The sequence below is a fragment of the Lathamus discolor genome, chromosome 15 (assembly GCF_037157495.1).
Source record: "Lathamus discolor isolate bLatDis1 chromosome 15, bLatDis1.hap1, whole genome shotgun sequence".
NCBI classification, from domain to species: Eukaryota; Metazoa; Chordata; class Aves; order Psittaciformes; family Psittacidae; genus Lathamus; species Lathamus discolor.
The window spans coordinates 10565356-10848471 of NC_088898.1; the positions used below are offsets into that span (position 1 = coordinate 10565356).

General features: G+C 49.5%; 5 protein-coding genes across 16 annotated transcripts; 2 read left to right on the forward strand and 3 right to left on the reverse strand.

Moving 5' to 3' along the window:
• Positions 1 to 44130: 44130 nt before the first annotated feature.
• Positions 44131 to 198995, forward strand: ZNF618 (zinc finger protein 618). Of its 8 annotated transcripts, XM_065696041.1 has the most exons (17): positions 44131 to 44282; positions 112017 to 112060; positions 130185 to 130441; positions 134623 to 134718; positions 137907 to 137984; positions 144881 to 144919; positions 158036 to 158119; positions 163144 to 163233; positions 164594 to 164629; positions 165365 to 165442; positions 166053 to 166142; positions 173972 to 174160; positions 177055 to 177138; positions 178253 to 178309; positions 190962 to 191039; positions 196114 to 196215; positions 197326 to 198995. In XM_065696041.1, exons 1-17 carry the CDS (start codon positions 44226 to 44228, stop codon positions 198837 to 198839), a joined length of 2973 nt encoding a protein of 990 aa, XP_065552113.1. In that variant the 5' UTR covers positions 44131 to 44225; the 3' UTR covers positions 198840 to 198995. The 8 variants fall into 8 exon arrangements, with proteins under 8 accessions (XP_065552113.1, XP_065552114.1, XP_065552115.1 ...); XM_065696042.1 differs by lacking the exon at positions 190962 to 191039; XM_065696043.1 differs by lacking the exon at positions 158036 to 158119.
• An 11220-nt stretch (positions 198996 to 210215) lies between these two features.
• On the reverse strand, positions 210216 to 224169 carry LOC136022546 (cholesterol 7-desaturase nvd-like). The gene is made up of 7 exons (XM_065696008.1): positions 223869 to 224169; positions 219328 to 219516; positions 215027 to 215205; positions 213326 to 213451; positions 212948 to 213067; positions 211475 to 211651; positions 210216 to 210374 (listed from the first exon to the last, which is right to left on the reverse strand). Exons 1-7 carry the CDS (start codon positions 224167 to 224169, stop codon positions 210216 to 210218), a joined length of 1251 nt encoding a protein of 416 aa, XP_065552080.1.
• A 9964-nt stretch (positions 224170 to 234133) lies between these two features.
• GRIN1 (glutamate ionotropic receptor NMDA type subunit 1) lies at positions 234134 to 271579 on the forward strand. 5 transcript variants are annotated; one of them, XM_065695415.1, is made up of 21 exons: positions 234134 to 234391; positions 237159 to 237293; positions 244734 to 244910; positions 249161 to 249223; positions 250016 to 250116; positions 250677 to 250798; positions 251289 to 251463; positions 252994 to 253138; positions 253237 to 253320; positions 254844 to 254979; positions 255875 to 256002; positions 256178 to 256342; positions 256632 to 256750; positions 257359 to 257471; positions 257919 to 258067; positions 258878 to 259035; positions 259513 to 259674; positions 261392 to 261501; positions 262648 to 262793; positions 265436 to 265546; positions 271511 to 271579. In XM_065695415.1, exons 1-21 carry the CDS (start codon positions 234134 to 234136, stop codon positions 271577 to 271579), a joined length of 2826 nt encoding a protein of 941 aa, XP_065551487.1. The 5 variants fall into 5 exon arrangements, with proteins under 5 accessions (XP_065551487.1, XP_065551489.1, XP_065551488.1 ...); XM_065695417.1 differs by lacking the exon at positions 265436 to 265546; XM_065695416.1 differs by lacking the exon at positions 249161 to 249223.
• Positions 271580 to 275123: 3544 nt separating this feature from the next.
• LRRC26 (leucine rich repeat containing 26) lies at positions 275124 to 276796 on the reverse strand. The gene is made up of 2 exons (XM_065696009.1): positions 276253 to 276796; positions 275124 to 275371 (listed from the first exon to the last, which is right to left on the reverse strand). The coding sequence occupies exons 1-2, from the start codon at positions 276794 to 276796 to the stop codon at positions 275124 to 275126; spliced, it is 792 nt and encodes a 263-aa protein (XP_065552081.1).
• Positions 276797 to 281182: 4386 nt separating this feature from the next.
• On the reverse strand, positions 281183 to 281689 carry RNF224 (ring finger protein 224). The gene has a single exon (XM_065696004.1). It carries the CDS (start codon positions 281687 to 281689, stop codon positions 281183 to 281185), a length of 507 nt encoding a protein of 168 aa, XP_065552076.1.
• Between the last annotated feature and the right edge of the window lie 1427 nt (positions 281690 to 283116).

Genomic DNA, 283116 nt, shown 5'->3' on the forward strand with positions numbered 1-283116 from the left:
CTTGTCTCACAAGTACCTTTTCATACTGGTTCTGGTTGTCCCTTACTGTAGTTTAGATATTCTTTTCCTATATGATACAGAATCAGTGTGAGTGGTTAGAGGTACTATATTTCTTTATCAAGAAACCCACTTTTCCTTTCCAAGTTATCAGGTTAGTCTTGCACCATCTACCTCAATAAACCCATGTTGAGCTCTAACCGCTCTTCATTTATCCCACATCTTTAATTCTTCATTGTCCAAATTGGCTCTAACAGCTCAGATACTGCAGGGATCAAACCAGAGGGCTTGTAAGTGCCAGTTTGCTTTTTTGCCTTAGGAACCCAAAGAAGGCTTTCCCCTGCCAGCTGCTGAGAGCACCTCTTCACCAGGCAGGTTACATATTCCTCCCAGTGGCTCATGCCTTTTAGAGGCTGGTCATTGACCAGTGATTTCCTGTTCTGAGGCAAGGAATAATTAGACATATGTAGCCCAGAAGCACTTATTTTTTGACAGAGGGTGGTGAAAAGTTCACATCACACCCATAGGGATGTTGAAAGCCAGATCCATAAAGCAGTCCAGCCTGGACTTTGGGCATCATGTCCTTGGAAGCAGCAGCACCTCCCCGCTCAGCTCCCTGTACAGGGAGTACTGCTCATCTCAGACAACCTCTCCCATTCTTCTTCACCCCAGCTCATTGGGCTGTTGCCTCTCCAGTCTGCTGGCTCAGGCCTGGTCATAACTGAGCTTAGATCTCCACAAACCCCATAGATATTCAGTGGAAGGAAAGTGAATTGTGAGATAGTCTTGTCACAGGTAGAGGTGGTGAAGGGCTCTGCACTTGCGGTGTCACCTATACAACTAATGAGCTTCATCCATCTAAATCTAATAGACTCCTGGGAATCTCAGTGACAAGTCACTGGGTGAGATTTAAATGCCTCGAAGAGCCACAGATGACTAAGTTGCCAGGCAAGAATCCAACCCTTTATTTGTTATTCCAGGTGGGTTTGAAGTTGGTGGGGTTCTGGTGTCCTAACACATCAGACTTGATCAATTCATTGTGACAAACTCTTAACATAAAAGATAGAGTATGGCTATACAAGAGACACTGTGATCCTGACCAGGCCTGACTATGTGCTCACCAGGATCAAACAGCCTGGTAGAAGGAGCTTCCAACGCAACAGCATGAGGAACGACGGGGAAAGCCAAGCGACTGTGCAGACACAGTCAAGGGTTGGTCCTGTCCTCAAAGCATGTGTCAAAGATGCATGTTCAGTGTTTCATGATAAGCTCATTAGAACATGGAGCTACTCTAGACCAAGAAATAGGTTCGTGTCATTGTTGAATCAGATGTGACACCAGCATACATTTTAAAAAGTATTTTTTAATTCTAAAACATTGTTGACAAATACGTGTCCCATTTTTTTAAAGGACTGATCCTATTTTTAGTTCTCTAAACAGAATAAAATTAGCCTTTTCCTTTGTTGTCAGAAATTCTCATTCACTGCTGTCCACTACTGTAATCAGTGCTCCTGTCAAAACACCCAACTGAGAATCCTCACACTAGAAGTCACCAAACTCACGTCAGGATGTAATAGAGATGGAAGAAGGGACATCCTGGGTAATATCCATCCTCTGCCTGTCCCTGCCAATGCTCCCTACAAGATGCTCAGAAGGAACAGGGCAAGCATGGAGTGGCGTTTCCCTGGTGAGCCTCCTGCTTCCAGCACTGTGTGGCTCAAGAACTTTTGGTTGAACATTGTTCTGCATCACCATGTTTCGAACAAATTCCTTCTCATCCATTAATCAGTTTCCCTTCTTTCTGAACCTATTTGTACTTTTGGACTCCATGACATGCTCAGACACCGTGTTATGAAGTGTAATTACACATTCATTCTCAGGGGATCTTCCCCTTCCTGGTTTTCAACTTCTTGCTTGATAATTTGAGGTGTTGATTGCAGCAATTTGTGTTTGGGAAAATAGTGAACTGTTTTCTATGCACTGCTTGTGTGTCTCTCGTGATTTTGTAAGTCTTTGTCCACCAGTCTCTTTCTTCTCTGTGCAACCATCCAAACTCAGGTGCGGTAGCCTTCTAAAAATCTCCTGTCATGGAAGTTATTCTAAATCTCTGCTTATTCCTCTTTCCCATTAATAAAGCTCTTTCAAGTGCCAAAAGATTTCCAGGAGTTTCATTAAGAATATGCATCGTATTCAAAATGTGGACATTCCATGGATTTATACATGCAGTAAGTGGTTTTCTGCTTGCTCCTGGTGGTTTTTCTTTTTGTTTCCTAATATTTTCTTTATAAGTGCTACCAAGGTTTGCACTGATGTTCTCAAGAACTCTCTATAAAGACTAAATCTTTATACACCTTCATATTATATTCTATGCATCTTTAGATCACAGTTGGCATAGCATGGCATGTCACATGTCCATACCTTGTATTAATACTTCCCCACCCTCCAGAAAAGGCTGGTCAGACCCACACTGTCCATTGGAGACTGCCCTGGGCTGCACCAGGGGCCTGTGAATTGTCCCATACCATGTGAGTTGGCTGGGAAAAAACAAACCAGGCTAAAGCCTACGGTATAATGTTGTAATGAGTAGAACTCCATTGACCAGCAAGAATCCCCGCGCTGTTTAATTCACTGTTGTAGGCAGATTCCCCTGACTCCTGCATGACTCTGAGCACACAAAAGTTTTTACTGCTGCATTTTTTCATGTCATTTACATGGCCATTACACCATATAAGGACCTTTCTTTTTATCCCATGACTGGGGAAACTTTACTGAAAGCTTTTTGCAAATCCGAGTACTCAAGGCTACTGTGTTCTCACCTGCAGGATCTAGAAGTTCTCTGTTGGTCAGTTTTGGATGAGATAACATTTTGTTCTGCCTTATGTGCCTGCTTATTTTGCTCTTTATTGTAGTGTCTTCCAGCTTTCCTTATAAAAATCAAGCTTCCTCATTTCATAGCTTTCCATATTTCCCCTTCTACTCTTTTTAATAAAGGGCAAGAAATTCTAGTTTCTGGGGCCTAGGTAGATTGAAGTGACAGATTTCCCAGCACAGCTAATAGACTGGAATTCAATTTTTTCATTCCTTCACAGCTCTTTGGAAAATACCATCTGGTCTTGATGAATTTTTATTATTCAATTTTTAATTTCAAGCCTAAAATATAAACCAGTTCTTTATACTCATCCCTTGTAATGAAAATTTCCCATGTGGGAACGTTACTAAATTCCTCTGTTTATTTAACTTTCCTGCTGTGCCCTTTCTTTCACAGTTCTCCCACTGAATTCTGATCTTCCATGAGCTGTACTAGTCCTATGGCGTATACTTACTTTTTAATGCTTGAAAAATAGTGTTATCATCAGCTTTTATCTCTTTAGCAAGTTCTTCCTCAAACACATTTTGAACTATGTTAATTTGGTTTCTCATTTACTTGCCAGAGTTTATTTTCCTCATTTGAAATACATCCTTTTAGTTGCTTCTTTTATGCTACTGTATAACCATGGCCAGAATTATTTTTGTCCATTTCAAGTTTTCTAATAATGTCCTAGAGCTTCTAATACAATGTCTGTCAAAAGTATCCCCACCAGTTTCAATCATTTTGCCCTTCTGGCCATTCTCTTTAAATTCCTTTTTAACTAGTCTCCTCATTTATTTGGGTAGTTTCTCTTTAAACTGTATAAGAGCAATTTCTACTTCCCCCCAGTCTCCTACAGAGTATAGAACTTCAGTCTATTATGGTCACTCTTATGGAGCTGCTTTTTGATGGTTAGACCTTGAACCAGGTCTCCTGGACTGCTCCATACTAAATCAAAGGTTGCTTCTCCTCTTCCCTATTCTCCAAAGAAACAGTCGCTTAGGCTGCCTGAAAATCTACTCTCAGCACCTCACGCCTTTGTAACAGTCACTAATCACCATGGGGGGAATTTAAAACTACTTTTATTTTTGTGTTTCCTGCCCTGAGAGACCAACCAACATTACTCAGTGCTTGACGACCCCGCGCACCATCATTATGCCTACCCACAGAGTACAGAGTACAGACACCGTGCTATTTCTTTCCACACAGGCATGAAATTTCAGTCCAGCAGAATTGTGTGCTACTACTGATACAGTGAACTTCTTTCCCTTAATGATCTTTCAGATCCCCCCCAGTGTCTCTTCTCCACTGATGCTGGTTACTTTGGTGTTACTCTGAGTTACACCTTAGTATGAATGTCCTGCTGATAACTATCCTTCTGCCAGGTACCTAGGCAGCCTGTTAAATCAATACCTTCCTTTAGAGTCGAGTCTCCAGTTTACCTATTTTAATTTTTACAATTCTAGCACTCAAACAGAAACACCCAAATGTTTGGTATTGGTTCAGCTGTTGGGTTTTTAACACCAAATCATAGAACCAGCCAGGTTGGAAAAGCCCTTTAAACTCATCCAGTCCAACTGTTCCCAGCACTGCCAAGGCCACCACTGACCCATGGCACTGAGGCCTCGTCTCCACGGTGTGTGAACACTTGCAGGGCCGGTGCCTGCAGCCCTGCCCTGGGCAGCCTGTTCCAATGCCTGAGCACCCTCTGGGGCAGGAATTGTTCCTCAGCTCCATCTAAACCTGCCCTGGTGCAGCTTGAGGCTGTTTCTTCTTGTCCCATCCCTTGTTCCTTGGGAGCAGAGCCCAGCCACCTCCTCTGAACAGCTGGAGATAGTGTTTTAAGAGTATGCTCTTAATACACCATCTCGATCCAAGGTCTGTTTTGGCCGTGCAGGAACCTGCCTCTCATGGGCACATTCCACCAACCGAACATTTATTTGATTTCTAGCAGGTGCAGATCCTGATCCCATACACATTTTTCCTCATATATGCCTTGAGACTTCTATTTCCTCTGCTGTGTACTTGGTTCTGAGAGTATTTAGGAATTACACTGTTGGCTACTTGCTACACATCCTCCTCATTAGCAAATTCTAAAACTCCTCTCCCATTTGTCCTTGGGCCAGTGGTGCTCACACAGACTCCTACTACTGACTTTACGTGGCACCAGGAGCCTAGCTTTCTGAGGTCTCACCTTTGCATCTCAGCCCAGAGCAGCTATCCAAACATACAACAATAGGATCCTCCCCACTGCATCCTCCATCTGGCACATCACATCCTGCAGTGACATTTTGTGGTGTCCATTGGGCAGGTGTCTCTCACCTCTTGGATTTCCACATAAGTCTCCCAGGTAGTAAGGATTTAACAGTAATCCAAATCTTACTGGAAAAATCAAAATTATGCATATTCTGCTTGGGTTGAATTTATTAGAAGTTATTAGGAATGAGTCTTACAAATCAGAGTTAATCCCCCAAAGTGACTAGCTGCAGCTTCCTCAAAAGCACTTGATAAGATTGCTGGAGATGTCCTGCCAACACTTTTTTCCAGCAAAAGATACTTAGAAATTGAGCCAAACCGCTACAGAAAACTGCTATTTGTAGCAGTTTTGTGAAGATCAAAACCTTAACTAGCTTCACCGGGGAAAAAAAGACTCCTTTATTTCTATTCTGATATCTTTAATATTAGGAAATTGTCATGGTTTAAACCCAACCACACAGCTCGTTCACTCACTCCTCCCCCTTTCTTGCCCTCCCCCTGCTCCTGGAGGGATGGGAAGGAGAATTGAAAGAATGCAACTCCCACGGGTTGAGATAAGAACAGTTCAGTAACTAAGGTATAACACAAATCACTGCTGCTACCACCAATGATAATAATGATAAAGGAAATAACAAGGGGAGAGAACACAACACCTCAGCACCAGCTGACCGATAACTCATCCAACCCCACCCGACCGAGCACCGACCGATACCTCGTCCAACCCTGCAGTCCCCCAGCCCTTCTGGGGTAACTCTCCATTACCTCCTGGCCATGCCGTGCTGTGGTATGGATGCCTCTTTGGCTAGCTTGGGTCAGGTGTCCTGTCTCTGCTTCCTCCCGGCCTCCCCTCCTCCCTGGCAGAGCAGGAGGCTCACAAAGTCCTTGGCCAGACGAAACATTTGAGCAGCAACTGAAAACATCGGTGCTATCAGCGCTGTTCCCAGGCCAAAAGTCAAAACACAGCGCTGCACCAGCTACTAAGAAGGAGAAAAATTACTGCTACTGCTGAACCCAGGACAGAAATGCACAATTGGCTTCCCTGTACCAAATCACCAAGGAGCAGAAGAAATAAAGTCTGGAAACAAAGTACCAGAAGCTCATCTATATAGAGGTCCTACTGCTGATAGTAGGACCACAGGAGAGTCAGAAGCTATGGAGGTGGTGGAGGAATTAGGGAGAGGTAGAGAAGTAGGAAATTATAGATTTAAATTGAAACGTTTTACAAGAGAAGATACGTACACACAAAATGCAGGTCTGAGCACACTATGAGGAAACAGTAATGGCCAAAGAACTGGGCGGGTGGGAGATTTCCAAAGACTGTGAGGGTTAAAACAATCTCTTAAAATAGGTCTGATACCTCGACCTTTCCACTGCCATCACCAGCCCCCTGTGATAGCTCAGTCTAGTGGTTAAACACTTTGATGCATTACTGGCTTTCTGTGGAAATGGGCAAGGCTTGTGGTGGTTCCCTAAAGCAGCTGGAGTGACACACAATGAACCACTTATTCTACTGATGCCGGAGTTCTTTTTCTCCCAGAAATTACCTCTAAATGGTTTGTTTTGCAGAAATGTGCTCTGTTATTACAAATGTACTTATCATGGGAACATTTCTATCCACTGATGGCTTTTGAACTCTTCAGAGAGGTATTTTCCTTCCACTACTCATTGTTTATGGTGAATAAGCCATCACATAAGTCACCTGGCATTGCTTTGGCTCCATGACTGGGTAACTGACATGTTTATGGATAGGTAGAGGGACAGCAGAGCATGTGCAAGCTGGCCAAGCAACCACGTGCAGAATAAACGCATTTTGCTGCTTGTTGCTAAAGAAATTGGAAATACACCAAAGGCCTCACAGCACATCAGCAAACAGAACATCCTGCAAGCAACTTGGCCACTAAAAGCTTCCAACAGCAGACAATTTTAACATTAGCCATAGTGGAATTAAAAGTGGTCACCAAAGGAAAACATGAACAGGGTTGAAGCTGGATCCCCAGTTTGTGTGAATGAGCATGGTCCAGAACACAGATGTATCGCTAGACTAAGGCTGGTTTATGCGTCTGGGACTTGGCCTTTGGAGGGGATATGTTCATCTTCCTGCACATTTCTGAGAGAGATTCAGCTTTCAGAGGACCACCAACTGCTTCTGTGTGGAATAGGATGAACCTCTCTGTAAGCAACATGTGTCAGTGCAGAGGGAAGGTCTGAGATGGAGGAGGAATGGAAAATGAGGTACCAACAGCATGGGAGAGGATTCGTGCTGAACAAGTGGTGTCAGTGCTGAACTGCATCACTCCAACTGACACCCTGGGCTGGCAGCTCTTCAGCCACCTCCATAAGCCCTGTGGACCTGAATGTGATATTAAAATATCTCTAATTAGAATTGGTCCCTTTACCCTTGGCATATCCAGGTGGGAAAGCAATTTTCCACTGCAATTTTCAGCCAGGAGGTAACATTGGCTTGTTGAGACCCATCCCTCACTATAAGAATGTGCTTTAGCCCTGCAAAAAGGCAAATCCTTGATGTATGGGTAAAGCAAACGTTGCCATAAAGAACAGGACTAAACAGACAGTATTTGGTGACAGAGGACACTCACCTTCCCTCAGGACTTTCTGCCAGTGTTTAATCACCTCCACTGCTAAAACCTTGTGCCCTAGTCCGAATTTCTCCAGCTTAAGCTCCCAGCCATTAGTTCTTATTATGTCTTTCTACATTAAATTAAGGAACCTTTTAGTACATGGTGTTTTCTCCCCACGAAGGTACTTACACATTACCCAAGTCACCTCTCACTCTTCTTCCCTACAATCTAAACAGATTCTGCTTTTAAAAATGGATCACTATAGGGCATTTTGTCCCACCCTCAAATTGGTTTTGTGGCTCTCTTCTGAACCTTCTCCAGTTCCTTTACCTATTTACAAGAGCAATCTTCAGACTGACATCTCATAATCCAGGTGAGCACTTGCATGTGGAGGGAAGAAATCTATCCTTACTCCTCTTTGTGTTAACATACACCAGACTACATTAACTCTTCATGCACTAGCAGCTTACATTTGCTCACTTACCCACAGCAACCTTCAATCCATTTTTGGAGCTGCAGTTTTCCAGAAGGTCATTTTTGCCTTTCAATGGATGCTTGCACTTGGCTTCACATTAATACCTGTGAATGGGCCCATGTGATCCCAATCACTCAATTAGCTGCCTTGTCAGGTGCACTGCAAACATCTGCTGCATCCAGGCTGTGTGCTTTTAAACCAGCTTCCAGTTTAGCAAACCCAGGAAATCTGATTTGTTTGGTAGGATCTGATTGCGATAAAACCACGTGGAGCAACTTATGTTGATTTTCTAGGTGTTCAACCTGTGATGGTACCATTATTTTGCCTAGGGCCTGTGCCAGCTAATCTGTTCAGAAATAACTCATGTGAGCCTGCTACATGAGCTTGAATATCAGGACATCAATATTGCAACATGTATTAAAATCAGCATCAGAGTATAAGAAATCTACTCAATTTTAGGATGCTGAAGTATAAAGGGAGACATATGCTGATGTTAAAATGTTTGGACCTAATAGGTGTTGCTTAATACTACCCTGACATATTGAGGGACAGAAGAAATACTCCTCATATGTTGACATACATTTGCACTGTGGTATTCACCGTCCACTCATGTCATCTATGTGCGATTTGTCACTCAAATGCGCATTTAGTTTGGGTGTCCAGAAAGGAAAACAGCCAACTGGAGTCTTCCTGTATGTCAGTTATTAATTCTGCATTTATAAACCAAGGCTAACATGACCGAGTGCATGACAGAGTGGATGTCAGACAGGCTTACTTGAAGGTGGTGGGGCTGAAACTACAACTTGCTGGTTCTCAGCTGAGCAGCTCCTGAGGAACAGGGTTTTCACGCAGTGCTACAGCTCAGAGTCTCTTCAAAACAAGAAAGTGTGTGTATGAAAAGCATTTGTAATTATCATACAGTGCAGCACATTAGCACAGCTATAGCTACAGTGCTGTCACTTTGTAGTGATAATAGAATATTGTTGGTGTTGTGTTTCTCCCACAGTGACAGCACTAAAGGAACACGGATGCCTGGCAGCCCAGATGCAAAGATACAGAATTATTTTACTACAAATATGGGCATAAATACAACAGATTTATGGCATGTACAATGTATTCCGTTGGATTAGAGCACAACACAGTCCTTCCTCCTTATGCTGTAAGGGTGTGGGGAGAAATGGTGGGTGTTCCATGTATCATAGATCCCAATTATTCAGAGTAACACAGCAAAGCAAGGTCTGTATTGACCATGCATTCATATTACAAATAAATGTGTCTTAAGCAGCAAGGCCGACACCAAAGACCCACAGAGGTGGCTGAGCAGGAGAGAGGTCTGTCACTATGGAGGAGAGGAGGAGGATAAACCCAGACTGATAAAATCTCAGCCCCAGGTGCCAGCCCCGAGCTCCTCTTGCATCAGGAGGGTGTGGAGACATCCCTTTTTCCCCTTAACGTTTCCTCTGCCCTTTGCTGCACCCTCTTCTCCACCTCTTCTCCATCTTTGACTCCATCTGCAGTTGCTGTTGTTGGGTCAGAAGGTGGAGAGGATCCCCCTGCTAATCTGGGCACTTCCCTCGGGCCTGGCTCAGGAAGGAATCTTCAGGGATGTTCCACTGCAGGCAGCAGTGCAGAGTTCCCACCCCAGGGCCAGAAATCTTACTTTTAACTGGGCTGTGAGATCTTTATAGGATGGTGACAGCACCATCTGTGCAAAGAGTCTCCCGTAACTCCTGCTTTTACTGAAACAGTCTGTACGGAAGGAAAAGCAACTCCACATGAACACCATGGATAAAACTGCAGTAATAAAACTCTAACTAGTTACCCACTGTGCCCAGATAGTGATTTACCCTGCAACCAGTTTACCAGCTTAGCACAGGCATCCTCAGGACTGCCAACCATTACAGTCTGAAGGAGAAAATGAAGATTGACCCTTTGAAAAGTGGGAACGTGGCTGCTGGCAAACGAGAGCTGCTGGAAGGAGCAAGCCCCAGTGTGGCTCAGCATTGTCCATGGGTCCCCATTCACAGGCTGAGCAAGTGCCCGCAAGAGGATTTCTAACAAGTGACCCCCTGGGCAGCTCAGGAGGCAGAAACCCAACGTGAAGAACCTACAAGGGAACCTTAGTTTCTATTCGTCCAAACTTTCCTCACTTTCCTTTACCTTCCAGGGTAAAATCTTGTCAGTCCTGAGGGAAATCCTCATGCCTGCCTCCATCCAGACAACAGCAAGGCTGTGGCTGCCGTACCCCATTTTGGTAGAACCAAATAACTGAGAAACATCAACTACATGTTTTCACAACAGTCTGTAGAGACTCACTGTATCTGACGCAAAACTTTCTATGGCATACAGATCCTGGATCTCCAGCCCAGCATTCAACTTTCTTCCTCCTTCAGCCTATTTCTCCATTTGCAGCTTCAGGCAAAGTCATCAGGACTTGTCTAATGGACAAGGAATCACTATTTTCTCCTCACACTTGGTGCCAGCTGTATTACTTTTATAATACTCTCAGAGGAAACTCACCTGGGAGCAGAGACAGAGCCCAGAAAATATCAATGCAAAAGGTACTCAGCTATGTCCAGCTAGAAGGCTTGGAAACAGGAGGTTGTAAAGGTAAGGAGCCTGATTGAGCTCACAGATGGTCCTACTTTCTCTGAACAATGACTGTAACACCAATGTTTTGCTGATGCAGGGTAACACAAAGGCCACAATATGTCTAAAAAGAGCAGAAAGAAATGAAGCTTCAGGACAGCTCTGTTGTATTCAGGTTTTGATGCCTCTAAGAAACCCCTCACATAAGCATCACTAATGGCTTTTGGGTCTTCACTCTGTTGACTGTACATTTCCCTTCAGCCTTGCCTGGTACACTCCAGCTGCCTGACAACTCCATGGGTCATTGGCTATGGCAAACGAAATGAGCATCAGACACATCAAAATCATTTGGCTCTTTGATGTTAGGTGAGTTCTGCCTCCTCGTACCCTTTAAGCCAGGGTCATCTCTCTGCAAGGTACAGCATATGCTCCTCTGAATTGCTTCTTCATAGGAGTTTTCCTTCCTTGAGGAACATGTGAGGATGTTTCCTCAAGATAACAGGCAGGTAAAACAAGGTGTCTTGGCATCCTTATCACCCCTTTGTAAAGGTTGCATTTTTTAACAGCAAATTAAAAAGATTGATCAAATTATTCTGGCATTTTCCAGCTGCTCTGTCACACAGGGTCACTTCTTTGTCACCCTCCTGCTGAGCCTTCCTAAGACACCGCTGCCAGGAGGTTCATAACTTAGCAAGGGAGTTTCAAAGCAAGGTCCGGGGTTCCCTGTGCCATGGCCTCTGACAGGTTTTCCAGCCAGCGGGTGACATTTTCCTCCTGCAGCTCAGGAGATCTGCAGAGGGAAGTACCAGGCAGCTTTCCTGGTGTGGGCTGTCTGAACTGCCATGGCCTGCTCCGGGTTTCCAGGTTCAGGGAGGACTGAAGACATGGAGGTGCTCCACACTGGCCTTACAAACATCCATTCTTCACACGGACACAGGTGGGCACCGCAGTTCCTTTGCTAATTCTCTCAGCTGGAGCTTGGTGACCTCCACATACACTGAGGCAAAGGCAGCTCAAACGCACCTACTCAGTGGTGTAGAGCTGCTTGACTCTGCTCTAGATACCAGGGCAGGAGGAGGGAACAGGACACAACAAACAGTAGCATCACAGTTCTAGGAGGCCAAGGAGATCCCATCTCAAATTTACATCTGGATCAAAGTGGCAGCTGTTTGATGTTTCCCTGTAACTTTTCCCCCCAGAAAGATGAGGCAGTGGCAGTTGAGCTGTTCCAAGCAGTTCTCCTAAGCCATGGACCACTGATCTGGATGTAATTGGCCCATATTACGTCTAACTGCTTGGCGTCTTTGTGGAGGGAGCAGCCAGTAGAGGTGCAGTGTCTTTTGAGGCCAGGCCCTTACCCCCAAGTCTCCCCTGTGGAATTTTGGGAGCCAGAACACTTACATCTGGGGAGTGCATTTCCTCCAACCACAGACCTGGGCTTCAGCACAGAAGATGCTCTTGGCTGTTCTAATATCCTTTCCATGGGACATCAAGTGAATTCCCACTTTGTGCTCGGACTTACGACCATTTAGCATTGGGTGTTATGTCAACAATACTCAGTTCAATCTGGGCAAAGGTGCATCATGCACTCTCTTTTCCATATCAGCCAGGCCTCTTTCAGCTTGCCTAAGGTAATGAAGAAGAAGCTCATTTGAAATAGGTCACTGCAACCACACTAAAAATACCTTTGCATTGGTTGAATTGATTTAACTGGACCAGTTTAACCCTGTGTGGTAGCAGCAACCTAAATCCTCCTAAATGAGAATTTTTGTTTTTCTAAATGTTCCAGAACAGAGAAAAATAAGGAAAGCAACACATCTCAGTGTCCTTCAGGCCTGTATATCCTGTAAGTAGTCTGTAATCTAGAAGAGACTATACTGAGCCAGAGAATTCTGGTGTCACATTTTGTGCTCTTATAATTAAAGTGGTTCCATTGTAAACTCAATTTTTAGGGGCTTATAACTTTTCTTAAGAGAGTGAACAGCAATGACCTGTTTCTGCATTCTAAGCAGGTTTTAAGGTCATTATGTGAGTGTTAACTTTCCGTCACAGTACATTGTAATGAAATGGGTCTTTCAGAGTAAAACCATTTTACAGTATTGGTAAAAATGAGCATATTCATCTTAATTTTCGCATCTACTTAATTTCAGGAGCTTTTATAATTAAATGTTTGGTTGCACTGGCAAATAGAGGGAGCAAATCCTTGTCATCATGAAAACAATCCTATTCCATCTGTGTGCTCTGCTGGGGAGGAATGAAAATAGGTTTACATGGAATTTCTCCATAGAAAGCCAAATGATGACTTTTCCATACTGGAGCAGCAGATGGGTGTTATTTTCTCAATGAATTCAGCCTCTGGATCCTGCTCCCCAGCTGGTACCCAGCCACCACCTGCCTGAGAACGTGCACTTTCCAAGGTAACTCTGCTGGATGGAGTTCTACTGCAGCACCAAGAGTGGTCAAACACTCCCAAGGAACTGCCAAAGTTAAAACAGAGCTGTGGAGACGGTGAGTGAGAAGCAGAGTGATGGTCATGGGGCTTAAGCAATGCCCTGCTCTTTACAGCTGCACAGGGGGGACCAGGACGCAGAGTCTTTTGCTTCCCATGGGTGAAGGGTGTGAGGCACCACACACACCACCCTTCGTACGGGCAGGTACCTGCCTTCTCTGGGCAGCAGAGCTCTCCAGGTGACCACAAAATACATTGAGAAGGGTCTGATTCACTACCTTTTTCCTAGGAGACCATCATATTTTGTAGGATTCCCTTTGGGATATTGCTCAGGGGCACGACTGGAGATCAGTTCAGGACAGTTGTCCTGGGTTCAGTTGTAGAAGTCATTTTTCTCCTTCTTAGTAGCTGGTGCAGCGTTGTTCTCAGGCTAAAGTTTCTCAGTGCTTAAGAAGTTTAGCTTCTCTCATGATTCTACTTTCAGTCATAGTCAGAATTTCTTTATCTTTACAAAGCCACCACTCTAGAGTGAGACAAGTAAAGTGTTCCAGAGATAGGGATCTTGCAACACAGTCACCCACCTACGATGGGTGAGCCCACAACTGGAAATCATATCCATCTGGGGAGTTCCTCTTTCATAGAGCTGTTGTCACATTGGACAGATGGAAGAGAATGAGAATGATTCACAGGCTGGAAAATAGCATTATAATTAAGAATAAACACAACCTGTTTTATCAGTCCAAAGATGTAGCTCATTGATTTCAAGTTCTTCCATGGGGAGATGATTCTTGGACAGTGGACGATTCTTGGACAGTGTAGGGAAGGACAGACTGACAGCTAACAGTTAGAAACTGAAGGTAAACATGAGCAGGACTGTCATGAATGCGGCACAGCCCTTGCACTGAGGGCTTAAGATCATTCTAATGCATATGTTCTCCATTCCTAAATTTCCCAATCCCTATCAACAGAGATAAATCTCCCATGAAGCAAAGGATTTCCTACTTTAACACAGTGCAATACCAGAACAGGTCCATCAGCAAAAGGGAATCAAAAGAGACACAACTCTGACTTCAAAGCCCCAGGGAGTCAGAGCTGGGGAAAGAAAAAAGAAGAAACTTGTCCTGGGCCAGATATTTCAACATTTCTGCCAAGAAAACCCAACTAACGTGCACCATCAGAGTCAGGACAAGGAGGTACCTGCTGCTTGCAGGGCTGCCATCAGCCACCCTTCCGGATGGTCACCCTGCAGCAGTACTCCCCTTGCTCCCTGAACTGGGGACCTGGTGCTGATGCTACTGCATTGTTTAATGCCACCATCCCAGGTCTCTATTTCCCATGCACACCTGTACAGGTACATGAGAAACATTGTAAAGGGAAGTATGACAGGATATGCATTCCAACATCTTTAGCGTGGCCAGGTTTACCGGTTTTACCAAGAATAAGCAAGCTTAGAGTATTTTTATGTATCTTCAGGATAGAGCATTTCCTGAAAAAGGAAGCAGTTTATTGACAGATCAGCTGGAAGCAGGCAGAGAAATGCTGGTTTTCCAGTGAGTGAGGAAAAAAACGTGTTAGGCTGGGATGAAATTGCTGAACAATCTTTTCATCTCCAATTCCACAGCCCCTGTGCTTGTGTGCACAGTGCCACCAAGGTCATAGAAAGGATTTGCGGGACAAGGGTTAGCAAGTGGCTTATGAGAATTAGGATTTTATTCCAAAGAAAGTGAGAGGAAAGCTGTTTCTGAGCCCTCCAATTCACTGCTTCCCACAGCCCCACACTTAATCCTCGAGCATCTTTGCTGTCAGGGTATAGTCCTGCCTGTGTTTGTAGGAGTGCATACCAATGCCCTGGGCTTGGACAGGGAGCAGGGCAGAGCACAGGCTCTTTTCAGACATTGATCAGAGTTCACATGGTTAACTGAAACATTTCTGCTCCTGCAGCTTTAATTCATTCAGTGTAGTTCAGAAGCTCCTGATAATAAGACCTAATTTATAATTAGGCTTTATCAGTAATCAGTTAATTTATAGAACCCTAATTCTCATGAAGGTATTTAACAGGCTTTGCTTATTACATCGTGGAGCTAATGCCCACAGACAACCAAATCACAATGATAGGATGGAAACAAATTTCAGGGTAATCCTGCTCCATAACAACTTTAGTTATTTACTTCAAATTTCATGCAGTGGGTGTAGTACTGTGTATCATTTATGCAAGCACCAGGGACAAGGATGCTTCATCCAGACATGTCAGGAATAGTCTACCAACACCAGGTAACTTCCCCTGTGCATTTAGGCAGCTTTACCTCCTGGGGATTTCCAGAGGTCTGGTATATGCTGAGAAGTGAGTCCCACACAAGGGAAGGGAAGATGCTGGTGTGTAGTGATGCAGCCAGGGCTGGATGGTGAGGGGCATCACCTCCAAGTGATCCAATCACCAGTCAGCAGCTCATGGGGAACCACAGAAAGCTCCTCGTAGGTTTCAGGTCTGATGGATCCAATGCTGCCAGTCGGGATCAACAGAAGTTCCCAAAATTCTCAACTGGTGGGCTATTTCTGGTGGAGCTGATTCCCTAGATGGTGCTCACCGCTCTCTTCTGACTCTTTGGGATGCATTCCCAAATTGTTTCCACCTTCCCTGCAACCGTATCACCCTGCAAACACATCTTCACCTTCCCATCAGCTCTCTCTGTGCTTTCAGACCTTTACACAACTCCCACTCCTGGCTTCTCACCCAGGTGTCACTTTGCTCTCATATTGTTCCCTCCAAAGCACTGAAAACAAAACAAACCCTCTCTCCCTCTCTAAGGCTTTTCAAATCACATCTCCGTCTATTCATGCTTGTTTCTCTGCCAAATGAAGTGCAGTCCCCAAATACAGTTGCTGTGCTTGCCTTCAGAGTATTGATAACTGTTTTAAGACCAAGCCCAGGTCAGACTGTTGCCTTGCAGTGCAACGCTCTCCTTGGTTCACTGTCATTTCTCCAGCCCTTAAGCCCTCTGAGAGCTCCCAGCCAACCGGTTTCAATTAAATTTCAATTACCGTATCTGAGCAAAGTGTTACATGCTCTGAAGTCACCAGGAGGGCTGGATTAAAGCACCAACATGAGCAGCTCACCCCTGAGGCACCCGCTTCTGGGACTGCGTGGCCATGTGAAAGCCTCACTTTGCTCTAAGGAACGTGGCTCTTCGCAGTGGTGGCAGGGTTGTGAGGACAGAACTGCTCGAACTGAAAGGAGTCACGCTCCCAGCAGCGACCTCCTGGCCTGCTGAGCTCCTGGGCCAGCTCATCGGGTGATGCTGCCCACATGGCACAGTACGGCTGCTGGCCCAGGAGGATGTAGAGCACCGTGCAGGTAGTGAGCCTTGGTCCATGATTTCTGATACATGCTTTTAGCTCCTGAATTCCCTTTGGGTTTGTCTTGTGAACACCTTGCTCATCATTTGTATTTGTATCAGAGAAGATTCAGGTTAGATCTAAGGCAGAAGCTCTTCCCTGTGAGGGTGCTGAGGCGCTGGCACAGGGTGCCCAGAGAAGCTGTGGCTGCCCCATCCCTGGCAGTGTTCAAGGCCAGGTTAGACAAAGTGGTTTGGAGCAAGCTGCTCCAGTGGAAGGGGTCCATGCCCATGGCAGGATAAGCTTTAAAGGTTCCTTCCAACCTAAAGCAGTCTGTGGTTCTATGATTTGTTTTACTGAAGTTCCCTTTGTGAATAGGGATTTTATTGCATCACTCAGGCTCTCTCAGCTCCAGCAGCTGTGTGTCACCATCCATTTCATATTCCATGGTCACTGCTTTCCCCAATGTTCTTGTCCCACTCCATCAGTCCATGGGGTGTTTCTATTCTCCACATATGCAATGGCAGCACAGCTCATGCTGTTGCTTTCCAGTCTCTACCTTCTTCCTTTGAGCTCCACCATTCCTTGACCAGATCCCTCTCACTCCCCAGTCCACTTCTAGCACAGGTTTTCTTTTATCCTCAAATCTATGAGCTGCCTTTTCCTTATGCCACATCAGCCAATTCTCCTTCCTTGTAATTGCAGAGGAGCTGCAGTCTGTTGTGCTTTAATTAAAGTGTATTAGTAGTGGCATGTTATTGATTTACTATACATTTGCATTAGCTGAGTACTTTACACTCTTATCTGATGGGCAAAGGATTGATACAGTGCACGGAGTCTCCCTTGATGAAATACAAACAGGAGATGCAGAAGGCCCACCTGGGTAGATCTGTGGAGCACTGGCTGGCTGGCAGTACCTTCTGTTACTGCCAGCCACAAATGCAGATGATAAGGCATGAAGCTTGAAAAACAGTTTTATTTGGACTGCCAGAACTTTCTAATCAAATCTTTCACCTTTCATGCTTCTGTCTTTATTTCCCTGCTTATAGCACAGAAAAATGTTTTAGCTTGTGCCCCTTCACGCAGGGTGCACACTGCCCAGAACACTACAAAGCGCACAAGACTGCAGCAGCTTCGTCCCTACAGAGCCCGCTTGTGGTGTGTGGAAGCTGCATTATCAAGGTTCGTGCTTTATGGTTTTGTGGTTGTGAGAATACCCTCTAGGTCTGTGGGGAAGCCTGGTTTTGCTCACACCAAGATCAAAAGGCAGTTCTGTGCCCCAGTGTTTCACTTTGGCCCAGCTGAGCCAGAGCCATACTGGTACCATGCCATGAAATGGAGCTTACGTCTTCCTCTTTCCACCCCAGAGCTCTTGCAGAGGTGGGGACATTTCAGGCAGTATTGCTTCTCACATGGTGAGTGTCTCCTTTCTTCCCCATCACAGGCCATGCTCAGCAGCAAAGAGAGGAAGGGGACACGGCACATCTCAATGAGCTCAGTGAACTGTACTCCACACTGAGACAAGTTGGGCAAGTTGAAGTGTAGAAACTGGTCATTCTGCTGTGATTTCACTTCACACATGGGTTAGAGCATGCTGAGCTGTGGATGGGGATCAAGGCACCAGAAGGGCTCTGTAAAGGATCCCAGCTGGTCCGATCTGTGTACCTGGAGGTGGGCAAGCTGCACTTCACAACCTTTGCTTGGTGTCCTGGTCATGTGGCATGGGGTTGGAACCGGATGAGCTTTAAGGTATCTTCCAACCCAGTCCAGTCTGATTCTATGACCCACTTTGGAAAGGCACTTCTGCCTCATGGCAGCATCCCCTTGACATCACAGTCTCTGCACAGGTCAGTTCCTGTGTGTCAGGCTCTCTGACTGGCAGTTGTGCATCACCTGCTTAAGGTGGAACCTTTCCCTGCAGTCTCCTCTGACGGCATCTCAGTGACAGCTCTCACATGAATCAAGTAGGGATCTGAGCCAAACAGCAGCAGCTGGTCGTGGTCAGCATGGTGGTCTTGCAGCAGAGCAGCTTTTCTGGTCTCTTTGACTGCTTTGCCATAGGGATTGCGTATTTCCAATAGCATCTCCAGTCCCAAGAGGTGTGCTGGCTTCTCTGCTGACAAACCAGATCATAGAGGGCTCGAGTGTCTTCAAGAAGAATGTTCCTCCCCTCCTGGCTCTTCTGAGCATCTGAGTAGCACTTTGCAAGTACCAACAGCCAAACCACATCCCTGCATGTGCAGAGCCTGGAATTCCCCATGCTCAGGCTGGCAAAGGCACCTCCCTGAAAAGTACCTGTACCCAGATGTTAGAACTGAGTGAAATTTGTGTCCTAAAGAGCACATTTATCAAAATCCACAAGTGCCACAGAGCTGTATAATTCTCAGTAGATATTTGGGGTTTAATGTCTTGAAATACCTGAAGAAAATCATAACTAATTTTTCTGTATAAATTTACTACCAAGAGTTACCACGCAACATTTTCCATTCACTGGCAAGTTCTTTTTTCTTTTCTTTTTAGAATGACTACTCTTCTACAGGTTTATTTTATACAAGTTGCAATGTATTCCTTCGTAAAATTTATGTTATGACATAGAGCATAGGCTACATAACAACAGTACTCAAAAATGTGCTATATTTCTTTTTGCCAGATATTTTTGCACTTTGTAAGTATTGGAATGCACATTGCAGGTTTACCTTCCTGTCCTGTTCTAGCTGCTGCGCTCCCCTGTCCACTGAAGCACATTTCACCTTGGATTGTCCACTTCCATTTTTAACAAATCATATTTGTTAATTCTCCAGCAAAAGGGAGGAAACTCCAGGATTTGTTGCTCAGAGCCCCCACACGGTGCCTGGGAGCCAGAGCTCAATGTCCCTCCCAGGACCACCATGAGCCATCTGGTGGAGATGCAGAGCAGCCTGCATCAGCTCTGGCAAACACTGGGTTGATGTGGGACCATGGGACCACATTTCTGCTCTAAGTGTCAAAATCTCAGTATCACTTCCTGCAGCAACAAGAAGAGGCTCTTGCTGCTCCGGCATGACTGGCATTGCCAGGAGCTTCAGTCTTGGAGCTCTCCATCAAATCCCATTCACCCCCTGGTTTGGGGCACCTTGAGGAGCAGTGTGACACCCTCAGATGGTCCTGGGGAGTTAGACCAGTTATGGGGGTTGTGTGCCCCATCACCCCAGCCCTGTGCCAGCCTACCACCCAATATTTCAATGCCATTTCACTATTGCAGAGCTGAAGAGAATCAGAGCTGGTGATACTGGTTTACGAAGGGTTTTTTCATTGCTCATTAGGTGGTCAGTGAGACCATTAGCACAAAATGCAAACAGAAATAGCAAACAGGACATAGAACCATAAAATCACAGAATCATAGAATGGTTTGGGTTGGAAAGAACCTTAAGATCTTCCAGTTCCAACCACTGCCACAGACACGGACCCCTTCCACTAGAGCAGCTTGCTCCAAGCCCCTGTGTCCAACCTGGCCTTGAGCACTGCCAGGGATGGGGCAGCCACAGCTTCTCTGGGCACCCTGTGCCAGCGCCTCACCACTCTCACAGTAAAAAATTTCTTCGTTATATTCATATTAAGTCTCCTCTGTTTCAGTTTGAACCCATCACCCCCTGTCCTATTGCTACAGTCCCTGATGAATTCCTCTCCAGCATCCTTGTAGGCCCCTTCAGATACTAAAAGGCTGCTATGAGGTCTCCCCAAAGCTTGCCTGCTCCAGGCTGAATCCTCACCTCCCCAGCCCACCTCTCCAGCAAGGCCAAATAAGACTTTTTAAGACTTTTTGTCTTGCGGGAGGGTTTGCACCTCCCAGCCCAGTGCAAAGTGCAGACTCCCAGGGAAGGGCCATGCTCAAGGGCTACGCCTCTGGAGGTTAGCCTTGAGAAGGAGCCAAACACTCAGCCCACGTTTACATGAACCTAGCCCAAGACCAGGGCTAAACCCCATGTCAGCTAAATGTTGTCTTGGGCTCTGGTCCCAGCTGACCTTGCAAGCATGAGGAGAACGACCCTCCATTAAACTCTTTCCCAATGGACAGCATGGCCATGATCAACATGCCCCTCAGCACAGGAAAACTGACCTCAGACTCAAGGAGGGCTCCCAAATACAGTGTAGGAACAACCTCAGCTTGTCTACATTAAAGGCAGAGAGGGTATGTGGCTGCTCTGGAGGCAGGCACCAGCTCTCCGGGTAGCACTCGGAGCACTGGTACAGCACTCCTGCTTTGGCCAGGTTGCTCTGAGCATGTCATTCCCTCCAAAAGAGCAGCTGAACATTCGATGGCTTTAAAACGGCAGGGTTTCACATGCACCTTCTGCCTTGGAGGAACAATTTCACTACACAAGCCAACTCCACCCCACTGGAAAATCCCAACACACATTGGGAAGCCCCATGTAAGAGGTTATCTGCAAAAACCCCTGTGGACCTGCCTGTGCAAAGGCAGCGTGGAGAGTTCACTCTGTTCCCTCACCCGGGGCAGGGGCCCTTCCCACCCCAGGGCAGCCTCTGCCCACACACATCCATGGCATTTCCACACTCACTGCCAGTCCCCATCAGAGCAGGCAGGAAGGCCTCAAGCAGTGCCCCAAGCTGCTGCCTGCTGTCAGGGTTCTGTTGGAGAAAACTCAGGCGCTGGACCCTGTTTCAGTTCATGATCCCAAAGGTGAAATTAAGACACAAACAAGGTCAAGTATCGTAATCGATCTGTTGGTTTATTACAAAAAGACAATTATTATAGAAAAGGAAAATTATTGTAATAAAAGGGATACCGATAGGATAGATTGGAAAAAAGGTAGAAAATGGAGCAAGAATTCAGGGTGCGGAGAGAGATAGAGAGTCACCACCGTGGATCTAGTGGTGTCCTGGGAATCCATTGTCAGAGGTGGTGGGAGTCCTTCAGGGTTCATAGTCAGTATCAGAGCAGAGTGTCCCCCAAGAGCCCACAGCAGTCATTAGAGGTGGGTGTCCTCATGGAGGTGTCCTCCTGGAGTCATCCTCATGGCAGTGGCTCCTCTTCCCCATCTTATAATGAGTTGGGGAGAGTACCTCTGTTCTTCATGTCGTGTATTACACGTTCCTGGTAGATCAGTTTCCTTGCTTTTGCAGCCAGCTCTTCAACTGCACGTGTCTGCACACACACGTGTCTGCAGCAATTCTTGGGATATTGGGCAGCAATTCCTCACACCAGCCCTCGAGGTAGTGGAGGGAAGAGTCTTATTTCAGTTCTTTCCCAGTCATCCCTCAGACAATAGATGGTGGACTCGCAGTTTAGCTCCTCACAGCCTTCTCCCAGGCAATGGATTTTGGAGTCTTATTTCAACTCCTCCCACCCATCTCTGAGACAATGGATTGGTGGAAATCCATCTCAGCTTCTCATACCAATCTTTGAGGCAAGGGACAGTGGAGTCTGATTTCAGATCAGTCTCTCACACCTGCACCTCGTAACATGACTGAAGTCCTGTTTTCTTATAGATGGGAGACAGTGCCTAGCCAATACCAATGACTGATCATTGACTCCATGATCAGTCCCACAGCCTCTCCTTCCATGTGAACTCTGGGGTCAAATCAGGCACTTTTCAGCCACCCCTTAAGATGTAGTAGAAGATGTTCCTGGTCATTGCAGGGGGTTGGACTAGATGAGCTTTGAATGTCCCTTCCAACCCAAACTTTTCTATGATTCTATGTTCTGCTGCACTTAGGCAGACCTTTGGGAACTGTAGTATTGGCTGCTCGCCCACATAGGGCTTCCACACAGCTTGGGCATCTCTTCCCCGTGGTCCCTCTTGGTGTCCCAGCCAACTGCATTTCTCCCTCCTGTCAACGCGGAGTCCAACTCCATTTAGTTAGCAGTGGTATCAGTTCAGTGACTATACTCAAATGCTTAGACAGCTGTAAATAAACAAATCTTCAGAGTAATTCAAAAGAAAAGTGAAATGAGAGTTGGCCTATATTGATCTCAACTAGTTCTCAGCAAAAATGCATGCAAAAAGCACATTTCCATATGGAGGCTGTTTCATTAGTCTACAAAGCTGAGCTAAATAACTCAGTCGCTGTTCTTTGCTATGGATGTGGCAGCTATTTTAAGTATTTGGGAGTTCTGAGTTATCTGCTCCTGCATCTTTGTTTCAATCGATTTGCAATAGTGCTTCATTGGCCTTGCTGCATAAGCAGCCCAGAGAAAATAAGTGTTAAACCCTTATTAAAGGGTCCAGAACAAGCATCAGCTGAACTGTGGGCATTATCCACCTACTACCTGGAGAAACTTCAGTCTGTGTTTGCCCCTAACTTAAACTCTCATTTCACCTGTGCTCCTTATTGCAGTCCTAATAGGTGAGTACAGGGACATCCCATACCACTCCTCCCAGTGGAGCCCAGGCTGGGCAGTGTCATCCACAGCAAATGCACCAATGGCACTTGCAATGGTCACAAAAACAGGCTTGGAAAAGCCCCAGCTAGAAACACTGCTGGGAGACTCACTTGCTCACTTCAGCCCACAATCGTCTTTCTGCTTGTCACTGGCTGCCGAGATTTCACCTTCTGCTGCATTAGAACATGTTGGTCTGCCCAGTAAATCCTTTAACTTGATTACCACCCTCTTTATTCTGTGATCCCACCCAGAGATATTCCCTGCCCTAATTTTAATCCCTGCTTTTCACAGGCCATGTGCCACAAATGTTCTAGCTAAAGGAACTATTTCAGCCTCCATGAGAACACTCTGTTTTCACAAACTTGTACCTTTTCCCAAAATTCTCCTCTTGGAATGAATCTGGTTTATGGAAAGTTGGAGAGAAATCAATTTGGCCACATTTGCATTAGGACAGAAGGGGAAAAGCATGATATTTTCCTACCTTGGAAAAAAAGAAATTAAAACTACATTTTTCACACAATGCAAAGAGCTCTAAAATCCTGAAAGTCTGAATTCTGCCACCACAGCGGAGGGTGCCAACAGGAACAGGACAGAAAGAGGAGAGATGAGGAGGAGGAAGAAGAGTCATAGGACTGAGCATCCTGCATTGGTTTTTGGCCACCAATGTGATACATCAGGAGAAGAAAAGAAGAAACTGTTGAAGAGAGAAAGAAAACTTTACAGGCCCAATGGAGCACTTTCCTTCCAGTTCCATAGTTTCTACAGTTAATTTCATCAGTAGTCATGCTTACTTATCTTTGTATATTCCATATGTTTTAAAGGATTGTTGTTCTACTTGGATGCAAATAAGCCTTCTGCCAGCAAACCAGATAAAACTACAATAATGTCAATCCCTTTCCAAATGGCAGAGGGATGAAAGCAGGGAGAGATTCAGAGAAGCCTCCAATGGTGCACAATCATTTGAAGGCATGCCAGTGAAGCTCTTATACATCATCTGGCTTGACCTCCAGACCAGGACATGGAGGAGCTGGGAGGTCTTCCTCACTTCATTGCTCTTTGTATGTTTTCCCCATGTGTTCTTGCTGCAACAGCAATCTCATATTCCACAAGCCCCAGGTCTTCTTGTGGCTTATTGCGGTAGAGACTGTCAATGTTACACTTTCTTCAAGAGTTTGCTTCTCTGAAGAGAAGTTTTGTTCCACATTAATAATCTCCATCACAGTCACAGAGCACAACATTTTTTCTTGGTGGTTTAAAATAAAGATTCTATCCCTCCATGTTTTCCGTTCTGGTCTTCAGTGGTTATCAAATAGTGGTTCTCCTCTCACTGCCTCCAGAACGCTGTTGGCGCTTTGCTGACACAGTCACATCGGAGTGGGAAATGAAGGAAGACTTCAAACGTTTTCCCACTCTAATGAGACCAATCAAATCTGAAGTTCTGCAACCCGCTGCCTCTCTTATGCCCAATAAAAACTTCATTGAAAGCAAGCAGAACAACTGCAACCTGCTGAGGGATGCAAAGAGGCACAATTGTGTCTCTGGTCACAACGTTTGTCTGATAGCCCGAACTACAAGCTGGACTCCCACCACACTGTTATGCCCTAGCTCATAGTAGCAATGGAAGCGCCCTCGCAGATGGATCCATCTGACTGATGATCCTTTGGCCTGTATGAGATCTTCCTCTGGGAAAGAAGACTGTGCTCAGGACTGGAATCAAAAGCAGAAAGGAGTTTCATCCCACAAATCCCAGTATCGTCCAATTTCTATTGGGCTGGGCCCAGAAATGATCCCCACTATAACACACTCAGTGTGGATGCTGACTGTTGGGTGCCAGCTGTTTCACCTTACACAGCTCTTACTGAGCTGCACAACTTGTTGGTGTAACAGCTCACCGCTCTCCAGAGAGAAAACAGCTCGTGTTTGGGCAGGGCTTCTTACAGAACTAAGGTTGGCAAACATGCAGTGTGCCACAGGGAGAGAGGAGATAGAAAGCCTCTAGAGACAATGCTCTGGCTAGTGGGCAAACGGCTGAACACAGCAGTGTCATCAAGTGGCTTTTTAAAGGTTTACCTTCTGGAGTGAGTGAAGGTCCTGGCTGTGTGGCCATGATAAGATTGTAAGACTCTTGGAAAGACAGTCCTCCTCTCGTCTCTTCCCTTTCAAATGGTTTGTTTCTATGGACATCACCCTTTTCATCGGGGGTTTACTGGCAAACCCCATCAATGGCCACAGAGAAGCTGTTACAGAAAGAGCTGTACAGAAGATACTGTCCTGGTCTACATGTGAGCAATGATGGGGTTTCCTGGCAAGCAAGTGGAGGCATATGGTGATGGAAAGGCTGCTGGGAGCTGTGGTATGTGGAGGTGAAGCGGGATGCAGAGAAACCACCAAGGGGACAAAGCTTCAGCTGACCCCAGTCACAACGTGACTAACATTGGGGTACCTACAGGGTGGTGTCCATCTAGGTTGTCTTTCTGTCTGTCACAAAAAAGTATGCTCTGGTGCCATATTTAATGGAAAGATCTATAGGCAGACTTTCACCATTGAAGATGTCATTTTTAAGCCACACAGTGGTCTATCAGCTTGACACAGTTCAAAATCTTTTGTTAAGTGCTCAGTCTGGAAAAAAATTGTTCACAGAATGTGATGCTCCAGCTGAGGTATAATTAAACACAGACCTGTCAAATTATTGCAGCTTTAAGAGCTAGCACTCATCAGCTGAGCTACTGGAACTGGCCTTCTGTGCATCCTCACTGAAGTTCAATGTGCTCACATAAGCCACCCTAAGAGCCTTAGGTAGGGATCCTTGTTTGGGCAAAGCTTCACAAGGGCTGGTACTGGGACTGTCAAGAATTATGTGGTTGCTTTGCTCATATTTTCCTCCTGTCCTTGCTTCCAGTTGAGTTCCTACTTCATAGAATAGCTCTAAACAACATCCCTGAGCTTTTATCTGCAGGTGACAACCAGAGGCATACAAACTGGATTGGCAGGAACACAAAGAAGGCTTTCATCTCATCACTGCACGAGGCACTTACAGTAACTTCTCAAGGAAAAAAGAGATTATGCATCAACATTGTGAGCATAAAGACAATTTAAAAGGGATGTTAAGAAACTTCATGTCAGGAAAATATAGAACATCTGCAAACAGACGAGTATTCAGCAATAAGCTACGTCAACAATCTTGGAGGAAAGAGACTATTTTCTTGCAGTGACAAGCCCATAGAACATCCCGAAGGGGATTTTAACAGGCTGAAGAGCTCTTTGCGGTCAGAAAAATTAGCTGGCTGCGTGCCACAGTTGGGGCTGTTGGCTGAGTTTGTTTCACCTGCTTGAAGCTCGTTGCTGGCTCTCTCTGCCACACCTCACAGCCAGGTTCACTGTTGGTGAAAGGTGGTGTGAAGGTCTGCCCCAAGACCTTGACCGAGAACTGCCCTAGCTGTCTGGATTTGACATATACCCCTTGGTTTCCTGGCAGTTTACAGCATTTTGCCACCCTTCTTCAGGACTGGGGTTTCAGTGCAGGGTGAAGGAAGTGGCAGGGTAGCTGCAGGCTGTACTGTGCTCCCTTCTGGACAACAATGTGACTGGTGGTGCTATGCAGGAGCATGCATAGGAACTGTTAGTACTAATCCAGGATGACAGAGAAGACTCAACCACTAAATAACAAGCTGGCTTAACTGGTTATTAGCATAGTGATTAGTGGATAACTAATGGTAGTACATGTTTATTCCCAGTTGTCAGTAAACACTACTTAACTACTACTTACACACGCAGCTGATGGCTCAGAGGTGCTTACATCCACCAGGAAAGCACTGAGCTGAATTTGTGCGCTGGCACAAACACTGCCAGGGTGAGTGATGCCTGGGTTTCCTTGACTGTCTTCACCTCTTCAGGGCTCTGTGCTTTTGCCCCTGCAAATTGCATACAGCCCATGTGCCAGCTGGTGGGATTTCCAACTTCTCTGAGATCTGCCTTCTTGTCGCTTGCTGCCTTCTGCTATGTTAACAGTCAATGGAGAGCTGGCTTGAAGGTTTCTTGTGGTCCAGAGTGTCATCACCTGAGACATCCTGAGGTGCATAAGGCATTTTGCTGACATCTGCACTAATGACCACATGCAAGTCAAAAGGGGCCTCTTTGGGTGCAGTTAGACAAATGGCTGTTGCTTCTGCAATACTATCTCTGATTCACTTTTTCAACTCCCTCCCTACTACTGCCCTGTGCCAGGATGCCTGTGGGACCAGGATGCCTGTCCTGCACCTTTTCCAACTGCTCCTTTAACTTGAGGCAGCATAAATGTCCTGACAAATGAGAACCTGGGCAAACACGACCTCTTGAACACCACGTTCCCTGTTTCTGTACAAGAAACTGAGTGAAGGTCCTGTCACCTCCAGCCACTTGTTACTCCCTGTTTGTCCTTTCCAGTGCTACTCTGATGGCAGAAGGAAATGGGTTGACTCACTTTGCCCACAGTGGATTTGGGAGTGCTCCCCCTGTCCCTGCACTGAGCAGGGCTGGTCAATGGGCAGGAGAAAGTAGCTGGGGAGAGGTCACATTTTTCCCCACTTCAGCTCAGAGCTTGTGAGGAGGGCAGGGGAAGCTGGAGGAGCAGGAGGGGACACAGCTATAAAACCATCTGAGCACAAGCTGCTTCCTGCATGAATTGGCTCAGCAAAAAGCAATATTTCGACTGAAGTGTTTTAAGCTGCAGTGGGCATGAAGGGTGTGAATTATCTGACTCACAGCAGATGCCTGGTGCTGTTTAAAGCACCTAGGTGTTTGGCAGTGATTCCTCTCGACTACCCCAAACACCAGCTTCTGTGAGTGACTGCATTTAGCGCACTCTATGCACAAAGATGTCTGTGCCGTCTGCCACGGGCTGGCTCACTGTGCACAGCCCAGGGTGAGACTTGCTGAGATTCACCTCCTCAGGATGATTTCCAGCTACTCCTGGTTTTCCAGCTGCCTCCTGCTATTTGTCAAAATAGCCCTCTCTCCACAGATCTGATTTTTAACTTAAGGGGTGTCTTTCTATGAGCTTAGGCTGCAGAATTGGTGATCTCCTCCCTGAACCATGCAGGCTTGTGCTTTCCCAAGGACACGTATCTCATCAAGAAGGCAGGAGCTGGGCTGCAGGAGGGAAGGATGCTGAGCATACTGCAGTGGCAAAGCTGCACCTCTGCTTTTGAAACCGTCTGATCCTGAGGCCTCCCTCTGGCCATGGTACATGGTGCTGATGACCTCTGGGACTTCTCACAGGTGTGAGCCCTGGGAGACTCACACAGGTCTTCTGGTAGAAGAAGACCTCAAAGGTCTTCTGGTAGAAGGTGACTTATGGCAGGCGTGACGGAGGAGGACTGTGTGCAAAAGAGAGTATGCAGGAGACTGCATGTGCTTGTGCCTAGGAAGGGGTTTTCTCACTTTGACCACCTTGTGAGCATCTTTTAGATTCAAATGGCTGCTGATGTCCCCACAAAGCAGTCTATTTGGTTTGCAAGGGAACCTAGTCAGCTGAAAAGCCTTTTGTGGACCAGCTGGTGGATATATCTTGACCACAAACAGGCATCTAGTTTGGAAAAGTCACCTCTCTTTACTCGGAGATATTCCACCCCAGATAGTTACACTGACACTGAAACATGGATGTATAAACCTCTTCTCCTATGTTAATTGTTTGGATTCTACCTTTCTAGACTGAAATGACACGGATGAATCATAGAATTGTTTAGGTTAGAAAAGACCTTTGAGATCATAGAGTCCAGCTCTTCCCCAGCACTGCCAAGCCCACCACTAAACCATGTCACTAAGGGCCTCATCTACATGTCTTTTAAATACCTCCAGGGATGGTCACTCAACCACTGCCCTGGACAGCCTGTTCCAATGCTTGACAACCCTTTCAGTGAAAATATTTCTCCTAACCTCCAGTCTAAACCTACCCTGGTGCAGCTTGAGGCCATTTCCTCTTGTCCTCTTGTTCTTTGGGATATCAGCCACCTCCTCGCTCCATCCTCCTATCAGGTAGTTTTAGAGAGTGACAAGGTCCCCCCTGAGCCTCCTTTTCTCCAGGCTGCACAACCCCATCTCCCTCAGCTGTTCCTCATAAGACTTAAGTACATGGTGCTTCCTGCCATCAACTGCTTTTCCCAAGTTTTGACTGAATTTCTACTTAATGAATCCAGCTTTGCCATTTAGGGGATGTTCCGGCAATAAGATATGACAAGGTGTGAATTATAATACAATAATTCATGCCTGGAGCACTGTCAGGCACAAGGCTGAAAGCCGAGTGCCGTCCATGCAACTCAGCGTGAATTATTGCACCATAATTCAAGCCCTGAGGAAACAATAAGGAACTAGCCAGAGACTATCAGTATGAAAGAAAAAATGGTTAAATCTATTAATTTTATTTAACTTGCTGTATTAAAAGGGAAAATTATGCTCTTTGCAACATCTCTTTCTGTCCATCCCCATGTTTTCTTTGCAGAGAAGTCAAATTTTAAACAAAAATGCAGTCCAGATTAATGTGAAATGGGAGAGGATGGTCCAGGCTTCTCAAGGTGAGAGCAATAAGCTGCAGGCAGAGCAGCTGGCAGTTACCTTCTCATTTTTCCCCTTTCCCTGCTTTAAATATTCAATACCTGTCACTGGATACTAAAGCCCTTTACAAACTCAAAGTAGGAACACGGAGCGCTTCGCCTGCCAGGGCAACAAGGCAGAACTTGAAGGAGGGTTCAGAAGGTGCAGATGGAAGCATGTCCTACGAGGTAGAACCTGAAGCAGCAGGTTGGTGACACATGAGGTAGATGTGTTGTGAGTTGTGTCTGCTGCTGAACATGAAGTTCACCTTCCCCTTCACCCAGGCAGAAAAAACCTGAGTGACTGGAAAGTGAGTGAAGAACTTGTAGCAGCAAAAAGGATGTCACAACACAGCCTCTGCCTTAGGTCAGCTGTTGGGATTCTTCCCTTTTTTTACCCCTTTTGACAGCCAGTGGAGGATGGAGCAGAGGACCTAGAAAAGGTGAACACTTTAAAAGCTTCCTCAGTTTTATTCAGGCCTTCCTAGAAACATGCTACAGTTCAAAAATAAACCAGCCAGTTTTCTGGGGCTCTGTGAGAAGTGATCTGCCTCCAGGCACTCCTAAATACAACTCTTATTGTTCAGTAGACTTGATCCATTCTGCCCTGGTTTGGGGTCACAAATCCAAATGCTCTGAAATTTCCTTCCAGAATTATTTCTGTTGAACAAGGAGGCAAGTCTTCACCCTGCAAGATGTGCTTCTCTCCATATGTCTCTTGATTTCTTCATAGGGATGTCTCCAATCTGTCCTCCACAATGACAGAGCTGGGACAGCCCTGAACAAAAGGAAGCCCTCTTCTTCCCAGAGCTGGAACCAGGGCAGTTGGTGGTTCAGGGTTGGCTGCTGGTTGCAGTGGGCATAAGGTGAAAGACAATTACGGTTCTCCAGGGCAAATTGTCAGTCATTATTTGGACGTCAGTTGCCCGTCAGTATAGATCTTACTCTGAAATGTCTCCAGGTTGATTGATTGCTGTTTCAGACAGATATTGATTTGCAAATAATTATTCTAATTCTTTTTCATCTCCCTATCTTCCTGTCCCTCTGCTCAGGCAGCCTGACGCAGTCTTGAGAATATTTCCTTGCAGAGTCCCATATAAGAGGCTGCTTTTTATTATTTCCATTTGACAGTGGGACACTGAGACACAGCGAGGATTAAGGAGCTCCAAAACCCAAGGATGGCCTTTTTCCAGTCTAAAACCAAACAACAGAAAATAATAATGGACAAAAATACAATGCCAATGTTGATGTAAAAGTCAGTTGTATCCAGTGAGCTTGACTGTGCTCATTGCACTTCTCAGAATCTTGAATTACCCTAATCGATCAAAACACCTTTACAACGTAACACATCACAGGTGGCCTGAACGGGTTTCCCTCCATTAATCTGGCTGGGACACAATTTTGAAGCTCTTCTATTCATGCCCACAGACAGATTCATAGAATCCTAGAATGGCTTGGGTTGGAAGGAACCTTAAACCTCATCCAGCTCCAACTCCCTGCCATGAGCAGAGGCACCTTCCACTAGGCCAGGATGCTCATGTGTGCTTGCCTGGCATTGCACAATGAGGGGGATGGAGAAGTCAAAGGGTCTTATGAAGAGTTGGAGGATCTTCTTCATAAGAAATTCAGGAGGTTGTGAGCATATCGAAACAAGATAGGAAGGAATCAAAAGAGAAAAAATAGTTGTTGTATCTGGCCACAAATGAGAAGAAATGGCAATTCTTGCTAATTTGATAAGCAGTGACACGTGCACGGTGCAGTGTGTTAACTAATATGGTGAGAAAGGGTTGGCTGGGGGATGGTACGTGCCATCATGCCCAATGCTGGGTGCACCCATCTGGAGGGTATCAAAAGGAAACCTGCCCTTTTCCATAGGACTTCGCTGTGGGAGGTGAATGCTGGAGACCTCCTGCAGGCAGTAATAAAACATCAGTGGCATGTCTGAAAATTATATATGATAATTTTCTAACACAAAAGGGATGGCACCTAACGTGAGGTAATTCTATTTTAGATCTTATTATGATGGATAAAGATGAATTGATCACTGAACTAGAAATCGGTGGTTGCCTAGAGACCGGTGATCATGACCTGATTACATTAATTATGGGATAATAAAAGACAGTACCAACCAGTAATATCTACCTGGTGCTTCTCCCTGGATCTGTGAAGCTGAATAAAGAGATGAGTGAAACTCGCTGGGAACAAAAACAAACATGCAAATAAATGAGTGAAAATTGAGAAGTTCCCACTAAGAGTTCACCACCCGGCTAAAAGTTACATTTCCACTATAATTTTAAAAGAATGTTGTTTGATTTTGAGGTCTTTTTAGGTGAGAATGAAAGCAGCAATTAGAAAAAGAAACATCATATAAAGAATGGGGAAAAGGGGAAAACTAATAATCAAGGTAATTTAACATTTCTGAGTGGCAGGAAATTGATAAGGGAAGCCAAATACATTAAAGAATGCTGATGAGTTATAGATACAAGGAGCTGTTATCAACAACAACAACAACAAAAGCCCTAATTGTGGTATAGATCAACTACTTGAAAAAGATGATAGAAATGATAAAATTAGATCATAACATTAATAACAGCGACACAGAGAAGATCCAAACATGTCAGAGTACCATTATCTTGGTCAAGCAGCTCATAAGCTCCTCGTGGTACCAGGGGAAGCTTAAATTTAGAGAGTCAACAAAAGACTTCTTCTTTGAGGGCTGTAGGGCAGTGTTGCAAATGGTACAGTGTGTATTGCCTGGACTCTGAGATATGGCGCTTCTCACCCTTTGCTCATGGTTGTGAACTGTGTCACAGATTTCCATTTCTCCTGAGCCTGTCCTCTGTCATTGTTCTTACAGTATTCAAAAAGCATGTCTTTAAAATCATGGCAAATTGCCCTTTCTTTCTCTGTATAGATTTCATCCAGGGACAGCAGCTGGCTTATGGCCTGCTGCTGCAGAACATTTTGTAAAAAGCAGACAAAATCACGATCATTTTTAATCTAAAACCAAGGTTATTTGCATAACCACCATTATTAAAACAGCTGAAGCCTCTGATGTATTTATCCTTGCAAGAAACAATGAAGTAGAGAGCAGGGCTAGTGTAGATCTCCACTGCAGCTCATGGAGGGAGCTCTGCAAGGAGGATGGGCCCCACTCCCAGCAAAGCCACAGCCATGTCACCACCAGCATGTGCCCATGCCCAGGGGTCTGCCTGAGCTTGTGAGCAGGTTTTCCACCACGTACTGTCCCCTGTGCTACTACAGCCATGGATCGGCCTCATCCCGAGCTACACCCGCTCCAGCACCTCAACTATGGGTAGAGGGTGGGATGGTGACGGGGTACAGGGCCCTTACAGGTGTTTGTAACAGTATTCCTGCACAGACCCAGCATGAGACAACAGTCCTCAGGCACACAAGGAGCTTGCAAAATGGTTGGAACTGTATTTAGTTTCAGTGCCATCCTACACAGTAACTGCACTATTGCCCTGCCGCAAAACAAATGCAGTGAAGGAGCCCGCATCCACAGCCAGCCACAAAACCCCTTTTGAGTTAAAATTTTACTACTGCCTTATTGTTTGCATGTCTACAGTATCCCTGTCCCCCAGCTTCCTTGCCAGCCTTTGCACAAACATCAAGAAGATTGCTCCCTGTACCAGAGAGCCTCCAGCCCCTCCAGCAAGGGGAAAAGGAGGAAAGACACCGCTTCGGAAATCAGTTGTAGTCAGTAAAATGTGAAGTTGCTGACTTCTGCCAAGCTGTTCAGCTCTCTGGATAATCCAAATGAATCCAAAGCATTTCAGAGCAGCTTGAGTTCCTCTGGCCAGGGGTGCAGCTGGTTGCAATGCTGCACACCTCAGAGCCGTGGGGAAGGTCTCCAGTGCCTGATGGACCTCCCTGGTTGGAGCAGGGTTTTCAACCCAGCAGCTTTGGGACCCTTGAGCTTTTGGTGCTCCCAAAGACATCAGTTATGGTGCTGATTTTTAGCAAATACCAAGACACGCTGGTCCCCACCTGAGCAAACTGATCTGAAGTTTGTGTTCTGGAGATGCGCCTTTTTCCTAGAACCGTTTGGGTTAGAAATGATCTCTAAGATCATCGAGTCCAGCTGTAAGCCAAACACCGCCAAGTTCACCCTTAAGCCATGTCCCTACGTGCCACACCTACATGCCTTTTGAACACCCCAGGGATGGTCACTCAGCCACTGGGCAGCCTGTTCCTGTTCCCCCCTGGCAGGAGCACCCAGGGCAAAGATGAGGGCAGAGGTGCTGAGTCTGAACCTTTCTGGCCACAGGACAGTGTGATCCCTGCAAACACTTTGTGTCCCACATCATCCTTGCAGGCTAAGCCAGGCATGGAGGTTTATAAATCCTCATTCTGATGTCTGAACTAATGGAATCACAGAACCAACCAGCTTGGAAAAGCCCTTCAAGATGATCCAATCTGGCCACTCCCCGGCACTGCCAAGGCCACCCCTAACCCACGGCACTGAGGCCTCGTCTCCACAGTGTGTGAGCACTTGCAGGGCCGGTGCCTGCAGCCCTGCCCTGGGCAGCCTGTTCCAATGCCTGAGCACCCTCTGGGGCAGGAATTGTTCCTCAGCTCCATCTAAACCTGCCCTGGTGCAGCTTGAGGCCGGTTCCTCTTGTCCCATCCCTTGTTCCTTGGGAGCAGAGCCCAGCCCCTCCTGGCTCCATCCTCCTGTCAGGCACTTGTAGGGAGCCATCAGGTCCCCCCTGAGCATTCTCTTCTCCAGACTGCACTCCCCAGGTCCCTCAGCCGTTCCCCATCACCGCTGTGCTCCAGGCCCTGCACCAGCTCCATTCCCTTCTCTGGCCCTGCTCCAGCCCCTCAATGTCTCTCTTGCAGTGAGGGCCTCAGAAATGAACACAGGATTCCAGGTGCGGCCTCACCAGTGCCCAGTGCAGGGGCACAACCACTGCCCTGGCCCTGCTGCCCTTCTGCTGCTGGTACAGGCCAGGATGCTGGTGGCTTCCTGGCTGCCTGGGCACAAGCTGCTCATGTTCAGCTCCATCAATCAGCACCCCCAGCTCCTTTCCCATGAGCAGTTTCCAGCCGCTTTTCCCCAAGCCTGGAGTATTGCAGGGAGTTGTTGTGGCCCAAATGCAGGACCCAGCACTTTGCCTTCTTGAACCTCATCCCACTGGCCACAGCCCACGGATCCAGCCTATCCAGATCCCCCGGTGGAGCCTTCCTACCCTCCAGCAGATCAACGCTCCCACCAGACTTGGTGTCATTTGCAGATTTACACATCCCAGTATGGGGCAGTATGGACCAATTTGCACCAGTGCAGATCAATATAGGCCACTATGGCCCCAGATACTGCTGGGGTTTCAGTATCCCAGTGCTCCCAGTCCCTGCTGCAGGTGCTCCTGCTCATCCCCCACCAGACCTCCTTGCTGGTGGTCTTTTGGGGGGAACACCCCAAATTGAGCATCCCCACACTCTGGGGCTGCCCCCCAGCTCCCTGATACCAGGTACGGAGTTGGGGGCAACAAGAAGCAATTTGGGGGTGGTGGCTTTCGTGCATCTTTTGGTGCACTGCTTTTGGGTGCAGCTTTTTTGGGGCATCCCCAGTTGGGGCAGGGCTGTTTGGTGGGGCCCCTGCAGGATTTTTGGTCCCCTGGGTTCATTTGGGGTTGGGAGCCCTGGGGTGATGGTGGGGTTCACTATTTGGCTGCCCCAGATCCCCCACTTGGGGGTCCTGCCTGCTTTTGTGGTGCTTCAGGGAGATTTGGGGTTACCCCAGGAGTTTTGGGGGACACCACAATTGCTTTGGGTGCCTTCAGGGCCGTTTGAGGGGGCAGCATGGTTTTGGGATGCACCTTTATTGGGGTGCCACTTTTGGGGGATCTATCATTGACATTGCTGCAGAGGCAGGATAGCACACGTCCCCTGGGTGAGACAGAATCCCAGACTGGTTTGTGGCAGAAGGGACCTTAAGCTCATCTAGCTCCAACCCCTCCCATGGGCAGGGACCCCTTCCACTGGAGCAGCTTGCTCCAAGCCCCTGTGTCCCAGACCCGGAGCCCAGAGGTGCAAATCTCAGCATCCGAAGGCAAAGGACCAGCTTTGGATCAGAGGCTGCAGCTGAATTTCAGCGCTCAGCTGGTACCACAGCCCCCAGGAGGGCCAAGGAGCTGCTCTGTGCTGTGGCGGGTGAAGCCCTGCCTGGCCAGGCTTGGGCTCCTGCCCTGGCGGGGAGCAGAGCAGAGTGGGAGGCTTGGTCCTGGCTTGGGGTCGTGTTTCCCTTGCTCTGGGATGTAAAATACATCTTTCCAGAATGCCTAAAAGGTAATTTAAACGTTAAAACATTTGTGATTGCATAAATTGCATGTATTATTCCAATTGAATTGTAGTGGGATTAATCTGACCTTAATAGAATACTACTAATAATTTATATTATTATCTTTAATAATATTAATTCTACTTAATTTTTTTCCATTTACTTTGTTCATTTAAGGGCAGCTCCATTGAGCTCTGGAGCATTTAGCGCTTGGTGTGCGGCATTCACTTATCATTTGCACAAGTAGGGATTCCACTAGGCAATTTTCAGAGAAATAAAGATCATCTCTCAGTGAAAGGAACTTAAAAAAAAAAATTATAGTATTAAATGAGTAGATATTAATGTGTCATATTTAGAATATAAAACAACCCATAATCTGTTCTGAAGTCTCTTCCACCTAAACATATACTTTTTTCCTTCAAGAGGGATCTTTTATTCTGCTGTTTAACTTATTAGGCAGCACCATTCTAACTGTTAAAATAAAATTGTTAAGATCATAATGTCAGGGAAATAAAACCCTTGGCAGTGTGATGGTGCCTTCTGAGCAGAGCATTGCTCTGTGTTGGTGATGAATTGGAATTGCGCATTTCATTAGAATTTATCTCACAAGCCAAGGGATGAAGCATTATTTCATTAAGTATCTGGAAATTTCACCAACCTAATGAAGCTGTCAAAATTCTATTAATAAAGCACTGGGAATATTTATTTGTTTGTTTGTTAGTACACATTTGCCATTATTTAATGTTGTATTTGCAATTTGTTAATTTACGAGCACGGGCTCAGCAGCGCAGCAGGAGGATGAGCGCTGAGGGCCTCCTGGCTCAGCAGAGGAACTGGGGCTCCTGTGGGGCCAAGGAGCTGCCTTGTCCTGTGGTGGGACAGGGCGGCCAGCCCTGCTTCAGGAGAGGGGTGAGAACCCCTAATTGCTATGTACAGCTAGAGAAGGTGCTTGGCAAAGGAACGGGACTGTCTTCATGGAATCCCAGCCTGGTTTAGGTTGGCAGGAACCTTAAAGCTCCTCCAGCTCCAACCCCTGCCCCGGGCAGGGACCCCTTCCACTGGAGCAGCTTGCTCCAAGCCCCTGTGTCCAACCTGGTTTGAGCACTGCCAGGGATGGGGCAGCCACAGCTTCTCTGGGCACCCTGTGTCAGCGCCTCAGCACCCTCACAGGGAAGAGCTTCTGCCTAAGAGCTCATCTCAGTCTCCCTCTGGCAGGTTCAAGCCATTCCCCTTGGCCTGTCCCTACAGGCCCTTGTCCCAAGCCCCTCTCCAGGTTTCCTGCAGCCCCTTTAGGCACTGGAGCTGCTCTCAGGTCTCCCCTTCAGGAGCCTTCTCTTCTCCAGGCTGCCCCAGCCCAGCTCTCTCAGCCTGGCTCCAGAGCAGAGCTGCTCCAGCCCTCGCAGCATCTTCATGCCCTCCTCTGGACTCACTCCAACAGCTCCATGTCCCTCTGGTATCTGAGGTCCCAGAGATGGATGCAGGATTGCAGGGGGGCTCTCCTGAGAGCAAAGCCGGTGTTCTTGGGAAACCCAGCACAGTTTGGTCCAGGAGAGCTTTGCTTTTAAAATGCATTTTTAAACTGTGCCATTTTTTCATTTACCCCATTTAACCATTTTTTCTTCCCAGTTCATCTTTGAGGGGTAATAAACTCCAGTGAGAGCTGAGTAATGCCAGGGATTGCTACCATGAGTATGGTAGCATATGGTAGCAATCCCAAGTTTTACTGAATGCCATTTGGTGAGGATCTGTGATTTTCTGCTAGTTGCACAACAGGACTGGGCACAGCCCAGGCTTACACAAGGTGGGTCAGCAGCTCTGGCAGGATTATAAATGACAGTATGTTAGGTTTTGGTCAGGCTCTTTGTCTTGAATAAGCCCAAGGAAGTTTATGGGCTGTTTTCAGAGGTGATGCTCTCTGTGGTGGTGTGGCTCTAAGGGTTTTAACTGGCGTGCATCTGGGATGGACACATTACTCAGGTGCGGTGAAGCTATGAGTGGGCAGTCTGGAGCATCCCAGATGAGTGCTAATAAAGTTAATTATACCACTTCAGTCCTGTATTTAGTATATTTTATTCATGAAGGTAAAACCAGTCGGGAAATCTTTCACTTCTTCAACCTCCCACCCTGTGGCCCACATGCAAAGTGCTAAAAGAGTTACAATGACTTTAAAAGACAGCTTATGTTCATTATTCAAACTAACACTTGTCCTGACTCTCCACCATCTCTGGCTGCTCGAGGGCACACACCAATCTCCAGAGCCTGCTGCTATGTGAAGCTTCATCTGGCTTCACTGCATGAGCACCCCAATGAACACGGGATGGGCTTGGGCTTGTGACCCTGCTATGTGGGACCACAGGAGCTGGAAGGGAGGCAAATCCTGATGGGAAACTGAAAGAAAACCTTGCCTCAGTTGATAAACCTTCACTTATCAAGTACAGTCTCATACAAGACCATTCACTGTAGAATAAATTCTACAAGTGAAATTTATATATAAGGTTTCAGTGAGTATTAATTAGGCAGGGAGGTTGCAGGGTCTGCATTATTCTGTTAATAGGATCTTCAGGAAAAAAGAAGACAGGTCTGACACAATGCATTAGATTTGTTAAAGGACCGATTTTTAATTAGTTTTAACTGATAAGTTAATTAATGAATTTGCAAAAACATACCCAGGACATGTATTCAATACTCACAAAGTGGAAGCTGGGATTTTGCAGGGAATACTCCTTAACAAAGTGATTGTGTGCCTGCCTGAAGTGCAAAATTCAACACAGCCTTAACTACAGATCCCTAAACAGTGATTTCCATAATTACACAATTAAAGCAGAAAGACTCAATTTAAGGCATGCAAATATTCTTAATTCTGCTCTGCCATGACACTGTAAAGAAGAGACAGATGAATCTGATTATGGGCCCAGAAAGCTACAATTCCTCTCTAATACTCAGATGATGGTTGCGTGTTACAGCAGAGCAGAGTTAGGATTTCCTCAGTGAACTGCATGCACTTCTTTTAAGTACAAATTTAACTTTCAATTTCTTTCATTTATACTACTTAGCATGGGGATAACTGCAAATCACTAATCTAATTTACCCCCAAATAGTGATGATACATCTCTCAGTATAAACTCCTTAACATAACATCTCTATAGGAATATCAATAGGATATTCCTGCATAGGATTTTTCAATTAAAGGAGAAACTCAACCTTTTCTGTTTTACGAATATTTTGTTATCTCTTTCTAAGCTTACAGCACCTGATGTGTGGATAAAAAACCCCATTTTCTGGGGATTTTCAGCTAAATCTATTATTTAAATCCGATTTATCAAGGTTCTTTGATTCAGTGTCTGAATTTTCTTGGACAACTTTTTTCCTGCCAAATACAATCCTCGGCAGAATGTGCAACCTGAGCTGTACCCAAAGTGCATCTCCTGGGTTACCACCAGGCTGGCAGCACCCAGGGGCTCAGACCTGCAATGCTCCCCTTCTTGCAGCCTTTATTTCAAGCGTCTTCCTCCCATAAAGACCAGTGGCAAAGCATTTTCAGCTGCCACACTGACCCATGAGCAGGGATCTGCTGCCTTGCACCTTTAGGTAAAGGCAGAGGTGATTCCCATGCTGGGAGGTGGCCGTTGCATTATTTATTGGAGGCAGAAGGAAGCTATTTGTTGTACCAATAAACCTCTCACCGTCAGCAGAAATGTGTTGTGTGGTCATTAAAGAGTGGGCAAGAGGTGCCCCATGGCTTGGGATTTTATTGCTTTGCAGTTTGCTCAGGAGCCTGCTGTGTTCATACATCTTAATGCTTTTAAAAGCCAAGGTTTATTTTTGTATATAGGTAAAATACTCACCCACATGCTTATAAATGCTCCCACACCCACAAATTTGCTCCCGAAATTCATTCATGTCCTGAGATGTGCACAGCTCTGGCCTCTTCACAAAACCACCCAAAACAGGAAGCAAAGCACTGTGTGCATCCAAAATCATAATGTTGGTTCCAAGGTCAGGGGCTATGGCTTCCACCAGAATTTCCCCAGGACAGGGGTTTATCCTCATCACCCAAAGCTGATCCTAACGACTCAGCCACTGTGATTTCTGAAGTTGCTCTGATGCAAATGCAAAGCTTGTCAATCATCCTGCAGGGAAAAGGACCTAAAACTGCATTTTTGGGGGCTCCTGTTCAACACAGCTGGTTATTAAATGCATTATTGGCATCAAACCCCTGCAGAGAGCACCGGTCTGTGTTGGGGGTGAGATCACTGTGGATGCCTCAGAGGGACTTGCAGGCACTGACAACAAGTGCTTGAAGCACACATGGTCCCAGCAAACGAGGGGATGAAAGGGATACCTACAAGGATGCCGAAGAGGGATGTACATCAGCGACTGCAACAACAGGACAAGGGGTGATGGGTTTAAACTTAGAGAGGGAAAGTTCAGGTTAGATATAAAGAAGAAATTAACCCCTGTAAGGGTGCTGAGGCGCTGGCACAGGGTGCCCAGAGAAGCTGTGGCTGCCCCATCCCTGGCAGTGTTCAAGGCCAGGAGGGCTGGAGCAAACTCGTTTAATGGAAGGTGTCCCTGCCTGTGGCAGGGGGCTGGAACTTGATGAGCTTTAAGGTCCCTTCCAATCCAAACCATTCTGTGATTCTATGATCCCAGCTAGAAGGGAAAGGACCCTTTCAGTGCTGACAATGACAAATACAATCCAACACTTCCTTTTATATAAGCATTGGCAAACATTTCTGATTAGCTTTAATGCCGCAGAGTAAAGCACTGCGGTCAAGAAGACTGAAGGGGGGAGTTTTTATTTTATTTTTTTACTGGTCTCACAAGTACCTTTGCAGATAGCGGTGATTATAAATAGTCCTTTTGCCGTTTCCTGACTGTGGTTTGGTGACTCTGCCTTATTTATGGCAGCACATAGGAGGTGTTCAGCATTTTACTTTGTCACCAGGCTCGACCTCAGCTGTCAGGCACAGAGTTCAAACTCTCACAGAAAGAGAGGATCCCTCGAGTCCTGCTGGGAGAACCTTTGGTGCAGAGGAGCAAGCACAGTGACAGGATTAAGATGATCATGAGCTCTAGGTCTACTTGAGCACAGTGCTATCAATAGCTTCCTCCTCCAGAGTATTGTGCACATAGCCAGCGAAGAGGTTCCTTACTGGAAACAGCACAAGTGCCTCATGCAGAGTCCTCATCACCCTGATGGGCTTCACCTCCAGCGCGTCCTAACTTCACCCTCAGCTGCACTTCTGTGAAGCAGAGTTCAATGTAACACTCTTCCCAGGGGCTAAGGTGGCATCTCCCCTGACTCGGTCACCCAACAGCCTGCTCCCAGCATCCTTCCCACAGTAGCTCAAGCAGAAGTCTACACGTAGACACTTCATGATAGATGCTGTGTTGGCTGTGACATTTGTACTGAATAGAAACTGCATGTGCTGCTGCCTTTAAAACACACTGGGGTCACTCACACACATCAAGATTATCAAGCTCATAGAACCAGCCCTCGTACGTATGTGTGTCATGACAATTATCACATCAGTTTACTGCAGCTGGGACCATACCTCCTCCAGCATATGGGAGGTGGGCTCCTGCCTGAAACCTACTCCTAGCTAATACCAGGATGGCATTCCCAGTCTGCAGTGACTACAGAGCTTCCCTGGGCATGGGGAAACATTGCTGCTGCCTTGTTTTACAGGGAGGAAAGCAAAGAGAAGTCACCGAGTTATCTGTGGCAAGTCTGGTGCTGCACAGATCTTGAGGTCTCAGGAGGAATTTGAGGCTTCCAGGCTGGGAATCCTGTGGGGGTGTGAGCACTGCTGTGCAGACACCAGGAATAAAAGAGATTGATCTTTATTGGAAAGTCAGTTTTGAGGCATGGTGGGGAGAGCTCCCCACTGGATCTGGCCTGTCAGTTGTTGTCACCCAATGAAGGATGTGGGTTATCAGGCTCTGGTCAATCATCATGGGGAAGTTTGGAGAGACAAAGCAAGAACTTGGTACCAGTCAGGATAGAAGAGACCACGAAATACCACCAGGGTCACAGGCTGGCCAAAACATCAGTTCCTCACACACAGGAGAAAAGGTCCGCTGATCAGTGTGAGTGACACGACGCCTATCTCATCCTGCCAGGATTGAACATCCTTGGAATTCCTTAGACCTAAGCAATAGAAATTTCCTAACTCAGAATGTCTCAACTTGCAGAAATTCTGTATCAGATCTCACCCCAACAGGGGAGAACAGAGGCTCTTCAGTCAGAAGGGATCACCGCCGTTTCACAAAGCCAAATCCCTCAGGAGAAAGACTTCAGATTCTGGGATCTGATGAAGAATTGGCAACTCTCTTCCATGGGGCCCCAACCCCACCACCCAGTTCAACGGCTGCACCAGCTGGACAGCCAAAGCAGACTGCAAAGACATCTTAAAAATACACGTGGAAAAGAAGAGCTGGTTGCTGTTTCTGGCAGCTTCCTGGCTGCTGCTTGATTCCTGCATCTGTTCCATGCCCACAGTCACAAGAAATGGGAGAAGGTTTGAGCTGAGGAAGCTTGAGGAGCTCAAATATCAGCCTTGTAGAGAGAAGAAAGACCCCAAAAGATGGCAAAGGGATGATTTACCCACGTGGGTCATGGACAGGGGGTGGCAGGAGGCTCTTCCACATTACAAACATACCGAACAGGACCAAAACGGGGCTAGACTAGAAATCAGCCATGGTTTTGTCTTTCAGCAGTGGAGGTGGCCAAGTCACCATGAAATGCGGTGGATTCTCCATAACTGAAGATGCTAAAAGCACACAGTGGCTGCTCGAAACGGGCCCTTGGATATCACAGTGCACAGAGCAGTGGAGATCTTTTCTCTCCAAGCTTTGATTTCAGGAAGGCTTCCCAAAGGCTGTTGAGGACATACATCTACATGTACCATCTCATTCTACAAATTCCATGTCAAAACGGCATTTTTTCCCCCCAAACAGTACTCTATATTATTTGTTAAACACCCTATTTCGCTTTCATCGGATCCACAGGAAATTCCTTCCAGCTCCGCTTCACACTGGAGGTGAAAGAGCCTTATGAGTGGTTTTTGCGTCTTGACTTCCCACATCCCTTCTAAGCTTACAGGGAAAACATCCTTCCGTGCCCAATATCTTCACTAGTCCCCCTGCCCCTTTGTTTTTATTTAGCTCTGTAATTACATTATCCCACTGTACAGCGATTGGGAACAAAATCTGCATGAAAGATATTAAGAAAAATAATTTTTTTTTTGTGTTGCAATATGTTTGAAGCTCTCCTTAGGCAAGCGCTTCACAAGGGAGAGTAACACCATGCATTAGGTGGGATTATGTTTGTAGTTACTGCTGTGTGTTTTCCAGGGGAGGAAAAGCACTGCCTTTTTGATGCTTTTGGGAGGAAAAGTTTGCTAGGCAGTGCCGAGCGTCGTGAGCACATGCTCAGGAAAAGCTCTTTGCGGTGGGAGACTGTGTTGGGATGAGTTTTATGTGAGGGTGGGAGAAGGCTTTACTCATGGTGAAGCAGCTCTCAGACATGGGGGACAACATCTGGTCGCTCTGGGGCTACAGAGGCAGACAGGACGGGTGTGCTGCACGGGGCACGCAGGCTGGGGCAATGCTCCCCAGGCCCTTCTCTGGTCCCCTCGGTCCCGCTTTGCCCCAGGGCCTTTTGCCCTCAGACACGCCGAGGTGCAGCCCGTAGCCCCGCGGTTGCGGCTCTGGCGTGCGGTGCGCACCCCGGCTCACCCCCATTGCCCTGACCGGACCCCCCCCGTCGTTGCCCTCGGGGCCAGACCGGGGCCGCACAGGCGAGGCCGGGGCCCGGTGCCGCGCCAGGGCTCTGGGGGGCAGGCTGCGGGCCGGGGTCCGCGCTCCCCTCCCCTCTGTACCGCCACCCCACGGGGGGCGCCGCGGCGGCGGCCCCACAGCGGGAAGCGGTTCCGCGCCCGCCGGGCGGCGGCAAGCGGCGGCCGAGCTGTGCGGCCGCGGCGGTGGCCGGCGCGGGGCCGGGCCGGGCCGGGCCGGGCCGCGCAGGGGCGGAGGGCAGCGCGGGGCCGGCCGGCGGCGCGGCTCCCGCGCTGGGCCAGACTCAGCCCCTTTCTGCCGCCGCCGCTGGCTGCGAGCGCGCTGCGGCTGGAGCTGCCCCCAGAGCGGCTCGTGATGGCGGCGGCGCGGGCTCGGCAGCGGGAGGCGCCCGCCCAGCCCTGCGCGCCGCGCCGCTAGCGGCAGCGCCCGTGCCCGCGGCGGCCGCCCCGGCCCATGCCCCCGGGGGGAAGGGGGGCTGCAGCAGCCCGGCGAGCCGCCCACCCGCGCAGCGGGGGCATCGCCCCCACTCGCCGCTCCTGGGAGGGCGGAAAGGAGGCAGCGGCGGCGGCGGCGGCGCCGGCATTGTGCGCGGCGGATCGCAGGCCCCGGCGGCGCGGGGCTCGCCTGCCTCCAGCCCCAGCCTCATGAACCAGCCGGACGGCTCCGCTCCGGCGGCGGCGGCGGCGGCGGCGGGAGCGCAGGTAACGCGGCGGCCGGGCGGCGTGTCCCCGGGGGGGAGGCGGAGGGAGGAAGGGAGAGGGAGGGCGGCAGCCGCAGCCGCCCCGTCGCGGAGCCCCGCCGGCGGCGCTTTGGTGCAGTGCGCGGGGGGCGCAGCCGGGGCAGCGGCTCCCCGGCCCGCACCGGCCCCGCCGCACGCCTCGGACAGAGGCGGAAAACAAAGCGGCGCCAGCAGCCATGTCGGCGGGGACGAGCCGCCGGCCGCGGCCCGGCCCGGAGCCCGCACCCCGGCCCTGCGCTGGGCGCCCCGCGCTCCGTCCCGCCGGGCGCCGCCGCTGCCCCGCTCCCTTTCCCGGGGCTTTTTCTTCTTCTTCCCCTTTTTTCCCCCTTCTCCAATTTTCCTCCGAACGGTGGGTGGATTTTTTTTTCTTTTTTTTTTTTTTTTTTTCCATTAAAACGACGCCCCCTGGAGGAGACTATTCCGTAAATAAAAAAAAAAAAAAAAAGAAATTAAAATTGGGAAAAAAAAAAAGAGGAAATATTTTGCTATTTCTTATTTTGCACAAAGTTGGGGCGGGGGGTTCGGGGCCCATCCCCGCAGCCTCGGGGCGCCCCCCGCTGCTCCCCATCGCCTCAAATCCCGATTTTGTCCCTTCGGGTTCGCAGCCCAGCTCTTACGGAAATGAAAATTAAGCTGGAATTTGAATGAATTCAGGTTTCTGTGTGTCCCCCAGCACCCCGGGTCTTTGGGGAGGAGAAGGCAGCAGGGTGCTTGGGAGGGAAGTGGATCAAGTTGGAGATGGACACCGGGGGCTGGGAGCTGCAGTCGGGGATTAGTTTGGGAAAGTGGGAGAATTGCTGTTCCGGAGCAATTAGGAATTGTACTTCATTGTAATTTTGAACTTGTGCAGCACGAAACTGATTTTCTTCAATTTTTGGTGCTTTTTTTTCGTTCTTTGCTGCAGTGCTGAAAGTTATTTGTGTCAAATGAGGAGTTTTTCAGGAAAATCAGAGCCCAGAAAATTTGCTGTGGACACACCCAAATTTTCCTTTTTTTTTTTTTTTTTTTTTCAATTTTTTTTTCTTTGGGGGGTGATTTTGGATTTCATGCAAAACTGCTCAGAAACAATGAGCTTCTTAAACAGAGGCCAGGAAAACACGAGGACAAGCAAAATGAAGAGTCGGATGTCAGTTTTATGTTTGAATTTCTTGGCTTTTCGGCTGGTTTCTCCTGGCATAATTGAACCAGACTTTCCAGCATTTCATTTCCTACTTCTTTTGTAGAGAAAAAAATTTCCATAGGAGGGATTTAAGTTGGGGTTTTTTTATTTCCTTCTTTTATAAAACACACTGTACCAAGTGCAGATCCTGTGGATCACACGAATCTAGTGTTTACCCAGGTTTATGATAAGGTCCGCCATGATTTTATGAATATGCATAATTAACAATATTGTGAAAAAGAGAATTGCAGATTTAGTGATTTTGATTTTTTTTTTTCCCTTTAAACCCTGCAAAACTAAAGTGCTTTTCTAAAGGGCTCAGCCGTGATATTTCTTTCACAATTTCTAAATCCTTTTTTCTCCTTGGCTTTTCTTGTAAACCCCCTTCCTGGAGTTTGAATTGAAAATCTTTTATTTTTCCATAATTTTTTTTTTGTTTTAAATTTTTTTTTCTTTTTCTTTTTTTTTTTTTTTTTCTCTTGAGGCTGTTCCATTCCTATTATTTTGCTGTTACGGGGGGCCTGCGAGTTCTGGACTGAGCACACACTGGTTTATTATTGTAGGGTTGCCCTTGAATACTGGGGTCTTGGTATTGATCTTTTTAAAAATAAATAACAAAAGAGCACTGAAACACGCATTGTTTCAAGAAAAAAGCAATATAGGAGAGAGACGTGGCCTTTCCCCCCCAAAGTGGGGGAGGGAGAGGAAGGGAAAGATTAGGTCAACATTGAGTTTTACCAACCTTGACACAGTCTCCTCTCTAAAATGGGGACAAAATAGCAAGATGGCTGGCTCACAGCTGCAGCAGTTTGGGGTTTTTTTGGTGGGGTTTTTTTTTTTAATTTTTTATTTATTCTTTTTTTTTCCAAAAAGGCATTTGTAAATTTTGAACTCAGAAGTGAGTTCCTGGAGCTGCCGGGCAGCAGATGCTGAAATCCGGGCGCTTAAAAAGGAAAGATTAAATTTCAATCCAGAATTTATTTTTAAATCTGGATCTCAAAGCCCTGAAGTGTTTTTTTTTTTTTTTAATTTTTTTTTTTTCAGTTTTTATTTTTTATTTCACTGTAATTTGATAATTGCTGGAAACGACGCAGGAGTGCCTGGTGAATTCAGGGGTTCGGGGGGCTGTTTTCTTGCCTCCCCTTTATCATTTCACACTTGGGGTTGTTCAAAGTGGGGGGGGGTGATGGAAAAAAATTGTCAAAGCAGGAGAACTGGTGGGTGGAGGAGAGAATGCTCTGAAATGTCAACTTCATGGGTTTATTTTTGCATTAATTCCCCCCCCCCCCAGCCTCCCTGAAAAGGACCCACCCTCTTCCTGGATCTCTCTTTGAAGCGAGTACCTCGGTGGCAGAGAAGCGCTGGGGCAGTTAAGAGTGGGGTGCACGCATGGGTAAAAATGACACACAATGCTCCAAACTGGATTTAGGAATCCCAGAGAATATTTTATTCATGGTTTTATCCAGGAAGCGTTAATGTGGTGGCTTTTCCATCTTCTTGTACTTCCAAGAATTCCCTTCCTTGAGCTGCATCCCATAACTTTCACGTACTCTGTGGTTATACCCAAAGAAACCGTTTAGCTGTAATAGATTTTTTTTTAATTTTAAGGTTTAATACGTTTTTTTTCTCCAAAGTGAGATTTTCTGATGCTGCTTTTTCTCTGCTCGGCCCCACACCGTCACCCCAAGATCTGGGAGGTGACGCCATGGTTGTACTTTGGGATTGAGGGACACACACTGATGGGTGCTGCATATTAATTACAGATTATGACATACATTCCAATTTGGGTCTCAGTGACAAGATTGAACAGTTCCATCTTTTAAAGTTTCTCATGCTACCCCGAAATAGAGGATTCGAAGCTTGGAGGGGCATGTTTTATGTCTGTTTTAACCTGGTTTCAGCGATCGTGGGAATTCAGTGAATTTTGGAGTGGGTTTGAGTGTTCCTCTCCTCTGCAGAGAGGAAAATGCGATGCCATAGCACTGGGCTGCAACTTGTGGGGATGCTGTCGTCCCATAGGTGTGCACACCACAACCTTTCCAATCTTTAACTCTGTGTAGATCAGTTTCTTTTAAACAACAGCTTCCATTATATGTTCCATCAGCGATGAAAAGCTGTTCTTGAGGTTATAATGGGTTTCCGAATCTCACCTTTCTGTGTGCTGGTGTCCTTCCAGCAGAAACCTCCTCCTGCTGGAAAAGAGATTTCATAATTCGTCATTGCAGTCTTGCTTTCAGGGGGATTTTTTATTTCTTATTCTGGAAAGTTGATCAATATTTATCATTTTAGAAATTGCTCTTTGCCAGCCTGGAAGGGGGAGGGCGAGGGGGAGGAAGGCAGAGCCACACCAATAGATTTCTTGTGACATCAGTGAAATGCATCTTGCAAGAAAAAGAAAAATTTCAAGTACCTCATCCTCGTTGAGGACAAAAATAGGCATATTTGCATCCCTGGATGAAAACAGACATAATGTTATTAAAGTAGTAGATAATATTTACACAAGCACCATATAAAACCTTATGAGGCTCTTTGCATAACTCCAGACTAATTTAAATCTATATCACTGCCATAATGCAACGCTGTCAACGCAGCTCGCGGTGCAGTCACGTGGCCCTGGTGGTGCACAGTCAAGTTTGCAGTTCTGCAAGTGCTGGAGTGAAATCAATGTTCTAAAAATCAGATTCAGTTAATTTGCTGGGGGCCGCTGAGACCTGATGCAAGGCTCATGCTGATGCACGTTCATGGTTTGTGCCTGCTTCTTTGGATGCTGTGTCTGCGGAAGGATTTAGACCTTCTTGCTGTGGCGTGGTGGCTCTTGGTCCCTGGTGGTAGGTGTCTCTGTGTCACAGCTCTGGGTGAGTGAGTGGTGTTGGGAACTGCACTTCCAGGGTCCTGGCGAGTGGAGCCTCAGCCTGAGCATCTTGGTTATCGCTTGGATTTTGAAGTTGTGGCCGCCCCATCCCTGGCAGTGTTCAAGACCAGGTTGGATGGGGCTTGGAACAACCTGCTCTAGTGGGAGGTGTCCTTGGCCATGGCAGGGGTTGGAACTGGAAGAGCTTTAAGGTCCCTTCCAACCCAAACCGCTCTGTGATTCCATGGTTTTGGAAACAGCATGGTGCAGGTGTTATCCACGTGGAGGAGCGTGTGGCTGCCCAGCCCAGGTAGCTTCCGTGGGATTGCGTGCAGGCCTGAAGCATGTCGCATATGCAGAAGGGTTTGCTGGATCCCCCTGTTCCTCCCAGCGTTCTGTGGTGCGCTGTGAGTTGCTCCAGTTCATGCTTGGATCCGCATCAGCAATAATGTGTGTGCTCATTGTGCTGGGGGCTGTAATTGGCCGGTGCCAGGCCCGCAGTCATGGGAAGCTGCCCATGAACGTGGATTCTGTCAGAGGGGCCGTTTGCAGCATTGGACCCTGTTTGTGCATGGATGTGCCGAGTGGGACTGAGATGGGAGGGCGATGGGAAGAGGTGCCTGGGAAGGGGCTGTGAGCGTGGCTGGAGGCTGTGGTTGCCTTTTGGTGAGGGACATGAGAAAATGGCACCAGGAAATACGTGTTTCTTGTAATTTCTGAATTTCTGAGCATCTAGCATTACGTATATTTAGAATTTCCCATTTACAGATTCAGTTTGGCCATACTGTGTTTTCTGGGGAAGAAGTTTCTCATTTTTAAAGGTCTTTTATGGATTAATTGCTAGTCATCTGCCTCCTTGTTGCTTTTGTTTGGTTCCTTGAATGTCTCTTGATTATTTTGTGCTATGTGATGCCAATTTAGTGGTTAACTAGTATGCAAACTACATCTGGACGTGTTGACTTTGCATTAACAATCATTGATTTGTCTGGAGCAAGGGAATAGAAATGAATGATGCTGTTTACCGCAGATAGTATATGAAAAATAACCATTTGTGATGTGTCTCTCATCAGTGGCACGTGGCTCTGGTGTAACTTGTCCCAGCCTTGTAAGCAGTCAGAGCTAAGCCATGGCACCAGGAGTGGGAAGAGGCGCTCGGGAAGGCAGTGACACATGGTATACAGTGAAGGGGTTGGGTACGTGTTGGTATATAATACCTATGTAATATATAACTTAGGGGCATAATGGAGAGGATGCAAACTTTAATAATCATGAATAATAAGCAGCAGATGGGGTTAATAGGTGGCTTTTGCGACAGTTGATTCTCTGCAAAGCCCATGACTGCAGCGATGTGATTGGCTCTGGATGGAGCAGTTTGGTGCCTCCTGAACCCTCCCTGGTCTTGGGAAGCTGAGATGCACCCGCAGCTGCTGCACACTCAGGTGAGTCATGGGATGTAGGTGGCATTGCTACACGCGTGTGTCTTCTTTGGAAGAAGAGAAAGGCTGGAGGAGTTGCCCGTTTTGTGGAGCGGGTACCTTCCCAAGACATGTGTCCTGGAGGTGTCAGAGCTACCAGTGCCCCACTCCTTGGACAGTGTGTTTGTAAAGGCAGGGTTGCTTTCCCTTGGTTGATGTAGGATAGTTAAACCTTGAATCTGACCTCCCGTAGTCCTGGGGCTTATTTGCTGTCTCGCTGCCATTAGTGGGACTGTGGTGGTGGGTAAAATTTAGTGGTCTTCCTTTTAGGCTGGTGTCAGCAGCCTGGGCTCTTCCCACACAGAATGTGCTTTGCTGACCTCTGAAACATGCGTGTGCTGGTCAGATACCAAAATGATTGATGTAGGTGATCTGCAACGCATATTTTGTGCATCAGTGCTATTCAGTGTGTAAATGCATGTGGGGTGCCAGGCAAGCTACATGATGGCTTTTCTGAGTTACTTGGATTTTACTTGTTTTACTTGTTGTGGCTGCCCCATCCTTGGCAGTGCTCAAGGCCAGGTTGGACACAGGGGCTTGGAGCAAGCTGCTCCAGTGAAAGGGGTCCCTGCCCGTGGCAGGGGTTGGAGCTGGAGGAGCTTTAAGGTCCCTTCCAACACAAACCAGGCTGGGATTCTGTACTTATTTGAATCTCTGTTGCTCTCAAAGTGAGCAGTGTAAGATGTGGCAGACAGAAGAGGTTAAGTAGAGAAAATCCTCCTCCGTACTCTTTGAAAGTGCAGCTGCAAAGTTTCTTACTAGAGAGGTGTATCTGGGGAAGGATGCGGCATTGGGAGAGGGTATGAATTGTGTAGAAGTGATATTAGCAGGTATCTGTCGCTGTCCGCATGTGAAGGGCCTGGGGTGGCCATACATGATGGTCTTTGGTGGTGGGACCAGTCTATTGTACCAATTCCTCTGCTAGGGTTGTTCTTCTTGGGAGTCTTTCTCCTCTGTTTCTCTCACCTGTATTACCAAGCTGCTCTGGTGTGCCGTACCTGCAAAGATTTACGTAGACAAGGCTTTCCTTGCATGCCTCGTGGAGTACTTCTGTATGTTTGGCATCTGTATCAAAATAAGGCTGAAAGTGGAAAAGCAGCAACTGGAGATTTTTGTCTGTGCTCATAAGAGGCTGACACAGGGAAACGTGAATGTCAGTGCGTGGAGCAGAGGCTGGGAGCTGCCTACGCCACTGAGGAGTCACTGAGTATGTGTACATGTACGTGTTTATGCATGGGGACGTGTCTGAGAGCCTCATCAATGGGGAGTGCAGATCTCTGGTGAGCCTGGGTGCTGCATTGGTCTGGTGGGTTCATATCAGCAAGGGGCTCAGCAGCTCTTGGCCAGATAACACAGGAGCTCAGGGAGCCGTTGGTATCCTCTGTAGTGTGTGAGAAATTAGGGATGTTATCACACAATGTCCAATATCTCAGCAATGGGTAGAAATGAGAGCAACTGCTTTGGTCAGATGTGTCCGTCAGCAGAGGTGAGCAGAGCTCTTGCTGCAGTGGGTCAGACATGATCATGCCTGTGCCCTGATTACAGCACCGTGTCTCCAGAGCCTTCAGGTTTTAGTACTTGTTGTGATTTCATTTTACTAGATACACTCAGGCTGCAAGTAATTTTTTGGAAGTTAATTTTTTACTCTTGTGTGGGTGTAGGTATCCTTTCCTGCCCCAAAATAGCAGCAGAAGTGAGTTTTCAGAAGCAGTTGGGTGTGCTTGTGTTGAAGGCCTGTCATTTAGGTCCTGCTTCCAGTATGGTGAGAACAGTTTTAGTACCAGTATTTAATTGCTTTAGAACTATTTTTAGAAGTATTAAACCTCAGTTTTCAAAACTCTGCAACCAAAGCCAGAAGCTCCTACGGTGTAGGAGAGCTGAGGGAGGAACCTGAAGGAAAACCCATGTGGGTTGGACTCCACTGGGAGCGAAGTGTGGTTGTGGTCCTTGAGGGCTTGGGGTCCTGTGGAGCTTTTGGGGTGCATGCTTGGAATGGAGTTGTGCTTATTTTGGTGAAGGTTTTTTAATTGCTATTCTAATTACTTGGCTGCATGAGGGGAGGATGAATGAAGCCCTATTTCAGCAAATCTGTACTGTTTCTTCTAGTAAGTGTGCAGACTATTGGGTGTAGTTTGGAAACTGAGCTGAGAGCATCCCGGTGAACAGCGAGCAAGCGGCCCCGGTAGGGCCTTAGCTTGAAAGCCAAGAACAGCTACTGCTTCCTAAGTGTAAATCTGTCACTGAGGTCCAATGAGCTTTAGTCTCTGGGCTGCAAATCCTGAGCTGTGACCGGCATTTGTGACATTTGTAATTTTGAGGGTGGGAAGGGAGCTTTGTAAGGGCAGAGGATAGTTATTTGCTGGAAACAAAATACCTTTTTGAATTTCTGTTGCACTTTTGAAACCTGTGTAGGGAGGCACAGCTGGATTTGGATCAGGTAAAGGAAGGGATCTGAAAATCCCCTTGGGAATCAGCGGGATTTCTCTTTGCCATCAGGTGATACTGTCAACAGGAGCCCACCTCGGGCTCTTTGGAAGCTCAATTGCATCCTTAGAGAGATGGTGGCAGTGGCACCAGAAGATGGGTCAGGACCTGGTATTGTGGCCCTGGGGTTGCCTTGTGGGTGCTTGGTGGTGAGCATGAGCTGGTGGGACCACCGCAGGCTGTCAGGGCTGGAGATGAACTTCGTCAGTGAAGGAATTAATAGTAGAACACCAGGAAGACTGTTCCTGGATGTGTTTTGACTCTTGTCATGTTTAGACTGCTTCGGGGCATGTGGCTTCAGCTATCTGCTTATGGTTAGTGCCGCTGAGGCATACTACATATTAACTCTGAGGGAGGGATATTTTTACCTTCTTATCTGTCTTTATTTTAGAGGCCTATAAATTCGGCTCCTTGGTGATAACAGCAGTTAGAATTAGTGTTTCTCCTCAATTGGATTTGTTAGGACACTGCCAGAGAGACAGCCTTGGGGGGGGACCCGCTCTGCTGTGCGCCGAGAGGATGCTGGGCGAGGAATAAAACATGCAAATGGATCCAAATAAATGGCATTAGATGGAGGCAAAATAAATCCAAAGCAAGTTTGCAAGGCCCAGGCTATATCCCACATGCTCTGAGAACACTGATACAATTTGCACTTCTGGAAGTGGATGGCAGATGTTGGAGGGATGTAGGTGTGAGTCCACTGGAGCATCCTTGGTGGAAATAGTGGTGCCATTCATAAATGAGAAAAAATACCCCAAAATTGAGAAAAGCAAGAGGCCCTTGTTCTGAAAGCTTGCCTATGTATTTAATCCTTTATGCCATAGTCATAATTGGTTTAGTTGCTAAAAAGTAGATTTCACTGAAAATGCTCCTTTTGCTTTTGGTTTCTGATAACGTGGAGGAGACGTGGTCATGCGGTGGGGATGGTCGGTTGCGTTACTGGTAAATGTGCTTTCCTGGGTTTATGGACAGCTCTTGGGCCTTCCTACCTCAGCATAAACAGTGCTTGTGATTGTACTTCATTATGTGATATTGAAAACCTATGAAATGAGACGTTCCTGTCTACTTTAAGCAGACATATGTCTACGTTTTACAAATTAACCTAATTAAATATATATGGAGAAATTTATGATATTCAGCTCCTAGCATAAGGTATGCAATTAGCATCCACGCAGCCAGGAAGGAATTTTCCATTTGTATCTTGACTTTTCCTCATAGGATGTGTGGTTTGCCTTTTTTCATTTTTCTTTTTACATCTTCAGTGCTTTAATTTTTGTTCTGCTGAGGAATTCTCTCAGGGACCAGCCCTGCGGGGATTTAGGCTTGTGGTTAAATTTCCCCACAAGTAGCTTTGTCTGAAGTTGGTAAAATGGTACCTAATTCCCGTGCTTCAGCCTATCCCTTTGACTCTGCAGGACAGAAGGATTTCATTTTGTTAAGAGAATATCATCAGGAGCAAAATAGCATTCGGGAGGAAAAATGGCATTTGAATATTTACATTTTTGAAACCTCTTCCTTCCTCCCACCCAAAAATAGCAAAAAAAAGAATTATCTGTCTCCTCTGGATTTATGTAATTTTCAAGTGTTTGGCCAGTGTTGTTTCCAAAACACACCGTCCCTCCACCTTAACTCCCGATGGCAAGAGAGCCCTTACACAATAAGTACAAGGAATATATTCCATTAATACACGCTTTCATTTGGAAGTATTCTGGCACCAGAAAGAATACATTTTAGTTTCTTTTCTGCCAAAGTGTTGGGGTTTCTTCTTAATATTTCAAGTTTGATCACGTTATAATAGTGTGTTATATAAATAATCATTTGGTCTATTTTGCATCTCAATAGTTGAATCCATTTTACTCACAAAAAGCCTTTTTTCCCCCATAAACATCCCCACTGTTCCATCCCAGAAGGTACTCTTTATTAGCAAAACCAACCAAGTAAATGACGTTCCCAGCTCAGCTATTTTAATGATCCCACAAACCCAAAAAAGCAGTAGGAAATTTTTCAAAAGCGAACGGCAGAATGAGTTTTTTTTTGGGACATCATAACTTTTAAACTTTTTGTCCAATTATTTTTGTCAGGTTTTTCCAAGTAGTCATTGCAGCGAGCTGTAAACTCGAAGAATTTGGGACTGTTCTTTCCCCATGGATTTAAAGGTGACCCAAACCTGACTCAGTGAGCCAGGAGCCAGCAAACACACTGTCTCTGTTACTAATTTCTGTGCAAGAACTATTAATAATTCCGCGTGGGGAAGGTGAGGTGTTGGATTGTAACCATTTTCTCCCTCTTGGACACCTCTACAAATCCATCCTCCACTGTTTTCCTTTGACTTTTTTGCATGGCTGTATTTCCCTGTATCTGCACTTCAAGGCAGAAGAGATAATTGCTCTAAGCCCAGTCTCCAAGTCTGACCTTTTGTATGAGCTCTCTGCTGTCTCAGGTTGAGGTCATTGGTTTCTCCCACCTTCCCTAGATGTTTTTCTGTTCTTTCCCTTATGGGGAATGCCTTTTTATATAGAGTCATAGGATGGTTTGGGTTGGAAGGGACCTTAAAGCTCATGCAGTTCAAAACACCTTCTCCTAGACTAGAACAGGTTGCTCCAAGCCCCTGTGTCCAACCTGGCCTTGAACACCGCCAGGGGTGGGGCAGCCACAGCTTCTCTGGGCACCCTGTGCCAGCGCCTCAGCACCCTCGCAGGGAAGATGAGGTGCTCAAGCCATCAGCACTTTTGATTCCCAGTTCTCCATCACCAGGTGTTGGCTGGTGAACAACTACATGCATTAGAAGAAGAAAACCTTTGGTGTTGAAAAAAAAGGTGTTGAAACCCCTTTTTTTCTGGACTTCCTTGAGAGCCTGAAGCCTTACCAGCAGGCTCTGCAGGGCAGGAACTGTCTTGCACCCATGTTCTGTGTAACTCCAGGTATGGGGCAGATAATTTACTACCAATGGCTTTGTTTCCCACTCTGGCAGGTATAGTGTCCAGCTGTTTGTCACCTCTGCTCCTCATTGTTGTGCCCGCCCTTTGGAGGCTCCTGATATCTTGTCCGCAGGAGCTGCTGCATCCCCTTGTTGTGTGGATTCTCAGCAGCCTGACGGCAGAGGCAGTGTTTTGGATAATTGCAGCATCTGCAGTTTATTTAGGCAAATAGGAGCATGAAAGATATTTGCTTTCCCTTGCTTGTGGGGTTTAGCTTTGTGAAGCAGTTATTTTTGGGAAGCTATGACCAGCCATCCTCTGTGCCCCTTCTCCCCGCCCATCCTCGGGGTACTGCTCCTCGGGGCTGTTCATGGACACCCTGTATCATCACCCATGTCCTCCTTTTCTCCCTTTCTTCCCTTATTCCTTCTGCCAAGGCTTTCGGGGTGGGCTCACAAGAGCTGTGCACAGTGCTATGGATTCAGGTTTGGGCGTTGGCACATTTTGTATTTCTTTACAAATAATCAGTTGTTGCTTTGCTGGCTGCCATCGATCATGCACCTGTACTGCTGGAGAAGTGCCCTCAGTGTCTCCTCCATGCTTTTGTGAATGCTGATGTCTCATTTAGGTGCCTTGATTTCATGTGTCACATCGTTTTTCCTCCGGTGTGTTATTTTCTCCAAGACCTGGTGCATGGAGCAGATGTCTGCGGGACCCCACTGTGATAACAAACTATTTCTGCCCCTTATTTTCCGTCTTTTAATCAGCTGTTAATCAATGAGATGACTTCTTACTTCACCCTGTGCATATGAAAGTATTGTGAGTGTGCTCCATAAAGGCCTTCATAGAGGAAGCTTGTGAAAGGCTTTGTGGAAATGCAGGGGTGCTACACCCTCACTCACCCATTTCTACCCACACATTGACTCGTAAAGTAGTGAGTTACAACATCATAGAATCACAGAATGGTTTGGATTGAAAGGGACCTTACAGATCATCTAGTTCCAACTAGATCCAGCTAGAACTATGACCACCTACAGAAGCTGTATTGATTCCTGGTGCTTCTTCTTTATCTGTGTGAACACTGAGTTTTCGTTTTATTGTGTAATTACTATTTATCCTAATTTTTCTACTATGAAAGTGAAGTTCTGCAGTAGTAGTTCCATGGATCTCTTCTGTAGCTCTTTTAGAACGGTGGGATCACATTCATTACCTTCTGGTTCCTGGGTGCTGAGTTTGACACCACTGTTTTTGTGGTAGCCAGGTAATTTTAATAGCTTAATGCCTTTCACATTTTTGGATGCTTGCTCTCTTGAGTTTTTTGGGGTTCTCTTTGCTATTAACTTTGGTAGGCAGGTCTGCATCTTTTCCTGGTGACCCTGCAGCTTGAGGCTGATACTCAACTCATTCCTGTTGAAGGGAGAGTCCAGGAGGGGAATTGCTGAGTCCTGTCACAAATGAGCACTGATGCAAAGAAGCTGAACTTTTATCCTGTGGATTTATCTTTCTTCCCTGCTTGTTCTCTATCAGTATCTGGCAGACTTCTGGTGCTTGGGTGTTTGATTTTTATTTTTTATTATTTATTTTTTTTAATTAGGTTTTATTCCTTCAAAATCTTCCTGGACTGTTTTTTTATGGCTTTAAGTATAGCTTTTGAACGTTTACCTTGTGGTAATTTTGATTTTGTTCTGAGGGTGTCTTTATGTTTCTAATGGTCTTTTCACTCTGCTGTTAAACTATACTTATTTGTTTAACAAGCCCCCTTTGGCAGGTGATAACTGCCTTCTTCAGGTTCTCCACCTCACCTGCAAGCCCTTTTAGCTGCTCCATTAACACTCCCCTAGCACTTTTTCCCATTGAAGTACCCTCTATTTAAGTGTTAGCGTAATAGATTTTCTTTTGTGTGGCTTTTGTCTTCTGAAGGCACTTTTGGCTGCATCCTGTGTGCACTCTACAGCAAGGATGGGGTTTGGTGGTGCTCTCTTGTGTCAACTTGTGCCACCAGCCCAAAGGTGCAGTAGGAGCAGGAGTGTTGAAGGTGCAGGATGACTGTAGGTACAGGGGGAGGAGGGCTTTAGGTACAGGAAGAGGAGGGCAGTAGGTACAGGAGCAGAAGGGCTGTAGATATAGAGGAAAACTGTAGGTCCAGGAAGAGAAGGGTTGGGGGTACAGGATGAGGAGGGCAATAGGTACAGGGGGAGAAGGGTTGTACTTACAGGGGAGGAGGGCTGTAGGCACAGGAGGAGGAGGGTTGTAGGTACAGGAGGAAGAGGGCTGTAGGTACAATAACAGGAGGGCTGTAGGTACAGGATCACTGAATTATCCTGGTACTGGAATTGTATTTCCTGCCTTGGCAGAGACCTGCAGCCTCTCTGGTATTCTGTGACATTCTGAGCATCCTTCTGTGCTTGCTGATGCTGTAGCTGTACTCTGCCTTCTTTGGGTGGGTTTCCACTCCATAAAGGTTCTGGGGAGACCTTGTAGCAGCTTGGGAGCCTAAAAGGGCTACAAAAAGCCTGGAGAGGGAATTTGGAGAAGGGCCTGTAGGGACAGGCCAAGGGGAATGGCTTTAACCTGCCAGAGGGGAGACTGAGATGAGCTCTTAGGCAGAAGCTCTTCCCTGTGAGGGTGCTGAGGCGCTGGCACAGGGTGCCCAGAGAAGCTGTGGCTGCCCCATCCCTGGCAGTGCTCAAGGCCAGGTTGGACACAGGGGCTTGGAGCAAGCTGCTTCAGTGGAAGGGGTCCCTGCCTGTGGCAGGGGTTGGAGCTGGAGGAACTTTAAGGTCCCTTCCAACCCAAACCAGGCTGGGATTCTGTGAATTTATTGGGTTGCACATTGGTTCTCTGTCAACACAACTTCATCATTCCAGTGGACTTCGGATTCCTACCTGAATTTGAAGTTTTTCAGGGATACAGCATATTTATGACCTCATCAGTAGAAAATGCTTCACTTTAACTGGATGTTCTCCTACTCTTGTTTGATTTTCTCAGGCTTTATTTTAAATAGACCTTTTATATGCGGACATCTGGTTTCATTTTGCTTTTGATGGCGTCTGGCTTTCTTTTAGGGGCTCCATCCCCTTTGGTGGAAGCCATCCTTCATAGCCCACTTCACAGCCCTCCTGACCTGCCTGGCCATGCAAGTGCATCCTTGTGGGATTTCAGAGGATTTCTACCGTTCGCAGGTGCTTTTTAGCAAAGGATGGTCTCTGCTGTGAGATAAGGAGCAGTTTGGGTTTAAAATTGGTCTAAAACTCGGATGCAGTTTGTGTTGTGTAGGACCCTGAGCTGCACTCTCCTGCCTTGTATCCTGCTGGCCACCCTCCCACACGAAGAGGCTGAGCGAGGAAGTGCTGTGCTGGGGAGGATTAAAGGAGGAAAATAGGGGGGAATAAATGGGTGAATAATAAAAGGAAGAGATGACAGTTATCCTTGAGTTAGGAGTTATTATCAAGTGCAGAGAATTGATAGAGGAAGTTAAAAACACATGGGAAAAAAAAATCTGTGACTGTCAGCACGAGGAACAGTAAGAAAGTGTTTGTATTATGAACAAAAGAAATTCTAATAATGGTTTGTATAGACTTCTCCTGACTGAGGAGAGGTAAAATGCATAATAAAGCAGAAAAACTAGACATGTTTAATAAATATTGCTGTTCCCTATTTGTAAGGAAGAGGTATGATACGCTGGCAGCCCATGTGCTGAGGAGCTTCCAGGTCCAGCGTTAACCAGGGCTGGTGGGCAGAGGCTGATGGTCACCAGGGGCTCTTGTGGGGTCTGGTCATTGGGTTTCTGTCTGTTTTTAATCCTGTAGGGTATGAATATAGGGAGAATATTCCAGAAAAATTTTCTGATGCTGCTGTTGTGCTGTGTAAGTCAATGTGGGGATGAGGACTCGCAAGGCAAAGGAGTGCATGAAACGTAGGGAAGGAGGTGATGGGAGCGTGAAATTGAATTTACTTCTTGGCAGAAGCGGTGGAGGAGGTGTCGTTACCCTCTGGTAGCATCAAGCTGGTGTGAAACAGGTTGTGAACAGGGTCTTGGATGGCCACGTGCATTGCCAGTGGCCCCATGGAATCCAGCTCCACAGCCCCGGGGGCTAATGCATGCATATAGATAGCCGGAGGGTTGGTGGAAATGAGGTTACAAGGGAGTGTAGCTGCTTAAAGGGATTTAGATCATTGGATAGTCTCCATTGGGTGAACTTGGATATGGTGGATCACAGGATTTGTGCATCTTGAGGTGGGAGCTGGAGGAAGCGCTTTGGGATAGGGAGGCCATAGAAGGAGCAGAGTTGCCAAACCAGGCTGTGGTGTGGGAAAGGGACAACTGCTGCAGCATAATCAATGACACTGAGTCTGTGGAAATAGGCTAATGCAAACTGTGGGTGTGCGCAACAGGGGAACCCAGTCAGAACAGCTCTGCTGTCTTCTCCTGTTGCTTCTCCTTTAATACAATATCTCAATTTCCAGTTCTCTCAATTTTTTTTAAGAGATGTTGAGAAGTTGAAGAACAGACAGACCGTGTGAGCGGAGTGAAAGGAAATACTCGTTGGTATTTCTTCCTAAACATTTGGGGATGATCAGGGGACTGGAGCACCTCCTGTATGAAGACAGGCTGAGAAAGTTCGTGCTGTTCAGCCTGGAGAAGAGAAGGCTGTGTGGAGACGTCATAGCAGCCTTCCAGTATCTGAAGGGGGGCTATAGGGATGCTGTGGAGGGACTCTTCATTAGGGACTGTAGTGACAGGACAAGGGGTAACGGGTTAAAACTTAAACAGGGGAAGTTTAGATTGGATATAAGGAAGAAGTTCTTTCATGTGAGGTTGGTAAGGCACTGGAATGGGTTGCCCAGGGAGGTTGTGAATGCTCCATCCCTGGCAGTGTTCAAGGCCAGGTTGGATGAAGCCTTGTGTGGGATGGTTTAGTGTGAGGTGTCCCTGCCCATGGCAGGGGGGCTGGAACTAGGTGATCTTAAGGTCCTTTCCAGCCCTAACTATTCTGTGATTGTATGTGCATCACGTTTTGGGAAACCCTCCCTGACAATAAGTGTCTTAAAGCAAAAACCAAATCTCATTTGACGGTTTTTATCTTCATGGAGCCAGTTCTCCATGGGTTTTTTTTTAAAAAAGCAAAATAAGCAGGTAGCAGAACGCTTTGTTTTAGGAAACTGGAGCAAGAAACAGTACCTGGAAGCTGGATCCAAACAGTCAGATGACAAAATGAAGATGCAAAATATTTGGAAGAGTAGGAGTTGGAAATGTTGAGCAGCAGGGGAGATCGGCTGCTAGAGCAGGCTACCAAGGGAAACTGTGGACGCTGCATATCTCCATGCTGTTGCTTATTCTCTGCATCTATGGAATATGTGTTTCAGAGTTTTCTGGCAGAGCGTACCAGTTAGACAGGGGAGAATTGCTGTTGTGTTGTAAAGAATGGCTATTCTATGGTTGAAACAAAAGATCTCCCTTTCTGTCCCTCTCTTTAGTATCCTGTTTCCCAGTGTCCAGTAGCAGATGGTTGAGGAAGGATTGTAAGGAACAGAGAAAATATTGAGTGAGCCTCATTTAATGTACTCCCTTGCTCCTGCCGAATGGACCCCGCATTACTCTCACTTCCAAACCCTCAGGGATGCTCCCAGCCCTCCTCTGCCAACATCGGGCTGTTGCACGTGCGCACGCACACCCCGACATAAGCCCTTGATGAAAACAATGTACTTGCTTTTTCCCCCCTAGTAGAGATATAACTAATGAAATTCATAGGTAATCTGCTGTAACATTGAGCACAAAAGGCTATTTGTTTACTTTTCCAGGCAGGAAATGATAATGAATAAGGTAGTTAGGGAACACATGGGACACAGTCATTAAATAATCTGCTTAATATTCTTAATGCAAAAGCGATAGACAAAGCAGTGGAGAGAAGTGTGCTTAAAGCAATATAGGAGAATATGGCTTTTTCTCCGAGTGCCTCATGGTCTAGAGGAGGCTTCAGTCCTCCCAGGTACAAGGGGAATGTATTATAGAAAAAACAGGAGGTATTTGCAAACTGCTGTAGAGATCAGAGAGGAAATTTCCCCTGGTTAACTCCGAAATCAGGCAAAAAGCAGCAACTGAGCTGAGGTGGCTACAGGAAGATGTAAACAGTATTAGAAGCAGTAAGCAGTAGGCTTTTAAAAAGTATAAACAGTCTGGTAAGGAGGAGGATAGGAAGATCTATTAAAATAAGCAGAAGGCAGTTAAAAGGATAATTAGGAAGGCAAAAAGAAATAGAGAAGATCTAATTGCTAAGAATATTTTGACTTCAAAGGGTTCTTTAGATATATTCAGAGCAGACAGAAGCTAGCAGTGGAAACTTGTCCTCTGAAGACGGTGATAGCAATTGAAGGCAGGAGATATGGGAATAGCATATTTGTAAATGAGCTGTTTAATGCCCCTGGTAGGAGTTGTGTGTCCCTGGTGGGTGCATACACAGGCATACCTGTGCCCAGGACCCTGTTGGTGTCATGTGCTGGGAGCTCCATGGTCAGCCAAGGGAGTTGCAAAACTCTTGGGCACGTTCATTTTGTGTTTAGATTTTAAACTAAGAGGTATGTGCAGCTTGCCAAGGAGCTTGAAGTCTTCTTGTTGCACAACAAAAATGCCTTGTTGCTGCACTCACCTGCTAAGTGTGGAGGTGACCTCATGCAACAGACAGTCCTGAAGGATTAGCTTTCCTTATGACCTTCATGACTGTCAAGTACACATACTGAGGTACACACACGTGTGTCTCTGTGTGTGTATATATATATGCATATATTTGTATATATATTGTGAGTGTGTGTATAGAAATATTTTGCACAGAAGTACAAAGCATGTGTCATTGAGAGGTGGATGCAGCCTTCCAGTATCTGAAGGGGACCTACAAGGGTGCCGAAGAGGGCCTGTAGGGACAGGCCAAGGGGAATGGCTTGAACCTGCCCGAGGGGAGCCTGAGCTGAGCTCTTAGGCAGAAGCTCTTCCCTGTGAGGGTGCTGAGGCGCTGGCACAGGGTGCCCAGAGAAGCTGTGGCTGCCCCATCCCTGGCAGTGCTCAAGGCCAGGTTGGACACAGGGGCTTGGAGCAAGCTGCTCCAGTGGAAGGGGTCCCTGCCCGTGGCAGGGGGTTGAAACTAGTTTATCTTAAGTTCCTTTCCAACCCAGACCAGTCTGTGACTATGATTCTATGAAATATGATGATTTTTGTGTGTTTGTTGTATGCATCACCTCCAGAATCCTCCCTCTCTAAGTTCAGCAGGCATGTAAATCAGAGCAAAGGGTAATGCCACAAATGAAATGCGTTCTGGCTAGAAGTTCCTGAGTTTTGCCTGGGGACGATTTATGCAGTTACTCAGTAAGCTCACTAGATTTAGATTTTCTAGCTTTGATCAGAGTTGCTTTTCTCAGCAAGCTGCCCTTGCAGTAGAGCTGGAGTGTTCCGAACTCCTTTGTATATGTAATTAAAAGCCGTCTTCTATCTTGATATCATGCTGTGGTTAATGTTTCATTTAGAGAAATGGGTTGACTTTAACAAGCTGGGAAGGTCGGTGACTCTCCTGGAGGCTGGTGCAGGGGTGGATGGGTTTGTGGGCTCCTTTGCCTGCTCTACCCTGACCTGGAGAGCGGGATTAGCAATGCCAGGTCTTGTTTTGTTCTGTTTTTTGTGCTTGTGAGGATTGATTCCATGTGTTACTACGCTAGATGAGTGGTCACAGCATGCGGCAGGGTGGTGGACACCTCCTCGTGGGTCCACCAGCATGCCTCATCACTGGCCGGTCTAAGGCGTTTCTGGATTCCAGGGTTTGAGTTCCTGCTTTTCACGCGGCCAGCGCCATCATCTGAATTTCAACAAATTTGGGAGAAAATTAGCAGTGTTTGAAGCGGCTGCAGCGCACAGCTCCTCAGTTGTGTTCCTGGGGTGCTGTGGTTGCATGGGCAGTGCCTCGCCAATAGACGGAGTTTCCATGTCAGCAAGCGCCGGATGCCTGGTGTCACATCTTGACTGGAGGGTGGAATTCGCCTTGTCAGGAATGTGACCAGATCTATTGTTTGTAGATTATGGCTTGTGCCTTGAAACATGACAACATTTATGCAGAGCGTTTCAGAGGCGCAGCATTGCCTGCGTGTGTTTGGTTTGGGGCTGCCAGCTCCATCTGCTTGAATGAGGTGTCCAGCTGTGCATGGCGTTGATGCTGTTCTGCACAGCCTGTGCTCCATGTCCTTGTCCCAGAGAAGCCCTTAGGCCTTCTGGTTGCTGCTCCCTTGCACAACCCTTCCTTTCTTTGCATTGAAACAGCAAGATCCTTCTTCAACGTAAATTAGTGGGGTGGAAGAGGGGCAGCAGCACCCTGAATTCACACCTTGGGGCTCAGGTGTAGCCAGCTGATAAGTACTTAGCCCATTTGGTGATGGCAGCAGGATGGTATTCTTTAAGCTGTTACATTTCTAATGGAGTGGAGAAATATCCTAAATATTAAATACTTACGTTTTCAAATGGGATTTGAGAGGTTTCACATTGAACATTATTAGCCCAAATAAGGAGTTACAGTCTCTGGAGTGAAAGTGTTCCTGGTATAGAGAAAAAGCTCGGCGCTGGAAATGGGCAAGTTCCAACAGGTCCGGAGCGGATGTTCCATGTGCCCACGTGTTTTAATATTAAACCCCTTTATTTTCACCTGCATTAAATGCTAATGAGAACAGGGTGTCTTTGGGGCTTGAATGAGAAATAAAGGAAGAGAGGAGCACACTGCATCTGTCATTGTGCTCTGCTTTCCTCTTTTCCTCAAATCTGATAGCCTTCAACTTTATATTTCATTGTACCAAGTTCTGATCAGAGGAAAATGGTAATTTGATTCAAGGGGAGAAAAATGAAAGAAAAAACCCCAATATGGGGGAGATATTTGTGCAAAGGTAATGTAGATCTTGAGAAAAAGCTTTTGTACATCAGCAGATGTAATCGGTGGCAAAGGAAGTTGTGTATTGTACTGAAAAAGGAAAGGAGAGGGCTGTGGAGTCCTGGAGCCATCAACTGAGACAAAGAGATGAAAGCAACAGCTCCTGATGGAGGGGATGGTTGCTAATGAGTTGTGGTTACTGCACCAGGCCTTGCTTGTGCTGGAGCTGGCACCACTGCTGTTTTCAAATCACAGCCTGCTTTAGAGAGGAAAGTGAATATATTGCTGTGAGCCTGCCTGCAGCAGCAGACCTGCTTTCCCTCCAGCTTCTCTGTGCCTGTATGGTGCATCCATCCAGTAACGTGCTTGGATGGAGGAAGAGAAGACCTTGCACTTAGTATTTAGATGCGGGAGGATATGGAAGTACCTAGCCTCAAGTACTGCTGTCTGTTGGAGCTTGGCAGGCTTAGGCTGCACTGTAGGAAAGTCAGAAATGTGTGTTGTGAGTAGTGAAAACTTGAAATTTTTCATGTTCAGGTCTTGGTTTGGAACTGCTTGTTTGCGCTGCAGTGATCCCAGGGTTAGGTAGCCAGCTTGTTGCCTGACCAGGAGGTGGTGGTTTTCACCTGAGCAAGGGGCTTAGGTTGGAGCAAGAGCAAACCAGAGGAGGTGACTTGGTTATAGAGTGCGGAAGTTAAGCTGCGGTAAAGAAGTGGCAGGGCTTGTTGTGTAGCTTGGCTTGGATGTGCAGCAGTGCTGGACTCTTTCATATCAGCCTTTCTGGTTCATTACATGGAACAGGAGAAATGTGAACAAACCATAGAGAAAGTTTCAGATGTTGTGACCTGCCTTTCTCCTCTTCCTGGAAGAGAGTTGAGAAAGCTTCAAAATGAGAGTAAGTCTGATGTCTAAACTGTGAGAGAGCTTCTTTCCCTGTTTCTGTAGCCTCTTGGGAAGTGCATTATTTACTCTGGTATTATGAAGCCAGAAATGTTCTGGGAAGGGACGTGTTCTGTCTGCAATCAGCTGGATGTGGAAGGATCTCATCCACTATACCAAGGTGATTTTCTGGTATAGGACCAGCAGAGAACTTTGGGGCTGTTTTTACCATTGCGCACCAAGGCTGGGAAGTTTATTCCTGCTCATAGATGGAATGTAAGTAGTTTCCAAGGAAATCTGCATGGTTCAGTGAGCGGTGAAGAGCCTGTGTCTCAGAGTAGCCTAGACCTGGCCATGTATACTGTGGCCGTGTGCTGTGTCAGCTGGGCTGCTGGCCTGAGGTTCAGGATGGGCAGGGCATGTTTGCAGGGTCAGAGGAGTGCCGGTATCTGTTTCCATAAGCATCTTTCTCAAACCATGCAAAGACTCAGCTCTGGGGTCATTTCATTAAGGCCCAGGTCACCCCTAAAACTACAGCTCCTTACTCTTTGAGTTAGATCCCACCAGCATGTGGATGGGAGCTCACTGATTTGCTTGTTGTTCAAAAAGGATATAAAATGAAATCTGTGCTGTGCTGATACCTCTGTTCTCTTCCCACACACTGCAGCTGGGTACCAACTCCCATCAGACCAAATGGAAATGAAGGGAAGGAAGGGGATGGCTGAAAGGAGGCTCTTGATTTGCCTTTGGGATCATGGCACACGTATGAGTGGCTGCAGCAACATCACCTTGGGATGCGGGACATTGTGCTGGGACTCATTGCTTTCAGGAGACTTTGCACTGGGAAGGCACATCCCTGGAGCTCAGGTCCTGGCAGAGAAGTGGTAGTTGCACAGACCTTCTGCCTGTAGGAGTAGTTGTGGTGGATGGGACCAAGATGCTGCCTAAGGTGCCCTCTAAAATTGTTCTGCCTCTTCTCCTTCATTGGTGGGAGATTTTCCAAGAGTCCTGTCCTTCAGAGACATTTAGTTTGAGGTTTTTGTGGTTTTGATCTGTCCCAGTTACTGGATTTGCAGTGAAAAGTCATTCCTAAAAATTAGAAACTCTGTTCTTTCCATTTCTAGAGATTAAACCTTTTTCTTCGCCATTTCTTCCAAGAAAGGATTGTTGGGAGCCTTTACGAGCTGGGTAATGTAATTTCCAGTGAAATTCTCACTCCAGTGAGCTTTCAGTAACTGACCTGTTCGCATCAACTCTTACAAAGGAAGCAGAAGAATGACTACCCCCAGACCTGTGCATTGCTCGGTGTGACGTGCGCTGCATTCTAACAGCCGCCAGCACTGCTCTGTGTTGCATTAGTGATTTCTGACCTCCAGCAAACGGCTGATGTGTCCTCTGGAGATCCTCCTGCCATGCTCCTGGCTGCACGCTTGTGTCTTTTGGCATCCACCGGCAGGACCGTGGCTTTGGCCGGCACTTCAGCCTCATTCCCTGCTTGGCTGCTGCTGCTGGAGCGGTGTAATGACATGGTGTCAGACGCCCAGAGCCAACCCATTGACTTGTTGGCTTGACGTACCTTTGTGGCTGCTGCTGCATTCAAGACCAGAAGCTTCCAGGATTTCCTTTTAAAATAGCTGTGTACTTTTTACGAGGAGTGTTTTCCAAGTGCAGGCTGAAGGCAGAGCGGCACGTTGGAGTCTCCTTCAGCTTGCCAGCAGTGTTGCTGAATAACTGGAGGTGTGAACTCCCCAAGCCCTTGTTTCTGGATGCTAATGGCACTGCTAGTCATTCCTGGAAGGGAGAAGTGGGTGTCAAGCAGAGCCTGCAAGATGGGGAAGGAAGCCTGGCCAAGAGCATTGCTGTTGCCAAAAGATGGAGGTGCTTGTCCTCTGCCTTCTGCCCATGCTCTTCTGCTGCCTGTCTGATGGGCTAGTGTTTGTTGGAGCCTTCTATGAGTTAATTTATTTCCTTAAGCCAGGAACAGCACATTAGAAAAAACAAGTTGTGGAGGTGGGGGAAGAAAAGCAGGGCTTTGAGCCAGGCTGGTGGGTAAGGTGGCTTACGGAGCAGAGCAGTGAGTGGGACACAAGCTGAGGGAGAGGAGGATGGGGGTGAGGAGGAAGGCACCAGGCTCTACCATTAGGCCATGGCAGCCACTCAAGGGCTCACCTGTGGTGTGGTGTAAGACGCTGGTGATTGTGGCATTAAAAGGAAAGAGGGGATGCAAGTTTGGCAATGGTGTGGATATGAAGGGAGATGTTTCCTTCAGCAGGTTTCTCTAAAGGATGGTCAGCAGCTCACGTGGACATTCCCACCACTTGCTTTAAGGCATGGCGTGGTTCAGGCTTGGCACTGAATCTGGAGTTGTCATCCCTCTGTGATCACAACATTGGGGTCCAACACCATTTTCTAGCACCACTCAGTAGCGGTGGCACTTTGGTTTGTGTTCATCAGCTTCTCATCATTGCTGGCTGAGGTCAGGTCTCATGGAGAAGAGCAGTGTAGTCACACGGTCTGTAGTCTGGTTACAGATGGTTGAAGAATAAACTGGTTCCAGCTTTACCAGAGTCACGGACAGGAGCTGGACCAGGGTTTCTGAGCCCTGGAGCAGTGCCATGTCCCCCGGGTCATGGTGCCACTCTGTTCTACGCCACCTTCACCAGGCTTAGACTGGACCTAGTGCGAGTTCCTGTCACACCACAGAGTCCTGGGACAAAAACATCTTCAAGCAACACAGTCATACATCATTTGCAGCCTGAGGGCAGTCTTACGAGCCTCCAAGAATCACAGAATCCCTGCCTGGTTTTTGTTGGAAGGGACCTTAAAGCTCTTCCAGCTCCAACCCCTGCCACAGGCAGGGACACCTTCCACTGGAGCAGCTTGCTCCCAGCCCCTGTGTCCAGCCTGGCCTTGAGCACTGCCAGGGATGGGGAATGAGACAGGAATGCACATGCAAACCCTCAGCCTTGCTCCTGTTGCCCTTTCAAGCCCTCTGCCCTCTCCAGAAGTCTTGCAGCCCTGCTGCGCCCTTTGGACACTGGCTCAGAGCAATTGCACTCGCTGACAGATGTGGTTCTTGAGCAAGTTCCATGAGATGCAGCAGCCAGTTTGGGTCCTGCAGAGCAGAGCTGTTGGGTGCAGGGGCAGGAGCCCAGCATCCCTGTCCTTCAGCAGTGAGTGCTTCTCCTGCAGCGTGAGCGCTCCTGGGCTGTGTCACTCTAATTCAGAACCTGTGGATGAGGGGAGCCTTCATGTCCTGTGGCATGATGTGTCCTCTTCCATGGGTCTGGGGAACGAGGTGTGCTCTGGGCAGCACCAGCTCCGATGCTTTTATTTCTTCTGAAGGTTGCAAAGATTTCCCAAGCTGTAGCTTGCCAGGGGGTATAAAAGGTTGGTAACAGAAGTGAGATGAAAGCAACCTTCTTTTCCTGACTCTGGAGGAGGCTGGAGCACTGCAGCATACTTTTGGCCAGCACCATCCCTCAGGAAACAGGGTAAAATCCCAGAACTGGGACAATCCATCAGCTTTCCTGAGATGCTGCTTTTCATGCAAAACTTCTTTATCAGGAGAGTGTCAATGGAAGGCAGCACCTAATTTCACCAGGGACCACACTCATTTCTGAGCAAACTCTGCTGTTTGCTGGTGATGCTGCAGGGATGGACGTGAATGAACCAGCTGGGTTCTTCTGCCATGGTGAGAACATCAATGTCATCTCCACTCTTTGTGATTCAGGCTGTGCCATGAGGATGGGCACTGCTGGTCCCCGTGTGCTGGAGATGGAGGTAAAGGGGCTTTTGCCTCCTGAATTTCAAAATTAGGCACACTCCACTTTTATATTTTAGGGGGTTTTCCCCATAAAATGCTGATGGCCAGAGCTACATGTGGCTGCCCTCAGAGTAAGTACCTTCAGTGTTGTCTCTGATGGTTTATCAAGACACATTGCAGTGCTTAACTGTACGTCAAGATTTCACCTTGTTACTGGGATTCTTTTGACCTCAACTGAAAAACGTGAAAATAGTTATTATTGGTTCAAAGTAAAAAGTTGTCTTTCCTAAAAGCTAAATAACCTGCTTGTGTATTTAAGAACACACATTTTGTACTTCTGTACCCGAAATGCCATCACCGTGTTCTCCCTGCCTCTGCACAGGTCCTGGCAGGAATCTTGGCACCGCAGCCGGCAGCACCAAAATGATGAAGTAGTGAAACTCAATGGGTTTCCGTTCCCTAGGTCAAACAACTCATAATTCATCCCTGCTTCCTTTCCCTCTAACTTGAAGGACGTTCCCCAGTGAGCTGTAATGGGACCAGGCAGCACTAAATACTGCACCTCTCTCCAAGTGAAGCAGCTGTGCTTTAGGTTCTGCATTGGCACCACAGTGCTGCTGCTTCCATGGGCTCTGCTCTTCCCCACCTTGGGAGGATGCTGCTGTGGGCATTGCTGTGCATACCAAGTCCAAGCTTTGCCATCCTGCTGGTGTCCAGGTAGGAGCATGAGAGCAGTAAAAACTGCTCCCGTGCCATCCCATGCTCACGTCTGCAGCACTGGAGGATGCATTTAAACATCTTTTACCCATTTGAGGGGTCCCATCTCCTTTCCCCAGCACTGGAGGATGTATTTAAACATCTTTCATCCTTTTGAGGGGTCCTGACTCCTTTTCCCCATTGCTTCTTCTTAGCCAAACGGTTTTTGTTCATTTTAGCTCTGCCTGATGGTGTTCCTCTCTGCTTTCCCCAGAGGTCCTCTTGGGACTTGATGGCCAAACCTGCAGGCTGTGCTCAAAATGCAGGTGTGGGAGGGACGTGTATATGGCACAACTGGGTTTTCTGTTTATTTTGTCTTTTTTTGACAATTCCGTATCTTCTCCTTTCCTCTTTGACTGCTACCGAGCACTGTTCTGATGTTTTCCCTGCGCATCTCTTAAGACAGAAAGGCCAAATGAGATCAGGTTCAACCCTTTCCTACCATAAAGCATGGATCTGTTGCCTTTCTTTTCTTTCATAATTTTACTCTGATTTGAGTGGTTTCTGCCCATTCTCCCAGTGGTGGTCTTCAGTCGCCCATGTCACCTACAGAGCTGTGAAACATCCTGTGGGGTGTGCATCTCCTGTCCCTTTCAGACCATGGTCAGCACAGGGGATGCTTCAGCTGTTGTGTCTTTGCTTTCCCTGTGAGGGTGCTGAGGCGCTGGCACAGGGTGCCCAGAGAAGCTGTGGCTGCCCCATCCCTGGCAGTGCTCAAGGCCAGGTTGGACACAGGGGCTTGGAGCAAGCTGCTCCAGTGGAAGGGGTCCCTGCCCGTGGCAGGGGTTGGAGCTGGAGGAGCTTTAAGGTCCCTTCCAATCCAAACTATTCCATGATTCCGTGATTCTGTGATGGTCCCATGGTGTCCAGGGGACGGGCAGCAGTCCAGAGGTGCTCACAGACACGGTGTTACATGAAACTACCTTCCCATTAAGCATTAACTGAAAGGCAGCCTTGCCCCCACTGCATGGGTGAGGCAGCACCAGCCTATTCCTGTTTTCTTGGGAGAGCGGATGCTTGTGCCCACTCCCTGCGCTGCCTATGGTCGTGTGACTGGTTGTGGTCTCACTTTTGTCAGGGTGGGATACAGCTTGTGCTGGTTGTAGTTAATCCAACTCTGGTTGCCCTCTCCCGTAGTGGAGAAAGAGGCTTCTCCGATCTTAAACATCCCCAGGAAAGGAGAGCAATGTTGTGTCCAGTTGACCAAGACTGGACACCTTGCTCCAGCTGTGCCAGCACAAGCTTATTGTGTGGGACCACACGCAGCCCTTGTTGGAGGCACTCAGCTCTGGTCCTGGTGGTGCTGGTGCATGTGAGGCTGCGGCTGCAGGGCTTGTGGCACCTTTCCTGATGGGAATCAGACCCCATCCTCAGTTTGTGTGTGCACTTTGCTATGCACCCTTTAGCTGTGAGCTCACGAAGGGGTATTTCTTACCTCCTCCTTGCATAGAGGGGTGATTCATTAGAAATGTGGAGGGCTGTCCATAGAAACCAGCTGGGATGGCAGCTAAACAGCAGTGAGTGGGGTAAGGGATGTGGGCTGGGGAGATGTAGGCAGGGGATGCAGGCAGGAGTGGCAGGCAGGGGTTGCAGGCAGTGAGAGGAGGCATTTGGCTCCAAGCGGCTGCTGTTTATTTAGGAAGGGAAATGCTCCAGCTCAGGTCATGCCCTTTGGGAGCATATCTTTGTATGGGTGAAGGAAGCTGGTTGAAAGGTTGGATTTTTCTGGACTGCTCTGTAAGTGGTTTGAAACTGTTCTTGAAGTTTTATTTGACTGGAAAGCATTTAGGAAGTGATTTTGAATCCATTTGGTTGATTCGCTGCTATTCCTGCAGTAGGATGCAGAGCAGTGATTCTGTAATTAATTTAATTACATGCTTATTCAATCTTGCCTAAACTAGTAAAATTTCAGAATGCTTCTGGATTCAGTGCAATGTGATTTTCAGGGACAGGGGGAAGGGAAGGCAGGGAATACTCCAGTTATTTTTCCCCTTGGTTGGGGAGCCAGCACTCCCTCCCCACAGACCTGCAGTACCCATTGAGGTCACCTCTGCCCTCATGGCCATGGGCACTCCCAGCCATGTTTTGGTTGTTCACCAGTTTCCTGCCTCTGCTCAACACTTCCCTGCTGAAGGGAAACCTTCTAATGAAGGTTCATGGATAAAATAATAATAAGCTTTTTCTTTTTTAGCTTGCCCCCACCTCTTCCGTCTTTGCTGTTACCCAATGTCTGTTTCTTGTATTGCTTTTATTCCCTTCAAATTTGGCCAAAACTTTGTAGCAGCCTTCCAGTGCCTAAAGGGGATGACAAGAAAGATGTAGAGGGAATTTTTGCGAGGACATGTAGTGATAGAATAAGGGGAATGGCTTGAACCTGCCCGAGGGGAGACTGAGATGAGCTCTTAGGCAGAAGCTCTTCCCTGTGAGGGTGCTGAGGCGCTGGCACAGGGTGCCCAGAGAAGCTGTGGCAGCCCCATCCCTGGCAGTGCTCAAGGCCAGGTTGGACACAGGGGCTTGGAGCAAGCTGCTCCAGTGGAAGGGGTCCCTGCCCATGGCAGGGGTTGGAGCTGGATAGGCTTAAGGTCCCTTCTGCCACAAACCAGTCTGGGATCCTATGATTCTATGGTTATGTAGCTGGTCTAATGAGTTCCAGCCCACTCTCCATCTCCCCATCACAGCACAGCAAGTGGCTAATCTCTTCCCAGTTTATCTTCTTCCCCTTTTTGGTTGTTAATTTGAATTTACCATTTCTAAATCTGCTGCTTCTCCTCACTATGTCTCTGTTTTATTTTTGAACTCTGCAGAAGGCCTTGAATGAGTAACCAAATATCTCCTGGGCTCTGGAGTTTAACATCTTTGCCCTTTGTTCGGCTGGGTCAATGCATGAATTCACAAGTTACTAAATGAAAAAGAAGAGAAAAAAGGCAAATGTCTGATTGGGGATTGGATTTGTAGGGTTTTTTCCTCCAAAGACAGGAAATGCAAAGAGGAACTGGTGTTTCCGAATAGTTTTAAAAGTAGCAGTTTGTTTTAAAATCTAGTTGTATCAAGGCAAATTTTGAAGACGGAACTAAACGTTGAATTGTTTTGCTGAAGGGAATAGTTGTAAAATCCGGCTTTCAATATTTAAGAACTTAGCAAATGTGAATCTACTTGCAGCGTAAACAGGGTAAACTGGACAAAGGTTTGATGGGCAGAGTTATAGCTGGAGCATAAATTACCATGAAGTCAAGATGATTTCCTTGATTATTCCTGCATGCAGAAGGCAGTGCTGCCAGGTGTGCTGCGTAGCAAGTCCCTGAGAGGCAGCAGAGCATCAAGTGTGCACAGGTCCTGTTTGCAAGGACAGACTGCAACAGCCTTGTGAGCCTGAGCAGCCCCTCCACTGAATGTGTTAGGAGTGTCTCCTTATAAAACATGAAAAAAATAGTGATTTTTCATTAAAAATAGAATTGAGAGCAGCAGTCCTTGGTGGTGGGAATGGGTCTGGTTTAGACCAGCTGGAGGTTCAACCTTGGCTGTAGCTTTATTCCTAAGTTGGGAGCCATTCCCTGGCAAAGAAATGCTCTGGGCTAGTGACCATGGCTGGAAGATGGGTGTTGGGACTGCTCCGTCTTTGTTGCTGCTCTTTACAAACATGAGGATGCTTTTCCATACCTGCTAAGCAGAGCTTCCTTGGCAGGGACTGGAGGAGCTTCAAGCTTTTTGTAGAGATCCTACAGTTGCATGAGGTGGACTTTATAGTGCTCTAAATCTCTATCAGTGACTGACTTACAGATAACAGGACTCTGAATCTCAGCAAGCTGGTCACTGGGCTTGGTATTTTGGGGAGGGATGGTTTGAGCTGTGTTTGTCTTCTTGCTCCCACGTGGCAGCGCGTGGGGGCTGAATTCCGTGTTTGGGCCATCACAATGGCTCCTTAAGCCCCAGCAGTGCCTTTGGGGGCCACTTCGTGCTTTGCAGCTTCACGTATTTTCCATGTTTGTGGGAAATGCTTCCCACCCACCTCCTGGCGGACTTTGAGTCAGTTCTGAAACACGCCTTCCTCTGCTCCAGCTGCTCAAGATGACTTCCATGCTGCCTCCTCCTCCTCCTCTTCCTTCCTCATCATCACCTTTCTGTTTTTAGGCTCTAAATGGAGCATTTCCAGGAGTTGAGCTGGCTGGTGGCAAGCAGAGCTGGTGGTGTTAGTGTCCGGTGCTGGTGTGAGCCCAGTCAGGTGGCAGGATGACTTGAGGACTGTTGGGTCTGCCGTGGGAGATGCTTCAGCCCTAGATTTTGCTGTATCCATGTTTCATGAAGCGATGGCAGTTGATATCTGGCAGCGTGCGACAAGAAGAGACTTGGAGCGTGGGTTCTCTTTTACAGAAATGCATTTTTGTGTATTAAATTGGAAGCCCCAGTTTAGGTGACTTTGGCTCTTGGCTCCCTCAGCGTTGCCTTTGCCTTTGAGAATGTTTTGCATTCAAAATGATAAATGCTCCTAGAGACCTTAAGTGACCTTAATTTCTCCAAATTGGACGCCTCATGCCCAATGTGACAGCCTCAGAGTTAAAATTCATATAAATTTTGTAAATCAGTAGCCTGACCTTTTGGTGAACTGGAAAGAAATGTCAGATTCCTGTTCCCCTCCCCCAGCCCTGTAATCAGGAGTCTCTCATCAATGAATTATTCCTAATTTCAAGATTGTAGCTCAAAAGGGCACTCCGGTGGCTGAAATCCCATCAGAAAGGCTGACCTTTTGATTGTCTCTGATGAAAATTCAAGATTTTCCCTGAACTTGGCAGACTGTCGTGGACTGCACGAGATGCTACTGTAGCTTCCCATTTCTTTACTCAATATATTTATAGTAACTCTGTATGATCCTCCATAATGCCTTCACAGTCTTACAGGAGCATTCAAGGTGTAGTTAAAGATTTGGTGCCAAGACTTTGTTTAGGTACAACGCAACTGTGAAATGAATGAGTCCCCTCCTACTCCATGGAAAATTGGTTGTTCATCATCCCCTGCATTGGACACGATGGTTGAATTTTGCTGTCCTGAGTCACTACTGCAGGTTTTGGTGATGCTCGGTAGGTGAAGGAGGGTCCTTCAGCTCTGTATTGCTTGAGGTACAGGACTTGTTCAACCTGGAGAAGAGAAGGCTCTGGGGAGGCCTTAGAGCAGCTCCAGTGCCTAAAGGGGCTGCAGGAAACCTGGAGAGGGGCTTGGGACAAGGGCCTGTAGGGACAGGCCAAGGGGAATGGCTTGAACCTGCCCGAGGGGAGACTGAGATGAGCTCTTAGGCAGAAGCTCTTCCCTGTGAGGGTGCTGTTTCCATAAGCATCTTTCTCAAACCATGCAAAGACTCAGCTCTGAGGTCATTTCATTAAGGGCCCAGGTCACCCCTAAAACTACAGCTCCTTACTCTTTGAGTTAGATCCCACCAGCATGTTCATATGGAGGATGGATATCTGTGAACTTGTAGGACCTTTGCTGTTGAAAAGTCTGTAGTTGCTGGGTGAGAGGGGAGATTTAGATTAGACATTAGGGAGAAGCTCTTCCCTGTGAGGGTGCTGAGGCGCTGGCACAGGGTGCCCAGAGAAGCTGTGGCTGCCCCATCCCTGGCAGTGCTCAAGGCCAGGTTGGACACAGGGGCTTGGAGGAAGCTGCTGCAGTGGAAGGGGTCCCTGCCTGTGGCAGGGGTTGGAGCTGGAGGAGCTTTAAGGTCCCATCCAACACAAACCAGGCTATGATTCATAGCTTTTTCCACTATCTGTGTAGCAGGGGCTTCCCTTTAGGTACAGAAACACGTTTTGTAATAGAAAACAACTGAGTTTGATTTATGGAAAGAAAAAGTTTCATACAATTCACCCTTGTTGGGAAATGCTGAAGCTCATGGGGCTGGAGGAACCGACCGCTTTTGCTGGTGTTGTGCCTGTGGCAGCCATCCTGCTGCTGCATTTCAACACCCTTCAGCTATGAAACCCACCCAAACCTCTCCAAAACCCAACCGAAACCCCACTGAAACTCTGCTGGGGCCAGGTCCTCCCCACAGAGCACCTGGACAGTGCATTGGTGTCTCTGGCTCCCAAAGGTGTTTGGAGCATCTCTTTTGGGCTGCAGACAGGGCTGTTGTGGTTGGGCATCACTGAACCTTTAACAAATGGGATTCAAATTTATTGGGGAAAAAGCACTAAAGAGGACTGGATAATTCCTTCCATAAGTTGCTGGCAGAGACATAAGTTCCTAAAACCAAATGAAGCAACATGTCCATCCTGTAAAACGCTCACTTGCATCTACTTAAGGGAGGAAATCAGCCTGAGATCACTTTTTGTTTCTCATTTTCTGATTCTCCTACACAACTACAGCACAGTAAAATTATGGAGGCAGTGGTGTGAAACCAGTATTTAAACTTGTGCCCAGTTTTCATTTTAATTGTAATAAATCTGAAACAATTTCTAGTAGAAAGAGATTTTGAAATAGATTTTGCAAATTGTACCACCAGCAGCTTTAGAATAATAAATGTCAAGTGTTAAATTGTTTGGCACTGTTTCTGAAATGTCCAAATCATAGAACCACAGACTGGTTTGAGTTGGAAGGAAACTTAAAGCTCATCCACTTCCAACCCCCTGACATGGACAGGGACCCCTTCCACTGGAGCAGCTTGCTCCAAGCCCCTGTGTCCAGCCTGGCCTTGAGCACTGCCAGGGATGGGGCAGCCACAGCTTCTCTGGGCACCCTGTGCCAGCGCCTCAACACCCTCCCAGGGAAGAGCTTCTGCCTAAGAGCTCATCTCAGTCTCCCCTCGGGCAGGTTCAAGCCATTCCCCTTGGCCTGTCCCTACAGGCCCTTGTCCCAAGCCCCTCTCCAGGTTTCCTGCAGCCCCTTTAGGCACTGGAGCTGCTCTCAGGTCTCCCCTTCAGGAGCCTTCTCTTGTCCAGGCTGCCCCAGCCCAGCTCTCCCAGCCTGGCTCCAGAGCAGAGCTGCTCCAGCCCTCGCAGCATCCCCATGGCTTCCTCTGGCCTCGCTCCAACAGCTCCACATCCCTCTTGTGCTGCTGCCCCAGAGCTGGATCAGGGCTGCGGGGGGGTCTCCCCAGAGCGCAGCAGAGGGGCAGGATCCCCTCCCTGAGCTGCTGCTCACACTCTGGGGGTGCAGCCCAGCACATGGGTGGCTAATTACAGTCTGAAGGTGAAGGGCTCGTATGTTGAGTGGGATCTGTCAAGTCATGCACTGAGAAGTGGGTTTTGATGGCTCTGCTCTCTCCAAGTGGCCTTTCAGTAACTCCATCTCCATTTCTTTTATGTGTGTGATGTGTTGACACTTCAATGAAAAAGGCGTTTTAAATGGTTTTTACGGGAATGCTTCAAGCTCCTTCTGTCCTGCCTGGTTTTGAGAGTCTGGTATTTTATATTTATAAAATAATAAAAAAGCAGCAACTGGATAAATTCATGAAAGAAATTTCTGCCAACAGCAACCAAGCATAAAGGCAACACCTCTTGCTCTTCAAGCTCCCGAGGTGCAGCACTCTAGAGGATGGGTGATTATTCTGGCATATCCTATGTAGAATTTTCTTGATTTTAAAAATTTTCTTAACACAGCTCTTGCTGGGGACAGAACAGTGTCCTACATGGACGCTGATAAGGCTTATATGGTCTGCGCCTGCTCAGTCTTCCTCACATTGACACCCTTACACAAGAGTGGTCCAGCTGCTTTTCAGATGTATTTTCAAGTGCTTCATCAAAGCCAAGTGAGAAAGAGGATACAGGAGCCAGAGCAAGTTTTGCACTCAGTGTATGCAGACTGGCAGGTCTGGGTCTGGAGCAGGGCCAGGACTGCTGGCATCTTGCAAGGTCACATCCTGAACAAGGGTGTCCACCTGTGCTGTGTAACTGTGATTATGATGCATTAATGTCTGAAAAGGGCTCTTTCCTTCTAAGAAATGCTGGAACAGCCAGAGAAGCATTTTTCATTCAAGTGTGCTTTCACTTGCTCTGCTCAGAGCACTTGAAGAGTGTTGCTGGAATGAGGTGGAGAGCCTGAGCCTTCATCTGTATCCAGGAGAGCATAACGATGTGGCTGACGATGTTCCACAACCTCAGCTGGGCCCAGCAGCTTTCATACTGGTACAGGATGTCTCCATTCATCGTGGTCATGAGAGAGTAAGGTTGGTTATGGATTCAGTCATATGGATTCAGTCATATGGATTCATTGCAGAACTCTTTGGTGTTGGCTAGCTGGAAGATTGTTATCTTCTTGGAAGTGTAGATGTGGTACAGGGGGTGAGATGTGCTTGGAACGCTGCGGAAGGGGTGCTGTGCAAGTGGTTGGAGCTCTGAGCAGAGGTGGTGGCCTCCTTGCTCATTCGGGATGCAGTGCAACACCCCTCCTCTTCCCTTCCTGGAGATCCTGCTTGCTACTGAAGTAGGAGTTTTTGGAGTGGTCTGTAGTTGCCTTTATCTTTTGGTTCAGGATTGGACGTCACATTTATTCATAGATTCAGAATTTGTGTTTCCTTTTTCCTGTGCCTTGCCGGGCACTGGGAAGCACGTGTCAGGAAGCTGTTGTTACTGGCAGCCTGCAGAGCAAGAGCATAACTGCAAAGGAAAAGTACTCTGTAACCACCCCTGTTCCTCAAACCCTGGGCATGGGCTTGCATGGAAATGTAACTCCAAGCCATGACCTGTTCTGTGATGTTGTTCTTGGGTTTCACCAGGCACTGAAAACTTCTGAGCCCATGGCAGTGAGCGTGTAAATGCAGGATGAACTCAGAGCTCTGGTTCCCGTCCTCCCAGGCTGAATTAAGGGCAAAAAGTCCTAACAGTGTTATTTGTCTTAATGGGTAACTGGTCTGTGTGAGCCAGCAGTGGTATGGATGGACCTTTGGCTGTTTCTCAGTTTGAAGCCCAGCGGCCTGGATCATCCCTGCTATAACCAGTGATGGTTGTGCTCTGAGTCCACCAGTGTCTGATGGAGAGGGGATGTGGCTGCAGCACGGGTTGTCACTGGGGTGGGTGAAGGTGCCCTGCGGGCTGTACATGGCTGGAAAATCAAACCTGTGGGAGTATGTACACCTCTGAAACATTTGAGAAGATCCAAAACCCCCAAAGATTAAAACCTGGTCACCCAGAGCAAAGCTTTGTGCTCTGAGCAGAGCAGCCCATGGAGGAGCTCTTTGGGAAGGAGCACTTTTGATTTAGCGAGTCCTCCCCTGCCTGCCCAGCAGCTTTCTGTCCCTTTTGGCACTTCAGTTGGTGTAGCTCTTTCCTGTGCGTCAGAAGCTTTCAGTTGGTTTCTGGTGGGAGTCCATGTGAACCCCTTTGTTATGTTACAGTCTCTCTATCTGCAGAATTTGAGATGCTAAAAGCTCCCATCCCGCCTTTCTGTTACCTCCCCTCTGCCTCATCTCTAGTGTAAGAGGCAACTGAAATAACGTGTGAGTACCTTGAACTTCTTGGGGGTGGCTAAGAGTGATAAGGGGCAGCCTCCAGGGGTACCCAGAGACCTGGCACTGAACCTCTCACCATGGCATCACTTGGTGCAGCACTGAGATTTGCTCTGAGGCTTTCTTTCTGTGTAAATGAAAGAGCGTGTTCTGGAAAGTGCGTGTCCATGTGGACACAGGCTTTTCCTCCAAGGACTGCGAAAGGTGAAGGTGCTCCCTCATCACACTTACATGGTCTGTTCCATAAATGAAAGAAAAAAATGATAAAATTTCATTATTTGATGCTTCCAAATGTATCTCCTCATATGATAAAAAGCTTTTGCTCTCCAGTTCTTGTGCGTAACTGCTCTAACATAGTTAACCTCCAGTTTTCAAGAAGGGAAAGAACTTTGGTTCTGTCCATTGGCTTTGCAGCTCATCTGTCTGCCCTTGCAAGGGATGTCTGAGCAGTATCAGGCAGGAGAGCAAGGACCACCATTGTCCAATAGTGCAGATTCGTGATGATGCTGCAGGGTCATAGGTTTGAATGTCAGAGAACCAATATAAAGGAAAAAAACCTTTGAACCAAAGGGTGTAATTCTGAAAATACCTTTTGGTTACAGAGTCTAGATTGGTTTTTATAGGCAGCTTCATTGTAGAGTACCCAGCAGTCTTCGTCTGCCTGTCTTAAAGCTGCTAGGATGGGTAGTTTCTCAGCTATGCGGCTAATGTGCCGTTTGAAGTAGGATTTTCTCGTCTGGTATTCAGAAGCTTTAAAGATAGGAGCTGTGTAGTGCAGAAAGTTAAATACATAAAAATAAATCATGGAGTAAGTATTTGGCTCTGAAAATAAGATGGTTAAAAGTTCAGGTCTGTGTGGCATGTGGAGCTGCCCTTTCCATCAGCTTATTTTGGTTGATATGGTGTACGGTTCATTAAAAATGAGTCTGTGCTCATTCAGACTAACATTAACTAGTCACAATACCAGGGTCGTAGGCCCTCAGAGTTGTGGGTAGTCACAGATAGTGGGAAATGTTGATGGTCTTCAGCAGAGTTTGAGAGTTAACTCAAAGCGGTGGAAGATGGTCAGAGGAAAGTTAAACTTGTATCCCCCAAACGCAAGTGGGTTGAGGTCTACGCTTTGCGCTCAGATTTTATGTTTTCCTACCCATGGCTGGAGGAAGACATTGGTTGCATTGGCTTTGCAAGGACGTAGATCAGAGCTTTAAGACCAGAAGCCAACTGCCAGTTCATCGGGCAGTTTGTATGCCAAGCCATGTGTGTTGGCCAACACTATTTGATGCATGGCTGGTGCTTGAATGCCCAGCCACCTCTGCAAGTGCCTGCTGTTCCTGTACTGTCACTGCTGGCTGTAAAAGCTCTGTGATTGCATTGTATGCTAGATGGAAACTGAGGATACCTCCAGTTACCTGAAGACCAAAACCACTTGACTGATGACCAGAATGGGGTGGGAAGTGTCACTTGTGTCCCAAGAAGTTACTGTGTCAGAGGTGGCTTGAAGTCTGGGCTCTGGCTATGTGAAGATTGAACCTAGGCGGAGAGCCAGAGAGTGCTCAGTGGATGGGTTGGGGAGATACAGTTACATCTAGACTGTTGTTTGATGGTTAACAAGGAGAGGCCAGAAGGTGCTTTGAGATCTCAGATGTTCATGTATTTTTGCCAAGTCCAAATATTACATTTGGTAGAAGCAGGAACCTGTGGCAACTTCTTGTTCCTGCTTGTTGAGTTCCTGCTCAGCAGCCGATCGCAGTGTCTGATTTTGTTCTCTGCCGCATGGGAATACTTAAGGAAACCCTTTTTTTTGTCTGAGAGGAAGCTATCCGCAGACCCCAAAGAGCAGTACCTGTTCTATATCATAGCTGCTTATGTGTCAGTCTGTATAAACGCTCTTTTGATGTTGTTCTCCATCCCAGAGTTCACCACCTGGATCCTTCCATACAGGAACACCCATCTTTGCTTTGGAAAGCAATCAAATGACCCCATTTTCATTAAATAATAATTGTAGCAGCAATAAGCGGTTTGGAGCCCTCACTCTTAATATTTTTCCTTTTAACGGCCAGGTTGTGTCTCTTGGCTTTTGGATGTTTTGGCTACCCAGGAGAGGCTGGGGATAACCCTGGGCACTAGGATAACTTCTCCAAAAGGAAGGAATGATTTTGAGAATAAAATGCAAGGCTGAAATTCAGGAGATGCGTGTCTGTTTTTCACAGAACCTTTTCCTGTGGCTCTGGGCAAGTTGTATAATATGTTTTAGATTTCCCAGCACAGGAACTGAAGAGAAATTACTTCATCAGCTCACATCAAAATTATTAATATTAACTGGCGTTTGGGAGACATGAAGATGATTTTGACATTTTGGTTGGCGTTTCTCATAGCTTTGAATGGTTAGAGTGATTCAGTGAGGTTTACTTGAGCCTCTGGAGCTCTTTTTCCATAGAAGCTATCTTCATTTGCCTTGTTCTTGTCCTCTTTAGGGGTAGAAAGAATTGCCATCTTATAGCTTCAAGGTCCTTTTGTCCTGGTAGACCTGACCAAGTTGCCTGTGGGCTGTAGACAAGCAACCAGATGAGCATCACCCAGTAGGCCCAGCAGAAGTGCTGGGGGCTTTTGTATACAAAGAGATAACTGCCATGTCATTATAAACGTGGTTATTTCCAGGCCAGAATTGAGGTACGCTGCCAATAAACTCTCAACACCTTGAGTTGCGATGTGACTGTGCTCAGTCTGTGGATAAACTCCTCCTTTACAGCCGCCAGGCTGCCATCCTTCACTGGCGTTGAATTTTCTAACAAAGTAGCAATAAATAATAACAATAATAAAATAAAGTTGCTTCTATTTTGGTTCTTTTGAGCGCTGACAATAGCCTTTGGAAAAGTCTGGGTTTCCTTTCCGAGGAGGTCGCCATGGCTACTCCCTGTGTGCGTTCAACAGCCGTGCTGGCTAATGCAGCAGAAACAGATTTGGCTTTGCCTTTTGGATGTAATGAATAGCAAACTGCTGCGTATTCATTAAGAGGAGCAACTTGCAGAGGTTAAGTGTTTAATTTCTGGAGCTGCTGTCTAGGGCAGTAATAAACAATAAATTGGGCAGCCAAGGAGGAAAAGGGGTTTATAAGACATAAAGTGGGAAGAAAATAACTACCGCATCATTCCTTGTTTCTTTCCTTGGGTTCTGCAGCTGTAAGCAAGGATCTGAGTCTAGATTTTTGTTAGATGTGATCAAATTAACTTTGTTTATGACAGGAACCCATCTGACTAATTCAGCACAAATAAACAGGCTCTTGGACTGCAGTCATCCGGTCCAGGGAGGATTGAGGGAATGGGGCTGGCTTTAGTGTCTGAACAGTACTACTGTGAGTCCAGACGATGCTCTATCCATCTCTTATGGACTTGCAGCTTTCAAGGCTGGAAGAGGTCATGGTCATCCAGCCACAACCCAGGGCAGCAGCTTCAGAGTTAAACCATAGTTTTTGTTTGGCCTTAAGTATATCTTTAAAGGAGGATGGAGCCAGGAGGGGGCTGGTTTCTTCTCCCAAGGAACAAGGGGTGGGACAAGAGGAAATGGCCTCAAGCTGCACCAGGGGAGGTTTAGATGGAGATGAGGAGCAATTCCTGCCCCAGAGGGTGCTCAGGCATTGGAACAGGCTGCCCAGGGCAGGGCTGCAGGCACCGTTCCTGCAAGTGTTCACACACTGCATAGTTGAGGACCTCAGTGTCATGGGTTAGTGGTGGCCTTTGGCAGTGCTGGCAACAGTTGAATTTGATGATCTTAAAGGTCTTTTTCCAACCTCATTGTTTCCATGATTCTATGATTCTATGATTCTATTATTCTGTGATTTAGAAAAAAGGTCTGTAACCCTGATTTCAACACTCTGGAAATGGTATTAATCTGTCTTAGTTTTAGATGTCCATGTCCGTAGTCAACAAGGAGAGATGGCCATGTTTCAGATACCTGCTGTAGGATATGAGAAGCTGGGAGCGGGGTGTGCCTTTTTGCCATCTTATTTGTGATTGTTGCAGGAGAGATGGAAACAGCACAAAATAATGTCATCACTGGTGGCCTTTGTACATTGCACAGCCTCATCATCCTCTTCTGAATACCCCTGACCTCCTTCTCCATGGCCTTACATGGGTAGCAGAACTCCCTTTGGTCTCCATCAAGACAGTGACGTGGTTTCCTGCTGTTCTTCCAGGACAATTTCCATCTGCTGCATGTTTGCATGTTGGTTTGTGGGTAGTTTTTAGTTCCTAGTTGTACAGTCTTGTGTTTGGCTGCTTAAAAATGCATCTTGTTTAAGCAAGTGCAGCACAGCCATCGATCCAGCTGGCATTGTATTAGTGACCTGTCCTCTTTAATTACGGCCAACTAATTTTTAATTTTATGCTCTCTGCAAACAGGAATGAGAATGATTTTCAAGCTGCTTGTAAATCATTGATATTGAATCCTTTCATGGGTTGCTTTCTCTTGGAAGAAATGAGGATTCCCTCATTAGAGTTAGTTTTCAGAATTTATCAAATAGCTGGTTTTTAATCCACTTAGTACGTGTTCACATTGATTTCTGTCCTAGGGCTGATTTTTTGTCTTTTAATCAACATCTTGTGCAATAGTAAGCCCAGCAAAAACCTATGTCTCTTATACTAAAATAGGTATCTTTCTCAACCAAAGCCATAAATCTTACTGGGAAGCAATGCCAAGGCTGTGTGACAAGGCTGGTTTTCTTTCTTCTTTCCCGTATGAAGACATAGAGGCTGAAGGTCTTTTCAGCCAGGTTGGCACAGGCTGTTCACACCTGCAGGAAAACTCTTTTGAATCCTTTCCCCATGTTTTCTGTCTGAGGTGTGTTCGTTGTACCTGCCGTGGGTATGGGAGTCTCCTTGCTCTGGCAGCATCACACAGTAACCACCACTTCTCCATAACTGTAGTTTTTCCACCTTTTTTAATGCTTCCCTGTGGGGGTGCTGAGGCGCTGGCACAGGGTGCCCAGAGAAGCTGTGGCTGCCCCATCCCTGGCAGTGCTCAAGGCCAGGTTGGACACAGGGGCTTGGAGCAAGCTGCTCCAGTGGAAGGGGTCCCTGCCCGTGGCAGGGGTTGGAGCTGGAGGAGCTTTAGCGTCCTTTCCAACTCAGACCATTCTAGGATTCTATGATTTTTTGTTAGGGATAACAATATTATGTGATGCTTACAGAAACAATCTGAAGTGTCAGTTGTTCAGAAGGTCCATCTGTGTTAAAAGTCTGTGTTATCATTTCCTTGTGATGTGACCTGTTGACATTTGGTGTGGTAGGACATGGTAGGGATGTCCATCAAAACCTGAGTCCTTGTTGAGGAGTCTCAAAGGAGGCTGAGAAGCATGAGGACCTGGACCTAAGAGTAGTCCAAGGGGCGTGAAGGGATGGGTGTCCCTCCACCAAGGTCATGGCTCTTTTCACAGGTATATCAGCCCTGGCTGTTTGATGTCCATGATGTGCCTGGGCATGAGGGTAGCACGGCTTTCCCCAGGGATCATGGTGGCAGGGACCATCAGAGCAGTCACCTGCAGCTCCTAATGTGGATTGGGTTGAAAATGGTGTGGCAAGTTTTAGGTGTCTTCATAGCTCTTGCATAGAGCCATGTTTTGAAGAGCTCTGTTTATGACTCACCTGGACCACTGCTGCCGGAGTTGAGGAGGGGATTGTGTGTGTGGGGTCAGCTCTGTCCTCCCTGGGTGCCGCCAGGGTGTTTGGGGACGAGGTTTTGGTGACAGAGAGTAAGTTTCCGACCTCCAGCCATGCTGGCAGCACCGGCTGGTTGCTCGCAACATCTCTGTGGCCTCCTCTGGACTCAAGCAGGTCCAAATCCTTCTTGTATTGAGGTCGCCCTGAGCTCTGGAGGAGGAGGTTGTGAAAACAAAGGAGGAAAGTGTGGGCAGTGGGGATCCCTTGGATGAGGTTGGGAGCAAGATGAGAAGCTGGAGACTGGAGGAACCATATCTATCCTATTTGCCTCTTCTGGCATCGGGCTCCTTATTTATCCTGTTTCCAGTGTTTCTTCAATGGTGTTTTGGGCAGGCCCTCTCTGTGTGACTGCTCTTGGCAAATACACAGCCATAGGAGGGATGGGGAGCTTGGCTCTGTTGGGTGTTGGCAAAGGGACATGTGAGAGAGTTCATGTGCTGGAACGGGGGTCCAGGTCCCACAGTGTATGTATGTGTCCGTGCAGGTCCATGGTGAGCAGATGACCCTAAGCCATGCTGCAAACACACGATACAGTGCCAGGAATCAGCCCTGGGGTCTGGTTTTTGGATTTAAGCAGGACCCTAAGGCAACAACGAGCTTGGCAGCAGGGTGCCAAGCCTTAGCACCAGTCAGTTTGTGTGGAGGTCTGTGGATAAGCATTTGTTTTTCATGCATTGGACTGGAAAGCTTTGTTGCCTTTATGTGCATAATGAGGCTGGTGGTGAATCAGTCCTTTTAAACTGACACATAGCACTGTAGATATGGAGCCTGCTGCTAGAAATCAGTGATGGGAAGAGCATCAGAATTTTGAAACATCTTTATTTGGATGCTGAAAGCCTCTGTTATTAATACAGCTTGGGAATAAAGGGTTTTATTGGAGAGAGAAACCCCTGTAGTTGAGGGTAAAAGCCAGCCAGCAGCTGATCAAGTGAAGCTGAAGCATCCTCATGCACGGGATGCTCTGTAATTGCTCACTTCAGAATTTCTTTGCCTCTTTCTGCCTTTCAGCTGACGATAGTTCTGCCTCAGCCGGGGCATCGCTTCTGCTGCTGCCATTCATCCCCACGCTGGTTTGTGCTCAGGGGACAAAGTCTCAGGAGGTGAATTCTGGTGATGCTTTAAAGGAGAAGATAATTGACTCGTGGGCTGAAGAGACATAACAAAAGGGGAGTTTGGGTGTGTGGAGGGAAAAGCAGTGCTTGGTTTAAGAAGAGGTTCTGAGTGAGCTAACACAGAATCCTAATTGGGCAAAACCTCTGTGGGATTCTCAAGAAGGATCAACAGATCAGAGAGCGGATCCATGTAGAGCAGTGCTGTCTGTGTCAGAGTTATTGTTTCACTCCTTGGGACACTGCGAGAGAGATGGGGTAGATGATGAGAAGCTGGGAGGAAGGCAGGAGAAGGCTTTAAAAGCAGCCTTTGAGTGGTTTTTCGATGAATCAGAGGGAGAAATGCAAAAGAATTCAGGAAAAGGCGAATTGCAAAATGAGCATGGCGTGGTGTGACGCAGGAGAGGGACAGTGGCCTCTCGTGGGAGGTGATGAAGAAGATGCTGATGCTCAGTGATTTCCAGACTCGCAGCTGATATCAGATGACAGAGCCTGGGACTCATCTGAACTTGCCCATCTCCTCCCTGGTCGTGACTGGGATGTGTGCAGATCCAGTAGTGGTGCTGTTATCCAAGTCGTGAGCAATACTTCGCCCTACTCAATTTTTACTTTACTAAAATGAATATCATGGACTTCTTAATAGTCATAGGAGCATAAAACCCCTCAGTGTATCACAATTCATCATCCTTTAAAAATTGAATTTCTGTTGAATTATGCCTTGCCTGCTGTAATGCTGTGGAAAAGCTCTTATTATTCATAACTATAAATACAGCGCTGTCGAGGTTTAACTGGTGCCTGAAGGCTTTATGCTCTTCTTTCGTATTGACAAAGCAAACAATCTTATGGATCGGTTTAAGTTTATGGGACCGGAGGTGGTTGAGCCCTTCCCCACCACTGGAAGCATCAGTCCTCCTCTCCGGTCCTGAGCCGTCTCAGTAGGCAGGAGGGGTTTGGGTCATTTTGACCCTTCAGGACTGAGATAAATGGCCACCAAAAGAAAAAAACAAAGACATAGAATAAAAAAAGAAATCCCTCTTGGGTGGGTGGTTTTCCTTTTGGGTACCAGCTTGGTCTGGCTGCTCGGAGGGAGTGCTTGGGTTTGTGATAGCAGAAAGCAGGTTCCATGTGCTCCATGTGTTCCATGAAGGACAAGGGGGAGAAGCTCCTCCTTGAGGATGAGATGGATCCCTCGGAAGCCACCAGCATCACCTGGGTCTTCATCTTCAGTGCACAGGAGTGATTGGACCTTAACTAAAGAGACCTTTGTGTAGGAAGGTTCTCACATGCTTTCCTTGGTGGGCACCAAAACTACTTTATGTTCCTCCTCATCCCAACTCAATGCTTAAACCAACATTGGCCCAGTCATGTAATGCTGGTGAGGACAGACCTGGCTGGGTACCTGTTTGCTGGGGCTTACACTTTGCTTTACAAGCACATATTTGGGGCCTGGAATGTGGAAATGTGGGACCTGGAATTTGGTGCTCAGCTGAGGCTGGATTGAAGGCCTTCTCATGGATTTTAACACAAAGGAGACGCGAGTTAATCTTTTACAGGAAATAATTAACATATGGAAATAATTGTTTAAACTGTGATTGGGTAAATTTGGTCTCTGGGGAGAAGGTGGGAAAGATTTTCATTGGATTTGCAGGGAATTTTTTTTCAGTGTGGTTATAATTAGAAATTTGCACATAGCAAAAGCAGCATTGCTGTTGGATGGCGGTGATCGTGGCCCGTAGGTTGTTTGGATTTGTGTTTGTTTTACGGTCTCTTTTCTTAATATAGCAGTTGGGCCTTGCAGAGCTTTGGCAGTGGAATGTTTCACTTTTGACTTAGTTTGGACATTCAATATTTTTGTTACAAAATAACTCAGCTGCATTTTCTTTTTTGAAACAAAAATTACTAATCTCTTGGGAACTGAAATTCTGTATTTGAGAAATTGCAAAGCCTCCATTTTGGGCTTTCTTCCACTGCAAGCAAGGCAACAAAATCAGTGATTTCATGGCAGTTGTATTCTCTAACGCATTTCAAAACCAGTTTCTATGTAGGCACACAGAGCGGTACAGAAAAATGCTAAAAATCAGATCATAGAATCCCGGAATCCCAGCCTGGTTTGGGTTGGAAGGGATCTTAAAGCTCCTCCAGCTCCAACCCCTGCCACGGGCAGGGACCCCTTCCACTGGAGCAGCTTGCTCCAAGCCCCTGTGTCCAACCTGGCCTTGAGCACTGCCAGGGATGGGGCAGCCACAGCTTCTCTGGGCACCCTGTGCCAGCGCCTCAGCACCCTCACAGGGAAGAGCTTCTGCCTAAGAGCTCAGCTCAGTCTCCCCTCGGGCAGGTTCAAGCCATTCCCCTTGGCCTGTCCCTACAGGCCCTTGTCCCAAGCCCCTCTCCATGATGCCTCCATGTTTTGCCCTATAGCTGGTCAGTACAATAGGCTGGTCCGTAAGTGGTGGTTGACATGTTGAGCCCCTACAAGTGAAGGGACACAGGGCTCGTTTCTCCTTGGGTATGACGTGGCACAGGTTGCCCAGAACAGCACCAACCCCTTGCCCAGGGGTAGGCTGCAGGCCCCACTCTGGGGCACCATGGGCATGGGGGTACCATGGGGACACAAATACTGAATTACCTGGGGGGACAGGACACTGGGGCTCCTGGAAGCTGCCCGTGTTGGTGCAGGAGCTGAGGGGTGGCAGGGTCACGTACCAGTGGTCTCTTTGGTGTGCTGGGTGCATGGAGAGGAGAGGGAAGTGCTGGCGCAGGCATTGAAATCTGGCAGCCAATGTTCCCAAAGGGGGATTCCTGCAGCATTTCGCAGTGTGAAGGCCCAGGAGATGCTCCACCACACTGCGCCATAGCTTTTGCAATCCCCTGGTGCTGCTGTCTCTTGGAGGTGACCATTAATTTGAAGGAAAACAGGAAAAACTGGTTCATTGCTCTTTGGAAACTTGTAATGAATGGATGAGTGTACCTGTGCCTCTAGAAATGGATGGGGCAGGGGGGTTCCCACGCTGCCTGGGGGGGGCTGGACCTTTCCCACTGCTCCTGTGTTCACACCAGTGTAATTTGGGCAGTATTTACTGCTGTGCTGTAAATCAGCCCAATGGGTAAATTCTGCTGCAAGAGGGATTTCGGCTGCTCCCAAAACCTAACTTGGACTTTCTTAAAGATCTGTTGTTTCTGTTTCAGTAGAAGACGTGGGGTTTCTGACTTGCCAGCCCTGGGGACCTCAGAGCCTCGGGCTGCAAATATGCTGGCTCCAGGGGAGACCTGAGAGCAGCTCCAGTGCCTGAAGGGGCTGCAGGAAACCTGGAGGGGGGCTTGGGACAAGGGCCTGTAGGGACAGACCAAGGGGAATGGCTTGAACCTGCCCGAGGGGAGACTGAGATGAGCTCTCAGGCAGAAGCTCTTCCCTGTGAGGGTGCTGAGGCGCTGGCACAGGGTGCCCAGAGAAGCTGTGGCTGCCCCATCCCTGGCAGTGCTCAAGGCCAGGTTGGACACAGGGGCTTGGAGCAAGCTGCTCCAGTGGAAGGGGTCCCTGCCCGTGGCAGGGTTGGAGCTGGAGGAGCTTTAAGGTCCCTTCCAGCACAAACCAGGCTGGGATTCCATGGCTCTCTGAAGTACCAGTGCAGCGGAACATGTGATGATTAAGTGAATCCCTAAGAAAAGGGGAGTTATGGCTTGGTGCCCTGGTACAGGGGAAACTGTGGAGGGGGAATGCTTTGGTTCCCACAGGGACAGCTGCTGAGGCAGGAACACCTCGGTTATGACAGAGCTCACTTCTTGCTTCCAGCGTGTCTGTAAAGTCAGTAGAAGGCTGGGGGTTTGAGTTTTGTGTGCTGTCATTAGGGTTCTTCCATGAGAATGGGCCCTTTTATCACTACATCAGAACATACCTGGGATGGTGAATGGTGCTGGCTCCTGAAGGGTGTTACTACACGACTTCTCCCTGCCATGCAGGTGCATGGACTCAGTGCCCGCTGGCCTCCCTGGTTAATGATTGCCCCGTGACTGCTCATAACTTGAGTCGGTAAATGCCTGAAGCGAGTATGGAGACAAACCTGAGCAAGGGGACCATGTCCTGGCACGCATCCTGCATCCCGGCACAGTGAGCAGTGCTTGGGGAGGACCAGCATGTTTGGGCTTTATCCAGCTTCCTTCCAAAACTGGAATAGTTGGGCCTCAGTGCTCAGATTCAGAGAGCCTGGATGTGAAAGGAAGTGAAGAAACATCACCCGCTTTCCAGAGCTGAGCCTTGGGTGGTGGCACCCCTGATGCCACCCTGGACCCTGGGGATGAGGAAGAATGCATTAATGCCTTTACTTGCAGTTTTGATTCCAGAGACAGACGTTTCTCAGTGCAGGTCTGCTTCTTGCAAGGGAGAGAAATTCCAGCTTGGAGAGCTAGGCCTCCAAACGGATTTATTAATTCATTAAATAAATAGTTATTGCTAAAGAGACACTTCTAATTGTGTCTTTCTTACCATAGAGTCCCAGCCTGGTTTGGTTTGGAAGGGACCTTAAAGCTCCTCCAGCCCCAACCCCTGCCACGGGCAGGGACCCCTTCCACTGGAGCAGCTTGCTCCAAGCCCCTGTGTCCAACCTGGCCTTGAGCACTGCCAGGGATGGGGCAGCCACAGCTTCTCTGGGCACCCTGTGCCAGCGCCTCAGCACCCTCACAGGGAAGAGTTTCTGCCTAAGAGCTCAGCTCAGTCTCCCCTCGGGCAGGTTCAAGCCATTCCCCTTGGCCTGTCCCCATAGGCCCATGCCCTGGAAGGTCTCAAGGGTGCAGAGCTGTCCTCCCGTGCAGCGACCCAGCACATTGCAGGGCTGAATCCGAACCTGCTGAGCCCCCAGTGCTCCCTTCAAATTACATTCCCCAAAGGTGATTTTATTTTTATGGATTTACCAACAAACCAGTTATTTCAGAAATGAGTGGCTGCTGCTGTTGGTCATTTCTGGATGACCGGTTGGCTCCGTGTCACATGGTTTAATGATTGCATACTTTGTGCTGGTTAAATAGTGCTCAACAAGGAAACAGGAGAAAAACCACAGTGGGATAATCTAAGAAAAACAAGGATTATAAAAATGGCTCCGAGGCGCTGAGTGCTGGAAGCAAAACCTATTTTGTGGGTTTGGTGCTGCACCTCTGCTTGAAAAAAAGAATTGGAGCAGTTGTTGCACTGGTTTTCTCAGCAGATGGGCTACTCCATTGCCGGCACGTTCACCCGTCTGGAAAGTAATTCTGTCGCTTGGCCCGGTCTGGATTTGCCCTTCTGTTAGTGTGTGTTTAACTGTTGCTGCCTTAGGAAGAAGACTTGAGAGGTCAGTTCCCCTTTAAAGCCCAGAAAACAAAACCCAAAACTGAGGCCATGATGCACCACAGGAACATTTCTTAAAATGAAAAAAAGCTATTTTGATTTAGAATGTTTCAAAAACTCTTGTAAAATGTCCTTGAAATTCAAGGGTTTGGTGTCAGTTAAGAGGAAATTCGAAATGATGTTACTGATTACTGTGTGCTGTCTCCACTGCCTTTACTTCACATCATTGGCTGTGGGAAGCTCTCCTTGTGTAGGTCAGGAAATTCACTGATCGTGTTTTGTGTTTAATTTCCCTCTTGTTTTAAGGAAGGACACAATTCCTCATACTGGCATTCCCGTACTCTTGCACAAAGCTCCTCCCTCAGTGTGTGCGGGGGTCTCCAAACTGGCCTGGAGCAGGACAGGGACCTCTTGCTCCCTCCCACTCAGGCAGAGTCTCCTTGTGTCCCCCAACCAGCCTTGCACATTCATCTCTGGTGTCAGCCCATAAACCAGAATCGGGGTGGCTCAGCCGATGGGTGCACCACGGGGTGAAGCACCGGTGCCTTATCTCAGCCCGTTTGCTAAAGTTTCAATAGGAACTGCAGAATAAAAAGCAAAGCCCATCGAAAGCCCTGAGTGGGTTTGAAATGTTTTGGTGCAAGCCTCGATGAGCATAAGGTGTTCCCGGCTTCCCCCGTATTCAAATGTGCTGGTGTGTGGGATGCGATTAGCAAAGCACCTGCGTGGTGGCTGCCTGGGGGGAGCCAGTGCCCCGGGCACGGTGGGCCGGCGCCTGCCGGAGCGTGGGTTTGCACCAGGGCTCTTTGTTTAAACTCTTCCCTATTTCCTTATTGCCAAGACGCCTTTTCTTCTTGTTCTGCTGAAGAGGGATGTGGGGTAGTGATGCTTTTAGATTTAGTTCTTAGTTCTGTTTGAAAAATAAATGAGCAGGAGTTGCTGGTGACTCTGCAAGGTCATGATTCATGGTTCATTAATGGGATTTCTTCTTCACTATCATAAAAAGGCAAAAAAATGGCACAGCCCTGAAAAGAACTAGTTGGACTTGGTTCATGTGATCCATGCTGTTGTGTGCCGCCAGCACCGGCTGCTTCATCCTTGCATCCTCGTGTCACCCTCCCTACTAATAGTCTTACTGCTACAAAGAGTTGAAGCAGTTTGAATTAACCGCTCAGGTGTGCAGCCCCTTTGTGGCTTTAGGTTTATTTCCTGGCTGAAGTTGAGCCAGGGCAGGGGCGAGGGCTGGGCTGGGCTTGGCTTGCTCCTGGCGCTGGGTCCCTGCCTGTGGCTGGTGCTGGTGCTGCGAGGACCCGTCTGTTTCTGTGTGCAATAGAAATACCACTTTGTTCATCACGCGGGGAGTGTCAGCCACGACTGACAGGCATTTTGCTCATCACTAATAGCGCTACTTAATCTCAAAACAAGACTTTTCCTGTGATGTATCTGTAAAACAAAGCAAAACAAAACGAGCTTTCTTCCTTCACACGCCACCCCTCTCCCAAACAAACAAACAAAATCCCGATTCCTCCTTTCCTCTGACGAACAATGACTCATTCAGCTGGTTTGGGGGTTTTAAACTGGTTTTATTCTTTCATCTTTCATTTTGGCCTCTGATTCCTCTGGCTGCCGTGTTGCAGGTGGAGCTGCAGCGGTGCCGCCGGTGGAGATTGCCCAACTCCAACCAGCGCCTGTGCTCGATGCTTTATGACTCTGCCAAAGCTTTTTGAGTGTTTGGGCTGAAATTTTCCAAGCCAGGTGTCTGCCCCAGGGGGAAATGTGTTTGGAGAAGCTGCAGCAGAAACTGCCACTGCCCTGGCTGATGGATGTTGAGAGGATGGTTTGCACATGGTGAGCCCAGAGAATTGCTGTGGGTGTAGAGAAAATGCGATGTGCCGAGCCCTGGCTTCCTGCATCCTTGTCTCGGGGGTTCTTTCGTCTTTTGCTGATCTTTAGGAATTTCTGTGGGTTTTGAGGCCTTCCCTCCTAAAGGTGGTTAAATGGCCCAACTGGCTCAGGCGGATGGTTCGGAGCTGGTGCATTCAGCAAGTACTTTGCCCTGGTCCTGAACATGGGCTGGGGCAGTCCCAAGCACAAGCACAGGCTGGGGGAGACAGGATGGAGGAGCCCTGAGGAGAAGGATTTTGGGGGGTGTTGGGTGAGGAGAGCCTCCCATGACCCGGCTTCAGTGTGTGCTTGAGCCCAGAACCGCCCTGTGCTGGGCTGCACCCCCAGAGCGTGAGCAGCAGCTCAGGGAGGGGATCCTGCCCCTCTGCTGTGCTCTGGGGAGACCCCCCCTGCAGCCCTGATCCAGCTCTGGGGCAGCAGCACAAGAGGGACGTGGAGCTGCTGGAGCGAGGGCAGAGGAGGCCATGGGGATGCTGCGAGGGCTGGAGCAGCTCTGCTCTGGAGCCAGGCTGAGAGAGCTGGGCTGGGTCAGCCTGGAGAAGAGAAGGCTCCTGGAGGGGATACCATATAACAGTCTTCTAATACCTAAAGGGTGCTTACAAGAAAGCTTGAGAGGGGCTTTGGACAAGGGGGGAATGGCTTTAACCTGCCAGAGGGGAGATGGAGATGAGATCTGTGATTCTGTGATTCTGTTCGTGTTGCCAGTACTCAGCTGAGCCTCAAGAGGAAGGGGCAGTTGGGGTGTCATACAGTCAGGCTGACGGGTGAGCAGAGCATCCCTTCTGCATCCTTGATGTCCCCACATTACCCAAAGCCAGGTATGAAGGAAAGCACAAATGTGGGAGGGAAAAACAATTAAAAAAAAATCTGTTTCTAGAAAATATTCTATTCGTTTGTATTATTAAAAAAAATAAATTAATTATGATGCAGAAATGCGGCAGAATCAATGACCTGATCACCAGCAGCAGACCAGGTCAATCTGTTTTTCTTCTTTACTTTTATCTTAGTAAATTCCACTGTGGGCTGAGGAGTTGAGGGTCCCATGGAAGAGCTGGTTTGTGTTCCAGCATCTCAGGGCTATGTCAGAGCATGGGGCAGGCAGGCGACACGTCCCAGCGGGTGGATTCCACCCAAATTCTGTCATTTTCCGAGTTTTGATTTTGCAGCAGTGTTATTTTTCAGTGTGGTTTTCATGTAAACCGTGCCTGGGGTTAGGTTCCCACTATGGGCTTTAAACCTGGATGGTTTTGATGGTGCCATTTGTTGCTGCTTGGTGACCATGGTTGGACTCGCCATCGGGCTCCTCAGGATTTATGAGCCTGTGAGTTGGTGCATCCCCTTGTTTACTTTATTTGCTAATTTCCAAATTCTTTCCCATTTTTCCTTTCAGCCTCATGTCCTAATTTTGATGCTTTATTAATCTCTTTAATTACGTTGAGTTCAAGTTGTTTGAAACCCACTTATGTTGGTATAGGAAGTACTTACTGTACTAATCAAATGATCCAAGGTGGCTTCTTCTCTCAAGTCCTTAATTTGTGCTATACATATTCCTCCTCATATACTGCACTTTGTAACAATGCATTTTTCCTCTATGCTCCTAAAGAAACGCTGAAACACATTAATTCTCTCTTTTTTGTTTATACACCTATAATTCATCCTGCACTGTGGTGTTCTCTTGCATGGCTACATGGAACTCCATCCATCTCCAAAATCGCGGCAATGGTCTCTCTGTGGGGTCTGCAAGAGGCTGTAGGGAAGCAGTTGCTTAGAACACAAAATAGATTTCTTAAAGATTTCAAACATAGGAATATTTGAGATAACGTATTGAATATTTGAATAATACAATTAAAAACATAACAAAGCTTCCTTAAAGATTTCAGTATTTTACGTACATGAGCTTAAAAGCTGATTTAAAGTTTCCTAAGGGAAAGACAGCCAAGGTGTGGGAGTAGACCCTGGAAAGGCTCTTGGTTTGGGTGGAAAGCATCTCTTTTGACATTAACATTTTGTTTCTTTCTGGGAAAACAAGAACATGGTGGTGCTGGATCTTGCTATGTGTGTATTTCTGAGCTAACACTGAGGGTGAAGGTTTGCTCCATCTCTGCAGGATCAGAACGGTGTTTCATAGGATCATAGAATCAGAGAGTGATTTGTGTCGGAAGGGACCATAAATTCCAGCCCCTGCCACGGGCAGGGACCCCTTCCGCTGGAGCAGCTTGCTCAAAGCCCCTGTGTCCAACCTGGCCTTGAGCACTGCCAGGGATGGGGCAGCCACAGCTTCTCTGGGCACCCTGTGCCAGTGCCTCAGCACCCTCACAGGGAAGAGCTGCTGCCTTGTATTCAACCTAAATCTCCCCTGTTTAAGTTTAAACCCATTCCCCCTTGTCACTTCCTGCCCTTATAAAAAGTCCTTCTCCATATTTCTTGTTTCCAGTGTGTATTTATTGGATTTTCATTAGCATTTCCTTTGCTGAGTCATACGGGCAGCAAAAACTCATTAGGTGGTGGTGGGGTTTTCCCTCAGGTTGCGTGTCCCCTACGTGCCCCAGGTCCATGGTGAGCACTGGGCAGGAGGAAGATCAAAAACCTGCAGGAACTGAGTTTCTGAGCCAAACTGGAGGTTCAGAGTGGGGGATTTGGCTCTGGTTAGAGCTGTACTTTAAGTAATGCAGTTGATCTGATGAAAGGAAGGTGGCACAGGGAAGTGCTGAGCTTAATTTTAGGTCGGACAAACCCTGGTGGTGGAGAAGCAGGATCTGTACGGTTTAGTTAGAGGAGCCCAAAAGTGCTCAAGAAGCAGCATCTCAGTGCTGAGACGGGGGAACAGTACCAGTCACTGTGACCCTCTATGGGAAGAGAAATGTAGACATTAGAGGCATTTAGGACCACTAATGAAAAGAACCCAACAGTTTTTGCTGATGCCTTTGAAGTCTCTTCGCATCCAGAGCCACGCGATGCCGTTAGTGACCCCAGGGAAGTGGTGGGACCATTGGCTCTCCAGCCTCTGAAAGCGCCCTGCTTTTTCAGAGGGGAGGGCTTAGCTTGTAGGGATGATGAGCATCCTTCTGCTTTTGCATATTGACACTAGTGACTTTATTTAGACAACAACTATCAGAATAAAGGCCAGGTACCAATTTTTGTTCTCCCCTTGTCCTGTTTATGCTCCTCCATCTGTGGAAAATGGTGGTTTGTCCGTTGGATGATTTGGGAGCAAGAGTTTTCCCAGCTAGACTGGTCCTTGCAGCATCGGGCATGCACGAGATAACAGCCCATATCCTGAGCTTAAGTGTGTCACGCCAATAATAGCATTAAGGTTTCAAACAGAACGAGGGATCCTTTTTTTTTGTGTGTGTGTGGTGGTTAATGATTAATTAGGTCAAATTCTCCAAAATTAGACTGCTGGAGAAGGAATGGGCCAACAATTCACATTTTGACAAAACCATGGGACAGAAACCGATGGGGCTGGTTCCACCTCGTCCCCCCACACGCTCTATCCCGTGCCCCAAACTCAGACTCACTTTTCCCCAGAAGAGGTTCACTTTTAAAATTGTATCCATTAATATCCCAATTTCCTTCCCCCCCTTTCAAATCTTGCATTAAACCCCTGTAGATTCTGCTTTAAGTAGGCAATTAAGCTAACAACATAATTATATCCCTTAATGCTCATTTTAACCGGTTTAGAGAAGAAACAAAAGGGGAAAGCAGCTTCAAATAGATGGGAATAAAAGCCCCGTTGTAAAGATATTTTTGATGCTCGCGATAATTTGTGTGAAGTACAGAGTTTGGCCATTAGTGGCTGCAGGGGAGCCAGGAGGTCACGGTTAAGACCCTTACAGGCACCGTGGGGTTTTGCCTCCTGAATGTCCTTTATCTGAACCCTCTGCCGGCTGCAAATGTTGGGAAATCCTTGGAGACTGGAGAGAATGTCCACTTCATACTGCAGTGGAGTGGCTGCATAGCCGTGGCATGGTAGGTTTGGGCTTTTTTATTACCTAGGCAATTATTCACCAGAGAGCAATACACTGAGCCTGCGAGCTGCTGCCTTGCCATATGCATGAGCAGAAAATAGAGCACTGCAAAGCACCAGTGGTGGGGAATTACTGCAGTAAATCTGTGCTGATGTGGTGAAGCTCCGTTGCTGCCATGTGGAGGCAGAGCCAAAGGGGAGCTGTGCCCTCGTGGTAGGGAGCAGAATAACTGCTGTGGTTTCCTGCAGAGCACGCAGCGTCCACAAAAATCTGTTTGCGAGGCACAAAGTTTTGTGAAGCCCCTGCAAGCTCTGTGCCACGGAGCTGCTCTGGCATCTTGCTGGGGAACCCACGGGCTTGGCTGGAGCCTGACTTGCTGAGGTTTGCTGGTGACTCTGGAAGACCGATGTTGCAGTACAGGCGCAAGTCACTGCAGATGCGGGTCTCCTTTGCAGAAGTGTGTGTTCATCTTCCCTTTCCTTTGCCCATTCCCAGTGGAGGTGTCATTCAAGCAGTTAGAGCCATGTTTGTGGATTCTGGGACACATCTTGGACCTGTGAGCTTCCTCTCTCAGTGTGATCATTTAGATTTAGTGAGGAGCTCCAGCTTGATCGTCTTTTCTGGATCATTCAGGTGGACATAAGACTATATTTGTCTTTCTTAAGAAAAAGAGCTGGGGATAACCTGAGCTAAAGCAGTTGGGATCCTTCAGCAGCAGCATGTGCTAGCTTGGAACTGGATGAGCTTTAAGGTTCCTTCCAACCCAAACCATTCTATGATTCAGGAACGTCCTGTGTCCTCCTTTGTACTTAGGACAATGTGGAGGCAAAGTGCAGCTAAGTAGAGGTCCCTCACCCTGGATGGATTTTGGAGATTCAAGGACTGTCCCCAGCATTCACTGAGCTTTTCACAGGTGCCCTGAATTGTCACAGCTTCCCACATTTCTAACCCCACACTTGGAGTGTTTTGTGCAGAAAACAATTCTTGGGCTGAGGAAATTTTCCACATGATTAGTAGGATAATTTATTGGAGTTGAAGTGCTTCAAACCAGTCCCAAAGTTTGTGGTATACCATGTTCCTTGGGTGCAAACCAGTTCGTATAGAAAATACCCGTGGCTGCTGCTGCAGTTACGTGTGATCTGAGTGGAAAACAATGCACTCAGGGTGAACAACTGTCTGTGGCGCTGCCGCAGCATGAAGGGTACGTCAGCATCAGTTTCTTTCATGGAAGAGCTTGTGGAACCTGGCGCTCAGGACCTATTCCCAGCCCAGCATTTTCTGCAGCTGGTACTCGAGGGGCACTGGAGCAGGCTGGTGGCTGGAGGGTTTCTGGTGACCCATCTGGAGGAGGAAACAGCCCTGGGCCTCACGTTTTTTGTCATGCGGATCCATTTCAGTGGGTTCATTGCTCAGAGGCAGACCCAGCACTGTCTGGCTGTGCCAGCGGCAGCCCATATTGCAGGTAAATCCAAACTTCACTTGGGAATTAGGCTTTAACCCTTGGGCTCGAGGATTTCTCTCTAGTTCCTAAACATGACCCAGGGCTATGTCTGAGTTTTGGAGGTGATCACACGTGAGGGCTTCACTTGCACAAGACTTTGGAGCAGCTGCTGGTAAAGGACTAATGATGCCACCTGCAAAATTCAGCCCCAGAATGGATCATATAAGAACACTTGGACATTTTCCCCATCCCGGTGGAGGTTCTCCTGCGCTGCTCCAACCGCTGTGTCTGGTGGCAGAGCTGAACAAATAAGAGATTTCTTTCTTAAAGCTCATGACAGATTGAAAAATTCTTTTTTGTGTTGAGCCAAAAGCAAACTATATTGATCTTAATTTTCCTTGTTGGCCAGAAAATCGTTTTGGGTTGTGTAGTTCTGAGTTGAGCAGAATCTGGGGCTTCCAAGAGCTTCATGTAGATTTTGAGCACATTTTGCAGTTCTTGCTTTAAAAAAATAAATAGGATCTATTTTGCCTGTATGAATAAGAAAATTTTGAATGTCAGACTGTGTCACTTCCACTTTTTGAATATGAGTGTCTTTTCTATTGTGCAGACATGAATTGTGCAGTGGTTGGTCTCGCTATAGCTATGCTTTTGGCTGAAAATCGTTTCCCTGCAGCTCCATGCCCTCATTTGCTTCCGTTCCATGAACCGCAGAGTCGAAGGTCACACAGGTTGGGTCTTGGTGGTGTTTGTCCCATGCAAACTGCTTGAAAAACAGTTTCTTCCCAGCTGATTGTTTGGAGATGTTGATTGGAGAGTGACAACAATGAAGGTTGATGACCTGGCTGCATGCACTTGCAGCCTAGAAACCAGCCATGTGCTGGGCTGTCAGAAGGAGTGTGACCAGCAGGTCGAAGGAGGTGATCCTGCCCCTCTGCTCTCGGGAGACCCTACTTGGAGCATTGTGTGCAGTTCTGGTGTCCTCAACATAAAAAGGACATGGAGCTGTTGGTGCAAGTCCAGAGGAGGCCACGAGGATGATCAGGGACTGAAGCACCTCCCGTATGAAGACAGGCTGAGAAAGTTGGGGCTGTTCAGCCTGGAGAAGAGAAGCTGCCTGGAGACCTCACAGCAGCCTTCCAGTATTTGAAGGCTACAAGGATTCTGGAGAGGGACTCTTCATCAGGGACTGTAGTGACAGGACAAGGGGTGATGGGTTCAGACTGAAAAAGGGGAGATAAATGAAACATAAGGAAGAAGTTCTTTATTTTGAGAGTGGTGAGGCGCTGGCACAGGGTGCCCAGAGAAGCTGTGGCTGCCCCATCCCTGGCAGTGCTCAAGGCCAGGTTGGACACAGGGGCTTGGAGCAAGCTGCTCCAGTGGAAGGGGTCCCTGCCCGTGGCAGGGGTTGGAGCTGGGTGAGCTTTAGCGTCCCTTCCAACCCACACCACTCTGGGATTCTATGGTACCTGGTGATCTCCTGCTCTTCCCAAGGCTGAGCCCAGTTTGAGGACTTCTGGTGGAGGGCTGTGGGATCCCCTTTGCCTTGGGCAGTATTTGGGCAGTATGATCTCAAGGAGGGAGGTGGTGTTTCAGCAGGACCAGGGGCACTGCAGCAGCCTGAACAGGTTGAAATGTACCCAGGAAAAGTTGTTCTCTCCCTTTATTTCCCAGGCAGCCATTGGGAAGGCGGCAAAGCCACCCACCCTGGCTGGGAGCAGCCAGGCCTTTGGGGTTCCTTTGGTCTGTAATTTGGTCTTTATTTGGGTTTCTTTTTTCTTCTCCTTTTTTCTCTGTTTTTATTTATTTTAATCGGGAGGTTGGTTGTTTGTGTATTGATTTCTCTCTGCCCGGGGAGTGGATCTGGGGCTATTTATAGGATTCGCGGTTGGCTGATGGGAGTTATTTTGCAAGGAGAACTTCCAAGATTTCTACTTTAAGCCTGTTTTTTCTCCAACTTCCTTCATTTCCCCCCTTCCTTATTTCGTTTTTTCTCTTTTTACTATTTTTTCTTCCTTTTTCCTTTTTTTTTTCCATTTTTGAGGCAGACTGAGCCATTTCTGAATTTTCTCCCTGTAATTACTGCTCTTTTTTTAAGTTTGCAAAAAATCACTCGCCTTTGGGAGCTTCCCCCATCCTTCCTTTTAGATCAGTGTGGTTTGACTTATAAATTTTTTCCCTTTCCTAAGTAAAATTGCCACCATTTCGTGCTAGTAAAAAAAGCCAAAGTGGGAGAGAAGGAAGGTGACATCCTGGAGTTAGCATCCCAGTGGTAAATGGTTTCATTTCAACCTCATTTTAAATGCCTCAAGGGATTTTGTTAATAAGGATAAAATTTATAGTTTGCAAATGGTCAGCGTTCCCCTCTGGTGTCAGCCTTGAGGGGACTCTTGGCCAGTGCTGGACCTTCTTACAGTCCCGTTCCCAACACCACCTCACTGCAGTATTTATCAAATTGGGTGTTTCTTATTTCTAGATACTAATTTTTGGCTTTGGATTGTCTTGTTTTTGACGAGGATGCTGCGAGGGCTGGAGCAGCTCCACTCTGGAGCCAGGCTGAGAGAGCTGGGCCGGGGCAGCCTGGAGAAGAGAAGGCTCCTGAAGGGGAGACCTGAGAGCAGCTCCAGTGCCTGAAGGGGCTGCAGGAAACCTGGAGAGGGGCTTGGGACAAGGACCTGCAGGGACAGGCCAAGGGGAATGGCTTGAACCTGCCCGAGGGGAGACTGAGCTGAGCTCTTAGGCAGAAGCTCTTCCCTGTGAGGGTGCTGAGGCGCTGGCACAGGGTGCCCAGAGAAGCTGTGGCTGCCCCATCCCTGGCAGTGCTCAAGGCCAGGTTGGACACAGGGGCTTGGAGCAAGCTGCTCCAGTGGAAGGGGTCCCTGCCCCTGGCAGGGGTTGGAACTGGATGAGCTTTAAGGTCCCTTCCAACACAAATCAGCCTGTGATTCCATGATTCTGTTCTGAGCACTTCTCACCACCACCTCCGCACTGGGACTGCACATCTCCTACCACTGCGAACCACTGCTCTCACTGTCATTGCATGGAGACTTATTTTGAGATATATTAAATGTTCCCATTGAACTTCTGCTGAGTTCTTCCATGTGGGATGGAGATAACATGGGGAGAGCCCATCCTCTGTTGTTCATCTTCAGCTCCACTTTCTGATCTTTCCCTCTGTGCCGTATCAGGCTCCAGCAGGGACGGGCCGCATCCCTGCAGGTGGATGTTCCTGGTGGTTCCTTACCAGGGGGTTGCCCATGGGAGGCTCTGGCAGGCCCATCAGACGTGGTGTTTCGAGGCAGAGCCCACGCGATGTGCCTGCTCCCACACTCCCAACAGAATGTGTGGAACGGCACTTCTGTAAGAAACGTGTGGGATTCCGTGCATAAATAAGTCCTATTTTCATTCTTTTTCCATGTGCACTCGTAGCTTGTTACATATGTTGTTTTATCAACTTGGAAAAGTGCCTGCAGTGGGATTTTTTGTGTTAAATTTGATTTCCGGAGAGTTTCCTGTGAAATTGGAAACCTGGGAAAACGGGTGGATTTCTGCAGCGCTCCCGCACGGCTCCTTCTCCTCCCTTTGTATCCCCCCAAGTCAAAAATAATAACCCCTCCTCCCCCCAAGGTTTCATTCCCTGTACATTTATTCTTTAAAAATATTTCCAGCTGTTTCTTTCGCTGGGAAGCTCATAACCATCTGTAAACAACCGCTTGGTGCAGAGAATGCTGTTGTTTTGCCCGGTCACTCTTATTTGCCAGCTTTTGTAATAGGAGGGTTCAGAAGGAATCAGTAATGCCTTTTCTCCTCTTCACCCTCCATTTGATTATTTTTCTCATAAAGGACAGGGTGAGGAGCGAGCTGAGCAACAGGAGATGGAAAAAACATTTTGATTGCTTTTCAGTTGCTTATAATCAAGGGGTAACTCTTTAAATCCAGGCCAATTTGCTGCATTGACTTAATTCGCAATTTTAATTTCATGATTGTTTTGGGGAGAAAAAAAAGGTTTGTGAGGTTGAGGCCTTTTAATGCTTGTTTGACCATCAGTAGTTTTAGGTTAGAATTTGTTTCATGTTCCTTTCCTTGGTGTGCTTCTGCTCTCGTGTGCTGCTTGGATTTCTCTGCGCTGCCACAAGAGGAAAATTGAAATTCAGTGCACAGATTCTGCCAGTTCTTTCAGCGAGTTCATAAAATTACTCATATGAATATTCCCTTGACTCAGAGGCTGCTGCTTGCAGCCCTTAAACACGTCTACAACTACCTGAAGTATCGGGAACAAAAGAGAATGGCTGGAGACATGAAGACCTGGAGTCCTTCAAAGGCAATTTTTTTCCCAGTCCAAAGGGAAAAGCGCTGCCGTGGCTTCGCACCCATCCAGGCTCGGGCACTCTGTGGTGGGATTGTCCCTGCCTGGCGGATTTTGGTGTTTGCACGCTCTCCTGGTGAGCAAACCCCGTGTGAGCCTTGTCCAGCAGGAGTTCGACCTTTTCAGTTTGAGAGGTTTTAGAAGAACTTGTAAGTCTGAGTTCCTGAGATGACGCAGATGCAGGAAACACCCCCATGTTATTAATATGACAAAATGGAAAGATCATAGAATCACAGAGTTTGGGTTGGAAGGGACCTTAAAGCTCCTCCAGTTCCAACCCCTGCCAGGGGCAGGGACCCCTTCCACTGGAGCAGCTTGCTCCAAGCCCCTGTGTCCAACCTGGCCTTGAGCACTGCCAGGGATGGGGCAGCCACAGCTTCTCTGGGCACCCTGTGCCAGCGCCTCAGCACCCTCACAGGGAAGAGCTTCTGCCTAAGAGCTCATCTCAGTCTCCCCTGTTCTGTCAGGTTAAAGCCATTCCCCTTGGCCTGTCCCTGCAGACCCTTGTCAAAAGTCCTTCTCCAAGGGATAAGATAGTAAACAGTAGGCAAGAAGTAAATACAATGCATCTGATTAATTTCTGGACTTACATAATAATTTTACTATTTCTGTTATTTGCCTGCTTACCTGTGTGCTGCAGCTTTGTCTGCCCCAGATAAGAGTTTGGGGAAAGTTTGAGGAAACCCAGTCCTACCATTTCCAAAACCAAGCAACAAAAAAGAGAAGTTAAAGGAAAATAATTCCTGCCAGTGCAAAGAGAATAGAAATTGGGATGAAGAGGGGCGCTGGGTGAAGTCAGGAGTGGAACGACAAGAGCAGAGGGATCATTCCCGCCTTAGTTTTCCAGTAAAATCCGTGCTCACGCCTGACCTTTGCGGGGGGCTGATGAACCTGCAGCATGTTTCATCGTTAGTGTTTGTTCCTGATTAGTATTTGGGAAGCAGCACTGGCATTGCAGTGGCTGGGAGCCTGTGGGAAGGCGTGTGGTGAAAAATACCATCAGTTGTTAATCATCCGCCATCCCACAGGGATGGGCACTGGGAGTGGGGACACTCTGCACCTCCATGGTGGGACTGGAGGACACCCCCAGGATGGCTGGACAGGCACAAGAGCATCTCCTCTGCTGATTGAAAGCTCCTTTGTGGTGGAAGATGTCCTTGCCCCTGCCAGGGGGCTGGAACTGGAACTGGGTGAGCTTTAAGGTCCGTTCAACCAGTCTGTGATCCCAGGATTCTAGGATCCTGCAGTACCATTGCCCGTGGGGATGGTGTTCACCAGCTTAAGGTCTTCCTTGGCACACTTCCTGTTTGGGAGGTTCACAGAATCCCAAGGGTTGGAAGGGACCTCAAAAGATCATCTAGTCCAACCCCCCTGCAAGAGCAGGGTAACCTACAGTACATCACACAGGAACTTGTCCAGGCGGGCCTTGAATATCTCCAGTGTAGGAGACTCCACAACCCCCCTGGGCAACCTGTTCCAGTGCTCTGTCACTCTTACAGTAAAGAAGTTCTTCCTGATGTTAACGTGGAACTTCCTATGTTCCAGTTTACACCCATTGCCCCTTGTCCTATCACTGGATATCACTGAAAAAAGCCTAGCTCCATCATCCTGACACCTACCCTTTACATATTTGTAAACATTGATGAGGTCACCCCTCAGTCTCCTCTTTTGCAAGCTAAAGAGACCCAGCTCCCTCAGCCTCTCCTCATAAGGGAGATGTTCCACTCCCTTAATCATCTTTGTGGCTCTGCGCTGGACTCCTTCAAGCAATTCCCTGTCCTTCTTGAACAGAGGGGCCCAGAACTGGACGCAATATTCCAGATGCGGCCTCACCAAGGCTGAGTAGAGGGGGAGGAGAACCTCTCTTGACCTACTAACCACTCCCTTTCTAATGCACCCTAAGATGCCATTTGCCTTCTTGGCCACAAGAGCACATTGCTGGCTCATGGTCATCCTCCTATCCACCAGGACCCCCAGGTCCCTTTCCCCTTCGCTACTTTCCAGCAGGTCAACCCCCAACCTGTACTGGTACATGGGGTTGTTCTTCCCCAGATGCAAGACTCTACACTTGCCCTTGTTAAATTTCATCAAGTTTCTCCCCGCCCAACTCTCCAGCCTGTCCAGGTCTCGCTGAATGGCAGCACAGTCCTCTGGTGTGTCAGCCACTCCTCCCAGTTTTGTGTCATCAGCAAACTTGCTGAGGGTGTACTCAGTTCCCTCATCCAGGTCATTGATGAAAATATTAAACAGCACCGGTCCCAGCACCGACCCCTGAGGGACTCCACTAGTCACAGACCTCCAGCTAGATTCTGCGCCATTGACCACAACTCTCTGCCTTCTTCCTTTCAACCAGTTCTCGATCCACCTCACTACTTGATCGTCAAGCCCACACTTCCTCAGCTTATCTATGAGGATGCTGTGGGAGACAGTATCAAATGCCTTACTGAAATCAAGAAAAACTACATCTACCGCTCTACCATCATCCCTCCACCTAGTCACTTCCTCATAGAAGGCTATAAGGTTGGTCATACATGACTTCCCCCTCATAAAACCATGTTGGCTGTTCTTAATGACCCCCTCATCCTTGATATGCCTAGTGATGGAGTCAAGAATAAGTTGTTCCATCACCCACCAGTAAGAAGGGGATGTGGCCGGGGGCCTGGCCTATGTTGGGTGATGCTTTATTCCCGTCTTGAAAAGGCTCTGATGTCTTTTTAGGCTGAGCAGCTGTCTACAGCAGGCATTTATTTGTGTGCATAGATATGGTGGAGATGCTCACATGGGTGAGGTGCCTAGCTGTGGTCAGCTTAAACACAGGCCAGACACGGGGCTTCAGAGGAGCTGGTGGGGAACAATGAGCTCCCTGTGTCCTGAAGCATTGAGAGTTGGGATGCTCCATCTAACACAGGGATGCTGGGGACAGGTTGTGTCCCTACAGGTCACAGTCACCTCAGTACTCCTGGAACTCTCAACACTAAAACTACCAGGCTAGATGGGGCTTGGAGCAAGCTGCTCTAGTGGAAAGTGTCCCTGCCCGTGGCAGGGATTGCAGCTGGAGGAGCTTTCAGGTCCGTTTAACCCAAACCATTCTGGGATTCTATGAAAGCTTGGTTTTTTTGTAAGGTTGGTATAAGTAATGCGTATAAGCAGGAGTAAGGAGCGCCCTCCCATCACACTGAAGACTTTCCTGTAGTGTGTGAGAGCCCGAATGAGATCATTGGTCTTCACACCATAGGTCTTTCAGTTCCACCATGTCCCCGTGCTCTGGCAGTGGAGATGTTGAGCATCACCTGCGTGTATGCCTGGCAGGTCTGGTTTATTTCCATCCTCAGTGCCGCCGCCACGCTTCTCACCTGCTGCAAAGCTTGTCCCTGGCTTGGCCAGAGCCACGTGTGCCTCTGCGCCGCAATGGGAGTCGCTGCCCTTTTGTTCTGATGACCTCAAGTCAAAACCTTCCTGCTGTTCTTACCTCAGAGGGTTTAGAAAGCTCAGATGTTTGGATTTTACTGTTGGCTTCTCCCCGTGCCTCATAGCCCTGACCTCAGCCCATCCGTGTTCTGCTTCTCCCTGCAGCAGGGCTGCAGCTGAGTAAAAGGATGAACTTCCTGTGGATGCTCATGGGTAAGTTTGACACTAAAGTGTTTTCAAGCTGCTGCCAGCATCCCAGATCTGAGTCTTGGTTGTGTTGTCCCACAGTCAGCACAGGGGCAGTTTGCAGACAGTGGGCATGGGGGGATGCTGGACCCTTGCTCCTGGGGCTGGGCTCTGCTGCGGGACTGGAGGAGATGCCTTGGGGCGAGCTCACATTTCACAGGTATCTTTTTTTAATGATTAGTATAATTCTGGTTGTTTCTTGAGGGGAAGCTGCAGCTGAGGAAATAGGCAGCACGTTCCTCCGGCCCAAGGAGCTAACTTGCTCCCTGTTCAAAAATTCATCCCTTTGGAGGCTGCACTTCAGGATCTGCAAAGGATGAGGAGTCCAAGCCGTAGCAGTGTAAAGCATCATCACATTTTCCATTGTGTGGAGAATGCCCTGGCCCTGGGAAGCGCCTGGGCACAGGCCCTGCTCTGCTCACCCATCGGTTCAGCTTTGCTCTTGCTCCTGATAAACCTGGGGAGACATCACTGAGCTTGGTGGGAGATGGGTGCACCATAAGGGTGACGTGGGGCTCTACAGCGCCATGCTGCGTGCTTGGGTTTGCTTAGCATCCACTGGATTGGCAGGAGAAGACTAAAGTGTCCCCCCAAAAAAAGGGTCATGAGCATATTTATGGATCCTTTAGCGCTGCAGATGTTTCAGTGTGATGGGGTGCTTCTTTTCTTTCCTTCTGCTATTTAATGAGAATTAAATAGGAAACTGCCAATATCTTTGCTTTGTTTAGTTAAAAAATGGGGGAAAAAAGAAAACCACTTCCTGCATTTTCTGTGGCTCTGAAGTTAATCCCAACAGACAGGTCAGGTAGGCCCGCAGTTATTTTTATGGCACGTTCCCTTGGGAGACCTGTTTCCAGTTGCTTCTCCTGCTGCCAAATACTAATTATTTGGGTGAATTTTGCACGCTGGGTGCTGCTGGCTCCTTCCTGACCTGCGCCTGGGGTTTGGGCTTCGCTGACAGTTCCTCAGCTGTCTTTGGGAGGGTGTTTGGGGGAAGCAGGTTGGGAGGTTTGTTTTGGTTTTCTTCATTTCCCCTCTGGTAAAACAAGCAACTTGGCCCTTTTACAAAGCATCCACAAAGGAAAGATGTCTTTGCTGCTCTGGAGAGGAGCTGGGGCTGCTGCTCCTCCTGCAAACCCCAGGTGGAATTAGAATCATAGGATCACAGAACCAACCAGCTTGGAAAAGCCCTTTAAACTCAACCAGTCCAACCCTTACCCCAGCACTGCCAAGGCCACCACTGACCCATGGCACTGAGGCCTCGTCTCCACGGTGTGTGAGCACTTGCAGGGCCGGTGCCTGCAGCCCTGCCCTGGGCAGCCTGTTCCAATGCCTGAGCACCCTCTGGGGCAGGAATTGTTCCTCAGCTCTATCTGAACCTGCCCTGGTGCAGCTTGAGGCCGGTTCCTCTTGTCCCATCCTTGTTCCTTGGGAGCAGAGCCCAGCCCCTCCTGGCTCCATCCTCCTGTCAGGCACTTGTAGGGAGCCATCAGGTCCCCCCTGAGCCTTCTCCAGACTGAACGCCCCAGAATTAGGGTTGTTTAGAACCCAGTTTGGACATCTCCCCTTGGCAGAGCCTGGGTGAAGTTCAGACCCCAGTCACAGGGGGGTGACTCTGTACAAATAAGTAAATGCATTTAAATTTAAAGCCTTTTTGCCCCTGGGGATGGCTTTGGTGGTGGATGGGGGGTTCCTGGCACCCCTGTCCCACACTGAGCCTCATGCCCCAGGAGCAGGTCTGAGCGTGGTGTACGTAGATACAAATCCAAGCGGTTTGAACAATTGTTTTTAATCATCATTTAAGTGATCAGGCAGAAAGCCCACGCTTAAATCTTCCCGAATCTCATTTAACATTTTTATGGGTTTCAGTTATTTTCGTGTTTTGCAGTAGCTGTTGAAATGTTGGGGGTTTCTCCCAATATAGTGCAGCCCTTTCTATAAACATAGGTTTCTCGGGTCAGTTGTACATCTGCTTCCCTCCTCATTTTTGTCACTTTATCCTGTTAGGAGATGTTGACTGAGACATTCCTTATTTATCACATGATTTACTTTTCGCTTACAACTTGAGGAGCATATGGCCAGAAACCACATTCTGCTTCATGCTTTTTAAAGATATTTATTAGCGTTAGTTAAACAAAACTATCTAAAACATACCCAACCCGTACAAAAGCAGCTTTAGGGAATCATATTTTGAATTGTAAATTATTTTATGTGAGAGATTGTATGGAGGATTATGCAGCCTGTGTTGCAGAGCCCCGGCTCTGGCAGGCAGATGCAGACCCTGCCCCTCTGCTTTTAATTATAAATGAAGAAGTCACTGAATTAAATTACCTGGGTAAACCAGCGCACAGAGTTCTCTTTGCCCTTGCTAAAGAGGCTACTTCATCAAAAGCTGCTCTGACCCATCTGGGCACATTCTGGTTGCTGGTGGCTAAATGGAGATTTCCAGCAGTTCACTGCTTTGACTTGCTTACGGTATTTGTAGTCCTTAAATACCACTGCTTCGAATTTCATAGAATCATAAATCCCAGCCTGGTTTGTGTTGGAAGGGACCTTAAAGCTCATCCAGCTCCCAACCCCTGCCACGGGCAGGGACCCCTTCCACTGGAGCAGCTTGCTCCAAGCCCCTGTGTCCAACCTGGCCTTGAGCACTGCCAGGGATGGGGCAGCCACAGCTTCTCTGGGCACCCTGTGCCAGCGCCTCAGCACCCTCACAGGGAAGAGCTTCTGCCTAAGAGCTCATCTCAGTCTCCCCTGTTCTGTCAGGTTAAAGCCATTCCCCTTGGCCTGTCCCTACAGGCCCTTGTCCAAAGCCCCTCTCCAGGTTTCCTGCAGCCCCTTTAGGCACTGGAGCTGCTCTAAGGTCTCCCCTTCAGGAGCCTTCTCTTCTCCAGGCTGGACAAGCCCAGCTCTCTTAGCCTGTCACAATGCCATTATAAAAACTAAGACAGGAAGGAGAGATCAGGCTGGGCAGAGACACCCAGAATGGGGAAGGTAAGCAAAAAAAAAAGAAGTAAATAATAAATTTGCCTCTTGGCCCCATTAGGTGCTGTGCAGTTGGTCGGTGCTGGTCAGGAACCGCAGAGGCATCAGCCACCACATCATTTATTTCCAGCAATTCATTCATTCAACTCCAAATACAAATATGAAAAGGAACACAAAATGAATTACATGCATGATCCTTCACGGAGTGATTCTTGCGTTGGATTGGGCGGTAAATCACCCCAGAGGCCCCAGCTAACACGTGTGTCTAGCCAGGAGTAAAATACGGCATCAGGACATCGAGATGCTTCATATTTTGGGAATATGATTCCTGCACGACGTGTTCCCAAAATGAATTTATATGTAAGGAAATTCTTGTAGATGGAGGATGAATAACTTTGCAATCGCAGACACCTTTGCAAAGTTGAGGTTGGCTCCGTGCTTCCCAAACTGAAATATCGGGTATTTTTGGTGATAATTTAGGTTTAGGATTAATTTAGGTTTAATATTAATTTAATAGTAATTTATGTCTAATAATAAATTAGGTCTAATAATAATTTAGGTTGAATACTTAGGTGCTAATTTTTGGCAATATTTAGGTACCACTTGGTGGTGTGGCTGGAGTGGTCCTAGAGATGATGTGAAGGCAGCATCGAGGTTGTGCCTTTAGCTTTGCACGTGTATATTGTGGCTTTCAGGAGCTCTTATCCAGGGACCTGCATATTCCATGGGCGATTTTCATGTGGAATTATCATTTCAGGAGCGTGAGCACTTTTCCTGCCACTGGGGAGCAGGGTTTGCAGGGTGACCTGGGAGGTTGGGTTGTGTAGGAAGCTCTTTAAAGGGACGGGAATTGCTGCATCCCCCATCTCTAGGGGTTTGGGATAACACCTATGCCCCAGGAGGTTTCTGCCCCATCTCTATATTAAATCTCCATTTTCCTACTTTTTTTTTTTTTTTTTTTCCCTTTTTTTTGGTACACCAGATCTAATCTTCTAGAAAATGCCCCGAAGGTTTGAGCAATCTCCCAGTTGCAGGAACCCATAAAGCTCCTTTTTGAGGGTTTTTTTTTCCATTGTGTAACCATGACAAATCATTAATTTTTGATTGATTGCTTTGAATTATGGGTGCTCTGACATCCTTTCTGTAGCTGAACAGCTGTATAACAAATGAACATATCAGTGCTCACAAAAGATTGGAGATCTAACAGAAGCAATTACATTGTCAGCTCCTCCCTTCTGGCTTTTCCCAGGCAATGGAGGGAGGAAATTTTTGAGCAGAAATTCCTCAAGTGGCTAACAATAATAATAATAATCATCAAAAAATTCCTTTCTGTAATTGAATTAGATTTTTATCTCTTCATTTCCAGTGGATTTCGCCAGCCTTCAGCAGCCAGGATGAGTCTCAGCTTTGTGCAACTTGGGAGAATCCCTTTGAACAAAATTTGATGTGAGGAACTCAAAAAAGAGAAAAATGAAATTGCAATTTTTGGTTGCTATTCCTTTAAGATTCCCAAATTGCAGCAGTGCACTAACTGTGACCTCCATAACTTTTAAATTAAGAATTTATGCTGGCTTGAAATTTATGAAATATTTCAACATGAAAGAAAGCCTTTTTCCCTCAGGAAAATTGAGCAATAAATCACAGCGCTCTCGATTTACTGCCCTAGAGCCAGGCAAAGAGAGGAGGTTTTCATTCCTCCCCCCTTCATTCTGAAAAAAAAATAGGAAAAAAAAATGTAATCATCTAAGACAGCTTCGCTGCTGTCCTCCCACTCTCCAGAATTTTTAATTTCAGCTGTTTCTGCTTGGATTTATTTCCAATATTCCTGCTCGGCTTTTCAATTTCCTCAGTTATTAAATTTTAATTCAGTGCATTAGCATTTAAATTAAAAAAGGGTTTATTTTATCGAAATCGTTGGCTGGCCCCCATCCTGCTGCACATGAATTGCCTGGTTCTGCCATTTGCACAAAATGTGAAACGCAGCTCATATCTTTTAACTTGTATTTGCACAATTTCAGAAATAAAAATTCTGGGTTTTGGAATAATATTGGCTTTCCAAGGAAGCCTCCCAGTGCAGAGCCGGGGGAAGGAGGAGAGAAGGAGGAGCCCCTGGTTGCTCCCTGCTCAGCCCCCTGGAACGATTCAGAGGGGCTCAATTAGCAAATGCCTTGCTAACGAAGGGAGGTGGCCCCTCTAATCCAGCCGTGGGGCTTCGCCATCCACCTGGGATGGGATTGTCTCTTGGACATCCATCTTGGCTTGGACACAGCACTGAGCTTGGCTATTTCTGCCTCATTTCCCTCCCGCAAACTGCATGTTTTTACATAGGAGGGGTCATTAGACTTTGGTAAAGTGCCATAAAATAACTGCAGGAGAGTAATCAGGGGGAATTCACGCAGGAAGTCACCTCTGTGATGGGCTGCATCCAGAATCCTGTGCCAGGCCCCTGCACTGGGGTTAAGCTCACAATGTGTCCCACTGCACCGAGCGTGGGGCACGTGTGTAACTTGGAATGGGGAAAAAACAGGTATTTGAGTGCATTGTGCTCACAGGAAGGATTCAGAGGGTGGTGTTGCCTTTCTGAACCGAAACAGCCTCATTTTTTGATGTCTTTTGCCCCCTTAGGCCGACGAGAGCAACAGCAGCGGGCGGAGGAGCTCTTCCAGCAGGTAGGTGGATGTTTGCTCTGCTGGGGTGGGATGTGGTGGCAGATGGGGCTCTGCTCGGATGAGGGTCTCCATCCTGGGGACGGGTGGCAAAGGGTGACCACACGGGAAGGATGAGCTGGAGCTGGTAGAGCTCAGTGTCCATACACCTGGTTTTGGATTTTGCTAACAAGGCAGATGTGAGACAGATGAAAGATTGCTCTGGCCTTGGGGCTCAGGAAGGTGTGGTTTGCATGCAGGATGGAGGGGTACAGGTGAATCCCCCAGCCCCATGCCCACACTGGGTACAGACACCATCACAGGATGGGGTTCTTGGATGGAGACCTTGGGCTGTGCTGTGGTGGGTGGGTGAGGACCCCCCTGCTTCCATGCAGGAGGAGAGGGAAGAGATGTCCCACCACCCCCATCCCCTCTGATCCTCCTAAGGGATGTCTTTGCTGCATCTCACTCTGGTGGGTGCAGGACATGTCGGGTCCCACGTGGGATGTGCTGAGGTTGGGTCTTGCCCTGTGCCATAGCCTCGCCTGCTATGGCATCATCATTTCCTGCTGATGCTGTAGGACACCTTAGGTTGCTGGGGTGCACTAAAGATGGTTCTTCTTGCTCCTTCTCCATCTCTATCTGGTGGAACCAGTCCAGAGCTGTGACAGTAAGGAAGAAGGAGCAGCTTTTCCTCCTTGGCCAGGCACAAACTCATGGTAGCTGGTTTCCTCTGCAGAGCAGTGTTGTGCCGGGTGGTGTTGGGGAGGTGTTGGGAACCAAGAGCAAAGCACTGCTTCGGATATTCGGATTTGCCTGGTCCCACACGTGCTCAAAGCTGATCCCTGTTTGTCTGCCATGCAGAAGCGAAGTGGCAAATTCACCTCCTAGGTTCAGAAGGTTTTGTGGTAAACAGGTGAAGATGTAGGAGATCAGAGGTGCCAGGCTGGAAACAGCAATGCTGAAGATGTACCAGAGAGAAGAATGTGTGGCCTGGGAAGGGGAGCAGGCTGCAGCATGGAAACATCCATGTGAGTTGGAGAAGAGCATAGAAAAGTCAGGGAGGTGCCTTCATGTAATGAGACGATGGACTAATTGTTGGGAGAACCACCGAGCACCTCAGGCACATTTGTGGGTTACATCAGCATGGATGGGAGACAGTGGACAACAGAACACCAGAGCCAGTTCGGCTGCTATGGAAAAGAGCCAGCATGGTATGTGGGGCTGCACCCATCCTGGCAACACCTCCATCAGCATCACCTTCCTGTTCCTCAGCAGAGGACACAACAGCATGGGCAGCCCCTAAACGCTGCAGTGGCACAAGCAGAGAAGCTGTGATGGTGTGGCAGAAGCCACTTATCCCCACGTTGGTGTGATCGACGCAGAGCAAGACCACCACTGATGCACCCAGACAGGGTGTGCTGGTTGCTGCTGTGGGGCTGGGCACTGCTCTCCTGCTTGGGCAGGTCACCAGTGCTGCATGGAACGGACCCTGGTGAGACACGAGACTTTTCAGCTCTGGGGCCCCAAGCACAAGAGGGACGTGGAGCTGTCAAAGCGAGGCCAGAGGAGGCCATGGAGATGCTGCGAGGGCTGGAGCAGCTCTGCTCTGGAGCCAGGCTGAGAGAGCTGGGCTGGGGCAGCCTGGAGAAGAGAAGGCTCCTGAAGGGGAGACCTGAGAGCAGCTCCAGTGCCTAAAGGGGCTGCAGGGAACCTGGAGAGGGGCTTTGGACAAGGGCCTGTAGGGACAGGCCAAGGGGAATGGCTTTAACCTCCCAGAAGTGAGCACCATCACTCCCCTCTGGCTTTGCCTGCCTCCTCCACATCTGGAGCTGCATTTCACATCCTCCCTTTTGTACTGACAGTGATACCATCTCTCTGCTAACCCTTTGCCAGCACACCTTCCTGATCCGTCTGGAGACTTGGAAGTGCTACTGAAGTTGTATCCCTCAGGTCAAACACCATCCTCCCATGTTAAATGCCCACACTGTTCTTCCAATCTCTGAAATGCTGCTGTGAGTCATTCCTTCATCTCCCGCTGCTGGACGTGCACTGGGTGCTCCCCCCCATGACACCGCTGGTCCTTACCCATCATTCCGGCCCCACTGCTCAGCGTGACAGGGTGAAATACCCTCATCACGTGCAGCTTGTGGTACAGCAGCACTGCCCGATGTTGAATGGTGCCTGCTGGGTTGGGCTCAGCAGCAGGGAGCAGTGCCAGTGTCGGATGTTTTATGGAGAGGAAAACTCTTGTCCCAGTTTTGGGGTGGCTCAGCAGTTCTCACTCTTGGGATTCTGGGAATTAGCCTGAACTAAGTGCTAGGAGGATGCTTGGTCAAGGAGAAAGGAGCCAGGCATCTCATCCTGCCCCTAAATTCCTTATTCTGACTTCTAACTCAGGTCTGTAGCACTCTCCAGAGGGTTTTACAGAGAGGGTGGGTCAGTGCATTCTACATGTGGGAGCTGACCCTCCAGGGTGTCCCCTGTGGGTGTTCTCCTTTTCTGGGCTCAGCTCGGCACCCGAGCATCCTCCTGGAGTGGTGGCCTTCCCGACAGCAGGTGCCTCAATTCCACTGTGCTCCCACCAGGCCAGCAGAACTTCATCCCATGATCGCTGCTGCTTTGTACATCCATAGAGAAGTGCTGGGCTGGCTGTCACCTTTTTCTCTTAGAAAAGTAGAAACAAAATCCACTCACATCTGCCTGCCTGCACAGAAAATGCTCAAAACCAGGACAATGACCAAGGCTGTTGAGGAAAAATTAAATAGAGTAAAAATGCGGTATTTGGAGAAAGCTGTGTCAGTGGCTGGAGGCCGAAACGTGGCTTTGACAAAAGATCTTCGGTAGCTGGAGATACCAGGTAGATGTTTTTCAGAGTTGCTCTTGCTTGGAACTCTCACTAATTGCAAACTATTGAGGAAGTTTTTAAAGATTAATTTGCATCAGTATCAAAATAAAAGCAAATTAAGGTTGCCAGGACACCTTTCTGTGTAGCATACTCCAGCATTCTTGACGTGAAAGTGGTGACCATAGCATTGGGTCGATCCTGTTTTTACTTACTTATTGCATTGAATTGGTTTTATTCTATTTCAAGTAGATGTTTCAAGCTCTGAAGGTACAGGATTTTTACGATCTTCTCAACCCCACAGTTGTTTGCTGCCTTTGAAATAACACAGTTGAGCACATGCAGCTAAGAGTTAGTGGTGGCAGATTGTGCTCACCATTCTCCTGCCTTATTAATTGCTGTGTGGTTCCTGTACTGCACTAATGCTTATTAATGGGAACTGTTAAAAAGTGAAGAGAATTATTAGGAGCATAGAAAAAGCCCTTCCTTCAAGGGGGCTGGAAGAGAGATGGCTGTTTGCCTTGGAGGAGATGACAACTAAGAGACAACCTGACAAAGCTGTGCGTGTTTTTGAGCACTGCAGAAAAGGTAGATCAGAGGCTTCCTTCTTCCATTTGCAAGGAAAAAAGAGACAGTCAACAAAATTAAAAGGCAGCAAATTAGAGGCAGCAAAAAGGCAGGATTTTGCCTTGTGTGATGGGCAGTCAGTGTTGGAGCGTGTTGCCAAGAGTCGGGTGCTCGAGTGGGGCTTGAAGGTCTCAACTGGACAATGGCATCAGGAGGTGATGCGGGCTCTTGTGGATGAAGCACACTGCCTGGGGACCAGTGACCTTGCTCCTGCCTACTGGAAAGTTTCTTGAAGCTTTTTCTGAAGCCCCTTCTGCACATGGTGAACCCGGTTTGGTTTCTGTGAGTGTCTGGGACAGTCCTGGAGGGCTTGGCAGGACTGGAACATGTGTGGGAGCAGCATCAGGAGCTGCAGAGCTTGGGGTAGTCGATGGGAGTTTCTGTGACGCTGTCGTAAAACTAACTACTTACCAGTAATTAATGTCAGCATTCAGATGGTGGGCTCTGGATCTTGACAAGAAATAATTGAAAACCCAAATGTGCAATTATGTCTGACAAGCAGCGTGTGCTTTTCTTGGTCACCAGAGTCTTGTGTAGTCATGTGTTAGACACGGTTTTATATAATTATTATTGTTTATATGGTGGGTGTCAGAGGAAGGAAGAATTTGAGTTTCAAGTCCTCTGTTGGCTATTTATTTTAAAGTCATTAGATTTGTTTTCAGACTTAACTACACTTAATGTGCGAGACTCCTGCTGAATAAATCAGACCCTGATATAGGAACTGCATCTGTTTGCGGAGGGAACGGAGCCAGCTGGAAGCTCAGCCCTGTCTGCAACAGGGCTGTCACCAGCCGGGAACCCGCTCACAGCACAGATGTAGCTGTGCAGAAAAGCAGGCTCTGCTCCCAAGAGGAGCTGAAATCCCAGGCCTTCTGGGATTATGAGCTGGCTCTGAGGGCATGGATGGGTCTAAACTTCATTACAGCATTAACAGCTCTGTGGGAGAACCATAGAACCATAGATTGGTTTGTGTTGGAAGGGACCTTAAAGCTCCTCCAGCTCCAACCCCTGCCACGGGCAGGGACCCCTTCCACTGGAGCAGCTTGCTCCAAGCCCCTGTGTCCAACCTGGCCTTGAGCACTGCCAGGGATGGGGCAGCCACAGCTTCTCTGGGCACCCTGTGCCAGCGCCTCAGCACCCTCACAGGGAAGAGCTTCTGCCTAAGAGCTCAGCTCAGTCTCCCCTCGGGCAGGTTCAAGCCATTCCCCTTGGCCTGTCCCTACAGGCCCTTGTCCCAAGCCCCTCTCCAGCTTTCCTGCAGCCCCTTTAGGCACTGGAGCTGCTCTCAGGTCTCCCCTTCAGGAGCCTTCTCTTCTCCAGGCTGCCCCAGCCCAGCTCTCTCAGCCTGGCTCCAGAGCAGAGCTGCTCCAGCCCTCGCAGCATGAACATGGCCTTCTCTGGACTCAACCAATTTGCCAAATGCCAGAGCCTCGGTGGGCTTTGAATGGTGTGAGGTGGGAATCGTCCCTTTCTGGAGCCATGAAGTACTGAGAAGTCACAGCTATAATGTCTTCAGTTACCAGGAAATTGTTTTCCATGGGTCACTCTCCTGGGCACCTTGGGCTTGTTCCGAGAATGGTGCAGAGCCTTGTAGCTTGTTTATGTTAAGCCCATGTGTGTCTCCACAGCAGGACATCTGCCACCTCATTTGTATCACTCCCCAGCTGGGGAGTTTTCCCAGTCCCAGGATCCTTTCTCCTTTTCTGTCCGTCTTTTCCTATTGCTTGTTTTATCCCATTCATCTTGTGCGGTGCTGTGCCGCGCTGCTGCCGGTGGGTCACTGCCGTGGTCCAGTGCAGGCTCCTCATGGACCTGTGGCCATTTGCAGGCAGTTGTCACCCCCTCAGTCATTTCTTAGTCAAGCAAGGCAAACCTCTTCCACCGATATAAATAAACCCTTAATCTATTCTCTTTGTTTTTCCCTGAATTTCTTTGTCTCTGTTGACATTTCCACGCCGGCAGCTATTCCATTATCATCTTATATTTCGTTTTTAACCTGCATCATTCGTATGTCACATTTTTTATCTGACTGAATTCTTGTAGCTTTTGGCAAGCAGAGCGCGTTTGGTTTTTGTTGGATAAGCCAAATTTGGTTTATATTTGGTTAGACTTTCCTCTTGTCGTGGTTTGAACCCAACCACAAACCTCGTTCACTCACTCCCCCCCCCTTCTTGCCCTCCCCCTGCTCCTGGAGGGACGGAGAGGAGAATCGAAAAGAATGCAACTCCCACGGGTTGAGATAAGAACAGTTTAGTAACTAAGGTATAACACAAATCACTGCTGCTACCACCAATAATAATAATGATAAAAGAAATAACAAGAGGAAAGAATACAACACCTTGACACCAGCCGACCAATAACTCGCCCCACTCCCCCCCAGCCGAGCACCGACCGATACCTCCTCCAACCCTGCAGTCCCTCTACCCCTTCCGGGTCACTCCAAGTTACATCCTGGGCATGACGTGCTGTGGTATGGAATACCTCTTTGGCTAGTTTGGGTCAGGTGTCCTGTCTCTGCTTCCTCCCGGCCTCCCCTCCTCCCTGGCAGAGCATGAGGCTCACAAAGTCCTTGGCCAGACCAAACATTCGAGCAGCAACTGAAAACATCGGCATTATCAGCGCTGTTCCAAGGCCAAAAGATCAAAACACAGCACTGTACTAGCTCCTAAGAAGGAGAAAAATGACTGCTGCTGCTCAACCCAGGACATTATCCACCCCTTATTCCATACCATTCACGTCATGCTCAGATCCCACATCTTCAATATGCCATCACTCTTACATATATATATACATCTACATATACACAGAGAAAAAGATCATTTCTTAGTGCATGGACCTATAAAGCTGCTGAGTCCATCTGGTCCATGATGTCAGGCTCCATCTCTTGTTACAGTCTCTCAGAGCAGGAGAGGCTGTGTGCAGTGTTCACATTTGTGAATAACCTGGGCAATAGTGTCCATTGCCAAGTCCACCCCTTGATCATGAGTCCATCTCTATGTCGCATATCTGCCCTGATGGCCTGAAGTGCCATGGGCCCACCAGGCTCAAAATAATTCACTGTCCCCTTCAGCAGTTTCTGCAGCTTGTTGCTGGGGACTCCATAGAGCTGCCTTCCATCTCCGACGCTTCCAAAGCACTGGAGGGGCCCAGTGGACCAGATACTCGCTCATACTGTCCCACACACCCTGCCACTCATGGCTGTCCAGCCTTGGGGAAGATCTCCTGGTCCTCCCATATTGTGGTCTAACCCCAGACAAGAAGCAAACCTGACTCTGCTTAACTTCTGAGATCAGACAAAATGGCCGTGGGTAGAACACACTCTGTGTGTGTGCCAACATGCTGATCCCCATCACAACCAGCAGGCAGGTCCCAAGGGTACCCAAAGGCCATTCGAACCCTTCAGACCTCTCCAATGCTGCTGCTGTACTTGTCCCTGGGGCTGGTGCAGCTGCTGTGCTTGCCGGCTCTCCCACCACCAGCTTCTCTTCTCCTGGGTGCAGCTCTTCCTCCTCTGCCGTGCTGGGAAATGCTGCCTGGGCCCCTGCATCCTCCTGGGGCTCGGCGGGCGGCTTCCGAGGGACGCTCTCGGCCGCCGCAGGGTGCGGCTCCTCCGCGGGGCTCGGCTCCTCGGCCGCCTCCTCCCGCTGCTCAGCAGCCGCCTTCCTCCCGGCCTCGGGCCCCGCTCCCGCCGCCGCCTGGTCCCCGGGGCCGCTCTCCCGGGCCGCTACGGCCGCCGCCGGCTCCCGGGGCCGCTCCCCCTCGGCTCCCCGCAGCTTCACAAAGACGGAGGCGAGGACAAGGGCCAGGGCGCTGAAAAGCAGCGGGACGGCCCGGTACAAGTCCACGGCCACATCCATCTCTCCCTGCTGCTGGAGCCCAACCGTATTACAAGCCATTGCCATAAAGTACAGTGAAACAAAAACCTTAGCCCAAGCCCCACACTTGATAAACACGAACACAGGGAATACCGGCTCTATGTAATGTACTACATTCTGAAGCGCTGAGAGCAAGAGAAACAACTTTGAGAGCCAATAAATCAGCACTGTGAAGACTATTAATCTGATCATCTCTGTCGTTATCTCAACCCTTCGTGCCCCACGTTGGGCGCCAAAAAAGGACTGTCGTGGTTTGAACCCAACCACAAACCTCGTTCACTCACTCCCCCCCCCCTTCTTGCCCTCCCCCTGCTCCTGGAGGGACGGAGAGGAGAATCGAAAAGAATGCAACTCCCACGGGTTGAGATAAGAACAGTTTAGTAACTAAGGTATAACACAAATCACTGCTGCTACCACCAATAATAATAATGATAAAAGAAATAACAAGAGGAAAGAATACAACACCTTGACACCAGCCGACCAATAACTCGCCCCACTCCCCCCCAGCCGAGCACCGACCGATACCTCCTCCAACCCTGCAGTCCCTCTACCCCTTCCGGGTCACTCCAAGTTACATCCTGGGCATGACGTGCTGTGGTATGGAATACCTCTTTGGCTAGTTTGGGTCAGGTGTCCTGTCTCTGCTTCCTCCCGGCCTCCCCTCCTCCCTGGCAGAGCATGAGGCTCACAAAGTCCTTGGCCAGACCAAACATTCGAGCAGCAACTGAAAACATCGGCATTATCAGCGCTGTTCCAAGGCCAAAAGATCAAAACACAGCACTGTACTAGCTCCTAAGAAGGAGAAAAATGACTGCTGCTGCTCAACCCAGGACACCTCTTCAAACCATCCCCAAGATATTCCTAATAAGGACTGGAGGGAATTTGTTTTGCTAATACCTTAGGAATTCTTTGTGGCTCTTGACTATTGTTCTGGTTTGTATTTTAATGTTTCAGGTCTAGAGGAGAGGCAGCCTGGGTTGGTTCACCTTTTCGGAAGGATTTGATGCTGCTGAGCCTCACCATGCAGCGAATGCACCATGCAATTCCAGTTGCTGCCAGGAAAGGTTGTTTAAGACCAAGATAGTTGGAAAAATTAACTATGCTGCTTTGTTTGATTGTTTTCCCTAGATTTTAGCACTGTCACCACCAAGTATTGCATTAGTTATTTGGGGGGTTTTGAAAGCTGTTGCCTCCATTAAGAGCTTGTGTTAAAGGCAGGTGATGATTCTACTTGAGACATCTCTTTTCTAAAAAACCCTCGGGTCCTTCTAAATTCATGAACTCCATAATAATATTGTATTTATTGAGGAGATTTCTCCCAGGAAAACCTAAATGGATGTTACTGTTACACTTCTGTCTGCAGAAGGATGTGGTCTCGTGCTCTTATTTCAGTTTATTCTGGGGTGAGAAAGAAGAACATTTCAATGTGTCCCAGATAAGGGCAGAGTCTTGGGCTGCTTCTCTTCCCTCCGAAATTTTCTTTGCATGCACAATTAGTGTGATGTCCCCCAAGTCTTGATTTGGAGCAAGAGCCTCTCAGCCTTTGAGAATTGCACAACCCTCCTGGTTAGCTTCAGCTGACTTGGTCAGTTTAAAAGTGATCAGTGTGGCCAAGAAATCTGCGGCCAAGAGGACATCCACCAGCGCTGTGAAGAAAAGCAGCCAAGGACACAGCCTGTAGGACCATGGACGAAACAAGTACAGATGCTTGAGCTAACACTTGCAACGCAGCAGTGACCTTAAAGTCCTTAAATCATGAGGTTCACAAGAGCATGTTGCAGAGGAAGATGCCCTGAAGTTCTAACCAGTTTCTTCTCTCTGTTCTTCAGCAAGTCTTCACTCCTCTACCACTGATAGAGGAAGGAGTTCCCATTCCCTAAAATAACTTCAGCGAATGAGTGAACAGGTTTTTCCTGTAACATTTGCTCTCAGAGGTTAAACCCACACTTTGAGAATACACAACCTCATCTTGGAAAGTGGGAGTTGTGAAGAGAACTGAAATCTCTTGGGGGAACAGGAGTGACCATGAGCTCCTTGTGACCAAGTGACAGTTTGGGTTTCAGACACATGCAGCAGGATCTGCTGCCACAGTGTGTTATCAGACTTCATCCTGCTCCAGTATCCGTGCTTTGAAATGCAGCCATATTCCCAAATGTCCTGGAAAGAGTCAAGAATTAAAAGACATATTTTAGGGTGTATAAAACATACATTAAGGAAGTATGTTTGGTTTGCTTCATTCAAGAGGCAACAGAAGAGGTTTTTCTATTCTATGGAGATGAGATTCCCATTAACAGGATCTTTTATCCAGCAAACCAGTGGATGGAGGCAGCAGTCCACACTGGAAGCACAGTGCCTGTTTTGGAAAACAGTTACTCAGGTGAGGGACCCACGAATGTGATGGCTACTCCAGCACTTTATGCACCAAAATCAAGACATGGCTGTAAGAAGCGCCGGCTCAAACTGCAGGTGCAGTTTTGACAGAGGAGCAGCTCTGTGGGCGGTGACACAGGAGGTTGAGTTGGATAAGTAGGTTGGTCCCTTTGGCTTTCAAGGCTGTGAGGGAATATCTGAAAGCTGAAGCAGAAGGCATGGAGACTACAATCACAGAATCATAAATCCCAGCCTGGTTTATGTTGGAAGGGACCTTAAAGCTCCTCCAGCTCCAACCCCTGCCATGGGCAGGGACCCCTTCCGCTGGAGCAGCTTGCTCCAAGCCCCTGTGTCCAACCTGGCCTTGAGCACTGCCAGGGATGGGGCAGCCACAGCTTCTCTGGGCACCCTGTGCCAGCGCCTCAGCACCCTCACAGGGAAGAGCTTCTGCCTAAGAGCTCATCTCAGTCTCCCCTGTTCTGTCAGGTTAAAGCCATTCCCCTTGGCCTGTCCCTACAGGCCCTTGTCCAAAGCCCCTCTCCAGGTTTCTTGTAGGTCCCCTTAGGTATCGGAGCCCCCTTTAGGTGTTGGAAGAGGCAAAGTGCTCAGCTGTAACACTGGAAGAAATCGGTTCCTTCTTTCTTCTAACCCTGAACTTGAAAATCGTTTTGCCTGGTAGTGTCCCTTGAGATGTCCCTAATGAAGGTCACCAGGCTGGCTCCTCTGGTTCCTGACCTGCTCCTCTTCCCTCCTCCTGGTGTATGATGCCTATGCAGCTGGGCTGCCCCATGGAGCAGATAACAGCTGTGGGGAGGTGGTTCAAGGCCACCACAACTAATTTATCAGACAAGCAGATTTTCAGTGTACATCTTCCTTGTTCTGCCCCTGCTTGTATCATCTCCATGTAAAAAAAGAATTGACGTGTATCTGTTCTGTTCTACTTCCTGTAGCTCCAGTCATGGCAGGAACCCTCTTTAAAACTGTGGCAGACATCTAGAAACTGAGCCCAGTTTCAGGCTTCCCCCTTTTTAGCTTCCCTTCCTTTCTGACAGCTGAGGCCTTTTGATTTCGCCTGGGACCAGCTAACTGCATGTTGGTTTCAAGGAGACAAGTGGTAGCATCACACTGGTGGTGCTGTCCTGGTGGGTTCCGCAAAGAATGTTCAGGTGCATGGTCCTCATTACTGTGCTCTTCTGAACGTCTTTCATCCTGCAGACCAGAAGAGTGTGCCAAGGACTGTATGAAAGTGTGTTTCAAGGTGTAGGTGGACACACATCTCTGAGCTGGGTATCACCATCCTTGATATTACCAAGGCTGTCTCTGGTTTGTCCAGCTTGAGTGGTGTCCAGGAAGACCCTGAAGATGCTCCACATTTGCTGCTGGAGTGGAAGAGCTGTGTTTGTAGGTGATGGTTCAGAGCAGGGTGTCCTCCTCCAACTTTGTTTGCTTTTTCTCTCCTTTTGAGGAGAAAACACACAGGAGCTGACATTGGAGACTGGTTCTCCACTAATCTCACTTTGCCCCTCCCCAGAAGCTCAGCAGGATGTGTGCTGTAAAAATAGCTTCATTAGAAGCCATCTGAGTCCATATGCAACCACAGATCACTCAAAAAGGAGCTTGGATCACACATGTTTCTGTTGCTGTCTTCAGAGAATTACATGACAAATTATTCCTAGCTGGAAGAAATGTCCTTTTCTAATTGGTGTTTCTTCTCATTCTTTCAGAAGGGAGGAGTGTGTGTGTTTTTTAAGTAGCTTTTAGTCACTTTCATTATTTATGAGGATGCTACTCCAGATCAGAAAAAGCAAACTGCAAATGTGACTTTCTTCTGGCTGCAGCAGCTGACGGGGCCCGTTTGCTTTCAGTTGTTGCCAGTTCCGCTTATCCCAGCCAGAACAAAGTGCTCTCCAAGGATGAAAACAACACCATATTGCAGCTCCTCAGCTTACATCCCCTTCTCCTTTCCTCCTTCCACAGGGGACTGGCTGGAAGGTGGCCACTGGCTTTATGGTAGAGCGTCAGTGTGCAGAGGGTCGTTTCCTTTCTTTCCTTCCATCTGGAAGAGCTTCCTGCATTGGTTGTTGCATTGATGCTTGTGAGGCATCATCCAGGCTACTCAGCTTTACAGCCAGAATTGCACTTCTGGCGTGCTCATTTGTTCATATTGCTGCATCAGTGCTAAAGCCTCGGCCCTTCATGGGTGTAGGACCAAGGGAAGCTGGGCCGAAATGGGTCCAGGAACTCACTTTACCCCTACTTTTCCAGTTCCCCGTGACGAGTCTTCACTGCGGCCTCCTTAAATCTCTTCTGCCTTCACATGCTTGTATTTGACATGAAAGTGGCCGTAACATCACCGAAAGATGAAAGTGTGATGATCAAAGGAGGCAACTGTGTTGAAATGAGCATTGTGAGATGGCAGAGCTGGTAATACAGTAATTGGCTACGTGGCCTACTTAGGCACAGGCGTGAGACATGCAAGTGCAATGTTTGTTTGCACCTTTAATGTTTAAAATCCACAGAGTCTGTCCTGGCAGATGAAACGGCACCTCACCTGTAGCACAGCCAGGCACACCATTGAGGGACAGTATGAGCACTGTGTGATCCCAAGGCTCCTGCCTCCTCTCCTCAGCAAGGAAGAGGCTCTTGGATTGCCAAGCTCCACATCTCAATAACGTGACATTAAAAGCAGTAGAGGTTAGTATTCCCCAGGAAAGCTCAAAGACGTGGAGGTGTTAGATGCACCCTGTGGAAGGAGATGGGGTTTAAGCAGATGTACCCATGCACATGTTTCTCTGAGGAGCTTTTGTCTTGTGCGAATAGTGCTTTGCTTGAAGAATGTCCTCTTTCCAGGAAACATCATGCCATGGATGTTAAATGCAGGTTGGACCTGTCAAGGGAACTGCAGCTGCTCACAAGAAGGCCACACTTGAACACTTAAAGTTGCATTGTTTCAATCAGGAAAGTGATGGCGTGAGGCTGGGACTTGTGTTCAGGCCACCATGAAAGGGGTGGCTGCAGATGCCCAGGGTGGAACCTGTAGGTTCTCACTTAGTTCCTGTGTGTACTGGATCTGCTGCTGCTCTATCTTCATCTCTAGTTGGCAGCTCTTTGCAGTGCTCAGAAGTGAGAGGAGGCAAAATGTAACACAACGTTGAGCAGGTGCAGTGTCGTGGGCTCGCGAGGGATACCACATCCAAAGACCAAAGGGCCGCTAAAGAAATGATGGTCACCTCTCTTGGGTCAGCGCATCTTCTGGCTTGATGCAATGCTCGATGGACACTATGGTGAATGCTGTCTTCTGTAAGCTCTTTTATAAGAGCAGGTAGTGACAGGTCAAGGGGGAATGGCTTTAAACTGGCAGAGGATTTAGAGATATTAGGAAGAAGTTCTTCCCTGTGAGAGTGATGATGAGCTTTAAGGTCCTTTCCAACCCAAAGCATTCTGTGATTCTAAGTGGAACCTGGCTCTTCTGTAGCTGTGCATGTACCCCTCTCCATCCCATCTGAACTTTTCCAGTGTCAGTAATTTCCTTTTCTTTCATGTTTTGCTCCATGGTTTTAGTATTGTTTCTCCAGCCAAACCAGGAGCTTCAAACTCCGCTGTCCCATGAGGATTGTCCCTTCAGTCCCCTGCACCCTGGGGACAATCACACCATCACCTCAGCAGCTGAACTTCAGCAACAGGGAGCCTGCACTGATGCTAGTTTTACTCTAGCCACAGGAGCACTTTGGAGGCTGTAATGATAAAGGTGAGGAAGATGTTCTTCAGGTGCAGGGAAGGTAGGAAGGGTCCATTTGCCTTCACCTGCTGAGCAGGAGCTAATGATGCACGTCTTGTGCATCATATGAAGCCATCAGAGCCTCCTGGCTCCTCTGTCCCCTGCAGAGCACATCCAGAGGAGAAGGAAGGAGGGATGGGACTGTGTTGCTATCCGATTATGTTGATTCTAAGGTATTCTGCAAAGCCATAGTGTTCCTCTGGCCATTGAGCTTCAGAGAGTCTGCAGTTGAAGTGTGGCTAAAGCTTGACATCAGCCAGTGGCTGGAAAATCTCTGCAGGATATAGAATAATGAAAATGATGTGAGAACAGCTCTTCCTTCTTCAATGAAACAGCAAGGGACATGAAAAAGGTCATGAGAACTGCTCTCAGGTGGCATGGGACTGATTCTGACCTTGTGCAGATCAATGGCAAAGCAAAGCTTGCGTTCTGGGATGACATTCCTGCATTTTGGCTGGCAGAGGATGGGTGCCAGGCCTGTGAGACGGGATGTGGCTCCTGCAATAAAACAGTGGCACCTTGGGGTGTCAGCAGAGGCTGTGCTGTGGTAGAAAGGGGCAGGAGCTGGGTTTGAGGAGGGGATGTGCTGAGACACAGTTGTCAGCCCCTGCAGATACATGTGTGTGCAGACAACCACAGCTTTATGTACAGTTGTGTTTTTATAGATCTATATAATAGAATATGTACATACATACAACCTGGACAACAAATCACATGGTGCTGGGCTGGGTGGTGGTCATTGGTGCTCAGTGGCAGTGCTGTGGGTTCACCTCACAGTGGGTACATCTGTACCCATTCTGTATCCTGGATACGTCTGCTGCCTTCATCTCTCCTAGAAGGTAGTGTAAAACTGTTGTAAAACTCCAGTGGTGCTATATTATTTTAATGGGTTTGCTTACTTTGTTTTTGAGAGGCTCAGGAAGCTCCTTTCAGGGCTTCTGTGCTATGCAATGGTGCAGAAGGTTGTGAAAGTATTTGGGACTGGTGTCCAAAATGTACAGCCAGGTACCTGCTCAGGCTTATGACACATGGGGCAATGGCAGAGGAATAGTGTTGCTTTCAGTTCGTATTTGCAGGGTTAGGTCCCACCCAGGAGCAGGCAGCTCAGCCAGGGAGGTACTTTCTTGGCAGAGATGGATCCGGAGTCAGTGTGTGTGAAGAGCAAAGTTCTTGAGGGTCCATTGGTCTAGTCTAACATTTATATACTCCTACAGCCTCAGGCCACTAAGTCTGACCAGTGCACGTCTGCACGGAGCCCAGTAACGAGGCAGATAATCTGGGTTTGACAACTTGGAGAGCTTTGTTCTCGCTGAGCACATCCTTTGGAAAATGGTCGTTCCAGTGGATCGCCGTCCGTGATAATGTTTTATACCTCACTTCAGCTGGCTCCAGCAATGAGCTCGTACTCTGTTCTTCCCTGCCAAATGAAGGAAAGATGGTATTTTCTTCCCATGAAGATGATGATATGCTGCCATCAAATAATCTCTCAGTCTTCCTTTTGGCATGAGAAACAGGTTGAAGTTGTTTGATCTCTCAGAGTCAGAAAGTATCTTTTCTCAGTCTCAAACCATTTCAGTCTCTCTTTTTTGCGCCAACTCCAGTTTCTCTAATCACCTTTTAAGAATGAACCAGTCTTGCTGGGACTGGCTTCACCATGGCTGCATATAGAGAGGAAATCACCCCCTTGTTCCATCTCAGGCACATGTATCTGAAAATTGCCTTGGTCCTGTAGGTCAGAGCGTGGCTCTTGGCTGGCTGCAGCACAACCTTCCTGCTGGCATCATGGCTGAGTACCATGGGTGCTGTTTGTGGGTGCACCCACATGCCTGGACACATTTGGCTATGCTACAACTGCTCATCTTGGGCAGAGCCAGCTTATGGAGTGATGAATCCACTGGTGCTGGTGTCCCTTCCACAGTCATTGCTCTCCACCCCTCCAGGGATCACCCATCATTTTTAGCACCAGTGATGTTAAATTTCATTCCAGAACATTAATAAACTGTCCCACATCAATCATTTATCTGAAGGGGGCCTATAAGGATGCTAGGGAGAGACACTTCATTGGGGACTGTAGTGATAGGACAAGGGTAACGGGTTAAAACTTAAACAGGGGAAGTTTAGATTGGATATAAGGAGGAAGTTCTTTACTGTAAGGGCAGTGAGGCACTGGAATGGGTTGCCCAGGGAAGTTGTGAATGCTCCATCCCTGGCAGCGTTCAAGGCCAGGTTGGACAGAGCCTTGGGTGGGATGGTTTAGTGTGAGGTGTCCCTGTCCATGGCAGGGGGGTTGGAACTTGATGATCTTAAGGTCCTTTCCAACCCTAACTATTCTATGAGTCTGTTTCAGGAGCCTTGTGGAAATGCCCCCATTCAGGAGTGATGCACCTTGAGGCCCGCACTTTGCCTTGCAGCACATGGCCTGTTGCTCACTTCATGCCACGTTCTGCTGATTTGTTTTATGTCTGGATGTGACATGATGCAAAGCTGGCTGCCCTCGGAAGATCTTTTATGTCCTTACCCCATTTATAATCTCCTCAGAAAGCTGTATCCTTAGCATCACTGCTAGTTGTAGGAGCTTATAATTCCACATCGCTTGGCTTCTGCATTGATTTTTATGTTGTTCTGTCCAGGATTGGCAAGTACAGGTTGCTGAACAATCCATTTTGCCTTCACTTGAGCTACAGAGCTGGTTCTCACCTTTCTGCCTACCAGTAGGCATTGTACTGGTTTGATTGTCCTCAGGGGAGGAAAACTGTCTCCCCACCACCACCCTATTGCTTTTACTGCCTGTATCAGTGTTTTGCATTTCACACCTTGTTGGTTCGATTGATTTGCAATTAATCCCACCCTTTTCTGATTGCTGAGTGTTTTGTACTTGAGCTCCTGGCTGTTGCCTCCCTTTGGCTTTAGAATGGGTGCTGAGCTACACTGCTGTTGGGTGAGATTGATGGACCTTTTGGATATCCAATAATATTGCTATAAAGATTGTCTGGTTTCAACCACATTTTCTCTATCTTAATTCATCTTTCTCACTTGAAAAAGCCCTGTATGATTTTGGGAGCACAGCAGGGGTTGGAGTAAGTATGAGGAGGGTGGGAAGGAGTGGGGAGGCAGGTCAAGGCTAATTCTCTCTGTTTAGGGGCTATTAATTGTACATTTCATTCCATAATGAGAATGAAGGGATGAATAATAAAATATCTGATGATGTGATGTGACTGACCCATTTTGAAATAGCAACTACATGTCTGTGTAGGAGGTTGTGCAGTAATTACTGTAGAAGATTGTTCTCTTCCTTCATCTCTCCTCTCGTCTCCATTCTCCCAGGATTACCCACTGGGCACTTCCAGCTACAGCATTTTGATTCCTCTACCAGCCCCATAGCCAGTGTCAGAAGCCATTGCAGGTGTTAGTTTTCTAACATTTTAATTCATACCGTGTTCTGACTTTCTACGCTGTTCCAAGCAGTGAGATTTCCTTCTCTTTCACTATTGCATGGTCTAATGACTCTCATCTATAAGTTCAGGCCTATTTTCCACTTTATTTTGCCTATTACTTCTGCTTAAAACATTTTCAAACACCTTCGTCTGTTCCCAGTGTTTCCATGGCTCTAAATATGTCACAGTCTTTAAAATCTCTGTTTCTGGGTAGTCTCAGCTATTATATATTTAATTCTTCAGATTTCTGCACAGACTGAACCAGCAATTATTTTAGCTTTTCACTGCATGTTGGAATTTATTAATAACCAGTATTAAGAGCAAGGGAGCCCATGATGAGTGGTGGGATGATGTGTTTGGAAAAGGAGCTACACTGAGTTATTATCTGGTCCTCATCTGTTGTGCTCAATCTCCCTCTGCCTTTTGCCACCATAGCACTTGTTCGTGTCATTCTACAGCTTTGAGGTGTCCTTCCTTTACTTAACGGGGTTTGAGTATTTATTTATTGAGATTAATTTCTCCCATGAATTTCCAGCTTTCTCTTTTCAAGATGAAAATCTTCATCTGTTTCTAAATGCACTGCCCTCCACCTTTCTGCCCTCTGCCTTCCTCCATCCATCATAATTTCTCTTGTCATCTTTGATACTTGTATCTGTCCATAACGTGATAGTCTCCCTAAATATCGTTATACTGCAGATGATCCCCTTTGGTCATCATTGTGTATGTAAAATAAGGCCATACCAATACCATGGGATGCTGGGTTACTTTGAAGGGTTAAAAGAGGAAACAGAAGTGTAGATCCACTCGTGGAGAAGTGCATGCAGGTGGAGATAGCTCCAAATTACAGATGTCAGGAGAATATGGCTTTTCTTTTGCATGTATGAACTAGTCTTGGCATAATCCTTGATGTCAGGACTAGTGGGATTGTGCTCCTGGCCTGCAAGGAACCCGATGGAATTCTGTGCTATTGGTTTGTGGTCTAGTCCATGTCCACTGCTGTTGTTTGTGAGGATTAAGGTTATTTTCATTACTAGCAAGTGGTTTTATTACTTCTGTCTGGTTAAAGTTAATGACTTCCCACATACGACAGACACACCTACCTGTACTTCTTTTAAATAAACTGCATTAAATAAAAGTGCCTTTAATTAGATCCTAGTGATGAGAAAGTGAGCACTTGACACTGAGGGTTCACGTTTTCTCCTCTTTTCTCCCCATTCAGGGAGTGTTTGAAGAGGAGCCCGCGGAGCCCGAAAGCGGAGGGCTCCGAGTCGGTGACATCTCAGTCCTCACCCAGTGAAGAGGCTGGAATGATGACTGAGGTGAAAGTGAAAACAGAGGTACCAGATGACTATATTGAAGAGGTGATCTGGCAGGATGACACCAAAGATTCCAAGAAGAACATAAAAGATGGGCCAGGAGATGTGCCTGCGGAGATCTGCGTGGTCATAGGTGGGGTCCGCAACCAGCAGACGCTCGGTAAGCAATGGGGTGGTGCACCCCATCAGTTGGTCCTCTTGAGTCCATGGTGTGGGAAGAGGAACAAGGTTCTGGAGAGCTGAAGCTCAGCTCTGTTGGGGGGACCAGAGCCAAGATGCGCATCAGTCACAGGGACCTGCCTCAGGATTATTGACCTTCTGCTCTGTGTTTGTATCTGGTCACCTCTAAAGACTCAACCAAGATCAGGGTAGCTGTAAGAAAAAGCTTAGTATCTTCTTCTGATGTGTTAAGTGACTTGCTCAGCAGTCACGTGCAAAACTGGTGGTGAACCCAGGGCTGGTGGTAGGTGTGTTGGGCAGGATGAGGTGGTAGATGAGGAGGAGCAAGAGGGAAGCCTGAGAAACAGTTGAAATGTTTGGAGGACGGTTGCTGTGTGGGTGCTTTCTGTGAATAATTAGATTTAGCTCAAACCAGGTTTTAGGGGTTGGTTGGTTTTCTGTTCACCAGTAACTTTGAGGGTGTAATTTTGACTTCTGGGTGTCTGCAGGGTGCCAGGTCCAAAACTGTAGTTCCTGTCCCCACCCCACCTCAAACTGTGATGAGAAGAAGCTCTTTGTGGGTTTTGTTGGTTTTTTTTTTTCCTGTGGACATCACTGTCCCGTCTTCCTGCTCCAGTGATCCTGGAGAGGCACCACTTGCTAAAGGGACTCCTCTGTTGGCTCTTCCATGGAGCAGGTCCCAGCAGTGACTCTGAGAGCGAAGGGCAGCTGTTGGTAAGAAGAAGAAACAGCACTTGGACTATGTTCCCTTCAAAGGACTCAGGAGAAAGCTGACTTGAGCTGCCCCGTGTTGCTGTTGGGGTTGGTTTATCTTGCAGGGGGAGGGAAAAGAGGAACTGGTGTTAGGTTTTCTCCTGGTTTCTGCTTGATCACTGCCTATGCTGTTCGAAAGAAACCCTGGAGGTATTGGTAGCTGGTCAATGTCTTGGGAGCATCGTTGTCCTTCTGTTCCCCAGCAATACAGCCACTAAGAATGGTAAGGTGGGAGGTCACTGCTGTTTATGCAGGGTGAGAACATTTGGGGAAAACCTGGGAAGTCTGAAACTGCTTCTGAATTAAAGATCATACGATTTGGAGGAATTCTGTGTGTATTCAGAGTTGCTGATCCTCCACAGCTCTTGAGAGGGTGATCACTGCATGGGCAGTGCTGAAATGCACAGGTGTCCCTGATGCCCTGGGAGGGAAGGGTGGTGATGTGACCACTGATGGGAGCTTCTCCTTCAGCCATCATCACCAGCCCTCGATGAAAGCATCGGCAGCTTGGCTGTCTGCTGTGTTGGACCTCTTCTCCCCATGGCTTGTGGCTGGGCAGAAGCAGCTGGGCTGCAGAAGATGTCCTCTGAGAATGCAGGTTTCCTATTGAGGTTGACTGTACTGTTGTGCAATGTGGGGAGTAGTTTTTGCTGTTGGCTGACTTGGACATTCACCAGCATGTACCTATGGAGAGTGTTGGGGACGGGCTGGCATGAGGGGGGACATGGTTTGATGTAAAAGCACCATGAGGAGAGGAATGGCGAGCTGTGCACTGGTTAACAAGTGGTGGTTGAAAGCTGTAGGAAGTAAACTGGAGAACTGCTATTGGGAAGGGCCTTTTCACATGAAACGTGCATCATACTTGTTATTTTAGAGACTCTCCCTGGGTTTCTTTAAAGGCAACTTGGTCCTGAGGCAGTTGGCAGTTGATGGATTCATTTGTGCAAAGAGCCCTGTAAGTGCCCTCATTCATCCACCGTTCACATAACTGTCTGTTGGGGAGGTGGCTCTGAATAACTTGTCTTTGGCCACGAAATACTGGGCTCTGTGTGGACCAACTGTGGTGCCCAGATATCTGTTCCTTGTGTTTTTTTGAGCTGGCTCCCAGTCAATTCTTCTGGTCCCCTCCGTCACCCTGCAGAAAACATGGCCAAGCACTGTTCCGTGGCTGCAGACATCTGTGCAACTCGCGTAAGAAGTGTCCCGTACCTGCAGCTCCGCTGGCGATTCCGGCTGCTGCTCTGGAAACAGCCCAAGTTGCCAGCTGAAGACACCGGTGCCTTCTGCCTCCAGAGCAAAGGCTTCGAGCTCTCTGCTGCTGCTCACTGGTACTTCCAGGAGTTTTCCTCCCTGAAGCCTTTCCCGCGATGTGTTCTGGTAGCTGTGTGTCTAAATCACTTCAGCTGTGCAGAAAGGCAGGGCTTTGCTAGGATTTTATTTGCCTTCATCAGGGAAGCTGAGATGGGAGGTGTCGAAAGCGGTTATTTCTGATAGTAATTCATGATGGAGCGTGAAGTGGTGAATCGGGAGGAAATGAATCCCTCTCCTTCCCGTGGAAGTGCTGACCCCTGGACTGTCTCCTTCCATGGTGTTCAGGGGATGGTCGGTTAAGTGGGGGATGTGTTGTCTGAGCTGGGGCCACAGTGCTGAGGCTTCGGGGCACATGTGGCTCCGAGTGAGAGCCAGCCGGCTTCCTGCGGGGCTCGGCTTCGGGAGCTGGCTGAAACGTGCTGTAGAAGATTTATGTCTCTGCTCTGAGTCACACATCTCCTGCAGGAGCGGGCTGTATTTATATTTTCAGTTGTTTCTTGGAGCAGTTTGTAACAGGGATTCCCAGCTCAGCTGCTGCTATTTGCTTGTAGTGTTTTCGTCAGATCAGGCCTTGTGTGCGCTGCCTCCTGTTCAGTTACACGTTCACGTGTCTCTCCCTGCACTTTGCACTACTCCAGACTGTTTCCAGCCATTTGGAGCAGCCCAAACTCCATGATGCCTGAAAGCGGATGGAGCGAAGCGGGATGGGTGGGGGCAGTGGCTGTCATCCCTCCCTGAAGAGCCGGTGCTGACGTTTGTGGCTTTGGACCATTTTCCTTTCAGCTACTTTTCGACAGAAGCTTTACAAGCCCCGTGGGGACCCCCTTTGGGCATGCCAAGCAAAGAAAGCCAATGGAGAGGTTGGTTTCAAGCCTGGGTCAGCCAGCAGCAGACTGGTACCACCAGTGTGGATCCATGCTGGTCCCCATCCCCCAGCTGGCACCCCTTGCAGAGCCACCAGGCCTCTGCCTCATAGGTGGTGTGTTTCTTGCCCTGCACAGCTCAGAGGTACAATGTGCCCTGTTCTTCTCTTCTTTTTCCTTGCTGAGTTCATGTGCTGGCCTTGGGCCAAGGGCATTCGAAGAGCTCCAACACATCCAGGCTCCTTCGGCCTGGAGAAGAGAAGGCTCCTTAAGGAGAGACCTTACAGCAGTCTTCTGGTAGTGGGAGAGGGGCTTTGGACAAGGGCCTGTAGAGACAGGCCAAGGGGAATGGCTTGAACCTGCCCGAGGGGAGACTGAGATGAGCTCCTAGGCAGAAGCTCTTCCCTGTGAGGGTGCTGAGGCGCTGGCACAGGGTGCCCAGAGAAGCTGTGGCTGCCCCATCCCTGGCAGTGCTCAAGGCCAGGTTGGACACAGGAGCTTGGAGCAAGCTGCTCCAGTGGAAGGGGTCCCTGCCTGTGGCAGGGGTTGGAGCTGGAGGAGCTTTAAGGTCCCTTCCAACACAAACCAGTCTGGGATTCTATGAGCAGCATTTCTCAGGGTGGGGTGTCAGGGCAGAAAGGCAGTGGGGTGCACCATGATGCTGTCTAGAAATGAGAGGAGAAGCAAATGGCACTTGCGTTATAAGTGAAGAGAAAGGAGAGAGGCTGTTTGGCTGATGTGGATCTTTTTCTGATGTTGGGAATGCCATCAGGTCAGTATGTGTTTCGAAAGACAGGCTTATCTGCGAGTTGATCAGGAGAACTTTTATACGAGACTATTTAAGCTCTCAGTCTGGTCTGCGCTTTATGAGAAACATTTTGGAGAGGAGTTTTCAAGCAATGCATTAAATCAGAAATGTTTCTGAGACAAAGTGAAGAGTGAATCCTTCTGCTTTGAGACTCTCAATCTGACATTGATTCGTGCCATGATGCTGATGTCTCGGTTGCTGTGCTGCTCAGCATAGGTAATTCAAGAGCACTTTGGAGTCTCCATAGTTACACCAAGTAAAATAGTGCTGCGGAAGCCTTAAGAACTTCTGCGTGACCTCTGACATCTTGTTAGCCAGCCACAGGGACAGATGAGTCTTGGCAATTTTTAATGGGCTTCAGGCATCATTATTTGGAAATGCATCCGCTTTAAGGGCTTTTTTCTGATTTCTTTTTGCATAATTTAGATGGAAAAGCAGTGGAACGTGGCTCTCCCGTTGGATATACACGAAATCGATATTCAGGGACCTGGATTTTTGACCATGCATTGAGATACACGTCCGGTATGTGATGGAAGGGTGTGAAAGTCTAACCAGGGAGCAAGGGAAAGCTCTGGATGCAGTGGGTGTGTTGCCCAAATTCCAGCTGTGAGGCTTGGGAAAAGCCTGGCAAAACTGAATACACCAACTAACCAAAACCCTTCCCCATCTCCCCTCCTACTATAAACAGCTTTAACCAGCATGACACATCTTGGTGTGGACAAATCCAAGATAAACCATGACCACGGTGGCACTGTCCAAGGCAACACAGGCATGTTCTTTGTAAGGCATTATCACATAGCAGTGTCTTTTCTTCTTCCCATTTCATCTTTCCTTCACTCTAATAACACATTTATTGTGACAAATTCTTATTCTTTCTTTAATAAGAGGATGTGTGCATTTGCCTCCCAAATGTGGTGGGCTGAGTACACTTGTGGCTGTTGAGTTACTTCTTGGTGCTTGTAGGACTTGAGATCTGTAATGCTCCTCCTTTGCACCCTCTACAAACTTGCTGTGCTGAGGCAGGGCTCTGCTGTCCCCACACAGGAGATGAGTAGAGGTACCCCCGTCAAAGAAGATGACTCCAGCCTTCCTAGGTTGCACTTGAGGCCTGGGTGCTTGAGGGCATCTGTGCAAAACCACTGGCTGTGGGACCGACTGGTCCCTCTCCTGCCTTTGGCTCCTGCCCTTGCTTTCCAGGCACAGCCTCTTGCACGAGGGCTGCAGCACCGGTTTGGTTTCATATTGGAGAGAAAAGGCACTGCACAGTGACTTGCACACATTGTGCTTTTCTTGAAGACCTTCTGCACAGCCAGATGCATTCATGTGCTATAGACTATCTCCAAGAAAAGGAGAAATAGAAGAAAAATAGAGGGAGAGTTCAACCTAGAGCCGCTCACTGTGTTCTGCGTCTTTTCCCAGTGCTCTGGGTGTGCGCAGCACTGTGTCAGGGTATGGATGGGTGTCAGTTGTGTTTTGCTGTTGGTACAGTTGAACCTCTGCTGTTACACAGGTTGGTAGGGCCCCAGTGATGGTCAGTGCGTCTTCTGGTCATGCTGCTTTGGGGCTCCAGCTGGAATAGTTTTCAGGAAAGAATTTTGGAGGTTGGCAATGAATATAATTGATCCTTGAGCATGGAAAATTGAGGGCTGGCAAATGCTGTTGGCTTAGAGATGTCCGGGATTTCATTTAGAAAAGCCTGTCTGGAGTGACCATGGGTGACATCTGTATATGCGTATATATACCTATATGTATATCTACATATAGATGTGCCATGCCTGGAGATACTCAGGGCCAGGCTGGATGTGGTTCTGGACAACCTGATCTAGTTGAAGATGTCCCTGCTCATTGCAGGGGGGTTAGAACTGGATGAGCTCTGAAGGTCCCTTCCAACCCAAAGCATTCTATGATTCCATGATCTCTATGTGATATACAGCTAGCTTTGATAATCAAAAGGCTGTGGAGCAGGTCAGACTTGGTCATCTGACTATCAGATCAGTATTTTAGGGTATTTTTTCAGATGTGTAGTCTTGTGTATCAGACTGTAGCAAATTGCCTTGTTTGGCATCAATGACATAGTAGCCTCCCAAGCTCAAAAGGCACTTCTAAGTGGTGCTAACAGTGATGGACAGGGAATTCATCACTGCTACACAGTGGAAGGAGAGTTGTTTTCTTCCCAAGCTGTAAGCAATAGGACATGGAAAGGGAAAAACAGAGCATGGGTACAGTGTGTTCAAAGAGCATGGTTGGTTTTGTTCCTGGAAAGAGCTCACTTTGAGTAGTGCTGGGTAAGTATTGCTGTAAGATGATGTTTGGCAATATTTATTTAGGGGTGTGTGTGAATGTTTTGTTCCTGTTTGTGGTTCATCCTGGGTTTTACATGGTCAGAAAAAGATTGTTTCAAGGTTGCATAGGGAGACATCCATGGAAATGAGAGACCACCTAAAGGGGCTACAAGAAACCTGGAGAGGGGCTTGGGACAAGGGCCAGACCAAGGGGAATGGCTTTAACCTGACAGAACAGGGGAGACTGAGATGAGCTCTTAGGCAGAAGCTCTTCCCTGTGAGGGTGCTGAGGCGCTGGCACAGGGTGCCCAGAGAAGCTGTGGCTGCCCCATCCCTGGCAGTGCTCAAGGCCAGGTTGGACACAGGGGCTTGGAGCAAGCTGCTCCAGTGGAAGGGGTCCCTGCCCGTGGCAGGGGTTGGAGCTGGATGAGCTTTAAGATCCCTTCCAACCCAAACCAGGCTGGGATTCTATGAAATGCTACGTTCACAAAAAATAAGACTCAGCCCTTCTTCCTCCCACCTCCTCTTCCCTAAGTGCTCCTCTCATCCTACTGAAGAGCACAGGTAGGATCACTGTTATTTACCTGCTGGTGAACAGCTAAGAAACGCGAACATGTTGCAAGAAAGAGCTTGAAAGGTGAATTTCTAGCCTGTTCACCACGTTGGAGTGGGGGAAGAAAAGGCTGAATCAACTTTAATAGCAAATCTAAGGAAATTTCTGCCTGTCCAATAAACAGAAGAGGGGTAAATTCATTGCATAATTTCATCATTACAAATGATTCTCCCAGCAATGTTTCTCTGGTTTCATTTGAAATGACTGTTTGCAGATGTGTGTTTTCTGGAATTAGAGGCACAAATTGAGAAGAGAGACTACTGTGGTCATGTGCTTTTCCTTGAAAAGGTCAAAAGTTCTATTTGTATCTCTTCGGTTTCCTCTGGGTGGATATTTACCAAATCTCTGTGGGTTTCTTGAGAAATTTGTACATTGTGCATTTCTTGAGGAATTTTGAAAACTCTTTGCCTCCAGATAACATATTGCCTTCTTTTTTCAGTGGAAAAGCGTTTTTTCCCATATACTAGGAACTTACTGAAAAGTAATTCAAGGTTATTTCTGTCCATAGGAAATATTAGTCATTATTATAAAATTATAAATCGGGCTATTTTGAGAGTGGCCCTTTTCATGTCAGCAAAGTTAAAAAAATAGAATGAAAATGTGAGTTCAGGGTAATATGCCAAGGAATCTTAAATAAAGCTGAAAAAAGAATTGAGTCTGGGATAGTGATTTCCTGCATTTATCTCCATGAACCTTCCAAAAATTGCTTTGCTGCAAACTGCATTCTTTTGTCCCCAGTTTATGGATAAGTATGTGGAGAGGCTGTTTTTCCTGATCTAATATGGTGATGTATACTTTTCTGTCTTGTTTTTCAGGGTCTTATGAGTGTGGAATATGTGGGAAGAAATACAAGTATTACAACTGTTTCCAGACCCATGTGCGAGCACACAGAGGTATCTCACTCCTGCTCAAATCTTTGGGAATCCTGGGGGAACATTTAGACTAGCTATCAACAAGTTCTTCCCTGTGAGGGTGCTGAGGCGCTGGCACAGGGTGCCCAGAGAAGCTGCGGCTGCCCCATCCCTGGCAGTGCTCAAGGCCAGGTTGGACACAGGGGCTTGGAGCAAGCTGCTCCAGTGGAAGGGGTCCCTGCCTGTGGCAGGGGTTGGAGCTGGATGAGCTTTAAGGTCCCTTCCAACACAAACGAGGCTGAGATTCTATGACTATTTTCAGGAAGGTCTTGAAGATTCCTCTCAGTTCATCAGTAATGCTTCTTTTGGGTGGCCCGTTCATAGGTTAAACTTCGGGGCTGTTAGCTCTGTGGCTTTCCAGCAATGTTTCTCCTGAGATCAGGGGCAGCTCTTGGGTTCAGTGCAGTATTTACTGCACAGGGCTGTCTCGGGGCATCACTCTGTGCTGGGAGAGCTGCAAATCAACAAGTTTCTCCTGGCATCCAGCACTTGCCAGCAGTGTAGCTACCACCCACCACAGGGTTGAGCATCTCCCTGATGTGCTCCACACTTTTGCCCGTCTGGGTGGTTTAGTCCCTCCCTGTTAAGTCAAGATGGGAGGTTACAAAGTCATTGCTCAACTGCTGTATTTTGGTGTTAAAATCAAAGTCGAACTCAGCCCTGTACCCCTGCTGTCAGCTGAGGTCACTTCCCACATGTAGTGTTTGTGTGAAGCATCTCCTGCTTAGTCAGAAGTGACTTTGTTTGAATTTTCTGTAAGACTGGTCAGTTCCATGTTGCTTAATTGCAGAAATGTGGAAGTTTTGCTCAGTGCTTTGTACAGTCAGTGGAGTTTGTGTAATTTGGAGGAATATGGATCTCAAAGAACACCATGGACTTGAAACTAGCTCAGGAGCCTTTCAGTGGTTTTATTTCCTTTCACCTGGACTGAGCGCTGAAGTCTGTGTGTCCAGCTTGTAGGAGCATCTGCTTTAGGTCCTCCATTGTAACTACCAGCATCAGCACATGTGGTCCTCAATAAAACAGTTGACTGAAATGTTTAAATGAGCATAAAGTCCTAGTGAAAAGTTTGAAAATGCAGGAATAGTGAAGGCTAATGGGATATTAAGTTTTGAATGTGTTAGCTCTCAGCAGTCAGGAAATGCCCAGCTGCAAGGTGAACATGCATCCTTAACTTCTTAGAGGTTGTCAGTCCTTTAATTACATGGTTGCATATTCCTTCTGTGCTGTTTAACATCACAAAGCTTCTTCTGTATCCTTAGGTACATGCAGATTTGTTTTTCAATGCTGGAATTCCTTTCAAAGTAACAAGAAAATTCCTAAAAGTCCTTTAAATGTAACTGGAAAGTAAATTCACCCTGCAGTTTAAGGAAAAGAATGCCTATAATAATGGTGAGCAGCAGTTATTTGCTGACGTGCAGAATGCTGTACTCTTGCATCACAGCATTGCAATAGTTTTGCAATAATAATTGCAGTATTTAGGTTTGAGACAAGGATTGCTTTTATTTTACTTCTCTACCACTATGGGATCCTTAATTCAGCTGGAATTTTGGGAGCTCTGTTAGTACAAGGTCACCTCCTTATGTGTGATCCAACTGATTTGTATTTCTATTTTCATCATGAAATCAAGCTATGGATTAAACAGTCTGCATGCATCAACTTACACATGTACAATTGATATCCATAGTGTTGTCATGAACTCAGTGGAGACATGACTTTACCTTTTGCTTCCAAACCCTTTTTAATGGGTAGCTATAGAAGATGGCAATCTTCAAAATTTGGAATGTGGAAACGTGTGAGTGATTTTTCACAGCAGTGGGGGAGAAGCACAGTTTCTAGGTGGGAAACATCTGTTAGTTTATGTTACAGTAAATTGATGTGTGCAGTAACATCTAAACTGCATTTGAATTGCCTTAACACAATAAAAATAAAAATGAAGTATTTTTTCATGTACACTCTACAACAAGAAATCAAATGGGAATGGGATTCTCCCAGGAACAGAACCTGAGTTGGTAGTTCAAGCGTTTGGGAACACGTACCTACCTGTCTGCAGAGAGGTAACAGGCCACTGACTGCGCAGGTGATGTATAGTGAGGAAAAAAGGAGGATTATATGGAGGAAATATCTATGTGATATTATCCAGTGGGGATTGTGCATGGAACTGTACCAGCAACAGTGCTGGAAATAGCATAAGGCTGCAGGACTGAAAGGAACTTTTGTGGAAGGTGCTTGTATAGCCACATGTATGTAAGGTTTCATATCAAAGAAGTAGCTGGTGCTTCACCATCGTAACAAACTTGGTGGCTGTATGTCCACTGAGGATGTGATCCTGCACTTTGCATGTTCTCCTTGTGTGCGTCAGTCTGTGTCTTGGATAAACCCCAAGCACTGCCAAGCCAGCTCTCCTAGGCCTGCTTCTCCATGAAGTGCTGAAAACTGAGCTCCCTCGGCCTATTACACACAATTATCAGCTGCCAGAACCTCAGATCCTGAAACTTTCAGTCATTTTTTGTTGGCTGGGCAAGGAAGGAGCTGTATTGCAGGGCAGGACCTGGCATTCCCTCTTTGCCTGATGCATTTTCTGAGCATTAGCTGTGGTTTCCCCACAAGTCTGGGCCACCCATCAATCATGTAACATCTGCCTTTCCCTGAAGGGCTGTCTGATCCTGGGTAAGCTCAGCAGCTCAGCACCAGAGTAGCTAGAGCAAGCTCAGGTCCCTTTTACTTCTCTTCAGAAGCTTTCTTCCAGGAAAGCATATGAACAACTTTTGGGCATTCGGGCAGAAGCATCTGCTTCTTGTGATTTGCTGAAGGATATCCTTCCCCTTGAATAGTGGGACAGTTCTCCAAATCAATAGCCTTCTGCTTTCCAATTCCTTGTGTGGTTCCTGTGTTACTAATGGTCCTTGGCCAAGCTGTGGATTGCTCCTGCAGATGGACAGAGCTGGTGATGCAAAAGGCTCAGCCCATGGGAGAGCAGACAGTAACTGTTGATCTGGATTGGACCTTGGGGGCAAAACAGCTCAAAACCCATCTGTCCAGCCAGCCCCACTATCACCATTCAGTGATACAATCTCTGTTTCTCAGGCTGCAAGGTTTGGAAGTTTCAAATTGTTCTTGCTTTGAACTTATTTTGCTTATTGTTTCTAAGCTGTTTTTTGTAGATCCGGTGTCCAATTGGGAGCTGCAGCAGAGGAACCTGGGCCTTGCAGCTCATGGCCAGCGAGGCAAGAAGGTGGTCACCCTCTGCTCTTGCAGCCTGTCCTCACTGCTTTGCCTTGTGCCACACTTCAGTTTCCTCTCATCCTTTGAGCTGTTCAGCTCCACATGAAGAGTCTCACACTGGCGACATCATGTTTGCTTTGTAATGATCATTTGGAGCAGAAATTTCCTAGATTTTTATTTACCAACTGCACTTTCCTCCTCGTTGGGTCTCCATGGCAGAGAAGCTGTGTTGAAGGTGACCTGTGTTCTTTAGACTGATCTTTTTTTCTTGTCTGCCTTCAGGAATGCGTAGTTTCTCATTGCAAAATGGGTCATGTTCTTAGTTTTTTGAGCCTCCCCTGTGATGCTCAGCATTGGCTGGAGAATTTCAGGGACCCACTGATCTCCTGATAGTTCACAAGTGCAAAAGGTTGAGGCAGCTCTTGTTCAAGACATGGTCTTGCAGCGGCAAGCTCCCTTGAGCTGTGCTGTGAAAGCCGAGGTGCAGACTTGGAAAACCCCATGTAAAGCATTCTGCAAAGAACCAGAAATGTAGGTGAGAAATTTCCTCACTGCGTTTTATGAAGGAAGAAGTGAAAAGGTTCGTTCCTTCCCCTCCACCTCCCCGCAATGCACCGAGAAAGTAATAAAGAAACCCAACAATAAAAAAAGTTGTGTTGTGGAGCTGAAAGGCTCCTTTGTGAGCTGCTGTGCAGCCCGGCAGGACCGCGGCTCCTTCCTCCTGCAGAGCTGCTGGAGTTCAGCGGGAGCAGAAGGGCTGTGCATTCCCAGTGCCGGTGGAAGGCTCCATCCCCACAAACATTACCGCTTCGCCTACATGCAGCCCAGGCCTGAAAAATGTTTTGCTTACAGTGCTTTCTGTTTAGCTGCGTGGGGTTTTTCAAGCCATTGAAAGGTTTGGATTGCCTTCAGGAGCCTGTCAGCTAGAAAGTTGTTTTGTATGGTTGGGTCGTATTTAAGCAATATGAGCAGCGAAACATCTGCATGTTTTGAGTCAGGAAAGTTATTTCACTTTGAGATAACTCACCAAAAAAAAAAAAGGCTGAAATTACTTCATTAGACTCGCAAACAGTAAATTTAAAAACCTCTGGGCTGAGGCCAAGCAGGGGAGATTTTTTTTTTACCAGGAGAATTCTTCAGAAAGCCAATGAAAGAAAATAGCAAGGCTCAAGTTTAACCCTCGCAGGATATATCGCCTCTGTCCTAATAATTGGTGGAAGTTCTCTGTTCCCAGATAAGCTTTTCTGGGCTGAATGATGATTTTGCTCCAGTTATTTCCCTCTGTTATTTATTTACATTGTTATTTGCTGCATTGCCTCTGAACCGATTGGCTCTGTGTTACCTTCCCTCATGGGGGTGCGAGCCGAGGGCTGATGTGCCATCATCACTCATGACAGATGCCGAGTGCACCACCGTAGGATTGTGTTCTCCAGGTGAAGTGTCTGCTTGACCCACTTGTTAAAAAATTCTCAAAGCTTTTAAAGTTTTGGAATAATATTTTCCAAGAATGAGATTCTGCCCGATTCCAACAGTATGAAAAGGAAGATGACTCGTTCAAATTGTGAATGTGGAAAAATGTGTTTTTTTCCAAAGTGGACATTTTTGGAGTCTCAGTTGGAGCAGTTCTGTGACTGAAACCATTTTGAGGTGAGAAGTTGAAAATTAACCATGAGATAACCATTCCTGAGGAGAGCTGGGGTTTCTGAGCTCAAGAAAGTTGGGTTTCATTTTTGTGCTGATGTAGAATTTGGGGGGTTCTGGGCCCTTTCTGCTGCATCCCAAGCATCTGTTTTTTCACTGTGTATATTTCCCAGCCTGCGGCAGGTTTTTATAGGAGATGCAGAAAGTGGCTTGAGCCACAGGAGTTAACTCGCCTGGTTTCCAGCTTCCCTGCCAGCCTCCCTACTCTCACTCACTTTTGCAACTTTCTCAGAAATTGGTCTTTTGTTTTAAAGCTGTAATTACTTGGTCTCAGCCCAAAGGTGATTTAGAGCGGGCTGTTAGGGGATTTTTAAGGGTTTCTTTTTTATTCATGAAGACTTTAGTCTGTCTTATGACTAAGAGAAACACCATTTCTTAACAGTTCAGGAATAGCTGCTCCTTAAGCCTTTGTGTGTTGCCTGAATCTTGTTAAGTTTGACCAAAGTACTTATTAGGCTATTTAAATGACAGAAATGGCCTGGTGCATGTATAGTACATCTCTCTTATGTCTGTGAATGCCAGGACAGCATTTTGCAGAATTCCATTGTGCCAGAGCTGGCTTTTTCCTTGAGTGATAGGTGGTAATTCAAACAAGTAGCAGCTGTGGAAAAATACAGGGCTTTGACTGTCGAGGTTTTGTATTTGATGCTGAGGGTTTCTGATATGGGCCCGCAGTTGATGAATTTGTGCCAAATTAATATTGTTGCCTGGAAGAGTGATCTAATCAGGCAGGTTAATCGAGTAGAAATGTACAAATTCACGAACCCACAATCATTTCTTTGTGTTATTTTTAAGAAATAAGGAAATTAAATGCAAACTGTTCATTACTTAAGGTTGCAGATTTCAAATTCAGAAGTGCTGTGACATTCTGCAGCTGTGGTTTCCAGAGCAATGCAAGCGTGATTCCAAGAGACAGATGGAATATTTTGAAACGTAGTTCTGTTATTAGATAATGTGACATACAGTATATGCAATTTAGGATGAAAATGAAACACTTCAAAACGGCTTGGAAATCCTAATCACTTACGATCCTTGACTTGTAACACTGGGTTTTGTTTTCCAGCTTGCAGCTTTTCCTGTTGCACTCATTTAGGGTTTGAATGTGATCTTTGCTGAGTGCTTCTTGCGGTCCCACGTGTTACAGAGGAGGGAACTTTTTCTCCCATCTTTTCCCATGTCCCTTTAGGATAGAATAGCCCAGGGGGGGGGAGGATCTTGTGGCCCCTCTCTGACAGAGACTTTGCCATCGCTGCAGTGAAGGGGAGGCACGGCAGTGGAGCAGGATGTTTGCTTTCCTGGGTTGACAGCACTTGTCCAGGCACTGAGCACATGAGCGATGTCGAGTCTTCAGCAGGAGCTGATAGAAGCCACGGTCCTGAGCTCCATCGCTGGGTGGGACTGCTGGGGTGCGTCCGGCCGGGCTGTGCTCGCCGTGGTCAGGGTCCCTCTGCTTGGACACGCACCACCAGCGGCCAGGGGCGGGAGGAGGATGGCGGCAGCGGCGGAGCTGTCGGGGACTGCAGGGAGGCTGCTGCAGTCCCTCGCACCCCGCGCCTCTCAAACGCTCTTTAGGGCATCCTGAAGCCCCTCGGAGCAGGGGTAGGGCCATCCCTTTGAGCCATCCCTTTGAGCCATCCCATGTGGAGTCCAGGCCCCTGTGACAGCGTGAGAAACGAGAACCCGGTTCTGGAGGCTCTCGGGGGCCGCGGGCAGCCGCGTTTCCACAGGCGGGACTTGAGCGGTCCGGTTCGGAGCCCACCACGGCCTTTGGCAGCCCGCGCTGTGAGCGGCGGCCGGGCCGCTGAGGGAGCCGGTGCCTCTTGGCCAAGGCGGCGGCTCCGCTCGGCCGCGCATCGCGGGCTGCGGTAGCAGAGAAGAGCCGCGGCCGGGGGCGGCGAGGCGCCGGGGCAGAGTCGTCCGTCAGATCTAAGTGCAGCTCTTTCTCTTTGCAGACACCGAAGCTGCCTCAGGGGAAGGAGCCTCCCAGGGCAGTAAGTACTCATGGCGTGCATGGCGGGCGCCGGCCCCCCGGGGGATGTGGCGGGGCGGGGGCGCTGCGGGGCTGCGGCGCGGCCGGCAGAGGGCGTCCCCTCCGCGGGGATGGCGGCGGGCGGGGAGGGGGCCGCGGCGGGGCGGCCATGGGCACAGCCGCCGCTCCCGGCCTCCTCGGCCCCACAGGGGAGGTGCTGACCGCTGCCAGCCTCCGCGGCGATGGAGTCTGGTGGGGGGTTAAACCCAGGAGCTGCGGTGTGCGGCCGGGTGTCCCTGCCCTGGTAGCCCGGAGCCGCTTCAGCGCAGCCTCTCCTCGGCAGCGGCTGTGAGGGGGTGATGGGGAACTTGGGGCCAGGCAGTTCCCAGTGGTGGGGGAGTGAGGGAACATGGGCATAAAGTGGAAAGAGAAGAGGCTGAGGGTGTGTGGAAGGAAAAGCCTTCCCCTGTGCTGCGGAGCAGGTTGGTCAGAGCGGCTGTGTCTGATGCATCCTTGGCGGTTTGCAAGACCAGCTTGGATGAAGTCCCGAGTAACCAGGTCTGGGCTCCGAGCAGACCCCGCCAGGGACCTCAGGCTGACCTGGGTTTTGCTATGATCATGTTAGGTGAGGGCCATGGTTCCCATTGGAAAGGTAAGTTACCAACCTTGGTGGTTACAGGAGGCAGCTTGGAAGCACTGAACTTACCCTGGGTGGGTATAAAAATGTTAGATCAATAGCAAATGATAATTAGAAAGTACAGCCTCATTAGAACTGCTGCTGCTTCAGGCCTGTTCTGTGACAGGGGAAGATTGGGGTCAGCAGGGGAGCGTTGGCTTCCTGTCTGCAGAAGGAAGCAGGACTGACTTCACTGCAGGTGAAGAGCCTCAGCCCTGAGCCAGAACACCTCAGCAGCACCCAGCATCACACAGTGTGCACCCTGTCCTGGTGCTCGCTGGGGGGTGATGGGCTCTGCAGTTGGGCCCTATCTGTGACATGGGGTGCTCAGCTGCATGCAGGGAATGGAAACTCCTTCCCAGGCTCCTGTCACCTCTGTTGTCTCTATTTCAGTAGGTGCTCTGCTGCCCCGTCAGTGTTTCGCTTATCCTGAACCTTTCCAGGCCCATCTCCTGGCCCCCTTGCTCTCAGTTTTGATACTGGGCCCTACTGGGTTCTGGGCTAGGCTGTGTGCATCCTGGGCTTCTTATTTAGGCATTGGGCACAGTACTGTATGTTCCAGAGGTGGGGTTTTTTTTTTCTATAAGTCAGCTTTTCGGCTTCTTATCTGTTGTGCGAATTAGTTTGGCTGAGAAAGACAGGAGAGAGGAAGGTATGAGGAGTTAGAGGGAGAAAAACCAGGAGGGTTCATGCCTGTTGTGTGGGCAGACCCCCAGGTCATTCCAGCCATAGGAGGATTTCTGTGGATGAAACTGCCTCTTCTATGGTGCTGGATCTTGGGGAGTGGAGGAGAATGGAAAGGTACAGACAGAGCAAGACTCTAGGAGGGAACAGTGGTAGGCAGCTGCTTTGCACCAGGCTTCAGACAAGCCCCCATGGTAGTGGAGATGAAGCAGGGAGCACTAAGAGAGGCAGACACTGCTTCCATCTTCATGCAGGGCTGTACCAGTCTGGCCCTTTTTCCTGTGCAGGAATTACTAAACCCCCTTTTTACCTGCCACTCTCATTGCTATCCCAAAATATTTTCATCGAGCTGGAAGAGCTGGAGGCAAGACCAAGCCACCAGAGCAAGGAAGCGGTGAGTGGTGGGGATGGGGAAGGAATATCCACTGCAGCATCCATCCTGGTGGAGGAGCAGGCTGGCCATGTCACCTGTCTCACAGAGTGAAGGTGAAACTGCTCCACCAGTGCTGCTGTTCTAAGTGCAGATGGTTGTAATTTCCTGGCCGAGTCATCTTCCTCTTCCCCTCCTTGCTGCTGCAGTGAAATAGTTCAGCTGCCTTCTTTCCTCCCTTCCCCTCTGGGGCTGGGTTGAATCCCTGGCCTACCCTGGTTGCCTCTGCACAGCTCTTCTCCTTTTCCCACTCAATGGCTCTCTTGTTCCCTTGTCAGTCTGTTTGCTCCTCTTGTATTTTAGGAATTTTGTATTTATCTTTCCTTTCCTGCTATTTTTGTTTCGCCTGCTGCTCCGCTGCTATTCCTCTGTGACCTGATTTGGCTGTTTACACCCTTTCTATTACAGATGTCTGTATTGTTCAGATCTTCCTCTGCTATTTCTATCTCATGGGGAACCTCTAGGTTCATGGTCTCTGCAGACATGGTTTGGTGCCTTCTTCCAAAATTTCTCAGTATTTAAGGGACATAGCAAGATCTTGTTTTCTCTCATGGGCTTCTCTCCAGGGCATAGACTGCATACATCCTAAACTGGTGTGGATGAGGAGCTGCCTTGACCAGCAGTGGGTCCTTGATATGCATTTAACTAACTAGACCTGCAGGGTTTTAAAAGCTCTTCAAGTTTTCTCCATGGTGACTTTTTGGAGTCAGCTTCACCATGGTCTCACGAAAAGTTGTGGGGAAGGCAACCTTGTGTGTCAAGTGAGGGCACATCTCTGCTGGTGCCTCTGCAGAGCACAGCACGGGCACCTTGGCGTGGTCATGGCAGTATCTGAGGTTTGGTGGCAGTTGCTGTGTGGTGCTCCCTGGACTTACCCGAGTCTTGTTTGCTCTTGGAAGGCAAAGTCTGCATCCTGCCCCCCTGGGTCTGTGAGTGGGGAGTGCTTGGCCTGGTGGGAGGATGAGTTACTGACATGATGGGTGAAGCTGTGTTGTGCCATGCCTATGCTCCAGGTCTGCAGGGTTTAGCTAAGAAAGGGCTGCTGTGAGAAGGGCTAGCCTGGCCTTTTTGCTTGGAAAGTAAGGAGCCATGGGGGAGGCTGGGACACAGCTGAGGCCAGTTGTTTGTTTGCTGCCTGCTTAAAGAGGAGACAGTGGTGTTTAGACTTTCCAGCTGAGAAGGCACTTTGAAGACTCCCTTGAGGAAAAACTGTTGCACTTGGTTATTTTCAGCCCTTTAGTCTATAGATCGTGTCTCTGGCCCTCACCGTTTTTATTCCTTTTTACCCATTCCTGAAGGGACACAGATCTTTGGTGTTGAGGAGGGGATGTGCTCATGGGGACACAGTTGACTGGCTTTGGGAGGTACTTTTCTAGCCTTGGCTCAGGGTCTAAGACCAGAATTCCCACATGTAGAGAGAAGAAAACAATGCAACCCACAGTGCTAATGTGCTAATAAAAAGGCTTGTCTAAGTGCTACCAACTTTGGCAGGGAGAAGGAAGGGAGGAGAGTCATTTTGAAAGAAGCTTTCTGTGTGATACTTTTCCTAGGCAGGGGTGGCCAGTTTGACATCAGGGTCACTGGCTCTTCCTGTAGAAGAGGCTGGCCGTCTTTTCTGAGATGCTCATAGAAGCATAGACTCATAGAATAGTTAGGGTTGGAAAGGACCTTAAGATCGTCAAGTTCCAACCCCCCTGCCATGGCCAGGGACACCTCACACAAAACTGTGTCACCCAGGGCTCTGTCCAACCTGGCCTTGAACACCGCCAGGGATGGAGCATTCACAGCTTCCCTGTGCAACCCTTTCCAGTGCCTCACCACCCTCACAGTAAAGAACTTCTTCCTTATATCCAGTCTGAACTTCCCCTGTTTTAACTTTTAACCTGTTACCGCTTGTCCTATCACTAGTCCCTAATGAAGTCTGGAAGTCCTCAGAAAGAAGCTGTTTGGGCTAGATCTGCACCATCATTCGCCATGAAAATTCCAGTCATGTTCAGGGGAGGTACACACTTTGCAAACGCAGCCTCCGTCCTGCTGCTCACATACCACAGGGTATTCCTGGCAATGTGACAGAGACCTACAGGAAACCCCTGCGAACGGGGTCCAGAGCAGGGACCATGGGCCAGGGACACTGCTGGGGGAGCATCACCTCTGAGGTGAGTAGGTACTTGCACAGTGCTGGGTCATGAAGCAGGTTGCCTTCAGTGAGTGGCGTTCAGTGCACGTGTCACAGTTTGGGGACAACAGTTTGCAGAGCAGGGCTGGTGCCAGTGTGTACCCATGCTCAGCACTTGTACCCATGGTAGTGCCTGTAGCTGGGAGCTGCGGTTGGGTCAGGAAGAGAACAAGGATGGTCTCCGTGCTGGTAGCTTGGCTCTGGTCTCATCCCCAGGAGGCAGAGGGGAGTAGGGGCTTCCACCAGCACAGCCGTTGTCTCCAGAGCCACGTAGCCTTCTCTGTTTCCAGATCTGTAACTCTGCAGATTATGGATTGTAATATTGAAGCTATAGGAATCTGGTGATGTTCTTGTTCTCCTGTCTAGGAAGGAGGAACTTACGTACAAGAACATCTCCCATACAGCCATGACTGGCTTGCAGAGCACAGAGTTAGACTGAATTTTGTGGTTGCCCATGAAATCTTATTTCACCTGTCAGTGCATAAGCACTTTGTCTCCATGCTCATTACTGCTTTTTGCGATAGTTTCTCTGCTTCTTTTAATCAGCCTGGGGCAGAATTACGGTTAGTCTGGCAACTTAATATGGCACTTGCCTAATTTCAGCTACCACTGGCCTTTTAGTACCTGTTTTCAAAATACCAAATAATGCTACAAGTCCATAGTACTTCTAAGCCTTTTCCTAGATGAGCCTCGGATCACTTCCAGAGCAGTTGGTATTCTGCAGGCAGGCCAGGAAGCAGCAGGATGGGAAGAAAGAGACTTGCCAGAGGCAACCAGCGGGTGAGTGGCCGAGGAAGAAAGCACAAGTGTCCAGGCTTTTGCAGCCCAGTCCCTGTCTGCTGGGTGCAGTCTTGCACTATTGGATTCATGTGTGTGCCCTGCGGAAGGAAACAGAAAACAAATGCACAGGAAAACGGATAGGGAAAAGTTGCTAAAAGCTGAAGGTTTCTAAGGTACAGCTGGTGTATTAGCTTCATGTGTGTCTGGTTTGCTATTAGAGACTTAGTAAGTGTTCCTCTTCTCAGGGAGAAGTCCTGACCCTGGTGGTGATTAGTACTGTGAGGAAGAGTCTTGCCATTCCTGGAAACTTGACATAAAATGTTGCCGAAAGTGGGAAGGCTCAGAAAGTGATGATTTCAGGAGCCTTGAATTCATCTCCAGCGTGCCAGTTGGGTTGGCTGAGTTCAGGGGAGGTTGCTGATAGTGTGGTTTGCCCTGTTCTTTTGCCCTGTTAACAATGTTGAGGACCATGATAAGCAAGTTGTAGTCTAAAAGCAGGTAGTACTCACAGACAGTACTAGCTATGAGTGTGAAGCTTGCTCTGTTAGGCTGAGCAATGCCACCAGCCAGTTACTCTGTGACGTGCAAGGCAAAAAAGCCACACTTAAAACAAGCCAGTTCCAGTGCTCTGCTTGCTTTTATTCCCAGAGGTGGTGTGGTTTGTTACTACGGCAATTCAGTGGCAGTTCCTGGAAGACCACTGATGGCTATTTCCTGGTATATCCTATTCCCTATGTCTCCATCTCCTGCTTGTGTGTACATGCAGTTCTCTTCAGGGCACAGCTGGATTTTGTGCTGTTCCTGAAAAGCAGACCTGTGTGGTGCTGCCAGCAGGTTACTGCTGCCCAGCTCTTCAGTGGACTCCCATCATCTGGGAGATCCCTGGGAGGCCAGAGTACAAATCCTGTATGCAAGCTCAGACCGGCCTTGGCCTGGCAGCTCCTGACAGCCTCCTTCACTTGTGCCTTAGATTCTAACATCAGTGGGAGCAACTTCCATAGCACATTGTCCTGGGTTCAGCACTAGCAGTCATTTTTCTCCTTCTTGGTAGCTGATGCAGTGCTATTTAAACCACAACACACATTTAAGCTCACTGTGCCCAGCTGCATGGATTGAAAACTCCTGGGCCAGATCCCATGGAATCCCCAGACTGACCCCAAGTAGCACGGCCTGTTTTTCCTTCGTCTCTATTGTCCTTTCTGTTGTGTTGGGGCCGCTTGTCCCTGTTAGCAGATGACTGAAATTGAAATGGAATTGAGAATCAATAGTACCATTTCACAGGTGATGATATGCACCAGATATTTCAGACCATCCTCTTGCGTTATCAGGTTGCAGCAGGGGCACAAAGTGGTCTTGAGGTCCTGTGTGATAATGTAATGTCACCTCCACATACCCCCATGAGCAGCTCTTCCCAGACCACTGTGGTCTGAAGTTTTTCTGGAGGGGGTGGTAAGTTCTGGCACTAAAGAGCGTCCTGGCTGAATGTCTCCTGGGAGGAGGCAGGACTTGCTCCATGTCGCCCTTTGAAGGGGACAGAGAAGTGACTGTATTCACCAGGAAAATACTGATTTACAGAGCCCTTGGTGGTCTCGTGACTGGACACTGGGAGAAGGGGCTGTGGGAAGTGGCAGAGCCATGGATGAGCACCAGTCACAGTGTCTGAGGCAAGGCTAAGGACAGCAGCAGTACAGATGGAAGAGGGGCTACATCCAAGCCATGGTCAGCAGTGCCATGCCCCACACTGGAGCCCCCATTGTGCCCTCAGGCAGGACCCACCTGTGAAGCAGGGGTGGGTGGTAGCTGGCAGAGCACAGCCATGGAGCTGAGCCCTGGGGCAGTAGCTCCCGTGCCCTGCAGCTCCCTCTGGTCTCCCACTGACAAGGCAAATTTCAGCCCTGCTTTGCTGAGGGAAAAAGGAAGGCAGGGATGCACAGTATCTGCTGCAGTGCCACAGAGTTAAAAATAACTGCTCTTAAGGATAGATCCTTATAAAAGAGGCACCAAAATGATCCTCAGAAGAGGTACTCCAGTCCCTGCTATGTATGTGATGAAGCAGGCAGGACGATCCAGTCTCTCTTGGGTTTTGACTAGCTGGGTGCTGTCACCATCCCTGGCTCAGAGCTTGAATCCGAGCTCAGGCTTTCCCGTGGCCTAGAGGGAAGCACATGGCCGTGGTGCAGCAGAGCTGGCTGCTGGGGACATTGCCAGCCCATCCAGCATTCTCATGCTGGAGCTCCCACGTTGCGGCACAGTTTTCTGGTGGGTGCCTTATGATGTCTGAGTCATTTCTCTTTGCCAGATTTTCAGTTCCTCTGATAGAGTACCTAGGTGTAGCAGATCAGCAAAGAGCTGGGCCCGCCGTACTTGGGCCACAACAACTCCAGGCTTGGGAAGAGTGGCTGGAAAGCTGCTCATGGAAAAGGACCCGGGGTTGCTGATTGATGGAGCTGAACATGAGCAGCTTGTGCCCAGGCAGCCAGGAAGCCGCCAGCATCTTGGCCTGTAGCAGCACCAGTGTGGCAGCAGGGCCAGGGCAGTGTTCACAAACCATGTACACGAGGCCCTCAGTGCCATGGGTTAGTGGTGGCCTTGGCAGTGCACATTCATCTTTTGAAAATGAAATACAACTGTGCTGTCATAGGATCTGGGAGCTTTGTTTTCTCCCTCCTCATTCATAGCAGTGTCATACTTGCTTATTGTGTGCTAGGTGGTAGCTGGGTGCTGGGCTAAGATGGGACATTCAGTGGTGGGGGGACACTTTCATGTGGGTCTGAGGAGGTTGTAGGCTGCAAGCAGAATGTTTTTCTTTCCACTTCCTCAGCCAAATGCATTCAAACCATCACCTGAATGCAGGCCAGTGACCGCAAGGAGCCTGTATGTCCGCTGGGTGACATTATTTCTTTACAAGGCGAAGAAGAAAATGGGAATATGTTTTTTTTCCAAACTGGAATACACAGTAAATATTTCACAACCCCATAAATAAGAAATGATGGGTTTGATCTTTTAAAAACATCTTTCCCTTTGGGCCCTGGTGAGCATGAGGAAGTTCAGCTGATGAGGGAATTTCTTTGCAAAAGCAGTGTAAGGTTAGGAGCTGGATGTGGGCTGGGCTATGGTGTGCCAGCATTAGCTGAGGAGGGGCAGTGATAATGCTTTGCATGTGCAAAACCAGTTTGAGGGTTGTGAATTTAAACCATGAGATTAATATATTCAGAGTTAAGGTATTCTTGCCTTTTTCTTGGACCTTCCACATACAGGATATGGTGATGTCAGGGTTAGGCTCTGACTAATGAGGGACAGGTGTGGAAGTGGTTCACTGGTGTGAATTTAAGGTTCAGGAAGAACCTTTGGCATCACTATTTCTCCATTAATTTTTAATCTTCAGATTTGCAGCTTTACTGTTTCCTCACAGTAAGTTTTTTAGCTTTTACTTTTTGGGGGGTACCAGAGCAGCAAATGGCAAGTACCACTGTTGTGCTTGATAAAACTTCCAATGCCTTACACAGTTAAAACCCAGCTGTGAATGCTGTGTGTGAGCACACCCACGTGCACACACCACAGTGAACCATTAGTCATTTACCAGTCGTGATTAGTTTTTCCAATGTTCTTGTTTAATAATTCTCGTGTTCCTTGGGGAGAGCAATAAAAATGGATTTTATTTTTCTAATGCACTTGCATTTTAAGTTGATAAAGTCTCTTTAGATTCCCATTTGCCTAACGAGTAGATGAATATGTTCATCTTCAAATTTAAATGACCAGTGGGCTGAGACCAAGAGTGATAAATTTTGGTACAGGAAGAGAACATTAAGAAAATAATAGGAATTTAGTTATGGGATTTACAGTGTGAAGAAGTTTTGACCTTAACACCCGAGATACGTTCCTTCAGTGCTGGAGTTGTTGTCTTTCACAAAAGCACATTTCTTTGCAACTCTGGGGTCATTCATTCTTCCCTGGAACAAGACCTTTTTGATAAGGTGCAGTGCTGTCCATTGCACCCTAACACACAGGTTACTCCTGGCTTGCTCCTACATTCTACTTCTCCGAGACCCTCACAAGGCTGGAATAGGTGAGAGCTTGTCTCTGGATTTTCAGGTTTCCTGTGACACAGGGGAGATCCATTCTCTTCACCTTTCTGAGCTGGGGTTTGTTAGTTCTGACCCAGCACCTTCACATCAACATCTATTCTTTTGAGGCTTGGTGAAGTAGGTAACGGTTCCTGGACCTTTGTTTTAATAGGGTCAATTTGAAGTTGCTCTTCTGACGTAGCTGTTACACTAAGGGCTTTTCCTGGATGTTCTCACTTTGGGAGTCTTGCCTCATAACCACATCAGTTGTGCTCAGAGGCGTAATGTACACGTGATCATGCTGGAGGTGTTGATGTTCATGCAGGTCCTGCAGTTCCATAGCTCTGGAGAGGACCAGTTTCTCTGTATGCAGTTTTAATCCAAGGTTTTAGAGAGGGAGACTTGCAAGTTGTCTATAAATCTGTGATTTTCACATGATCTTACACAGTAAATTGCTGATACACGCATAAAAATGAAATTTCCATCCCTTTCCCATATACTGACCAAATAAACCACGTTTACAGACATCTGGATGTTAATACTTGGCAACAGATCTCTTATGGAATTCCTAGGCAGGAAAATTGATGGAGAAATATATTTATTTAGATAAAAAAGGATATTAATTTTAGTAATCCCAGACTGGTCTGGTCATTAGTCAGTTTGTCTTGACAACGCCAAGATAGCTTTATTGAAGACAGAAATACACCATGTGTTAGGGATACTCTGTCTTCCAACATGGGCTGAAATTTAGCAACAGAAAAGGTGTTCGAAGAGCAGCACCAGGAGTATTCCTATATATACACTATTTTAATAGTATGTTCTTTCAACTGATGCTTTGTCTGTTGAGCTGCTTGTTGGCATTTCAACAGCTTTGAACCTGAATAGCACACAAACAAGAAATACTTTCAGCATTTTAAGTATTTAAGTTGTGAGGATTTTCACTTCTTAAGGATGTTCATAACCAGGAAAGTCAGAGCAGTGCAAGGTTCACCTTCTGAAGGCCACTTCTTTTCAACCTGAGCAAAAATGTTTGAGTTCTTGTTTATCTTGGGGGATTGTAGAGGTGAGTGTTCTGCATCCTTCCTACCTTACTTTAATTTGATCTTGTTCTTTACAAAAGCTGTGAGGCGCTGGCACAGGGTGCCCAGAGAAGCTGTGGCTGCCCCCTCCCTGGCAGTGTTCAAGGCCAGGTTGGACACAGGGGCTTGGAGCAAGCTGCTCCAGTGGAAGGGGTCCCTGCCCGTGCCGTGGCATGGGGGTGGAACTGGATGAGCTTTAAGGTCCCTTCAGCCCAAATCATTCCATAGTTCTATGATATGTGGAGCCAAGATCTCTTCTACAGTGCTGCTCAGTCATTTCACTGTCACTTTTCCTTTCCACTTTGGAAACTAGGCAGTGATACTCCATGTGGGTGAGAGAGACACATAAGTAGGAAAAAGTCAAGATGAGGTTTGCTTTTCCTTTATGAAACTCTCAGGGCTACATCCTTTAATCTAAAGAGTTATGAAGCAGGGAAGTAGTGTGTTCCCACCCAAACCATTTTGATTCTGAAGGAAGGTTAAAATAAAATGCCCTTTATTGTGTGTTGTGTGTAACTCTGAGTGTGGCTCAACTGAGTTCTTCACTGAAGACTGAGATTCAGCATCCTGATTGGTATAAAAGATACGTCTTCCAACATCAACAAGTTGGGTGTGTATGATATACCTCTTTGGTTAATTTTGCAAGGTTGAGGCGTTGTCGAATTGCAGTAGCAGCACCTTACCATACTCTTTAACTTACATTTAGTTACATTCTGAATAGAAAAGAATCAACCACTCCCTTGAAGTGACAGCAGAATGAAGAAGTATGAAACTAGATCTGCTGGCATTAATTGTATTGTCTGGAGTGTCTGAATTTCATCCTGGAGTCTGAATATCCTGGTTCACAATGCTGGGTTTTGGGATGATCACAAACCACCATAATATTTTTGCGTTAAAGAGCTGATGTTTGCTGTCTGTTTGGATTCAACTTTAATATATGATTAACTGGGAGAAGGAAATTCATTGATGCTGAGAACACTTAGGAAGTCTTCTTTCTATCAGCATCCAGTGAGTAGTTTCCAAAGCACCTTTTCCCCATAATTACAGTTTGTGATCATCAGATTATTATGGACAAGGGACTGTCCTTCAGAAATTAATTCAGGGTAGTCCTCTCTGTGTGTAAGTTCCTGCTAGTCTGGCATCAAGGTTCCAAACCTGGAGGGCTTGCATCCAGCCCTGGCGGGTCTGCATTTAAATCTCCACTGTGCTGTGGACCTGCCTGAGCGAGTCCAGACGAGGCCACGGAGCTGCTGCGAGGGCTGGAGCAGCTCAGCTCTGGAGCCAGGCTGAGAGAGCTGGGCTGGGTCAGCCTGGACAAGAGAAGGCTCCTGAAGGGGAGACCTGAGAGCAGCTCCAGTGCCTAAAGGGGCTGCAGGAAAGCTGGAGAGGGGCTTGGGACAAGGGCCTGTAGGGACAGGCCAAGGGGAATGGCTTGAACCTGCCCGAGGGGAGACTGAGCTGAGCTCTTAGGCAGAAGCTCTTCCCTGTGAGGGTGCTGAGGCGCTGGCACAGGGTGCCCAGAGAAGCTGTGGCTGCCTGTCCTGGGTTCAGCAGTAGCAGTTATTTTTTCTCCTTCTTAGTAGCTGGTGCACTGCTGTGGATTTGACTTTCAGCCTGGGAACAGCACTGATAACACCGATATTTTCAGTTGCTGCTCAGTAATGTTTCATCTGACCAAGGACTTTCTGAGTCCGATGCTCTGGCAGGGAGGAGGGGAAGCTGGGAGGAAGCAGATACAGGACACCTGACCCAAACTAGCCAAAGAGGTATTCCATACCACAGCACATCATGCCTACTATATAAAATGGGGACAGCTACCTGCAAGGGCTAGATCAGTGCTCGGGACAGGCTGAGTATCAGTCGGCAGGTGGTTAGCCATTGTATTCTCTTGTTATTTCCCTCATTATTATTATTATTGGTGGCAGCAGTAGTGGTTTGTGTTGTACCTAAGTTACTGGACTGTTCTTATCTCAACCCGTGGGAGTTACATTCCTTTGATTCTCCTCCCCATCCCTCTGGGAGCGGGGGGAGGAAAAGTGGGGGGAGTGAGAGAGCAGCTGCATGGTTCTGGGTTGCCAGCTGGGCTTAAACCATGACGCTGCCCCATCCCTGGCAGTGCTCAAGGCCAGGTTGGACACAGGGGCTTGGAGCAAGCTGCTCCAGTGGAAGGGGTCCCTGCCTGTGGCAGGGGTTGGAGCTGGATGAGCTTTAAGGTCCTTTCGAGCCCAAACCAGGCTGGGATTCTGTGATTCAGTCTCAATGTGGTTTGGATGATGTATCACAGAATTCATGGAGTTCACTGGCTACCTACTTGAAAGCAGCTTCAAAGTGCTGCAAGGTAAAGTCTATCCTGTAGCTACCAAATACATTTGTAACAGCTCTTCTGAGGAGCTGAGGCTCAGCTCTGAAGTGTTTCAGCAGGAAACCAAGCACGACCTGTGGCTCCCTGCCCTCTCACCTCCCATTTTCCCCTTTGCCAGCCTGCAGGTGAGCTAACATTTTGCACTATGAAAAAAATGCTAATTTCAAGGGCTTTGGCTCCTCTGTGAGGGTTTGGGATGACATTGTTCTTGGTTTGGTAGTTTGCAGCCCGAAGAACCTCCTTTGTGAAGCCTGGGAAGCACCATGCTAGGTTAAGGGTTAAGCCAGTGTGTTCCTAGATGTCTCCTGTGTTCCTGAAAAATGCCAAGTGTTTGTGGGAAGGAAGTAAATGATCATGAAATGAGTGATCGTGGAATGGTTTGCCCACAGGGGAAGTCTTTTCCTAACCCCCACTTAGGAGCTGGCTTGTGCCTTTGTGTGTGAGGGTTTCTGTCCTTTCCAGGTTTCTGGATTTTATTATTATTTGATCCTTACTAATGTAACTCAGGAGAATTTAATCCTCTTACAGGCTTGCTGCTGACTTTGGGCTCAGTCCTGCTCCCTTTTCAAGGAATTTGGCCATTAGACACCTTTAAGTTGAGCTCTGACGTCGATTGCAGCTGATTTTACTGGCAGCTCTCTCCTTGGCTGTACATGCAGTTGCAACTTCTGTGCAAGAACAGTTTGAATGAAGAGTAGATGGAGGTCTGCAGGCAGCAAGTTCTCTGTCTGCAAACTTGCATTCTGCCTCTCCCCAACTGCCAGCCTGGCATTTAAAAGGAAGCCCCTAAAGATGCCAAAAGCTTGGGTCAAGGGAATTGTCCATGAACCTGCGCGGGGAATATCCTGCTAGCTTAGGAAGCCATAAATATGTTCCTTTCCATCTAGGTGCCCCTCTGGCTGCGGAAAGGGAGAAGAAGCGTCTCTCCAGAGCTGTCTTTGTGCTGCCCTGGGTGGAATCCACAGAAACAAGTGAGGGTCCCAAATGTTCTTTTCTCCCTGCTATGTTGTAAGGAAGCAGTGGCTGCACTCTGGGTCTTTGGGGGCACTGCTCAGGTAGGCTGTGCTTGGGACACAGCTCCCAAAGGTGTTTCCCCATGGCAAGTGTGCAGCACATCTCTCAGGATGTGCCAGCCTCTCCTGTTCCTTTAGTTGTGGTGGCTTTGGCTCTTACTGAAGAGTGCTGAAGCTGCTGCTGGTTCCTTCCAGTGAGACATTGCAGGAAAGATGATGCTTTTTTCACACTCTGCTACTGACCAGCTCCAGCCCTCTGGATTTATCACCAGCAGGACTCCAGCAGATTTTCAGGAATCAGTGAAGGAATGTGAAACTGAGCATCAGAGCATCTCATGGACTGTCCTGTGACTCAGTGGTCATGGCTGGAGGGATGATGCTGATACTTCTTGGTCACATAAGCCTTACTCAGAAAGCCTGTTTGGGGGAAGAAACATCACAACCTCATCCAGAGAGATTACAGATAAATGTACTGCAGTGGGCTTAACTGTAAAACATCCCCCACCTCCCCTTTCAGAGATGCTGCTGAACTTTATGAACTGTTTGGGAAACCTTGTTTCCCAAAGTGAGCCCGGAGTGTGGAATTCCTGAAGTTTGTTACTTCCTCTGGTGTAAGGTGCCACCAGGACCATTGAGCAGGACCAGCAGCGCTGTTCAGGCTGCCCTCTCTTTTTAATTTTGCTGCTTTTTGCTTGTCTGGGACCTGGAACACTTCTGTATTTTAGGAATAATTCAGCATGTTGCAATCTGTTTGAATTCAGCAGCTTTGCCCTCCCACATCTGGAGGCTGTCCCTACCAGACAGCTATTTCTGCAGTGCTCTGTGAGAGTCAGATCACTCAGGATTCAGGAGTATCTGCAAAGTGCCTAGCTGCCATGAGAGCTCCTCTGTCAGGTAGCTTTTGTGACTTCTTCCCTTGGAAAGATCAGTATGAATTCTGGATGAGGTGAATATTGTTCTTCACCTTGGAGAATTCTGGAAGGAGCTCCCACATCCTGCTGTATGGAGACCCCATCCCACTGGACCCTGAACAGGATGTGCTGCCATCATTGCAGGGAGATCATCTGGATGATGTATGTAACTTTCCAGTATGGGTTTCTGGGATGCTGGGCAGAGCTCTTGGAGCCCAGTGGAAACTGGTTTGTACACAGGTTTTGTGGTCTCAGATTCTTGCACTTGTGAGGGTGGGTTCAGGGATCCGTATTTTTAGCTTTGATACAGAAGTCCCAACCTTTCATTAGATTTCTGATTGCTGGTGTTGCCTTCCTGGACTTCTAGAGCAAAATACACTGAGGCCCTGGGCCAGATGCCCTAAGGAAAGAAGCGTTTTCTGCCTGCCACTGTTGAGCATGTGTTCTCTGCGCTATTTCCTGCCAAACTTAAGTGCATGCAGGGTGCTTCAGCAGCTACCAGTCATTGCTGGACACAGGCAGCACCACAGAGCCCCTGGAGACAGGTAGAAGAGAGCAGCACATTCCCTGTCTTTCACTGGAGGTGCACTGCAAGCAGAGTGATCAGAAATGCATTCAAGTCCCAGGGAGGTGTTTCTTGTGGTACTTGAAAAACCTGCCTCATCTCAGCATGTCAGTCCTTTATATCTGAGGAATTGCCTTGTAACAAGGCTGCTGGCCTTTCTTCCAAGTAAGAGGTGATGCTGGTGTATATGCGTGGGTTTCACAAGTTTAAATGTGACCTGACTGCATATATAACATTACTCCTTAGACCTCTTCTGAGTCATTGTTCCTCTTGGAAGGATTCATGAGCATGAAAGAGGAATGATATTTACTGGAGGCTGGCTTCTAATTAAACATCTTTTAAGCACATCAGGAAGAATTCTGCCCTGTAAGGGTGCTGAGGCACTGGCACAGGGTGCCCAGAGAAGCTGTGGCTGCCCCATCCCTGGCAGTGCTCAAGGCCAGGTTGGACACAGGGGCTTGGAGCAAGCTGCTCCAGTGGAAGGGGTCCCTGCCTGTGGCAGGGGTTGGAGCTGGATGAGCTTTAAGGTCCCTTCCAACACAAACCAGGCTGGGATTCTGTGATTGTGAAACTCTGGGTTTGCAGCAGGATAATCTAATTGCTCAGCTTGCATCAGGAATGTGTTCTGCAGGACAACAGAATGTTCTGCAGGCAGCAGTAAACCTCTGTGCTAGTGGGCTCAGTTGTATCTTTCCCTATACTTTTCCTGAAATGCTAATAGTACCTGTTGGTATCTTCCTGGTTTAGTGGAGCTGCACTATGTTAATGTCTACCTGGTGATAGGAGAGATCTTGATTCTGAGTAGATCTGCTTAAACAGTGTTGGTTTGGCTCTGTCTGGTGCCATCTCTTTAGATGTTCAGGGGTGGGGAGTTTCCAATGGGCTTGCAGGCGCCCCTGACTGCTTGGTGTCCCTTGTAGCTCTTCCCATTGACAGCTCCGTTGTTACATACACTGGGGATGGTGTCCCAGCTAGAGTCTACCTTGGTAGCTACAACCAGAGCAGGAGAAGCAGTAGTGCACAGGCTAATGCTGCTCAGTGAGTTTCTTGCTAAGAACAGCACTGGAAGCAGTGGATGCTGTCAGCAAAGACAGCTTTATTGGGCAAGAAGTCTGGCACTAGTCTGCAGCCCTGGAAGAAGCTGGTGTTCAGAGAGGGTGAAGCTGCACAGGGGCAGTCCCCTGGGACTTTCTGAATTCCCTGTAAACCTGAGACTTGGCAGCCTTTGCTGAGGTTTATTTTATCTCCTTGAAAGAGCTGAGGAAGAGATTAGTGCCAATACCAGCTGGAACAAATTCTTACTTCTCCTAAGGACCTGTTTCACTAGAACCTCTGGAGGTCATTCTTCCTTTGGCAAAACACTTCCCTAACAAACCAAGCAAAGCCCTGTTGGGGTATGCTGTTGCACTTGTCATGTTTTCATTTCCCCACGCTGCCCAGGGATTGATGTGATCATACCTAGCATGTGGACTCTGCTCCTGACAGTGAGATTCCCACAGTCATTCCTGGATTACAGACGCTACACCCAGCCATGCCTGTCTGTGATATGCCTCTAGCGTTCAGTTTTCTTCTAACAAATCTCCTTATTTGTTGAGCACTTTTACTCCAAATTAAGGCCATAACAGTTTTCTTCCTCCAGTTCATCTACTGCATGGCTCATTACACTTCAAACAGGAGGCTGGCTTGTGTCTTGGGGATGCCCAGTGATGTGGGGCTGATTACTGATGACATGATAAGAATTTTCTCTGCTAATAAATTGGGGTTTTTTTTTTTGCAACAGGTACACAGCTCTTCACTCATGATCATTACAGACTCTTTGTTGTTAGAAAGGGTCCAGGGCAGATTGAGAACCTCAGCGCTGTTGTATGACCACAGAAGGAGACTGCATAAGATAATATGATGAAACAGTTAAATGTGACCCACCAGTGCTTTCATCACTTGAATGTTCTTACAGTCATGTTTTGCTGCTTCTCCTCTTCCTTAAGCACTGGCTGAAGCAGCAGTTCCTTTTCATCTCCATATACGTGCCGGAGCTCTGTCTTGCTTGTTCAGCCTAGGCTTTTAAAACTCCCTTAGGTTTAGCTCAGCGCTGCTGTGCTCTGATTAAGATACAAATAGTTTCTGGTAGCAGGGGTAAAGTTCCAGTGCCCAGCTATTTAATAGTTGGCATTTTTCTCTTACAGGTATCTATAGCTTCTACTTTCCTTCTGCCCAGCAAAATAAAGGGCAGTAGGTGATTCTCTGCTTTAGTGTTGAGACCCCATGTGCTGAGGGACTTCAGTGTGAGCCCAAGTGTGTACAGACTTACAAGGCATAGCAGCTTAAAAGAGTTATTTCTTTCAAAACTGAAAAGATTAAGAAGTAAAATGAAAGCTTAATGTGCATACTCTGGTGTGTTTGAACATGGTATGGAGGAGGTAGAAACAAGGCTTCAACTTCGCTAATGGCATTAAGACATGAATACAAACAGCTGAGCTACTGCAGGGAGCTCGATGGCACCCAGCTAAGCTGCTGGGTACCTCCTAGCCTGCTCCTGCGGAGAAGTAAAACACATTCATTTCCAGATCCTTTGTGGCTACACAAGCTGATGTGTTTCACTTGGATTGCAGTGGGCTGGTAACACACAACCCATCCGCTACTGCAGCTGGCTGGCAAGACAGTGCTGCAGGTTGTGGTGGGGTGACTGCTTAGGACTGTCAGGTTGTACCCCAACTTGTGTGTCAGACATCAGAAAATGGAGAAACCCCACGGCACTGACAAGTGAAACTTTCCTCTTACACTGATCCAATAGCTGAGCCAGAATTCATGAGCATCTTGAGCTTTTCTCCATCTCTTTCCCTCCCAGCTGTGGTGAAGGGGGCTGTTGTTGGTGGGCTGAAGGGAGGGGTCTAGGGCACAAACATAGATTAAACCAGTCCCTCCAGTCCTCCTGTTCACTGAGCACCTTATCTGTCTTGTGTGGTTTGGATTGCTGGTTTGTTCTCTGGGTTTAGTTTGTTATGTGTCCATACAGGATCTTGGATGCAGTTAGTAACCAGTAAGCAGCAGCAACGAGGACCAAGTGTGGAGTTGAGCATGTGGGCACATCCAGTCCATGCTGTAGTTGGCATATTAAGACTTTGACTTCTAACAGCTTATATCTTGACTCTGTCTTTTACTCTGTCAGTTTGTCCCCATCCTGACAAGCACTTGCATACTGTAGCCTTGGAACTTCCAAAGGAGGCTTCAGCAGGGCCTGCTGCTCTGTGCCTTCACTGCTGTGAGGTCTTCTGGAAGCTGCGCTAGAGAACAGAGCTGCGTCAGTAGGACATAACAAATCAGAATATGCCCTGAGCCGTAGAATGTGGGACATGCAGGGGACGTTCTGGAGCAGTGGTGGTCTCTGTGCCTTAGAGATTTGACAGAAGCATGTGGGGAAGTGCATGGTGGTGTCTGGCTGAGCTGCATTGTCTGGAGTGCTGCCTTTCACCTCAGTTTCTAAAGTCACTATTTTCTTCTTCCTACAGACAATTTTAGGTACACGTGTGACATTTGTGGGAAAAAATATAAATATTATAGCTGCTTCCAAGAGCACAGAGACCTGCACGCCGTGGATGGTGAGTACTGTTTTGACACCCAAACTAGAAGGAGAAGTCAGTGGGGAAGCAAAAGATGGTTCTGCAGGATTGTGTGACCTGTGATGTGCAGGACATTGCACTGCATGGCTCTTGCCTTGGTCAGTGGAGGCACAGTCCACAGGCACTGCAGGAGGACTTCGCTGGGCTTGATTCAGTTTGTGTGCACCAAAATAACACCCTCTGCTGGGACCTGTGGTCCTTGCAGTCTGTGTGGAGGTTCATGGTTAGGATGGCTATGCTGGGACTGAGTACCTCAAGGTAAACTGTCAGTCTGGCTACCTACTGAGCAAGAGTTGGTCGCCTTTTGCTTTCCACAGGATTGTTCCCAACATCCTCCCCTGTGAGAAACCACATTCCAGAGTTGAGAAATCTTTCGTTCCTGTTAATCACTGTGGTAGTGAGCTGATGCAGTTGGCAGTGGACCTCACAGGCCAGTTTTTCCTCCGTGGATGTAGATGTGGCCAAGGGCTGGTGACACTCAGACAGAAGCGGACACCCTCCTCCAGAAGCAGTGTTTATTTGGGGAAAATAGAAGCCACAACATACTTTGGCCTGCCCCCTGCTTCGTGAGCATCTAAAGGTCCTCAACTGAGAACCCACAGATACTCCAGGCTCTCACTGTTTATGCTGCATGCCTGTTACTTCTCCTTCTCACTTGGCTAAAGGAGGGCCCTGGCAGAGTTATAGAGAGAGGCTGCCTGGAAAGCAGTAGGTTTTGGATAGCTGGATATCTCAGAGAAGCAAGTGGCTTTGCACAGTACATGGTGTCCAGAAAAATGGCTGGGTTTAACTGGAACGTGTGGCCATCTGAACATGCTGTAAGAACAGCCAGTGTTCTCTTGCATTGCACCACTGCACTTCCCTTCCTCCCATGGGGAGCCAAAATTCAATTGCTGGCCCTGCAAGTCACTGTGAGATGTGTCTGCTTCTGTCAGAAGTGTGTCTTCGTAGCTATGTTTCAGGGAGCTCTGCTTAGGATTACAGGAGGGTTTTGAAGAGCTTCACTTGTGTCCTGCAAGGACACTTAGTCTCAGTTCCTCAAGGGGCTGTTGTAGCAAACACAAGTGGGAGGCAGCTGTGCATCTGAACTTCACATGGAGTCCTGTCAGTGTAAGAACAAAGGCCTTGCGCATCTGTGTATATTAGGGCTGGGCATGCTCAAATAGTTCCTGTGTGGATGCTGCTGGGAAGAGGAGGGACTGGGGCATAAAGCCTGGTTTATTCTGATGGGGCTGAAACATGCTGAAGTGGTGCGTGAAATGCAGGAAGAAAACAAGGCCATTTCAGAGGATTTAATTTCTGTTTTGTTTCTTCCCCTCCTTCTTCTATTCTGTGTTAGTTTTTAGTGTGGAAGGGGCCCCAGAAAACCGGGCAGGTAAGCAGAGCTCCTTCATGTGCTTTATTTCACAAACCTTTCTGAGCATTCAGTAGTTCAGGCACAGCAGGTCCATTTCTATACTTGTAAGAGTCAAGGGAGTTGTGTCACTGCTTGCAGCAGGAGAGGGAGCATCCTCTCTCCCTCCCCCAGTGTACAGCCAGTAGGTTGCTGCCCAGCCCTAGTAGATACCAGGCTTTTGTTGTATGTACAATTGATCGGGCTTCTAAAATCCAAAGAAAAAGGTGGCTTATGTCTTTGGTGATTTAGTGAATTGTTCAAGGCATAAATGAAATTATTTGATAAAATGGGATGGGTTCTGATTTGTTGTTTGCTGTGCTGTTAGATGGTAGGAAGTCATTGGCTAGTATTTGTTAGCTGACTTGCTTGCAGACTGCATTACCACTTCAGACAGTGTAACATCATTAGACAGGAGATGCACTGGAAGAAGATCAGAAAGTATGGATCAGGCTTTGTGATGTGTTTGTTGTCTTCCTCTGTATTAAGCATTATATATCTACAAGGCATATTACTGGGCTGGGAGCAGGGTAATCCTGGGGCACCTGAGGAGGGATGAGTCAGTGAGAGGGGTCATTTGGTTTATAATTTCTGTCTTGAACTCTTGTTACAGATGGAAATGTCATTACAGATGCAGGAGCATTCAGTGCCCATGTAGCTGTAGAAGGAAAACCTGAGGGTATTGTCAGCTCTCTTGCTGGTTCTGTTCTCTTGCAGACCCCTATGACCAGGCTGTCATAGCAGCAGATGAAGTGAAGGAGGAGGAGCCGGAACCATTCCAGAAGATTGGTCCAAGTATGAGTTATCCTACAGCTTCAAATGTGAAAGAGAAAGCGCAAGCGTTTCAAATTGGGCATTAGCTGGAGAGCCTCTAGGATAACCAGACAGCACTTCATTCACAGAGGTGGTGGCACCTCAGGAGTGCTGCTTTCATCAGGGGTTAGGGCTTGTATAGGGTCAAATGAATCCCAAATACCAACAGCCTTGGCGGTATGAAACACAGCTTGACAGAGCAGCTGTGGCTGCACCATCCCTGGCAGTGCTCAAGGCCAGGTTGGACACAGGGGCTTGGAGCAAGCTGCTCCAGTGGAAGGGGTCCCTGCCTGTGGCAGAGCGTTGGAACTATATGAGCTTTAAGGTCCCATCCAGTCCAAACCAGTCTGGGATTCTATGATAATCTCCTGTAGCTTGTTCAGTTGTACTGGACCTTTTATGCATGGTCCATCACTCTGGATGCTTCCTTTGCTGGGGAAAAGGATGTGTGAATTACAGGGCAGATAAGCTCCAAATGCATGAGGAATATGCTCCAGTTTTTATCACCTGGCCAGTTCCTATGTGATAACCCAGGCAGTGGTTGTGTGAGAGGCTGCTGCACTCCTTTCTGATCTTTGTTTCATCTTCACAGAAACTGGCAATTACACCTGTGAATTCTGTGGCAAGCAGTACAAATACTACACTCCCTACCAAGAACACGTGGCGCTGCACGCACCTATTAGTGAGTATCCTGCTGGAGATCTATTCATGGCAGCCTATGATTTACAGGGGTTGGTGGTGAACACCAGGATTACAGGAGAGAGTAGTGTCAGTCCTGTGGGTCCTTCCCCTGGAGCTGTGGGGCTGCAGCTGGTAGGACATAGAGCATGTGCTGACCAGGGCACTGGGAAGCCGAGCTGGAATCTCCTCAGAGGGGTGCTGTTACTCTTAGGTGTGTAACATCACTGAATTTTACCCAAGTCTGTGCAATTTTGCACATGTTCTTTAGGGGTTTGAGATTTTAGTTTGTTATTTAACTGAAGTGCTGCACAACATTTTTAGAGTCCCTTAAATAATCCCAGAACGTGCTGGGGAAGGAACATCTTTCCTATGAGCTGCTGAGAAATTATTGCAGTGATTTAAAAATTGGTTTTCAGCATCATGTAGATTGCCTTGACAGCTTGTTATCCCAGGCAATAAAATATGTATTTCAGGGAGCTGGGCAAAAGGCAGTTCTGAGCACGCTGCACAGCACTGCAACCTGCGCTCTGGAGGGACACTGCAGTCTGCACTCCCCACACACAGGGGAGCTTCTAATGAGCTAAAAAGTCCAATTCAGTGCAAAATTTTAGTAAAATAGTTGAAATTCTTGCTCCTTGCTGGGTTTGGATGTTTTGAAAGTGTGCAGAGAAGTTCTTTACTCCTGAACTTCATGCTTCTTTCACAGCACTGGCCAGTGTGGCTGTTCTTGGCAGCCCTTTGGCTGATTCTGAGAATGGATGAGCTGAGCTCATGAGCTTAATGGGTTTCTGTAGCTGCTTATCCACAGCCAGCAGAGGGAACATGTGCTCCTCCCTCACCAAATTCAGCTTTAGTTAGGTTTTTAAATTATTATAATAAAGTAGCTTTGGGTTTAGGCATACACAGAAATCAGTTTGGAACATAGTCCACCAGACTATCACTTTTAAGGTGGGTCAAGGCTTGGTGGCTCTCAACAGCTCCCATTCAGGTTCTCTGAAGCATAGAGATGGACCAAGATCAGGGTAGAAGGTGTAGGGCATAAAATACCTCTGTCACCATCACCGCAAAGTTACTATCTCCCATCTGCCTGAAGGAACTAACCCAGTGCTTAGGATAGCACACACAACAGTTATTCCTAAACATCCCTGCAACCCCAACCTCCATCTCTTAATTCCGGTGTTTTCAGGTCCTTAGAAAAGCTGTTGGTGTTTGGTGATCAGCAGTAGGTAGATCTCCTAGTCTAGATGGGCCCTCAGACACTAAGGCTAGGGTGTCTCTAGTCAACAGTACAGGTAGCTAAGGAGCTGTTCGCTGTAAGGGCTGTGCATAGAATCTCCCCTCAGCAGCAGCAGATCCTTATCTTCCCAGTGCTTCCCATTTCAAGGAGATTCATCGCTATGGATCTCTCTCCACCCTCCCAACTACCTGTAGTAAGTAGTTGCAGCTTGTGGTTCCAGTCCAAGCTCTCCACAACTGTTCTTCTCTGGGAGGTGTTTACCTGAAGTGGGCCCCGCAGGTCTGCCTGCAGATACAAATGGTCCACATAGATGCTGCCCTTCTCCCTGTGCAGAGTGCAGGGTCCTGATGTTCACTTTTTGAATCCTGGAAGCCAGTTTTGGAGGAGGAGGCACATTCTTTTGAATGCTGGGATTGAAGCCATTCTTTCACCATGGTTTCTGCACTAACGTTTCTGAAAGCAAGAGAAGCTACCCCTACTGCAGACTAGGCGAGCAATCACTGAGATATGCAGCTGGGCTTCCAGCAAATACCTTTAACTGTAAGGACACTTCAGATCAAGAGAATAATAATATTTTCATAAAGTTTAACCCCCTCCCCATAAATTTTTCTTTTTTCCTTTTGGTTTTTTTTAGCCCTTTTTTCCCCTCTCCTAGTTCCCATGACCTGTAAGATTTATGATTTACAGTGACAGGCCACTAACCCTGATGAGCATAGAGCAGAGGGCATGAGGGGCTCCAGGGCAGGCTGGCAACTCCATCCTCCCACCTTTCTACTGTTCAGACTCTGCTCTTCCTATAGACCAAGGTCCTGTGAGGCAGCTGTGAACACATGAGGTTTGAAAAGCACAGCTGGCCCTAGTAGTCAGAAGAAGTGAAGCTGAGGCTGTGTCTTTACCCTGGTCTTGTCTACTGGTTATAAGGCAAATGCTGAAAAATAAGCTGTAGTGGGAATGGGTAGGAAAACATTCCAGCATTCCCAATTCAAAGTCCTGGGTCTCTCTACTTGAGCGCAAGCTTCCCTTCCGGAGCCTGTCTTTCTGGTTTTCTGTGATAATGGATAAAAAATTCCTTGAAAATGGGCTAAACCAAGGACTCACATCCTGCAGGGTCAACAGGGCCTTGCAGGATAAGTTTCGGTCAGTGCTGCTGGATACCTGCTGTCTGGAAAAGAGCTCTGCTGTGGGGTTCCCTGGAATTGTTAATGCCAAATGTCTCTTCAGAAGTTCCCTTTTGTTAGAGAGGAGTTTTCCTTTGGTTAGAACTGGGTTATTACTCAAACAGGGCATATTCTTGTGCTGTTTCTGTCAACCTATTCAGTCTTTCTAAGAAGGGTGTCAGAGGCTGTTTCCAAAAAAAGTGAGTTGTAGGCACATTCATTGTCCCAGTTTTAGAAATGCCTCTGAATGGAGGTGCACAGGGGGAAGGGGTCAGAGATATCTCTGTCCTCCTCCAGGCTCCATCTGCTCTGTGATGGAACTGATTTAACATTTGCAGGTGGCTGGGTTATTGTGATTTCTCTTAGAGGATGTATCAACAGTGCAAAGAAAACCTGGTGTGTTTGGGATGTGGACTGGCTAGAAAAGCCACCAGCAGCAGGTTTTAGCTTGGTTCAAGTCCAGGCTCAAGAGTATGCACTCACCTCATCCTCGTGTGGTAACTGCAGATAAGGCAACAGACTCCCTGACCATCGCAGTATGTTACGAGAGCACTAAAATCTGCACAGTTATCCATGTCTGTTGCTTCCAGGATGAAAATCTAAAGGGATGGCTGGGTCCTGAGTGCATTAATAGGTCTTTATGACCCTCACCAGCTTCACACGATACAAGCTCCACACCAGCTTCTGCCCATATTCAAACCACCTGTTTCAGCTCAGCTCTGGACCATCAGTCCCTGCCTGAGCTACTCTGTAGGATGTTGGTCTTGAGCTCAGTCATAGACATGCTTATTCCTGGCCGTGGATCCCACTGGTGTGTACCCCAACAACCAGTAGACTGACTTCCCAGCTTGACGTCAACTCTGTCTCATCACTGTGGACCTCCCTGAGGGTTGCCGCTATGTCTGGATCACCAGGGCTGATCCTGCCATTGGCTGGTGGATTGACTTCCCAGCTTGACTACACACCTGTCTCATCGCCATGAACTGATCCTGATGATCTGGACTCTTGGTTAAACCTGGCTGTCATCTCTGGTCCTGCCTTGATTACCTCCCAGCGGCTATGGGATGGGCCTGGCTGTCGAAGACTCTGCCAGCCTTGAGATGGACTTGGCTCCGTAGGGGACAGATAGACCTACATCCACCCTGATACCTGAGGTACACAAGGAAGTTCATCAAGCCTCTCTGTTCTATTACTTTTCTTATGAAGGACTCTGGATACAATCTGTTGATCAAAGGTACTTAAACACAGAGTTCCCTAAAGGCAGCTGCTGTCAAGGGCTTTTCTTTTAGGGAAAGGGATCCTTTTGGGTAGCATGTCTAGTTTCCACACAGGTCCTGCCTAACCAAGAAAAAGCCAGATGCAGATTCCAGCTGGATGGTGTGTCTTCGCTTCCTCCATCTTAGTGGGTGAAATGTGGGAGTTCAGGTGTTTTACCCACTTTCCGAGCCCACAGTGCCATAGCAACAGGCTCCCCTGGCAGTATTTGTTAGTATGTACAAAGAAGCACATTAAGAGTAGGTTGGAGCATGGGGATTTTCCTGTGGGAACACCCAGTAGCAGAGGTTTCTGCTCAGCATGTTGAATTTCAGGCCATTGTTAAGGAATCACCTTCCATCATACTCATTAAAGAGGTGTTTCTCTGGAGGTGGTGGTAAAATTCCATCTGAACCATCGAATGGTTCCTCACCCATCCTGACAAGATCTTTTCTGAAAAAAATAGGATACATGAATTATTAGCCAGAAATTTTACCTGGAAAAAGCAAAGTTACTGAGCTAACCTGATACCTATTCTGTTGTGGTGGTGCATCATGGTGGTGTGCAGATTTAGGTATCTTTCTAGGAGACATGTTGAAATGTCTGACAGTGCTGCTCAGTGCCACACTGTCGTGATTTAAACCCAACCACAAACCTCGTTTGCTCACTTCCCTGCCTTCTTGCCCTCCCCCTGCTCCTGGAGGGATGGGAAGGAGAATTGAAAGAATGCAACTCCCATGGGTTGAGATAAGAACAGTTCAGTAACTAAGGTATAACACAAATCACTGCTGCTACCACCAATAATAACAATGATAAAGGAAATAACAAGAGCAAAGAATACAACACCTCCACACCAGCTGACCAATAACTCACCCCATTCCACCCAGCCAAGCACCGACCGATACCTCCTCCAACCCTGCCGTCCCAGCCCTTCCGGGTAACTCCCCGTTACATCCTGGCCATGACGTGCTGTGGTATGGAATACTTCTTCGGTCAGTTTAGGTCAGGTGTCCTGTCTCTGCTTCCTCCCGGCCTCCCCTCCTCCCTGGCAGAGCAGGAGGCTCAGAAAGTCCTTGGCCAGACCAAACATTTGAGCAGCAACGAAAAACATCGGTGTTATCAGCACTGTTCCCAGGCCAAAAAATGAAAATATAGCACTGCACTAGCTACTAAGAAGGAGAAAACTAACTGCTACTGCTGAACCCAGGACACACAGCTTGCCACTCACTGGAAGGTCTTACCAAAGGCAGGAAGGGCAGGAGGGACCACTGTGGTCTCTGGGCTGACTGGAGTACACATGCTGTAGGGTTGCCTTGACCTAATTGCTCACATATTTTAGAGAGACATCTAATCTTGCTGTTAAGAATGACAGAATGTAGAGCAACCTCTTAAGGTAATTGATTTGATGCATTACTGCTTGTAGCTTTCAGACCCTGGATCCTGTCTGTAACTTTGCTGGGTGAAGGAGGGCTAAGTCACCATATTTCTGTCCTTTCTAGTGCTTTGTGTCACCACTGTCCAGTCACTTCATAGGCACTAACCTCTCAGTTAAGCTGCAGGAGTAACTTGATGTTTCCATTGGAAGGGATGCTGCTGTTGTCCTTCAGTTGTCTTCTTGTTTTCTAAAGGGAATATTCCCAAGTCAGTTAATGACCTTCATGAAGGGCATGCACCAGCGCTAGTGGAGAAACTGAGAGCTAACACTGCCTTTCTGATCCCATTTGAAAGTGCCCTGATTCCATACCCAAGGAGTACATTAGTCTTTTTAGCTGTATCATTGCCCTGGTACCTCCTTTACAGCCATCATGACCGAGTACAACAATGAACAAGCTCTTTTTCCTGCTGCCAAGGTGGAGTACCGTATCTTTGAAGTATCACCTGTGTCACTTATGTTCTTTAGCACACTATGTGCCATCCTGTGTGGCTGTAGCACTCAGTTTACCGAGTGATGTGAGATCGTTCAGTGAGACTTACCCTCTACTTTCCTCCTCTCCTGCCCTCTCTTCCTCAGTATCTCAGCTTCAACTGGGGCATCTCTCAGATGCTTTCTGAGAAAGTGTGAAGAATTTTGTCCTGGGATGATGGTTGGACTTGATAACCTTAAAGGTCTTTTCCAGTCTGGTTGATTCTATTAATTTCATAGCAGCAGTTGCAGGACTGTCTGACCACAGTCTTGCTGTTTAGCTGCCGATTTTGCGGCAGGAAGTTTTGTAACCATTCAGCTACTCAGTATTTTCGTGTTTGGAAGTATCTAGAACTTGGCCATTTGATCAGCCTGAAGCAGTGCGTTCCACAGTGAAGATGGCTTTTCAAGAGCAGAACAGAGGAGCTCCATAATCATCTGTACCTGTGTTGCTTTGTCTTCAGAGGGAATTTATCATCTGATTAACTACAGACTAAAACCTTTTTTCAAAGAATTATTGGCATCCTCCAGACTGGTAGAACTAATACTCTTCTGTCATTGCATTGCTCAGACTCTCTCTTCCTTGTGTCAGATGGAGCGGCCTTCTCTCGGGGGTCTGAATTGAAAGACATACTATTTGTTTAAGTTGGGAGGAAAACGAGGTCATTTTGGAGGTCTTCACAGCATTGAGACTTTTCTTTGGACCTCAGAGAGCAGTATCTGGACTGCAGAGGACTCGCAGTGATGCTGTTTGTTTCTGACACTGGGTGGTTGGCTGATGACTATCTCTTGGTATGGGCAGGGAATAAAGCAACAATTGGTGGGAATGGGCTTTGTGGGAAACTAGATGACACATAAGCAGGAAATTGTGATATCTGAGTACAGTTTTGTTTGGCAGCAATTGGAGGAGGACTATCCGTGGAGATTGAAAAGAAGTACAGAGCAAAAGCAAGCCTCCTGCCTAGTCAGCTGGCCAGGGACCAAGCAGAGAAGTGTCGTGACTTAAGCTATGAGAAAACTTAGTGCAGAATCTCCCACAGAATTACACTATTTACACTAAATCTCATCTTGGATCCATCTATTGCATGTACTGAGTATCTGTTTGCAAGCTGCTTTGGATGTACCATCCTCAGTCTCCAGTGCTGACGGTGAAGGTGAGAGCAGTTCACATTCGAGGTCTGTCATGTCTCATAGGATTTTGGAAGTGAGCATCCAGTCCCAGCCTGGGTGACTTTCCTCCTCCCCTGTTTCAGAGTCAGGCTCTTGTGCTGCTGTGGCAGTCCAGGATGGAGAGCTGCTCCATGGGGATAAGGATTTCTGAATTACACCGTATAGGATGAAGAGGAGCTCGTGTTATCCGTCCAACTGCGGGAATCCTAAAATACCACTCTGTAGAAATCACTGGTAGCAAGCTTGGGCTGAGGGTTATGTGAACCTTGTTTCTTAATGATTCTTTGTGGCAGGTGGTTGGAGTGGGACTTGGGCTTCAGGAGCCATATCCAGACTTCCATGGGGGAAGCCCCTGAGGAATGAAGAGGGTTGTTAGGCTGTTTCTCCATTTTTGCAATGGTTTTTTTTATCCATGTTTCTAGACAAGGGGCTTTCCTCCTGAAGGGTTTTCTTATGACTTTTGGCATTGAAAATTCCTTGTGATCCTCAGTGTACGTTGCAGATACCAAAATGTAGATGCATTCAAAGAGCATATCCCAGTATTACTCAGGATTTCTCCATATGTGACCTGTCTGGAGATGAGGGCCAAAAGGCCTTTTCTGGACTTGCAGGATGAGAACTCTGCCTCCTGATTCCCTTCCATTACAAACAGCCCGCTTTCCTTTGTATTTGGTTAACAAGACAAGGAATGTAGCTGGAGATTTAAACTTCTCCCTGTTCAGAGCTCTGAGTATCACATTAGAAACCTGCTCTCAAAATTCACTCTTACATACATTGGAATGGAGGACGGAGGAGCAGGTACACCCAGCCAGGCCATAGCAATCAAATAGTACTCCTGGATGGATGGGGTGATGCTGCTGGAGGAGGAATGGGTTGGTCACGTGGCAGTTAAAGATGTGGAAGGGAACTAACAGGCTTCAAGACTCTGTCCCCTCAGGTGAGTGGGGAAAAACAGTTTTGTTCCATGGGATCGGTGGATCCACAGTCGCTGCAGGTCCCAGTGCAAGGGATTCGTGAGCGTGGCTGTTAGAAAGCAAACCCTCCCAGAAGGCCCTCGAGCTGGGAGCTGACTGACTGTCCAGGCACTAGTTCTGAGTGTTCATATCCAGAGTTCTCTCGATCTCCACTCTTCGTGGCAGTGAAGACACAGGCGAGCCAAGCCAGCAAAAAAACACCGGCTTCAATAAACCGATGTTCTACCCTCCTGCACCGCACCCCCTCCGGTGTACCACCGGCATCCCAATCCCAGATGTTCCGCGCTCCAAATTCTGGATCCCCAGGAAGCAAGGCCATCACAGGTACCAATTGCCTTTCTACCATCAACTTTCTTAACTGCTTAGTGTCCAGTCCTGCCCTGGGTTGGCTCTTGACCCTTCCTGGACTAAGTCTGCTCCATCCATGACTGTCCCAGAAAAACTACTCTCAGAAGCAGTTCAGGGGATTAGATCCTTTGGCATGTTCTAAAGGAAATTTCCATCAGCAGTAGGTCTTTACAACCTCTTCCCAATGACAAGTTTGGGTTTTTTAAGCATCATGCTAACCACAAGGTACAAAAGACCCTGTTTCAAATCCTGGTGTCACAAACTGAGGAAAGCTTCCAGACAAGGATTGGTGTAATGGCTTGTCAGGGATGTGGAGTTCTGTTTCATTTCCAGCTTTGTTTGTCAATTTACTGTTTGTTTCTCTCAAGGCTGATATTTTAAGGTCTGGGCCTGTACCTGAGGAAGTAAAGTGGAATGCAGGTGTCTTCACGGTGCTCCATTCCCCATAGGAAACACCAAGAGATAAGCTGGGCTCCAGCAGCAAAATTAATGGTACAGAGAACCATTACAGAGGGGGTAGAAAACTCAAGATGTATTCTTCTGTAGCCCCAGTTTCCTCCTTCCAAAAAACATCAAACCTTAAAAAAAAGGGGAATAAAAAATAAAGTGAGGAGCACTGAAAAATAACTGTTAATAAGTAGGATGTGAGACATGGTGTTCATTTGCCCAGGCAACAGGGAAGCACTTTTAAACATGTGGGATTGATGGATACCTATTCCATTTCAGTGCAGAAGAAGAATGGGTTAATCAGTTGGTGTTTAAACACCCCTGAAATGTCTGGCATGGACAGATAAGAGTAACAGAGGTGGCTGTGGTGGGAGAGGCCACAAAGTGCTGAGCAGTGATGCTTTTTGTGAGATAACACACACATCCACAGCTACTAGATGTGGCAATGAGTGATCTTACAGCTTGTGAGTTCCGAAATTCTATATTGCTATTGCACCTCTTAAGCATGTATATGATTTTATTACTAATTTGAGGTCCATCCAGTTCAACCAAGTTAAAGCTGACAAACCTTCTTCAGTATTTACTTAAACTTGCACCAACTTCTTCCAGTTTCCTGACTCTCAGAGAAGTGGAAGAGCTGGGAACGTTCCTTGGGGCAGAGGCCAAAAGAGCAGTAACTGAGAGAGGATTTTTGTAAAGGCACTTTTCCCCCCACACTTCTCTAATCAAAAAACAATCATCGATACATTAGGTACAAACCTTGAGCTGCTCTCTTCCTGTATGGAGGAGGGAATTGCATGATGCGTGAGCCTGGTATATTGATCTTAAAACATCTAGTATCACCCTGGGGGTCCTACCCTGTCTATCTGGTGGTGTCATTTCTGTGGTGTCTTTCAAGGCAGTGTCCTGTACAGATGCAATCTGAGCAGCTTCTTGCGTTTCTGGTACAAGTGCATTGACCATAACACCTATCAGGAAGACGGTCTCCAGAAGGGATGCCTTCCAAGTGCTATGCTTAGAGATGCTCCACGTGGGCCTGGGCAGTACCAGAGATGTGGAGCATCACTCCTTGCAGGTTTTGCACAGGCACTTGGTAGAGTGGCACTTTGTCTGTACAGAAAATTTTGGTTTTCATGCAAAAGGTTCAGGAACAAGGGGAGAGAGAGAGAACTTCTGTTAGCTGCCTTCTCCTTGTGGGAAGGACACAGTAAGGGAAATGCATCCAACCAGCTCTTTGTTATTGCCAGACTTGACAACCAATAAAGGATAGGGGATGAGGACAAAACTACTGTGCAAACTTCACTTCCACTTGTGACAGAAGCCAGGATTTGAACCTAGGTCTCTTGGGGGGTGGGTTGGCCAAATCCGTTTTATAGTGGTCTCTTTCCCACTGTGATTTTCTAGTTACTTAAAGCCTCTCAATCCTGTTCTTTATCTGTCAAGTGGGGTGGACTAGATAATGTGTCCAGTTCCTTTTCAGGCCTGTTTTCTGTGTTTCTGTTTTAACTGATTTGATTACCAAGTTTTCTTGTTGTCCTGCATTATAGACAGAATCAGGACATTGCTTGTAATGGTAAACCTATACTAAGGGACACCAGCTTGAGGCGGATGTGAGGCATCTCATCTGTGCTGTGCAGTGACCTTTCAGGACACTGCAGCCACTGCCAGGGTCAGGAACCACCTCTGCACATTGGAGGGGTCCTCCCAGTACAGTTACTGAGAAATTGTCCTGTTACGTTGCTGCAGTGGGTGAAGCCAGTGAACTGCCAAGAGCTGGGCTGGCAGCTCACTCCTGAGGAGCCCAGGCCTGTCTGTGGGACCTGGGTAGGGATGCGGGAGCGAGGTCACTGTTGGAGAGCACAGGGGACAGGGGCTCTACTGCAGCTTTTCCAGGTATCGTGGGCAGCTCTGAGGCAGCCCCTCAGCTGCCCTTTGAATGTTTCTGGGAGGGAGTTCAGGAAGGGAGTGCGGATTACTGGCAGCACAGGGAGAGCTGGGATAATGCTTCTGTAGGTCACACAGTGCATGTTGTGATGAGAACCCGAGTTCAGCCGGCAGACCTGTACCAGAGGCTTTAAGGGCTGCTTATTGCCTTAAGAAGGAGTAAGATAAGGGTTGGGTTTTTTTGCAGGGGAGGAAGCCATGACCCTTCTGGTTCAGTCAGGACTGGTGTTCATGGGCTCCCTGGTGTTCATGGGCTCCCTAAGAGCCAATCCAGGCCACCTCAGCCAGAAGGCATTCAAGAAAAATACCTGTTACCCCATCAATGAATCTGACCCATTTGCCTCCAAAACGAGGTATTTCACCTTTCTGCTGTATTCAGGGTATGTGATTGTTGGCACAGGAGGATGTTTTGCCTCCTGTCTGCATGGTTCTGTGCCCACTGTTGACCAGTCACCATCCCTGCTTTGTTCTCCACCCAGCAGAAAGTGCTTTCAGCAGGAGAGTGGAAGGCAAAGCACAGAACAACTTTGAAGAAACAAACAGCAATTCTCAGAACTCCAGCGGTAAGTGTGTTCTCTCCCTCCTGCTCTTGCTTACCACGGCCCTCTCCAGAGCAGGAATCAGCTGTGGTTTGTGATTGGTGATCTGTTTTGGTACCTTCTTTAAGCTTGCAGGCTGCTAGCTTCCCTGGGGTACTGCCCTCTTCTCGCTCCTCTCCAGCTTCCTGGCACTCCAAGCATGTAAAAAAGGTGATATTGGGGATCCTGCTCCCAAGGTCCAGGTATTCTAGCATAGATTTTTCTTTGGGGAGCAACGATGTAGAGAAAGGGGAATATGGACGGAGATGAAACAGTTCTTGTTCTTTGTTTATGCATCAGTGAAGTCTGTGTGAAGCAAAACCATTTGCAACAAGCAAGAGAAGTTCAAGGATTCTGAGTAGAACAGCAGTTTGCATGCCACAGTGATCCTAAATGTGGCAGTTTATTTACACATCACTATAACTGGAGTCCAGCTGTTTGTGAGTTCACTACTACACAGAGGTCACAGCACACCAGATGTGCAGATGTAGGACTGAAATGTATGTGCTAGAAGGAATTAAAATTTACTTCTGGAATTTCCTTTAAATTTTAACTCCAGGTGGTAGTAACTAAACAACCACTGGGCTGGACGAGTTTATTTAGATACACCATTTATAGAGCTTAAAAGGTTTTTGTCCTGCCAATGCATCCCCCTGCCTTCAGGTGGGACACTGCCATTCTCTTATGTTCCCTAACTGGAGCATAACAGACAGACCAGATAAAATGTAATTTCAGCATCTCTATGCAGAGATAAATGATGTGCCAGCAGGAAAGGCTGGTCTCCCTCTGTTCCCCATTCAAGAGTACCAAAATATGTGGTGTTCCCAGTGCCACTGGCTGGGATGGACAGGGAAGGGAAGGGATTTCTCCCTGAAGCAGGTTTCACAGCATCTCTTGGTAGGGTTTATGTCTGCCTGTGAAGCAAATAAAGAGCTTTCTGAAACTATATTTCAAAGGAATGGTATGGTATTGGAAGACCCACGTGCAGTAGCAGAGTGGGTGATAGTGGATGGGGAAAAAAGTTGTTTGTTACTAAACTACTGCAATTGTATTTTGAGGAACAACCCTGTACTAATCCAAGCATTCACCACAATTACAGCTGTTCATTCGGGGACAGAAAAACCTAAAGAAAAGAGGTGTAAGCAGAACCCATCAGGTGAGCTTGTCTCTGTGTTTCAGGCCCTTGTACTCTTTAGTCCTGTTCCACTTCGGCAGCAGCAGTCAGGAGATGTTAGGGGCTTGCCAAGTGTCTTCAGTCAGCCCAGCCAGGCTGTTAGACATGACACAGAACTGGCTGCCAAGAGTTACCAGCCTGACTTGCTGCTCTGAAGGTGGCCCCTTGCCCCTCAGCAGGTCTGCTCCTCATGTCTTGTCTTCTGTGGGTAGTATGAGTGGTTTGTCTGAAGGGTTTCAAAGCCTTTAAGTGCACATCTTCAAATGCCAATGTACCATTTGGGTTCCTGACTCCTCTGGGGCCCTTTGAAAGCAGCAGCCTTAGATTGTTCCTTTTTTATGCCTGTCAAGCCCTGTATAGCCTACAGAGGAAGGACAGAATTACCTTCCTTCATATCAAACAGCTCATCCCTAAAGCCAAGAGAGCTGCATGTGTTAAGTTTTGCAGAAGCGAAGAGAGCCTGTATCATGGTGGGGGTCCAGGGACTGCTGACAGGAAGTCAGTAGTGGCTGTATAGAAGAGTCCAAGACTTCAGTCCTGTCTGAATTATCAAATACTAACCCATTGTTGCTGTGACACATCTCACAGATCCTCACTGCCATCTCCTCATACCAGCTCACATCACACTCATCCTTCTGAATCTCTTCCTATCCTAACTGCAGCGTTTAGAGCACATGAGTAAAAGCTCATAGTAAAACGCAAAGGCAGAAGTTCTTACAAATAGTGAGTTTCATCTGGTTTGCTTGTCTTACGTCATTTCTGTCTGCACCACATGTATTCTCAGTTTGGTTGAGTGGCTCAGTCGGAGGCATGGCAGGGGAGTTGCAGGGTGCTCACCTGAACTTCTGTTTGAGCCTGGAAGCCTGAGGAAGTGGCGTGAGGTGCTCAGGACTGGTTTGAGGGGAGTTGGGCTCTGGTTGGAAGTAGTTCTTCCTGCATTAAACAGCTGACACTCAAAGCAAGACTGGTGCATTGGGATTTATAAACTTCTTCCCTTTTCCATCTTCCCTTCCCTATCCCACATTCTGTCTTTCATTACTCCAGCCCTGTTTTCCCCTTAACTCTGTCTTTGTGCCGTGCAGCTTCCTGTGTGTCCCATTCAGTGCTCTCTCCAGCTCTTGCACCAAGCCACTTCTTCTCTTTTATTTCTTCATGTTCTCAGGAGTCAGTGTAAATGTTCTCATCTATTGCAGCCTGAGTGAGCATCGCCATGTCCCACTCTGAATGGCACTGGTGATTAGAGAGGCCATCAAAGCTCTTCAGGCATCTGTGTGCTTGGGTGTCCAAGCAGAGCTCTCAGTAACTTCCCTTTTGAAAAGCTGACATGTCCTGATCTCCCAGTTTTCCTTCTTTCCATGGCTGTGTTTCGGTAGGTGGGACAAACTGTGTGACTTCATGTTCATGTGTGTGATATGAACTCTTGGGAGTAGCTCTGGCGTTGTTGGCTCATCCTTTCTTGTGCTCCAGGCAGCAGATTTCACACAGGCGGGGAGGCAGCTGGTGATACTGTGGTTGAGGATGACAGAAGGACGGACACTTCCATCCTCCCCACTCCCATCTGCTGCTTATCACCAAACTCCTGATGCTGTGAAGAACAGTGCCCAGGTTTGAAGAGTAAATGTAGGTCCCAGCTGAGCAGCCCGAGAGCTGTGTGGCTTGGCCTCGTTAAATGGTTGATTCCTTCTGCCACTTGCTCTTTGTCAGTGTGAGTTTTGTGTCACAAGCTCAGTCACAATGATATAACACAGGATTTTTTTCAGGCCACCCAGCTGGGAACATGCTCTTACCTTGTGTCGCCCTCCTGACTGTCAGTGTCACAGACAGCTTCATGTCTGGAGTGAGGGGGAGGACAAGCAGAGCAGAAAGGTCAGCAAGTAAAGCCACCTAAAATAGCCTTGGATGCAATGCTGCAGGGAGCCCTAGCTGGGAGTAAGACAGCAGGAGTGGAAAATTGTATCTCCTCCCTATGCACAGCCCCACTTGCAGGTACCTGGTATCCTTATCTAAGTAACCTGGCATCTTACTGCTCACAAAACAACACTGTGGCTGTGTTTGAGTCCCAGCTACTGCAGAAGGATGGAGTAATGGAGCCACAGAGCGGATGGGGAAGAACTGTTCAGCTGCTGTCCACCTCATGATAGGGAGAGTGTGCCTTCTTCCCATTACTACATGGGAAAGAGTCTCTGCAGCTCCTTAAACTTGCTTTTTGATGAAACTTGGAAGTTTCTCAGTGGTATCTGCTACAGTGTGCAGATTGCTTCCCTGTGCTGCTTCTGGAGCACAGGCAGCCAACAGAGACATCCCAGATCATGTGAAGCTTGTGATTATTGACTGCTGAACTAAGCAGGGTCCAGAAAACAATTATGTGACCTGATCCTGAAAGATGGAATCGGCTTCTTGTGATGTATAAGCTCATCTAAGATGCTGTAAAGCTTCTTTCAAGGAAACTCTCCTTGGTGGTGGGTATTCTGCTGAGTCGTGACATGCACAGGGGCTTTTGGTACTGAATTCGCAAGGGGCCAGGCAATATTTGAAGGCCAGCTTGAGAAATACTCTTCTGGCAGAGGCTGGCAGTGATCAGCCTGAGCACTGAAAGGAAAAAGCCCCAGAAGGGGTCAGATATGGGTATTGTCTTCAGCAGTGAAGGCTGCTGCCTTCCTCATCCGCTGTGCGGAGCTGGAGCGGGCAGAGCAGCATTTCCATGGGAGGCTGCAGACTTGGCCCTGCTATGCTGTGCCTGTGTAACCACACAGGTTCCTTCCCAAGGTTTTGGATCTCTCCGTTGTGTCACTTTTTGTCTGACCTTGGAAAGCCACAGGGGCAACAACCATCTCTAATTTTGTGGTTACAGCACTATCCAGCCTTGATGTCTGGGTCTCAATGCTGTGGATGACTCCTTAGTAAGATGAAGCTTCCTGTTGTTGCACCACCTATAGGCCGAGAGGGAGGGAGGAAATTGTAAGGCTTGAAGAAGAGAAAAAGCAGAAAGGGAAAGAAATAGTTCTTTAGATTCACTGTCTTACAGCCCAGCCATCCAAAGGAAAACCTGATTAAAATGACAGTAGTTGTCTGTGTCTGAACTTGGGAGACAGTATAAATGTGAAAAGAGACAATATTTAAAATTATACAGGGAATTGGGAAATATTTCTAACTTTCAGTCTTTATTTAAGCTGCATAAATGTGTCTGAATTTCATCTACTGCATTAGGTGACTATTGCTGTCATTAGTTCCAGTGGGAACAAGGTTTAGCATTTCCAGGTTTTAAATGTTCGTGCTTTTCCTTTTATTTACCCAGGGAAGCCTTTCTTTCCAGCAGGGTTGATTCCAGACTGGGTAGAGGAGAAGGGAAATACCTTCTTCATTCAATCAGTTCATGGCAAGCTGAGGTGAGACTGAGACCAAAACCAGTTCATTTCCTCCTTTTAAGTTTAAAATCTGTGAGAAGTGCCAGTTCCCAAAAGTCAAAAGGCCATAGGCCCAGATTTTAAACATGCACTTCGTGGGATTCTCAGGAATTCCAGTCTCTCATTTCCTCGTCTTAGGGACTGAATTTCTTTCTAGTGAGTCAGTTTGAAGTGCAAGTCATTCTTCAGTACTTTCCTGTGTATGCAGCACACTTGAGACAGTTCTATTTAGCTACTCAAAATGTGCATAAGCAGCATCCTACACTGTATTAGGATCCTACGATATATTATGGTTCCTGATTCTATCGTGCATCCCAACTGCATCCAGTTGTAGCATGGAACTGTTTAAAGCAGCAGGATAATCAGAAATGTCTCATTCACCACTTGCCACATAACCCAGTATTTTTAGCATGTGTTAAAGAGGGCAGTCTCAAACAGAAATAGGTTCTGTGTCTTGCTTAGCAACTGGGCAGAGCTACCCTTTAGTTTTATGGAAAACAGCAAAAGGGCAGAGTGAAAATCAATGTTCTATTCATGGTTTAAATCTCTGCAGCTTTGTTTGGTGGTGGTGGGAACAGACCTGATGTCTGCTGGAGTCCCCCTTGCAACCTGTTGCAGTAGAAGGAGTTTGGCTCCTACTCCTGCCCTTAACAGTGCAGGTTCCCAGTGCACCCCAGTGGAAGCCCAGACTAAGATGATCCTGAGTAGTGGCTCCTGCCAAACTTCTATACCAAAAGAGCTGTTTTGCACTGGAAGTGCAGGTTCTCATGGCACACACACAGGGAGGAGTCAGCTAGGTGTGTTAGACACTGGGATCTTCCTTATTCTCTGCTGATGGCCATACATCCTCTTCTGCTCTCTCACTGTAGTCCAGTGGTGATACAGCCCATTTGGTTGGGTTTCTTCTGGGAACACTTGACTTTTAGGCTGGAATTTTTGGTGGGTGACTGCAGCTTTAATGCCCGGGATGTAATAATTCTTGGTCTGATGGTAGCACAGCTAGCTCCCTGTGCCTCTGTCTCCAGCGGCACATATGGGTTATGTCAGCTGGACTGAAAATACAAATCCCATTCAAGTGATTCATCTCTTGGTAAATCTCTTTCTCATCTGCTGGTTGCTCTGCAAACGGTACTGCTGTCTTTCCAGTGAGCTGGGAGGTCCAGGCCTGCTAAAGACCAAGTCTGAGGAGTGAGGAAAAGGGGGAGGAGGGATTGTAGTCATATGAACTTCCACATTGGTGTAACTCAGGTGTGCAGAGCACCGGTAATACAACACAATTGCACATGCATAGAAGTGCGTTTTCCAAAGCAGCCTAAAAAAGATGTGCCTGGATGCAGGGTGAGCACGTGAGTGCAGTTCTCACCATTAGAATAAGAGTAATAGAGAGAGAGGCATCAATTAAGAAAGTGGCACATTGCTCTTTTGCATAAATACAAGTTGCTGTGTCCACTGGGCATTTGCATGGAATTGAGGTTTCTGGGAATGGTTTATTTCTGGTGCCACATTCATTTAAGTGGTTCCAGACTTGTCATGTTGAACAGGCAACTTATAGACAGGAAGAAAGATAATCTGGGATAAAATAACCACTCAGCAGCAAGTCTCTGTGGGTGACATCCTTCCAATTGCTCAAGAGCCTTGGAACACCAGGAAGGACATTGAGACAATACATCTGAGACATTGTGGCAAAAGGGTGAGCAGTCAGCAAAATTGAGAACAAACAGGCGGTAACAGGAGCTGTGGATTGCAGTCTTCAAGCACAGATATTGTGCTGGTCTGGGGCTAGACAGGGCATGGCGAAAAGAGTCACTGACAGACGAGCCTATGGGCAGAAAACCATTTCAGTTTTGCCTGGAGAATCTAGGGAGTGAGATGAGCAAATCCCAGAGCAAGCCAAAGCCAACTGTCATTACTCGTTCAAACTATGGCACTTCTGTGCCTGTTCTCTGAGAGGTGAGGTGGCTTTAGTGGAACTGACTGTGCTGAGGCAGGGACATTACAGTGCATGAATAACAAAATGGCCCATAATACAAAGATGAGAAAAAGCCAACCACAGGCTTTCTTCACTTAACATACCATAGTAGCAATGCTTAGCAGGTGGCCTGAGCTCCTATTGCAGACTGGCGATGATTTTCATGTGTGTAGGAAGTCAGATGTAACAAGGAGACTACGTTGGCACTTCTGGCTGGGAAGCAGCCAGACCATGCTGAGAATTCCTTGCAGTGTTTAAGAGGGATTCGCCTCTGCTGTGCCTCGTCCAGATCAGGTTCACTTCTGGAGGGACAGTAAAATGTTGGGTTTGGGCCCTCGAAAGCTCACTTGTTTCTGCAGTGCTGATGGAGCCATTTAAACCGTGAATCATAGAATCACAGACTGGGACCTTAAAGCTCATCCAGTTCCAACCCCTGCCATGGGCAGGGACACCTTCCACTAGACCAGGTTGCTCCAAGCCCCGTCCAACCTGGCTCTGAAGCAGGGGCATATCCAGTGAGCATCCCTGTGCTTACTGAGTTACAGCAGTTCCCAAAACAAAGGCAGAGAGCCCACACAGTGTAAGAATGGCAGCTGGAGGAGCCTGCTCTGTACAGCTGCTCAGTAGGACCAGATTAGGAACCTGTTTCAGTGAAAATGCCTCCCCAGATACAGATCTCATGAGCTGCAAATAGTGTGATGCTGGGTAATGGAAATGTGTTAAGTGACAGCAGGGTTCTGTATCCAGCCAGTGCCTTCCTCATATACCCTTCCCATAGCAGTATCTGTTCATGTCTTTGCCAAGCATCATCCATGCCTTCATCCCTTGCTGGCTGCTCCTGCCAGCTGAAACCCTTTCCAACAGCTCAGGTCCTCCTCATGTGGAAATATTTAGCAGGAAGGCTTCCAGTGCTTGATCCATGTGGTTAATGAGTAAAGTTTTCCTTCCAAGCAAACCAGTCCAAGTCTGTCAGCCCCAGGAGCCTCATTCGCTGCTGCATTGAGTCATAACTTTGGACCTGGGACCATTCTGTAGATGATCTGAACTCATGACTGAGTATTTAACACTAATGGTTTCTTGCTTTCCGCAGGGGGGATCCTTTGACACTAAAGGACCTCACCCAGAGACTGTAAGATATTGGTCGGGGTCTGGGGTGCTGGGAATCACTGCTTCTGCTCCTGGGCACTGCAGGCTGGATGCAGATGGCCCCTGGTTGACCAAGTGCTGGTAGAGCATCCAGGGTTTCCAGTCCCTCCAGTCACACCTAAAAGAGGGGCAATCTGCAAGGTGTGCTGGGCAGGGAATTTGTATTCTTAGCCTGCTTAGGAGCTCCCTCCTTGGACATACCACCCAGTGAGGCTACAACATCCTGGTTTTCCTACCCAGCTTCAGTGTGAGGAAGCTGCACCGTGAATCTGAGAATTTGCATCTTTTTGAGGGGCCCAAAAAAGCCTTTGTGAGGTTTTGTTGCCCTCTTAGTTTTTGTTCTGTGGACGCTCCCCACTTGACTGTTTCTGTTACTGTAGCATAGGGTGTATGTTAAAATCCCTGGATATCTTAAAATGGGAGGAAAGATGCAGCTTCCTGGCCATGAGAAACCTGGCCATGAGAGACAAACCTCAGCTGGGCATGGCGTAATTTGCCTTCAGCAGAGACCCCCCCATCCTGCTAGAGTTATGTCTGGAAGTGCAGAGGAAGGATGAGGAGCAGGAACAGGTAGGCAGAGCTGTGCAGGAGGCAGCGAGGGCTCTGCCAGCCTCAGTGTTCAAATCTTTCTCTTTTACAGAATCCACAGGTCCCCTGATTTCAAATCCTCTCCCCCTTTTACAGCATCAGTGTGATGGATGTTGGGAGTGCACCTCCACCTGCAGCCCTGCTGGCTGCCCTCCTGGCATTTCTCATTAATAAATGGGGGATTTATTACGAGTCTAGGTGTTAAAGAAGGAAATGTCTCATTTCTGTGGCTCTGGTTCCAGCTTTAAACACAGTAGAAGCCCTTCAGGGTGTTCCTGTGCAGTGTGTGTTTGCGAGACCATTTAGAGTCATTTGCAGCCTTCTGGGAGTTCAGTTTGATGGAAGATGCCAGTATACGTGTTCTGAGAGACTGAGGTTTGAAGCCTGAAAACGAACCCATGTCTGAGTTACATTTCTGCACAGGAAAACTCACCTGCATGTCTCAGCTGAGTTAACACCTTTGCAGAGACAGTTCCCTTTGGCCTGAGAGCACAGGTGAGAAGTGTGAGCCCAGGGAATGGTGGTGAACAAGCTGGAGGGGAAGGAGAGCAGGTCTGGGTCTCTGTTGGAGATTCTGCCCCATGTTCTTGATGCTTTCAAGAGGAGGAGCTGCTTCCTTCGTGCTACGGTGTGTTTAGTTACTCCTTGGCTTGTGTCTGGATTCTAGGGATGATGCTGTCTACACCAACCTGCAGGCCAGTGCTGAGGGCTGCACCCTGAACACCCTGAATGCTTGGTCACTCTTCACTCACAGATCTGAGAAAGAAGCAAGAGCTTTATTCAGAACAGGAGATTTCACCTTGGAAGAGAAACGAAATTAGTGCCAACAAGTCTGACAACCCTCAGGCATTTGGGGTCTCCCCTTTTTAAAACATCCTCCACAGCACCTTTTTAGGTAGCACTTCTCTTTGTCTGAGATGGGTGGAAGTGACAGAAGTTTTGTTTTTAGGAAATTCCCACTTCCTTTGGTGTGTGATGGCATTTTTCTAGGAGACTGCTGCTGGTCCTCGTGTATTGTTTCATCGGCATGTGTCAAAGGTACTGAAAGATGCAGTTACGCTGTTACTGAAGCTGAAGCCAGTGGAAACAGTGAGTGGGCAACAAGACTGAGAAGTTTCCTTTGCAGCTCTTCTGCATTTGTTCTTCGTCAGAATTGAGGACTGAAGTGTTGAAATGTGGGTCTCAGTGGAGGAAAGCCTGAGCTGCCTGGGGGTCTGCTCCCCACGCTGCTGCCTGGCCTTGAGCTGGTGCTGGGCTTCACTCAGGGTGTTTGCTGTTGAAACTTTCTGTTAAAACCTCTCAACTCATGTTCCCTCCTGGCCTCAGACCAGGCTCTGCTATTTTCTCTGGCTTAGATGTGGCAATGAGATTTAACATGGGAATTAGAGTGATTTATTTAAGCCAAGCACAAATGCTGTTTTTTTCTCTGGCTTGGCTCACACAGCCTTGCTGCCTTACTCGGGAGCCTTGTTCACTGTGTTAAGGCACTTATAAAAGTGTCTAATAATAGCCCTGGGGAAAGATGTTTTAAATTGTGCCACCAGTTTAAAAGTGTTGGTTCTGTGTGGCTCAAGGGACTGGAGAGGCTTCGGCGGCTGCTGGTGCTTTAGGTTTCTATAAAGGTGTTTTCAGAGAGTACACAGGCAAGCAGGAGGGTGATGTGACAGCATGTTGTGTTCAGAGCAGAGGGGACTTGGCTCACAAAGGAGGTTGGTTTTCTTGGGGGAGGATGCTTTTGGGGAGAGGGAATGCTCTGTGCTCAGACACCAGCACCAGTGCACCACAGACAAATTCCTCTTCTGTGAGGATCAAAAGCTCTTTGGTGCTTGATCAGAGAATGAAATGCTTGGGGATGCTGCAGTGCTTGAGTTTCAGAGAGCTGGCAAGGGGCTGTTAGAGGTGGGATGGGTGTTTGCAGTTCCAGCAGCACTGCCTGCTTGCAGTGGGTTTTCTTGTGGTCTCCACTACACAACCCCTCTGTGTTATGGAAAGATTCGGAGTGAGACTCCGACTCCACTGAGATCAGTTGGCTGGAAAGCAGCCCTTGTCTGCTGGCAGACAGGACAGCAGTGATCAGTGATCTCCTTCCAAATTTCAGACACTTTGCCCCAGCAGAGCTGCTCAGAGGCAGGATCCTGTTGCTGCACAGGCTCTTCAACTTGTCCTGCTGCTGCAGGAAAGTGCATCGTAGCCGTGGCTGAGTATGAACCCATATGGGAGAGCTGGAGATGCCAAGTCTGCAGAAATGCCATGTCCTTGAGTGCTGCCCCAGCTTCATGGCTCTGGGCTTGGCTGTGTGGAAAGGTTGCTTTCTGGAGGTGGGTAGTGGGACAAGAGCAGCCTTGCATTTTGTCTTCTGAGATGTTCAGTGTGAGGTGCTGGGCTGCAGGGTTAGAGCTGAGCATTGCAGGATTTTCGTGGCTTAGTTGTCAACGTGAAATTTTTGTCAATATTAGAATCATAGAATAGTTTGAGTTGAAGGGACCTTTTGTGTCCACCTGTTTGTGGATTGGAACAGTCATGGGCCCCTTGCTGAGTTCAGCCCACGTGACGGAGAATAGATTGCTTCCCTATAGGGAAGTATCCAGAGCAGGAGAGAGGGGAGCTAAAATTCCCCCTGGGAAGGGAAGTGGAGGTCCTGCAGTGTTGTGGAGGGAGCTGTGCTCCCAGCCAGGAGAACAGGCACAAGTGGGGCTCACAGGGCTGTGCAGAGCAGTTCCGACAACTTCTCCAGTTGACTCTGAGTTTTAAGCAGGAATCAAAGGGAAGGGGATTTACTCGCTGTGTACCAGCCCAGCTGAGGAGTTCTGTTCCGGTAGTGGCTTTTGCCTGATTTCGGGTACAAATTGCCTTTTCCTTCTCTCCACTTGCCCTCTCTCCTTCTTCTAGCTCTGACACATCCCACCTGCTTCCAGTCAGCCTGGCTGTTCCAGTTCCCTGCACTGTGGAGCATAAAGGGGCTTAGAAGCTGAAACCTCAGAAATGCGAGGATTGAGAAAGCCCTGGGAAGTAAAGCAAGTTCATTCGTTCCCACAGGGATTCTGCACATCCTCCCAGGCATCCCATCCCTCCTCCCCAGGAATGACTTTTGAATTGTTGCATGAATTTAAATGTTATCCCTAGTTTTACTTTAGCTCATCTTCACCTGTGGCAAACTGTAGACTTCTCTGACTCTTGGTCTCAAAAGTATTTAGACAATGTTGAATGTAAAACTAGTTTTTGAGAGTCAACAGTGATTTTTTTCCAGGAGTGGACATTTCCGTGTGAAACAGGAGGGGGATTTTGGAAATGGGATGGAAATCCACAACATTTTTTGGAGAAGAATCACATATGAGAGCTGTTTCAGAGTCCCTGAGTGCGCAGTGTGTTGTAATGGCAGAGGGGGGACCTTTAGGTGAAGAATTGCCGAGACCTTCATGGTCACTGCATGATGTATGTTGATGGGGAGAACCCAGAAAACAGGTCAGGAGTAAAAGGGAGTCAGGCAATGGGAGAGCTAGAAGAAAGGCAGCATAGGTGTCTGGTGCTAAAATAGCTGAGAATATACCAGGAGGAAGGAAAGGCAGTTCATTGAGACAGAGTCAGCAGAGAAGGAAATGTAGGGATGTAGTGAAACAGGAGAGAAAAATGGATGTGAGACTTGTGCTGCTTGGAGAGTGCTGGATGTATGTGAGTCAGATTCATAAGTGTGCCAGAGTCTTCCCTGTTTTTCACAAGTACAGTTACTTAAGTACAGTATTTCTGAACTTCCTTGTTACAGCAAAACCCATAACCAGAAAACACAGTGAGTTTAAATAAAGTGTTGAGCACTGCTCCTCCAGATGGAGCTGCCTCCATCAGTTCCGAGGACTGGTGGCTCTGTGGAGAGGCACAGCAGGGTCTCCAACCTTACAGCATATGAGTATAGCTTATGTGAACCCCTCATGGTCTTTTCTATGTTTCTCCTCACAGCTTCCTGTAGCCATCTGATGAATTCTGGGGTTTGCTACCTGCGACAGACTTCTTACAGATCATAGCCAAGTCAGGCTTGTGTTTTCCTGTACTTTGATTATTCCATCCCGGATGGTGCTGCTTTTGCTTATTCATTGATGGAGAATATATGTTTCCTGTCATACTGTATAAGATACAGATTCCTGGTGTCTTGTAGCAATAGACCTTGCTCTGTGTGTGTGCCAGGCATTTATATGTGAAGTTGTTTATATGCCAAATGCTTGCGTTTGTTCATTCTGCTGTTCTGAAACAAAATGCCACAGTGTAAGTAGTGCTGGTGTATCTCGAGGTGTAGAAGCAAACTGCAGTGTTAATGAACTGCAGCCACTGTAGTTTGATATTACATCTGTCAACTAATGCACTCAACTCATACTGTTTAAAGAGCAACTGCAAACATTTGCTGCTAGGTTAATGCAGTGGAAGAAATGCGCTTTCAACATACTTGATAGAACAGAACTAAACATGTCTTTCAGCTCATGAGGGAGCTCTGCACCCAGCTCTTTCCTGACTCCGGCTCATACATGTCCTCTGGCAACACGGCTCTCCTGCTCTGCTCTCAGCCCTGCACAGCTCCTGTGCTTCCTCCCCTCCACCTCTGCTCACCCAGCACCGTGTTGCTGCTGAGCCCAGTGGCACTCACTATTCCCCAGGCTCGCTGCAGTTGTGACAGCCACAAAACCCCCAAGCTGAGTTCCCCTGTGGCACTTCATCCCCCAGCTTCTGAGCAACAGGATTTTTCATAACCTGCTTCTCCATGTCTCAGGAAAGGCAGCAGAGACTGGAATTTGACCAGACCGGATATAAAATGAATTCGCAATCTTTGCTTTCAGGCTTAAAAAGAACACATACACACTTGAAACAGCTCACATGAGTTAGTAAACCCCAGTCAGAGTGCAGCCTCTCCAGTCTCTGTGCAGATTCATAGAGTCACAGACTGGTTTGGCTTGGAAGGGTCCTCTAGTCCAACCCCCCACAATGAACAGGGACATCTTCAACTAGGTCACGTTGCTCAGAACCACATCCAGCCTGGCTTTGAATGTCTCCAGGGATGGGGCATCCACCACCTCTCTGGGCAACCCGTGCCAGTGTTTTACCACCCTCATTGTAAAGAATTTCTTCCTCCTGTTCAGCCTGAATCTCCTCTTTTAGTTTAAAACCATCACCCCTCATTCTGTCACAACAGGCCCTTCTAAAATCACTGAGATACACACACACACCGTCGGGAGCTTTGCTTTGTTGCACGAGCTCTCCCGCTGCCATCCTGGCTTTCTCGTGGCAGTGGCGTGAAGTGAAGCCCGTGAAGTGTGCCCAAGTGAAGAGTGCCCAGCCCAGAAGCAGTGACCTGCCCTAGAGCCTTCCTAAATCACAGCCCGAGCCTTCAGGTTCGGTCCTAAGGAGCTGCTGTGACATGCACACGTGGGCTGAGGTGACAAGGACCACAGGGCGCTGCCCCACTACTGTACAAACTGAAGTATGCACATATGCTGCTTCCCTGCATACTCTGTGTAATTCTTCTGAACTGATTTCTCCCAAACAGAGCCTTACACCTGTGGAGCTTGTGGAATCCAGTTCCAGTTTTATAACAATCTCCTGGAGCACATGCAGTCCCACGCAGGTAAGCTGGGCACTTCAGTTCTGCGCTGCTGCCTGATGCTCACCCCTTTGTGTGTCAGTCTCTGTGCTCACCATTTCCAAAGCCCCAGTAACCTCATCTGCAGCAGAAAAGATCCTCAAAGGCTGGAGCACGTAGCAGTGGCTGACAGTGCAAGGCTCAGGGGATGCCATAAACCTCACTTCTTTTCCTAGGAAGAGAGGAAACGTGCCATGCTAGCATGGAGCACATCACACTATTCATTCCCTTTATCCAACAGGGTCTAGGGCACACTCAGTGCGTAAGCATTTGTGGGTCACTCCTACAGCATATTAAATCCCTTCTACTGCAAAAAGGGTAGTTCTCGTGGAAGCAAACAAAGCAAAACTGCTTGCAGGGCAGCAGAGCCTTTGCCCACACAAGTCCCTCTCCGTGCTTGCGTCTCCTGCAAAGGACTGATGTGTTCCCAGCAGAAGAATTTGCTGTCTCAGCAGTTGTGTTCCTTTCCTTCTCAGCTATCTACAAAAGAAAATTCCAAGGAGCAATTCCTCTGCATTGTTTCTGAGGCACCTTTTTTGTTTTCTGTCTCAGTACATAAGAGATGCCTTTAAAGTCTCAAAGCCAAAGCTGTTTCAAAGGCAGCATTCAGAATATTCAAAACCATAGAAACAGGATATTTTTATAGTGGCAGAACTTTGTCATTTTCTGAGTCTTGAATGAAAATGCAAGTGAGTTAACACAGGTTTACAAATCAATTCACCTTTGACAGACCTGTGTGCTCCAACAGACAGCTGCTCTGTTGAGATCCGTGTTCAATGTTTCCATCTGCCCTCATGTTATAGGTAAGCCCTGAGCAGAGTGGCGCAGGAGGACGAGTGGCTTGAGGATAGGCACATTTTCCGTTCTATAACAGTAATTCTAATCAAAGTTCTTAATCTTGTTCTGTGATTGAGATTTTGATAGTGTCTCTTGAGTTCTTCATCCATACGGTTCCTCGGTTCCAGTTCAGTTCTCATTGGCAAATCTTAGTGCAGGCTTTGTGTGTTGCTCAGCAACTTTTCTGTCATCTTTGTAATGTAACAAAGAGACATTCAGGGTAATATGAGATGATGCGAGCATAAGCTGGTTGAGGTGGAGTAAGTGGACTTCATGTTACAGCTAGGAGCAGCGCAGCTCCTCTCAGGGTTGTAGCTGCCATCACTCCATGATGTTGGGTTCTGCTCTTGCTGTTCCTCTCTGGCAATTCCTGCTTGCCACCAGGCTGTGTCCTGAGCATCCTGTTCTTTCTTCTGGTCTCTGGTATACCGAAATGCAGCATTTTGAAATGCAGCTCTTGATGAGGCCGAGTAGAGGAGCTGCAAAAGAGGGATCAGGCTAGTGTCAAAAGCCTAGTCACTAGCAAGATGTGAGCTGTTGAAAACTTTAAGCTAGTGCTCTCTGCAGTTTCTTCCTTCTCTTGGCCGTTGGGCTTGTTCACTTGGGTCACTTTGGACACAGAAGGCAGCTGGAGGGGCAGGTATCTGTGGTCTGACTCGTAACATTAGCAGGGATACATCAATGCTTAAATCCTCTCTCCCCAGCTCTGGATTCCTCTTGTTAAACTCTATTTTCTCATCTCTCCCTGGTTTGTTTGTAATTCATTATCTTCTGCTTGGCTGCTTCCTCCCAAATGTCTCACTGGGACAGTGACAAGAAGACACTTGTCCATGTCTTGTGTATTCAGCACATTCTCCAGGCATCCCAGAGGCTGCAGCTGTGGAAGCACCCATCCCCGTCATGGCATCTGTGTGTGTGGTGCCTCCAGTCCTGTACTCCTGCCTCCTTCCTGGGGGGAGCAGCAGCCTGTCCTCCAGATCTGTGCACTGGGGGCAAGGAGCATGGTACTTACTGCTGTGGGGTGAGAACAGAACAAAATGAAGAGGTGCGAAAGTTGCAGCGAGCTCTGGTGGGTTCTGGATATTGTAGTTTAGCAGAGTAACAACAGAGATCACACAGGGTTTGCAGTTACTCTGCTCGCAGTTTGTTGCCTTTCAGCCTTTCAGGGCGTGGGGATTTCCATATCCAAGAAACAGCATTGACACATGTCTGAAATCTGGGAGTGCAGAGACCTTGCAGTAGTCAGCAGAACTGGTGGCCCAGGGTCATCCTCATACTGGGGACACTGACACAGTAGCGGTTTATACCAGTCCATATGCCTGGCTCAAGGAATGTTTCATTATGGGGGATGCCAGGTTGGATGGGGCTTGGAGCAAGCTGCTCTAGTGGAGGGTGTCTGTGCCCGTGGCAGGGGTTAGAACCGGATGAGCATAGATCCCTTCCAACCAAACCAGTCTGTGATTCTATGATTCCATGCAGAGATACAGAAAGCCTGTATGGGTCAAATAGTCTTTCAGTTAATGTGTTCAGGCATCCAGTTTGGCTTATCATGTCTGGTGCAAAGGGTTCATCTCTTCCAACTAAATGTGATGCATCTACTCAGCCTCTCTTGGAAGTGTCTGAAGCCAGGGAATGTGCTGCTGGCCTTGAGGAGCAAAAGCAGGGACATGCTGGCTCTGGAGTCACTCAGAGGGTTGAGCCTGGGGCTAGAAGGTAATAAGGAGAGATTATAGCTCCATAAAGCAGCTACACAGTGAGGAGAAGCAATTAGAATGTAAATTGGATACTGAAAGGCAGAAATAGAACAGCAGAACACCAGGCAAAGGAATTTGTTCTGTAATTACACTGTACAATATACAGCTTTGACTCCCTTTAGAGTACTTTGTTCAGGTCGAGTGCTACTGTATAATGCCCTTTCTACAATCTAGAGCTACAGAATAGAAGGACGACTAGGCTGAACCTGGATTAAAGGATTGGAGGCATGAAGAGAAATTAAAGAACCATGATCTGTGTAGTTCACAGACTGCCTGATAAGGAAGATGAGGCTGAAATACACAAATCTCATTAATGCCATATTGAATGCCAGCAGATATTTGTATGTAATAAATCCCCTATTAATATGAAACAGATAAAGAGTTCGGGGAGGAAACAGAGAGGGCTTCTTCCCCCACCCCTCACTAAGACAAGGACAGCCTGAACCACGAACAAAGTTAGGAGGCAACATCTAGCATTTTCCTTTGCCTGCCCCTGGATGTTTGGAGTTGAGGACACTGATGGTGGTAGCCCAAGAGCAATTAGTCTGGGTAAATGCTGGGGGGAAAGTGATGTGTCATATCTAATCACTTGCAGTCACTGGAGCATCTCCTGCTCTTCAAGTCTCTTCCTCACCTGCAAAGATGGACCTCTTGCTGCAGTCTGAGCGTGGCAATGCTCCCCAGGTACCAACCATGACCAGTGGGTTCCCTGGGTTCATACAGTCCTCGAAGCAGTCCCAGAGTCACCCCTGGTTTGTCATGTCCTGCATCTCCTGGGTGTTGATCCAGTCTGTGGCCAGTGCAGTGCCCAGGTGGAATAACTGTGCAGACTGTGTCTGTTCATCACAAGGTTTGTGAGTGCCCCAGCAGTGAACATGCAGAGCTGCTCGAATTTGAGAGGACTTGCTTGTAAGGAAGAGAGCACTGGAGTTCATCACACCATTGCTTGTCTCTAGATCCTGGCTGGTCTCCCTTCTCTTCTGGGTCATTGCCACACATGGAGAGCAACCTTATCCTCTCCAGTTTCTTCTGAAGGGCAGCCTAGTGCTGTGCCCAGCACGGGATTAACTTGGGCTGCAGAGCAAAGAAGCTGTGTGTGCCTTAACAAGTCATTCCTGTAATTCCTGCTGTGCTGTCAGGAGTGCTGGGACAGGATTTATTTCATTGAATCCTGGTGTGCTGGTGTGCCTAGGCTGTAGTTACTGCTGCCTGAGCTGGTCGGTGTGGACTTCCTGGAGAAGAAGTCATTGATTCCAGGTGAGTTTGGACCATGATGGATCTTGTACTACAAAAGGCATCTAGTTCTACCTGGGTGAATAATCAAATGATTCACATTGTTGAGCCTGTTTTGCACCACTGAGTGTAAAAAGAGCCCTAATGGGCTACTTTGAAGCCTTTGTATGTCTAGCAGAGATGTCCAGAATTAGGCAAGATGACTATCTGTGATGAGTAAAGGGCCTGTTTTGTTTTTTTTGGGTTTAATTCCATCCTTCTGTTCAGCCTGGTCATCAGTCTCTCCATCTTTCTCTTTCCTCTTCCACCTCTCTTCATTGTGCACTCTATTGCTGCTTCAGAGTCTATTTCAGAGCAGTTTCGTAGTGAAGCATGCTAAGAAACTAGAAAGTTTCCTGTAGAGGGTGGAGAGAAGTTCTTGGGGCACAGGGGAGGAAAAGACATGGATACAATATAGGATGTACTGATTCTGCATTTCCTTGAAAGATCCCAGCAGACTGGCAGCCAAAGTGTTTAGCCCTTAGCCCACGTACATATATAGAATTGGGAGCATCAACCCAGAGACCCTGGAGCAGTTGGTATCTTTGCAGCCATAGGGAGCAACAGTCTTTGGTCGCACTCCAGAAACCTGGGAGCGTTTCCTTCTTGTTTCCAGTCTAAGGCAGCAGAGAGCAGCCTGAGAGGAGATTTGCCTCCTCTCTACCATGGGAGGAAACCCTGTGTGCAGACTGTAGTAAGATCTATAGGTACAGAGGAGTTGAGCAGAGCTTGAAAAACAAAGTACTCAGCAGTGAAGAGCAGGGAAGCCACCTGCAGTGCAGAAAGGGGCAGGAAGGCAGAAGGATAAATGTTTGTTACACCTCCTTTCATTTTGAAAGCAAGCAAATTGCACGGGTCAGGCTGCACAAGGACCATCTATTCCTGGTATGCAGCTCCAGTTATGGGAAGACATTTTTCTGTGTGTGCTGAGGGCATCAATGTCACTGATGCACAGAATAAGCCCTTGTCATTGCAGCCCCATTTTGGGAGTCCAAAGGCTTTTAGAGGTTTCTGGCAATACTGTGCCAGCTCACTGACAACTGCTTAAAAGCTACAGGGAATGTAGTAGATTGTTGTGACCTTAAGTGAAGGGGACCGGAAATACATGGTATGCAGATGGGTACTGTTTCCCCTTCTTTGTGCTTTAAGCCTTATTACCCTGTGCTTCTAACACCTCCCTGTCTCTTGCCCCACAGCTGACAACGAGAACAATATTGCCTCTAGCCAGCCCAGATCACCTCTAGCTGTTGTAGAAGAGAAGTGGAAACCCCAGCTCCAAAGAAATAACGTCAACAACAGTAAGTAGCAGTGTTTGCTCTTCCATCCTGCACTTTCCTGTCAACTTGGAACAAGTGACTGTCAGGGTGCAGCAGTGGTGGCCATTGCACAAGGCTCTCATCTTGCCTAAGTGCCCTTGATTTCATCCCTAATTCATGTACTCCCTCACAGAGCAGAGCACCCATTCCCATTACAGGAGGGCTCATATGCAAAAAGTTCTGGGAGCCCTGGGGAGGTGGTTGGAAAGGTTTGTAGGGAAGATGCATTTGGCAACTCCTGGAAAAAGTTAACTTCTAAGCCAGGGTCAGACTTCCCAGGCCCAATCTGGAGGTGAAAGGCTAGTCCAGTTGTCATGGTGTGACATAGGCATAACCTGTCAGTCCCTGTGCTGGTAGCAGCCAGGGTCTGATTTATCCCCAGTTCATCCTCTGAGCTTCCCCACAGAAAAAGGTAAAATACAGTCCTGTGGGAAATCAGTTCCAAAGCATCTGAGCTGAGCAGCCTGGGGGAAGGGTGATACAAAAACATGGGCTTTTGTGTTCTGGTATGGTCAAAAATGACATTCACATTGCCCAAAATCAGCCACAAAAAGTGGGGTGCTGGAGTTCAGAGGAGGAAATGGAAAGTGGAGCTCCAGCACTGCTGGAGGTGGTGCAGGAAGTTGTATGCTTCACTGAAAGGCTCAGATCACAAAATAGGGAAGATGTCCAGTTTTCCAGCTGGGCTAAGCTGTGACCACCAGCCCTTAGACATGGGTAGCAAATGGCACTCACGATTATAACTTAGTCGGGCACTTCCTCAGTGAACACCACAGGGGTGGCATTGGTTAAGGCACTGGATTGTGAATAGTGTGTGCTCTCTCTCAGTCCCCACACCAGGAACAGCATGCAGACAAGCTCCTTGCTGCTTCAAGCAAAGAGCAAGGCCTGTCCCTTTGCTGAACAGAAGGGATCCTCTGTCCAGAAATCCTTGGGGGAAGAAGTCCAGGGTTGGAGATGTCTCTTCCATCATCTGGGCATGTTCTACCTCTTTGGGTCTCTGAGAATTGTTTTGTGACTCCCTCCTCTCTCCTGCTGTAGAGGAGCAATGCTCATCTGGTGCTTTCTCTCCCTCCTTGTATTTCACTGCAGCATCTGCGAGCGGATCAGTAGGGAACAGCGCAATCCCGGAGAAGGAGCGGCAGAACATTGCCGAGAGGCTCCTGAGGGTGATGTGCACTGACCTTGGGGCTCTGAGCGTGGTGAGCGGGAAGGAATTCATCAAGCTAGCACAGACCCTCGTGGATAGTGGCGCTCGCTATGGTGCCTTTTCCGTCACCGAAATCCTTGGCAATTTCAACACACTGGCTCTGAAGCATTTGCCTCGGATGTACAACCAGGTGAAGGTGAAGGTAACCTGTGCGCTGGGCAGCAACGCATGCCTGGGTATTGGCGTCACTTGTCACTCACAGAGCGTCGGTCCTGATTCCTGCTACATCCTCACGGCTTATCAGGTGGAAGGCAACCACATCAAGAGTTACGTCCTGGGAATTAAGGGTGTAGACATTCGAGATAATGGTGATTTTATCCACCACTGGGTCCAGAACGTGCTCTCAGAGTTTGTGATGTCGGAGATCAGGACAGTGTATGTCACAGACTGCAAAGTCAATTCCTCTGCGTTCTCCAAGGCAGGCATGTGCTTGCGTTGTTCGGCCTGTGCCTTGAACTCAGTGGTGCAGAGTGTGCTCAACAAGCGAACACTACAGGCCCGCAATATGCACGAAGTGATTGAGCTCCTGAATGTCTGTGAAGATCTGGCGGGATCCACAGGCCTCTCAAAGGAGACCTTTGGCTCCCTGGAAGAGACCTCCCCCCCGCCCTGCTGGAACTCGGTCACTGACTCCCTGCTGCTCGTCCACGAGCGCTACGAGCAGATCTGTGAGTTCTACAGCAGGGCCAAGAAGATGAACCTCATCCAAAACCTGAACAAACACCTGCTCAGCAACCTGGCAGCTATTTTGGCTCCAGTGAAGCAGGCGGTGATAGAGCTGAGCAACGAGAGCCGGCCCACCTTGCAGCTGGTACTGCCCACCTACGTCAAACTGGAGAAACTGTTCACTTCCAAAGCTAACGATGCTGGCGTGGTCAGCAAACTCTGCCACCTCTTCTTGGAGGCGCTGAAGGAGAACTTCAAAGTTCATTCGGCACACAAGGTAGCCATGATCTTAGACCCTCAGCAGAAGCTGCGGCCCGTCCCACCATACCAGCATGAAGAGATCATTGGCAAGGTCTGCGAGTTGATCAATGAGGTGAAAGAGTCCTGGGCAGAAGAAACAGAATTTGAACCTTCAACCAAGAAGCCTCGGTCAGCAGGGGAAGCCACAGCAGCTCAGGAAGAAGATTGGTTCGGGAAAAATGAAGTCTATGATTATTTGCAAGAACCTCTCTTCCAGGCCACCCCTGACCTGTTTCAGTACTGGTCGTGTGTTACTCAAAAGCATACAAAACTAGCCAAGCTAGCCTTTTGGCTCTTAGCAGTGCCTGCTGTTGGTGCCAGAAGTGAATGTGTAAATATGTGTGAGCAGGCTCTCTTAATCAAAAGGAGACGGCTACTCAGTCCAGAAGACATGAACAAACTCATGTTTTTGAAGTCCAACATGCTTTAAGACTGTCTTTTAATTAAAACAAAACTTTAAAACACTGTTCCAAACAAAGAAAAAAAGAATTTTAAGTTCTAAACACTGTGGACCTCATTATGAATGCCCCTGGAAACCAAGTGCTTTTTTATATATATATAAAAATATAAATATATATAAAATTAAGTTTGAAAGGAAAGCTGAGCACGTGAGAGAGACAGCCCTCTGCCAGGAACGTGCTCCTTTCCCTAGATAGTGTGTGGACTTGACAGACTTTCTAATGTTTTCAAGTGGGCAGATGAATGGGAGGCTGATGTTCTAAAGTCTTCAGGCAGCTGAGATCTAAAGTGACTTGAAGTTTCTTTTGTTTCTCCTCCACCCCACCTTTCCTCTTGTCCCCTGGGCCATCTTGCCATGGATAATCAGACTACATTGAACAGACCAGTTCTGCACTGGACTTTGCTCCTTTGAATAACTGTACACCTTGAGGGCATTTGTCTGCAGCCTTCTTGACACACGGTGCATGTTATCAGGGTAGCTGTGTTTTCTGAACACCAGTGTCTTTAGAAGTCAGGAAGGGAGACTACTTTAGTTTTAACTTTTTCATACACTTTTTTTCCAGAAAACAAAAGTTACTCTTCTGTCTCCACTCCCAGATTTAACACCTTAGCTAATGATTCTAAGTTTGATTTAAACCTAAGAGAAAGGGTTCGTGGCAGAAAATGGCTGTAGCTCTTACATTTCTTGGATTTCTTTTTTTACAGCACAGTTTGTTCTCTGAATTCCCAGTAGTAATGAGCTTCTCTGAATTGTGGACATCAGGCACTCTCAGACTTGTTCTAGAGTAGCACATTTGCGATTAAATAATATCCTTATGGGAACCACAACAGTTGTTTAGATGGCAAAACTAGAAAACAGGAAAAGCAAGCAAGTAGTGACAGCACAGAGCTCTGCAGGCCACCAGCAAGCTTGTCAGGGTCTGCCAGCTGCCATTGAGAGCCCTTGTACCTAAACCTGTAGTAAAAAAGCTTGTCAACACACACCACTCAAACCAACCTTCACAATGCCAAGGACAAACCAAGGTGTATGAGTTTTCAGGGGAGCAAAGATCATCAGTTTTGTCAAACTGGGGTTTGAAGGAGGCTTAGAGAAGTGCATGGGCTCAATGATCCTTCTGAATGTAAGTGCTCCTGATTGAGTGCAAAGAATATCTTCCCATTTTGTTTGGAATGGTTTCCTCTTGTAGCACGAATGTCTTTTTGATACCTACAGTGCATTACACTACTTGTTATGTTGCTGAATCGTTCTGGCTAGGAAGGCCACGAGCCCTTAAACGTTCACACTTACTGGCTCACCCCAAATGCAATTAGAGATCATCATAACACAAAAACATCTTAGTCACTCTGCTGGCCATGAGGCCAGCACTCTGCTGTGTCCAGTGCCCGTAGGTACAGTCCATGGGTGGCTGGATGGGGTCTCTGCTGTGAGGTTTGATGCCTCTCAGACAATTCCTAAATTCTGGTGCCAAACAGTTAAATTTTTCATCTCTGGGACTTGTATCCCAGAGGCAAATTGAAGCAAATTCTTACTTTTGAAGTAGTCTCTCCCATTCCAGTAGTGTCCCCTGGGGCTGTGGTCACAGTGGCTGCAGAGCAGCATCGGACTCGCTGCAGGCTGGAGCCCTTCAGCAGCACAGGGGGGTTTCTGGTTGCTGACAACAGTGTTGAGACTGGGGCCCACATTGAAGTGCTGCTGTTGGATGGTTGTTAAACCAAGATCCCACCTGCCAAAACCAGGACAGAATAGAAGGTGCAAGTCCCGAGACATGAGAAATGTCAAACGCAATCTCTCAGGCTTTGTGTGCAGATGCCTTGAACCTGACAGGCACTGACTGATTCACTGCTGTGGGGCTCAGGCAGGGGAACAGGTTGCATGCTAGAGACCATCCCTAGGTCAGGGTCACTGAGGATGGCTCTTTGCACCCAGTTCTTACCCTTTTCAGCCTAGAAATGGGACGTACTGTTGGCTTGAGTCTAGCCTTTGGGTTGACCTCTCAGCACTGTTACTGGCATCAGGGGAAAACTTGTCTCCTAAGTGTAAGTCTTGGAAGAGAGTCTGAACCCCACTGGCAGCTGCAGTGCTGGAGGGCGAGCTGCCAAGGCCGAGGCACTTGGATATCTTATTTCTCTGGCAGAGGCTTTTGCCGATGGAGGTGTTTTCTTCTTGTTGGTTTTATTTCCTCCCATACAAATCCTGCCTGCCCAGCACCACCTGGACCTGTGATAACATCTGTTTGCATTGGCAGTGCAGGAGAAACCTATAGCAAACAATAAGTCTCAAACTACAAACAAAAAACCCTAAGTGAGATGTGTGCCCATTACAAAGCGTTTGTGCTGTGCTGCTGTTCCCACTGGAAAGCACAATGTATCCTGCAGCAGGGAACCTTGGCTGAAGCGTGAATCCAAAGCAAGATGGAGCTACAAAGTGTGTGCCATGCAGCTCAGCTGTGGGCAGAAATGGGGGCAGGATGTGTAGTTCTTTCTCCTGGTAGCACTTCCATCTTTGTACTTGGTTCACCTGAGAACCACTCACAGGCTCTTTGATGCTCAGGTGAATGTGCCAACCCCTTGTGTTCCTTTGCAGTGAAAGCTCCAAACCCCAACACTCCTTTGCTAAGGGACAGGCTGATAACTTCTGTGGGATTTGTCAGCTCAGGCTTGTTGTGTTGTCTGTCTGCAAGGCATTAAGGGTGGGAAAGTGGACAAAGCAGAGTTAGCCCAGTTTTAAAACCCTGGAAGTGAGGAGGAGGTAAAACTGCAGTCGTTTGTGCAAGCGTTTCGTGCCAGGCTGAGCACAGAGTGAGCCAGAGTGTGCACACAGGACCACCACAGCCACCCTTAGCTCCCAGCCTATCTCCCTTCCCCTTCCTACAGTACGGTTTGGGCATCAGATCTGGAGTTTCCTTGCTGTGACAACCAAAGAGAGGGACTGAGTGGCCCTCTCCCCCATCCTAGTAACTGCTCCCTCTCAGGCAGCTTTGGTTATAGTTGCACTAATGATGGCTCTTGAGTGAACACGCAGCAGTGTCTGGTAGATGAGGTTCTTCCAAAGACTTAAAACCTCATCTTAGCAGCTGAAAATACAAGATAAAGCCTAAAGCCCTAAAGTGGAGCAATCCGGAAAGGTGGTGAGGAGCTTGCCCCCTTCTCCAGGGACCTGGTGGAAGAAGCTGCAGATTTTAATGAGTGTTAAACGTGGTTACAGGGTGTGGAGCTCAGAGGAGCTGTTCATGCTGTGTCTGGTCACAGGCTTTGTTCAACATACTTCACTAAAAGGGGAGAAGCACATCTGGAGCACATCTCTTTATCCTAAATGGCAAGCTTTTCCTCCTGTTTCTCTTTTCTGCTCATTGGATTTGTGTTCTAGGGAGCATAGATACTTCACCCAGGTTTGAATTTTGGAAGCTCTTAATCTTCCAGGTTACTGCAACGCAAACTGTTCTGTTGTTTGATTCTATGGCTGGCTCGGCGGCATGGAGCAACACTTCTGCTGTAGGAGCGTTGCCTTTCCTGTGGTGGGAGATGGAGAGGAGAGGGTCTCTTTGGCAGGGGTGTCATGAGGTTCTGCTCTCTTTGAGTTGGAAGGAGAAGTCCTCAGAATTGGGATCATCCTCTCGTGGGTCATGTTGGCAATTTGCCTTCTTGTTTCCTTTACTCACACCTGGGGAATGTGTTGGGTACAAATGGTGCATGTGTTCTCCAGGCATTCATTTATTTCTGCTGCTTACTCTGTGCCTGACCTTACGGACTTCTCTTTCTGACTTGACGGTTTGCTTCGGGAGGGGTTATGATCTACGCATGGGGGGAAGATGAACTGTAAAGAATGAAGGGCTTTCCAGGCCTGTCTGAAGATCCTTGTGGATCCTTAAGAAAGTGGGATACAGCAGCAGAGCTCTTCAAAACAGAAGCTGTTTCTGTGGGAGTGCAGCAGCCAGGGAGTCAGTGGAGAACACGGAGCCCAGATTAGTCTCCCGTGTCTGTCTCTTCTCCCCGTGTTTCCAGCAGTCGTGTTCTGGCTGGTGCGATGGGCTTGGTGTCTTGTCTTGGGTTGGTTTCAGATGGAAGTGAACTTCCCTTTTGTCAAAGCTCTGCTCTAAGGAAACTGTTCTGGTTGTATCTGAGCTAGTGCAATCTGGAGAACTTCCTGTGAAAGCCGACTGTGGGCTCAGGTTTTGTCTAATTCAGCTGTTAGTTGCTAGTTAAAGCAGTTTAACTTGGTTTAAGCATCCTCATGAGCCACTGCACTGGTTGAACTGTGCTTGCTGGGTGTTCTCCCCTGCTTAGCCGAGAATACGTCCAGAAGCAGCTCAGGGAGTTGTGACCCTTATGTGAATTTTGCAACTGAAGTTGTGTCAGATACTTGCAGAGCTCAGGAGCAGCTGGGAATAGAGGGGAGACACTTCTGGAAGTGGCTTGGGCTCTGAGTTGTGGTATCTGAGTTAACACTGTTCATGGAGATGTCTCAGGGTGGTTGGCTTGTTTTTCTCCAGCTGCTTGCAATAACATGCATGGTTTAACAGGAGAGGAAATTGCCACATGTGCTTGTACTGGGTGATGAGTCCTCTGAGCTATACCTAGTCTGAGGGACCATCTCCACCTTCTGTACTCCCTATAGACAAGCCAGGATGTGGTGTTGCACAGGAGCAGGGTGACTGAGACCCTGTGCTGCTGCCTGCATCCAGACAGCTCCGAGCTACTGATAAATCACAAGACAGTAAAAGAGCGGCCAAAAAGTTATTCAGAGGCTGGGAGGAAAGACTGTGATCACTAACTGCATCTCTCTGGCTAAAGGAGGTGGAGAGGAGCGCCTGGGAGCATCCAGAGGGAGCACAAACAGGAAGGGACAAGTTGTTCCCTATGGAATAACTGGGAGTAACGGGATGAAAATGAACAAAATGACACTAAAAGCAGATTCTGGGAAACTTTTTCAGGGAGGAGAAATCTGTTTTATCTGGGAGGAGTCCGGCTCTTGAGCCCTGTCATTTAAAACAAGGCTGTACAGCTCCCTAGAGCACGCTCCGGAAGGTGTAAGGCTCCTTTGGGCCTTGCCGAGGGAAAAGAGACTGGATGTAGAGGTGGGAAATGCTGGTTCTGCAGGATAGGTCCAGGAGGGTTCACAGAGCATTTCCCTCCCCGTCCTCCCACCCTTCCCAGCACTCCCATTAAGTTCACCAGGTTTTGTAAAGGACGGAGGGAGCTGACCACAGGGACAGAGGGGAAAACACCAGTTGAGGAGCAGATGTCTCGTCAACCCTTACAGTGGAGGAATCGGGGTGTGGGGAGAGCACTCAACATTTTGCTGCTGCTGCTGCTGTGCATTTTCTGTGCTACACCGTGATCTTGAATCTATGGGATCCATTGGGAATGCCCAGAAACATCGTCTGAGTCACAGTGTTGGGGGGGGGGGGGGTTATTTCTGAAGATGTGGCTCTTTAGCAATAAGAATTTCCTTTTCACAGTGCATGGGACCTGTCCCTGTGCCACTGGTTATCATCTTCCTGGCACTCTGGGAATGTCACTCCAGAAAACAATAAGATCCAGAAAGGTGAAGGCAAGGACAGCTCCACATTGAAAGTGCTGTGGGATCGTTTGCTTATGCTAGGCCAGAAATGGTGAACCAATGAGTGTATTGCCCTGAAATCTAATTTTATATGTTTAATGTTTGGGGGGTTCTGTTTAATTTTGGTTCCTGGTTAGCTGGTTAGTTGGGTTTTTTACTACCCCTGTTAGAGTCCTTGGGTTTATAACTTGATGGGAGGGTTTTGCTCTTGTTGAACAATGGTGCCTCTAGTGGACCCTTCGGGGTTTCATGATCCGTAGGCAGCTGATGTTGAGTTCTGAACAGCTTCTGGAGTCACGGAAATGGCTCGCTGATGCACAACATCAAGCACTGACTGAAAGGATTTTCTTCCTTCCCGTTGTTGTTCCCGTTGCTGACCCCATCACTGGCAGTGGTCAGCACCTCTTGGTACCAGTGAGCAGCGCAGCCTTAGCGGTAGGAGTATTTCACTGTGGAGTTGATGGGTACAGAAATGTCAACCCCTTGCTTTCTACAACCAAAGTTCCTGACACTTCCAGCCTCATCAGCCTTGAACGTTCTCGGTGTTCTGGGGGTTCTTGCGTTGGTCTCTGCAGTGTCTGTGGGTAGGAGGGGTTGGATTTTCCAGTGGGCTAGGGGGTGGGAGGAGGGAGCATTTTCTTGCTATCAGTGGAGAAGGACCTTTCCACTCGAAGAAGGAAGAAGCAACAGTTTTAGGAGCTGTTTTCCACCATCCCTTTAAACTTATCGGGGCTTTAATGTTATTTTATATAAATTATTTAAAAGGCAAACCAGTAGTGGATGAACTGAACCGTTTGTGACAGGTGACCAGCCAAGGCTGTAAGCCCAGCAGGGATGCACATCACCCAGACCACGGCTTCCGCTCCACGCCGTAGCTAGGAAGTGTCCTGCCAACAACCCCACCCATCAGGAGGCCCCTGCAGCTGTTCCTGGGGCGCGTGTTCCCTTCTCCCCGCTCCTGCCGGGAGCCAAGTTCTTGGCGCTCCGTGGAGCAGCCGCGGAGCGTCCCGTTGTCCCGTCCCTCCTCCCGCAGTGACTCGTGTGTCCCCTTCCCCTGTGTAGCTGCAGATGTTCAAGGCAATACCCCGGGCGCAGGCGCGCGCCTCCGCGTGCGAGCCCCTCCTGTCAGCATCGTGAAAAAAGACAAAAAAAAGAAATAGACAAAAAAATATACAAAAAAAAAATATCTTTTTTAGGCCAGAGTTTTCTACAGGTATTAATGAATATTTTTCTTAATCCTTATAAGTTTTATGTGTTTAATATTTCTTAATACCGGTAGCATTAATTTATACTTTTGTAGCAACACAATATTTTTATAAACCGCCACCGCTGGCTTTGTCTTCATAAAGGGGAAACGCGGGGCCCTGCCCGCGCGGTACCATGTACTGTATTTAAAAGGTTATCTAATGTCACACTTGCTGTGTTAATAAACAAAACAAAACCTGTTTGAAGTCTCATGTATTGTTGGTGTGGATCAAATGACTCAATAGAGAGCAATATTGCACGGGGTTGAGTTCCTGATTTCATTGTGAGATACGAACGCTTGAGGCCAACTCAAGTTCTGGGTTGTTTTTTTTTTTTTTCTTTATAGGATTTTGTTTCGTTTCTGTTTCGTTTCGGTTTGTGGTTTTTTTTTTTACAGCTCAATAAATTCAGTGCTGTTTGAAACTTAGACTGACGTCAAATGAAAAGGATTCTTAAAGGAAAAAAAGAAATCAAGGTGTTTAAATGTTGCTGTTTTTACAAGTCTGTTGCTGTCTGAATGGAAATATTCCACGAGAGAGGAGGAATAGTTCCACTTAGGTTCCAACCGGGCCGAGCGCTCCAGGCCAGAGCTCGGTCCTTTGGAGATCCCTTAGAGACATGTTTCTGCAACATTCTTTTCAGAGTTGATGCCAAGGCAGAAGACAAACTGTAACTGTAAGAAAGCATCCGTTGCTTGAGGATTTTCATGTCAGTGTTGTATTTATGGTTTTACAATAAAACAACCTTTAGGAAAAAAAAGAAAGACGTCTCTGGGGTTTTCTATTTATCAAGCCCATGAATGGGGCGTCACGCAGTGCAGAGGGTCTTGTGAAGAGGGAGAGTATCACTTGCAGTGACCTGAATCTCTGGTGGAGCTCATCAGCTGTAGAACTCTATGGTGGGCTTCTCCCCGCTTCCCTCGTGCTTCCAGAGCCCCTGGGAGCGCTTACCAGAGCATCTCCTGTCTCACACTTGGGTGCCCATGCAGTGAACGTGTGCCTCTCACCAGTGAAACATTGCTGTGTAGCAGACATGGACATGGGGCATTTGCCTGGCTGAAGCGGGGGTTGGTGTGTTGTACCCGGTGCTTGTACCCACACCAGCAGGACGGGCTCAGCTCCGCTGCTCTCTCGCTGCTATAGCCGCGCAAGCCAATGCTGCTCAGATCGGCTGGACTCACACTTCCACCCTTCTGCCCAGCGCGGTCAGGTCCACGCAGGAGAGGCAGCTGGGCACTGAGCAGGAGCCAGGCAGGCTCAGTCCCCTTGGCAGCCGTTCACGATGCCAGAACACCAAGGGGCTGAGACCCCTTCTCCCAGAGGCTGGTGATCGACCTGCACCAGGTGCCTGCCAGGGTCACAGAGGTGTGATGGTGAGTGGGACACGGGCAGTTCCACACACAGGAGCACAGCTTTGCTGATGTCTGGAGCTCCAAGACCCACAGACCAGAAATGAGCAGGGAACTGTCCCAAGTGGAGCAAGGACATGGGGGTGACCAGGCCCACTGCTGGACAATCCAAGGTACGTTGTTGTCTGTCGCCTTTCTTTGATCTGTTGTGGTATCCTTTTGAGGTTTGCTGACCTTGCACCATAACGTGCCCCACAGAGAACAAGAAAAAACCCCAAACCGTTGCTTGCGAATCAGGTAATTTGTAGTAAAGCTCTTTCTTAGTTGGGAAAAACAAAACCCAAAGACATAGAACGACGCTGTGCCTGGCAACTGGATAAATGTTCTGGGCTAGTGGTCAAGTGTGAAGATACACCACGCCAATAAATACAACTCAGGATGTAACAGAATGGCTGTAGCTTTGCAGTAGATTTGATGGAAAAGTGATTTCAGCAAGCAGTAAAATCAGATGCTCTCACATCCCAGGTGGGAGTTAGGATTTGGTTGAAGGTCTGAATTCTTGAAGTGGACAGTATATGGCCAAAAGGCATAGAGGGTGAGGGACAGTGCTCCTGGGCATACCCCTGTCTCTAAACTGTCCTTTTTGCTAGAGCCATTTTAAAGGATAAATGAGATTGCAAATGGAAACAAGAGGCTTAAGTTAACCTTGTCTTATTTCCTGGTTCGCCAACTTCTGTCTTATGAGGACACAACCACTTCAACCTTAGTAATAGAGGAAATAGTAGCTCAGGACTCGGGCTCTGCTGGGGGTATCCCAGAGTTGACTCTAAAATCAGGACTGATGGATTTAAAAGCAAATTTAACCACCTCTGAGCTTCAGCAATTTGCCTTCCCTGGTGTTCCATTGATCCTGAGTTCCTGTCTGTAGGAACACAGTGAGAAGCAGGGAGCATCAGCCTCGTGTCTCTGTACTTGTGTGTGTGGTGTCCATGTGCCCCTGGAAGGTGCAGGTGAACAGAACATCCTGACCCACGCCATGGCACGCAACATCCCTGTCCTGGTAGCGGCAATTTGTGCCTCTTGCTCCTTCTCCATCATCTGCCTCTGCAAGGTGATGCTCGGCTGCTCCCTAAGGAATGGGGTCTGGGAGACAAGGGGAGTTCCACTGACCCCAGCGGGGTGAACAGCGCAGGCCCAGAGCTCATGGCCAGGCTCAACCGGGAGTCCAGGTCATTGGGCAAGCTCATGGGGATGAGGCAGGGCTGAGGCCAATCTGCAGCTCGGGGCTGGGATCTGGTGAGGGTGGCCCAGGTCAGACACAGACCGGCAGTCGCTGGTCAGGTCCATCGGGATGGGACCGGGTGGAAGTGGAGCTGGGAAGTCTGTGGTCAGAGCTCAGATCTGGTCACAGGCACATCTGCAGCTGAGCTGGAGACTGCCTCCAGCTCTGGACAGGGCTGAAGGTCCAGAGCTGAGCAGAAAAGGGGCTGGGGGGCCATAGGCTGGGAGTAGGTGAACCCCCCGGGTGAGGCTGGTCAGGGCCACTAAGATGCATTGATGCCCTTGTGCCCCTGAGAGGCTCAGGCTGAGCTGGGCAATGCTCCTTGTCCAAGCTCCTGCTGTCTCCTCCAGCTCCTTGCTGGAGATTCCCTGTGGCCCCTCAAGCAGAATCACTTCTCCCATGCAAGGACACCCACAAAACAATGAAGAACAACCAGAGACCAGGAGAGCAGCTCGTGAAAGAATTTAAGTGAGCCAGTGACGGTGCCATAGCGAGGTGTGAACAGGGAGGGCCCAGCCTACGGTAGGTGACCAGGGTGGGCGATGGGCTCTGCACTGGCACAGGCCTGGGGGCACATTCCTGCTCCCGATGGGTCAATGGTGAAGAAGGAAGCTCAGGGCCCAGCAGAGCGCAGAACTGGCACTGGCGGGCACACAGCGTGTGAGGGCGGCAGCTCCGAGCCGCCCCGGAGACCTCCTGGACCGGGGTGTTTGCTCTTGCTGGCCCCTGGCACAGAGTGACTGCAGGCTCCTGCAACCCGTGCAACACAGACTCTGCCCGTGGGGATTGCAGGATTTAGCCCTTTACTACAGAGTGTGCAGGCACAAAGCGCAGGAGAATCCAGACCAGGTTTTGTCAGACTGGCAGCCAGTGTCCATGCGTTAGCTCCACTTCTGAGCACAGTGACACTGACAGTCTTACCGTGAGAGTTTTACAGCCGACCATGTACCCAGGGTATTGCTGGAACCCCGGGGCTACCAGAGCAGGATCTTATTCACATCCTTGACCTGCAGAGTTGTTGTCAAAGCAATTTGGGCACCAGGATAGATCCTCTTCTTCACAATTAGGTGCACCAGCTCCATGAGGAACTGACTCATGCAAGAGCTCAGTAGGCTTGAGGTAGCTGACAGGTATGGTAAGGGAATGGTGGGCAGCTAAAACCCACACTGCCCTGCCTGCTGCCAGAGAGAAGGAAGATGTTCTTTGTCTGTGGGCTTTGCAGTCACACCTCTGGTGCCATGCAGTCATCAGCCAAGGCTCCCCTGGAGACCTGAAGCCTGTCCCAGCCAAGGTGATGTTGCAGAATCATGGAATCCCAGCCTGGTTTGGGTTGAAGGGACCTTAAAGCTCCTCCAGCTCCAACCCCTGCCACGGGCAGGGACCCCTTCCACTGGAGCAGCTTGCTCCAAGCCCCTGTGTCCAACCTGGCCTTGAGCACTGCCAGGGATGGGGCAGCCACAGCTTCTCTGGGCACCCTGTGCCAGCGCCTCAGCACCCTCACAGGGAAGAGCTTCTGCCTAAGAGCTCAGCTCAGTCTCCCCTTGGGCAGGTTAAAGCAACACTGGGCCTGCCTGGGAAAGGACACTTCAGGCATAAAAGACCACAAGAAAAGCTACTCAAAATGACAGCAGCAGCGAGAGACAAGGGCACTTTAAAGGCAGCTCTGGCAACTTCAAGCTCACACTCAGTTCATACATTGCAGCACAGGTACAAGAGCAAGCACATCGCACCCTTTGAGCTTTGGTGCCCTGAACATGGAAGATAGAAGAGGCTCAGCAAGGCTCAGGCTCTGCTCCCAACCACTGCCAGCCAACACTGGCTACACCGATCACTGCTGCCCAGCACCGCTGCCGCCAGGGAGGGTGGGCAGGAGCCACCCGATAGCGTCTGGCCGCAGCGGGCAGCAGGATCCTCACCACTCCAGGTCCTTTGGCGCAGGTGGCCTTGTGCTCTTCTCGCTGTAGAACTGGGAATACCAGCGCCGGTGCTTCTGGATGCTGGAGTCCTCCCTGACCAGCAGCGGCTTGGGCAGGTACTGTTTGTTATTCCAGATGGTTATATCCCGCTCAAACTGGGGGGAAAAGGATGGTCTCGGTCAGGGGGGATGCTGAACTCCCTTGTAGTAGTTCAGACCACCTCCTACTTCTGTGTGAGCTACCTGCACATTGCGTTGACTTCTCCCAGATGGCCAGTGTGTGCCTGCTCGTGGTATCTGTAACTGGTAATGCTACAGCTCTGTCTGCACCCAGCAACACTCAGCCCATTACAGCTCCCAGACAAGAAGCCACTTGCAGCTTAGACTGTCCCCATTGTACCCAAAGTTCCAGGCAATTAGGGCATTACAAACTGAGCATCCACATCTTAAGCGCTGCTCAGACACTCAGTAAGGTTATGGAGTTTTGCTTTGTGAAGAAGTCTCTGCAGAAATGAGCGAGGCTCATTCACATTAGTAGGATGCAAAACATCAAGGCAGCATTTACACAACATGAGCCTTAGCTCAGCTAAGTTTGATCTGGGGTAGCTTTTTGGTCTCTGGAAATCATCTTGTGGCAATTTTTACTGTAGTGCCAGTGAAACCCTCTCTGGTTTGAAGGAGGAGGCCTTCAAGGCCATGTTTGACCTGAATCTGGCAAGACATCCTAACTGAGATACTGAATTAGAGACCTCCAGAATGACCTCCCATCACTTACATGAATCCCTGTGATAAGGACCTGAAAAAACTCCATGAGGAGGGGCAGGAATTGCCAAATCTCATGATAATTTAGCAATAGGAGTATTTCTTGGCACGGTTCTCATCAAAGGAGACAGGATAAGCTTCCAGCACCATCCTGCGATGCTGGATGCAGTTAGTAGCTCCCTCAAAGGCTTCCTGCAGCCTGGGACAGGTTGCCCAATCCTTGTGCCCCAGTTCCCCATCCCCAAGAGAGGGACAGCACCTCTCTGCCACCCTCAACAGACGACCCAGTGCAGGGACCCTCTTTGCTAAACCTCCCCTTTCATTTTTGGGGCTACCAAAAATGAAAGCTCAAACCAAGCTCTGAAAGGAGCTTGCCCATGGGTGCTTTGCCACATGTATTGGAGCCCACTTCAGTAACTGCTCTTCATTCTCACAATTCTTGGCCACCAAGCTCCAGAGAGCCACCTTTGGCTGCTCTTCGTCAGAGGCTTTACCTGGATGCACTCTGCTCTCAGGATGAACTTGGGGATTATGGCTGGAATGTTCTTCTGGTAGTAGATTTTGTGGACCACGTTCTGCAGGAGAGGCTCCAGGGGTGTCACCGTCTGCAGGATGATCCCACGGCCCAGGAAAGTGTGTTCAAAGAGCAGGAAAACCAGTCCTGGCCCTACCTGCAGAGCAACAGAGCACCCTCAAGGAAAAGCCCCCAGTGGTACAGCAAGTACCACAGCTTCGGACCTGCCTGAGATGTCTCCTAGGCTGTGCTCGAGTCCCCCTTTACTCTGCCTTTTCACCAGATGATAGCACAAAGCCAAAGCTATGCCTCAGGATTCACAGGACGCTTCCCACTTGGTGGTGCTCCCCAGGTCAGGGCAGATCCAGCAGAGCCAGGCAGCCCGCATCGGCCTGGGTCATCCACAGATGTGTCCGGGCTGGGTGGCTTTGCTGTGGGCCCATGGGAATTCATGAGGGTTTCCAGTGCTCGACTGATTTCCCCAAATTTCAACTCTAATCTTGTAGGAAATGCTTCCAAATTTTCACTTGGTCTTGTCGTTCATCACTGAATTACCATCAGGTCATGAGCAGCCGTATTGGATTGTTAGGCTCTGATCTCAATAGCAGCAATTGCAATACAGTGTGCAGGTAATACAACATCCCTGCTCCTGCTCTGGCTTTCTCCTTTGCAGTTACAACAGTCACTTCGGGTTTTAGCTGAAATCAGGTTCAGCCTTCTATCTGGCACGACACGTTCTGTGCTCTCTGATGTGCATGCAGACATGCAGCTGCATGGTGATACTTGGTTCTTTGAAGGAGCGCAGAAATTGTTGGGGGTTTTGGCTACTTCATTTACTACTTTAATGTCTGGTTGAATACAGAATCTTTGTAAGGTTATTTTAATGTCTTTTTTTTTTTTTTTTCTCCTGTTCATCGATATCAGTGCTAAATAGCACGGATCAAAGAACCGACCATACAGTCAACATCCACTTTGTGATAATTCCCTCATTACAGTGAGATTCATCTCTTATCAAAGTTTTGTACCATGACTTGTTTTGTATTGCTCTGATTTTGTAATAAGGAATCACAGAATCACAGAGTGGTTTGGGTTGGAAAGGACCTGAAGATCAGCTGGTTCCAACCCCTGCTATGGGCATGGACACCTCCCTTTGGGTCCCTTCCAACCCAAACCAGTCTGTGACTCTGAGCTGTGGCATCGTGGTAGGAAGGTCCCTCAGGATTGTCACCAGTGTGTGCTCAGGTACCAGCTTTTTCTTATTCCCATCTTTTGTGAGCACAGCAGTCCTTATGAACCTTCCCTTTCTCCATCCTGCCCAGCAGTGGAGCATCCCCGGGGCCTGCATGTAGTTTTCGGACTGTGCATCTACGTACATGGTAGGAAAGGCAGCTCTGGGCAGGACAGGCAAGGACTCAGCCTTTCGGGTGACAAAGCCCCTTAGCATGGGACATACCTGCCTGGCTGAAACTGTCAAATCCATCAGGGAGAAGTGCTTCCCAAAAAAGGTTGCAGTGTGTTGCAGCAGCATCCGGGAGCAATGCTTGTTGGGCTCTGGCTCAGGCCACCACTCCGCCTGGAGGGGTGGAGAAAGATCAGCTCAGCACAAGAGATCGGGTACAGTAGCAGAGAAATGGTGACAAAAGCTGGCTGTGAAGACCATCGAGAGATGAGGGAGTGCAGCAAAAACTCTCAGACACAAGAAAGAGACTGGACCTGAAGATGAGGCAATGCAGCAGAGGGGGTGAGGTGGGACTGATGCTTTAAAGCAGAAATGGGGCCTGGTTTGAAACACTTGACCTCCTCATGGCTTAGAGGAGAGCTGGAGTCTTACCTTCCAGTTGTGCTTCATAAAATCCCACAGCTTGGACCTCGTGTATCTTAGGTCAGATCCGCCCAGAATGGCTGGTCCATGGAGGAAAGCCAGGTGAGCCGAGTCGGCTGCGTTCTCTGGGATTTCCTGCCACGGGGAATAAGTTGCCATTAGCAGGAGCTGACCTGGGTGGGAGCTGCCTGTACTTGACAGCACCAGGGTGACCACAGCACGGGGCAGGACGTGCTGCCCCAGGCACAGCAGAGATGCTCACAGGGACACGGAGCAGTGAGAAGCAACCGAGTGTGTGGAGGAAGAGGCCTCAGCGCACACTGGGACCAGTTCTTGACTGGTGTGTAGGAATAATTTGAACATGAGACTCAGAAAATTCAGGGCTCGTTTTAAGCTCAGTCTATGCACGTTAACTTCTGAAGCAGTTGGGACTCCAGTTAAGTCCCTCGTTTACCCCTGTAATAATTGGAAGGAATAAAGCATTTTTGTGTCTGTGCTTCTAAAGTAGCTTTCACATACATTTAAAGCTCTCAACCCCATCAACCTGCTCATAATATGGCACTTCTTGAGAAGTTTTAACTGCTTTATTAGTCAAGTACAGCAGCTTCCCACCAGCTTGGCAAGTAGCACAGACTGGCCCCAGCCGAGACCTGCCTTCAGTGGCCTGCACTGAAAAGCAGACATGAAGTAAGTATTACTACTCCATCATCAGTCTCCCAGACTCTCCCTGCCTCTCACCTCCTCTGCACACTCCCAGAGCTGTATCTCCTGTGTCTCATGTACCTTCACTTTGAATCTCTCCATTCCTTTCTCACCCGCTCACCTCAGTCATGATGTAGGCAGCAGGCAGGCGCTGCCTCGGAGAGAAATGCACTCTGGATGAAGGGTCAGTTTTGTCACTGATTTTTATGCACAGAAGTGTTCTGCTCAGTGGAAAGCACATGAAAACCTCCCAGGGACCACCAGGGATCGCTCAGCTTCAAACCTGCCACTGCCTCCCGCCGCTCTCCACCCGCGGCTGCCCCTGCAGGACCCGGCCGGGGACCCTTCCATTAAATGCCACACACCAGTCCCCTTTTTCCACCTGATTTCCACTGAAGGGTAATGGAGACAAGAACCACTTTGTTCTCCATGGCACATTTCTCAGCATATGATGGTGCTTATGAAGATTAACAGCAAAGTAACTGCGTTCCCATTTCGGTGAGTGATGAGCTCAAAAGCCTCCTGACAGTAACTGCCGCAGTTGGGAGAGAATCTTTTCTTAAATTACATCAGTTATAAGTCAAAGCAAATTAACAGATTCCCTTTAAGTACCCAGAACATCTGCTCCCTACTTGAGAAGCTCACAGTCCGTGTTTGGGGAACATATGCCATAATCTCGGTAAGGCACAGGGTGTATTTCTAGGTCTGAGCTCTGCCAGTAGCAGCGATGACACTGAGCGCAGGCAGGGCCTGGTTAATTCATGGAATCCCAGACTGGTTTGTGTTGGAAGGCACCTTAAAGCTCCAACTCTCTGCCACGGGCAGGGACCCCTTCCACTAGAGCAGTTGCTCCAAGCCCTTGTGTCTCCCCTTAAGCAGCCTTCTCTTCTCCAGGCTGAACCAGCCCAGCTCTCTCAGGGTGGGGGGGAGATGTTCTTGAACTGGTCCATAGGAGTGGACCCAGGCATGGACCATGGACATTCTCCACAGAGGGACCAGGCTCCCTACCTGGATGTGTGCGCCAACCACGTGCTCCGTCTGCCCGCGGAACACCCACTCTTTGGTGGTGATCTCAAGCTGCTCGGGCACTGCCCACGTGGGCCCAAGCCCCTCGCAGTGGTACCAGAGCAGCAGCATCCCGTTCACCTCGCAGCACGGCCAGGTCCGGACCCTCGCCAACTCTGGCACTGAGGAGCACAGAAAGGACTCAGTTAAAAGCGGCATCGCCAAAGCTGATGCTGGCACTAAGGGTCACCTTGTCCTCAGCCACGGCTCAGAGGTTATCTTTATGGGAGAAAGCCATGTGGCACAGTCTCTCTTGTGACACTTCCCCAGCTTTCAGGCTGCTGAAGAATGACAGCAGCCTCTACAATTCGCAGGCGAGTTTGCTTAGGTCACTTTTATTTCAGCTGGGTGTTTTCATAGCTTTCAAAATTCACGAGGTTTGATAGAGGAAGAAGCAGGGCTGGCTGCTCTGCAGCCTCCTTCACTGCTCTTAAAACTGTGCAAATCAGTAAACGTCTCCTGCATCGATGGACCCTCCCCAAGCTTCAAAGAGCTAAAGGAGATGCTTTTAGTTAGAGGTGTAGACAGTAAAAGCCATCTCTGCCTCTCGAGCTAAAGTCATTCTCCGTCACAGTACTGCAGTATGATGTGTTACTTTAAGACCAGACCTGCTCTTTCCAGTGACATGAATTTTAGTGTTTATGCTCACCCAATTGTCAGAAAATTGAGTTTTGACTGGATTGAAAGGCTTTTGCCTTCATGTTTTTTTCTGATTTGCAAACAAGTGCAGGGGAAAGTGCTCCCTTATCATTCAGCCTTGTACAGTCGTGTGGGGGGTGAAATAACAGGAGAAATTATATTTCTCTTTCAGTCAATGAATATCAGAGGGGTCAGGAGGAGACCATCACTGTGCTTTCTGACTGAGAAAATCTTGTCCTTAGGGTGAGATGCAACTTGTTAAATTGTGAAAAGGGCATCATCTGCCCCACATAGTCACAGAACCCCAGCCTGGTTTGGGTTGGAAGGGACCTTAAAGCTCCTCCAGCTCCAACCCCTGCCACGGGCAGGGACCCCTTCCACTGGAGCAGCTTGCTCCAAGCCCCTGTGTCCAACCTGGCCTTGGACACTGCCAGGGATGGGGCAGCCACAGCTTCTCTGGGCACCCTGTGCCAGCGCCTCAGCACCCTCCCAGGGAAGAGCTTCTGCCTAAGAGCTCAGCTCAGTCTCCCCTCGGGCAGGTTCAAGCCATTCCCCTTGGCCTGTCCCTACAGGCCCTTGTCCCAAGCCCCTCTCCAGGTTCCCTGCAGCCCCTTTAGGCACTGGAGCTGCTCTCAGGTCTCCCCTTCAGGAGCCTTCTCTTCTCCAGGCTGCCCCAGCCCAGCTCTCTCAGCCTGGCTCCAGAGCAGAGCTGCTCCAGCCCTCGCAGCAGCTCCATGGCCTCCTCTGCACTCGCTCCAACATCATTTAGATTAGAAATTATCTTTAAACTCATCCAGTCCAACCCTTACCCCAGCACTGCCAAGGCCACCCCTAACCCACGGCACTGAGGCCTCGTCTCCACGGGGTGTGAACCCTTGCAGGGCCGGTGCCTGCAGCCCTGCCCTGGGCAGCCTGTTCCAATGCTGAGCACCCTCTGCGGCAGGAATTGTTCTTCAGCTCCATCTAAACCTGCCCTGGTGCAGCTTGAGGCCGGTTCCTCTTGTCCCATCCCTTGTTCCTTGGGAGCAGAGCCCAGCTCCTCCTGGCTCCATCCTCCTGTCAGGCACTTGTAGGGAGCCATCAGGTCCCCCCTGAGCCTGCTTGTTTCCAGGCTGAACACCCCAAGTTCCATCTGCAGCTCCTCACAGGACCTGTGCTCTGGACCCTTCCCCAGCTCCATCTGGCAGCACACTGGGCTCCATGGCTCTCCTTCACTGTTGGTCCCCTGCAAGCCTAGTGCTGGAGGAGCTGTGCATCTGAGTCTCCAAAATCTTTCTCCATCACAGTGACCTGTATGAGCACAGGTGGCTTTTAAATCTGTTTAAACCACCCTGACCCATTTGTGTGTATGGGAGCAGGGCAGCTCTCTGCAGTTTTGTTCTTTCAATAGCTATGGGTAACAATGACTTTGAATACAGACATTTGAGATGAAACTGCATCTTGGCAAGCCTTTGAGTATGTCCAGAACATTCACTCTCATTTTGTGCTGGAACTCATCACTGCTTATTGCTTGGAACCAAATTTTCACTTCCATGCAGCTCCTGAGTTAAGTACGTATGGGGAAAAAAGACAGTATTAATCTTCTCTCTGAAAATAGCACACAAAACCCCAGGAACTGCTGTTTGGCACATCTATAAATTACTTACCCTATCCATATAGATGGCATGTTTCTTTCACTTTGGGAAAAATAGTCTGTTTAGTAGAAAGACTGACTTTTGCTGCACTTGATGTTTTCATTGCCATCCCAATCAATCCGACAAGAAAGCTGAACTTCCCAAGAAAATAGCTAAGCCAAAATAACAAGCCAAGTTCAAGGTGAGTTTTCTGGTTTCAGCCACATCTACAATTGGTGATTTAAACTACTTTGTGCAGCCAGATCAACTGTTACCAGTGAACTTTAAGTAAGACATTAAGACATTCTTCCTACGCAGTCAACGCAAACCATATCTGAAAGGTTTGTGATGAGCTTTCCTGGATTCCAACCAAAACTTCCCTTCAAGCCTTCAAAGAAGCCAAAACTGGCATCGAGAGACCGTTCTGTCATGCTAATGTGACACATTTAAGCACTGATGTGGTATGGATTGATGGCTTGGCTTCGCGAGCGAAATTTGGGAAGGGCTTTGACCACGCTTACTACAAGCACGATGACCAAGGGCATGTGGGAGGTGCAAATCTGGTTGGAAAAGGGTGCTTAGGCAATCAGGGAGTGCCCGATCAGGACTGCCATCTCCTGAGCAATCTCGAGCTACCCATGCGCTGGTCCGCCCGCATGCAAGGTTGGATCTGCAGCTTCCCATGCACCCTGTCACCTGCCGCTTCGACCCTCGCCTGTCCATTACAGACAAGTGAGAATAGGCCCTTCCAGCCTGCGCAGAGGATTTTTTAGGTGAGGCACAGCTTGCGCAGAACTGCCCCTACCCTTTACACCTGAGGTTTAACTGCCACGGCCTAGCGAGCTAGGATAGAATCATAGAATCATAGAATAGTTCGGGTTGGAAAGGACCTCAAGATCATCCAGTTCCAACCCCCCTGCCATGGGCAGGGACACCTCACACTAAACCATCCCACACAAGGCTTCATCCAACCTGGCCTTGAACACCGCCAGTGATGGAGCACTCACAACCTCCCTGAGCAACCCATTCCAGTGCCTCACCACCCTAACAGGAAAGAATTTCCTCCTCAGATCCAATCTAAACTTCCCCTGTTTAAGTTTTAACCCGTTACCCCTTGTCCTGTCACTACAGTCCCTGACAAAGAGTCCCTCCCCAGCATCCCTATAGGATGTTGACAGCAAAGTCCACAGGTCGTAGGTTTTGTAAGAGTGTCCTTCTCTTCGATGGAAGACCATGCAAGGCTGGACGAGCTCCATCAGCCCGGGTTTGAAGATAGGAGTTTTCCTTCTCCTGTGAGGAAGGCCTGCCTTCGCTAACGAAGATTCAGGATGGGCTTTAACCAGCACATTCTGAGCAAAACTGTCATTCCCTGGGTCAGTCTCGAGCGACCGCTATCGCAAGCCCACCGAGGCGCCGGCGGCGCTGCGGTATCGCTACGTCTAGGGGGGATTCTGCCTTAGAGGCGTTCAGTCATAAGCCCGCAGATGGTAGCCTCGCGCCACTGGCTCCTCAGCCAAGCGCACGCACCAGGGGTCTGAACCTGCGGTTCCTCTCGTACTGAGCAGGATTACTATTGCAACAACACATCATCAGTAGGGTAAAACTAACCTGTCTCAGGACGATGTGGTATAAGCTGTCACTATAGAGCACAGAATGATACCTGAACCCCAGTAACTCCTCAGGATCCATCCCTGCTGCTGCAATGGCTCACTCAAGAGTTAAAAAGCTTTTACACCCTGTTTGCTGAACTCAAGAGTTGTGGGACTGTCAAAGTCAAGAAGGTGGTTATTTAAGTGAAGAGCCAGCTATCATCTTACATAGGAAAGGCCACTGGAACATTATGCCGCAACACAGACAGCTCAGGAGGAAACAGGGTGCTGCGTGAAATAGGGGAGCAGGATGAAGGGGGAGTTATTATAAAGATCACTTTCCCCTTTGATGAGGGCACACAGGACACTCCTGGTTCTGCAGATCTGGGGGGTGCTCCCTCACCTTTTTCAACATAGGGGATGCTGGTGCATTTTCCATCTTCTCCCCGAAAGCGCCAGCCATGGAACGGGCACTCGATGCAGTTGCCCACAACACGGCCACCAGCAGCCAGGTTGGCTCCAAGGTGAGGGCAGTAAGCATCCACCACAAAGGCCTGGCCATCCTGGGTGCGAAATGCAGCGAGCTGCTCTCCTGCAGAAACAGAGGAGGGTGAGAGTGTAAAAACGCTGCCCTCATATGAGGGGAACCAGGGAAGACCTGTGGCCAGCAGGTCGAGGAGGTGATTCCTCCGCCTCTATTCAGCCCTGCTGAGGCCACATCTGAAGTACTATGTCCAGTGCTGGGTTCCTCAGAACAAGAAAGACAAGGAGCTGCTGGAGATGGTCCAGCAGAGACCAACAAGGAGATCAAGGATCTGGAGCATCTCTCTTATGAAGAGAGATTGCAGGAGCTGGGCCTGGTTAGTCTGGAGAAAAGCAGCCTGAGAGGGGATCCCATCAGTGCAGATCAGTATCTCAAAGGTGGGTGCCAGCAGGATGGTGCCAGACTCTTTCAGTGGTGCCCAGCAACAGGATGAGGAGCAATGGCCATAAACTAAAACATGATAAGTGTCACCTCGACATGAGGAAGAACTTTCCTTTGAGGGTGGCAGAGCCCTGGCACAGGCTGCCCATGGGGGTTGTGGAGCCTCCCTCTCTGGAGCCATCCCAAACCCACCATGGACACGTTCCTGTGTGACCTGCCCTGGGTGGCACTGCCCTGGCAGGGGGATGCACAGGATGATCCCAGAGGTCCCTTCAGCTCTAATGATGTCAGGATTCTCTGAAGACACACTGGCCCCTTCCGCACAGGCAGCGCCAGCGGGTGCTTTGACCCAACACTGCAGTTATCTGCCTGTGCAACGGGATGCAGAAACATCCTGCTGAAGATGACTGCTGGAGGGCTCCTGTCAGGACAGAAATAACCGGAGAGGTTCTTTAACCACGAGGTGGCACCAGGCAGCTGCCAACCAGGGCGGAAAGGGCTGTGCAAAACTGGGGTGGCAGCTCCGGAGGCAAATGCCCATGGTGTGGTGGCCACCAGCTCGCTGCCGGGTTTCAGAGCCATCCCCGAGGGGTGAAGCGCCCGTCACCCGTGTCCCCAGGGGCTGCTGTAGCACAGAAACATCCCAGCCGAAGGGCATCACCTTGTTCCAGCCGGGGGAAGCATAATTTCTCCTGGTCATCGCTAAACTCTCATGGCTTTAACCCTCGGGCCTTTGGGGTTTGAGTTCTTGGAGCCAGTTTCAGCCGCAGGATAAAAAGCACCATCGCAAAAATGCTTAAAGATTCAGGATGCTTCTTAAGCTAAGGGAAAGATACAGAGAGAAGAGCAATGGCTGCAATTAATGACTCCATTCCCATCCCTTTGCCAGTGACGCGTTGAGGAGAGTTCATGGGCTCCTGTATTTGGTTCACTGGGAATGGTAAATGGAAGGAGAAGCCCTTCACCTGTTTGCTCTTGAACCCCAAGAGCCATCCACACCTCAGCTCAGCAGCAAATCCCTTCCTCAGGCAGGGGCTGCAGGGTGCTGTGACCCTGAGCACGGACATCTCCTTGGGAAAAGGGACTTTTGTAGTGGTGCACAGGGAGCCCCTGACCCTGTTCCATGCAGGGAGTGGAGAGTTAGTGCTGGAGAAGCTGGGCCTGCATTGCCCCAGCATTCAGACTTGGTTTTTTCCATCACTGAGTCTGATTCCTTGTGCTTGGTGAGGTTTGCCAGGCTGGGATCTGTCCCTGCTCAGTTCTGGGATCACCTTCTTCCCCTCCACCCCAGGGCACCACTGCTAGTACCTGGGCTGGAGCTATAGGTCTGGTCACAGCACTGCTCCAGGCAGCTGTGCAAGGCAACCACAGCTGGATGTCATGCTGCAGGATCACCTAAAGGAATGCTCTTTCCGCAGGGACTGAAGAGGTGCCAGACTCTTTCCTGGCCTGGCACACTGCTGCTCTGGGGGTGCTGCAGCACTGCAGCCCTGCCAGCACCCACAGCCCTGCTAGCAGCTCCAAGGAGAGAGGCTGCTCATTGGTGACTTGATCTGAAGGCAAAGCCAGACCTGCTTCAGTGTCCCCCCAAGCCTTGTCCTCCTTGGGAGGGGACACGGCTGATCTGGGAGCTCAGAAGCACTTGGGGGCTGTTCACACATGTGGCCACTCAGTTGAAGGCCAGGTCCTCCCTTCCATACTGTGCTTCAGGTTATGCATGTAAGTATTCAGATTTCATAGCTGCTGAAATCTGCTCCATATAGCAGTTGCTGTAACTTAAAGCTCAGCTAGTGAGAAATAAGAGCAAACTAAACTCTGGGAGCCAAGCTCTGCGTGTGTTTTCCTATGCAGCCACACTGCTGACAAGTGACACTGGGAGCTATCCCACCCACAACCGCTTTCCTTTCCAATTTCCAGTCAAGGAATCAACTTCCTTGACTGAAGTTCTGTGGTCTGGGCAAAGAAAAGGAAACCCTGCAATCTTTCCAGCCTTTCCTTTCTCGAAGGACTATTTCTGATACCTGGCACAAATGAGCTGTTTGAGCTGTTCCCCAGTGCCTGGAGATCCCTCCTTACCAGGACACCTGGCTCCGTTATCCCTGAAGGCTTTCTGGAAGGCTCCACACATCTGCTGGCAGCAGGCACAAGGGAGTGGAGGCACCTGAGGTGCTGATCCTTCCCTCTGCCCCAGGTAATAGGGATTCATTCTGAAGCATCAGTGTTTTGTTCAGTCTCTAACATGCCTCTCTACCTGACCTGAGGGGGAAGGCAGGGAAAAGGTTTCTGCCTTACACGTTCACCAGGAGTAGCAGCAGTGCGGAAACAGAGGAGCAGCTTTAGATGGGGCAGACACTGCAGCTACAGCACTTGCAGCAGGGCACTAAGAAGCACTGCTTCAGCCTTGTGCTTCACCCACCAGTTTTAAGAAGATTTTACCCCAAGAAGGTCCCACCTCTGGACCTTTCCTTCATGCAGGCAGGAAGATCTGAAGCAGTGCTCATGGGCAAGGGTCTGGCCACACTGCTGGGCTGTCCAAGAACCTCATCCTGGGCTCCTGAGTGAGCGCTGCTTTTGCCTCCAGCCTTTGCGCTCTGGAGCCAGCAGAGCCAGAGGAGATGCTGATCTTTGCTCTGGCTGTGCCTCAAATCTGATGTGTCTCCTTTTGGGAGGACAGCATCCTGGCCTAAGATACAGTGAAAATTCTGTTGCAGGTGAACGTTAGAGCATTAACAGCCTCATACTGATGGTTTCTTATTAAATTAGACTATTTATTTTATGGAAAATAAGCAGCAATTGTAGAAAGAATAGGACATAAAGCACCCCAAGGCCACCTTGGGCAATTGTGGGCACTTGGTTGGAAACATAGAGCCTTGGGAGGGAGCAGCTCAGAGAACCTGCTTCAGCATGGGAGCCTTGCTGGTGTCCAAGCAGATTCCCTGCAGCAAGCACCCTGTGTGCCATGGATCAGAGTGCTTCTTTCCTGCGTGCTCAGCGCCATGCTTTGGAAGGTGCTTCATTCCAAAGGATGAGTCTTGCAGGGACTGAGTCAAGTGGGATTTATTCTCTCATCTCCCCTAGCTCACTGCCTCTGGAGCAGGGCTGCGTTCCCAGGCTGTGCTCGGAGACTCCAAAAACTTAGACACCCACAAACCTGACAATCTTCCTGGCACCGGTACGCTACTGTCACTCTGCCACCACAAGTGATTTTACCTGCACATTTCACATAACTGGGTGCCAGGAACCAGACTTCAGGCAGACAACTAAGGGAGTCCCAACAGCCAGGCTGCTGGAAGCTCTTTAGGATGTGTATATGGGATTACATAGGTCCCATTAAAGGCACTAGCACAAGTCCAAAATCATCTTCAAGGCAAAGGGACCCTGGGCAAACATAGTACCTCCATGTGTCTGAGGCTCCATCCCAATCCCTCCAGGTCATGAGGAGCTGCAGGCAGTGTTGCCTGGGGAGGCAGTGAGATGCTTTGGTGTCTCAGCAAGAAGCCAAGACAGGGAAGCCCTGCACACTCTTGAGGACCCTGTGCCATGATGTCACCAGCGCCCCACTGGGATAATCAGAGCCCCTGAAAAGGCCCAGGCTGTGACACTCTTGGTGCTCCTATATTGGCGCTGGCTGGGCTGCCCGGAGAGGGATGCTCAGGCAGAGTTGTGGCAGTGCCACAGGAGAGCCCCCAGGCAGGGATGCCCTGCACACAGCGTGCAGATGAGGATACCCACGTGAGGATGTGCCAGTGCCCCAGTGGGGGTGTCTGGGCAGGGATGTCCCAGCTCCCCAGCAGGAATGCCAGAGCAGGGGCGCCCGGGTACACGCCCCGATGCCCTGGCAGGGATGTCCCGTGCGGACACCGGCTGGGCGGGGTGTGCCAGCGCTGCGCTAGATGCTCCGTGCCCAGGCGGGGATGCCCGGTGCCCCAGCTCCGTTCCCGGGGGTGTGTGCCGTGCCCCGCACTCCGCCCAGGTCCCGACCCCCCCGCCCCGGGGGTGATGCGGCGCCGGGCACTCACCGAGCAGGGCGAGGCTGCGGGCGGCGCCGCGGGGCAGCTGCGCCGAGTCGAGCAGCCGGTACCAGCCGTTGGGGAAGGGCGGCGGCGGGGCGCCGGGGCGGCGGGCGCGGCGGGCGCGGCTCAGCCCGGGGCATGGCACGTATCCCACCCGCCCGGGGCCGCGCCGCAGCGACAGCGGCCGGCAGCAGCCCAGCAGCAGCAGCACAGCGAGGAGGAGGAAGAGGAGGAAAAGGAGGAAGAGCAGCGCCCCTCGCCCCGGGCCCGCAGCCAGCAGCGCCGCGCCGCACCACCCGCTCCCCATAGCGCAGCCGGTCCCGCCGCCGCCACCCCTTATAGAGCGGCCGGGGAGGTGCCCCATGGGAGAGCGGGGCGGGGACACAGCCGACACCCGCACGGGATCTCCCCTGGAATGCAGCCGGGAACACCCGGAGGGGACGCCCTGCTCGGCCCCGGGGATCGGAGGGGCGGAGGGAAGCGGGGCGAGAGGGTTGAATGGGGGAGTCCAGCTGCAGCCTCCTAGGGCAGTTACGTCGGGGGTGCGGAGTGCAGGGCTCTTCTATACACCGTGAAAAGGCAACGAGCACAAGCTGCAGCGAAGGGAACTCCACTTGCACATGGGGAAAATGATCACAGAATCCCAGACTGGTTTGGCTCATCCAGTTCCAACCCCTTCCTCTGGAGCAGCTTGCTCCAAGCCCCTGTGTCCAGCCTGGCCTTGAACACTGTCAGCAGCTCAGCACCCTCACAGGGAAGAACTTCTTTCAGAGAGGATAAACAAGGGCAAAGCCAAGGCTGGGCTGTTGGGGCATGCCAGCTGCCTGGAAAAGCGACGCAGAGAAGTAACGCTTGATTTGGTGCAAAGAATTGCACAGGTTCACCTCCTGGAATGGAGATATAGTCAGAAATTTCTATGAGAAGCAGCAACCCAAGATACCCACTATAGAGCTGAGTAATTGAGAACTGAGATGCACACAGACATGGGACTGTGACTGAAACAAAAGGAGCAACTGAAAGGGTTAGGGTTAGGGTTCAGGTTAGGGTTCAGACAGGGTGAACTTCTTGAAGGCCTCACGTGAAAGGTTTGGGTAAATATTTACATGACCTATTGGAAACCTGTTGTAGGGGAAGAATGCCAATATAGTTACGCAGGAGACTGGATACAACCGTTGGGAGTAAACAGACATCCCTCGCAGAGGGGCAGGCTGCGAGTCCTGTCTGAACAGGGGAAGAAAGCCTCAACTCTGGCAAGGGAAGGGAAGGGCATGGAGATGCTGCGGGGGCGTACCCGCACACCCTTAGAGCGGCTTTCAGTGCCTGAAAGGTGGACAGCCTGTCTCAGTTTGCTTCAGCGGAGTGAGGAGAACCCAAAAAGCAACAGTGATTTCAGTACTGAAGCACAGAGCCCAGCATTATCTCTTGATGTAAGGGATTGGTACAATCCTGCCCTATGCCTCTGAGGGGCTGGAGGGAGACCATGCCCCAAGGCTGTGGATTTCATCCCCTCTCCCTCCAGACTGACACCAGCAGAACTGGGAGGGAAAGGTGAGGCGAGCAGCAGGACAGGTAAGAAAAGGAAGCATGGAGAGCATAGCAATGCCAGATGCTTTCTGTCACGCTCAGGAGTTTGAGGAAGGCTTCTGGGTGCAGAGCAGAGCCTTCTGATCCCGAGGGTCTGCTGCTGGCCCAGCTCCTTTGGCCGTCTTGAGCATCACCCGCAGGGCGGCCTCTTGGCTTGTGTGCAGGAGTCCTGGGAGCTGCTGGCCTGCTTCCAAGAACACTGGGTCCTACCGTGGGTAGCCTCTGCCCAGTGGGGAACAGAAGCTCAGCCACAGCCTCCCCTGGCTCCTGCAGCGAATCTTCCTGCTGCCTGGGGTGGGAGATGGGAAAAAGCTGGAACAGTCTGGACTCAACCAGACAGGGAAGTGCTTGAGGTGCCTGGGAGTGAGTCTGCAACTGCTGCAGCACCAGTGCTGGATGGGGCTGCTGCGGATGGAGGAGTAGCTGCGGGCAGGCAGAGGGGCTGGTGCTGGTCTCGGGGCTCAGCTCCTGTTCCTCTGGGCAGTCAGCGGAGCTGGTGCTGGCTTTGGGGCTCAGCTCCTGTCCCCAGCCATGCAGGAAGCGGGGCTGGTGCTGGCCTCGAGGCTCAGCTCCTGTCCCACATGGGCAGACAGCTGGTCTGGAGCTGGCCTCAGTGCTAAGCTCCTGTCCACACCTGGGCAGGCAGCGGGGCTGGTGCTGGCCTCAGGGATTAGATCCTCTCCCCACCAGTGCAGGCATCAGGGCTGGTGCTGGTCTTGGGGCTCAGATCCTGTCCCAGCTTCAGCATTCAGCGGGGCTGGTGCTGGCCTCAGTGCTCAGCTCCAATCCCCCTGGGCAGGCAGTGAAGCTGGTGCTGACCTCGGGGTTCAGCTCCTGTCCCCTCCAAGCAGGCTGTGGATCCGGAGCTGGTCTCGGGGCTCAGCTCCTGTCCTCCCTGTGCAGGTAGCGGGTTGGTGCTTGTCTCAGGGCTCAGCTCCTGTCCCCATGGGCCGGCATTAGGGCTGGTGCTGGCCTTGGGGATCAGATCCTGTGCAGTGCTCTACTGGCAGCAGGGCTGGTGCTGGACTTGGGGCTCAGCTCCTGTCTCCCCCTTGCAGGCAGTGGGGCTGGTGCTATCCTCGGGTCTCAGCTCTTGTCCCTCCTGGGCAGGCAGTGTGGCTGGTGCTGCCCTTGGGGCTGAGCTCCACTCTTTCCAGGGTAGGCAGATGCGCTAGTGTTGAAGCAGGAGCTGTCCTGTTTCAGGCAAAGCTGGGCAATGACTTACAGGGACCCCTCCCAAGGCAGCTGGGAAAGAGACAAAGGGGAAACAAGAGTGCATGAAGCAGGATATGTTTCCATCAGTTGTGCAAACTGAGGATAATTGAGCATTGATGAGGTAACTGTGGCTTCTGCTGGTTACTGTCTCTGTATTTATTTTTGGGATATACTGAGAGTCTTGGCTGGTACATAGCAACCTGAGCTCCACTAAAGGGTTGGCTTGGGGTTTGAAGCAGTGGTTACAGTTACCCCCAATTTCTAATGCTTCTGAGTTTGCTGATCTAACCAGCTAAGGCTGAAATGCTTCTCTCTGCAGGTTTGACACATACAGGAGCAGTGGTCATGGTAGAGAGGGTTCATCTGCTTCAAGAGGCGGAAAACACAAAGTTTGTAGGAAAACAGGTGAAGGAGAAGGCTGGATCATTCTAGCACATCTCTGCATTAGATCAGATGGGAGTTGACATGGCGACTGGGATGGGAAGTGCAAGGCAATCCACAGGACTGCAGGAAGCCTCGTAGAACTTGGTTGTTGGCCACAACGACTCTCAATGACGTTTTTTGCTAGACGTTTTTGCTCCCTGTGTGCTTGTCTTTCTGGGAAGCCCACCTTGAAACTGTGTCTTGCTTTTCAGATATGCTGACTTGCAAGTAACATTATAGATACCTTTAGGGAAGCAGAGAAAAACAGTGCACTCGTCAGAACCAGGGGCATTTAGCCTTGTTTCATCATGTTTCCATTCTTTTTTAGGTTGGTTTCATAATAGATATTGTGCAATTGATCTTTCTATCTGTCCTCAGAAGGTTTTGGTTTTTTTTTCTGGCAAGTATCAGTCACACATGGCAGGAGGGCACGGGTTTTGCTGTCACATTCCTATGCTCTGGATTTTCTGTTTGAGCCCTAACCACCAATTATCTGTTCTGGTGAGTGCTGGAGCACACCCAGCTCCATGCTCCAACCTGCCAGCTGGCTCCTGGGGTGAAGCACATCAAGTGCAGCAGAAGCTCTGGTGCCACTCAGCTCCTGCCCCTGCACGCTGCATTGACAAAACTGGGCCAACTCTGGCTTTGGCTTCTTCAGCATCCCCCAGAGCTCCTCCCGAAGCCATTTGATTTGAAAGCCACATCTGGCAAGTTGGAAAGCAGCCCTCTAATTTTTCTGTTCTCCCAAAGCTGGAAGCATTCACATGGGAGCTGCATGGGCTGGGGAGCCCCTGGAGCTAAACACTCGCAAAGACATGAATATTTCCCATCAACAGAATGAAGTGCTGAGAACTGAAGCGTCCTGAGCAGCCTTCACTGTAGGGGCAGATCATGTGTGGCTTGGGGATGCTCAGAGCTGGGCCGCAGGGTGTGAGGGGAGCTCTGAGCACTGTTGTGGGCTCCTGGGAGGGGGCAGGAGGCTTGGGCAGGCACACAAAGCCAAGGAGGAGTTTGCTGCCTCCTCCCAAAGGCAGGTTTCAGGGGTGAGGACTTTTGCACATTTCTTCACCCATCACTGTGAAGACAATGTCCTGCATTTGAGGACACCCGTCTCTGGAAGGGTTACAAGCTCAAGACCCCTTTTTCTTTCCTGCTTTTCACCTTCATACCAACTCAAGGAGACTGGACGTGCCCAGAAGTCTCACTCTCCACTTGATAAGGTGCAACAAGGGGCATCTCTGCCTAACACTGAAGCCTGTCATGGACTCTGGACTGGGGAGACAGCCACTGGGAGAACCTCGTATGCCTCTGTTCTGGGCAGCTTGTCCCCTCCAGCACACCTCCAGCCTGTTCAAATTTCACCAACCACCACATCTGGTACGGAGCGGGGCTGCCACAGATGTCAGCTCTACTCTCTTCAAAGTGCTCCATCTCCAGCCACTCTGCACTGGTGACTGCATCACCAGATTCCTTGGGCCTAGGTTCCAGTGTCCTCCAAGGTGAAGATGTGCAGGAAACTCCCAGGCAGGGGCCAGTCTTTCTGAGCTTCTTTCCAGCACCTGCTGTACTGGAGTCCCAGGGGGCTGGAGGTCCCTGAGGACAAGTTATCCCAGCTCCTGGGATACTGTGTGCAGGCAGCTGAAGCTCAGCCACCTCTTGGCTGGTTTTCCAGCAGAAAATTGGAATTTTGTCAGAATGAAATTTTCCCTACAGAGCTTTTCAAACACGTGAATGCTGGTTTTCCCTTAGAAAATTGTTCCAGTGGAAATTCCTGCCCACTGCTACTGCACATCCGACTGTGTGTTTCTGTGCATTCAGCTGCTTCTGATTTCATAGAAGCTGTTTTTATGCTTCTTACCATCTTTTCCTCTGGCCGTTGATGTCCCATATCCCATCCTCTTACCAGTCACCTGAATGCCTCCTTGCCTGCTCAGGGACCTCTCGTTATCCAAAAGCCAGACTAACTGCTTGTGTCTTGTTTTAACTTCCCCAACCCTGTGAATACCCAGCTGCCTTGGATACAGGCAAAGTGCTGGTGGATGGTGGGAATGCTCCTGCACATGGGTGATGCAGTGATGCAGTAACCTGACAGTGGAGGGGGAGAGATACTTCAGTCCTCATCATTCAGCTTTGGATGCTGCTGTAGCTTCTTTCCGTGACTCCAGAGGTGACACACACTGTGTTTGGGAGGGTGGCAAATGCCCTTGGAGGCACAAATCCTGTGTCCGGTGGGAAAAGCTGAGTAAAGACAACACAGATGTCCCCAACAGGGCAGCTCTGTGTGCACCAGCACTGGGGCAGTGAGATGTGCTGCCTGGTGGCTCCACCAGCTACATCTGAATTGCAAAGTAGGCTGGGCTGAGCCCCTGTCAGCTGGAAAGCATTTAGGGAGAGCACAAAACCAGCTTAGAGAGTGCATCAGTGCTGGATGTCATCTGGGAAAGAGGTGGAGACAGGGCCAGAACATACAACAGCAACAGCTCAGGCACTGCAGCTGCTCAGACACTTTCACCTTGGCCTCCTATGGCTCCCTGCATTTCCCCACCACGAAAATAATGCCTTTGGGCACCTTCCTTTCTGCAGACACCATCCGTGTCCTGTCAGTCTGGATGGCCGACACCGTGACAAGGACATCCTCCTGCTGCATCGCAGCTGCTCACACAAATCACATCCCAGAGTGGGCTGATGGTTGGGAACACACTGCATCAGTCACCAGGGTGTGGGGGATCCTTTTCCATTGTCCCTGTCCCAGCCTGATGTCCATCACCCACTGCCTGCCTCAACCTCATGCTGGGGTTTACTGCTGCTCTCTGTCCCTGTCCCAGGCCATCCTGCATCCAAGGGCAGGTTTCCTCCTCCTGCAGAGGGACCCAGGACATGGGGGTCCCCAGGAGTTATCCGAGCAAGAGGAACAGGAGATGTGATGAAACCGGGCAGGAGGCTCCAGCCGTGGCATGGGGATGGTGAGAGGAGGGGAGGGTTGCTTTCCAAATTCACCACCTGCCTACCCCAGCGGTGCTGGAGCCTGTCTGAACTGAGGGAGTGACTCTGGAAACAGCTTTTCCAGAGCTGCACCATCACTCCTGGTAGGCTCTGACTTCACCCACCCTTGCCTCTTCTGCAGCAGCCCATGAGAAGGTTTTCTACAAAGGCTCTCAGGGGACCTTTTCTCAGCTTTTTCAGCCTCTGTGTAAAGGGTGTGATCCCAGCTCTGTGGGCAGCTTTCCCATCTGGAATTCCCCAGTGCTTCACAGAGAGGCTCAAGCCACTGCCAGCTGCTGCTCTGAACCCTCGGGGGCACCTCCAAGGAAGCACAGCCTCTTTGCTGTGTTGAAATTCATCATCTCTGAACCCTTGGTCAATATTAGAGACCAGTTTTCCAGTTCATGCTTCCACTGCATCCACAGGCCTGTCCTAAGGGCAGAATCAACACTCACTTTTACTTACATGGCTCTGTACTGGTTGTCTAAAAGTATGTTTCAGCACCCTGTTTATGAAACAAATGGAAGGAAGATGTGAAAGAAGAATAAAGGTGCCAACAAGAAATCTGGGGACAGACTTTTGAGAAGGGCCTGCAGGGACAGGCCAAGGGGAATGGCTTGAACCTGCCCGAGGGGAGACTGAGCTGAGCTCTTAGGCAGAAGCTCTTCCCTGTGAGGGTGCTGAGGCGCTGGCACAGGGTGCCCAGAGAAGCTGTGGCTGCCCCATCCCTGGCAGTGCTCAAGGCCAGGTTGGACACAGGGGCTTGGAGCAAGCTGCTCCAGTGGACGGGGTCCCTGCCCGTGGCAGGGGTTGGAGCTGGGTGAGCTTTAAGGTCCCTTCCAACACAAACCGGTCTGGGATTCTCTGATTTGTTCTCATTATTTATAGATTAAATGAAATAAATTTCATTTTATTAATTTTAATTCATAAAATTATGGCTCAGGGGAGACCTTATCGCCATGTTCCAGTGTTTAAAAGATGGCTACAAAGAAGATGGAGACTCCCTTTTTACAACGAGTCACATGGAAAAGAGAAGCTGTGATGAGCGCAAGTTACTTCTGGGGAGATTCCAGTCAAACGCAAGAGGAGAATTTTTCCCAGTGAGAACAACCAGCCATTGTAATAGTCCCCCCCGGGAAGTGGTGGGTTCCCTAACACTGGACAGAGTGCTGGGACATCTAGACTAGGTCATGCTTCACCTAGAAAGGCTGGACCACATAATGCTTAAGGTCCCTTCCAACTTGGGATCTGATGAACTTTCTCAGAAGAATTTAGTTTGTTTGGTAGCTCCATGATGACTGGCACAAGTTGCTAATTCCCAGTGCTTGATTTCCTCTTTTGTGAAATTCCATATTATCCTTTCCACCAATGGGACTCCTGCCTTACCCCGAGGCAGGTGAAAATTCCAGCTGGGTTCACTGCTGCTTCCCTCAACTCTCTGGGGTTTACACTGACTTACTCTGGCCATGGCAGGAATTACAGGCAGCAGGACTGCACACGAACATCCGTCTCATTCTCTTGTCCAACTCCCCTGCATCTAAGAAGTACCAGACATAAAGAGCAGCATCACACTAGGGGCATGCTAATTGTTAACAGGCAACTGTGTTAAGTTCTTTTGCCAAACCAATGCCAAACTGCATTCCTTACTCTTCCTCCAGGGAACTGCAGCTAATCAGGAGGAAAGACCTTTTCTGCTCTGACATGAGCAAGCCAAAAAATATCTCAAAGCCTGCCTCTTTCCTTCATCTTCTCTGCTAAGTCCCCTGCTGTGGGCAGGTCTTGCCTTTGTTATCCAACAGCCATCATACCCATCAGGGTCCAGGTCTGTGTAGCCCACTCCAAAACAATTTCTCCCCAAGCAACCTACTGCAAATGCAGCTGGGAGGCAGAGGAGGGGATGAAGTTGAGTATGTGCAGTCTAAGGGTATGAATGCAGCTCTCTTTGATGTGCACCCTTTGTTCCTCCAAGGCAGCATCTGGGTCCCTCAGGATGGACAGGACCACACCACATGAGCACAGCAAGGCCCTCACCTCCATGCATGGGAGAGTGGGAGTGACACAATGACACTGTGCAGGGTGAAGCGTACTCGAAGTCTGTGCTGAGAGCACAGCACAATGGGTGCAGAGCTCCAGGCATGTGTGCTGAGAGCACAGTGCAATGGGTGCAGAGCTTCAGGCAGAGCACTGCAAGAGTTAAGGTGAGGTGGGGCCATTTCCCTTCTGTCACAACCTCCATGGGTTTCATGGCTTTCCCAAGTAATCGTCCGCAGCTTCCTTGAGGGGTCCGGGAGCTGGAAGGGTGCTGTGCAGAGCAGAAGCCCCTGCGGCACTGCACAACAGCCATTTTGCTTCTGCAGCTTCTTCCAAGTGCATGTGGGCAACGTGGGACACAGGCGAAGTGGTTTCCATGGCAACCTGCACTTCAGCGGTGCCAGGGAGAAAATTTGTGTTGCGGGGGGGGGGATAATTCTGCTTGAGCTCACGTTGGCAGCGGCAGCACCCCAAAATGGCTGGTGTGAAAATACCTCTGGGATGCTTCCCTGCAGCACTCAGCCCGCTGTCCTCATGCGCTTGCTGGTGGCACCGGTCCCACAGTGTCAAAGCCACATCCCGTGCTAGCTGAGAGCCCTTGGGTCCCTTTGCTTGGATCTGGGGGACATCGGGTTCTGGCTGCCTCTCCCCTCTGGCCCTGGAATGGGAGAGACATGGTACAGGAGTGGAGCTCAACCCCATTCAGCCGTGGGGCAGGACTGTCCTCCAGACGTTGGCCACTAGCTGTCATGCCTCCATTCCCTTTGGGGAGGCTAATGGTAACCCCAGAGCAGGTAGATAAAGAGAAACCCAAGAAATCTCCTCAGCAGACAAATCTTAGGGTCATATCCAGGAGTTACATGGTGAATGTAGTGGAGGAAAATGGCTGGTTGCCCTGTGAGCTAATGTCTGGCGGAGCAGTGGCTCTGTGTGGAGGAACAAAGTGAAGCCAAGGAACCAGCCTGAGCATTTGCTTAACATCTCTGCCCAAGAGTTGCGTTGGTCAAGGGGGGTTTCTCCAGCACTTAGAGCGAACACAGACCCCAGCAGCATTCATCCCCAGCCAGGCCAGGTTGTTCAGAGACGCTGCACAACTGGGACTATTTGCTCTGGAGGACAAATCCTGAAGACCCTGTTCTACCCCAGTCCGGTGTCATTATGTCTGGTGACACTGTGTCATGTGTGACTATGCCTCCCAAGGCAAGAGGGGCACTCATCCTGGGAATGGGCAGTGAGGGTGGGAAGGATGGAGTACACCCCATTACAAGTGGAGGCTCAGCCCCAGGCAAGCTCTGCCCCCCCTGCACCCTAAACCCCTTCCTGGGTGGGAGCCAGACCCCAGACCTGTGTGTCCCCCAACACTGGTCAGCGGGACCCCATGGATCAGTCAGTGTGTTCTGGGAGGCTCTGCCTCAGCGCCGGGGTTAGGGGGTGGTGAGGGGGGTAGTGGTGGTGGGAAGGTTGGAGAGGGGAGGTGGTGGGAGTTGAGGGGGGTAAAATGGGGTAGAGGGTATGGTGGTTGATGGTGCTGGGGGCTGATGGTGTGTGGGGGGTTGATGGTGGTGGTGGAGGTGGGGGGTGGTGATGGGGGGACGGTGGGGAGGGTAGGGTTGGTGTTAGTGGGGGGACACCGATGGTGTGGGGAAGGTGGTGGTGACGGGGGATGGTGGTGATGTGGGGGTGGTGGGGGTTGACGGGGAGCAGTAGTGGTGGGGGGGGGGGGTTGATGGTGATGGGGGGTGATGTGGGGGGGGGTGGGGGTGGTGGTGATGGGGGGCTGATGGGAGCGAGGGAGGTCCCAGGTTCCTCCCGTCTCCGCTGGGGCCGGGGCGGGCGCTGCGGCAGAGGGGCCGGGGGCGGGCGGGGCGGGGCGGGCGCAGAGCGCGGGCGGTTCAGCACCACGGAGAGCGCCCGGCGGAGCCGCGCCGAGCCGGGCCGGGCCGGGCCGGGCCCCGCGGCCGCGCTGAGCCGGGCGGGCGGCACCTGAGCCGGGGGGCGCTGGCGAGGGGGGCCCGGTCGGTCCGGGCCGGCCGTGGATGAGCACCATGCGGCTGCTGCTGCTCGCCCTGCTCTTCTCGTCCTCCTTCGCCCGCGCAGGCTGCGACCCCAAGATCGTCAACATCGGCGCGGTGCTGAGCACCAAGAAGCACGAGCAGATCTTCCGCGAGGCGGTGAACCAGGCCAACAAGCGGCACGGCACATGGAAGCTCCAGCTCAACGCCACCTCGGTCACGCACAAGCCCAACGCCATCCAAATGGCCCTTTCCGTCTGCGAGGACCTCATCTCCAGCCAGGTATCCCGGGACGGCGACATCCCCCTCCACCACCACCGCCGCCGCCGGGCACCCCCGCCCCATCCCCGGAGCCGGAGTGACCCCGGTTCCCCTCCGCCCCGGGTTCCTCCCCTTGGCTGCGGGCGGGCAGAGCCGCGGTAAGCGGGGTCCTGCCCCGGGGTGCCGCTGCCCGCATTGCAGCCTTTATGTAAGCGCGGCAGGGCTGCACCTCCCGCAAAGGCACCCGCACACACCCCGGGGGTCACAGGGGCACTTACATACACACACCGGGCACACACAGGCTCAAACATGCCTCCTCGGGGCACACATGGACACTTACACACACCCCGGGGTGCAAACAGGCTCTCGCACCCGGAGCACGCATGCAGAAAGAAACATGCAGGTGCACATGCACCGCAGACATGCATGATGCACACAGGGCTGTATGTGCCTGGGTATGTGCTCATGCACACATGAGCATCCACAGGCTGTGGGCATGGGGGACCTCCACACATGCACACACATACATGTCACTGTCAGAATGGCCGTGGGCTGCTCTGCATGTACATGCACATGCCATGTGCACACATGCATTGTGTCTACACTCATACCAGTGTGCAAACACACTGGTGCACACACGCTATGCCACATGCAGACATGTATCCATGTGCACACATGAGCACACACTGCACCAGGTGCACACACCGAGACACACAAACACACCCCACTGTGTGCACACACATGTACCTGCCCCCCCCCCAGGACACACACTCAAATGACTGTGCATCATGGCTGCACACCGCCATCACACACAGCACCACACAAAGCATGAATTTGGCACACCAGTACACCCACTGCCACACACACGAGACAGGCACACAGACACAGCATGCACACACACACAGGGAGCTGTGGGCACACACACAGTGCATGCTGTGCCTGCATGCCTGCACACATAAGCACAGCACGCTCCTCCCTCCTGCTTGCATGGGTCATGCTCAGCACCCACAAGGGAGCAATCGGAACCTGCAGTGGTGCTGGGTGCTCTGTGTCCTCTGGGTGCCCTATGGCCTGGGCCCTCTATCCTCCCTGTGTGAGCTCAGCCAACCAGCCCCATTCCACCACCCCCACCACCCCCCCCCGGGGCCATCAGGTGGGCAAACAGGCAGGTACAATCCCCACACACACATCAAACACACCCATGCACATGCAAAAGGTGTGCACGGATCTGTTACATTGGTACAAACACACACACAGATTGCATGAACACCCGCGCCACTGAGACACACGCACACCAGCATGCACATATGAACACATGTATGCACTCGGGCACACACAGCCAGGGAGGGGAACAGAGCCGGAGAGGCATGTTCACAGCTCAGCTGCCCAACGTGGGGATGGAGGATGTCTGGAGATGTCCCTGGGGATGGTGGCAGAGCCAGGCAGGATGCGCAGTGCAGGCTGTAAGAGATACCCACTGCCCAGTGGGGAGCAGGGGGGAGGCAGCAGGCTCAGTCCAGCCCCTTGCTGAGCCGAGGCCCCATTGAAGCCATCAGGCTGATGGGTGCCTGTGTCCATGCCCCCCCTAAGCCGTGGCCCCCTGGCAAACCCCATGGAGCCCAGGCTGGGGCAGGGTTACAAGTGCTGGCACATCCCTGCATGAGCAGTGGATGTGGGAGGCAGCTAATGCAGGGCACAGAGGGGTCTGTGGGTGCTGGAGGTCAGGGTACTGGCGGTGGCCACTCTGTCCCGAACCCAAGGGCTTCTTCCAGCCACCCTCATCCTCACCCACTGCGGCTCTGCCCAAGCAGGAGCTGTGAGGCAGAGAGGGGATGGAGCCTGTACATGCAAAATGGCTCCTGTCACCCACTGCTGTGCCCTGAGCTTGCTCCAACCCAACACCAGGCAGAGTCTTCCCCTTCCCACTCTCACCAATATGTCACCAACCCTAATGCCCCTGTCCTTGCAAGCCATCCCTCCAGCCTGGGCACAGAGCACATCCTGCGGCTCAGGCAGATGCTTGGAGGAGGAAGGAGTGTTATTTCCTCCCAGACATCAAAGTCCTTGCACTGATTCACCCTAGCTGGAGACCTGTCACCAGCTGGGGACATTCCTTGTGCTGCGAAAGGGCATCAGTGTAACAAAGGATTCCCTGGGGGTTACCCAGCTCCTTCCTCTCCATTTGACACAAAATAGGATCCTGCTAGGGACCAAAAACCCAGCCCTGTAACAACAGCGGGATCTTGCCCAGATCCTTCTCTCCCATTTGGGTTTAACCCAGATCCCATCATGCAGTGTGCCGAGGGCAGATCCCGGCTCCTGCCCCCCCCGGCTTCCTCCTGTCTCCTTGTGCCAAGGGCCAGATGGCTGCTCTGCTCCCCGGCTCCGCCGGCTCCTGCTCCCAGTCCCAGCTGACCACTTTGTTTGTAATAGTCCTCAGAGGGGAATTACAACTGAGTATTAAATGTGTGGTTAAAGAAATCGCATTACACAGTGTGACTGAAAGGGAAATGTTTCCCTTTAATCTGTAATCCAGGGAAGTTATTAGTTTAGCAATCAGAGTGGCATTTCCATTAAGATACAACTGTGAGCAGACCCATCACCTCCACAGCCCATGGCACAGCACCCCTTGCTCCCCGTATCCTTCCTGACTTCACTGCTCCTGACCATTTTGTTAACATGGGGCTGTTTTAAGCTGCAGAAAAGGGAAAAATAAGAATAAAAATCACACTTGATGGCCAATGTGCTCCTGTGAAATAATGTTTGTGTCGTGTATCCTGTCCTGCAGGTCTATGCAATATTAGTTAGTCACCCTCCTGCTCCCAACGATCACCTAACACCAACACCCGTATCATACACAGCTGGCTTCTACAGGATCCCTGTCATTGGTCTGACAACACGCATGTCTATATATTCTGATAAGGTAACTGATGCATGTTTCTAGTCTAGTACCTCATACGTGTGCTGTAAACCAAGAGTGCCCATCAAGAGGGTTAATGATGTCTACACTATGCCTATCTCTATGTCTCTGTCCATCCCTCCTCTCCAGTTAAACCTCCAGCTCCCTCCCTCCCTCTCGCATTCCCTGGTCCACCATTTTTTTCACAGCTGGCAGTGCTGACCTACATAGTGCTGGATGATTCCTGCAGCGATGCTCTGCCAGGGTTCGCTGTTCACCAGCCACGGCAGAACCAGCTCCTGCTCTGCAGGGACAGCTGGGGGTCCTGGGTGCAAGGGGGGATTGCAGAAGCATCCTGGTGAAGCCTATACATCAGGCAGGAGCTCTCTGGGGCTTGAAGGCTGTTTGGTTGCGTTGATTTCTCTGGATTTATGTGACAGTGGTAGGGGAGATGATAGAATAGACTCACAAGATACCCTGAGGCTTTACGTGACATTCAGTCTGGCCAGCACTAAAGAAAGATGTTTGAATTCCAGCATCTCAAACCTGTGGAAACATGGAGGCTGTCAGGATGGATGAGGTCCTGCCATGAGCAGGGGCTGGAGCAATGAGGTGCTGCACTGGCCAGACCTTCCAAGCCAGGCACTCAGCTCAGAACCCATCCTGCAAACACACTCCGTGATCAGTAGAAGCAGAAAGAGGAGCTGAGCAGAGCCAGGCTGTCTGCATGCCACTGCAGCCTCGGTGGAGGTGCTGGTCCAGGTGCACGAGCTCAGTGGGTGAGATCAGGCCTGTTCTGAAGCATGAATTGGCCTTTGCTTGGAAAATGTGACTGTTCACAAATGCAAATGTTCAGTGCAAAAATAGTCCCTCCGCCTACATGCTGAATGAAGTCAAATTTGAGGAGGGAGGGGCAGAGGCTCCCAGAGATGCACCAGCTTGGCTGGAGCAGCAGCAGGTCTTGGCATCTCCCATGCTATAAAACCATGGCAGCGGCAATGCAGTGAAAGCAATGGCGGCTGGCAGGGCTGGGGACCTGCATACCCTGGCAGCATCCCACCAGGCACTGGTGGAAGGAAAGGGATAGAAATGGAGCTGGCAGACAAAGGGAGAGGGCAGGCAGCGGGTGAGAAATGGCAGGAGGATTTTGGTTCATGCTGCTATGGGGAGGGGATAGGTCTGATAGCAACGTCACCGAGAGGGACCTTGTCACAGCACATATGATGGCAGGGAGAGAGGGCCCTGCGCAGTCCAGTGTCAGCAATGCAGGGCCGTGCTTATGAAGTAAACAGCAGCCTTTCCCACAGCATGACCTTGTGCTGGATGTGTGTGTTCACCTGAGGGGTGGGAGCTCCCCTGCCAGACTCACCTTCAGCCCTTCTTTCCTATTTAAAACACATTTTCTGCAAAACTGGCTCATAAACCCTCCTGGCTCACTTCAGAGCTGGAGGAGTGACCCACTGCGGCAGTGGCGACCCACAGCAGTGGCAGGGAGATGCTCCCCACTGAGTATTTGGGGATGTTGTGCTGTGGGGTGCACTCACCAGGCAGGTCTCACCCTTTGGAGCTCGCCTGCCTGGCTGGCCTCATAACTAAACCCCTTACCACCAAGGCAGCCAGGGGCTTGAGGACTTTGAGGTCTCTGCAGAAAAGGAGAGGAGGTAGGAGATGGGGCAAAGGGACTGGGTGGGTAGAGGAGGAAGGATGCTGAAGAGTGGGCTGTTGGGAGCTGGAGGGGACAGTGAAGGTGGGAGTAGAGCAGAGGCAGCAGAGCAAAGGGGCTGAAGCCATGGGACAGGCTCTGCATACCCCATGCAGGACAAGGCTGGTGCAGTGCAGGGACCTCCAGTTGGCTCTCTTTTTGGCTCCCACTGATCAGCTTTTTTTTAATTCAGGAAATTATATCTTTCAGCTTAGTTTCTATGGAAACGCCTGTACAATCACGCTGTGTGTTTGCCCCGGATTGGTTTTGAACACATCAGCCAATTTTAGCTAAATTTCACAGAGGGTTGAAGTCTCAGAGTTAATTATGGTCCTCCCAATGCTATGCTGCCAGGGAGAGGAAGAGCCTGGGCCTCAGCACACACAGGTTTGCCCAGTACCTTCTGATTCTCTCAGAGCATCTCTAGTCGAGCACAGTGGTCCGTGAGCTGTAGCCAGTCTTTCAACAAAGATACCCGAGAGAAGTGAATTTTATTGTACCCAGTATTCAAAGAACTATTTGTCCTAGAAATGGTATTGCAGATACCAGACTGGCCACTCTGGCTTGGCAGCCTCTGTTTGGCCTCATTATGTGCCTACATCTTATGAAATCGTTACCTGTTTCCTCACATTGTTCAGCACAGTCCTGCCTGTATAGTGAAGGAATCTCTGAAATCCTGGTCACCTCTGAGTGAGGTGAGCAGGGAACTGCAGGACAGGAGGGGGGAGTCTCATGGTAAAGGCAGCAGCGATACCCTCACTGTGGTTCCACCACTATGGAGAGCCCTTCCTGGACTGAGCATTGCAAAAATAACAATCATGAAATCCCAGACAGGTTTCTGTTGGAAAGGACCTTAAAGCTCCTCCAGCTCCAGCCCCTGCCACGGGCAGGGACCCCTTCCACTGGAGCAGCTTGCTCCAAGCCCCTGTGTCCAACCTGGCCTTGAGCACTGCCAGGGATGGGGCAGCCACAGCTTCTCTGGGCAAATAATTCTGGGCCCTTGAATGGACAGGCTGGACTATTGCTTTAGTGCTTCTGTTCCCCATGTGTCATTGGGGGTATTGATATCTCATTTGCATCTCAGCCAAAAAAATGAGGTGACATGGACGTCTTGGCAATATGAGAAATATGAAATGCTACTGAAAGCCTTAGAGAAAAGCTGGTGGGGAAATGCACAGCTCAAGAGGAGGTCTGGTGCTGTTCATCACCACCATGTGGTACCACACCTACGTGATATGGATAAAGGAACATGCTGATGCCCCGTGGTGCTGAGCCCCCATCAGAGAGGCAGATGCAGCCCAAGGGTGGCTCCTAACAGGCCTTCTCTGCTGCTGAAAGAGACGGAATATACAGTTTAGTTATTCCACACTTGGAAAGCCATTTCAATGTCCAGCACCCAGTTCTGGGAGTTGAAATGAGGTTTGTATCTTTCTCTCTCCAGCCTGGTCCTGGGGTTGGCTTTTCCCTCTGGTTCCTTGTTTCCATATAACCACTCCATGCCTTCCAGAGGTTACTGCTCACTGAGAGAGATATTTTTCTTTATTACTGGTCTCACTGGCCACCAATACTCATCAGGAACAGTGTTAGCATGGGAAGCTCCACTAAACTGGGGAGAAGAGTGATTCCCTTCCACCAAGTTCAGGGTCAGAACTTCACTGGCACCTGGGGAAGTGACTGGAGAGGCTGGTTGTCATAACACAGAGATGTTTGCCTTGGGCACGGTTTACAGCCATCAGCAGGGGTGGCCTGCAGGCATCAGAGCAGATGAGGGGCTCTGTGAGCTGAAGCCTGTGCTGGATCCCACTCATCCCAGTGGAGGAGAGCTCTTCGCAGGCTCTCAGGGTTCCAGCCAGGAGGAGGACAGACCAGCCCCACCACACCACAGGGCTGCTGCTGTGATGTGGAGCCATTCCCCAGAGGCTGACTGCTCCTCTACTCCATGCCCTGCAGGGAAAGGTGCACAGTGCATCATGCCTGAGCCCTTCATATATCTGCCCCCACTGAAATCCCTCCCAGCACAGTCTGAGCTATTGCAGAGTTACCTCAGCTCCCTCCCACGTCCATAGCTATCACGCAGTGGGCTGGCTGCTTTCTGATGGGGCTCAGCCACACGTGTGCTGGCAGATGGGCTGAACAGAGCAGGGGATGGAGCAGCCCAGGCTCCTTCCATGGAGACACTGGCCAAGGCTTCTTCTTCATACCCAGATGATGACTTTTGCTGAATTATCTGGAATTTTATATATTGGTATCTCTGTCAATCTCCTTGAAGCTGCCCAGACAGCAGTTTTGGAATGCATTGCTAGAACCGAGGCCCTCAGTGCCATGGGTTAGTGGTGGACTTGGCAGTGCTGGGGTAAAGGTTGGACTTGATGATCTTAAAGGTCTTTTCCAACCTGGCTGGTTTTGTGATTCTAAGGGGGACTGACCAGATGATTTCCATAGGTAATAAACCAAAAGCACATTGTTTTCTCAAGCCTGTAGGAAAAATTACCAGCCATGGACCATGAGCTGTGATAAGCCCTTAGGCGACATAGCTAAAGAAGATAGCATCCTTTCACTCATGGTCCTTGTGTGGGCACACATACACTGCCTGGTGGCCCCACAACATACACACAAACTCCATCAATAGGCACCTACATGTGCACCCTGCCCCAGGTATGGCATGGCCATGTGCAGCTATTCAAGCCCCCAAGCACATTCCCTGCATGGGAAAGTGCTCATACATGCTTTCTGCATATAAGTGCTCATGTTTATGCACACAGAGTCCTTGCTGTCACATGTGCATACATACACATACACATAATCTATTCAAACTTAGCTCTTCTTAATAGCTACTCATATCAACCAAGTCAGCACCACTAATAATTCACAGTTCACTAGAGTCCTGACCCAGCACATGTGCACAGTCTCACAACTACACTCATCCCAGTGTATTTAGTCGCCAGCCCCATGGGTTTCTGCTGAGTTGATTCCACTTTGAAGCCTGGATTTGATCCCAACATGTATTTACTTACTGTTTGCTGAAGTAGAGTTCAGTGCGGAAGCACAGGGCTGAGCACTCAGGTTTGGAAATCAGGTATAGGAAAATACTGTAGAAAGCTGCTCACAATCCCAGCCCTCCGGGCAGGCAGCAGCCACACAGAGGAAAGCAAAGGATGTGAATCTGCAGAACATCTTACCAGGGGAGCTGCTGGTTTGAAATGAGGAGCATTTTGAATGTGCGCCTGATTTGAGAGGAGCAGGTTACCACCCACAGCAGCTCAGAGGTAGGGCACTTGTAGCAGTACCAGCAGGGGTGGTGCTGATGGGTGGTGCAGCTGAAGTGAGTGAACGTACTGTGCGGGCTGTCTCATAGAGACTGTGTTAAAAGTCCGGTCTTTAATAGCAGTTACTCGCCTAAAAATGGGCTAAATATGTTGCATAAATCACTGCATCCTCATACTCTGCAGTACAGCCCCTGTGTCCATGCACTGCAGGGCCAGGAAAGCTCTGGACTAGGTTTCAGAGGCTTTCACTGTGTATGCTGCGAGAGGGGAAATCAGATCCCACAAAATCTGGGTCCCAGCTGCCCCTGCACATCACAAGCTGGACTTTCTAACCTCTGGGGGACTCTACTTTCATTTTTCTGCCAATCTTTGGGCCCTGCAGAGAAGCTCAGCAGCCCCGTGTGTTTCAAAAGAGGGGCTCAAGAAGTGAGTGCTCACCCTGACATCCATGCTTGGTGCTTGCAATTAATTATTCTTCATTATCCTGTTTAAAAACCATGAGCCTGTAATCCAGGAGCTGAGACATCATCAAAGCAAGTCCATGACCCCTTTGACTCTGCCTCAGAAAGCAAATTTTTCTTGTTAAATCGAGTGGCTCTCCAACAACTTTGTAATACAATTCACTCACCTGAATCCAGCGATGTGCAGTTACAACACTTAAGAAAGCCACGACCAGATTAAGCAGCACTTTTTGCAAGCTAATTGGGAAACTAGAAGATAATCTGATGCAATATTGAAATGCCAAAGATGTTTTCATTTCAAAAAGGGATTGAAATAATTTTCAGTTAGAATTTTTATTTTTTGCCTTTATTTTTCAGATTTTTTTTATTATTATTATTATTATTAGCTACTCTGTTCTTTTTTTAATTTCTTTTCTCTCTTCTGATTTTCCCCCATTTTCATTTTCCCTGGATTTTCTTAAACCAATTACAAACGCTCAGGGGTTAAATATTAAAAGTGCTTAACCCCATCTTGTGTGCCCCTGGCCTGGGCTGTGGACCTGGGCTGGCAACACGCTGACGTCCCTGCTGGCTCCAAAGAGAGCTTGAGCCCTGTGCTGGTGTGGAGGCACCATGGTTGTCCTTCCACTGTTTGTCCCCATGGGTCTTCCTTCCTATCTTGCTGCTTAGTGCTGGGCTTGTGGGGTGAGCTGCATTTCTCCTGCTCTTTGAGTAACGGGGAATGTTTGTATCAGTGATACGAAACTGCAGCTCTGAGACGCTTGTTATGGCTCTCCTGATCAGTTCCTCCTTCTAGCAAACATCCACGGTTCCTCCAGTCTCTTCAGTAATCAGGAAAGGCTCCCAGCGCTCAGGTAGTTCTGCTGCTGCCTCTATCAATTCTTTGTTTTGGGCCCAGGCAGAACAGACCTGCTGTCCCAGTGCAGAGACCATGATAGGGGTTTGTGCTATTTTCTATACATTGTGTGGTTTGGTTTGACTTTATCACTGTGTTTAGAGTGAGGAAAAGGCATTATCTGGCCTTCCTCTTCCTCCTGCATGTGTCCATGGTAGACATACTGCTTTTTCTCTTCCAGCATTAACTACTTTGGCCTATTGAGGACATTATGATTTCTGACACATGCTGGGTCCAGTTTCTGGATGAGCAGGTCCAAACAAGCCCTGTTTGGTCTAGAAAACCATCTCAGCCTTATAAAAAGAACTATTTTGGTGCTTTCCTTTTTGTCCTTTGTTGTTCAGATTCCTGTGTCCCTGCAGCATGTAGCTGCTCTGTCAAGCAGGGCGCATGCCGAGCACAAGCACGTTCATTTTCTAATATTTGACTCTAGGGCCTTTTGGAAACGCTGCATTTTTTGAAACCTCTCTGTCAGCTACAGCTTTTGGTCCAATTGCTCCCCTAAGGGTGCTGTACTCAATTAGGCTGGCATTGCTGTTGCTCAGTCATCCAACCATAAAGATGTCTTTACCCAAATCAGATAGGTTAGTCAGGGCAGGAGTCCAGAGCTGTCTCCTCCTGTGTGCCACTGCAGAACAGGCTGACCTAGAAACAGCCAAACAGCACAATACAAAACTGCTTTTCTGAGCTTCTCTCAGAGAACTGGATGAGCTTTGAGGTCTCTTCCAACACAAACCATTCTCTAATTCTGTGATTCTGTGAATTCATGTTCTTTCTGATGTCCATTGCTCAGTAACATTTTCAGACAGTCTAAGAGGAAAGGCTATATTTGCACTGAATGTTGCTGACGATTTGTTCCTGAACAGGCTTTTCTTCATTTACAGACCACAAAGCAAAAACCTCTCTTTGCCATGCACTGGATTAACCAGAGAGGTAAAAAATCATAACCAGGGTTTGCTTTTCAGCCAGGAGAAAGGAGTGCAGGTCCCAGAGGGTACCTCAAGGTGGGCAGCCCAGAGGTCTACCCAAAATTTCTCCTCAGCCTCTTTGGCCTTGCGATCCCAGCCCTGCCCCTGCAAACCCGTCCGTTCCCTGAGACACAACCCAACCAGTCTGTTGAGCTCTTGTTCTTCCTTGCAGAGCATCCACCTCTCCTTTTTGCGCACGGTCCCACCGTACTCTCACCAGGCCAACGTCTGGTTTGAGATGATGAGAGTCTTCAACTGGAACCACGTCATTCTGATAGTCAGTGACGACCACGAAGGTCGTGCTGCACAAAAGAAGCTGGAGACGCTCTTGGAGGAGAGAGAGTCCAAGGTCAGTTCCTGAACATTGTCTTGTAGCTTTGTTTAAGCAACAACAACAAAACTAGAAGTCTCGGGCTGTTGTATGTATGTAGATTTCTGTATGTAAAACACCTTTTCTTTCCATTGTAACATGGCTAACATGCTTAAAGCATCAACAGTGTCTGACTAGTACCTGACAGAACTTTGTACTTTATTCATTTCACTTGCTTTGCCATGGTCAAAATCTCCTACATGTAAATCGACTACAAAATGAAGGGAAGGATAACCTGGAGCTCTGCAAATGCCTCGCCCAAGATTCCCAGCTAAGGAGAGGACCAGTCGCTCAGCTTAGGGAAGCACCTGCCCCATTAAAGCCACCCAGGGGCCAGGCAGGCCCAGCAGTGCCAAACCAGCCCCGAAAAGCAGCTTCTGAATTGGCAAACCGGAGCTCACCTTAGTGGCTTAGGAGGGACCAGGGCGCACGGAGGTGTAATGCACCCTCTCTATAAAGCTGTCGGCTCTGCGGGCTGAGGCCCCCGTTCCCATCTCCATTGAAGCTCATGCCAACCGCTGCTTTCCTGACACCCCATGCTGGTACAAGAGGGCTGTGGCTGGCGGGAGCAGCTTTATCGAGGAGGTGCACTGCCCCTGCACTGAGGGCCATGCAGGGCACAGGGAGGGAGGCAGGGGAGGTCCCCGAGCCTGGTAGAAATTCAGGAGGACAACCATAGACCTGCTGCCGTTGAGTAGAAGGATCAAGCAAGCATTCAAGACAAGCAGGGAAGGAGAACACAAGGAGCAGTTCGGCTGCGGTGCTTCCAAGGCAGGCACCTGTCCAGAAGACAAAGGTGAAGTCCCAGCACAGGGTGAGGTCCCCTTCCTATGGGCAAAGCCTGAGCCTCCAAGCCTCCAGCAGCAGGGAGTCTTGCACCATCTCCACCATTGCACCATTCCTGGCTGTTCCCTCCGTGGATTACAGGCAGGGACCATAACCTGCTCTTCTCCAGCCCCACCAAGAGATGCTGGACACGTGACAGTTGGCCGTTGGGGAGATGTGGCTGTATATGCTTCTTGTGCTTGGACTTGGTGGTGGAACTGACAGACCAGAGAGAGCAGCGTGCCACTGCCCTTCATCACCTCTCATCAAGCACTGGAGGAACAACTGGTGCAGGGGTGCTGGCACAAGCCACACTGCCCAACAGGCTTTTGTTTTTGGTGGTCATTCAAAAGAAGCTTCATCCTCGCAGCATCCTGGGCCATCATGAGTCACTGGTGTGCCACCAGCTGCAGTGGGATCCTCCTGCTTCCAAAGGCAGCTTCCCGCTGGGTGGCAGAGGGACTCTATTTCTTACCAAAACCCAGTGTTCCTCACCCAGAGCGAGCTGTGGAAAGGTTGTTCCCATTGACAGTCATCCCTTTCCTTGCAGATGTTGATGCCTACATTCTGTTTTCCTGCAGCTCCTGTGCATCGCTTTCATGCATCCCTGCTCCCTTTCATGCCTCCACTCCCTGCTTGCTCCACACAGCACTCTTGGGCACAGGGTGCCTTTCTTCTTCCTCCTGACCATCCTACAGGAAACCGTTTGAGATCTAGGGCTTGAAAGATGGGGGATGAAGGGTCTGTCCTCTGACCTGCCCCACATTTGCCTTGCTTCTGTAACATGTCTGGGTGTCTCCTGGCAGCCACTGGGCTACTGCAATTGCCCTGGCCATCCTCCAGCCTGGGGCATGTGCTCTGTGGTGGCAGGTCACCTTGTCTTCCCTTCGTGTAGTGCCACTGCATCTTGTTTCTTTTTCCTTTGAGGAGCTTGCTCTGGTCAAACTCACTGGTCTGACTGGTCTTGAAGGTGGTTGATACCTGTTGGGGCTTTCCTGCCTCCCTCAGTCTCTTCTGCTGTCTAATTGCTCCCCTGGTCATTGCTGTGCTGACTTCATGCCATGAAGCGGTGTCCTGGACCCCTCCCCAGCCTCCTCAGGGGCAGCCTGGGCCTCAGGGCAGGGGCAGGCAGGAGAACTGCTCTCCACCTCTTCAAGGCTCTGATCACAGTCCCTGAGCACCTGGGGGTCTGTTATGGGTCAGGGGCTCACCTGCAGTAACTCTCCATCTGGAGCCACTGCTTCATCCCAATACAAGTCTGCTCATTCATCTGGGCAGGCCACCACGCACCAAGCTTAGGCTCAGGAGAGAGTTCCAGATGCTGTGACAGGCAGTGTTTCCAAGTCAGAGGTGGCAGGTCCTTGGTGTGCTGGCGTCTGTTCTCTGGGACACTGATGCTCATGAAAGCAGTCAGTTTTTGAGTGAGTGCTGGAGAACATGGTGTAAAGTGAATTTTTAACTTGTGGGTCCCTGTGTGAAACACAGGCTGAGGAACTGGGAAGGGCTGCAGGAAAAGAGAGGAGGCATTACTGGTGTAGTTCTGGTAAGAGGGCTAGTGACAGACTGAGGTGATCAGGTGCCATCAGGTCCAGCCTTGCAGCACCCAAGACTCTGCTTCACTTTGCTGACCAGCTTGGGTCAAGGTGCAGACACATCAAGGTGATTCATAGCTGGAGGCTGCAAGATGGATTGACCAAGTTTCTGGGTACATCGATGGTGCCTCAGGAAAAGTAACCAGTATCTCATCGCTGCAGAATATTCGCTCTGCCCTGCTGCAGCTCCACTCCCCTTGGAGGCAGTTGTTACTCCAGGTCTCACTGTGATCTGAGCAGACTCTTAAGAAGCCATTGAAGAAATCCTCACTGTGGATGTCATCAGAAGCAGACCTGGGCTCCAAGCTGATTTTGCTTCCTCGGATGCTTTTCCTTGCAAGGACCCAACTCGGGGCAATAAAAAGCCTGTCAAGCTGTGTCCAAGGAGAACAAAGGAAAGATCACACGGCTGCACAGGAAGGAGACCTGGAAAAATGTCCTGCCAAAGGCTGGTCCGAGTGCTCAGGAAGAGGCAAGCAATTTAGTTTGGAAAGCAATTTGCAGACATAAAGCCTCGCTGCCTAAGGAACAACTTTGGAACACGAACCCTTGCATTATGGGGGTGCAAAGGGTCAGGTTCCTGGAAAGGATCAGTTCTCATTGCCGTAAGATGCTGTGAAATGGAAGTCAGAATAGAGCCATGTCCTGTACATCATATACAGATCAGGGCTGCCCAGCGGGGGGTGAGATGAGGCCAAGAAGAGGTCAGACTATCTCCCACCAAAACCTGCCAAGCACTAGCCTGCAAGCACAATCAGGTTGGTGTTATTGTCATGGTCACAGGAAGATCCACAGGGCTCTGTGCATGCTGCTGCAGGGTCAGTGCTCCTGAGGGCAGAGGTTGTTGACCCTCAGCATGCTGCCTGGAGGAGAGGAAACCTCCAGAAGTAGGTTTCATGCTCCTGGCTCCTTTGGGGCCAAGCAGCAGAAGTGTCTCAGGCAGGAGACAAGGGGAAGAGCAGGATCCCTGCTCCAGTCCATTTTCTGCAGGGTCAGTGCACGCTGAGCCACCCACCCCTAGTCCAGGTATGATGCTCCAGCCAGCAGCATGGCGACCACCAAGCAGTGAACCCCACTATGTAGGGCCAGGTTATGGGCACCATGGTCTCCAGTAGCTGCCGCAGAACCACGAGGTGCCCTTGGCCAGCCATTGCACCAGGTAAAAGCTGCAATGTCATCCCATGATCACCATTGCTTCATATCGCCACGCTTTGAGCCAACACAGGACGTAGAGAGCTTTGTCTTTCTCTTTTGGATGGCAACAGAGCTCCAAAAAGCTGCTCCCTCCTTGCAGGGGGTGAGAAGTTCAGCTGAGACACCTCACTTGCTGTGGACTCTCTTAGGGTGATTGTAATGATAAGACCGATGGTAGTGATGCTAATACTCTTAATTGTAACAGTTTGCCTTTATCCAGCACTTTCCGTACACAACATTTTGTCCTTTACTTCCACAGTAATTCCATGGAACCCCCCCACCACTTAGGCCCTTAGAGATGCGTAGATTGTTTCTGAGCTTAAGATAAAAATGTCTTGCTGAAGAATTCCCCAGTCCCACAAGGGAAATGCAACCGCATCGCAACCGCTGTGACACTCAGGCTTGCTCTAACCGGTACGGCTTTGCACCGTGACGCTCCCGTGAGAGCTGAGGCACTCTCTCCTGATAGTGGTTTTTGCGAGCTCCAGCGTTATAGAGACCCTTTAGCAAACAGTGGAGGAGGAGGTGGATGTTGGATTGCTTTACTACACGTCATTTTCAACTGTTTATAATATTCTTCTGTGTCTACATATTTTCTCTGTGCACATTATTCATCAGAGTAAAAAAAGGAACTATGAAAACCTCGACCAACTTTCCTATGACAACAAGCGAGGACCCAAGGTATATATGCATGGAAATGCACGCCGCCCACCAACCTAACTAGCAAATGACAAATAGCCACAGCCACCAGAAAAATAAAATAAAAGAAAAATAAAAGAGAAAGAGAAAAAAAAAGAAAAGAAAAGAAAGAAAAATAAAAATAAAAAAGATCCATGACCGTGTTTCTTGGTAGCACGTTTTTATGTTGAGATAGCTTGGTTTGGACTTGAGAATGGAAACGTAGCCAGCTGACCCTGGAAGGATTTATTTTTGAAACATGCATGTGAACCAGTAATTAACTTGCAAGTTTTTCTTTTGAATTTTTTTTTTTTTGGAAAGTTGAATCAACCCCCTTTCCTCCCCAAAGGAAACGGTTCCTTGGTGTAAGTTGCTCACTTCTACTCCCAGAAGTTAACCCTGTGCAATATGGTTTTTTTTTGTGTCATTTCCCATGTTTTTGAAAAACAACACTCGTTTGAGTTTTCAATTGCATTTCAAAGCCTTTTTCTCTTTCCTGTACAATGCACGCCTCTTTTTGGGTCTTGATTGACTTCAGTTTGCATGCACAGTGCAAAAAAAATGAAACCAAAACCAAAAAGTCAAAACCTTAAAAGAGAGAGAAAGGAAGGAAAGAAAGAAAAGAAAGAAAAGAAAAGGAAAAAAAAAAAAAAAGAAAAAATAGCTATAACCAACCTTATAGATCAGACCTTTGTGCAGTTTAATGAATTCTCTTGACCCTTTTCTAGATAGCATGGCTCTCACAAGCAGTCCTGGGGCTCCCGCACTAACCAGCTTTGCTCACACCAATCACAGGCTGAGAAAGTGCTTCAGTTTGACCCGGGAACCAAAAATGTGACGTCGTTGCTGCTGGAGGCAAAGGAGCTGGAGGCTCGAGTCATCATCCTCTCTGCCAGGTAAGGCAGAGCCACCCCTACCCCTCCCTGCTCTGGTGTCCTCATTCTCCCCTTTGCAACGCTGCCCAGCGCTGCAGGCAGTGCAGATCTGGGGCTTGTCGTCCTCGAGGAGAGTGTGAAAGAAACCCTACAGAAAGCCCTGTGTCACAGGTGGGTGCTGGATGCTGCTGGCCAGGAAGGTTGCAGTCATGAGCATGGTGGAGATGTCTGGGCTGTTTGCAAAGTGTTGGCAGTTGCAGAGGCAGCAGTAGTTACCGGTCATCCGGATGCACCTTTGAAGGGGAGTCTTATTGACCCTGTGCCTGCAGGTGGTGAACAGTAAGGAATGGGCCAGACTTGCAGATGCTCAGCAGTGCTTGGTGCTGTGGGATTAGATGAAGTAGAGAGAAAGATTCCCATTGCATCAAGGAATCAGCCATTGCCCAAGAGAAGCAGTTATCAAAGGAGGGTGCCTGGAGGGGATGTGCTTTCCCTGGCACTGCCACCCTGTTAGGGTGAATACAGGAGCCAAGGGGCCATCCAGCACCTGAAGCCATATTGCCATTCCCTTCTCGTTGCAGTGAGGATGATGCGGCCATGGTGTACAGATCAGCAGCCATGCTCAATATGACGGGCTCCGGCTACGTGTGGCTGGTGGGGGAACGGGAGATATCAGGCAATGCCCTGCGTTACGCCCCTGACGGTAGGCACCAGCCAGAGGAGCCTGTCCCACTGCCAGCCAGGCCAGGACGAGTGGCACAGCCCTCCCGGGGACCCCTGGGGCTGGGGAACGTGATGCCATGGTGGTCCCAAGTGAAGGGAGGGTCCCACACATTGCTGTCTGCTCCCATTGCCCACAGCAGTCCAGCATCATTGGCCACGCTGCCGTGCTCGAAACCCAGCTCACTGGGGCTTTGCAAGCTGACCATCACCTGGGGGAAAGGCTTGGGCACAATGGGGATGGAGCACAGCGCGTCCATGTAGCTGTCCCAGTCCCCCTCCTGCAGGCATCCCAGCACTGCTACAGCCATTTCCCCTGCCTAAAGCTCAGGAAACTGCCCAGTGACATCCAAGGGGTCCTCACCCCATAACCATGTGCTTGCTGGTCTCTAAGCCCTGTGCATGACAGTAACACTGGAGTGACCAGTGAACCCATGGGTACTGACCTGCCTCCTCCCGTCTACTTGCGTCAGGAGTGATCGGTTTGCAGCTCATCAATGGGAAGAATGAGTCAGCCCACATCAGTGATGCTGTTGCAGTGGTGGCTCAGGCCGTGCATGACTTGTTTGAGAAGGAGAACATCACAGACCCACCGCGGGGCTGCGTAGGCAACACCAACATCTGGAAGACGGGACCCCTTTTCAAGAGGTATTTGAGAAGGGGCCCTGCTGAAGGGAGCAGAGGACCCCCTGGGGGAGAGCTGGAAAAGGTGGGAGCACGTGGAAAAGGTGCAGGAGGGCAACATGGAAGCCTTGTTCAGCATATATGTCACTAAGGCTTTGGGGCATGTGGCACAGGACTGCTTGGACTCTACTGCATGATTTGATGTGAAGGCTACATCTCTCCTTGGAAAACTAGGTCATGGGCTGAAGCGTTGGCCTCAGTTTGTTCACGCATCACCTTGGTGCCTGGCACCAGTTTGATCCATGGCAAACTCATCCTCTCCTGGGCAACGCTAGGGCAGCTGGGATCAGTGTGAGCAAAGACAGCACTAGAAGGAAAAGATCTGGGGGCCATCATCTCCTCCAGGCTGGATCTTAATTCTGTAGGTAGAAGAGGGGAGAACGAGGGTTTCTGTCACATCAGGGTAGGGGGGTATTGCTGAGAGCGGAGCTCAGTGCTGCAGACACGTTTCTTGCTGATCATTTCAGGGCTGAGGCACAGGTCAGTGTGCTGCAAAGCAAAATATGGGTGCAAGAGATCTCCGTGCATGGGACAGGCAGCTCTGCTGTAGCAAACAATGGTGCTGTGGTTTTGGGTGTTGGGGTCTCAGCAGATCAGAGCATGTGTGTGCTGGATCCTGCTTCCATGGGCAGTGTGATCAGCAGAGGCTGAATGTGCTTCCCAGAACCCAGTCCTTGTTCTGTGTGGGGTTTCATGCTGCATTGCTCCAGGTGCTAGAGTCACAACAACCTCTTCTGCAGGCTGGGTCTGGGTAAAGCAGCAGTTGCCTTTGCAGCATGGCTCCTATGTGAAGGGCTGCAACCCGGCACCAAGGTGTTGGTGTTGGCAGTGGCACCTCATGCCAGGGGTTGCTCACTGCAGATATCATCGTGGTGCCTGTGGGATGCCCTTTCTGTAAGTCTTGGTTCTGTTGAGCATGGGACCTGTAAAGCCTGAAGATTATTTTAGAAGCATTTCTGGCATTCATTGCAGCAACACAATCTTTGGCATGAGTTGTTCAAATCTGTTCTCTATGGTGCACTGCAAGTGGCTTGGGTAATTCTGTGTGTTCACTATTGTCTTTCCAGGGTTTGGGGACTGGTTCTCCCCTTGGTGGTGTGTGTGCATGCCTGGGACACTACCCAGGCTGTGATGGGCTGGTGCCAGACAGAAGTAACAGGAGCGGTGGCATAGGCACAGCTCCCAAGGGACTCCCAGGGGAAGGTGTCCTTGGGTACTGTGGGACAGATAATTCCTTAATGGAATGGGACTGATCTGGTGGAAAACAAGGGGCAGTGACAACAGGTATGTTAGAGCAACAGTCGGGAAACTGACTGTTCCATCAGGAGGAAATGGCCACATGTCTATGAACAGACTACAGGTAGCCCTGACTGGACACCTATAGAGTAGTGGGCATATGGCAGGCAACTGAAAGACAGAATTTACCTTTCTGATGCCTTCTTAGGTGCCCACACCAGAATTTCTAGCTTGGCCCCACTGTGATTCTCTCCATAGGGTGTTGATGTCCTCCAAGTACTCGGAGGGTGTCACTGGCCGGGTGGAGTTCAACGAGGATGGGGACAGAAAGTTTGCCAACTACAGCATCATGAACCTGCAGAATCGGAAACTGGTCCAAGTTGGGATTTACAATGGCAGCCATGTATGTACAGGCCTGGGCAGGTTGGGTAGGAGGGGTGTGCGCACTGGGTGTCTGCCTATGGCCTCACATCTGTCTCCTTCCTCTGGGACTGATCACAGGTCTTGACCAACGACAGGAAGATTATCTGGCCAGGGGGAGAAACAGAGAAACCTCAAGGCTATCAGATGTCGACCAAGTTGAAGGTACCAGCAAGTGGCAGTAGCTGTGGAAGGTCTCCTCAGCTCTCTGCATGCAGGGCTGTGACTTTATCTGCCTCCCATTTCCACTGCCTCTGAAGCTATCAGTGGCATTTGCAAACCCAGGGCATCTACTGTCCTGGAGAGGATGTAGCAGAACTCATACAGCGGAGACCTCATAGCAGCCTTCCTGTAACTGAAGGGGGCCTACCAGGATGCCAGAGAGAGACTCTTCATCACAGGCTGTTGCCATAGGACAGGGGATGATGGGTTTAAACTTAAATAGGGGAAGTTCAGGTTAGTTATAAGGATGAAATTCTTTACTGTGAGGGTGGTGAGGCACAGGCACAGGTTGCCTATGGTGAATGCCCCGTCCCTGTTGGTGTTCAAGGCCAGGCTGGACAGAGCCTTGGGCAACATGGTCTAATATGAGGTGTTCCTGCCCATGGCATGGGGCTGGAACTGGATGATCTTCAGTTCCTTTCCAACCCAAACCATTCTATGATTCTATGATTCTAACTTGGAGAAGGTACTGGAGGGCGTCCAGAGCTACAGCACGGCTGCCAGCTGGACACAAAAGAGATAGGGTGGCAGCATCCTTTGGTTTGCAAAGAGACAGCTGGAAAGAGGATATGAGAGAGAACAGCAGTGAAGGCACGGAGGGATCAGGTGTTCACCATTCCTCATGGCTTGGGAGCCTGAGAGCACCTGGCACAGGTTTGCAGGAAAAACAAGAATGTGCTCCTTTGGCCAAGGCACAAGGTTCAGTTCTGGAGCCGCTGCTACTCAACAGTGCAGAGACACAAGGAAACAGGTTCCAAAGGTGATTAAACAAACCAGTGGAGGGTGGGAGGGCTGGTGGCTGCAGTGTTGGGTCAGGAAATCCCTGAAGAGCTGATGGCCAGAAGCTGAAGGTCACACAGGGAGGAGGTCCCTCCACTCTTTCTTTGCTCCTCATGCCTTTCCCTGAAGTGTAGCCACTTCAGTGACTGGACCCTGGGCAGGCTGGTCTTACCAGTATGACCATTTATTTGTGCTACTGTCCAGCATGGGAAATCACACATCCCCACTGGCAACGAGCCCTTATTCCTGCAAAGGTGGAGCCGATATGTTGGGATGCTGCTTTACTGAAAAGGTCCAGGGCAGGACTGGAATATCTGCATCAGCTTGAGGCAGTGTGACAGTGTCTAGAGCACCATTCAGGGCACTAATCCGGGTTATGTGGTGGCTTTCATCTGCCTCCCATTAAGGAGAGGGGTGTGAAAGGCCTTGAGGCAGAGGTGAAAGTGCCACACAAGGAGGATGCTGATATGGCTGTTATTGATCCCGGTTGCAGCAAAAGCAAATGTTTCCCATGCCAAAGCCAGGTCCTGCTACTGGGCCACATGGTCTCATGCGCTGAGATGGCAGCTGAGGTGCCATTGCATTTTGGCCATGCTTGCATAGAGAGGGCAGCTCAGCTCCCAGCCCACAGGAGCACTGCTCTGGAGGTGAACAGAGACAAGCAGGTGTTGTGCTTCCCCTTGCAGATCGTGACGATCCACCAAGAGCCCTTTGTGTACGTGAAGCCCACACAAGCAGATGGGACGTGCAGGGAGGAATTCACCATCAATGGAGATCCTGTGAAAAAGGTCTTTTGCACTGGACCCAATGAGACCATCCCAGGTAACTCAGTCTGATGTGAGCACAGTGGCTTTCCCAGCCCACCCAGCTGGTGAAGGCTCCTCTCCCAAAAAAGGGTCCCAGGGAGGGTGTTCGGTCACACAGGAGGCCCAGAGGATGATGAGCAGAAAGGTGACAGCACATTCAGCCCCCAAACACCCCGTCAGCTCAGACCCACAGTAGTGCTGCGCAGTGACTGGGCACTGGGACTGAGGTTCTTGACCCCAACAGATGACTTTCCCATCCTCTCTCTCCTGGGTGGACTCCAGGGCTGGTTTTGGGTATTCCGTCCCATGTTTCAGTTCGTGCTCCAATTCTCTTTGGGTTGACCTCAAGCAGAAGAGAGAACCCAGACGCACATTAGCACCTATTGCACGGGTACTAACACCACCGGTTTCAAGCCATTTTGTTATGGCAAGCCTGTTTCAGGGTTAGGAGCAAGCACCTGGTGGGTGTGGGACCTTCTTAGCAATGCCAGACTTGCCCAAGTCCGTGTGCACCACTGTGACCCGTCACTCCCCTGAGCACAGCTTCTCCCCAGCCCTGAGCTGTTTCTTGCACTGTGTTGAACCAAATGGGTTCATGCCAGTGTCCCCCAGCACAGCCTCCACGCACAAAGCCCCTCTGACCCCTGCAGTGGGTCAGTGGCACCAACTTTCAGCCCACTTCACTGGGTCATAGCAAAGGAATGAGAACCCTTTGCCCTGGCTTGGCAGCACCCATAGACGATGGAGGGAGTGCGAGATGGTGGTCAAGGAAAATGGCCCTGACTACATAATGTGATTACATCTTGTATGAAACCAGAGCCATGCAGGTGGCTGCTCTTGCTGGGACAACCATGGGTCGCTGGCAAAGGGACCTGCCTCCATTCATCACCCCTATTCTCTCCTGCCTACAGGCCGCCCCACCGTGGCACTGTGCTGCTACGGGTTCTGCATCGACCTGCTCATCCGGCTGGCAGGGGTGATGAACTTCACCTACGAGGTTCACCTAGTGGCTGATGGTAAATTTGGTACCCAAGAGCGGGTGAGTTTGCACAGCCTGTGATATCTTTTTGCCTGTGTTGTGTGTATTGGAACACCCTCAGTCCCTTCTCCAGAGGAAGGGTGGGAGGGGAGTGCAGTGCCATGAGTTTAGGGGTCCTGGCTATGGGGGGCAGGTGCCAGGGCATTAGGATGATCCTGTGTTGGCTCCCTGGCAGGTTAACAACAGCAACAAGAAGGAGTGGAATGGGATGATGGGTGAGCTGCTGAGTGGCCAAGCAGACATGATTGTGGCTCCTCTCACCATCAACAACGAGCGGGCACAGTACATTGAGTTCTCCAAGCCCTTCAAGTACCAGGGCCTCACCATTCTTGTGAAGAAGGTATGGGCTGGGATGAGATGTTTTGTAGAACAGGGGAGGTGCCCCTTGCTCCTCAGCCTGCAGACATGTGCATGCTGCACCATGTCCTTGCTCACCCACTGCAGCCCCCTGCCCACCCCAGGGCATGGCTGCTGATCCCACCCTTTGCTGTGGGATTCCAGCCTCAGCTTTCCCATGTGGCAGAGCAGGAGGAGCTCAGAGCAGGGCAGGGCTCTCCTGAGTGCGGTCGGGTGGGCTGGATGCAGGCACGATGGGTGCCAGCGCTGCTCACCTCTCTCCTCTGTGCTAGGAAATCCCCCGCAGCACCTTGGACTCGTTCATGCAGCCTTTCCAGAGCACGCTGTGGCTGCTGGTGGGGCTCTCTGTGCACGTGGTGGCAGTGATGTTGTACCTCTTAGACCGATTCAGGTGAGCGTGCTTTGGGTCACCCAAGGGCTGGAGGGGACAAGGGGGGATGCTCCTGGGAGCTGTCCCTGGTTCCTGCAGTGTCTTGCTCAGGCACAGCCCTGCAGCCCTTCGAGAGGCTTTCAGAGGAACTGAACGCTGGGCTGAGGCTCCTTGCTTCTCTGGCTACTTCTAAGTTGAGAGATATGTGGGGTACCTGGCACTTGGATAAGTGGAAACATGCCTGTCAGACCAGGTGCCATGCTGATATCCAACCAAGGGCAATGTCAGCTCCTGGGCTCTGAGTTTCTCCCCTTCCTTGACCCCAAGACAGCTCCTCTGAAGGGCAGGGAGCCTGTCCCCACCTCAGCCCTGTGCCTGGAAGCTTCTGTGGTCCATGTCATGAGCTGGTCAGGATCAGATGATCTTTCTGGCCTGGAGATCAACGTGGTGGGACCATCACCAGCATGAACTGGGCAGGGCTGCATGCAGAGGGCACATGCAAAGCTGTTTGGGGCATAGGCACATTCTGTAGAGATGAGTGGTGTAAGGCAGCATCAGGACATTTATGGCACAGTGGATTGCCCTGGGAACCAGAATAAGGGATATGAGAAGTGATTCTTGTTTTCCAGCCCGTTTGGCCGGTTCAAAGTGAACAGTGAGGAGGAAGAGGAAGATGCCCTGACCCTGTCCTCGGCCATGTGGTTCTCCTGGGGAGTCCTGCTGAACTCTGGCATTGGAGAAGGTGCATCTCCGCATGCAGTGGGACTGCTCTGTCCTGCAGCCCCATCCCTGAGCTGGGGGGACAAGTATCCCCTCCCACTGACTCCATCTGTGGCGGGGCTGATGCCCTGGAGGGACCTCATCCCCTGAGCCTTCCCTGGAGCAGGCTGGCAGATTTGGTGATGGGGGGCTGTCATGCCTGTGGCACTTGTGCAGACCATCACTGATGGGAAATGGGTCTTTCTTGGGCTGCTTCTCCTACCCAGGATTACCCATACATCAGGGTGAGGCACATCATGCTCTGGAAGGAGCTGGGTTCCTTGGTTTGGGCAGCACAGAAGCTCCTTGCAGAGCTGTCAGCAGCGAGATGGTGCACATCTGTAGCTGCCATTGATTTCATGTGGGATGGACCTAGCTTTGGTGGCCAAGTCAAGCCCTTGTTGTGCCAATCTCATCTCTCCCCCTCCAGGTGCTCCCCGGAGTTTCTCTGCCCGTATTCTTGGCATGGTGTGGGCTGGCTTTGCTATGATCATTGTGGCTTCATACACTGCCAACCTGGCAGCCTTCCTGGTGTTAGACCGGCCTGAGGAGAGAATTACCGGCATCAACGACCCCCGGGTAATGAGCCCTCTTTTGCTTTCTCCCCCGCTGCCCATCTCTGAGCAGAGATGCCTCCAGTGGGTACCTCGTGACTCATATAATGTGGTCTGCAGTACACAGAGCCCTCCTTTAATGTGGCTGTGGGTCTGTGCCAGGGGGTTGAGCCCTGGGAGTCTCTGCCTGAGGCTGATGTTGGTGGGTCTGAGACCCTGTGCTGGGTGGGGATGGACAGAATGGGGAGGGATCAGCAGGAAAATAATTGTGCAGGAATAGCACATATCCAGCCGAGCTGCCTGCCAGTGTCTGGAGAGCCTGCACTAACCAACGAGGAAACGATTCATTATAGATGAGTTATATCTAATGAAACTGTCCCAGCGGTGCAGTCAATACTCTCAGCAGATACCAGAGTGCCTCAAACCCATTTCCTGCCCTGGCAAGGGTACAGCCACAACTTATCAGCACAGGCACGCAGGAGTATGCCCCACAGCAGTGCTGACCCACAGCATCCCACACCCTATTGCATCCTCTTCCCACAGCACTACCAGCCCTATGGCATCCATAGGCCTCCTGCATCCTCAGTGCCACAAGGTCCCTGTGCCACAGCATTCCTTGCCCCACCACTGTGGTCCCAGAGCATTCACTGCCCTGTGGCATCCACTGCCCCATGGCATCCACTGCCCCATGGCATCTTCAGGTCCACTGAGATCAAGGTCTTCTCTGGGAAACAGGTCCCCAAAGGAGATGGGAAATTAGGAAGCATGGTTTTGGGGTGAGGCAGTTTGGTTAATGAAGGACAGAAGAAACAGGAGCCCTTTCCCTGCCTTTCAGCTGCGCAACCCCTCTGATAAGTTCATCTATGCCACGGTGAAGCAGAGCTCGGTGGACATCTACTTCCGACGGCAGGTGGAGCTGAGCACCATGTACCGGCACATGGAGAAGCACAACTACGAGAGCGCTGCTGAGGCCATCCAGGCAGTGAGGGACAAGTGAGTAGGGCCAGAATTTTGCCTGGCCATGCTGGGAAGGGCTCCAGGAAGCTGCGGTGTTGTGGGATGAGAAGGGCTGATGCAAACCTGGAGGAAGTTGTGGCCAAAGCATGGCTGGACAGGACCTGAACAGTTGGTGCTGGGTGGGATCTTCTAGTTCTAGTGCGTACCTTGTGCATCTCTGGATGGAGAGTACAAGGTCTCTGTGGGGAAAGGCACAGTCAGAGACCTGTCCTTGCCCGTGGCCTCCCTTTCTGGCCTCTGTGCTTGCTTCTGTGCAAGGCTGGGTGACTTTGGATCCCATGTAAACCCCTCACACTCCTCCTCCAAAATGTTGCCAAGCCTTTTGCCTCCCAGCACAGACCCTGCAGCAGGAGGGTGATGCTAATCTGGTCTTAAATGAGGGTTGGGAGCACCCTCACTGCTCCCACAGTGGCTGCAGGCACAACCTTACCTGCCTGTCCTCTCTCTCCCCAGCAAGCTCCATGCTTTCATCTGGGACTCGGCGGTGCTGGAGTTTGAAGCCTCCCAGAAGTGTGACCTGGTGACAACGGGGGAGCTTTTCTTCCGCTCCGGCTTCGGGATCGGGATGCGCAAGGACAGCCCATGGAAGCAGAACGTCTCCCTCGCCATCCTCAAGTCTGTACCCAGCTCTTGGCATGGGGCTTGCCCCGCATGCTGCATGTGTTAGCACACAAGTAGCCCTGTGTCAGGCACTGCCACCATGCCCCAAACCCTCTGCAGGGACAGGGGCTCTGGTGGCTGCCCTGTCCCTCGTGGTGAAGGGAATGTGCCTGAGCAACCGGGATGGGCACCCACATCCCAGCTCTGCTTGCAGGGCTGGGGAAGCAGCGTGGAGCTGGTGAGGGGGGCAGAGCAGAGCAGGGCAGGCAGCAGAAGCCATGCTGGACCACAGGCAAAGCTGGCAAAGAGCAGCCCTGAGGCCACCCAGCACCAGGTCCTTGTGAGCAGTGGCAGGGTGCTGCCACTTCCCCACTGGTCTCTGTGAGCTCAGCCTGGCATTGCACTGCCCTGGCTTGATGTTCCAGGGGTTTTCTTCCAATTCTGACTATTCCTTTTAGGCAGAGATACATCAGGACCCCTGCTGCGTCCAGCTAAGGCTTTATACCAGCGTTAGCCTGCAGTGTGGGGTACCACAAGTCGATCTGATATTATGGCTAAAATGGGATTTCATTGTATTAGTTCAGAAATGCCACACTCACTGCAGCCAGAGGAATGTGGTGATGGAGTAATGGGCAGCTGGGAAGCAGCAAGTGGAGGGAGATTAATTTTAAGGAGAGACAAGGGTCAGGAGCCACCAGAGTCCTGCCCGAGGTGTGGAGATGAAAGGCCTCAGAGAGAAGATAGGGAGGAAGGAGAAGACACAAGCAGAAGCCGGGGTAACATAAGCAGCCATGGGACCCTGTCTGTAGGGTGGTCTTACTATGGGGGTGGGTAGCAGAGAGGCAGAAGGGATTTAGGACAACAATGTTGTCCTGCTTGGAAGGGCAGCAGGAGTCCTTGGTGTCCTGCTGGGAGAGGATGGGGAAACCCAAGGGGTGCATGTGGCCAAGAGGGCAGGGGGATGTGCCAGGAACCAGAGGGAGGAAGGAGAGGGAGACCTGTGGTGGGATGTATGCTCTGTGCCCACCTCCATCCAGCAGCTGTCCAGGCAGGAACGGGCACTGCAGGGATGTGGTTTGCTTCCCCCCAGGTGACACCAAGTTGCTGGAGAGTCCCAGCCCCCACCATGCACAGGAGGGAGCTGCCAGGCAGAAGTTTTGCCCCTGATCTAGGGTTGCCGGTGATCACCAGTCAGGACTGGGGTCCTGTCCGAGCTCCCAAGGGGCTCTGGGAAGGGGGGAACATGCAGGAGGGCCCTGGGAGACATGGCTCATGTCAGCTCCCTGCAGCCTCTCTGCAGGCACTGCCCACAGCAGTCAGCTCCATCCCTCTCCTTGCGAACCGAGCTTGCATGAGGCTCTTTTTGGCAGCAGCCAGGCAGTTCTCCATCTCTCAAACACAGGGCAGAGGCACCAGGCAGCAGCACCAGGCATCTCTGGGTGCTCCCCTGCATGTGGATTGTGGCTGCATGCAGGGCAAAATGCAAACACATGCAGTGCCGGCACCCACTGCAGATAGGCCGCACGCTCTCTCTGTGCAAAAGCTCTACACGCACATGTGTGTGCACACACATGCAGTCAGCCATGCATGCACACACACCATCAGTTTGTGTGTTTGTAGGCTGCAGACAAGAGCAGAAGGAGCTCTTGAATGCTCTAGGATGGAGCATGTGCTCCAGCTGCCTGTGGCTGGTCCCCGGTGACTCCTCTGCCCTGTCTCTTTGTGCTTCCAGGTCCCACGAGAACGGCTTCATGGAGGATTTGGACAAGACTTGGGTGAGGTATCAGGAGTGTGACTCCCGTAGCAATGCCCCAGCAACACTCACCTTTGAAAATATGGCAGGTTTGTTCTGCAAACCTCTTTCTTCTTCTTCGCTGGGTAGCCTGCTTTCGCTCAAGACATTCTCCTCTCCGGGGCTCTCCTCTCAGGCCAAAGCTCTGCTTCTTCTGGGTTTGTGCTTTCCTAGTGCTGGGAGGCTGCTGTTGGGCTCCAATCCCACCTTACCTGAAGCAGCTCTGCAAAGCTTTCCCCACCTTCCTTGGGGTTGCTTTCTCATCGGTGGGGCTGTCCTGCTTTGACAATTGCCCACCTCCCTCTGCTCTGGCCAAACTGCGGCTGTCACAGTGAAATCAGAGCTGTCGCCAAGGCAGAGAGAGGGGAGCAGCACCTCGGGGGAGGCAAGAGCAGGCACGGAGGCAGCGAGGATCCTGCTGCAGGAGGGAGGTGGTGGTGAGGGGCAGCCCCCAGCCCCATGGAGTGTGTCCTGGCTGGGCCTGGGCAGTGGGCATGGGGCAGGAGGGGGATAATGGATACAGAAGGGTTTTTTCTGGGTCCCCTTTTGCAGAGACTGAGAATTACTCCAGACTTGCTCTCCCTTTGCTCTAAAAATGGTCCTTTACCCAGCCTACGTAGTGATGGCGCTTCACCCAGCTGACATGGTAATGGTCCTTTACCCAGCCAATGTGGTGATGTGGGATGAGGGGTGTCCGATGAGACCCCATCCTCACCAGCACCACAGGCCAGGGCAGAAGCACTGAGAGAGGGAGCACTTTGCTGTGTCTCCTCAGGACAGTCCCCTAAAATTGTGACCCCGTTGGCTGCAAATGGCCCAGGGCAGCACAGAGAGTGCAAAGCTCCCTGAGGAAACCAACATGAGCACCAGAGATGGGTTTCTGGTCCAAACAACCCTATGGCCCCAGGGGATGGGATCTGCCCTCAGCATCTCTGCAGGGAGACCAACAGACACTTGCGTGGACATCCAGCACCCCATCACCCTTCTGCCCATCACCTTGGTCCCCAGCCTACACAACACCAGCCCTGCTCTGCTGGGTTCCCCTCCCCAGCCCCGCCAGGACTGCGGAGGGATGGCAGGGGGCCGGGGGGGGACACTGGGTTGGAGAATGCTCCTGTCGCTGAGAGTGATACAGAGGAAATGAAGCGTTGTGTTGCAATTGCCATTGCCCCTTGTAACTTTGCTGCTTATTTCAGGTGTGTTTATGCTGGTGGCTGGAGGTATTGTTGCCGGGATATTTTTAATATTCATAGAAATAGCTTACAAAAGGCATAAGGACGCGCGGAGGAAGCAGATGCAGCTGGCGTTTGCGGCCGTTAATGTGTGGAGGAAAAACCTGCAGGTAGGACAAACCGTTTTTAGAGCAAATCTCCAACAGGTGCGTTTTCCATTCCTTCACCAAACCAGTGAATGCAGAGCTGTGGATTAGCATGGGGCCCTCCCTCCCTTAGCCCAACTCCAACTGGGCCTTACTGGGCACTCAGTAAGCTCTAGGGTGGGGTCCCTGCCTTGTCCCTGGGAGATGTCCTTGGATGATGCCAAGCTACAACCAGGACAAAGACCTGACCCAAATTCCCCAATGGTGCTTGGGATGGGGACATTGTGCTGCTGGGGACCACGTGCCAGATCCATGACTAGTCTTGGCTGAGCAATCGGTGATGGCGTGGCTGCCCTTGCAGCTCTGCCCTGCTGCCCGGCTCCGGCCATGCTCACCAGCACACAGGAGGGTTAATCCACTGTCTCTGAGCATCCCTGCCCAGTGCTCGGGTGGAGAAATGCTCCAGGGATTGTTTCCATCACCTCTCCCCTACCTGGCCCGCTCCCCAGGGATGTGGTAGCCTTTGTCATACCTGGGACCAGATCCTAAAAGAGGTGGTGCGTGCTCTTGTCATTTGGAGACAAAGATGTCTCCCCACACGGGAGCCAGAGATGCCAGTGCCTGTCAGCACCAAAGATCCCCCCGGCCCCATGAAAGGGGCCATTGTTCTCCCCGGCTTCTCCTATCCCCAAAATACCTCCATGCGCGGGAGGGACAGTGATTCCTGGCAGTGACACTGAGCCACGGGCATGGCCATGGGCCACCAGCCTCACACTTCCCTTGGTTTTGGGGCTGAGCCCCATGGTGCCCCCGAACCCCAGGTTAGGGCAGCTGGAGGCTCTCTCTGGATCGCCTGGGCTGCTCTTCTTCCTTGGGGAAGTAAACTGGCATTCAAAGAGCAAGAGATCCTTTGGGTGACTAAAGGAGACTGCTGTGCGCAACAAAGCCAGTGAATGAAAGAGAGAGCAGGAGGGTCGGGGACCCCAAAACGAGCCCGGAGTGGTGTCCCTGTGGGAGCAGCGCTGGCTGGGGCGTGCGGGTGGGCTTCCTGGGTGGAGGAGACCTGCTGAGAGCAGCGAGGGGAAGCACGAGGCCGGGCTGCTGTACCCTGAGAGCTCGCTGGGTTCAGTTCACTGATGAGAGTCTCGGAAAAAGCCATTTCTCTATATTTTTTTTTCTTTTTTTTTTATTGTTTCTTTTTTTCCTTTGCTTCCAAAAAGCAGCAGCAGCAGCAGCACCGAGGGGGTTAAGGCTGCTGGGACAGAGCACACTAGTCGCACTGCCATTTTTCACTTGCCAACCTTCTAGAAAATACTGCACTGGGTCCTTGGGCAGAGTCTGTGGGACTGTGAGCAAAGCATGCTGCCCTGTGGGGGTAAACAGCCTCATGGTAAAGAGCCGTTTGACATTGTAAGACTTTTCCACAGGAGGAAACGTCAGAGCACTAGTATCTGGTACATTGCTAGAAGGTAGGCAAGTGGAAAGATTTATTTGTTAAAAACAAACAAACAAAAATAATGGGTTTTTTTGGGATCACAGTTTTGCCATGGCTATTTCCTGAGATGCCATGGAAGAAAAAAAGGCATTTCATTCCATTCATCTTGCTTTCCTTTTCCGTTTGTGCATGTCCGCAAAAGAGAGAACTGAGAAGGAGGAGCAAATGTATCCCCGAGCATGCTCTACGCACCAGCGGGATACATTTTGGTTACCCCCGTGCGGTAGCAGAGCCAGACCTGGTCACTCCGTCCCCCGTCGGAAAGGTCACACTCATTGGCACGAAAGCAATTGGGGAGGAAGCGTCCTCAGCGCCCGCGGCCGAGCGTGGCCGGTCCCCGCGGCTCGCTGCCCCCGCGCCATGGCGGCTGGTGCTCCCAGCCTGCGCCCACCAGGTCCGACTTGCTAACACCAACGCCTACAGTTTTCAGTTCTGTTTCTCTTTGAGTTCATCCCGACCCCGACGACATCATAGCGCTAACGCTTTGCCTCCTCCCTTTCTTTTCCTTTGATCTTTTGGTTCCTTTTCGTTTTGTTGTTTTCTTCCAGTTTTTTTGGTGGTTTTTTCTTTTTTCTTCTTTTTTTTAAATTTTTTTCTTTTTCAACTTGTTTTACTTTGAACAAAACCAAAACCAAACCAACCAAACACCAACAACCACGTTCGGCTTTGCACAAATGCCTCATTCAAAATTTTTGAATACTTTTTTTTTTTACAGAATATCCATACAATGACTTCTCTTTCAATGCAGTCCTCTCTCTATCTTTGTGGCACTAGGATTCAGCCTCACAAAAGGCCCTGAGCAGTTATGACATATATATTTTTGTAGCGGTAGGTGCAGCATCTCACCTCTCGGTCTAGCCAGGTGGAAGCGAGGGGCAGGGTGCCAGGCAGAGCATTCCCAGGAAGCGAGGTCAGGCAACCAGGAGAGCAGGGATACTCCCCAGAGGAGCTCCCAGTACTCCACACGTGAGGCCAGCCCCGTTAGCTGTAGCATTGTGGTGGCCGTGCTGTAGGCATGGGACACGGAGGCCCTTGGAGGACTGGGTGTGACAGGTCACCCCCAGTAGCATTCCCACCTAAATGAAGGACATGACACGGGGCAGTATTCAAATAGATTTAGCGTTTCCAACAACACACTAGAGATCTAATCACTTATACATATTCATTTTAGGATAGAAAAAGTGGTAGAGCAGAACCTGACCCTAAAAAGAAAGCCACTTTTAGGTCCATCACCTCCACCCTGGCCTCCAGCTTCAAGAGACGTAGGTCCTCCAAGGATACGGTAAGAGGAAGAAGAACAATTCTGCCCTCTCTCTTTCTCTCTCTTTCTCTCTTCTGCCATCCCATCGACTGCCACACACCCATCCCGAAGCTGCCAGTGTACATGCATAGCTCATGTTCGTCACCAGTCAGTCAGTGAGTCAGTGAGTCAGTCATCCCGTGTACCTGAAAGGATGCTGGGATCCTGGAGGGCAGGCAGGAGGTGGCTTGGAGTCCTGTGATGAGTTGGGAGATGCAACCGAGTTTTTGTTTTGTTTTCTTGTTTTCTTTTTGCCTGGATGATTTCTGATGTTCCTCTCTGTGCTTCGCTCACCTGAACCGGTGCTGACCTCTTGAAACCGATGACATTTTCTTTTCAATTTTCTTTTTCTTTTCCCCTTTCTCCTATTCCTGAGTGTTCCTGTACCTGTTTGTCATTGTATGCCTAAAAACAATCACTCCGATTTAATTTGGGCACCGTGTCACCTCACCGAGACCCATGCGTGTCACATTCTCTACATGTAATTTTTGTTTGTGACGGTTAGCTTTCGGGATGTAGTCCTCAGCACAGGAGCGACAGCTGCCTCTGGTTATGGTCAGCAGTAACGCAGCTCTAGAAAAGAGACACAAAGGCTTGAAAGAGGAGGTTGTTAAAGACCCAACCTTGCTTCAAACTTGTGCTTTTCCGCCTCAGAGTAAAACTGCTCTCATGTAACCAGAGAAAATTTCCAAACTGCTGCCTCTAAAGCCAGCTGTTTCCAAATGTGCAAACGTGTCCGCTCGTGCTGGAGCTTCGGGCACTTCAGTGTCAGGTTGGGCTGTTGGTCTGTCGGACTGAGCCGGTGTCCCTCTGCATGTTGCCGTCTGTTGTATGACACTGCACTGTGGCTACTCTGTTGTCTCGTGTGGCAGCGGCCACTGCGTCTTGCTGCCCGACCTCCCGGCGCGATGGGCTTGACGGAAACTCCTCCCCGGGGCGACCGGCGCGTTTCTGCCCAGGGTTGCTCAGAGCAGGGTCCCCGCCAGGCTGCGGGGGCAGGGGGGACGGTGGCAGCGTGGGGATGTGGACCCCGCAGCGGGGTGGCCCGTCCCTGGCCGCAGGCTCGCGGCGCCTCGGGGAGCAGCACGCGGTATCGCAGGGGGTCTCGGGGCCACGGCTCTTTGCCCGGAACGGAGGTGGCTGCCTTTGACACCAAGGCAGGCTCCAGCCCAAGAAGCTTGTGGAGCACCCATGGGACACAGCCCTGGGGACAGCTGAGCCCTTGGCCGGGCTCGGCTGCCACCACCTCACACAAAGTGCTCCTTTCACTGTCACCTCGAAGCCTGGCAGGCATGGGGGGGGGGGCAGTCCACACTCTCCCCACTCACCCCACAGGGAAGAACTAGATGATCTTGAGGTCTTTCCCAACCCTAACCATTCAGTGATACTGACGGGCATCACTGTCATCTTCTGTGCTGCCTTCATGCTCCCTAGGTGGCACCTTGTCCCAGTGATGCCCCCATGGCTGGTGTCCCCCATCTCCACTGCTGCAGCCCAAGCAGCTCTGCAGGAAGGTTGCAGGTTGTGTCTTGGTGGCCTGAGACCCAGCCAGGGGAGAGGAGACAGAGAAGGGTGGGTGGTGCAGGGGGGAGAAGGTGGAAAGGGTGTGGAAGACGGACAGAAAAAAGGGGAGAAACAATTCCAGAAAGGGTTTCTGGGGGAACCTCAGCGTATCCTGAGTAGACCCATCATGTTTTGTTGTGTCTGAACAACTCCAAAGTTAGGAAACCATCTCAGGAGCATCAGGGTGCAGTGGGCACCTGAGGGGACTGGTACCCACGGCGGAGAGGGGGAGAACCCAGGAGCAATGGGGCAGCCGGTGTGAGGCACCCCTGGTACCTGTCATGTTCCCTCTTTAGGAAGCATCCTGGGCCTGATTCTGCTCCATGGTGTATCACACACTTTACACCACACCACTCCACAGTGCTCTCTGCCCCAGGGTGGGAGCACCCAAGTGCCCTGGGCCGAACTGCACCAGAGGTCCCATGGAGCGATGGAGCCATACTGCCCCTTTCCCTTGCCCAGTGTTGACCAGCACAGTGTGGGGCTCCCCATGTTTTGGGTCCTGGCCATGCTCTTCTTGGCACATTGCTCACAGGAGGCTTTTGGAGAGAGATGGCCCCACTCATCCCAGAAGATGGCCCCTGCCTTGGGGGCAGTTCCCGCTGCCGGGGAGCCTGCCACAATCTTCTGTCCGCCATGGGGTGACATGGCCAGGGTCCCAGGACATATTCCCCAGGGAACCAGGCTAGTTGGGTCAAGAAGAGGCTAGCGGGGCCAAGATCCAAGCCAACGTGGCCGAGATGGAAGCTAGCAGGTCCAAGGTCTGGCCATTGAAGGAGGTCCATGGTGGAGCGAGCTTTGTGGTGATGTTGGGCAGACCAGGAGCTGGTTGCTCTGTGGGTTGAGCAGCCAGCGTGAGGGTGCTGCCACCAGCTCATGTCATGGCCTGCCATTTGGTGCCCTCCGCTTCCATACAGCAGCCCTGGCTCAGAGATCCCAGTGCCCTCCTGCTGTGGAAGGCCCCATGAGTACATAGCATGCTGGGACACGTTGCCTGGGGTCCTTGTAAAGATGAGAAAGCAGCGAGGCGCTCTGATTCATGATGCTCGGCAGAGCCACGGGCCCACACCAGGTCTCAGATGGGCTTGAGAGCCGATGGGGCTGGAAGGCCAGGCTGACCCCAGCCCCATGGGCTCTCCTGGCTAGCGAGCGAAAGACGCAAACCTGGTGGCCTTGCTTCTTTCCTTTTCGTTGTCGGGAGTTTTAAAAATGGATTCTGCTCTGCAGCCCTGCAGAATGGTCCCTCAGGAGTGCCAGAGAGACAGGCTGGCACCATGGAGCCAAGACAGCCCTGGGAAGCTACCACCCCACTCTGAACGTCCTAGCGCCCACCATCACCCGAGCTGCACAGCCTCTCCGCGGCACATCATCCCCACCGCCCCAGGAGGAGATGCATGTGTTCCCCATAGGCAGCTCCTGCAACTCGAATAGCACTCGCAGAGCTGACGTACTGCCATCCATCGCAGCCACCCACGATACTGCAACCCCACAGAAGCCATGTGAGACGCATAAACCACACAGACACCTTCCGAGCCGGCACATTTCGTACAGACATGTTACCGAGGTGCACAGGTCCCATTAGCCCCACCACTGCAGCCATCACCAGCGCCCGCAGAGCCACATGCCAGCCTGCGGGTGTCGTCCCCCCCCAGGCACAGCATGACACACGTCCCACGCCACCGCCAAACGAGGGCCCGGTGCTGCCATGGGGATGGTGCCAGAGCTGGTCGAGAACCGAGGGGGTTCATGGACACAAAGGTCACCTTTTCAGTGAAGGATCAGCCATTCCAAAGCCAAACGCTTCTTGGCTGAAAAACAACCTAGTTTTGGGCCTAAAAGAGCCAAAAGTAGGTCAAAGAAAACTGATTTATTCTTTTTTTTTTTTTTTTAGAAGAAAGTTGATTTTTTCTACAGCAAGATTGCTTTTAGCTGGAATTCTAATTTTTAATTGAAAAAAAACCCCAAACAACCCCAAACTCCAAAATTCTTCCAGAAAATCTTCCACCAGCCAGGGACTACCATATAAGCCCAGATTAGGTTGAAGTCATTTTTAAAGACATATTAAGTTCTTGTCTATATTTTCTTCCTGGTTGTCATTTAAAGTTTTTGGTGCCTTCACTTCACTTCCATACCTTAACATGTTTGAGTCTCTTCTACGGTTAATATTGATTAATTTCTTCGCTTTATAATGTTTGGTTTGGGGATAATTGCACCATCCCTGTAACATAATTTACCCTAAATTACTAATATGTGCTTCTAGCATTAGTTCTACTTTAACATAGTTTTGATATGACAGTTTTCTTGCTTTTTTTTTCATTTTCTTTTCCTTTCTATTTTTATTTTTAGTTTTTATTATTAAAAATTGCATGCATGAACTCTACACAAGAAAAAAAGTAAATGAGAATGTTACCCTGTGATAACTCTGTGATTGGAGGAGATATGCTTTCAAATCAAAAGCCATGCTCTTGTATATTAATTTTTCTGGCCAGATTCCCCACTTGGCTTGGTTATTTTAGTGTTTCCCACCCCCAGAGCTGTGCAGAGAGGCCAGAACGCCCCAGCCTGCCCTGCTACACCTCCGAGCACCGCAGTCACACGTACAGCGCACCGAGGCACACGCACACCCGCATGCACACACCGCTCCCCCCCTGCTTGCATCAGGCAGGGTATTGAACAAAGGAGCTTTCTTCAGCCTGTTCCTTTTTGTACCTCGAGTTCCTCCTTCTTCTCCAGCAGTGAGTCACCAGCCTCTCCCCTTTCCCAGTCGCCTCTCCTCCCTGCGGGAATCAAGCCCCGTCCCGCGAGCACACGCCTCCAGCCATTTTGCCATGGAAAAGGACAGATTGTGTTTAGCTGGAATCCTTATTTTTCACAAGGTGGGGGCAGCCATGCTCATTTTTGGGGTGAGAGGGGCATTTTTTGGTGGCCGATGAATAACCACAAAAAGCTCCCTCAGGGCAGCAGAGCGACTTCAGTATCTCCTCGGCCGTTCTCTGTGCCAACGGGTGACGGCCGAGGTGTTGCCCCTTAGCAAGGCAAAGCCACAGCAAGGAACATCTCAGAAGCTCTGTTTTAATATTAGCTAGTGCCTTCAGTGATAGAATGATCCTGTGAGATGCTCCCTGGGTGTCCCCAGCACATGAACTGGAGAGATAGGAGCTTGCTGGCTCCCACTCCTGCCCCACCATCTCCCCACCAAGGTGTTCTGGTGAAGCACAAAACCGGGCAGAGCAGGGCAGCCCCAAGGACCCCACGCAACACCTATGGGGACCCAGAGCTCTCGTGCCAGGAGTCAAGGTACAGGGTAGCCACAGGGCCAGAGCCACCAGCAGCACCGCAGAGGCCACAGCCACCACTGACCATTGCAAGATGGGTGAAACCCCATCACCGAGGAGCCCGTGGAGCCCAGCAGAACGGCAGCTCTCCTGAGCAGTGTGGTAGCAGATGTCACTGGAGGGGGTCTACACTGCAGCACTGGAGACCCACTGAGACCCTTTTCCTGCCCTGACACCCACTGAGGTCCCCAGACAGCAGCATGAGGTGCTCAGTGCCACCCACTCTCACAGTAGGGCTGGACAGGGCTTCTTCCAGTTCAGGGTTTGGAGAGTGGAACAGGGAGAGGAAGGGAGTATGAAAGGAGGAAGGGAGAAAGTAACTACCCAGTTGTAAAGCCCTAGCTGGAGAAGAAGGACTTTTCTTTCTCTTGCCCCTTTCAACGGGCGTTGCTGCTCTCCTTCTTTGCTTGCTGGTGGGACCGCAGCTGGGAACATTTCTCCCAGGGAGCATTTGCCAAACCCCCCACCCACAAAGAGCACAGAACCCCAGATCCAATCCACATCCCCAGCACAGGCTATATTGTCACATTAGCAACTGACACCACAGTTTGTCAAGAGTCACCCACACCACACATCTCACCTGTGTGAAAGGGCAGTCAAAGCAGAGGCACTCGAGCAAGGAGGTGAAACGGCCTGGCCTCAAAGCACAGCTTGATCTGGCATCAGAATGATGCCGAACCCCAGCCAGACCCTCCAAACACAGGTTCAGCCGTGGGCTGGGCTGGTGAGTCACAGGCTTTGTCTTGAAGCTCTCCCAGCACAGCGAGGGGCTCGCTCAGCAGAGACGCGCTGCCACGGCGGGAGCTGCGCCGCGCTCCTGGGCGTCCTCCCTGCCCGGCCATGGGGTGCTTGGAGAGTGTCTGCAACGACCTCTGCACAAGCTTGGATTGCACTGGGAAGGGGACCTCAGCAGGCAGTGGGGTTTGGGCCGTTGCATCACCCCCAAGAGATATCCCATAAGGACACGTGGGATGTAAGTAGAGGTTGCAGCAAGTGCCAGAACTGCCTAACTCTTCTTTCTCCTTGTCTGTGTCTTTGTGTGTTGCAGCAATATCACCCCACTGACATCACCGGCCAGCTCAACCTCTCCGACCCCTCAGTCAGCACTGTGGTGTGACCTTCTCCCCAAGGGCCATCAGTCCTTGCCCCAACACAGTAGGAAGGCACAGCCAGGACTGCCTTTCAAAAGGGACACTGATGGGTTCTTCTGGGTGAGATGGGAGGAAAGCATCCTTCATCCATACACAGTGACTTCATTGTATATCTCCCACCCTTCCTAGGCCTGCTGCCATGCTCGTGCCCCAGAATGCACAGCAGAACCAGGACATGGTTTGGACTTCACTTTCCAGAGATAATCGCTTCCAACCAGTGCTGTTGATAATCAGTATTGCCACTGACCAGCTACGAGCAAGGGGAAAGGCGCCTGGTGCCTGCTCTGCCATGGTAGTAGGGAAGAGTTGGTGCCAACTACGAACATGTGCTCCACTTTGCAGGCTTCATGAAGGCTGCCCAGCACACACACTTGGGCCCTCAGACGTGTGCTCTATGTCTCCCACCACCCTGGTGGGCTCCAGACCGATGTGCTCGTGATCCCGAGCAGGGGAGCAGCAGGTTGGGAGTGTGTTCCTGCTGTGCTGAGTGACCCGCCTCTGCAGCAGGGGCTGGAAGATGCATGGTGTGCTCCTCACAGGGGACAAGCCCCCTGCTCCTCCCTCCCATCAGCCCATGGCTATGACTTGGCTCCCGTACGTGGTCTGTTTGCAAGCAAGAGTGATTCCAGCCCTGCAGCCTAAGCTCCTGTACTCTGGAGCTTGTAAGATGCTGTCAGCCAAGGTTCTGGCTCCCCAGCCTTCCTGCACAGAAGACCTCCCCAGGACCTGACCATGGCCTTCATGTAGCTCTCACACTGTGGCTCTCCCTGCCATGAACATCTCCTCAGGGATCAGCCTTGGATGGTTGCAGTGACCTTCAGCCAAGCTCCACACTGCCTCAGCACCAGCAATGCAAGGAGAGATGTTGCTGGCCGGTTGTGGCTCGCAGTGTCAGTCACCACAGCAGGCACTGGCAGCTTCCTTGCCGCACTTGCCTGCAGCTCAAGCTTGCCAGCAGCTCCCGCAGCAGTCCTGAAGCCCCAGCTCATGTGGCTGCATCTGCCTGAACCTGGAGATGTGGAAGCCAGATCCCAGTTCAGACGAGAACCAAACAAGACCGGCTGATGCTGTTCCTCCCCACACCTTCCTCCCCTCAAGCATTGTGCCCATATGCCAGCATCCCTGAGCACCCTCTCTGTGGGCTCTGTGAGCGGGTCCGGAGATACCAGCATAGCGGAAGCATCTGGCACCAGCCAGGCTGGTGATGAGCAGCTACAGCACGTGCACGGGCAGCACCGCATCCTGCCTCCTACGAAGGAGGAAAACCCACCTGCAACATGGTACCAAGCCCCAGTGGCATGAACTGCCTTCTCCTGGCGCCAGCCGAGCAGATGGGGCTCCCCCGAGGGCAGGCAGGATTTTCAGATGGCAGCTGAGGTCTTTGAGCATCGTCCCACTCACTGCAGTGGTTCCATCAAGTTCATCTCGCTCCAGCTGAGCCATTGGACCCATCCTACTTTCTACGTTAATGTAACATTAATACCAAGTTTTTGCAAGAGCTCAGTAAAGTCTAGACTGGATCATGATGCTGTTTATTCCAGTGCCGTGTCCCTCTTTCCGTGTCTGTCTTGTGGCAAAGCTGGCAGGGGGCCCTGTGCTGAATCAGAGCCTCACCCACTGCTGCCGCAGGGTTTGCAAACAGCAAAAGGTGAACGGATGGGGAGGGATGAAGCCAGCATGGAGAAAGGCCAGGGGCTGCAGAGAAACCAGGAGGAAAGGGGCATCACCATTCCCAGATGCCAGGCTGATGAACAGCCTGTTGCGGGGGGGACAGGCCTTGCTGTGGGGGCTGAGGACACTCTGAAGCCCCCTGGCTCTCACCCACCTCCACCAAGGGGAAAACAGTGACAATCCCCTGCCACTGCTGTGATCCCCAGCTCCTCCCCATGTGCTGAGACCACCAGCCCAACCATGAAGGACAATAAGCCCTAGCTCCAAATCGGAAGCCAAGACCTCCTGAGGAAGGATGAGTGCTGTCACTAGAGAGGATCTGAGAGAGCTAGGATTGCTCCTGGGAAAGGCTCTGTGCAAGGTCCTGGCAGCGGTCCTGCAGCCATCCCAGCCATCCCAGAGGAGATGCTGCTTTCACCAGCCCCCCAGAGCCCTCGCAGGCTGAGCCAAGCGGGACCCGAGCAGTGTGGCAGCACATTGGGATGGTTTCTCTCTTGCAAATAGAAATGGGAGCTAGCCACAGGTGAGGTGACATTTGGTTTATTCGTTGCATCATTTATTTAACCCTTGGCAAGAATTCACCAAAGCATTCATTGACCCCCACCACATACCTGGCAGCTCTTGCATGGGCAAGAGGTGGAACAACAGGGGAAGGTGGTGGCCACAGTCATCTCACTGTAGCTCTTATTGCCTTGCAATGGGTAAGGACTCATGCCAGAAAGGGCTGTTGCTCCTCCCTGAGAGATGCTTTTGTCACCCCAGCTTGTGCGTTCCTGTGGAGCACTCACTAAGAATTTCCATGCAATGCCATGGAGAAACGTTTCCACAGGGAAAGGCAGGAGGCAGCAGGGCAGGGAGACACGGGGGCAGCCCCAGTCCCTTTTGTGGGTGGTGGGATGCGAGGCAGCAGCAAAGGCTGTGAACCCACATTTTTGTCCCCACTCCCATCACTGAGCTGACCTGGACCTTGGCCTTGGATGAGCTTTAGTCCAGGGGAAAAGCTGCTGGGGAGGAACCACTGTGCAGCTTCATCCATCCTTTGGCAACCCCTTTGCCAAACCACATCAGTGGGAGCTCAGGTGTTTGTCTCCATCCAGCCCTCACCCCAAACCTCAGCCTCACCCTGGACCTTGGCTGCTGGCTGAGCCTTCTCAAGGAAAGAACCCTTCAAAGGAAGCATTTTGCAACCTGCCCTGTCCTTGGGCAGCACATGGGGGGCCGGGGGCTTTCTGACAGTCCCATGGAGGCTCTGGAGAGCCCCGAAACACACAGAGATCTTCAAGTGCACCAGAAGGCACACAGAGAGCTCTGGGGCACACCAACAGGTAAACCAGTGCCTGTCAGAGCGCAGAAAGCCAATTGGAGGGCACTTGAATGCACAAAAAGTCAAGCCAAGCGGTCTTGGCAAGCAAAGGCACACTGAGGCTGATGGCACTGAGTGGCATATGGGGAGTGCTGGGGGCACCAGAAGGCCCAATGAGGGTTTTGAGGCAAACCAAAAGGCACACAGAGGCTCCTGACCTGCAATGAAAGGTAAATGGAAACTCTGGGGTGCACTGAAAGGCACCCAGAGGGGTATGGTGTGTCCTGAGATGCACACAGTGGTTCCTGGGATGCACCAAAAGGCACAGGGAGGCGTATGGTGCATCCTGAAATGCACACTGAGGCCCCTGGGCAGCGGAAAGGGCAAGACAGGGTGAGGTGGAGAAGGATCCCCTGTACATCCCTCCCCGGTCTGAGGGTGGCCTTCCAAAACACCGTGAGCATCCTCGCTCAGAGCTGGAGGCTGCTCCCCCAGCAGTGGGGCAAAGGGAGCTCAGTATCGTTTGGGGGGACCCCTCAGATGCAGGATCTCCTGGAGACGTGGGGATCCTTGCGCAGGTTGTGGTAAACCACCACGACGGAGCCTGTGAAGGTGCAGAAGAAGATGCTGGCCATGAAAGAGAACGGTCCAATGATCATGAAGGTGATGTAGTGCTGGGCAGACAGTGAGGTCTCCTGACATTGCCTGAAGGACTCATTCCCAAAGGCCATGATCGGGTACTTGTTCAGCTGCTCCGGGACTCTGCAGAGGAGCAAGCTCTTCTCTGGAAGAGAAAATCAGTGTCAATGGGCACACTGGGCCACCGGGCCAAGGCAGGTGTCATGGACAGAGGGGATGGCAGGTTTGTGTGGGACCAGGGCAGGAGGACAGGGGTTAGGTTGATAAGGATTGCCCAGGGCGGGATACGAAGGAGATCAGTGAAGGTTCAGGGCTCATCTATGTCCTGTGCACTGGGGAGTGGGATGAGATGGGGAGGTGGGAACAGTGCTGGAGGGGGCCCTGGAAAATAGTTTTGGAACAGATGGTAGATGGGGCAGGGAGGGTGCAGGCCTGGTTCCAAGAGGACACATGTGGGGACCCAGCATGGAGAGGCCACAGAAGATCCCAGCCAACACGAGTGACGGGCATGCATCCAAGCTGGAAGCAAGCAAGAACAGTGGCAGCAGAAAGAGAGATCTTGCTGACAGAGGTAACTCTGACCAAGGTTCATGGGGGAAGAAATGCAGGATCAGCCCCATGAAAGCACTGGGGAAGGGGCTGAAGGCACTGAGTCCTAGCTGCATCAGCAGCGGTGCCCATTGCGAGCACACCTTGCCCTCAGTATGATGGGGCTGGCGCCACTTCTGGGGACAGCACTGGGTTCGTGCCACTCGGACATTGTCCGGCCCTCTTCTCCAGGCACAAGGACAGGCACAAGGTGGGCACCAGGTACCAGACCCAGGGATGCAGACACCCAAGCAGACACAGGAGCTGCTATGGCCTGAGGGTGGGACCTGGGGAACCTCCCCTATCCCCATGGACACCCACCATTGCAAGCCCACAGCCGCTGGCACCAGGGTGCTGGGTGCAGTTTCAGCCCTGACGGGGTGACCAGAGAGCATGGAGCAGGTGGGGGGCTTAAGGTCACGGTCCTCGGGCACTCACCTCGCACTTTGTCCCTGTTGTGACTGAGCCAGCGCCAGAGGGGCAGGATACTGCAGCTGCACCCCCAGGGGTTGTCCTGCAGGAAGAGGGCTTGGAGCTGGGGCAGCGCTTGCAGCACCCCAGGCTCCAGCTGCCTCAGCCTGTTTCCACTCAGGTTCAGCCTGGTGAGGCTGGTGAGGGGCAGGAAGGTTTCGGGGCTCAGCACGGTCAGGTAGTTCTCACTGAGGTCCAGCTCCTGCAGTGCCCCGAGCCCCACCAGCGCCTGGCTGTGGATGAGCCGCAGATGATTGTGGGGCAGGCTGAGCACCTGCAGCCCCGGCAGCGGCGGGAAGGAGCGCGGCCCCAGCACGGTGATGAAGTTGTAGCCGAGCCACAGGGCGCTGGTGTTGGTGGCCAGGGTCGGGGGCACCTCGCGGAGCCCGTGCTCGCTGCAGTCCACGTTCCCCACGGAGCAGCGGCAGGCGGCAGGGCAGCACGGCGAGGGCAGCGGGCGCAGCAGCAGCAGGCAGGCCAGCACCGCTCCGCGGCCCCACCAGCGCCCCATGGCTGAGCACCGAGCGACGGGAGCTCCCGGACCGCCAGAACCGGCGCTCCCCCGCGGGCAGGATCCTTGGTGCCCGTCCAAACACTCAGCACCCCCAGAGGTGCGGGCTGGAGGTGCTGGGCAATGCTGGGAGCGGTGGATGTGCAGCCCCGGAGCCGCTGCGCTCTCGGGAGCGGTGGATGTGCAGCCCCGGAGCCGCTGCGCTCCCAGCCCCGGTTTTGCCTCGGGGTGGAGCTGAACTTTTCTCAGCAAATATTTCCGCTGTGATGCTGCCCTGGCAAGGTGCTGGGCCGAGCCCTCGTCCCTCCCTCTGCCAGGCACCGCTCCAGCCAGGTAAGCATCCAGCTCACCATGGCCCGGGATTAACTGCTTGTGTGTGCTGCAAGCTGCAGAGCTGGAAAGAAGCAAACTCAGACCCATCTCTTGGCCTCCGTTCTCCCCATGGGTGTGCTGCCTCATCATAGGACAGGAGAATTGTTTGGGTTGGAAGGGAACTTACAGCTCATCCAGTTTCAACTCCCTGATGCAGGCAGGGGCACGTTCCGCACCCAACCATCAGCAATGTCCCAGGTTACTCCAAGCCCAGGCCATCCTGACCTTGAACACTGCCAGGGATGGAGCAGCCAAAGCTTCTCTGGGCACCCTGTGCCAGCACCTCAGCACCCTCACAGGGAAGAACTTCATTAGCCATGTACAGGGCATGTATAGACCCAGGACCCCCATAACTAGCCAGAGTGGGATAAAGCTTAAGTTGTACCATCATCAGATGCAACCCCATCTTCTGTGCTGGCTCACCATGCTCAGAGGTCCTCAGTGGGGAGTGCTGCTGGCAGCCATGGGCCACCCCACTGAGCCAAGCCATGCCAGAATGAGGAGGGTTGGGATGGGGGTCCCATGGGCAACCCTCTTCCTCCCCAGCAGGACCACACGTCTGGGTGCACACTGGGGACACCCAGGAGCCCCTACATTAGAAGCTGTGAGAAAGGTGAACCCGCTGGGCTGCAGCCACACAAAACTTGTTTATCCTGGCCCTGGCATGGCAGCACCAGCTCGAGAGGGCTCAAAGTCTGCCCCCACCCTGTTTATACCCACTCCGGTTTCAAGCTGCTGAAGCCCCACAGCAGAAGGTAGCAGAGGGGAGGGGAGGGGAGAGGGAGGAAGGGAGAGGAGAGAGGAGAGAGGAGAGAGGAGAGAGGAGAGAGGAGAGAGGAGAGAGGAGAGAGGAGAGAGGAGAGAGGAGAGAGGAGAGAGGAGAGAGGAGAGAGGAGAAAGGAGAGGAGAAGTGTCACCTCTTGGTGTCCCTGGCAGAACCTGGTGGACACCTGGGACACAACCAGGAGCACCTCATCCCACTGGCAGCCCAAAGAGGGGACACCATCCTCTACACACACCATGGCAGCTCCTGTCCTGTTTAGCACCCTCGTACTGGGTCGTCATGGCCAAAGGGCTAGGAGGGCAGCAAGGCAGTGCACAGGGTGTTCCCAAATCTGGGCCAGAAGCAGCAGGCAGGAGGTTTATTAATAGCATCCAGAGGAGCTTTGGGTTGTTTATCTATCCTGCAGCAAACTCGGTTTTACTGCATTAATCCCCATCTGGAAGTAATTCAGAGGAATCCTACAGCCCAGCCCTGCCCCGGAGCAGGGCACAGACCTGCAGCCACGTGAACCTGCAGCACCAACTCATCCCGTAGCTGTGGGCTATATGGGGACAGGAATTTTTAGGGATCCCTGTCCCCAAATGCTCTTCCTCCCCAGGGGATGCATTGCCTGTGGCCTCCTAGGATCAGGAGGGAAGGGCAAAATTCATTGTGGGGAAAACCCCCCCGAACACTATTAAATAAAGAGTATTCATGCTCAGAGACCCCAAGAGCTGCAAACCCACCTCAGCCCCACACTGTCACCCCACTGCACACTCCATGGCGCATGGCAAGAGAGATGTCCCCAATGTCCTATATGCAGGGACACCAGCAAGTGCAGGGCTGGTGCTGTCCGTGCAATGCAGACATTGGCTGCAGCAGCTGCAGGCTGGGGACACTTTGTGGTCCTGCCCCCCAGCAGTGACACTGTCCCTTCAGACTTGCTGCCAGTGCTCATCAGTGCCCCATCCTCTGGACCCAACACCTGCAGGGAGAGCCCAGCTCCCTGTCCCCAGCCAGGGCTGCACCCACTGCTGCCCTGCTCCCCACTGGGGTTTAGGGTTCCACAGGGAATGGTGCAGCCTGGCCCCCAGGCAGATCCAAGGGAGGCTGCTCCAAGCACCCACTCTGCAGGGGCAGCCTGGGTGGCCTGTGCTGACTGATGGAGGAGGCTCAACACCAGCCCTGCTCCGGCCAAGGGGTGTAAATCAGGGTGCCAAGACTGTTCCCACAGTGAAGAGATGAAGGGGCATCATTTGATGAAGGGAACCCTTCCCACACTGTTCCCAACCTCCACCATCGAGTATTGGGGAGAAATTGAGATAGAGGGCAAGATGCTAAAACTCTGTGTTAGCTCTTCTCTTCTCCTTAAAGGATTCAATTTATTGCATGTTTCCATGTGATCAAAACCAGAGGCAGGTTCGAACCACATCACACGTCTGCTGTCCCGACGGACACCTCTGGGCTGGGACATCCCTGGTGCTCCTGCACCCACGACAGGAGCTGCCCAGGTCGGACTCTGCTGGGAACAGCTCAGCTCAGTCTCCTTATGGCAGGTGACACCAAGCGGTAGAACTGTGCATGGGCGTTGAACACGGGCTGAGCGCTGTGCTGGGTATGGGTGTTGAACACGGGCTGAGCGCTGTGCTGGTATGGGTGTTGAACACGGGCTGAGTGCTGTGCTGGTATGGGTGTTGAACACAGGCTGAGTGCTGTGCTGGTATGGGTGCTGCACACGGGCTGAGTGCTGTGCTGGTATGGGTGCTGCACACGGGCTGAGTGCTGTGCTGGTATGGGTGTTGAACACGGGCTGAGTGCTGTGCTGGGTATGGGTGTTGAACACGGGCTGAGTGCTGTGCTGGTATGGGTGCTGTGCACGGGGTGGGTGCTGCACTGGGTATGTGCGCTGCGCATGGGGTGGGTTCTGTGCTGGGTATGGGTGCTGCGCACGGGGTGGGTGCTGTGCACGTGTGGGTGCTGCGCATGGGTGCTGCACAGGGTATGGGTGCTGCACAGGGTATGGGTGCTGGACTCCTCTGGCTGCAGCCCTGGAACCCACTGCAGGGGACAGCCAAGCACCAGGACAGCCCAGGGGACACAGGATCACTGCTGGCCCCAGGGAGCACAGACTTGGGTCCCCTGCTGAGCCCCGAGGGGCATCCGTGTTGCCTGGTGCTGGGATATTGGAAGAGCTCATAAACCACATGGAAAATGGATGCAGGAAATGGGATCTATGGAAGGACCACAAGAGCTGCCCACGTAGTGCCAAGCCTTGCCCAGGAACCGTGTTGGTATCACCCTGGTGGACCCCAGTCCTCCACATCTGGGCTCTGTTAAACACACACGCAGATGTTTGGGGTCTTGTCCTTGCACCCGCTGTTTGCGGTCAGGCAGGGAAAGTCTTGCTGGCAGCAAAGGCATGGCCTGGAGAAACAGCAAAGGGGCTGGAGCAGAGGGTTTGCTTGGATGTGAGGCAGAGAGGTGGGAGAGTGTGGCAAGGGGGAAAACCAAACCTGGCTTATGCTTCAGAGCACAAGAGCAAGCAGGAGCTCCTCTGGGCTCTGCTCTGCATTACTGGAGCAAGGTAGGTGGTGGACACATAAATCTGAAGAGCTGGAGCAACGTGTTGTGATCTCCTGACAACACTGTCATCCTCAATTTCAACTGTCCAGCTACCCCAGTGCTCAAATTCCTCATGCAAGTGGCCAACAGAGCAAACACTTACAGGATAGTGATCAGCTGGGCAGGTCACTGCTCTGCATCCCAACCCCAACATCACAGGGCTTGCCCCGGGCTTACCAGAAAATATGACCAAGACATGCAGGCCAGCAGGGCCAATGGAGTGTGGTTTGATGGGTGTGAAGCTTTCAGGGTGTTGAACATGGCCCCAGAGTGTCACTGCGTCATCTCCCATGTCCCTAGGGATGCCTGGTGGAGATGTCCCTGTTGAAGAGTTACATGCATGGAGAAGCCATGGATGAGCAAGCCCCTGGCCAGGGACCAGGGGCCGTCTGTGATGGCTGCGTCAGGCTTCTGAGTTGCCAGAGGAGCAGGTGAGCAGGATGAGTGGGGGAAAGCATCCTCATCATCCACCCTGTTGCACTCCAAATCGCAGCAGGATGGACACTGGCCGGATGGGCAGCGAGCCCTAAGCAAGTAGAAGCCCTTCGCAGGCTGCTCCTGTCCACACATGGCAAATAGGGTCCCCAGCAATGGTCCCAGACTGCACCTCAGCAGCCCCCTCCTCGTGCTCAGCTCTCAAAGGCTGCTGTCACCCCACAGCATGAGCACGGCCGGCAGCAGCCCCGCCGGGGGAACAGTGCTGGAGGCACCGCATCTTGGCACAGCCCCGCTGGCTGCTGGGTCACCACCTTCTCCTTGCACGAGCCCTTGGTGGCCAGGTCAGGATGGGACCTCCCGGGCACCTGGGGATGCTCCTTGTCAGCCTTGACAGCGAGGAAGGTGGTGAGGTCGAGGTCGAGCATGGCAACGCCGCCGCGCGGTGTGGGTGTGTTTTGGCGGCACTGCGGGCAGGGGATCCAGCGCTGCTCGTTGGCCACAGCATCCAGGCGCTTCAGGCAGGCCTGGCAGAAGGTATGGCCGCAGTAGAGTCGGCGCGGCAGCCGCACGCCCAGGTCGTAGGAGCAGTAGCAGATGATGCACTCGACGCGCTGGCTGCCCCGGCTCGGCGTGCGCGAGTGGACCCCGACACACGGCCCCGCGTGCTCTGCCCATGGGCTGCCGCTGGCCTCGGACATGCTGGGGATGGGAGGGTGAGAGGAGCTGTCAGCCTCACAGCCAAGGAGGAGTCCCATGGGATGTGCAGCTGATATGGGAGAGATGGGGACCAACCCCATGTGATGGGCTCCCAGGGGCATCAGGCTCCTTCCCCTGCACCCCTGCTGGCTGCCTTCATGGCCCAGTCCTACCTGGAAGAACAGGACCCAGTTCTAGGCTCCTCTACAAGAAAGATAACGAGCTACTGGGAAAGGTCATAAAGATGCTCAAGGGTCTGGAGCATCTCTCTTGTGAGGAGAGATTGCTTGGCCTGGCTAGTCTGGAGAAAAGCAGCCTGAGAGCAGAACCCATCAATGCAGATCAGTATCTCGAAGGTGGGTGCCAGCAGGATGGTGCCAGACTCTTTCAGTGGTGCCCAGTGACAGGGTGAGGAGCAATGGCCATAAACTAACACACAACAAGTGTCACCTCAACATGAGGAAGAAGTTCTTTCTGCTGAGGGCATCAGAGCACTGGCACAGGCTGCCCAGGGGGAGTTGTAGAGCCTCCCTCTCTGGAGCCATCCCAAACCCATCATGAACACGTTCCTGTGTGACCTGCTCTGGGTGGCACTGCCCTGGCAGGGGATTGGACTGGACGATCTCCAGAGGTCACTTCCAACCACGACAATTCTGGAATTCTGTGACCTTGCCACTACATGTAGGGATGTAATGATCCCCTACATGTAGTGCCCTGCGTCCATGGGGGATGCATTACCCTTGTGCCGTGCTGCATCCCTGGCTGAGAGGTCTGCCAGCTCTGCCATTAGACAGGGAATAAGGCCTGGACAGACCTCAGCAGCCTGCTCAGGTGAATGTGGGGTGGGCAGGAGTGGGTTTGACTGTGTGGGCAAGAGAGCAGCGCCCGGAGGACCAGGCAGTGCCACAGCCCTGTTCTTTACCAGCCCCAGGCCATGCCAGGTGACTATGGTATCACCATCAACATTATGGGATGGGCATGCCAGAGGAGTTGAGGGGTCCAGCCTCATCTCGGATGGGGTCTGGTAACCACCGCCATGTTCAAAAACCTCTCCCAGAGGCTACCAAGACCCCACTCCCTCTCTACTGAGTGACCTCAAGCATTTTGGTGCCCATGGGTGCACCCCTCCACCCAATTCCCCCATTCTTACCTGTCCTGAGATGCTCCCCCAGGGCCTCAGGGGAGGTGGCAGAAGAGCTGCGCTGGTCTGGGGGGCTGTGGTAGTCCCATGGAGAGCATTGGGAGCCCAAGACACCAGCAGCAACCAGTCAGGTCCCGATAGCTGCTGGTGGCTGTGCAGTGGGAAGGGGCTCACCTTTCAGGGACAGGCACGCTATCGGATCTGGGAGATTGGGTTACAAGCACCCGGATAGCACAGCCTCGGAAAACAAAGCCCCAGGAGTGGTCATTAACCACCCGTCCCTGCTTC

Bases quoted from the DNA above. Each gene is read 5' to 3' on its own strand.
- LOC136022546 (XM_065696008.1), bottom strand. From the start codon at position 224,169: ATGGGGAGCGGGTGGTGCGGCGCGGCGCTGCTGGCTGCGGGCCCGGGG. The intron at 213,068-213,325 runs GTAAGACTCCAG...CCACCCCTCCAG, and splicing joins TTATGAAGCACAACTGGAAG to GCGGAGTGGTGGCCTGAGCC. The intron at 210,375-211,474 runs GTAAAGCCTCTG...TTTTCCCCCCAG, and splicing joins TGAGAGCAGAGTGCATCCAG to TTTGAGCGGGATATAACCAT.
- RNF224 (XM_065696004.1), bottom strand. From the start codon at position 281,689: ATGTCCGAGGCCAGCGGCAGCCCATGGGCAGAGCACGCGGGGCCGTGT.
- GRIN1 (XM_065695414.1), top strand. From the start codon at position 234,134: ATGAGCACCATGCGGCTGCTGCTGCTCGCCCTGCTCTTCTCGTCCTCC. The intron at 253,139-253,236 runs GTATGTACAGGC...GACTGATCACAG, and splicing joins GGATTTACAATGGCAGCCAT to GTCTTGACCAACGACAGGAA. The intron at 262,794-265,435 runs GTAGGACAAACC...TATTCATTTTAG, and splicing joins TGTGGAGGAAAAACCTGCAG to GATAGAAAAAGTGGTAGAGC.
- LRRC26 (XM_065696009.1), bottom strand. From the start codon at position 276,796: ATGGGGCGCTGGTGGGGCCGCGGAGCGGTGCTGGCCTGCCTGCTGCTG. The intron at 275,372-276,252 runs GTGAGTGCCCGA...TTTCTCTTCCAG, and splicing joins CAACAGGGACAAAGTGCGAG to AGAAGAGCTTGCTCCTCTGC.
- ZNF618 (XM_065696041.1), top strand. From the start codon at position 44,226: ATGAACCAGCCGGACGGCTCCGCTCCGGCGGCGGCGGCGGCGGCGGCG. The intron at 137,985-144,880 runs GTATCTCACTCC...TTCTCTTTGCAG, and splicing joins CCATGTGCGAGCACACAGAG to ACACCGAAGCTGCCTCAGGG. The intron at 196,216-197,325 runs GTAAGTAGCAGT...ATTTCACTGCAG, and splicing joins AAGAAATAACGTCAACAACA to CATCTGCGAGCGGATCAGTA.